Here is a 288,358-nt window from a genome sequence, read left to right as displayed (position 1 = left end):
CACACACAATACTCAGCCTCATCAGGAGCATGCCCATGTGTTGTAGGGAGGTCATACAGGCACGTGGAGGCCACACACAATACTCAGCCTCATCAGGAGCATGCCCAGGCGTTGTAGGGAGGTCATACAGGCACGTGGAGGCCACACACAATACTCAGCCTCATCAGGAGCATGCCCAGGCGTTGTAGGGAGGTCATACAGGCACGTGGAGGCCACACACAATACTCAGCCTCATCAGGAGCATGCCCAGGCGTTGTAGGGAGGTCATACAGGCACGTGGAGGCCACACACAATACTCAGCCTCATCAGGAGCATGCCCAGGCGTTGTAGGGAGGTCATACAGGAACGTGGAGGCCACACACAATACTCAGCCTCATCAGGAGCCTGCCCAGGCCACACACAATACTCAGCCTCAAAAGGAGCGTGCCCAGGCGTTGTAGGGAGGTCATACAGGCATGTGGAGGCCACACACAATACTCAGCCTCATCAGGAGCATGCCCATGTGTTGTAGGGAGGTCATACAGGCACGTGGAGGCCACACACAATACTCAGCCTCATCAGGAGCATGCCCAGGCGTTGTAGGGAAGTCATACAGGCACGTGGAGGCCACACACAATACTCAGCCTCATCAGGAGCATGCCCAGGCGTTGTAGGGAGGTCATACAGGCACGTGGAGGCCACACACAATACTCAGCCTCAAAAGGAGCGTGCCCAGGCGTTGTAGGGAGGTCATACAGGCACGTGGAGGCCACACACAATACTCAGCCTCAAAAGGAGCGTGCCCAGGCGTTGTAGGGAGGTCATACAGGCACGTGGAGGCCACACACATTAGTCAGCCTCATCAGGAGCATGCCCAGGCGTTGTAGGGAGGTCATACAGGCATGTGGAGGCCACACAAATTACTCCGCCTCATCAGGAGCATGCCCAGGCATTGTAGGGAGGTCATACAGGCACGTGGAGGCCACACACAATACTCAGCCTCATCAGGAGCATGCCCATGTGTTGTAGGGAGGTCACACAGGCACGTGGAGGCCACACACAATACTCAGCCTCATCAGGAGCATGCCCAGGCGTTGTAGGGAGGTCATATAGGCACGTGGACGCCACACACAATACTCAGCCTCATCAGGAGCGTGCCCAGGCGTTGTAGGGAGGTCATACAGGCACATGGAGGCCACACACTATACTCAGCCTCATCAGGAGCATGCCCAGGCGTTGTAGGGAGGTCATACAGGCACGTGGAGGCCACACACTATACTCAGCCTCATCAGGAGCATGCCCAGGCGTTGTAGGGAGGTCGTACAAGCGCGTGGAGGCCACACACAATACTCAGCCTCATCAGGGGCATGCCCAGGCGTTGTAGGGAGGTCATACAGGCACGTGGAGGCCACACACATTAGTCAGCCTCATCAGGAGCGTGCCCAGGCGTTGTAGGGAGGTCATACAGGCACGTGGAGGCCACACACAATAGTCAGCCTCATCAGGAGCGTGCCCAGGCGTTGTAGGGAGGTCATACAGGCACGTGGAGGCCACACACAATAGTCAGCCTCATCAGGAGCGTGCCCAGGCGTTGTAGGGAGGTCATACAGGCAGGTGGAGGCCACACACAATACTCCGCCTCAAAAGGAGCATGCCCAGGCGTTGTAGGGAGGTCATACAGGCACGTGGAGGCCACACACAATACTCCGCCTCATCAGGAGCATGCCCAGGCATTGGAGGGAGGTCATACAGGCACGTGGAGGCCACACACAATACTCAGCCTCATCAGGAGCATGCCCAGGCGTTGTAGGGAGGTCATACAGGCACTTGGAGGCCACACACAATACTAAGCCTCATCAGGAGCATGCCCAGGCGTTGTAGGGAGGTCATACAGGCACGTGGAGGCCACACACAATACTCAGCCTCATCAGGAGCATGCCCTGGCGTTGTAGGGAGGTCATACAGGCACGTGGAGGCCACACACAATACTCAGCCTCAAAAGGAGCATGCCCAGGCGTTGTAGGGAGGTCATACAGGCACGTGGAGGCCACACACAATACTCAGCCTCATCAAGAGCATGCCCAGGCGTTGTAGGGAGGTCATACAGGCACGTGGAGGCCACACACAATACTCAGCCTCATCAGGAGCATGCCCAGGCGTTGTAGGGAGGTCATACAGGCACGTGGAGGCCACACACAATACTCAGCCTCATCAGGAGCACGCCCAGGCGTTGTAGGGGGTCATACAGGCACGTGGAGGCCACACACAATACTCACCCTCATCAAGAGCATGCCCAGGCGCTGTAGGGAGGTCATACAGGCACGTGGAGGCCACACACAATACTCAGCCTCATCAAGAGCATGCCCAGGCGCTGTAGGGAGGTCATAGAGGCACGTGGAGGCCACACACAATACTCAGCCTCATCCGGAGCATGCCCAGGCGTTGTAGGGAGGTCATACAGGCACGTGGAGGCCACACACAATACTCAGCCTCATCAGGAGCGTGCCCAGGCGTTGTAGGGAGGTCATACAGGCACGTGGAGGCCACACACTATACTCAGCCTCATCAGGAGCATGCCCAGGCGTTGTAGGGAGGTCATACAGGCACGTGGAGGCCACACACTATACTCAGCCTCATCAGGAGCATGCCCAGGCGTTGAAGGGAGGTCATACAGGCACGTGGAGGCCACACACAATACTCAGCCTCAAAAGGAGCGTGCCCAGGCGTTGTAGGGAGGTCATACAGGCACGTGGAGGCCACACACATTAGTCAGCCTCATCAGGAGCATGCCCAGGCGTTGTAGGGAGGTCATACAGGCATGTGGAGGACACACAAATTACTCCGCCTCATCAGGAGCATGCCCAGGCGTTGTAGGGAGGTCATACAGGCACGTGGAGGCCACACACAATACTCAGCCTCATCAGGAGCATGCCCATGTGTTGTAGGGAGGTCATACAGGCACGTGGAGGCCACACACAATACTCAGCCTCATCAGGAGCATGCCCAGGCGTTGTAGGGAGGTCATACAGGCACGTGGAGGCCACACACAATACTCAGCCTCATCAGGAGCATGCCCAGGCGTTGTAGGGAGGTCATACAGGCACGTGGAGGCCACACACAATACTCAGCCTCATCAGGAGCATGCTCAGGCGTTGTAGGGAGGTCATACAGGCACGTGGAGGCCACACACAATACTCAGCCTCATCAGGAGCATGCCCAGGCGTTGTAGGGAGGTCATACAGGAACGTGGAGGCCACACACAATACTCAGCCTCATCAGGAGCCTGCCCAGGCCACACACAATACTCAGCCTCAAAAGGAGCGTGCCCAGGCGTTGTAGGGAGGTCATACAGGCATGTGGAGGCCACACACAATACTCAGCCTCATCAGGAGCATGCCCATGTGTTGTAGGGAGGTCATACAGGCACGTGGAGGCCACACACAATACTCAGCCTCATCAGGAGCATGCCCAGGCGTTGTAGGGAAGTCATACAGGCACGTGGAGGCCACACACAATACTCAGCCTCATCAGGAGCATGCCCAGGCGTTGTAGGGAGGTCATACAGGCACGTGGAGGCCACACACAATACTCAGCCTCAAAAGGAGCGTGCCCAGGCGTTGTAGGGAGGTCATACAGGCACGTGGAGGCCACACACAATACTCAGCCTCAAAAGGAGCGTGCCCAGGCGTTGTAGGGAGGTCATACAGGCACGTGGAGGCCACACACATTAGTCAGCCTCATCAGGAGCATGCCCAGGCGTTGTAGGGAGGTCATACAGGCATGTGAAGGCCACACAAATTACTCCGCCTCATCAGGAGCATGCCCAGGCATTGTAGGGAGGTCATACAGGCACGTGGAGGCCACACACAATACTCAGCCTCATCAGGAGCATGCCCATGTGTTGTAGGGAGGTCATACAGGCACGTGGAGGCCACACACAATACTCAGCCTCATCAGGAGCATGCCCAGGCGTTGTAGGGAGGTCATACAGGCACGTGGACGCCACACACAATACTCAGCCTCATCAGGAGCATGCCCAGGCGTTGTAGGGAGGTCATACAGGCACGTGGAGGCCACACACAATACTCAGCCTCATCAGGAGTGTGCCCAGGCGTTGTAGGGAGGTCATACAGGCACGTGGAGGCCACACACAATACTCAGCCTCATCAGGAGCCTGCCAAGGCGTTGTAGGGAGGTCATACAGGCACGTGGAGGCCACACACACAATACTCAGCCTCATCAGGAGCGTGCCCAGGCGTTGTAGGGAGGTCATACAGGCACATGGAGGCCACACACTATACTCAGCCTCACCAGGAGCATGCCCAGGCATTGTAGGGAGGTCATACAGGCACGTGGAGGCCACACACTATACTCAGCCTCATCAGGAGCATGCCCAGGCATTGTAGGGAGGTCGTACAAGCGCGTGGAGGCCACACACAATACTCAGCCTCATCAGGAGCATGCCCAGGCGTTGTAGGGAGGTCATACAGGCACGTGGAAGCCACACACATTAGTCAGCCTCATCAGGAGCGTGCCCAGGCGTTGTAGGGAGGTCATACAGGCACGTGGAGGCCACACACAATAGTCAGCCTCATCAGGAGCGTGCCCAGGCGTTGTAGGGAGGTCATTCAGGCACGTGGAGGCCACACACAATAGTCAGCCTCATCAGGAGCGTGCCCAGGCGTTGTAGGGAGGTCATACAGGCACGTGGAGGCCACACACAATACTCCGCCTCAAAAGGAGCATGCCCAGGCGTTGTAGGGAGGTCATACAGGCACGTGGAGGCCACACACAATACTCATCCTCATCAGGAGCATGCCCAGGCATTGTAGGGAGGTCATACAGGCACTTGGAGGCCACACACAATACTCAGCCTCATCAGGAGCATGCCCAGGCGTTGTAGGGAGGTCATACAGGCACGTGGAGGCCACACACAATACTCAGCCTCATCAGGAGCATGCCCTGGCGTTGTAGGGAGGTCATACAGGCACGTGGAGGCCACACACAATACTCAGCCTCATCAGGAGCATGCCCAGGCGTGGTAGGGAGGTCATACAGGCACGTGGAGGCCACACACAATACTCAGCCTCATCAGGAGCGTGCCCAGGTGTTGTAGGGAGGTCATACAGACACGTGGAGGCCACACACAATACTCAGCCTCATCAGGAGCGTGCCCAGGCGCTGTAGCGAGGTCATACAGGCACGTGGAGGCCACACACAATACTCAGCCTCATCAGGATCATGCCCAGGTGTCGTAGGGAGGTCATACAGGCACGTGGAGGCCACACACAATACTCAGCCTCATCAGGAGCATGCCCAGGCGTTGTCGGGAGGTCATACAGGCACGTGGAGGCCACACACAATACTCAGCCTCATCAGGAGCATGCCCTGGCGTTGTAGGGATGTCATACAGGCACGTGGAGGCCACACACAATACTCAGCCTCATCAGGAGCATGCCCAGGCGTTGTAGGGAGGTAATACAGGCACGTGGAGGCCACACACAATACTCAGCCTCATCAGGAGCATGCGCAGGTGTTGTAGGGAGGTCATACAGGCACGTGGAGGCCACACACAATACTCAGCCTCATCAGGAGCGTGCCCAGGCGTTGTAGGGAGGTCATACAGGCACATGGAGGCCACATACTATACTCAGCCTCATCAGGAGCATGCCCAGGCGTTGTAGGGAGGTCATACAGGCACGTGGAGGCCACACACTATACTCAGCGTCATCAGGAGCATGCCCAGGCGTTGTAGGGAGGTCGTACAAGCGCGTGGAGGCCACACACAATACTCAGCCTCATCAGGAGCATGCCCAGGCGTTGTAGGGAGGTCATACAGGCACGTTTAGGCCACACACATTAGTCAGCCTCATCAGGAGCGTGCCCAGGCGTTGTAGGGAGGTCATACAGGCACGTGGAGGCCACACACAATAGTCAGCCTCATCAGGAGCGTGCACAGGCGTTGTAGGGAGGTCATACAGGCACGTGGAGTCCACACACAATAGTCAGCCTCATCAGGAGCGTGCCCAGGCGTTGTAGGGAGGTCATACAGGCAGGTGGAGGCCACACACAATACTCCGCCTCAAAAGGAGCATGCCCAGGCGTTGTAGGGAGGTCATACAGGCACGTGGAGGCCACACACAATACTTCGCCTCATCAGGAGCATGCCCAGGCATTGGAGGGAGGTCATACAGGCACGTGGAGGCCACACACAATACTCAGCCTCATCAGGAGCATGCCCAGGCATTGTAGGGAGGTCATACAGGCACTTGGAGGCCACACACAATACTAAGCCTCATCAGGAGCATGCCCAGGCGTTGTAGGGAGGTCATACAGGCACGTGGAGGCCACACACAATACTCAGCCTCATCAGGAGCATGCCCTGGCGTTGTAGGGAGGTCATACAGGCACGTGGAGGCCACACACAATACTCAGCCTCAAAAGGAGCATGCCCAGGCGTTGTAGGGAGGTCATATAGGCACGTGGAGGCCACACACAATACTCCGCCTCATCAGGAGCATGCCCAGGCGTTGTAGGGAGGTCATACAGGCACGTGGAGGCCACACACAATACTCAGCCTCATCAGGAGCATGCCCAGGCGTTGTAGGGAGGTCATACAGGCACGTGGAGGCCACACACAATACTCAGCCTCATCAGGAGCATGCCCAGGCGTTGTAGGGGGGTCATACAGGCATGTGGAGGCCATACACAATACTCAGCCTCATCAAGAGCATGCCCAGGCGCTGTAGGGAGGTCATACAGGCACGTGGAGGCCACACACAATACTCAGCCTCATCAGGAGCATGCCCAGGCGTTGTAGGGAGGTCATACAGGCACGTGGAGGCCACACACAATACTCAGCCTCATCAGGAGCGTGCCCAGGCGTTGTAGGGAGGTCATACAGGCACGTGGAGGCCACACACTATACTCAGCCTCATCAGGAGCATGCCCAGGCGTTGTAGGGAGGTCATACAGGCACGTGGAGGCCACACACTATACTCAGCCTCATCAGGAGCATGCCCAGGCGTTGTAGGGAGGTCATACAGGCACGTGGAGGCCACACACAATACTCAGCCTCATCAGGAGCATGCCCAGGCGTTGTAGGGAGGTCGTACAAGCACGTGGAGGCCACACACAATACTTAGCCTCATCAGGAGCATGCCCAGGCGTTGTAGGGAGGTAATACAGGCACGTGGAGGCCACACACAATACTGAGCCTCATCAGGAGCATGTCCAGGCATTGTACGGAGGTCAAACAGGCACGTGGAGGCCACACACATTAGTCAGCCTCATCAGGAGCGTGCCCAGGCGTTGTAGGGAGGTCATACAGGCATGTGGAAGCCACACACAATAGTCAGCCTCATCAGGAGCATGCCCAGGCGTTGTAGGGGGGTCATACAGGCACGTGGAGGCCACACACATTAGTCAGCCTCATCAGGAGCGTGCCCAGGCGTTGTAGGGAGGTCATACAGGCACGTGGAGGCCACACACAATACTCAGCCTCATCAGGAGCATGCCCAGGCGTTGTAGGGAGGTCATACAGGCAAGTGGAGGCCACACACAATACTCAGCCTCATCAGGAGCGTGCCCAGGCGTTGTAGGGAGGTCATACAGGCACGTGGAGGCCACACACAATACTCAGCCTCATCTGGAGCGTGCCCAGGCGTTGTAGGGAGGTCATACAGGCACGTGGAGGCCACACACAATAGTCAGCCTCATCAGGAGCGTGCCCAGGAGTTGTAGGGAGGTCATACAGACACGTGGAGGCCACACACAATAGTCAGCCTCATCAGGAGCGTGCCCAGGCATTGTAGGGAGGTCATACAGACACGTGGAGGCCACACACAATAGTCAGCCTCATCAGGAGCGTGCCCAGGCGTTGTAGGGAGGTCATACAGGCACGTGGAGGCCACACACAATACTCAGCCTCATCAGGAGCTTGCCCAGGCATTGTAGGGAGGTCATACAGGCACGTGGAGGCCACACACAATACTCAGCCTCATCAGGAGCATGCCCAGGCGTTGTAGGGAGGTCGTACAAGCGCGTGGAGGCCACACACAATACTCAGCCTCATCAGGAGCATGCCCAGGCGTTGTAGGGAGGTCATACAGGCACGTGGAGGCCACACACATTAGTCAGCCTCATCAGGAGCATGCCCAGGCGTTGTAGGGAGGTCATACAGGCACGTGGAGGCCACACACAATAGTCAGCCTCATCAGGAGCATGCCCAGGCGTTGTAGGGGGGTCATACAGGCACGTGGAGGCCTCACACATTAGTCAGCCTCATCAGGAGCATGCCCAGGCGTTGTAGGGAGGTCATACAGGCACGTGGAGGCCACACACAATACTCAGCCTCATCAGGAGCATGCCCAGGCGTTGTAGGGAGGTCATACAGGCACGTGGAGGCCACACACAATACTCAGCCTCATCAGGAGCATGCCCAGGCGTTGTAGGGAGGTCATACAGGCACGTGGAGGCCACACACAATACTCAGCCTCATCAGGAGCGTGCCCAGGCGTTGTAGGGAGGTCATACAGGCACATGGAGGCCACACACAATACTGAGCCTCATCAGGAGCATGCCCAGGCATTGTAGGGAGGTCATACAGGCACGTGGAGGCCACACACAATACTCAGCCTCATCAGGAGCATGCCCAGGCGTTGTAGGGAGGTCATACAGGCACGTGGAGGCCACACACAATACTGAGCCTCATCAGGAGCATGCCCAGGCGTTGTAGGGAGGTCATACAGACACGTGGAGGCCACAGACAATACTCAGCCTCATCAGGAGCATGCCCAGGTGTTGTAGGAAGGTCATACAGGCACGTGGAGGCCACACACAATACTCCGCCTCATCAGGAGCATGCCCAGGCGTTGTAGGGAGGTCATACAGGCACGTGGAGGTCACACAATACTCAGCCTCATCAGGAGCATGCCCAGGCGTTGTAGGGAGGTCATACAGGCACGTGGAGGCCACACACAATACTCAGCCTCATCAGGAGCATGCCCAGGCGTTGTAGGGAGGTATACAGGCACGTGGAGGCCACGCACAATACTCAGCCTCATCAGGAGCATGCCCAGGCGTTGTAGGGAGGTCATACAGGCACGTGGAGGCCACACACAATACTCAGCCTCATCAGGAGCATGCCCAGGCGTTGTAGGGAGGTCATACAGGCACGTGGAGGCCACACACAATACTCAGCCTCATCAGGAGCATGCCCAGGCGTTGTAGGGAGGTCATACAGGCACGTGGAGGCCACGCACAATACTCAGCCTCATCAGGAGCATGCCCAGGCGTTGTAGGGAGGTCATACAGGCACGTGGAGGCCACACACAATACTCAGCCTCATCAGGAGCATGCCCAGGCGTTGTAGGGAGGTCATACAGGCACATGGAGGCCACACACAATACTGAGCCTCATCAGGAGCATGCCCATGCATTGTAGGGAGGTCATACAGGCACGTGGAGGCCACACACAATACTCAGCCTCATCAGGAGCATGCCCAGGCGTTGTAGGGAGGTCATACAGGCACGTGGAGGCCACACACAATACGCAGCCTCATCAGGAGCATGCCCAGGCGTTGTAGGGAGGTCATACAGGCACGTGGAGGCCACACACAATACTCAGCCTCATCAGGAGCATGCCCAGGCGTTGTAGGGAGGTCATACAGGCACGTGGAGGCCACACACAGTACTCAGCCTCATCAGGGGCGTGCCCAGGCGTAGGGAGGTCATACAGGCACGTGGAGGCCACACACAATACTCAGCCTCATCAGGAGCGTGCCCAGGCGTTGTAGGGAGGTCATACAGGCGCGTGGAGGCCACACACAATACTCAGCCTCATCAGGAGCATGCCCAGGCGTTTTAGGGAGGTCATACAGGCATGTGGAGGTCACACACAATACTCAGCCTCATCAGGAGCATGCCGAGGCGCTGTAGGGAGGTCATACAGACACGTGGAGACCACACACAATACTCAGCCTCATCAGGAGCATTCCCAGGCGTTGTAGGGAGGTCATACAGGCACGTGGAGGCCACACACAATACTCAGCCTCATCAGGAGCATGCTCAGGCGTTGTAGGGAGGTCATACAGGCACGTGGAGCCCACACACAATACTCAGCCTCATCAGGAGCTTGCCCAGGCATTGCAGGGAGGTCATACAGGCACGTGGAGGCCACACACAATACTCAGCCTCATCAGGAGCATGCCCAGGCGTTGTAGGGAGGTCATACAGGCACGTGGAGGCCACACACAATACTCAGCCTCATCAGGAGCGTGCCCAGGCGTTGTAGGGAGGTCATACAGGCACATGGAGGCCACACACAATACTGAGCCTCATCAGGAGCATGCCCAGGCATTGTAGGGAGGTCATACAGGCACGTGGAGGCCACACACAATACTCAGCCTCATCAGGAGCATGCCCAGGCGTTGTAGGGAGGTCATACAGGCACGTGGAGGCCACACACAATACTGAGCCTCATCAGGAGCATGCCCAGGCGTTGTAGGGAGGTCATACAGACACGTGGAGGCCACAGACAATACTCAGCCTCATCAGGAGCATGCCCAGGTGTTGTAGGAAGGTCATACAGGCACGTGGAGGCCACACACAATACTCCGCCTCATCAGGAGCATGCCCAGGCGTTGTAGGGAGGTCATACAGGCACGTGGAGGTCACACAATACTCAGCCTCATCAGGAGCATGCCCAGGCGTTGTAGGGAGGTCATACAGGCACGTGGAGGCCACACACAATACTCAGCCTCATCAGGAGCATGCCCAGGCGTTGTAGGGAGGTATACAGGCACGTGGAGGCCACGCACAATACTCAGCCTCATCAGGAGCATGCCCAGGCGTTGTAGGGAGGTCATACAGGCACGTGGAGGCCACACACAATACTCAGCCTCATCAGGAGCATGCCCAGGCGTTGTAGGGAGGTCATACAGGCACGTGGAGGCCACACACAATACTCAGCCTCATCAGGAGCATGCCCAGGCGTTGTAGGGAGGTCATACAGGCACGTGGAGGCCACGCACAATACTCAGCCTCATCAGGAGCATGCCCAGGCGTTGTAGGGAGGTCATACAGGCACGTGGAGGCCACACACAATACTCAGCCTCATCAGGAGCATGCCCAGGCGTTGTAGGGAGGTCATACAGGCACATGGAGGCCACACACAATACTGAGCCTCATCAGGAGCATGCCCATGCATTGTAGGGAGGTCATACAGGCACGTGGAGGCCACACACAATACTCAGCCTCATCAGGAGCATGCCCAGGCGTTGTAGGGAGGTCATACAGGCACGTGGAGGCCACACACAATACGCAGCCTCATCAGGAGCATGCCCAGGCGTTGTAGGGAGGTCATACAGGCACGTGGAGGCCACACACAATACTCAGCCTCATCAGGAGCATGCCCAGGCGTTGTAGGGAGGTCATACAGGCACGTGGAGGCCACACACAGTACTCAGCCTCATCAGGGGCGTGCCCAGGCGTAGGGAGGTCATACAGGCACGTGGAGGCCACACACAATACTCAGCCTCATCAGGAGCGTGCCCAGGCGTTGTAGGGAGGTCATACAGGCGCGTGGAGGCCACACACAATACTCAGCCTCATCAGGAGCATGCCCAGGCGTTTTAGGGAGGTCATACAGGCATGTGGAGGTCACACACAATACTCAGCCTCATCAGGAGCATGCCGAGGCGCTGTAGGGAGGTCATACAGACACGTGGAGACCACACACAATACTCAGCCTCATCAGGAGCATTCCCAGGCGTTGTAGGGAGGTCATACAGGCACGTGGAGGCCACACACAATACTCAGCCTCATCAGGAGCATGCTCAGGCGTTGTAGGGAGGTCATACAGGCACGTGGAGCCCACACACAATACTCAGCCTCATCAGGAGCTTGCCCAGGCATTGCAGGGAGGTCATACAGGCACGTGGAGGCCACACACAATACTCCGCCTCATCAGGAGCGTGCCCAGGCGTTGTAGGGAGGTCATACAGGCACGTGGAGGCCACACACAATACTCGGCCTCATCAGGAGCATGCCCAGGCGTTGTAGGGAGGTCATACAGGCACGTGGAGGCCACACACAATACTCGGCCTCATCAGGAGCATGCCCAGGCGTTGTAGGGAGGTCATACAGGCACGTGGAGGCCACACACAATACTCAGCCTCATCAGGAGCATGCCCAGGCGTTGTAGGGAGGTCATACCGGCACGTGGAGGCCACACACAATACTCCGCCACATCAGGAGCATGCCCAGGCGTTGTAGGGAGGTCATACAGGCACGTGGAGGCCAAACACAATACTCTGCCTCATCAGGAGCTTGCCCAGGCGTTGTAGGGAGGTCATACAGACACGTGGAGGCCACACACAATACTCAGCCTCATCAGGAGCATGCCCAGGTGTTGTAGGGAGGTCATACAGACACGTGGAGGCCACACACAATACTCAGCCTCATCAGGAGCGTGCCCAGGCGTTGTAGGGAGGTCATACAGGCACGTGGAGGCCACACATAATACTCCGCCTCATCAGGAGCATGCCCAGGTGTTGTAGGAAGGTCATACAGGCACGTGGAGGCCACATATAATACTCCGCCTCATCAGGAGCATGCCCAGGTGTTGTAGGAAGGTCATACAGGCACGTGGAGGCCACACACAATACTCAGCCTCATCAGGAGCATGCCCAGGCGTTGTAGGGAGGTCACACAGGCACGTGGAGGCCACACACAATACTCAGCCTCATCAGGAGCATGCCCAGGCGTTGTAGGGAGGTCATACAGGCACGTGGAGGCCACACACAATACTCAGCCTCATCAGGAGCATGCCCAGGTGTTGTAGGAAGGTCATACAGGCACGTGGAGGCCACACACAATACTCAGCCTCATCAGGAGCATGCCCAGGTGTTGTAGGAAGGTCATACAGGCACGTGGAGGCCACACACAATACTCCGCCTCATCAGGAGCATGCCCAGGTGTTGTAGGAAGGTCATATAGGCACGTGGAGGCCAAACACAATACTCAGCCTCATCAGGAGCATGGCCAGGCATTGTAGGGAGGTCATACAGGCACGTGGAGGCCGCAAACAATACTCAGCCTCATCAGGAGCATGCTCAGGCGTTGTAGGGAGGTCATACAGGCACGTGGAGGCCACACACAATACTCCGCCTCATCAGGAGCATGCTCAGGCGTTGTAGGGAGGTCATACAGGCACATGGAGGCCACACACAATACTCCGCCTCATCAGGAGCATGCCCAGGTGTTGTAGGAAGGTCATACAGGCACGTGGAGGCCAAACACAATACTCAGCCTCATCAGGAGCATGGCCAGGCATTGTAGGGAGGTCATACAGGCACGTGGAGGCCACACACAATACTCAGCCTCATCAGGAGCATGCTCAGGCGTTGTAGGGAGGTCATACAGGCACGTGGAGGCCACACACAATACTCCGCCTCATCAGGAGCATGCCCAGGCGTTGTAGGGAGGTCATACCGGCACGTGGAGGCCACACACAATACTCAGCCTCATCAGGAGCATGCCCAGGCGTTGTACGGAGGTCACACAGGCGCGTGGAGGCCACACACAATACTCAGCCTCATCAGGAGCATGCCCAGGCATTGTAGGGAGGTCATACAGGCACGTGGAGGCCACACACAATACTCAGCCTCATCAGGAGCATGCCCAGGCGTTGTAGGGAGGTCATACAGGCACGTGGAGGCCACACACAATACTCAGCCTCATCAGGAGCATGCCCAGGCGTTGTAGGGAGGTCATACCGGCACGTGGAGGCCACATGTAGCACCCTGAGGATTCGGCTGCTACAGGGGTATTGCACCTCAACCCAGAGGTGTGATATTCCACTCCCGGGTAAGGATGGAGTGTGGAACTGAGCTCAGATAGACTGCATGCACTACATACATCCCATTTCAGAGGAGCAGGCCGACGGTACTCCCACTTAGAAATGTGCAGGTACAACCGAGCCTGTTCCTGGCTGGAGTGGGAGGGGGGTGGTACATCCCATGTAGTGTAGGGGCAGATAGGGGGAGCAGTCTGGGTAGTGATAGGAGCTCATTGGGTGCTGGTCACCTGAGCTCACACATAGAGGGATATATAAGGAGGGCACCAACTTAGATCAGGGTCAGTCAGCTGCAGAGGACAAGTTCAGACGCAGAAAGTGAGTTGGAGAGGAGAGAGAAGGAAACAGCAGCCCTGGAGAGAGAGAGAGTGGAGCAGAGAAAGACCCAGAGGGGGAAGACTGAAGGGACCCAAGAACCCAAATTAGAGCACCGGGTGAGGAGTCAGCATCAGGGTACCGGAACCCAAGCTGGTGGGGGCAAAAACAATCCCTAGCCAGAGACCGGAGATCGTGGGCAGCGTTTGCCACGGTCACCCACCATATTCACCCCGAAGGCACACCACATGAAGGGTCAGGGAACCCAGGGCCAAGGGTGTCCCAACAGAAGGCCCGAGGGAGCTGGACCTAGGTGGATCACTGGTGGGGACGGCTGAAGAAAGGACAGAGGGAGAGCTCAGGGCCTCGCTCCGGACTTGTTTGGGGGTTGGCTGGATCCAGGACCTGGTGGACGCAGCACGGCTCGGGTGGTCACTAGCAGCTGGAGTGACCAGTACAACATCTGCAGTAAGTAAACACCCTTAACTGCACAACCCGACTCTGTCTTCACTGCCGTCTGCACTACACCACCACAACCCCCATCCTCTGCGCCTGTCCCCTCTGAGGCTATACCCCTCCCGTTGGGGGTTATCCCACCAAGCTGCGCATCCACCATCAGCCTCAGCGGACCCTGCTGCAGCGGCGGCCACAGTGACCGCATCACAACGGGTGGCGTAGTCGACACAAAAGAACTTTAGTAACATCTGTAAAGCTGCCACATAACACTGAGCTTGACGCCCTGGGCACGGGGCCGGGTCACAGCCGCTCGGAGACTACAACCCCCCATCTGATCCGGTGCCGGGTATTCCCCTCAAAAAGGAATATGTCCCAGGGGGCGCGTCAACTTTGGCGTAGTCGGCAGGATTACGTGCCCGCAACACCCGGGTACTGCGTGCCTGAAGAAAAGTGCAAGTTTACCTCAGAAAGAAGTCTCCCGCCGGTTCCGGAGGGTCCACGCCATCGGACTCCATCACCAGTCGTTTCCCGCCGATTGTCCGCCATTTCCAGCTTGTTCCCGCCATCTGCAGAGTTTCCCGCCACTGGGCGACGCTTCCCGCCAAAACCGCAGATTTCCCGCCTTGGAAGAGCAGCGGACGCCATTATGGGCGTGCCAAAGGAGGGCAGGAGGCCACCTCCCATCGTGGGCCAGGACAGAAAATGGCGCCAAAAGTGGAAACCGCCCCCACCAACAGAGACTGTGATGTTGGAGGTGTCTGTCAGCGTGAAAGAACTACCCCTGGAGCTGACAGTCACCGAGTTGCCCCGGGACCGCCCTCGAAGTGGGAGGAGACGAAAGGAGAGAACAAAGATGGGTGTCGCCTGGAGCAGTCTGGAGAGAGCGCACCCGGAGGCAAGAGGTCTAACGAGGGGTAGCGGAGGAGCTCACCCGGAGATGGAGAGAAAGCAGAACAGCACCGGCCCGCTGGCCAGGAGTCTGCTAGAGACCGAGGAAGGAGGGCAGAGCAGCACCGGCCCGCTGGCCAGGAGCCTGCCGGAAGAAGAGCAGAGCAGCACCGACCCGATGGTCAGGAGCCTGCTAGAGTCCACAACCCCGCTAGGTCTAGCGGAGATCTTAGCGCAGCTCCCCCGAGACCGGGAGTGTGCACAAACTGCCCTGGAGGGCCTCGCAAGGAGGATGGCCCGGGTACAGCGTGAGATACTGGCGGAGTGGAGCCGGGAGATGGCCCAGCAAGCAGAGACCAGTCAACGGAGCACGCTACCCTGGAAGAGGAAGCAGACCGCCTCTGAGGATGGCGCGGGAGGACCCAAGGCCGGAGACGGCGCCGAGGAGGGAGCCGAACGCATGGAGGCAGGTAAAGGGGACGCCTATACCCCAAGCCGAGAAACCGCCCACCTGCCCCAGCTCCCCGTCGCAGAGCCCGAAAGTCCCCCTGCTGTGCCCGTAGCCGCCATGTCACCGCCATGGACTAGGCCCCGACCGGAAGCCGCCGCAGCGACCCCTGTGACGTCACGCGCCTCGACCCGGAGCGTGACAAAGCAGGAATTACCACCAGCCTGGTCGCAAGGCCTAGTACCCCCGGGCGCCGCACCACCAACAGCGCCCCCTACCTCCGCGGAGCCTCCGGCCTGGCCGCAAGGCCAGGTAGCCCAGGGCGCCGCCGTCCTAACGGTGCCCTTCACCTTCCAGGTGCCCCAGGCCTGGCCGCAAGGCCTGGGCAACCCGGGCGCCACCACCACCGCGCCCGCGCCCGCAATACCAAGGGTGCCACACCTGGGGGAGGACCTCTTCAGCCAGCTCACATGGCCGGACGGGCGACCCTTCATCTGGCCCGAAGGATACCATGAACTGGAGCGGCAACAAAGACTAGGGCCCTTGTGTGAACCCCTGATCCCGGCTCCGAAGCCCGTGACTCGGGTCTCGCCTCCTTTAGAAGAAGCCCAATTCGTGTGGGACCCCACGGGAGAAGATTTGATGGGGTTCACCGGAGAAACTCGGGCAGTCGCCGCTGAGCGTACTGAGTGTTGTCGTCAGCAGCTAGCAGAGTTTAAGAGAGAACGGGAGGAGAGGCGGGTAAGAGAACAACAGGCCCAAATCCGGAGCGCGGAGCAGAAGAGCCGGACTAGGAGGAACCCCCGTGCAGCGCATTGTCCCCGCACCATCGGGACAGTGATAAAGTTCAACCCGCAGCATGGGTGGGGCTTTATTCGGGACCGTAACAACCGCGGTGACGTTTTTGTGACTCGCAGAGACGTCGAGTCCCACCTGCCGGAAGGTCACAAAGGCCGTGACCTCTACGTCGGAGACAAAGTCACTTTCACCCGGCACAAGTGTGCCAAAGGACCTTACGCCCTCCACGTGCACCGCTTGACGGAGGAGGAGTTGCGGTACGGGGAGGAGGAGCCAGAGGACCCGGATGGGTCTGAAGCAACACCATATCAAGAAAAAGCAGGAGGGAGCCGTCGTTGAGGACGGGAGTAGAGACTGTATATAGTTGCCCGTCGGGGCACAGTGAACCGTTAGAGCTAAAATAGTCCCCGTTGGGACCAGTGAACTGTTTACCCGTTAACCCCTTTATCCTACAGGCTGAGGACTGTGAGCAGCCATTCCCTTCCCTCTACCTGGCCGAGGACTGAGAGCGACCAACTTCCAACTTCTCCCTGTATATAGTTGCGCTTCCTAAAGCGCCCCCTACCGGTTTTATAGAAAACCAGTTTTTCTAAGAGACTGTCGCACTTTTCCCGGACACACGTTGCACAGTGTCCGGAGGAGGAACCAGAGACAAGAGAAGTCTACGAGAATGTTTATATAAAAAAGTTTTATATATATAATGTTTTATATGTTTTATATGTTTATATAAAAAAAAAAAATTGTATGTTTTGGTGTTTTATGTCTTTACAGCCCGAGGGCGTGCTGTGATTTACCAGGGGGGAATGTAGCACCCTGAGGATTCGGCTGCTACAGGGGTATTGCACCTCAACCCAGAGGTGTGATATTCCACTCCCGGGTAAGGATGGAGTGTGGAACTGAGCTCAGATAGACTGCATGCACTACATACATCCCATTTCAGAGGAGCAGGCCGACGGTACTCCCACTTAGAAATGTGCAGGTACAACCGAGCCTGTTCCTGGCTGGAGTGGGAGGGGGGTGGTACATCCCATGTAGTGTAGGGGCAGATAGGGGGAGCAGTCTGGGTAGTGATAGGAGCTCATTGGGTGCTGGTCACCTGAGCTCACACATAGAGGGATATATAAGGAGGGCACCAACTTAGATCAGGGTCAGTCAGCTGCAGAGGACAAGTTCAGACGCAGAAAGTGAGTTGGAGAGGAGAGAGAAGGAAACAGCAGCCCTGGAGAGAGAGAGAGTGGAGCAGAGAAAGACCCAGAGGGGGAAGACTGAAGGGACCCAAGAACCCAAATTAGAGCACCGGGTGAGGAGTCAGCATCAGGGTACCGGAACCCAAGCTGGTGGGGGCAAAAACAATCCCTAGCCAGAGACCGGAGATCGTGGGCAGCGTTTGCCACGGTCACCCACCATATTCACCCCGAAGGCACACCACATGAAGGGTCAGGGAACCCAGGGCCAAGGGTGTCCCAACAGAAGGCCCGAGGGAGCTGGACCTAGGTGGATCACTGGTGGGGACGGCTGAAGAAAGGACAGAGGGAGAGCTCAGGGCCACGCTCCGGACTTGTTTGGGGGTTGGCTGGATCCAGGACCTGGTGGACGCAGCACGGCTCGGGTGGTCACTAGCAGCTGGAGTGACCAGTACAACATCTGCAGTAAGTAAACACCCTTAACTGCACAACCCGACTCTGTCTTCACTGCCGTCTGCACTACACCACCACAACCCCCATCCTCTGCGCCTGTCCCCTCTGAGGCTATACCCCTCCCGTTGGGGGTTATCCCACCAAGCTGCGCATCCACCATCAGCCTCAGCGGACCCTGCTGCAGCGGCGGCCACAGTGACCGCATCACAACGGGTGGCGTAGTCGACACAAAAGAACTTTAGTAACATCTGTAAAGCTGCCACATAACACTGAGCTTGACGCCCTGGGCACGGGGCCGGGTCACAGCCGCTCGGAGACCACAACCCCCCATCTGATCCGGTGCCGGGTATTCCCCTCAAAAAGGAATATGTCCCAGGGGGCGCGTCACACACACAATACTCCGCCTCATCAGGAGCATGCCCAGGCGTTCTAGGGAGGTCATACAGGCACGTGGAGGCCACACACAATACTCTGCCTCATCAGGAGCTTGCCCAGGCGTTGTAGGGAGGTCATACAGACACATGGAGGCCACACACAATACTCAGCCTCATCAGGAGCATGCCCAGGTGTTGTAGGAAGGTCATACAGGCACGTGGAGGCCACACATAATACTCCGCCTCATCAGGAGCATGCCCAGGCGTTGTAGGGAGGTCATACAGACACGTGGAGGCCACACACAATACTCAGCCTCATCAGGAGCATGCCCAGGTGTTGTAGGAAGGTCATACAGGCACGTGGAGGCCACACACAATACTAAGCCTCATCAGGAGCATGCCCAGGTGTTGTAGGAAGGTCATACAGGCACGTGGAGGCCACACACAATACTCAGCCTCATCAGGAGCATGCCCAGGTGTTGTAGGAAGGTCATACAGGCACGTGGAGGCCACACACAATACTCAGCCTCATCAGGAGCATGCCCAGGTGTTGTAGGAAGGTCATACAGGCACGTGGAGTCCACACACAATACTCCGCCTCATCAGGAGCATGCCCAGGCGTTGTAGGGAGGTCATACAGGCACGTGGAGGCCACACACAATACTCCGCCTCATCAGGAGCATGCTCAGTCGTTGTAGGGAGGTCATACAGGCACGTGGAGGCCACACACAATACTCCGCCTCATCAGGAGCATGCCCAGGTGTTGTAGGAAGGTCATACAGGCACGTGGAGGCCAAACACAATACTCAGCCTCATCAGGAGCATGGCCAGGCATTGTAGGGAGGTCATACAGGCACGTGGAGGCCACACAGAATACTCAGCCTCATCAGGAGCATGCTCAGGCGTTGTAGGGAGGTCATACAGGCACGTGGAGGCCACACACAATAGTCCGCCTCATCAGGAGCATGCCCAGGCGTTGTAGGGAGGTCATACCGGCACGTGGAGGCCACACACAATACTCAGCCTCATCAGGAGCATGCCCAGGCGTTGTAGGGAGGTCATACCGGCACGTGGAGGCCACACACAATACTCAGCCTCATCAGGAGCATGCCCAGGTGTTGTAGGGAGGTCATACAGACACGTGGAGGCCACACACAATACTCTGCCTCATCAGGAGCATGCCCAGGCGTTGTAGGGAGGTCATACAGGCACGTGGAGGCCACACACAATACTCAGCCTCATCAGGAGCATGCCCAGGTGTTGTAGGAAGGTCATACAGGCACGTGGAGGCCACACACAATACTCAGCCTCATCAGGAGCATGCCCAGGCGTTGTAGGGAGGTCATACAGGCACGTGGAGGCCACACACAATACTCAGCCTCATCAGGAGCATGCCCAGGCGTTGTAGGGAGGTCATACAGACACGTGGAGGCCACACACAATACTCGGCCTCATCAGGAGCGTGCCCAGGCGTTGTAGGGAGGTCATACAGGCACGTGGAGGCCACACACAATACTCAGCCTCTATCACATCTAGGAGGGGGTATTTCAGGGGTCCCTGTATGTTTTTGAGCAGTGTATATTTCCTTGTAGATTGTAGCTTGCAGCAGCCGGACTCTCACTCCTGATGTAACTGGTTACTGTCTCACCTTGTATTGAATCTATTGTCTGTATATGCCTCCGCTTAATTGTAAAGTGCTGCGGAATATGTTGGCGCTATAGAAATATATATTATTATTATATACATACACAATATATTTCAGGCAGATGACAGCTGATTTGTGATGTCATCTGCCTCTAACAGCTGCGGGTGGAATCGCGATCCCCCCGCGGCTGATAAAATGTTAATGTCACAGTCAACCTCTGACAGCGGAATTTAACTCATGCAACCTGGATGCACGTAACTAGCTCCACCCATCAACGCCCGTCACATGATCGCAGGACGCCAATGGATTGGCATGACAACAGAGGGTCTGCAGGAGACCCCTGTGCTTGTCATTGCCGATCTGCTATGGGTGCCGCCCCATGGCCGGTGCTCATAGCAGATGATGATTTCTACTACACATAGCAGGGCTGAAGCCGTATGTGTAACACAAGCGATCAAATGATCGCAGCTTCCAGTCTCCCAAGGAGACTATTGAAGAAAACAAATGTTTTTAAAAGTATAAAAAAATATAAAAGTTCAAATCGCCCCCTTATTTCCCCATTCAAAGCAAAACAATAAAAAATACAAATATTTAATATTGCTGCGTTCAGAAATGCCCCATCTATCAAGATATAAAATAAATGAATCCGATCGGAAAACAGCGTAACGAGAAAACATAAAAACGGCAGAATTATGTTTTTTTTGGTCGCTGCAACGTTGCAATAAAATGCAATATCGGGCGAAGAAAACATTGTATCTACCCCAATGGTATCAATAAAAATGTAAGCTCGGTGCACAAAAAATGTGGGGTCTCTATGTGGCAGAAACAGGACAGGAACTGAGAGCAAGGATGAGGTCTCATCGCCACACGATTACAGATTAAAAAAAAACGTACCGGTGGCCAAACATTTCTGTGGTCAAGGACCCAACATGAACAATATGAAAGTTTTCATATTAAAAGGCAACTTTAAATCACAAAAACACAGAAGAGTTTGGGAATACAAACTGATTAGAGTCTTTGACACCCTCCACACAGGAATAAATCTGTCAGGAGGATTTATGTCTCACTGCAAAATCTGAGGAATCTGCTCCAGAGACAGTGAGGTCACCAGGCCCCTGATCTTACATGGATATTGGGACCATAAAACTTTCACACCACTAATCTAATCCAATTAAGGAGTCACTCTCTAAGATCAGTTTGTTTAAATGTCAGTTTATTATGCCATGCACCTGCTTTTCTTTGTGTGCATATATTTGTGTTTCTTGATATACGGTATCTTGTTATACCATGCCTGAGGAAGGGACCTAAGTTGTGTCGAAAGCTTGCCTTCTAACATCATTTATTTTATTTTTGTTAGCCATTAAAAGGTATCTTATGCTTCTTATGTACAGCACCATGGAATCAATGGCGCTATATAAATAAATAATAATAATCATAACTACAAGGTTATCTTGTTTTTCCCACTGAGAGCAATCTTTTTTCAACTGGCTCACACAGAACCAAACCCCTTTTTTTCTTTTAGTCTGTAGTTCGATCAGCTGGGTCCTCTATTTCTCCTGGAATAAGGCAGTCCATATCGGCAGCTTGACCTAGTGCTTGTTCAAGGACCTTCAGTTTAGGGCTGATGCTTCTTCCCTTCCTGCTTGGAGTATTTTCAATTGGTTTTCCATCTCGGCTTCCGGCCTTTTTATCTCATTTCTTTGGGCTGCTATTCCTGCTTCATGCCTGGCAAAGGAGCTTCTGACTCTAGCTTCCTCTGCAGTCGCACGGATTTCCAGTAGCTTGTCAGACAATATTGACTTCATGGACTGAGATGATCTGGAAGATTGAGACCTGATTTTGGTCGACGTTGTACGGTGTGACCTAACCTCTTGGAGGTGTGCGATGCGGAGTTCTGCCTCATCTTGGGCATCTCGCACTAATGAGGTCTTTTCTTGGAGAAGAGTTTCCCTTTCAGCCAGCTCTGCTGGGGCATCTTCCATGTTAGTTACTCAGGAATGTGATATACTTTACAGACAGTCTCTGGTATCAATCATAGGTGGCACATAAACTATTCAATGTGGTGGTTAAATCTGCTGCGTCATTGTGGAAGAGCTGCTAAATAGCGGTCAACTCTGCCCCATAAATGATCTAGGTCATCATGGAGCTCATCTCTGGTTGTCTCCAGGTTCTCTCTGACCTTTTGTGTTGGCTTGGTTACACGTTTGGGTCGTACGTCCTGCTCAGTAAGTGTGGACTCTGCTCCTGGAGCACCTGTGGTGTCAGGAACATGATGTGCTTCTCCCACAGAGGGCTCCACTGTGCCCCTTGTGGACATGCTTTAGCTAAGATGGTGGACGGTCATAGACTTGCTAGCAGACAATGCATATGCACACAGAGACTGAAGACTTAGGTCTCTTGTTACTATTCTGCCACCGATGTACGTGGGTGAGATGTGTCTGAGGGATGTGACATGGATCTCTGTATAAGCGATGGCGGATAGCTTTACTCACTAACCTGCGCTTCTAGTTTTATTATCTGCTCGTGATTAGTCCGGGAGGATGATGCAGTGATGAATTCAGCAGGTTTTATTCACAGTACCTTGATGAGATGAGGTGAGATGTCAGGGAAGGTGAAGGGATGAAGATGAAGTAGAAGTTAGAGTTAAATATTAGAAGCGCCAGGAAGAGGTAACAAGAGAATCTTTCCTCCAGTCCTGAAGCATGTGTTGTCCAAGATGGCACTGAACACAAGAAAGAAATGAGTAGTGATGTGTCGTTCGCGAACGATTCGGGAGTAAATCATTATTATTTACCAGCTTTGTTCTTCTTGTCCTATGTCGAGCAAACACGTTCCTCACCCGCTAATTCACGTTACCTACCAGGTACCCGATCCACCTGTTAAGCGATCGGTGGTGGCAGTATACCAGTATTTATGTGATATTGTGGTTGAGGGTGGCTGGTCGGAGGTATATATACGTTCCTGGAAGGAACTGGTGGTATATATACGTCCTGTCACATCACGTGCCACAATAGTCGACATAAATTAGAGCAGCTGCGCCCGTGCTTATCCTCGGTTAATACCGTGTGTGACCAGCAGGATAAGGGAGCGCCAGAGGGCTGCAAGGTCTGACCAAGTGTTTTCCCTGAGCCGGCTCTTTGATGTGAAGGACGGGAGCCGGCTCACCACTGGGAGCTGAGCCACAGAGACAGATTTTTTTTTTCCCGGCTGCTGCTTATTCCAGCATGACTGGGGGCTGGGAGGAGACGCAGGCGAGGCCATGTGAGATGATTGACAATACCTGTGACTGGGCTCCTCCCTAATGAACGCTTACTCTGATTGTGATTGGCTGCTTACTGCACACATGGTCAGTGACATCATTAAGGTCCTGAAGTAAGTTTGCTGAAATAGCTGGCAATGCCTGGTATAATGTATAAAGTACAGGAGACCGGAGTCACTGACAGCAGGGTGACACAGGGGGTGGATGTGCGGCAGGAGAGGAGGCCGCAGCTCAGGGGAATAAATGGAGGGATAGATATATATAAAATGGAGTATAATAAGCAGCACTGAGTGTCACACGGCCCTACCTGACATGGCGAGCATTTAACCCCATAAGCACTTGGCTATGTTATTACTATAATAATGTGATTTTTTTTCTTTTTAATTTCTGCTCTTTCGTCTTTCCCTCCCTCCCTCCTTTTTTTTGGAGCCAGTGATAGTTTTGATTGACACCATCCATTTTATAAGGATTTACTAAAAAATGTGCAATAAAAAAAAAAACACAAGAGCATGGGATGCGATCTGCTAATGACACTCGGCTCCTGCTCTGCTGCGAGTGTGATCCGAGTGTCAGTGCTTTCTGCTCCGATTCTCTCACATGACAGAATTGCAACACAGCTGTGGAGGAGACGATGAAAGTAATTTCTCCATCTCCTCCATTGCCGGTGTCCGTGGGAATCGCACTGCACTCAGGTGACATTTGAGTGCACTGCCCCATAGTGTTACACTGCTCATGTACAATCCTATTTTTTTATCGTATTGCACTTGTCCGATTTATTCGCTCGTGTGTCAGCGAGCCCTTGTAGTTTTTAGAGATCGCACTTTTGTGGACATGTTGATACCAAATGTGATTTTATTTTTTTTGAACACTTCTTTATTGTTCACTAGGGTAAAGGTGGGAATGATTCCAATTTTTATCTGATGATCACCGTTTGAGCATCTTGTGGCACCCCAGGGATCTGGTTTCCACAGTAACAGCAATGTTATGTCTGAGAGCAGGTGGGAGGTCTCTTGGTCAGGAATCCTATGTATGCCACACCTCCTGCCCAGTCCTGGGAGGGGAAGAACTTCCCCTATATAAACCTAGGGCTGAGTCAGGGTTAGTGAGTAGAGAAGAAGTAGAGACAGAGAAAAGAAGCAAATATAGGAACAGAACATCAGGAGCTCTGTGGGAGCAGTGTTACAAGGAGTCAGGGGCTGGCAGCTGCAGAGCTCGCCCTGACTGAGAAGATTTCTTACCGGACCCGGAGTCCGAGGCTGTGGGGACTAACTCCTACCCAGCAGCAGAATCCGTCAGGCAGGGGATTCCAGGTCCTCTGGCCAAGAAACCCGAAGGCACGGTCACACGCATGGGACCAGCACCGCCGTCGTGGAGCGGAAGCTACTAGAAGGCCCCGAGTCACCGGCCATACGGGTGAGCACCACACGGTACACTCAGGGACGTGGGCTACTTATACCCGCCTCTAGCAAGGTAGCCAGAAGAGTACAGTTAGTCTGGGAGGCCTACAACTCCGCCTGGCCAGGGGAGATCTCATCTGCTCAAGGACTGACCAGGCCCCAATCGCTAGCCAGTACTCCGGGAGGGTCTATCTTTGTCACCAGTAAAGACCCTGAACTACACCGTACCGTCTCCGAGTGGTTCCTGCTACCCCCATCATCCACGTCGGCTGCCCTGAGGCCATACCCCTCCCGTTGGGGGTTATACTATCACGCTGCACAATCCTACCACCGGCCTCAGCGGTCTGCCCTGCAGCAGCAGCTCCTTAGCTGTACTCAACGGGTGGCGTAGTCGTCCAACATCTACCGCTGATACATCGCCGCTCAGTTTGACTCCCTGGGCACGGACCGGGTCACCGCCACGAGACTACAACCCTCAACAGATCCGGCTCCGGGTAAGCTCCCACGTGCGCAACGCAGCGCGACACAGGCCCAGGGGCGCGTCAACTTTTGGCGTAGTCGGCAGGATTTCGTGCCCGCAACCACCGGGTACTGCGTGCCTGAAAGAGACTGTTCAAACTTACCTGTGGTGAAGATTCCCGCCATCCGGCGCCATCTTCAGCCTTCTTCCCGCCATCGGTGAAGATTCCCGCCATCCGGCGCCATTCTCAGCCTTCTTCCCGCCTTCCGTGGAGTTTTCCCGCCGTTGGACGCCATCTTGAAGACGTCGCGCGGGAAGAAGAGGGGCGTGGACTCCGAAAGCGCGCGAGAACTGAAGCCCCGCCTCACGTCCGGACGTCGCGCAAGGTCCTGGAAGGAGCCCAGCAGACGCCGACGTCACAGGAGCGCGACGGAAGGTCCTCAACCCTGACGATCTACTGCGGAGCCGCGGCCTACGGAAGAGGATCATCGCAAGGTAGGCCACGGTCCACTAGGGGGGAGGAGGATGTCGGATACGGAGGAGAGCTTCACTGCCTCAACCCCCGCCAGCGCCATCGCTGCTGCAGTCATGCCTTTCACCATGCCCTATATCCCGGGAGCGGCCTGGCTACCCCAGTACTCAGGGGAGTCACATACCCTGCATGACTTTAGAGAAAAGCTGGATAGCCTCTTCCAGGTGTACCCCCTCACAGAAGAGCAAAAAGTGAGCATCCTGGTGGCCCAATTAACTGGGGCAGCCCGAAGGGAGGTAAAGTCCTGGCCACCTGGGGGGAGGACTGTCGCAGGGATACTAACCCGGCTGAGGGACACCTTTGATACCCGCACCTCAGCCGAGATCAAGCTTAGATTCTACGGGTGCAAACAGCGGGCACATGAGAGTATAAGGGACTATGCCCTGAACCTACAAGAGGCCCTGAGAGCCATTAAGCAGACCGACCCTGACGGCGTGGGAGACGAGGACAGGCTGTTGACTGAACAATTTATAGAGGGTTTATATTGCAATGCCCACCGAACCCAGTTGCGGGCAATGGCCTTACAGGACCCTCATCTGGGATTTGCACAGTTCAAGGACAGAGCCATCCGGGTGCTCCGAGAACCGGCACCAGGTGGCGTTGTGACCCACATACGCCCCACTACTACTTACCACCAGGAGGCGGCGCCCTTGTCGGCAGGGCCTGTGGGAGCTGATGCGCAGGCTTTGAGCAATGACCCGGCTCCAGACCTGCACCATCAGGTCCAAGAGCTAGCTAAAAGCGTTGCTGCGCTAACCCGAACTGTGCAGTCTTTACAGGTTTCTACTCCAGGGAAGATCCAGCTGGCATCCGGACCGGAGGACATCCCGTGGCGTCGACCAAGGAGGACCCCAGCGGCCAGAGGAAGACCCAGCGACCGATACAACGAGGACGGACGACCCATCTGCCGCCGCTGTAATCAACCCGGACATATGGCAAGGTACTGTCCTTTAAACTGGCACAACCTAGGGTAGAGGGCCAACCCCTAGGAAAAAGATCATCAGGCCCATCGAACTGGCGCGACAAATATGTGGGAGGACGTCCAGTCTTGCCTGTGGTACTGGATGGCATTCCTATGAGTGCCCTACTGGACACCGGATCACAGGTTACCACCATCCCGTACGTGCTCTTCAAGCAGTACTGGAATGACTCGGATATTACCCGCTACCCTGACGACGACTTGAGTATCATCGCCAGCAATGGTCAGCCCGTGCCACAGATCGGATTTAAAGAGGTGACCATTAAAATTGGTAGAGTTGAACTGGCAGCACAGGGACTGATCATTGTAGACATTGACAAACACGAGAGTCACCCAAAGATAACTCTAGGAACTAATGTAATTGAAAATTGTCTTGCAGAGGTGATTTTCCTTTTACAGCAGGTTGCCAAGAACGCCAGCTCCGGCGAGCAGCGAGTGCTCCAAAAAGAGATCCGGGCACTGATGCGACGGCAACAGGTGGAACTCTCCGGCGGTGAGATTGGTAGCGTGAGAATGTGTGACCCTTTCCCTATTGCCATGCCCCCAAAAAGTGAAATGATGATTTGGTGCCGGGCAGCTATTGGTCTGAGAGGTAGAGATTACCAGGCAATGGTAGAACCAGTTTACTCAGACAGTAGGCCCACCATCTTGACAGCACGGGGGGTGGTTAATGTACGCCATGGGAGGGTGCCCGTTCGCATAATCAATATCGGGAAGAGGGAAGTGTACCTGCCCCGGTATGCCACGCTAGCCAAATTATATACCATTAACCAAAATGCTATACAATCTGTGGAACCCTTGCCTCCATCTCACCCGGAGGAAGGTAACGGCTCTAAGAAAACAATGGAGGACTGGTGTCAGCAACTACATTTGGGTACTGACTCCACTCCCTCACACCAGAAACAGGGAGTCTATCGGGTGGTTCAAGAGTACGAGAGAGTGTTTAGTAAACACCCGTTAGACTTCGGGCGAGTCAAGGGGGTAGAACACCACATCCCCACGGGAGACCATCCTCCCATAAAAGAGAGGTATCGACCCGTACCCCCTGCACACTACCAACACGCCAAGGGGATGCTTAGAGACATGAAGGAGGCTGGGGTGATCAGGGATAGCTGTAGCCCCTGGGCAGCTCCACTAGTCTTAGTCAAAAAGAAAGACAACACCATGAGGATGTGTGTAGATTACCGGAAAATCAACCGTATCACACACAAGGATGCGTACCCCTTACCAAGGATAGAGGAGTCTTTGGCTGCTTTAAGATCTGCTAACTTCTTCTCTACCTTGGATCTCACTAGTGGGTACTGGCAGGTTCCTGTAGCAGAGGCGGACCGGGAGAAGACCGCATTCACCACCCCGATGGGACTTAGCGAGTTTACCTGCATGCCGTTCGGACTCTGCAACGCACCAGGAACCTTCCAACGATTAATGGAGTGCTGTCTGGGCCACAGAAACTTCGAGACGGTCCTGTTGTACCTGGACGATGTCATCGTATATTCTAAGACTTATGAGGACCACCTGAAACACCTGGCGGAAGTGTTCGAAGCTCTGGCAAGCTACGGCCTAAAGGTGAAACCCTCCAAGTGTCACCTCCTGAAACCAAAGGTGCAGTACCTGGGACACGTGGTGAGCGCTGACGGAGTGGCTCCCGACCCTGATAAGATCACCGCAATTAAGGAATGGCCAAGTCCCTCCAGTGTAAAGGAAGTGCGGCAGTTCCTCGGGTTGGTAGGCTACTACCGCAGGTTCATCCCCGGTTTCACCAAAAAGGCAGCTCCTATGCAGGACCTCCTGATAGGCCAGTCCCGGAAGGCCAAGAACCAGAAGCCGCCCTTCAGATGGGAGAAGTTGGAAGAAGAGTCCTTCCGCCAGCTGAAGATGGCCCTCACGGGGGATGAAATCCTGGCGTACCCGGATTACAGCCAGCCCTTTATCCTCTACACCGACGCAAGTAACATCGGGCTAGGAGCCGTGCTGTCCCAGATCCAGCAGGGGAAAGAGCGAGTAATCGCTTACGCCAGCCGAAAACTGCGACCCACCGAAAGAAACCCTGAGAATTACAGCTCATTTAAGCTAGAGTTCCTGGCAGTGGTGTGGGCAGTCACCGAACGCTTTAAGCACTACCTCGCTTCTTCCCGGTTCGTTGTGTACACGGATAACAACCCGTTGACACACCTGGACACGGCAAGACTCGGTGCCCTAGAGCAGAGATGGATGGCCCGCCTGTCCAACTACGAGTTCACCATCAAATACCGGGCAGGACGCTCCAATACCAACGCGGACGCCCTGTCCAGGATGCCAAACCTACCGGACGTAGGAGAAGATCCAGAGGGACTGGAAGAAGTCGAACTCCCCGCGTTTCACCGTCATGGGACTATCCAGTATTCCCATCGGGTAAGGAGTAAGCAAGGCGCTACGCTTAACCCCTTACCTCACTACAACTGGGCGGAAACGCAAGACAGTGACCCTGCTGTCCGGCTGGTGAAGGAGATGCTGACTCAGCCAGAGGCTCGCCTTGACCCAGACGCTCCGGAGGAAGCCAAGCAACTGTGGGCAGAAAAGAGTAGACTGTTCCTTTACAAGGGGAAGTTGTGCCGCAGGATGGTTAACTCCCGGACGCATGAACTAATCTGGCAAGTAGTGGTGCCACGACGAGACGCAGCCATGGTGATGGAGGCATACCACGATGGAGCTGGGCATTTCGGATGGAAGAAGCTGGAGTTCCTGCTGCGCGGGCGGTTCCATTGGGTAGGCATGAGGGGAACCATCGAGAGGTGGTGCAGAGACTGTGGCCGGTGCAACCTGAGGAGGAAGGACCGTGCCAGCCAGAAGACTCCCCTGCAGTCCATCGTCACCCGGCAGCCGTTGGAACTGGTAGCCTTGGATCATGTAAAACTGACCCCAAGCAGAAGTGGCTACGTCTACGCGTTAACCATCGTGGATCATTACTCCCGGTTCTTGGTTGTCGTCCCCGTCAAGGACTTAACGGCTCAAACAGCAGCTAGAGCCTTCCAGCAGCACTTCTGCCGTCCACACAGGTACCCGGACCAAGTGCTGACGGACCAGGGACCTGCCTTTGAAGCGGAGGTCTTCCAGGAATTCTGCAATCTGTATGGCTGCCGAAAGATAAGGACGACACCCTATCATCCGCAAACTAATGGACTTTGTGAGAAAATGAACCAGGTGGTAATGGATCTTCTGAAAACGTTGCCCCTGGAAGAACGCAGTCTGTGGCCTGAGAAGCTGCCCGATCTGGTGGACCTATACAACCACATCCCGGTAGGTTCCACCAACTGTACCCCGGCTTACCTAATGAGGGCGAGACCTGGTAAGTTACCTGTTGACCTGGAAATGGGAGTCCTGACACCCGAGGACACTTCACCAGAAGCAGACTGGGACACAGAGAGGCAGCAGCAGTACCGGAAAGTACAGGAGAGCGTGGAGCGAAGTCTCTGTCAGGCTAGGGAGAGACAAGAGAAAACTTACAACCAGTATGCTCCCGCTGTTCCCCTGGTGCCCGGAGAGCAGGTCTTGAAGAGGAAAAGACGGCTCCACAAGTTGGACGACCAGTGGGAGAAGGACCCGTACACCGTACTGCCCTCAAGCCACGAGAACCCGAAGGTCTGTACCATCAGTAAAGACGGAGGGGAGACCACAGCCATTGTATCCCGGGATCACCTGAAGAAGTGTCCTGAACAGCTACGGAACCCTGAAGAGGAACAAGAAGACCATCGACCCGTAGAGGAAAGGGAAGATATGGTTAGTACTGTGCTCGGAGACTTCCCTCGGTCTTGGACTCAAGTCAATGGTGCAGTTGTGGTACCCGTACTCACCTTCCTCCAACCAGCATCCCAAGCACCTACGGAGCAACAGGTAGAGCTGGAAGAACAGCCGGTCCAGGAGGCAGAAGACCCCACACCAGCAGACCCGGAGGATCAACCCTCTGCTTGCAGTGAGCCTGCCATATCCCTAGTGAGCCAAAGGGCCCGTAGACTGCTGCCCAGTTTACCCTTAACAGCTGCTACACCCTGTAGTTCAGGGCCAGACAGTCAGCTCCGTAGGTCCACTAGGGCCACTAGAGGCCAGTTACCCGCACGTTGGAGGATTTGAAGTGTATAAATTGTTTTATTTGTGGTTACCTGTTTTTCTTGTTGCTTGTGTATAATTATGTGTTTCTAGTTGTTTATAGGAGTCTTTGGTGGATTTACCGGGAATCCTGTGTACATAGTTGGAGCGTAACCCAGGACGGACTAAAGACTGTTAAGGACTCGGGGCAGGACAGACCCCTACCTGGTTACGTCTCCCTGTTTTGGTGAAATGGACACCTTGCTTTCTTCAAAGACTGCACCCGGTTACGGACATGCCGTGACCACCTTTATGTGTTTCTTTATTGTATTGTTATATCTTGTTATGTTCTTCTAAAATATGTTTAGTCCCGGAGTACTAAATTTCACTAGGGGGGAATGTGGCACCCCAGGGATCTGGTTTCCACAGTAACAGCAATGTTATGTCTGAGAGCAGGTGGGAGGTCTCTTGGTCAGGAATCCTATGCATGCCACACCTCCTGCCCAGTCCTGGGAGGGGAAGAACTTCCCCTATATAAACCTAGGGCTGAGTCAGGGTTAGTGAGTAGAGAAGAAGTAGAGACAGAGAAAAGAAGCAAATATAGGAACAGAACATCAGGAGCTCTGTGGGAGCAGTGTTACAAGGAGTCAGGGGCTGGCAGCTGCAGAGCTCGCCCTGACTGAGAAGATTTCTTACCGGACCCGGAGTCCGAGGCTGTGGGGACTAACTCCTACCCAGCAGCAGAATCCGTCAGGCAGGGGATTCCAGGTCCTCTGGCCAAGAAACCCGAAGGCACGGTCACACGCATGGGACCAGCACCGCCGTCGTGGAGCGGAAGCTACTAGAAGGCCCCGAGTCACCGGCCATACGGGTGAGCACCACACGGTACACTCAGGGACGTGGGCTACTTATACCTGCCTCTAGCAAGGTAGCCAGAAGAGTACAGTTAGTCTGGGAGGCCTACAACTCCGCCTGGCCAGGGGAGATCTCATCTGCTCAAGGACTGACCAGGCCCCAATCGCTAGCCAGTACTCCGGGAGGGTCTATCTTTGTCACCAGTAAAGACCCTGAACTACACCGTACCGTCTCCGAGTGGTTCCTGCTACCCCCATCATCCACGTCGGCTGCCCTGAGGCCATACCCCTCCCGTTGGGGGTTATACTATCACGCTGCACAATCCTACCACCGGCCTCAGCGGTCTGCCCTGCAGCAGCAGCTTCCTGGCTGCACTCAACGGGTGGCGTAGTCATCAACTATTTACTACTAATAGACTGCCGTCTAGTTTGACTCCCTGGGCACGGACCGGGTCACCGCCACGAGACTACAACCCTCAACAGATCCGGCTCCGGGTAAGCTCCCGCGTGCGCAACGCAGCACGACACAGGCCCAGGGGCGCGTCACATCTCAGTAGACAACGGGATTCTCAAATGAAGCGTCATCAAAAGGAAGCAGAAAAAAGCTGTTAGATAGTGTAGTTAAAGCTCCACTCCTGCAGTTTTTTATTTTGCTTCTGGAGTGGCGCTTTAAACCTCACTCCCCTGCCAGTGAATGGGTCTGCGCACATGACCGTGTGTTTCCACAGACCGTGTGTCCGTGGGCAAAACACGCTGACATGTCAGTTTTTTACACGCTGCACGGGCTACAAAACATCCCGTACTGATGACACATGGTTGACATCCGTGTGTCATCAGTGTGACACGTACCGGTGCCTGGGAATCAGTGTACAGTTAGCGCTGCGATCAGCACCAGCAAGGGACAACGATGAGTAGTTTTCTACTCCAGCTGTGTCCTGGTGTAAGAATAAAATAAAAAAATTATTATACTCACCTGGCCGAAGATGTCCCCCACTGTAACCCATCTGACCGTTCAAGCCGAGGAGCCGGAGAGAATGACTCACTCCAGCGAGCGAGCCCCGAACCTCCGCTGCGCTCAGTGAGTGACAGGACACCGCTCACTGAGCACAGCATCAGTGCTGCAGAAGTCATTCTCCCTGGCTCCTCGGCGTGAACGGTCAGATGGGTTACAGTGGGGGACATCTTTGGACAGGTGAGTATAATGATTTTTTTTATTTTATTCTTATTTTCACACCAGGACACAGCAAGAGCAGAATACTACTCATCATTCATTGTCCCTTGTGTGTGCTGATTTCAGCACCGGCAGGGGACAATGATGAGGGCAGCGTTCAGCAGCCGACATTTGGGAACAGCGCTAACTGATGCGGCACGGCTGCCACGCAAGTACACACGGATATCTCCGGTCCTGTTTTTTCCAGTACTGGAAATATCAGGACATGTGAAACTGGCCTAACACTGCGTGTGTGGTGCACAGATCATAGTTAGTGTGTTAGAGCCTGTAAGGGTATGTGCACACGATCAGCAATCGCTGTGGATTGGACGCAGTGCAAACCGCAGCGGGCAGATGTTAGAGCATAGTGGATGGGATTTCAAGAAATCCCATCCACTATGCGTCTCCGTGCATCTGCGGATTACCCGCGGACACGTACATGTGGCGCGTCTTCACAGACCGCAGCATGTCAATTTCTCTTGCGGAGACTAGCGACTGTAATGTTTAGGATGCGGTGAATCCACATGGTTCAATGATCACATGCGGATTCACCTGCGTGCAGCGCTTTGGACGCAGCATAAAGTATTCAAGGGGCTGCCAGTGCCGACCGTGTGCACATACCCTGATGCGTCTCCAAGCACTTATAATCAGAATCTTCTCCAGCGCCAGCAGATGTCACAGCACTGACTGATGCAGAACGGACATTTACCAGCAATATCAGATACTAGACAGTAACACCGGTCAGCAATAACCAGGAGTGAGCGGTCTGTACAGGAGCTGACACTCTGAGGACAGGGCAAAAAGCCATCTGTGCTGCTTCAATAGATGCCGATACAGGTGTGGAATGAGGTTCTGGCTTTACAGTCAAAGGACTGGAGTTATAACAGGGAGAAAATTACTATTATTTGCCGTTTTTTGAGCCAAAAAGAGCCGGACTGCCCATCACTAGAAATGAGGAAAAGGATAGGAGGAGACCGAAAGGTATTATGGGTAAAAACACAGTGATAATACATGACAGCATATTATAACAACGGCCAGTAGATGGCAGCAAAGTACAACAAATTCTGTAATCATGTAACTTAGACAATTGTCCCAAAATGGCTGAAAGTCTTGGCAGAAGAATAGCTGATCAGCACACTACGGGTCTCGAAAATGGCGCCATATTTTTTTTTCACCACTTAAAGGAAAATAACCTATACATGTTTGGTATCTACAAACCCGTACTGACTTGGAGAATCATATTGGTAGGTCAGTTTTAGCATTTAGTGAGCACAGTAAAAAAAAATAAAAATGTTGAATAGCACTTTTTTTTTGCAATTTCACCGCAGTTGGATTTTTTTTTCCTGTTTTCCAGTACACGATCTGGTAAAAATCAATGGGTCCGTTCAAAAGTACAACTCATCCCGCAAAAAACAAGCCCTCACATGGCCATGTGGACAAAAAATAAAAAAGTTATGGCCCTGGGAAGAAAAGGAGCAAAAAACAAAAACCCAAGGTGGTGAAGGTGTTAATCAGAAAACACCTTCATGTGTGACCTGCGGTATCGGCTCCAGCACACACCTGAGCCATTCACTAAAAAAGAATCAAAACATGAAAAAGCCAAATGAGGAGACAAGAATGGAGGATGTGAGGAGCGGCCGGGATCCCTGCACTGCAGTCACCTCAGCGCTGAGCTGTGAGGAGCGGCCGGGATCCCTGCACTGCAGTCACCTCAGCGCTGAGCTGTGAGGAGCGGCCGGGATCCCTGCACTGCAGTCACCTCAGCGCTGAGCTGTGAGGAGCGGCCGGGATCCCTGTACTGCAGTCACCTCAGCGCTGAGCTGTGAGGAGCGGCCGGGATCCCTGTACTGCAGTCACCTCAGCGCTGAGCTGTGAGGAGCGGCCGGGATCCCTGTACTGCGGTCACCTCAGCGCTGAGCTGTGAGGAGCGGCCGGGATCCCTGTACTGCGGTCACCTCAGCGCTGAGCTGTGAGGAGCGGCCGGGATCCCTGCACTGCAGTCACCTCAGCGCTGAGCTGTGAGGAGCAGCCAGGATCCCTACACTGCGGTCACCTCAGCGCTGAGCTGTGAGGAGCGGCCGGGATCCCTGCACTGCAGTCACCTCAGCGCTGAGCTGTGAGGAACTCGGGATCCCTGTACTGCAGTCACCTCAGCGCTGAGCTGTAAGGAGCGGCCGGGATCCCTACACTGCGGTCACCTCAGCGCTGAGCTGTGAGGAGCGGCCGGGATCCCTGCACTGCGGTCACCTCAGCGCTGAGCTGTGAGGAGCGGCCGGGATCCCTGCACTGCAGTCACCTCAGCGCTGAGCTGTGAGGAGCGGCCGGGATCCCTGCACTGCAGTCACCTCAGCGCTGAGCTGTGAGGAGCGGCCGGGATCCCTGCACTGCAGTCACGTCAGCGCTGAGCTGTGAGGAGCGGCCGGGATCCCTGTACTGCAGTCACCTCAGCGCTGAGCTGTGAGGAGCGGCCGGGATCCCTGTACTGCGGTCACCTCAGCGCTGAGCTGTGAGGAGCGGCCGGGATCCCTGCACTGCAGTCACCTCAGCGCTGAGCTGTGAGGAGCAGCCAGGATCCCTACACTGCGGTCACCTCAGCGCTGAGCTGTGAGGAGCGGCCGGGATCCCTGCACTGCAGTCACCTCAGCGCTGAGCTGTGAGGAGCGGCCGGGATCCCTGTACTGCAGTCACCTCAGCGCTGAGCTGTGAGGAGCGGCCGGGATCCCTGTACTGCGGTCACCTCAGCGCTGAGCTGTGAGGAACCCGGGATCCCTGTACTGCAGTCACCTCAGCGCTGAGCTGTGAGGAGCGGCCGGGATCCCTGCACTGCGGTCACCTCAGCGCTGAGCTGTGAGGAGCGGCCGGGATCCCTGCACTGCGGTCACCTCAGCGCTGAGCTGTGAGGAGCGGCCGGGATCCCTACACTGCGGTCACCTCAGCGCTGAGCTGTGAGGAGCGGCCGGGATCCCTGCACTGCGGTCACCTCAGCGCTGAGCTGTGAGGAGCGGCCGGGATCCCTGTACTGCAGTCACCTCAGGGCTGAGCTGTGAGGAGCGGCCGGGATCCCTGTACTGCAGTCACCTCAGCGCTGAGCTGTGAGGAGCGGCCGGGATCCCTGTACTGCAGTCACCTCAGGGCTGAGCTGTGAGGAGCGGCCGGGATCCCTGTACTGCAGTCACCTCAGCGCTGAGCTGTGAGGAGCGGCCGGGATCCCTGTACTGCAGTCACCTCAGCGCTGAGCTGTGAGGAGCGGCCGGGATCCCTGTACTGCAGTCACCTCAGCGCTGAGCTGTGAGGAACCCGGGATCCCTGCACTGCAGTCACCTCAGGGCTGAGCTGTGAGGAGCGGCCGGGATCCCTGCACTGCAGTCACCTCAGGGCTGAGCTGTGAGGAGCGGCCGGGATCCCTGTACTGCAGTCACCTCAGCGCTGAGCTGTGAGGAGCGGCCGGGATCCTTGTACTGCAGTCACCTCAGCGCTGAGCTGTGAGGAGCGGCCGGGATCCCTGCACTGCAGTCACCTCAGCGCTGAGCTGTGAGGAGCGGCCGGGATCCCTGCACTGCAGTCACCTCAGCGCTGAGCTGTGAGGAGAGGCCAGGATCCCTGTACTGCAGTCACCTCAGGGCTGAGCTCTGAGGAGCGGCCGGGATCCCTGTACTGCAGTCACCTCAGCGCTGAGCTGTGAGGAGCGGCCGGGATCCCTGTACTGCAGTCACCTCAGGGCTGAGCTGTGAGGAGCGGCCGGGATCCCTGTACTGCAGTCACCTCAGCGCTGAGCTGTGAGGAGCGGCCGGGATCCCTGCACTGCAGTCACCTCAGCGCTGAGCTGTGAGGAGCGGCCGGGATCCCTGTACTGCAGTCACCTCAGGGCTGAGCTGTGAGGAGCGGCCGGGATCCCTGCACTGCAGTCACCTCAGGGCTGAGCTGTGAGGAGCGTCCGGGATCCCTGTACTGCAGTCACCTCAGGGCTGAGCTGTGAGGAGCGGCCGGGATCCCTGTACTGCAGTCACCTCAGCGCTGAGCTGTGAGGAGCAGCCGGGATCCCTGCACTGCAGTCACCTCAGCGCTGAGCTGTGAGGAACCCGGGATCCCTGCACTGCAGTCACCTCAGGGCTGAGCTGTGAGGAGCGGCCGGGATCCCTGCACTGCAGTCACCTCAGGGCTGAGCTGTGAGGAGCGGCCGGGATCCCTGTACTGCAGTCACCTCAGCGCTGAGCTGTGAGGAGCGGCCGGGATCCCTGTACTGCAGTCACCTCAGCGCTGAGCTGTGAGGAGCGGCCGGGATCCCTGCACTGCGGCCACCTCAGCGCTGAGCTGTGAGGAACCCGGGATCCCTGTACTGCAGTCACCTCAGCGCTGAGCTGTGAGGAGCAGCCGGGATCCCTGCACTGCAGTCACCTCAGCGCTGAGCTGTGAGGAACCCGGGATCCCTGCACTGCAGTCACCTCAGCGCTGAGCTGTGAGGAGCGGCCGGGATCCCTGTACTGCAGTCACCTCAGCGCTGAGCTGTGAGGAGCAGCCGGGATCCCTGCACTGCAGTCACCTCAGCGCTGAGCTGTGAGGAGCGGCCGGGATCCCTGTACTGCAGTCACCTCAGCGCTGAGCTGTGAGGAGAGGCCAGGATCCCTGCACTGCGGCCACCTCAGCGCTGAGCTGTGAGGAGCAGCCGGGATCCCTGTACTGCAGTCACCTCAGCGCTGAGCTGTGAGGAGCGGCCGGGATCCCTGTACTGCAGTCACCTCAGCGCTGAGCTGTGAGGAGCAGCCGGGATCCCTGCACTGCAGTCACCTCAGCGCTGAGCTGTGAGGAGCGGCCGGGATCCCTGTACTGCAGTCACCTCAGCGCTGAGCTGTGAGGAGAGGCCAGGATCCCTGCACTGCGGCCACCTCAGCGCTGAGCTGTAAGGAGCGGCCGGGATCCCTGTACTGCAGTCACCTCAGCGCTGAGCTGTGAGGAGCGGCCGGGATCCCTGCACTGCGGTCACCTCAGCGCTGAGCTGTGAGGAGCGGCCGGGATCCCTGCACTGCGGTCACCTCAGCGCTGAGCTGTGAGGAGCGGCCGGGATCCCTACACTGCGGTCACCTCAGCGCTGAGCTGTGAGGAGCGGCCGGGATCCCTGCACTGCGGTCACCTCAGCGGTGAGCTGTGAGGAGCGGCCGGGATCCCTGCACTGCAGTCACCTCAGCGCTGAGCTGTGAGGAGCAGCCGGGATCCCTGCACTGCGGTCACCTCAGCGCTGAGCTGTGAGGAGCGGCCGGGATCCCTGCACTGCAGTCACCTCAGGGCTGAGCTGTGAGGAGCGGCCGGGATCCCTGTACTGCAGTCACCTCAGGGCTGAGCTGTGAGGAGCGGCCGGGATCCCTGTACTGCAGTCACCTCAGCGCTGAGCTGTGAGGAGCGGCCGGGATCCCTGTACTGCAGTCACCTCAGCGCTGAGCTGTGAGGAGCGGCCGGGATCCCTGTACTGCAGTCACCTCAGCGCTGAGCTGTGAGGAACCCGGGATTCCTGCACTGCAGTCACCTCAGGGCTGAGCTGTGAGGAGCGGCCGGGATCCCTGCACTGCAGTCACCTCAGGGCTGAGCTGTGAGGAGCGGCCGGGATCCCTGTACTGCAGTCACCTCAGCGCTGAGCTGTGAGGAGCGGCCGGGATCCTTGTACTGCAGTCACCTCAGCGCTGAGCTGTGAGGAGCGGCCGGGATCCTTGCACTGCAGTCACCTCAGCGCTGAGCTGTGAGGAGCGGCCGGGATCCCTGCACTGCAGTCACCTCAGCGCTGAGCTGTGAGGAGAGGCCAGGATCCCTACACTGCAGTCACCTCAGCGCTGAGCTGTGAGGAGAGGCCAGGATCCCTGTACTGCAGTCACCTCAGGGCTGAGCTCTGAGGAGCGGCCGGGATCCCTGTACTGCAGTCACCTCAGGGCTGAGCTGTGAGGAGCGGCCGGGATCCCTGTACTGCAGTCACCTCAGCGCTGAGCTGTGAGGAGCGGCCGGGATCCCTGCACTGCAGTCACCTCAGCGCTGAGCTGTGAGGAGCGGCCGGGATCCCTGTACTGCAGTCACCTCAGGGCTGAGCTGTGAGGAGCGGCCGGGATCCCTGCACTGCAGTCACCTCAGGGCTGAGCTGTGAGGAGCGGCCGGGATCCCTGTACTGCAGTCACCTCAGCGCTGAGCTGTGAGGAGCAGCCGGGATCCCTGCACTGCAGTCACCTCAGCGCTGAGCTGTGAGGAACCCGGGATCCCTGCACTGCAGTCACCTCAGGGCTGAGCTGTGAGGAGCGGCCGGGATCCCTGCACTGCAGTCACCTCAGCGCTGAGCTGTGAGGAGCGGCCGGGATCCCTGCACTGCAGTCACCTCAGCGCTGAGCTGTGAGCAGCGGCCGGGATCCCTGCACTGCAGTCACCTCAGCGCTGAGCTGTGAGGAGCGGCCGGGATCCCTGTACTGCAGTCACCTCAGCGCTGAGCTGTGAGGAGCGGCCGGGATCCCTGTACTGCAGTCACCTCAGCGCTGAGCTGTGAGGAGCGGCCGGGATCCCTGTACTGCGGTCACCTCAGCGCTGAGCTGTGAGGAGCGGCCGGGATCCCTGTACTGCGGTCACCTCAGCGCTGAGCTGTGAGGAGCGGCCGGGATCCCTGCACTGCAGTCACCTCAGCGCTGAGCTGTGAGGAGCATCCAGGATCCCTACACTGCGGTCACCTCAGCGCTGAGCTGTGAGGAGCGGCCGGGATCCCTGCACTGCAGTCACCTCAGCGCTGAGCTGTGAGGAACTCGGGATCCCTGTACTGCAGTCACCTCAGCGCTGAGCTGTAAGGAGCGGCCGGGATCCCTACACTGCGGTCACCTCAGCGCTGAGCTGTGAGGAGCGGCCGGGATCCCTGCACTGCGGTCACCTCAGCGCTGAGCTGTGAGGAGCGGCCGGGATCCCTGCACTGCAGTCACCTCAGCGCTGAGCTGTGAGGAGCGGCCGGGATCCCTGCACTGCAGTCACCTCAGCGCTGAGCTGTGAGGAGCGGCCGGGATCCCTGCACTGCAGTCACGTCAGCGCTGAGCTGTGAGGAGCGGCCGGGATCCCTGTACTGCAGTCACCTCAGCGCTGAGCTGTGAGGAGCGGCCGGGATCCCTGTACTGCGGTCACCTCAGCGCTGAGCTGTGAGGAGCGGCCGGGATCCCTGCACTGCAGTCACCTCAGCGCTGAGCTGTGAGGAGCAGCCAGGATCCCTACACTGCGGTCACCTCAGCGCTGAGCTGTGAGGAGCGGCCGGGATCCCTGCACTGCAGTCACCTCAGCGCTGAGCTGTGAGGAGCGGCCGGGATCCCTGTACTGCAGTCACCTCAGCGCTGAGCTGTGAGGAGCGGCCGGGATCCCTGTACTGCGGTCACCTCAGCGCTGAGCTGTGAGGAACCCGGGATCCCTGTACTGCAGTCACCTCAGCGCTGAGCTGTGAGGAGCGGCCGGGATCCCTGCACTGCGGTCACCTCAGCGCTGAGCTGTGAGGAGCGGCCGGGATCCCTGCACTGCGGTCACCTCAGCGCTGAGCTGTGAGGAGCGGCCGGGATCCCTACACTGCGGTCACCTCAGCGCTGAGCTGTGAGGAGCGGCCGGGATCCCTGCACTGCGGTCACCTCAGCGCTGAGCTGTGAGGAGCGGCCGGGATCCCTGTACTGCAGTCACCTCAGGGCTGAGCTGTGAGGAGCGGCCGGGATCCCTGTACTGCAGTCACCTCAGCGCTGAGCTGTGAGGAGCGGCCGGGATCCCTGTACTGCAGTCACCTCAGGGCTGAGCTGTGAGGAGCGGCCGGGATCCCTGTACTGCAGTCACCTCAGCGCTGAGCTGTGAGGAGCGGCCGGGATCCCTGTACTGCAGTCACCTCAGCGCTGAGCTGTGAGGAGCGGCCGGGATCCCTGTACTGCAGTCACCTCAGCGCTGAGCTGTGAGGAACCCGGGATCCCTGCACTGCAGTCACCTCAGGGCTGAGCTGTGAGGAGCGGCCGGGATCCCTGCACTGCAGTCACCTCAGGGCTGAGCTGTGAGGAGCGGCCGGGATCCCTGTACTGCAGTCACCTCAGCGCTGAGCTGTGAGGAGCGGCCGGGATCCTTGTACTGCAGTCACCTCAGCGCTGAGCTGTGAGGAGCGGCCGGGATCCCTGCACTGCAGTCACCTCAGCGCTGAGCTGTGAGGAGCGGCCGGGATCCCTGCACTGCAGTCACCTCAGCGCTGAGCTGTGAGGAGAGGCCAGGATCCCTGTACTGCAGTCACCTCAGGGCTGAGCTCTGAGGAGCGGCCGGGATCCCTGTACTGCAGTCACCTCAGCGCTGAGCTGTGAGGAGCGGCCGGGATCCCTGTACTGCAGTCACCTCAGGGCTGAGCTGTGAGGAGCGGCCGGGATCCCTGTACTGCAGTCACCTCAGCGCTGAGCTGTGAGGAGCGGCCGGGATCCCTGCACTGCAGTCACCTCAGCGCTGAGCTGTGAGGAGCGGCCGGGATCCCTGTACTGCAGTCACCTCAGGGCTGAGCTGTGAGGAGCGGCCGGGATCCCTGCACTGCAGTCACCTCAGGGCTGAGCTGTGAGGAGCGTCCGGGATCCCTGTACTGCAGTCACCTCAGGGCTGAGCTGTGAGGAGCGGCCGGGATCCCTGTACTGCAGTCACCTCAGCGCTGAGCTGTGAGGAGCAGCCGGGATCCCTGCACTGCAGTCACCTCAGCGCTGAGCTGTGAGGAACCCGGGATCCCTGCACTGCAGTCACCTCAGGGCTGAGCTGTGAGGAGCGGCCGGGATCCCTGCACTGCAGTCACCTCAGGGCTGAGCTGTGAGGAGCGGCCGGGATCCCTGTACTGCAGTCACCTCAGCGCTGAGCTGTGAGGAGCGGCCGGGATCCCTGTACTGCAGTCACCTCAGCGCTGAGCTGTGAGGAGCGGCCGGGATCCCTGCACTGCGGCCACCTCAGCGCTGAGCTGTGAGGAACCCGGGATCCCTGTACTGCAGTCACCTCAGCGCTGAGCTGTGAGGAGCAGCCGGGATCCCTGCACTGCAGTCACCTCAGCGCTGAGCTGTGAGGAACCCGGGATCCCTGCACTGCAGTCACCTCAGCGCTGAGCTGTGAGGAGCGGCCGGGATCCCTGTACTGCAGTCACCTCAGCGCTGAGCTGTGAGGAGCAGCCGGGATCCCTGCACTGCAGTCACCTCAGCGCTGAGCTGTGAGGAGCGGCCGGGATCCCTGTACTGCAGTCACCTCAGCGCTGAGCTGTGAGGAGAGGCCAGGATCCCTGCACTGCGGCCACCTCAGCGCTGAGCTGTGAGGAGCAGCCGGGATCCCTGTACTGCAGTCACCTCAGCGCTGAGCTGTGAGGAGCGGCCGGGATCCCTGTACTGCAGTCACCTCAGCGCTGAGCTGTGAGGAGCGGCCGGGATCCCTGTACTGCAGTCACCTCAGCGCTGAGCTGTGAGGAACCCGGGATTCCTGCACTGCAGTCACCTCAGGGCTGAGCTGTGAGGAGCGGCCGGGATCCCTGCACTGCAGTCACCTCAGGGCTGAGCTGTGAGGAGCGGCCGGGATCCCTGTACTGCAGTCACCTCAGCGCTGAGCTGTGAGGAGCGGCCGGGATCCTTGTACTGCAGTCACCTCAGCGCTGAGCTGTGAGGAGCGGCCGGGATCCTTGCACTGCAGTCACCTCAGCGCTGAGCTGTGAGGAGCGGCCGGGATCCCTGCACTGCAGTCACCTCAGCGCTGAGCTGTGAGGAGAGGCCAGGATCCCTACACTGCAGTCACCTCAGCGCTGAGCTGTGAGGAGAGGCCAGGATCCCTGTACTGCAGTCACCTCAGGGCTGAGCTCTGAGGAGCGGCCGGGATCCCTGTACTGCAGTCACCTCAGGGCTGAGCTGTGAGGAGCGGCCGGGATCCCTGTACTGCAGTCACCTCAGCGCTGAGCTGTGAGGAGCGGCCGGGATCCCTGCACTGCAGTCACCTCAGCGCTGAGCTGTGAGGAGCGGCCGGGATCCCTGTACTGCAGTCACCTCAGGGCTGAGCTGTGAGGAGCGGCCGGGATCCCTGCACTGCAGTCACCTCAGGGCTGAGCTGTGAGGAGCGGCCGGGATCCCTGTACTGCAGTCACCTCAGCGCTGAGCTGTGAGGAGCGGCCGGGATCCCTGTACTGCAGTCACCTCAGCGCTGAGCTGTGAGGAACCCGGGATTCCTGCACTGCAGTCACCTCAGGGCTGAGCTGTGAGGAGCGGCCGGGATCCCTGCACTGCAGTCACCTCAGGGCTGAGCTGTGAGGAGCGGCCGGGATCCCTGTACTGCAGTCACCTCAGCGCTGAGCTGTGAGGAGCGGCCGGGATCCTTGTACTGCAGTCACCTCAGCGCTGAGCTGTGAGGAGCGGCCGGGATCCTTGCACTGCAGTCACCTCAGCGCTGAGCTGTGAGGAGCGGCCGGGATCCCTGCACTGCAGTCACCTCAGCGCTGAGCTGTGAGGAGAGGCCAGGATCCCTACACTGCAGTCACCTCAGCGCTGAGCTGTGAGGAGAGGCCAGGATCCCTGTACTGCAGTCACCTCAGGGCTGAGCTCTGAGGAGCGGCCGGGATCCCTGTACTGCAGTCACCTCAGGGCTGAGCTGTGAGGAGCGGCCGGGATCCCTGTACTGCAGTCACCTCAGCGCTGAGCTGTGAGGAGCGGCCGGGATCCCTGCACTGCAGTCACCTCAGCGCTGAGCTGTGAGGAGCGGCCGGGATCCCTGTACTGCAGTCACCTCAGGGCTGAGCTGTGAGGAGCGGCCGGGATCCCTGCACTGCAGTCACCTCAGGGCTGAGCTGTGAGGAGCGGCCGGGATCCCTGTACTGCAGTCACCTCAGCGCTGAGCTGTGAGGAGCAGCCGGGATCCCTGCACTGCAGTCACCTCAGCGCTGAGCTGTGAGGAACCCGGGATCCCTGCACTGCAGTCACCTCAGGGCTGAGCTGTGAGGAGCGGCCGGGATCCCTGCACTGCAGTCACCTCAGGGCTGAGCTGTGAGGAGCGGCCGGGATCCCTGTACTGCAGTCACCTCAGCGCTGAGCTGTGAGGAGCGGCCGGGATCCCTGTACTGCAGTCACCTCAGCGCTGAGCTGTGAGGAGCGGCCGGGATCCCTGCACTGCGGCCACCTCAGCGCTGAGCTGTGAGGAACCCGGGATCCCTGTACTGCAGTCACCTCAGCGCTGAGCTGTGAGGAGCGGCCGGGATCCCTACACTGCGGTCACCTCAGCGCTGAGCTGTGAGGAGCGGCCGGGATCCCTGCACTGCGGTCACCTCAGCGCTGAGCTGTGAGGAGCGGCCGGGATCCCTACACTGCGGTCACCTCAGCGCTGAGCTGTGAGGAGCGGCCGGGATCCCTGCACTGCGGTCACCTCAGCGCTGAGCTGTGAGGAGCGGCCGGGATCCCTGCACTGCAGTCACCTCAGCGCTGAGCTGTGAGGAGCGGCCGGGATCCCTGCACTGCAGTCACCTCAGCGCTGAGCTGTGAGGAGCGGCCGGGATCCCTGTACTGCGGTCACCTCAGCGCTGAGCTGTGAGGAGCGGCCGGGATCCCTGCACTGCAGTCACCTCAGCGCTGAGCTGTGAGGAGCAGCCAGGATCCCTACACTGCGGTCACCTCAGCGCTGAGCTGTGAGGAGCGGCCGGGATCCCTGCACTGCAGTCACCTCAGCGCTGAGCTGTGAGGAACTCGGGATCCCTGTACTGCAGTCACCTCAGCGCTGAGCTGTAAGGAGCGGCCGGGATCCCTGTACTGCAGTCACCTCAGCGCTGAGCTGTGAGGAGCGGCCGGGATCCCTGCACTGCGGTCACCTCAGCGCTGAGCTGTGAGGAGCGGCCGGGATCCCTACACTGCGGTCACCTCAGCGCTGAGCTGTGAGGAGCGGCCGGGATCCCTACACTGCGGTCACCTCAGCGCTGAGCTGTGAGGAGCGGCCGGGATCCCTGTACTGCGGTCACCTCAGCGCTGAGCTGTGAGGAGCGGCCGGGATCCCTGCACTGCGGTCACCTCAGCGCTGAGCTGTGAGGAGCGGCCGGGATCCCTGCACTGCGGTCACCTCAGCGCTGAGCTGTGAGGAGCGGCCGGGATCCCTGCACTGCGGTCACCTCAGCGCTGAGCTGTGAGGAGCGGCCGGGATCCCTGCACTGCAGTCACCTCAGCGCTGAGCTGTGAGGAGCGGCCGGGATCCCTGCACTGCAGTCACCTCAGCGCTGAGCTGTGAGGAGCGGCCGGGATCCCTGCACTGCAGTCACCTCAGCGCTGAGCTGTGAGGAGCGGCCGGGATCCCTGTACTGCAGTCACCTCAGCGCTGAGCTGTGAGGAGCGGCCGGGATCCCTGTACTGCGGTCACCTCAGCGCTGAGCTGTGAGGAGCGGCCGGGATCCCTGCACTGCAGTCACCTCAGCGCTGAGCTGTGAGGAGCAGCCAGGATCCCTACACTGCGGTCACCTCAGCGCTGAGCTGTGAGGAGCGGCCGGGATCCCTGCACTGCAGTCACCTCAGCGCTGAGCTGTGAGGAGCGGCCGGGATCCCTGCACTGCAGTCACCTCAGCGCTGAGCTGTGAGGAGCGGCCGGGATCCCTGTACTGCAGTCACCTCAGCGCTGAGCTGTGAGGAGCGGCCGGGATCCCTGTACTGCGGTCACCTCAGCGCTGAGCTGTGAGGAGCGGCCGGGATCCCTGCACTGCAGTCACCTCAGCGCTGAGCTGTGAGGAGCAGCCAGGATCCCTACACTGCGGTCACCTCAGCGCTGAGCTGTGAGGAGCGGCCGGGATCCCTGCACTGCAGTCACCTCAGCGCTGAGCTGTGAGGAGCGGCCGGGATCCCTGCACTGCAGTCACCTCAGCGCTGAGCTGTGAGGAGCGGCCGGGATCCCTGTACTGCAGTCACCTCAGCGCTGAGCTGTGAGGAGCGGCCGGGATCCCTGTACTGCGGTCACCTCAGCGCTGAGCTGTGAGGAGCGGCCGGGATCCCTGCACTGCAGTCACCTCAGCGCTGAGCTGTGAGGAGCAGCCAGGATCCCTACACTGCGGTCACCTCAGCGCTGAGCTGTGAGGAGCGGCCGGGATCCCTGCACTGCAGTCACCTCAGCGCTGAGCTGTGAGGAGCGGCCGGGATCCCTGTACTGCGGTCAACTCAGCGCTGAGCTGTGAGGAACCCGGGATCCCTGTACTGCAGTCACCTCAGCGCTGAGCTGTGAGGAGCGGCCGGGATCCCTGCACTGCGGTCACCTCAGCGCTGAGCTGTGAGGAGCGGCCGGGATCCCTGCACTGCGGTCACCTCAGCGCTGAGCTGTGAGGAGCGGCCGGGATCCCTACACTGCGGTCACCTCAGCGCTGAGCTGTGAGGAGCGGCCGGGATCCCTGCACTGCAGTCACCTCAGCGCTGAGCTGTGAGGAGCGGCCGGGATCCCTGCACTGCAGTCACCTCAGCGCTGAGCTGTGAGGAGCAGCCGGGATCCCTGCACTGCAGTCACCTCAGGGCTGAGCTGTGAGGAGCGGACGGGATCCCTGTACTGCAGTCACCTCAGGGCTGAGCTGTGAGGAGCGGCCGGGATCCCTGTACTGCAGTCACCTCAGGGCTGAGCTGTGAGGAGCGGCCGGGATCCCTGCACTGCAGTCACCTCAGCGCTGAGCTGTGAGGAGCGGCCGGGATCCCTGCACTGCGGTCACCTCAGCGCTGAGCTGTGAGGAGCAGCCGGGATCCCTGCACTGCGGTCACCTCAGCGGTGAGCTGTGAGGAGCGGCCGGGATCCCTGCACTGCAGTCACCTCAGCGCTGAGCTGTGAGGAGCAGCCGGGATCCCTGCACTGCGGTCACCTCAGCGCTGAGCTGTGAGGAGCGGCCGGGATCCCTGCACTGCAGTCACCTCAGGGCTGAGCTGTGAGGAGCGGCCGGGATCCCTGTACTGCAGTCACCTCAGGGCTGAGCTGTGAGGAGCGGCCGGGATCCCTGTACTGCAGTCACCTCAGCGCTGAGCTGTGAGGAGCGGCCGGGATCCCTGTACTGCAGTCACCTCAGCGCTGAGCTGTGAGGAGCGGCCGGGATCCCTGTACTGCAGTCACCTCAGCGCTGAGCTGTGAGGAACCCGGGATCCCTGCACTGCAGTCACCTCAGGGCTGAGCTGTGAGGAGCGGCCGGGATCCCTGCACTGCAGTCACCTCAGGGCTGAGCTGTGAGGAGCGGCCGGGATCCCTGTACTGCAGTCACCTCAGCGCTGAGCTGTGAGGAGCGGCCGGGATCCTTGTACTGCAGTCACCTCAGCGCTGAGCTGTGAGGAGCGGCCGGGATCCCTGCACTGCAGTCACCTCAGCGCTGAGCTGTGAGGAGCGGCCGGGATCCCTGCACTGCAGTCACCTCAGCGCTGAGCTGTGAGGAGAGGCCAGGATCCCTACACTGCAGTCACCTCAGCGCTGAGCTGTGAGGAGAGGCCAGGATCCCTGTACTGCAGTCACCTCAGGGCTGAGCTCTGAGGAGCGGCCGGGATCCCTGTACTGCAGTCACCTCAGGGCTGAGCTGTGAGGAGCGGCCGGGATCCCTGTACTGCAGTCACCTCAGCGCTGAGCTGTGAGGAGCGGCCGGGATCCCTGCACTGCAGTCACCTCAGCGCTGAGCTGTGAGGAGCGGCCGGGATCCCTGTACGGCAGTCACCTCAGGGCTGAGCTGTGAGGAGCGGCCGGGATCCCTGCACTGCAGTCACCTCAGGGCTGAGCTGTGAGGAGCGGCCGGGATCCCTGTACTGCAGTCACCTCAGCGCTGAGCTGTGAGGAGCGGCCGGGATCCCTGTACTGCGGTCACCTCAGCGCTGAGCTGTGAGGAGCGGCCGGGATCCCTGCACTGCAGTCACCTCAGCGCTGAGCTGTGAGGAGCAGCCAGGATCCCTACACTGCGGTCACCTCAGCGCTGAGCTGTGAGGAGCGGCCGGGATCCCTGCACTGCAGTCACCTCAGCGCTGAGCTGTGAGGAGCGGCCGGGATCCCTGCACTGCAGTCACCTCAGCGCTGAGCTGTGAGGAGCGGCCGGGATCCCTGTACTGCAGTCACCTCAGCGCTGAGCTGTGAGGAGCGGCCGGGATCCCTGTACTGCGGTCACCTCAGCGCTGAGCTGTGAGGAGCGGCCGGGATCCCTGCACTGCAGTCACCTCAGCGCTGAGCTGTGAGGAGCAGCCAGGATCCCTACACTGCGGTCACCTCAGCGCTGAGCTGTGAGGAGCGGCCGGGATCCCTGCACTGCAGTCACCTCAGCGCTGAGCTGTGAGGAGCGGCCGGGATCCCTGCACTGCAGTCACCTCAGCGCTGAGCTGTGAGGAGCGGCCGGGATCCCTGTACTGCAGTCACCTCAGCGCTGAGCTGTGAGGAGCGGCCGGGATCCCTGTACTGCGGTCACCTCAGCGCTGAGCTGTGAGGAGCGGCCGGGATCCCTGCACTGCAGTCACCTCAGCGCTGAGCTGTGAGGAGCAGCCAGGATCCCTACACTGCGGTCACCTCAGCGCTGAGCTGTGAGGAGCGGCCGGGATCCCTGCACTGCAGTCACCTCAGCGCTGAGCTGTGAGGAGCGGCCGGGATCCCTGTACTGCGGTCAACTCAGCGCTGAGCTGTGAGGAACCCGGGATCCCTGTACTGCAGTCACCTCAGCGCTGAGCTGTGAGGAGCGGCCGGGATCCCTGCACTGCGGTCACCTCAGCGCTGAGCTGTGAGGAGCGGCCGGGATCCCTGCACTGCGGTCACCTCAGCGCTGAGTTGTGAGGAGCGGCCGGGATCCCTACACTGCGGTCACCTCAGCGCTGAGCTGTGAGGAGCGGCCGGGATCCCTGCACTGCGGTCACCTCAGCGCTGAGCTGTGAGGAGCGGCCGGGATCCCTGCACTGCAGTCACCTCAGCGCTGAGCTGTGAGGAGCAGCCGGGATCCCTGCACTGCAGTCACCTCAGGGCTGAGCTGTGAGGAGCGGCCGGGATCCCTGTACTGCAGTCACCTCAGGGCTGAGCTGTGAGGAGCGGCCGGGATCCCTGTACTGCAGTCACCTCAGGGCTGAGCTGTGAGGAGCGGCCGGGATCCCTGCACTGCAGTCACCTCAGCGCTGAGCTGTGAGGAGCGGCCGGGATCCCTGCACTGCGGTCACCTCAGCGCTGAGCTGTGAGGAGCAGCCGGGATCCCTGCACTGCGGTCACCTCAGCGGTGAGCTGTGAGGAGCGGCCGGGATCCCTGCACTGCAGTCACCTCAGCGCTGAGCTGTGAGGAGCAGCCGGGATCCCTGCACTGCGGTCACCTCAGCGCTGAGCTGTGAGGAGCGGCCGGGATCCCTGCACTGCAGTCACCTCAGGGCTGAGCTGTGAGGAGCGGCCGGGATCCCTGTACTGCAGTCACCTCAGGGCTGAGCTGTGAGGAGCGGCCGGGATCCCTGTACTGCAGTCACCTCAGCGCTGAGCTGTGAGGAGCGGCCGGGATCCCTGTACTGCAGTCACCTCAGCGCTGAGCTGTGAGGAGCGGCCGGGATCCCTGTACTGCAGTCACCTCAGCGCTGAGCTGTGAGGAACCCGGGATCCCTGTACTGCAGTCACATCAGCGCTGAGCTGTGAGGAACCCGGGATCCCTGCACTGCAGTCACCTCAGGGCTGAGCTGTGAGGAGCGGCCGGGATCCCTGCACTGCAGTCACCTCAGGGCTGAGCTGTGAGGAGCGGCCGGGATCCCTGTACTGCAGTCACCTCAGCGCTGAGCTGTGAGGAGCGGCCGGGATCCTTGTACTGCAGTCACCTCAGCGCTGAGCTGTGAGGAGCGGCCGGGATCCCTGCACTGCAGTCACCTCAGCGCTGAGCTGTGAGGAGCGGCCGGGATCCCTGCACTGCAGTCACCTCAGCGCTGAGCTGTGAGGAGAGGCCAGGATCCCTACACTGCAGTCACCTCAGCGCTGAGCTGTGAGGAGAGGCCAGGATCCCTGTACTGCAGTCACCTCAGGGCTGAGCTCTGAGGAGCGGCCGGGATCCCTGTACTGCAGTCACCTCAGGGCTGAGCTGTGAGGAGCGGCCGGGATCCCTGTACTGCAGTCACCTCAGCGCTGAGCTGTGAGGAGCGGCCGGGAACCCTGCACTGCAGTCACCTCAGCGCTGAGCTGTGAGGAGCGGCCGGGATCCCTGTACTGCAGTCACCTCAGGGCTGAGCTGTGAGGAGCGGCCGGGATCCCTGCACTGCAGTCACCTCAGGGCTGAGCTGTGAGGAGCGGCCGGGATCCCTGTACTGCAGTCACCTCAGCGCTGAGCTGTGAGGAGCAGCCGGGATCCCTGCACTGCAGTCACCTCAGCGCTGAGCTGTGAGGAACCCGGGATCCCTGCACTGCAGTCACCTCAGGGCTGAGCTGTGAGGATCGGCCGGGATCCCTGCACTGCAGTCACCTCAGGGCTGAGCTGTGAGGAGCGGCCGGGATCCCTGTACTGCAGTCACCTCAGCGCTGAGCTGTGAGGAGCGGCCGGGATCCCTGTACTGCAGTCACCTCAGCGCTGAGCTGTGAGGAGCGGCCGGGATCCCTGCACTGCGGCCACCTCAGCGCTGAGCTGTGAGGAACCCGGGATCCCTGTACTGCAGTCACCTCAGCGCTGAGCTGTGAGGAGCAGCCGGGATCCCTGCACTGCAGTCACCTCAGCGCTGAGCTGTGAGGAACCCGGGATCCCTGCACTGCAGTCACCTCAGCGCTGAGCTGTGAGGAGCGGCCGGGATCCCTGTACTGCAGTCACCTCAGCGCTGAGCTGTGAGGAGCAGCCGGGATCCCTGCACTGCAGTCACCTCAGCGCTGAGCTGTGAGGAGCAGCCGGGATCCCTGCACTGCAGTCACCTCAGCGCTGAGCTGTGAGGAGCAGCCGGGATCCCTGCACTGCAGTCACGTCAGCGCTGAGCTGTGAGGAGCGGCCGGGATCCCTGTACTGCAGTCACCTCAGCGCTGAGCTGTGAGGAGCGGCCAGGATCCCTGCACTGCGGCCACCTCAGCGCTGAGCTGTGAGGAGCAGCCGGGATCCCTGTACTGCAGTCACCTCAGCGCTGAGCTGTGAGGAACCCGGGATCCCTGTACTGCAGTCACCTCAGCGCTGAGCTGTGAGGAGCGGCCGGGATTCCTGCACTGCAGTCACCTCAGCGCTGAGCTGTGAGGAGCGGCCGGGATCCCTGTACTGCAGTCACCTCAGCGCTGAGCTGTGAGGAGCAGCCGGGATCCCTGTACTGCAGTCACCTCAGCGCTGAGCTGTGAGGAGCGGCCGGGATCCCTGCACTGCAGTCACCTCAGCGCTGAGCTGTGAGGAGCGGCCGGGATCCCTGCACTGCAGTCACCTCAGCGCTGAGCTGTGAGGAGCGGCCGGGATCCCTGTACTGCAGTCACCTCAGCGCTGAGCTGTGAGGAGCGGCCGGGATCCCTGTACTGCGTTCACCTCAGCGCTGAGCTGTAAGGAGCGGCCGGGATCCCTGTACTGCAGTCACCTCAGCGCTGAGCTGTAAGGAGCGGCCGGGATCCCTGTACTGCAGTCACCTCAGCGCTGAGCTGTGAGGAGCGGCCGGGATCCCTGCACTGCAGTCACCTCAGCGCTGAGCTGTAAGGAGCGGCCGGGATCCCTGTACTGCGGTCACCTCAGCGCTGAGCTGTGAGGAGCGGCCGGGATCCCTGCACTGCGGTCACCTCAGCGCTGAGCTGTGAGGAGCGGCCGGGATCCCTACACTGCGGTCACCTCAGCGCTGAGCTGTGAGGAGCGGCCGGGATCCCTGCACTGCGGTCACCTCAGCGCTGAGCTGTGAGGAGCGGCCGGGATCCCTGCACTGCAGTCACCTCAGCGCTGAGCTGTGAGGAGCAGCCGGGATCCCTGCACTGCGGTCACCTCAGCGCTGAGCTGTGAGGAGCGGCCGGGATCCCTGCACTGCAGTCACCTCAGGGCTGAGCTGTGAGGAGCGGCCGGGATCCCTGTACTGCAGTCACCTCAGGGCTGAGCTGTGAGGAGCGGCCGGGATCCCTGTACTGCAGTCACCTCAGCGCTGAGCTGTGAGGAGCGGCCGGGATCCCTGCACTGCAGTCACCTCAGCGCTGAGCTGTTTGGAGCGGCCGGGATCCCTGTACTGCAGTCACCTCAGGGCTGAGCTGTGAGGAGCGGCCGGGATCCCTGTACTGCAGTCACCTCAGCGCTGAGCTGTGAGGAGCGGCCGGGATCCCTGTACTGCAGTCACCTCAGCGCTGAGCTGTGAGGAGCGGCCGGGATCCCTGTACTGCAGTCACCTCAGCGCTGAGCTGTGAGGAACCCGGGATCCCTGCACTGCAGTCACCTCAGGGCTGAGCTGTGAGGAGCGGCCGGGATCCCTGCACTGCAGTCACCTCAGGGCTGAGCTGTGAGGAGCGGCCGGGATCCCTGTACTGCAGTCACCTCAGCGCTGAGCTGTGAGGAGCGGCCGGGATCCTTGTACTGCAGTCACCTCAGCGTTGAGCTGTGAGGAGCGGCCAGGATCCCTGCACTGCAGTCACCTCAGCGCTGAGCTGTGAGGAGCGGCCGGGATCCCTGCACTGCAGTCACCTCAGCGCTGAGCTGTGAGGAGAGGCCAGGATCCCTACACTGCAGTCACCTCAGCGCTGAGCTGTGAGGAGAGGCCAGGATCCCTGTACTGCAGTCACCTCAGGGCTGAGCTCTGAGGAGCGGCCGGGATCCCTGTACTGCAGTCACCTCAGGGCTGAGCTGTGAGGAGCGGCCGGGATCCCTGTACTGCAGTCACCTCAGCGCTGAGCTGTGAGGAGCGGCCGGGATCCCTGCACTGCAGTCACCTCAGCGCTGAGCTGTGAGGAACCCGGGATCCCTGCACTGCAGTCACCTCAGGGCTGAGCTGTGAGGAGCGGCCGGGATCCCTGCACTGCAGTCACCTCAGGGCTGAGCTGTGAGGAGCGGCCGGGATCCCTGTACTGCAGTCACCTCAGCGCTGAGCTGTGAGGAGCGGCCGGGATCCTGTACTGCAGTCACCTCAGCGCTGAGCTGTGAGGAGCGGCCGGGATCCCTGCACTGCGGCCACCTCAGCGCTGAGCTGTGAGGAACCCGGGATCCCTGTACTGCAGTCACCTCAGCGCTGAGCTGTGAGGAGCGGCCGGGATTCCTGCACTGCAGTCACCTCAGCGCTGAGCTGTGAGGAGCGGCCGGGATCCCTGTACTGCAGTCACCTCAGCGCTGAGCTGTGAGGAGCAGCCGGGATCCCTGTACTGCAGTCACCTCAGCGCTGAGCTGTGAGGAGCGGCCGGGATCCCTGCACTGCAGTCACCTCAGCGCTGAGCTGTGAGGAGCGGCCGGGATCCCTGCACTGCAGTCACCTCAGCGCTGAGCTGTGAGGAGCGGCCGGGATCCCTGTACTGCAGTCACCTCAGCGCTGAGCTGTGAGGAGCGGCCGGGATCCCTGTACTGCGTTCACCTCAGCGCTGAGCTGTAAGGAGCGGCCGGGATCCCTGTACTGCAGTCACCTCAGCGCTGAGCTGTAAGGAGCGGCCGGGATCCCTGTACTGCAGTCACCTCAGCGCTGAGCTGTGAGGAGCGGCCGGGATCCCTGCACTGCAGTCACCTCAGTGCTGAGCTGTAAGGAGCGGCCGGGATCCCTGTACTGCGGTCACCTCAGCGCTGAGCTGTGAGGAGCGGCCGGGATCCCTGTACTGCAGTCACCTCAGCGCTGAGCTGTGAGGAGCGGCCGGGATCCCTGCACTGCAGTCACCTCAGCGCTGAGCTGTGAGGAGAGGCCAGGATCCCTACACTGCAGTCACCTCAGCGCTGAGCTGTGAGGAGAGGCCAGGATCCCTGTACTGCAGTCACCTCAGGGCTGAGCTGTGAGGAGCGGCCGGGATCCCTGCACTGCAGTCACCTCAGGGCTGAGCTGTGAGGAGCGGCCGGGATCCCTGTACTGCAGTCACCTCAGGGCTGAGCTGTGAGGAGCGGCCGGATCCTGTACTGCAGTCACCTCAGCGCTGAGCTGTGAGGAGCGGCCGGGATCCCTGCACTGCAGTCACCTCAGCGCTGAGCTGTGAGGAGCGGCCGGGATCCCTGTACTGCAGTCACCTCAGGGCTGAGCTGTGAGGAGCGGCCGGGATCCCTGCACTGCAGTCACCTCAGGGCTGAGCTGTGAGGAGCGGCCGGGATCCCTGTACTGCAGTCACCTCAGGGCTGAGCTGTGAGGAGCGGCCGGGATCCCTGTACTGCAGTCACCTCAGCGCTGAGCTGTGAGGAGCAGCCGGGATCCCTGCACTGCAGTCACCTCAGCGCTGAGCTGTGAGGAACCCGGGATCCCTGCACTGCAGTCACCTCAGGGCTGAGCTGTGAGGAGCGGCCGGGATCCCTGCACTGCAGTCACCTCAGGGGCTGAGCTGTGAGGAGCGGCCGGGATCCCTGTACTGCAGTCACCTCAGCGCTGAGCTGTGAGGAGCGGCCGGGATCCCTGTACTGCAGTCACCTCAGCGCTGAGCTGTGAGGAGCGGCCGGGATCCCTGCACTGCGGCCACCTCAGCGCTGAGCTGTGAGGAACCCGGGATCCCTGTACTGCAGTCACCTCAGCGCTGAGCTGTGAGGAGCAGCCGGGATCCCTGCACTGCAGTCACCTCAGCGCTGAGCTGTGAGGAACCCGGGATCCCTGCACTGCAGTCACCTCAGCGCTGAGCTGTGAGCGGCCGGGATCCCTGTACTGCAGTCACCTCAGCGCTGAGCTGTGAGGAGCAGCCGGGATCCCTGCACTGCAGTCACCTCAGCGCTGAGCTGTGAGGAGCAGCCGGGATCCCTGCACTGCAGTCACCTCAGCGCTGAGCTGTGAGGAGCGGCCGGGATCCCTGTACTGCAGTCACCTCAGCGCTGAGCTGTGAGGAGCGGCCAGGATCCCTGCACTGCGGCCACCTCAGCGCTGAGCTGTGAGGAGCAGCCGGGATCCCTGTACTGCAGTCACCTCAGCGCTGAGCTGTGAGGAACCCGGGATCCCTGTACTGCAGTCACCTCAGCGCTGAGCTGTGAGGAGCGGCCGGGATTCCTGCACTGCAGTCACCTCAGCGCTGAGCTGTGAGGAGCGGCCGGGATCCCTGTACTGCAGTCACCTCAGCGCTGAGCTGTGAGGAGCAGCCGGGATCCCTGTACTGCAGTCACCTCAGCGCTGAGCTGTGAGGAGCGGCCGGGATCCCTGCACTGCAGTCACCTCAGTGCTGAGCTGTAAGGAGCGGCCGGGATCCCTGCACTGCAGTCACCTCAGCGCTGAGCTGTGAGGAGCGGCCGGGATCCCTGTACTGCGTTCACCTCAGCGCTGAGCTGTAAGGAGCGGCCGGGATCCCTGTACTGCGTTCACCTCAGCGCTGAGCTGTGAGGAGCGGCCGGGATCCCTGCACTGCAGTCACCTCAGTGCTGAGCTGTAAGGAGCGGCCGGGATCCCTGCACTGCAGTCACCTCAGCGCTGAGCTGTGAGGAGCGGCCGGGATCCCTGTACTGCGTTCACCTCAGCGCTGAGCTGTAAGGAGCGGCCGGGATCCCTGTACTGCAGTCACCTCAGCGCTGAGCTGTGAGGAGAGGCCGGGATCCCTGTACTGCAGTCACCTCAGCGCTGAGCTGTGAGGAGCGGCCGGGATCCCTGTACTGCAGTCACCTCAGCGCTGAGCTGTGAGGAGCGGCCGGGATCCCTGCACTGCGGTCACCTCAGCGCTGAGCTGTGAGGAGCGGCCGGGATCCCTGCACTGCAGTCACCTCAGTGCTGAGCTGTGAGGAGCGGCCAGGATCCCTGTACTGCAGTCACCTCAGGGCTGAGCTGTGAGGAGCGGCCGGGATCCCTGCAATGCGGCCACCTCAGTGCTGAGCTGTGAGGAGCGGCCGGGATCCCTGTACTGCGGCCACCTCAGTGCTGAGCTGTGAGGAGCGGCCGGGATCCCTGCAATGCGGCCACCTCAGTGCTGAGCTGTGAGGAGCGGCCGGGATCCCTGTACTGCGGCCACCTCAGTGCTGAGCTGTGAGGAGCGGCCGGGATCCCTGCACTGCAGTCACCTCAGCGCTGAGCTGTGAGGAGCGGCCGGGATCCCTGCACTGCGGTCACCTCAGCGCTGAGCTGTGAGGAGCGGCCGGGATCCCTGTACTGCGGTCACCTCAGCGCTGAGCTGTGAGGATCGGCCGGGATCCCTGCACTGCAGTCACCTCAGCGCTGAGCTGTGAGGAGCGTCCGGGATCCCAGTACTGCAGTCACCTCAGCGCTGAGCTGTGAGGAGCGGCCGGGATCCCTGCACTGCAGTCACCTCAGCGCTGAGCTGTGAGGAGTGGCCGGGATCCCTGTACTGCAGTCACCTCAGCGCTGAGCTGTGAGGAGCGGCCGGGATCCCTGTACTGCAGTCACCTCAGTGCTGAGCTGTGAGGAGCGGCCAGGATCCCTGCACTGCTGAGCTGTGAGGAGCGGCCGGGATCCCTGTACTGCAGTCACCTCAGCGCTGAGCTGTGAGGAGCGGCCGGGATCCCTGTACTGCGGCCACCTCTGCATGGAGCTGTAAGGAGCGGCCGGGATCCCTGCACTGCGGCCACCTCAGGGCTGAGCTGTGAGGAGCGGCCGGGATCCCTGCACTGCAGTCACCTCAGGGCTGAGCTGTGAGGAGCGGCCGGGATCCCTGCACTGCGGCCACCTCAGGGCTGAGCTGTGAGGAGCGGCCGGGATCCCTGCACTGCAGTCACCTCAGCGCTGAGCTGAGGAGCGGCCGGGATCCCTGTACTGCAGTCACCTCAGAGCTGAGCTGTGAGGGGCGGCCGGGATCCCTGCACTGCAGTCACCTCAGCGCTGAGCTGTGAGGAGCGGCCGGGATCCCTGTACTGCGGCCACCTCTGCATGGAGCTGTGAGGAGCGGCCGGGATCCCTGCACTGCAGTCACCTCAGCGCTGAGCTGTAAGGAGCGGCAGGGATCCCTGCACTGCAGTCACCTCAGCGCTGAGCTGTGAGGAGCGGCCAGGATCCCGATACTGCGGCCACCTCTGCATGGAGCTGTGAGGAGCGGCCGGGATCCCTGCACTGCAGTCACCTCAGCGCTGAGCTGTGAGGAGCAGCCAGGATTCCTGCACTGCAGTCACCTCAGCGCTGAGCTGTGAGGAGCGGCCGGGATCCTTGTACTGCAGTCACCTCAGCGCTGAGCTGTGAGGAGCGGCCGGGATCCCTGCACTGCAGTCACCTCAGCGCTGAGCTGTGAGGAGCGGCCGGGATCCCTGCACTGCGGTCACCTCAGCGCTGAGCTGTGAGGAGCGTCCGGGATCCCTGCACTGCGGTCACCTCAGCGCTGAGCTGTGAGGAGCGGCCGGGATCCCTGTACTGCGGTCACCTCAGCGCTGAGCTGTGAGGAGCGGCCGGGATCCCTGCACTGCAGTCACCTCAGCGCTGAGCTGTGAGGAGCATCCGGGATCCCTGTACTGCAGTCACCTCAGCGCTGAGCTGTGAGGAGCGGCCGGGATCCCTGCACTGCAGTCACCTCAGCGCTGAGCTGTGAGGAGCGGCCGGGATCCCTGTACTGCAGTCACCTCAGCGCTGAGCTGTGAGGAGCGGCCGGGATCCCTGTACTGCAGTCACCTCAGTGCTGAGCTGTGAGGAGCGGCCAGGATCCCTGCACTGCTGAGCTGTGAGGAGCGGCCGGGATCCCTGTACTGCAGTCACCTCAGCGCTGAGCTGTGAGGAGCGGCCGGGATCCTTGTACTGCGGCCACCTCTGCATGGAGCTGTAAGGAGCGGCCGGGATCCCTGCACTGCGGTCACCTCAGGGCTGAGCTGTGAGGAGCGGCCGGGATCCCTGCACTGCAGTCACCTCAGGGCTGAGCTGTGAGGAGCGGCCGGGATCCCTGCACTGCAGTCACCTCAGCGCTGAGCTGAGGAGCGGCCGGGATCCCTGTACTGCAGTCACCTCAGAGCCGAGCTGTGAGGGGCGGCCGGGATCCCTGCACTGCAGTCACCTCAGCGCTGAGCTGTGAGGAGCGGCCGGGATCCCTGTACTGCGGCCACCTCTGCATGGAGCTGTGAGGAGCGGCCGGGATCCCTGCACTGCTGTCACCTCAGCGCTGAGCTGTAAGGAGCGGCCGGGATCCCTGCACTGCAGTCACCTCAGCGCTGAGCTGTGAGGAGCGGCCAGGATCCCGATACTGCGGCCACCTCTGCATGGAGCTGTGAGGAGCGGCCGGGATCCCTGCACTGCAGTCACCTCAGCGCTGAGCTGTGAGGAGCAGCCAGGATTCCTGCACTGCAGTCACCTCAGCGCTGAGCTGTGAGGAGCGGCCGGGATCCTTGTACTGCAGTCACCTCAGCGCTGAGCTGTGAGGAGCGGCCGGGATCCCTGCACTGCAGTCACCTCAGCGCTGAGCTGTGAGGAGCGGCCGGGATCCCTGCACTGCGGTCACCTCAGCGCTGAGCTGTGAGGAGCGTCCGGGATCCCTGCACTGCGGTCACCTCAGCGCTGAGCTGTGAGGAGCGTCCGGGATCCCTGCACTGCGACCACCTCAGTGCTGAGCTGTGAGGAGCGGCCGGGATCCCTGTACTGTGGTCACCTCAGCGCTGAGCCCTGAGGAGCGGCCGGGATCCCTGTACTGCGGTCACCTCAGGTATGAGCTGTGAGGAGCGGCCAGGATCCCTACTCTGCGGTCACCTCAGGGCTGAGCTGCGAGGAGCGGCCGGGATCCCTACACTGCAGTCACCTCAGCGCTGAGCTGTGAGGAACGGGCAGGATCCCTACACTGCGGTCACCTCAGCCCTGAGCTGTGAGGAGCGGCCGGGATCCCTGCACTGCATTCACCTCAGCGCTGAGCTGTGAGGAGCGGCCAGGATCCCTGCACTGCGGTCACCTCAGTGCTGAGCTGTGAGGAGCGGCCAGGATCCCTACACTGCGGTCACCTCAGGGCTGAGCTGTGAGGAGCGGCCGGGATCCCTGCACTGCAGTCACCTCAGCGCTGAGCTGTGAGGAGCGGCCGGGATCCCTGTACTGCGGTCACCTCAGCGCTGAGCTATGAGGAGCGGCCGGGATCCCTGCACTGCAGTCACCTCAGGGCTGAGCTGTGAGGAGCGGCCGGGATCTCTGCACTGCAGTCACCTCAGGGCTGAGCTGTGAGGAGCGGCCGGGATCTCTGCACTGCAGTCACCTCAGCGCTGAGCTGTGAGGAGCGGCCGGGATCCCTGCACTGCAGTCACCTCAGCGCTGAGCTGTGAGGAGCGGCCGGGATCCCTGCACTGCGGTCACCTCAGCGCTGAGCTGTGAGGAGCGTCCGGGATCCCTGCACTGCGACCACCTCAGTGCTGAGCTGTGAGGAGCGGCCGGGATCCCTGTACTGTGGTCACCTCAGCGCTGAGCTCTGAGGAGCGGCCGGGATCCCTGTACTGCGGTCACCTCAGGTATGAGCTGTGAGGAGCGGCCAGGATCCCTACACTGCGGTCACCTCAGGGCTGAGCTGCGAGGAGCGGCCGGGATCCCTACACTGCAGTCACCTCAGCGCTGAGCTGTGAGGAACGGCCAGGATCCCTACACTGCGGTCACCTCAGCGCTGAGCTGTGAGGAGCGGCCGGGATCCCTGCACTGCATTCACCTCAGCGCTGAGCTGTGAGGAGCGGCCGGGATCCCTACACTGCGGTCACCTCAGTGCTGAGCTGTGAGGAGCGGCCAGGATCCCTACACTGCGGTCACCTCAGGGCTGAGCTGTGAGGAGCGGCCGGGATCCCTGCACTGCAGTCACCTCAGCGCTGAGCTGTGAGGAGCGGCCGGGATCCCTGTACTGCGGTCACCTCAGCGCTGAGCTGTGAGGAGCGGCCGGGATCCCTGCACTGCAGTCACCTCAGGGCTGAGCTGTGAGGAGCGGCCGGGATCTCTGCACTGCAGTCACCTCAGCGCTGAGCTGTGAGGAGCGGCCGGGATTCCTGTACTGCGGCCACCTCAGCGCTGAGCTGTGAGGAGCAGCCGGGATCCCTGTACTGCAGTCACCTCAGCGCTGAGCTGTGAGGAGCGGCCGGGATCCCTGCACTGCATTCAAGTCAGCGCTGAGCTGTGAGGAGCGGCCGGGATCCCTGTACTGTGGTCACCTCAGCGCTGAGCTGTGAGGAGCGGCCGGGATCCCTGCACTGCAGTCACCTCAGGGCTGAGCTGTGAGGGGCAGCCGGGATTCCTGCACTGCAGTCACCTCAGCGCTGAGCTGTGAGGAGCAGCCGGGATCCCTGTACTGCAGTCACCTCAGCGCTGAGCTGTGAGGAGCGGCCGGGATCCCTGCACTGCAGTCACCTCAGCGCTGAGCTGTGAGGAGCGGCCGGGATCCCTGCACTGCAGTCACCTCAGCGCTGAGCTGTGAGGAGCGGCCAGGATCCCTACACTGCGGTCACCTCAGGGCTGAGCTGTGAGGAGCGGCCGGGATCCCTGCACTGCAGTCACCTCAGCGCTGAGCTGTGAGGAGAGGCCAGGATCCCTACACTGCAGTCACCTCAGCGCTGAGCTCTGAGGAGCGGCCGGGATCCCTGTACTGCGGTCACCTCAGGTATGAGCTGTGAGCAGCGGCCGGGATCCCTGTACTGCAGTCACCTCAGGGCTGAGCTGTGAGGAGCGGCCGGGATCCCTGCACTGCAGTCACCTCAGCGCTGAGCTGTGAGGAGCGGCCAGGATCCCTACACTGCAGTCACCTCAGCGCTGAGCTCTGAGGAGCGGCCGGGATCCCTACACTGCAGTCACCTCAGCGCTGAGCTGTGAGGAGCGGCCGGGATCCCTGTACTGCGGTCACCTCAGGTATGAGCTGTGAGGAGCGGCCAGGACCCCTGCACTGCGGCCACCTCAGTGCTGAGCTGTGAGGAGCGGCCAGGATCCCTACACTGCGGTCACCTCAGTGCTGAGCTGCGAGGAGCGGCCGGGATCCCTGCACTGCGGTCACCTCAGGGCTGAGCTGTGAGGAGCGGCCGGGATCCCTGCACTGCGGCCACCTCAGCATTGAGCTGTGAGGAGGAGTCTGTGTCACGGGTGTGTCAGGTGTAATAGTCGCTCTGGATATAGCTGTAGAAGGTCACTGCGCTTGGCATTACATATGTCTTCTTAATCCTTCTTCCTTTTAGACCCAGCGGCGACCTTCCTCCTGCCACTGATTGACACACCCTTGCTTAGGAGTTAAAAACACTCCGTTTGCTCCAGGGAATCACCGGTGATACTTCTATGTACCTTTGTGCACGCTTGGAGCACTAGCAGTCGGCTAGCTTCTTCTCTGCTGCCCTTGGTGGAGAGTTGGCGTTACTCCTCTGGTGTCTGCTCAAGCTAAGTTTATCCCCTTTGTCTCCCTTGTTGTCTTTAGTTTGTAGTGGGGCCTGACCAGTGCTCACCCCTCCCTATCTAGGGCCAAGCTCTAGAGACATCCAGTGCTTAGGGTCCTGCTTGGCGATAGGTGTGCAACCTATAAAGCGACAGTAGGGTAGGCAGGGTGATATTAGATCTGCCTGGGGGTCTCCATTCCCCCTTTCCTCAGTGTTTGGGCTTCCCCCCCTCTTCCCCTCCTGTTGCATTTAGTCTTTCCCTCACCTTGCCTGACAGGCGGGATCCCTACACTGCCGCACTGCAGTGTACGGGAGCCACGCTGCTGTGTGTACGGGAGCCGCGCTGCCGCTGCTGTGTGTACGGGAGCCGCGCTGCCGCTGCTGTGTGTACGGGAGCCACGCTGCTGTGTGTACGGGAGCTACGCTGCTGTGTGTACGGGAGCCGCGCTGCCGCTGCTGTGTGTACGGGAGCCGCGCTGCCGCTGCTGTGTGTACGGGAGCCGCGCTGCCGCTGCTGTGTGTACGGGAGCCGCGCAGCTGCTGTGTGTACGGGAGCCGCGCGGCTGCTGCTGCTGTGTGTACGGGAGCCGCGCTGCTGCTGCTGCTGCTGTGTGTACGGGAGCAGCGCTGCTGCTGCTGCTGCTGTGTGTACGGGAGCCGGGCTGCTGCTGTGTGTACGGGAGCCGCGCTGCTGCTGCTGCTGTGTGTACGGTAGCCGCGCTGCTGTTGCTCCTGTGTGTACGGGAGCCGCGCTGCTGTTGCTGCTCTGTGTGTACGGGAGCCGCGCTGCTGTTGCTGCTCTGTGTACGGGAGCCGCGCTGCTGTTGCTGCTCTGGGTACGGGAGCCGCGCTGCTGTTGCTGCTCTGGGTACGGGAGCCGCGCTGCTGTTGCTGCTCTGGGTACGGGAGCCGCGCTGCTGCTGCTGCTGTGTGTACGGGAGCCGCGCTGCTGCTGCTGCTGTGTGTACGGGAGCCGCGCTGCTGCTGTGTGTACGGGAGCCGCGCTGCTGCTGTGTGTACGGGAGCCGCGCTGCTGCTGTGTGTACGGGAGCCGCGCTGCTGCTGTGTGTACGGGAGCCGCGCTGCTGCTGTGTGTACGGGAGCCGCGCTGCTGCTGTGTGTACGGGAGCCGCGCTGCTGCTGCTGCTGTGTGTACGGGAGCCGCGCTGCTGCTGCTGCTGTGTGTACGGGAGCCGCGCTGCTGCTGCTGCTGTGTGTACGGGAGCCGCGCTGCTGCTGCTGCTGCTGTGTGTACGGGAGCCGCGCTGCTGCTGCTGCTGCTGTGTGTACGGGAGCCGCGCTGCTGCTGCTGCTGTGTGTACGGGAGCCGCGCTGCTGCTGCTGCTGTGTGTACGGGAGCCGCACTGCTGCTGCTGCTGCTGTGTGTACGGGAGTCGGGCTGCTGCTGCTGCTGTGTGTACGGGAGCCGCGCTGCTGCTGCTGCTGTGTGTACGGGAGCCGCGCTGCTGCTGCTGCTGTGTGTACGGGAGCCGCGCTGCTGCTGCTGCTGTGTGTACGGGAGCCGCGCTGCTGCTGCTGCTGTGTGTACGGGAGTCGGGCTGCTGCTGCTGCTGCTGTGTGTACGGGAGCCGCGCTGCTGCTGTGTGTACGGGAGCCGCGCTGCTGCTGTGTGTACGGGAGCCGCGCTGCTGCTGTGTGTACGGGAGCCGCGCTGCTGCTGTGTGTACGGGAGCCGCGCTGCTGCTGCTGCTGTGTGTACGGGAGCCGCGCTGCTGCTGCTGCTGTGTGTACGGGAGCCGCGCTGCTGCTGCTGCTGCTGTGTGTACGGGAGCCGCGCTGCTGCTGCTGCTGCTGTGTGTACGGGAGCCGCGCTGCTGCTGCTGCTGTGTGTACGGGAGCCGCGCTGCTGCTGCTGCTGTGTGTACGGGAGCCGCACTGCTGCTGCTGCTGCTGTGTGTACGGGAGTCGGGCTGCTGCTGCTGCTGTGTGTACGGGAGCCGCGCTGCTGCTGCTGCTGTGTGTACGGGAGCCGCGCTGCTGCTGCTGCTGTGTGTACGGGAGCCGCGCTGCTGCTGCTGCTGTGTGTACGGGAGCCGCGCTGCTGCTGCTGCTGTGTGTACGGGAGTCGGGCTGCTGCTGCTGCTGCTGTGTGTACGGGAGCCGCGCTGCTGCTGTGTGTACGGGAGCCGCGCTGCTGCTGTGTGTACGGGAGCCGCGCTGCTGCTGTGTGTACGGGAGCCGCGCTGCTGCTGTGTGTACGGGAGCCGCGCTGCTGCTGTGTGTACGGGAGCCGCGCTGCTGCTGTGTGTACGGGAGCCGCGCTGCTGCTGTGTGTACGGGAGCCGCGCTGCTGCTGCTGCTGTGTGTACGGGAGCCGCGCTGCTGCTGCTGCTGTGTGTACGGGAGCCGCGCTGCTGCTGCTGCTGTGTGTACGGGAGCCGCGCTGCTGCTGCTGCTGTGTGTACGGGAGCCGCGCTGTTGCTGCTGCTGCTGTGTGTACGGGAGCCGCGCTGCTGCTGCTGCTGTGTGTACGGGAGCCGCGCTGCTGCTGCTGCTGTGTGTACGGGAGCCGCGCTGCTGCTGTGTGTACGGGAGCCCCGCTGCTGCTGCTGCTGTGTGTACGGGAGCCCAACTGCTGCTGCTGCTATGTGTACGGGAGCCCCGCTGCTGCTGCTGCTGTGTGTACGGGAGCCGCGCTGCTGCTGCTGTGTGTACGGGAGCAGCTCTGCTGCTGCCGCTGCTGTGTGTACGGGAGCCGCGCCGCTGCCGCGTGGACGGGAGCCGCGCTGCTGCCGCTGCTGTGTGTACAGGAGCCGCTGCTGTGTGTACGGGAGCCGCGCTGCTGCTGTGTGTACGGGAGCCGCGCTGCTGCTGTGTGTACGGGAGCCGCGCTGCTGCTGTGTGTACGGGAGCCGCGCTGCTGCTGTGTGTACGGGAGCCGCTCTGCTGCTGTGTGTACGGGAGCCGCTCTGCTGCTGCCGCTGCTGTGTGTACGGGAGCCGCTCTGCTGCTGCCGCTGCTGTGTGTACGGGAGCCGCTCTGCTGCTGCCGCTGCTGTGTGTACGGGAGCCGCTCTGCTGCTGCCGCTGCTGCGTGGACGCGAGCCGCGCCGCTGCTGCGTGGACGCGAGCCGCGCCGCTGCCGCAGCTGCGTGGACGCGAGCCGCGCCGCTGCTGCGTGGACGCGAGCCGCGCCGCTGCTGCGTGGACGCGAGCCGCGCCGCTGCTGCGTGGACGCGAGCCGCGCCGCTGCTGCGTGGACGCGAGCCGCGCCGCTGCCGCAGCTGCGTGGACGCGAGCCGCGCCGCTGCCGCGTGGACGGGAGCCGCGCCGCTGCCGCGTGGACGGGAGCCGCGCCGCTGCCGCGTGGACGGGAGCCGCGCCGCTGCCGCGTGGACGGGAGCCGCGCCGCTGCCGCGTGGACGGGAGCCGCGCCGCTGCCGCGTGGACGGGAGCCGCGCCGCTACCGCTGCTGCCTGGACGGGAGCCGCGCTGCTGCCTGGACGGGAGCCGCGCTGCTGCCTGGACGGGAGCCGCGCTGCTGCCTGGACGGGAGCCGCGCTGCTGCCTGGACGGGAGCCGCGCTGCTGCCTGGACGGGAGCCGCGCTGCTGCCTGGACGGGAGCCGCGCTGCTGCCGCTGCTGCCTGGACGGGAGCCGCGCTGCTGGTGTGTGTACCGGAGCCGCGCTGCTGCTGTGTGGACGGGAGCCGCGCTGCTGCTGTGTGGACGGGAGCCGCGCTGCTGCTGTGTGGACGGGAGCCGCGCTGCTGCTGTGTGGACGGGAGCCGCGCTGCTGCTGTGTGGACGGGAGCCGCGCTGCTGCTGTGTGGACGGGAGCCGCGCTGCTGCTGTGTGGACGGGAGCCGCGCTGCTGCTGTGTGGACGGGAGCCGCGCTGCTGCTGTGTGGACGGGAGCCGCGCTGCTGCTGTGTGGACGGGAGCCGCGCTGCTGCTGTGTGGACGGGAGCCGCGCTGCTGCTGTGTGGACGGGAGCCGCGCTGCTGCTGTGTGGACGGGAGCCGCGCTGCTGCTGTGTGGACGGGAGCCGCGCTGCTGCTGTGTGGACGGGAGCCGCGCTGCTGCTGTGTGGACGGGAGCCGCGCTGCTGCTGTTTGGACGGGAGCCGCGCTGCTGCTGTGTGGACGGGAGCCGCGCTGCTGCCGCTGCTGCGTGGACGGGAGCCGCGCTGCTGCCGCTGCTGCGTGGACGGGAGCCGCGCTGCTGCCGCTGCTGTGTGTACGGGAGCCGCGCTGCTGCCGCTGCTGTGTGTACGGGAGCCGCGCTGCTGCCGCTGCTGTGTGTACGGGAGCCGCGCTGCTGCCGCTGTGTGTACGGGAGCCGCGCTGCTGCCGCTGCTGTGTGTACGGGAGCCGCGCTGCTGCCGTTGCTGTGTGTACGGGAGCCGCGCTGCTGCCGCTGCTGTGTGTACGGGAGCCGCGCTGCTGCCGCTGCTGTGTGTACGGGAGCCGCGCTGCTGCCGCTGCTGTGTGTACGGGAGCCGCGCTGCTGCCGCTGCTGTGTGTACGGGAGCCGCTCTGCTGCTGCCGCTGCTGTGTGTACGGGAGCCGCTCTGCTGCTGCCGCTGCTGTGTGTACGGGAGCCGCTCTGCTGCTGCCTCTGCTGTGTGTACGGGAGCCGCTCTGCTGCTGCCGCTGCTGTGTGTACGGGGGCCGCGCTGCTCCCGCTGCTGCGTGGACGCGAGCCGCGCCGCTGTTGCGTGGACGCGAGCCGCACCGCTGCCGCTGCTGCGTGGACGCAAGCCGCGCCGCTGCCGCTGCTGCGTGGACGCGAGCCGCGCCGCTGCCGCGTGGACGCGAGCCGCGCCGCTGCCGCGTGGACGGGAGCCGCGCCGCTGCTGCTGTGTGGACGGGAGCCGCGCCGCTGCTGTGTGTACGGGAGCCGCGCTGCTGCTGCTGCTGTGTGTACGGGAGCCGTGCTGCTGCTGCTGCTGTGTGTACGGGAGCCGCGCTGCTGCTGCTGCTGTGTGTACGGGAGCCGCGCTGCTGCTGTGTGTACGGGAGCCGCGCTGCTGCTGTGTGTACGGGAGCCGCGCTGCTGCTGTGTGTACGGGAGCCGCGCTGCTGCTGTGTGTACGGGAGCCGAGCTGCTGCTGTGTGTACGGGAGCCGCGCTGCTGCTGCCGCTGCTGTGTGTACGGGAGCAGCTCTGCTGCTGCCGCTGCTGTGTGTACGGGAGCCGCGCTGCTGCTGCTGTGTGTACGGGAGCCGCGCCGCTGCCGCTGCTGCGTGGACGCGAGCCGCGCCGCTGCCGCGTGGACGCGAGCCGCGGCGCTGCCGCGTGGACGGGAGCCGCGCCGCTGCCGCGTGGACGGGGGCAGCGCTGCTGCCGCGGCTGTGTGTACGGGAGCCGCGCTGCTGCCGCTGCTGTGTGTACGGGAGCCGCGCTGCTGCCGCTGCTGTGTGTACGGGAGCCGCGCTGCTGACGCTGCTGTGTGTACGGGAGCCGCGCTGCTGACGCTGCTGTGTGTACGGGAGCCGCGCTGCTGACGCTGCTGTGTGTACGGGAGCCGCGCTGCTGACGCTGCTGTGTGTACGGGAGCCGCGCTGCTGTGTGTACGGGAGCCGCGCTGCTGTGTGTACGGGAGCCGCGCTGCTGTGTGTACGGGAGCCGCGCTGCTGTGTGTACGGGAGCCGCGCTGCTGTGTGTACGGGAGCCGCGCTGCTGTGTGTACGGGAGCCGCGCTGCTGTGTGTACGGGAGCCGCGCTGCTGTGTGTACGGGAGCCGCGCTGCTGTGTGTACGGGAGCCGCGCTGCTGTGTGTACGGGAGCCGCGCTGCTGTGTGTACGGGAGCCGCGCTGCTGTGTGTACGGGAGCCGCGCTGCTGTTGCTGCTGTGTGTACGGGGGCCGCGCTGCTGCCGCTGCTGTGTGTACGGGAGCCGCGCTGCTGCCGCTGCTGTGTGTACGGGAGCCGCGCTGCTGCCGCTGCTGTGTGTACGGGAGCCGCGCTGCTGCCGCTGCTGTGTGTACGAGAGCCGCGCTGCTGCCGCTGCTGTGCGTACGGGAGCCGCGCTGCTGCCGCTGCTATGTGTACGGGAGCCGCGCTGCTGCCGCTGCTGTGTGTACGGAAGCCGCGCTGCTGCCGCTGCTGTGTGTACGGGAGCCGCGCTGCTGCCGCTGCTGTGTGTACGGGAGCCGCATTTTGTGTACGGGGGCCGCGCTGCTGCTGTGTGTACGGGGGCCGCGCTGCTGCATCTGCTGTGTGTACGGGAGCCGCGCTGCTCCCGCTGCTGTGTGTACGGGAGCCGCATTGTGTGTACGGGAGCCGCGCTGCTGCTGTGTGTACGGGGACCGCGCTGCTGCCGCTGCTGTGTGTACGGGAGCCGCGCTGCTGCCGCTGCTGTGTGTACGGGAGCCGCGCTGCTGCCGCTGCTGTGTGTACGGGAGCCGCGCTGCTGCCGCTGCTGTGTGTACGGGAGCCGCGCTGCTGCCGCTGCTGTGTGTACGGGAGCCGCGCTGCTGCCGCTGCTGTGTGTACGGGAGCCGCGCTGCTGCCGCTGCTGTGTGTACGGGAGCCGCGCTGCTGCCGCTGCTGTGTGTACGGGAGCCGCGCTGCTGCCGCTGCTGTGTGTACGGGAGCCGCGCTGCTGCCGCTGCTGTGTGTACGGGAGCCGCGCTGCTGCCGCTGCTGTGTGTACGGGAGCCGCGCTGCTGCCGCTGCTGTGTGTACGGGAGCCGCGCTGCTGCCGCTGCTGTGTGTACGGGAGCCGCGCTGCTGCCGCTGCTGTGTGTACGGGAGCCGCGCTGCTGCCGCTGCTGTGTGTACGGGAGCCGCGCTGCTGCCGCTGCTGTGTGTACGGGAGCCGCGCTGCTGCCGCTGCTGTGTGTACGGGAGCCGCGCTGCTGCCGCTGCTGTGTGTACGGGAGCCGCGCTGCTGCCGCTGCTGTGTGTACGGGAGCCGCGCTGCTGCCGCTGCTGTGTGTACGGGAGCCGCGCTGCTGTTGCTGCTGTGTGTACGGTGGCCGCGCTGCTGCCGCTGCTGTGTGTACGGTGGCCGCGCTGCTGCCGCTGCTGTGTGTACGGGAGCCGTGCTGCTGCCGCTGCTGTGTGTACGGGAGCCGCATTGTGTGTACGGGAGCTGCGCTGCTGCTGTGTGGACGGGGGCCGCGCTGCTGCTGCTGTGTGTACGGGAGCCGCGCTGCTGCCGCTGCTGCTGTGTGTACGGGAGCCGCGCTGCTGCCGCTGCTGCTGTGTGGACGGGAGCCGCGCTGCTGCCGCTGCTGCTGTGTGGACGGGAGCCGCGCTGCTGCCGCTGCTGCTGTGTGGACGGGAGCCGCGCTGCTGCCGCTGCTGCTGTGTGGACGGGAGCCGCACTGCTGCCGCTGCCGTGTGGACGGGAGCCGCGCTGCTGCCGCTGCCGCGTGGACGGGAGCCGCGCCGCTGCCGCGTGGACGGGAGCCGCGCCGCTGCCGCGTGGACGGGAGCCGCGCCGCTGCCGCGTGGACGGGAGCCGCGCCGCTGCCGTGTGGACGGGAGCCGCGCCGCTGCCGCTGCTGCGTGGACGGGAGCCGCGCCGCTGCCGCTGCTGCGTGGACGCGAGCCGCACCGCTGCCGCGAGCCGCGCCGCTGCCGCGTGGACGGGAGCCGCGCCGCTACCGCTGCCGCGTGGACGGGAGCCGCGCCGCTGCTGCCTGAACGGGAGCCGCGCTGCTGCCTGGACGGGAGCCGCGCTGCTGCCGCGTGGACGGGAGCCGCGCTGCTGGTGTGTGTACCGGAGCCGCGCTGCTGCTGTGTGTACGGGAGCCGCGCTGCTGCTGCGTGAACGGGAGCCGCGCTGCTGCCGCTGCTGCGTGCACGGGAGCCGCGCTGCTGCCGCTGCTGCGTGGACGGGAGCCGCGCTGCTGCCGCTGCTGCGTGGACGGGAGCCGCGCTGCTGCCGCTGCTGCGTGGACGGGAGCCGCGCTGCTGCCGCTGCTGCGTGGACGGGAGCCGCGCTGCTGCCGCTGTTGCGTGGACGGGAGCCGCGCTGCTGCCGCTGCTGCGTGGACGGGAGCCGCGCTGCTGCCGCTGCTGCGTGGACGGGAGCCGCGCTGCTGCCGCTGCTGCGTGGACGGGAGCCGCGCTGCTGCCGCTACTGCGTGGACGGGAGCCGTGCTGCTGCTGTGTGGACGGGAGCCGCGCTGCTGCTGTGTGGACGGGAGCCGCGCTGCTGCTGTGTGGACGGGAGCCGCGCTGCTGCTGTGTGGACGGGAGCCGCGCTGCTGCTGTGTGGACGGGAGCCGCGCTGCTGCTGTGTGGACGGGAGCCGCGCTGCTGCCGCTGCTGCGTGGACGGGAGCCGCGCTGCTGCGTGGACGGGAGCCGAGCTGCTGCCGCTGCTGCGTGGACGGGAGCCGCGCTGCTGCGTGTACGGGAGCCGCGCTGCTGCCGCTGCTGCGTGTACGGGAGCCGCGCTGCTGCCGCTGCTGCGTGTACGGGAGCCGCGCTGCTGCCGCTGCTGCGTGTACGGGAGCCGCGCTGCTGCCGCTGCTGCGTGTACGGGAGCCGCGCTGCTGCCGCTGCTGCGTGTACGGGAGCCGCGCTGCTGCCGCTGCTGCGTGTACGGGAGCCGCGCTGCTGCCGCTGCTGCGTGTACGGGAGCCGCGCTTCTGCCGCTGCTGCGTGTACGGGAGCCGCGCTGCTGCCGCTGCTGTGTGTACGGGAGCCGCGCTGCTGCCGCTGCTGTGTGTACGGGAGCCGCGCTGCTGTTCCTGCTGTGTGTACGGGAGCCGCGCTGCTGCCGCTGCTGTGTGTACGGGAGCCGCGCTGCTGCCGCTGCTGTGTGTACGGGAGCCGCGCTGCTGCCGCTGCTGTGTGTACGGGAGCCGCGCTGCTGCCGCTGCTGTGTGTACGGGGGCCGCGCTGCTGCTGCTGCTGGGTGTACGGGGGCCGCGCTGCTGCTGTGTGGACGGGGGCCGCGCTGCTGCCGCTGCTGTGTGTACGGGAGCCGCGCTGCTGCCGCTGCTGCTGTGTGTACGGGAGCCGCGCTGCTGCCGCTGCTGCTGTGTGTACGGGAGCCGCGCTGCTGCCGCTGCTGCTGTGTGTACGGGAGCCGCGCTGCTGCCGCTGCTGCTGTGTGTACGGGAGCCGCGCTGCTGCCGCTGCTGCTGTGTGTACGGGAGCCGCGCTGCTGCCGCTGCTGCTGTGTGTACGGGAGCCGCGCTGCTGCCGCTGCTGCTGTGTGTACGGGAGCCGCGCTGCTGCCGCTGCTGCTGTGTGTACGGGAGCCGCGCTGCTGCCGCTGCTGCTGTGTGTACGGGAGCCGCGCTGCTGCCGCTGCTGCTGTGTGTACGGGAGCCGCGCTGCTGCCGCTGCTGCTGTGTGTACGGGAGCCGCGCTGCTGCCGCTGCTGCTGTGTGTACGGGAGCCGCGCTGCTGCCGCTGCTGCTGTGTGTACGGGAGCCGCGCTGCTGCCGCTGCTGCTGTGTGTACGGGAGCCGCGCTGCTGCCGCTGCTGTGTGTACGGGAGCCGCGCTGCTGCCGCTGCTGTGTGTACGGGAGCCGCGCTGCTGCCGCTGCTGTGTGTACGGGAGCCGCGCTGCTGCCGCTGCTGTGTGTACGGGAGCCGCGCTGCTGCCGCTGCTGTGTGTACGGGAGCCGCGCTGCTGCCGCTGCTGTGTGTACGGGAGCCGCGCTGCTGCCGCTGCTGTGTGTACGGGAGCCGCGCTGCTGCCGCTGCTGTGTGTACGGGAGCCGCGCTGCTGCCGCTGCTGTGTGTACGGGAGCCGCGCTGCTGCCGCTGCTGTGTGTACGGGAGCCGCGCTGCTGCCGCTGCTGTGTGTACGGGAGCCGCGCTGCTGCCGCTGCTGTGTGTACGGGAGCCGCGCTGCTGCTGTGTGTACGGTGGCCGCACTGCTGCTGCTGCTGTGTGTACGGGGGCCGCGCCGCTGCTGCGTGGACGGGAGCCGCGCCGCTGCTGCTGTGTGTACGGGAGCCACGCTGCTGTGTGTACGGGAGCCGCACTGCTGCTGCCGCTGCTGTGTGTACGGGAGCCGCGCTGCTGCTGTGTGTACGGGAGCCGCGCCGCTGCTGCGTGGACGGGAGCCGCATTGTGTGTACGGGAGCCGCGCTGCTGTTGCTGCTGTGTGTACTGGAGCCGCGCTGCTGCCGCTGCTGTGTGGACGGGAGCCGCGCTGCTGCCGCTGCTGTGTGGACGGGAGCCGCGCTGCTGCCGCTGCTGTGTGGACGGGAGCCGCGCTGCTGCCGCTGCTGTGTGGACGGGAGCCGCGCTGCTGCCGCTGCTGTGTGGACGGGAGCCGCGCTGCTGCCGCTGCTGTGTGGACGGGAGCCGCGCTGCTGCCGCATTGTGTGTACGGGAGCCGCGCTGCTGCTGCTGTGTGTACTGGAGCCGCGCTGCTGCCGCTGCTGTGTGGACGGGAGCCGCGCTGCTGCCGCTGCTGTGTGGACGGGAACCGCGCTGCTGCCGCTGCTGCTGTGTGGACGGGAGCCGCGCTGCTGCCGCTGCTGCTGTGTGGACGGGAGCCGCGCTGCTGCCGCTGCTGCTGTGTGGACGGGAGCCGCGCTGCTGCCGCTGCTGTGTGTACGGGAGCCGCGCTGCTGCCGCTGCTGTGTGTACGGGAGCCGCGCTGCTGCCGCTGCTGTGTGTACGGGAGCCGCGCTGCTGCCGCTGCTGTGTGTACGGGAGCCGCGCTGCTGCCGCTGCTGTGTGTACGGGAGCCGCGCTGCTGCCGCTGCTGTGTGTACGGGAGCCGCGCTGCTGCCGCTGCTGTGTGTACGGGAGCCGCGCTGCTGTTGCTGCTGTGTGTACGGTGGCCGCGCTGCTGCCGCTGCTGTGTGTACGGTGGCCGCGCTGCTGCCGCTGCTGTGTGTACGGTGGCCGCGCTGCTGCCGCTGCTGTGTGTACGGTGGCCGCGCTGCTGCCGCTGCTGTGTGTACGGGAGCCGTGCTGCTGCCGCTGCTGTGTGTACGGGAGCCGCATTGTGTGTACGGGAGCTGCGCTGCTGCTGTGTGGACGGGGGCCGCGCTGCTGCTGCTGTGTACGGGAGCCGCGCTGCTGCTGCTGTGTGTACGGGAGCCGCGCTGCTGCCGCTGTGTGGACGGGAGCCGCGCTGCTGCCGCTGCTGCTGTGTGGACGGGAGCCGCGCTGCTGCCGCTGCTGCTGTGTGGACGGGAGCCGCGCTGCTGCCGCTGCTGCTGTGTGGACGGGAGCCGCGCTGCTGCCGCTGCTGCTGTGTGGACGGGAGCCGCGCTGCTGCCGCTGCTGCTGTGTGGACGGGAGCCGCGCTGCTGCCGCTGCTGCTGTGTGGACGGGAGCCGCGCTGCTGCCGCTGCCGTGTGGACGGGAGCCGCGCTGCTGCCGCTGCCGCGTGGACGGGAGCCGCGCCGCTGCCGCGTGGACGGGAGCCGCGCCGCTGCCGCGTGGACGGGAGCCGCGCCGCTGCCGCGTGGACGGGAGCCGCGCCGCTGCCGCGTGGACGGGAGCCGCGCCGCTGCCGTGTGGACGGGAGCCGCGCCGCTGCTGCGTGGACGGGAGCCGCGCCGCTGCCGCGTGGACGCGAGCCGCACCGCTGCCGCGAGCCGCGCCGCTGCCGCGTGGACGGGAGCCGCGCCGCTACCGCTGCCGCGTGGACGGGAGCCGCGCCGCTGCTGCCTGAACGGGAGCCGCGCTGCTGCCTGGACGGGAGCCGCGCTGCTGCCGCTGCTGCGTGGACGGGAGCCGCGCTGCTGGTGTGTGTACCGGAGCCGCGCTGCTGCTGTGTGTACGGGAGCCGCGCTGCTGCTGCGTGAACGGGAGCCGCGCTGCTGCCGCTGCTGCGTGCACGGGAGCCGCGCTGCTGCCGCTGCTGCGTGGACGGGAGCCGCGCTGCTGCCGCTGCTGCGTGGACGGGAGCCGCGCTGCTGCCGCTGCTGCGTGGACGGGAGCCGCGCTGCTGCCGCTGTTGCGTGGACGGGAGCCGCGCTGCTGCCGCTGCTGCGTGGACGGGAGCCGAGCTGCTGCCGCTGCTGCGTGGACGGGAGCCGCGCTGCTGCGTGGACGGGAGCCGCGCTGCTGCCGCTGCTGTGTGGACGGGAGCCGCGCTGCTGCTGTGTGGACGGGAGCCGCGCTGCTGCTGTGTGGACGGGAGCCGCGCTGCTGCTGTGTGGACGGGAGCCGCGCTGCTGCTGTGTGGACGGGAGCCGCGCTGCTGCTGTGTGGACGGGAGCCGCGCTGCTGCTGTGTGGACGGGAGCCGCGCTGCTGCTGTGTGGACGGGAGCCGCGCTGCTGCCGCTGCTGCGTGGACGGGAGCCGCGCTGCTGCGTGGACGGGAGCCGAGCTGCTGCCGCTGCTGCGTGGACGGGAGCCGCGCTGCTGCGTGGACGGGAGCCGCGCTGCTGCCGCTGCTGCGTGTACGGGAGCCGCGCTGCTGCCGCTGCTGCGTGTACGGGAGCCGCGCTGCTGCCGCTGCTGCGTGTACGGGAGCCGCGCTGCTGCCGCTGCTGCGTGTACGGGAGCCGCGCTGCTGCCGCTGCTGCGTGTACGGGAGCCGCGCTGCTGCCGCTGCTGCGTGTACGGGAGCCGCGCTGCTGCCGCTGCTGCGTGTACGGGAGCCGCGCTGCTGCCGCTGCTGTGTGTACGGGAGCCGCGCTGCTGTTCCTGCTGTGTGTACGGGAGCCGCGCTGCTGTTCCAGCTGTGTGTACGGGAGCCGCGCTGCTGCCGCTGCTGTGTGTACGGGAGCCGCGCTGCTGCCGCTGCTGTGTGTACGGGAGCCGCGCTGCTGCCGCTGCTGTGTGTACGGGAGCCGCGCTGCTGCCGCTGCTGTGTGTACGGTGGCCGCGCTGCTGCCGCTGCTGTGTGTACGGGGGCCGCGCTGCTCCCGCTGCTGGGTGTACGGGGGCCGCGCTGCTGCTGTGTGGACGGGGGCCGCGCTGCTGCCGCTGCTGTGTGTACGGGAGCCGCGCTGCTGCCGCTGCTGCTGTGTGTACGGGAGCCGCGCTGCTGCCGCTGCTGCTGTGTGTACGGGAGCCGCGCTGCTGCCGCTGCTGCTGTGTGTACGGGAGCCGCGCTGCTGCCGCTGCTGCTGTGTGTACGGGAGCCGCGCTGCTGCCGCTGCTGCTGTGTGTACGGGAGCCGCGCTGCTGCCGCTGCTGCTGTGTGTACGGGAGCCGCGCTGCTGCCGCTGCTGTGTGTACGGGAGCCGCGCTGCTGCCGCTGCTGTGTGTACGGGAGCCGCGCTGCTGCCGCTGCTGTGTGTACGGGAGCCGCGCTGCTGCCGCTGCTGTGTGTACGGGAGCCGCGCTGCTGCCGCTGCTGTGTGTACGGGAGCCGCGCTGCTGCCGCTGCTGTGTGTACGGGAGCCGCGCTGCTGTTCCTGCTGTGTGTACGGGAGCCGCGCTGCTGCCGTTGCTGTGTGTACGGGAGCCGCGCTGCTGCCGCTGCTGTGTGTACGGGAGCCGCGCTGCTGCCGCTGCTGTGTGTACGGGAGCCGCGCTGCTGCCGCTGCTGTGTGTACGGGAGCCGCGCTGCTGCCGCTGCTGTGTGTACGGGAGCCGCGCTGCTGCTGCTGCTGTGTGTACGGGGGCCGCGCTGCTCCCGCTGCTGTGTGTACGGGAGCCGCGCTGCTGCTGTGTGGACGGGGGCCGCGCTGCTGCTGTGTGGACGGGGGCCGCGCTGCTGCTGTGTGGACGGGAGCCGCGCTGCTGCCGCTGCTGTGTGTACGGGAGCCGCGCTGCTGCCGCTGCTACTGTGTGTACGGGAGCCGCGCTGCTGCCGCTGCTACTGTGTGTACGGGAGCCGCGCTGCTGCTGTGTGCATGGGAGCCGCGCTGCTGCTGTGTGTACGGGAGCCGCGCTGCTGCCGCTGCTGCTGTGTGTACGGGAGCCGCGCCGCTGCCGCGTGGACGCGAGCCGCGCCGCTGCCGCTGTTGCGTGGACGCGAGCCGCGCCGCTGCCGCTGCTGCGTGGACGCGAGCCGCGCCGCTGCCGCTGCTGCGTGGACGCGAGCCGCGCCGCTGCTGCGTGGACGCGAGCCGCGCTGCTGTGTGTACGGGAGCCGCACTGCTGCTGCCGCTGCTGTGTGTACGGGAGCCGCGCCGCTGCTGCGTGGACGGGAGCCGCATTGTGTGTACGGGAGCCGCGCTGCTGCCGCTGCTGTGTGGACGGGAGCCGCGCTGCTGCCGCTGCTGTGTGGACGGGAGCCGCGCTGCTGCCGCTGCTGTGTGGACGGGAGCCGCGCTGCTGCCGCTGCTGTGTGGACGGGAGCCGCGCTGCTGCCGCTGCTGTGTGGACGGGAGCCGCGCTGCTGCCGCTGCTGTGTGGACGGGAGCCGCGCTGCTGCCGCTGCTGTGTGGACGGGAGCCGCGCTGCTGCCGCTGCTGTGTGGACGGGAGCCGCGCTGCTGCCGCATTGTGTGTACGGGAGCCGCGCTGCTGCTGCTGTGTGTACTGGAGCCGCGCTGCTGCCGCTGCTGTGTGGACGGGAACCGCGCTGCTGCCGCTGCTGCTGTGTGGACGGGAGCCGCGCTGCTGCCGCTGCTGTGTGGACGGGAACCGCGCTGCTGCCGCTGCTGCTGTGTGGACGGGAGCCGCGCTGCTGCCGCTGCTGCTGTGTGGACGGGAGCCGCGCTGCTGCCGCGTGGACGCGAGCCGCGCCGCTGCCGCTGCTGCGTGGACGCGAGCCGCGCTGCTGTGTGTACGGGAGCCGCACTGCTGCTGCCGCGTGTACGGGAGCCGCGCCGCTGCTGCGTGGACGGGAGCCGCATTGTGTGTACGGGAGCCGCGCTGCTGTTGCTGCTGTGTGTACTGGAGCCGCGCTGCTGCCGCTGCTGTGTGGACGGGAGCCGCGCTGCTGCCGCTGCTGTGTGGACGGGAGCCGCGCTGCTGCCGCTGCTGTGTGGACGGGAGCCGCGCTGCTGCCGCTGCTGTGTGGACGGGAGCCGCGCTGCTGCCGCTGCTGTGTGGACGGGAGACGCGCTGCTGCCGCTGCGTGTGGACGGGAGCCGCGCTGCTGCCGCATTGTGTGTACGGGAGCCGCGCTGCTGCCGCTGCTGTGTGGACGGGAACCGCGCTGCTGCCGCTGCTGCTGTGTGGACGGGAGCCGCGCTGCTGCCGCTGCTGTGTGGACGGGAACCGCGCTGCTGCCGCTGCTGCTGTGTGGACGGGAGCCGCGCTGCTGCCGCTGCTGCTGTGTGGACGGGAGCCGCAGTGTGTGGACGGGAGCCGCAGTGTGTGGACGGGAGCCGCAGTGTGTGGACGGGAGCCGCAGTGTGTGGACGGGAGCCGCAGTGTGTGGACGGGAGCCGCGCAGCTGTGTATCATCACTACTCAGCACCGAACTGTGAAGGGCGGAGGCTGCGGAGAGTCATCACTACAGACACGCCCAACTACACCAACCAATCAATTACCTCACAGCACAGGAGCTCCGCCCCCTGATTACATGCTGCGAACGTCATCACAGCTCCTTCACCACCACTGTTCCACAGAGTCCCGCCCCCTGGTCACATGGCGCTGACGTCATCACAGGTCCTGCAGTCTCGCCGTGCAGTGGTGCAGCTGTTGTCTCTGGTGTCAGCCCTGCGCACAGGACGCGTTCACACGGCTGCGGTATCAGGTGAGGTGACAGCAGCCAGGACTCGGCTCTCACACACAGTCTGCTGCAGTCATGGCTTCCTCTTCCTCAGTCACACAGTGTCCGCCGGTGTTCTGCTCACTCCCTGCAGTCTCTGTGTCCCCTCTGTGACCGCAGACGTCTGAGTCCTCCCCGCGGTCCGCACACTGTGTGGAGGAGGAGGGACCGCCCCCATGTCTGCTCTGGAGGAGGAGGGACCGCCCCCTTGTCTGCTCTGGAGGAGGAGCAGAGACCGCTCTCTTGTCTACTCTGCAGGAGGAGGAGGGACCGCCCCCTTTTCTGCTCTGGAGGAGGGACCGCCCCCTTGTCTACTCTGGAGGAGAAGGAGGGACTGCCCCCTTGCTGCTCTGGAGGAGGATTATGGACCGCCCCCTTGCTGCTCTGGAGAAGGAGGAGGGACCGCCCCTATGTCTGCAGGAGGAGGAGGGACCGCCCCCTTGTCTGCTCTGCAGGAGGAGGAGGGACCGCCCCCTTGTCTGCTCTGCAGGAGGAGCAGGGACCGCCCTCTTGTCTACTCTGCAGGAGGAGGAAGGACCGCCCCCTTGTCTGCTCCGCAGGAGGAGGAGGGACCGCCCCCTTGTCTGCTCTGGAGGAGGGACTGCCCCCTTGTCTGCTCTGGAGGAGAAGGAGGGACCGCCCCCTTGTCTGCTCTGGAGGAGGATTATGGACCGCCCCCTTGCTGTTCTGGAGAAGGAGGAGGGACCGCCCCTATGTCTGCAGGAGGAGGAGGGACCGCCCCCTTGTCTGCTCTGCAGGAGGAGGAGGGACCGCCCCCTTGTCTGCTCTGCAGGAGGAGCAGGGACCGCCCTCTTGTCTACTCTGCAGGAGGAGGAAGGACCGCCACCTTGTCTGCTCCGCAGGAGGAGGAGGGACCGCCCCCTTGTCTGCTCTGGAGGAGGGACCGCCCCCTTGTCTGCTCTGGAGGAGGAGGGACCGCCCCCTTGTCTGCTCTGGAGGAGGATTATGGACCGCCCCCTTGCTGCTCTGGAGAAGGAGGAGGGACCGCCCCCTTGTCTGCTCTGCAGGAGGAGCAGGGACCGCCCTCTTGTCTACTCTGCAGGAGGAGGAAGGACCGCCCCCTTGTCTGCTCCGCAGGAGGAGGAGGGACCGCCCCTTTGTCTGCTTTGCAGGAGGAGGAGGGACCGCCCCCTTGTCTGCTCTGGAGGAGTAGGAGGGACCGCCCCCTTGCCTGCTCTACAGGAGGAGGAACGACCGCCCCCTTGTCTGCTCTGTAGGAGGAGGAGGGACCGCCCGCTTGTCTGCTCTGCAGGAGGAGGAGGGACCGCCCCCTTGTCTGCTCTGCAGGAGGAGGAGGGACCGCCCCCTTGTCTGCTCTGCAGGAGGAGGAGGGACCGCCCCCTTGTCTGCTCTGCAGGAGGAGGAGGGACCGCCCCCTTGTCCGCTCTGGAGATTGTATTCCGCCATCACCGCTGTCATGTCCTATACCTGCTCCTCCCGGACAAGGGGATACGTCTCCATCACCGCTGTAATGTCCTGTACGCGCTCCTCCCGGACACGAGGATACGTCTCCATCACCGCTGTAATCTCCTATACGCGCTCCTCCCGGACACGAGGATACGTCTCCATCACCGCTGTAATGTCCTCTACGCACTCCTCCCGGACACGGGGATACGTCTCCATCACCGCTGTAATGTCATATACGCGCTCCTCCCGGACATGAGGATACGTCTCCATCACCGCTGTAATGTCCTATACGCGCTCCTCCCGGACACGGGGATACGTCTCCATCACCGCTGTAATGTCCTCTACGCACTCCTCCCGGACACGGGGATACGTCTCCATCACCGCTGTAATGTCATATACGCGCTCCTCCCGGACATGAGGATACGTCTCCATCACCGCTGTAATGTCCTATACGCGCTCCTCCCGGACACGAGGATACGTCGCCATCACCGCTGTAATGTCCTATACGCGCTCCTCCCGGACACGGGGATACGTCTCCATCACCGCTGTAATGTCCTATACGCGCTCCTCCCGGACACGAGGATATGTGTCCATCACCGCTGTAATGTCCTGTACGTGCTCCTCCCGAACACGGGGATACGTCTCCATCACCGCTGTAATGTCCTGTACGTGCTCCTCCCGGACACGGGGATACGTCTCCATCACCGCTGTAATGTCCTGTACGTGCTCCTCCCGGACACGGGGATATGTCTCCATCACCGCTGTAATGTCATATACTCGCTCCTCCCGGACACGAGGATATGTGTCCATCACCGCTGTAATGTCCTGTACGTGCTCCTCCCGGACACGGGGATACGTCTCCATCACCGTTGTAATGTCATATACGCGCTCCTCCCGGACACGAGGATATGTCTCCATCACTGCTGTAATGTCCTGTACGTGCTCCTCCCGGACACGGGGATACGTCTCCATCACCGCTGTAATGTCCTATACGTGCTCCTCCCGGACACGAGGATATGTCTCCATCACTGCTGTAATGTCCTGTACGTGCGCCTCCCGAACACGGGGATACGTCTCCATCACTGCTGTAATGTCCTATACGTGCTCCTCCCGGACATGAGGATATGTCTCCATCACTGCTGTAATGTCCTGTACGTGCTCCTCCCGGACACGAGGATACGTCTCCATCACTGCTGTAATGTCCTATACGCGCTCCTCCCGGACACGAGGATACGTCTCCATCACCGCTGTAATGTCCTATACCTGCTCCTCCCGGACACGAGGATACGTCTCCATCACCGCTGTAATGTCCTATACGCGCTCCTCCCGGACATGAGGGTATGTCTCCATCACCGCTGTAATGTCCTATACCTGCTCCTCCCGGACACGAGGATACGTCTCCATCACCGTTGTAATGTCCTATACGCGCTCCTCCCGGACACGAGGATACGTCTCCATCACTGCTGTAATGTCCTATACGTGCTCCTCCCGGACACGGGGATACGTCTCCATCACCGCTGTAATGTCATATACGCGCTCCTCCCGGACACGGGGATACGTCCCCATCACCGCTGTAATGTCATATACGCGCTCCTCCCGGACACGGGGATACGTCTCCATCACCGCTGTAATGTCCTATACGTGCTCCTCCCGGACACGGGGATACGTCTCCATCACCGCTGTAATGTCATATACGCGCTCCTCCCGGACACGGGGACATGTCTCCATCACCGCTGTAATGTCATATACGCGCTCCTCCCGGACACGGGGATATGTCTCCATCACCGCTGTAATGTCATATACGCGCTCCTCCCGGACATGAGGATATGTCTCCATCACCGCTGTAATGTCCTATACGTGCTCCTCCCGGACATGAGGATATGTCTCCATCACCGCTGTAATGTCCTGTACGCGCTCCTCCCGGACACGGGGATACGTCGCCATCACCGCTGTAATGTCCTATACGTGCTCCTCCCGGACACGGGGATACGTCTCCATCACCGCTGTAATGTCATATACGCGCTCCTCCCGGACATGAGGATACGTCCCCATCACCGCTGTAATGTCATATACGCGCTCCTCCCGGACACGAGGATACGTCTCCATCACCGCTGTAATGTCCTATACGCGCTCCTCCCGGACACGGGGATACGTCGCCATCACCGCTGTAATGTCATATACGCGCTCCTCCCGGACACGGGGATACGTCTCCATCACCGCTGTAATGTCCTGTACGCGCTCCTCCCGGACACGGGGATACGTCGCCATCACCGCTGTAATATATCAGACTTCTACAGGTTCAGGAATAGAAGCGACATTGTATGTTTCGCCCTAGTCCCGGGTCTTTGTCATGCAGTCGCTACAGAAGAGGAAAGTGAACCTGTCTCCAGAAATCGTGTATTATAAAACTCTCTGTACATAAGGAGACGTCGTATTTACACTGAAGATTACAGAGAAATCATACAGAAATAGAGAAAAAGACGTATGAAGAACGATAAAAGATATATATTTTATTAGAACAATAGTAAAAACACACATAGACAATTCTAAATGGCAAACGGTGATCAGCAATGAATACTATAACAGGCACCGCTAGGTGGAACACACATACTACGAATAATGCAAAAATTAAGGCAGATAATCCAAGGGATCCTCCTCAGGGCAGAGTTGTAGTACGACAATTAATAAATTCAAATGCATAATATGAATAAATATATAGATATGACCTATACTAAAGTGCCCTGTGCATACAAAAATAACTATTGAAAATAAATACTATCTACACCTGTCTAAGAATAGATCAGAATGTGCACAGGGCTCCTAAAAAACATACATGTGTGTGCCAGCCAGTGGAGCCACTACCCCTACGCGCGTTTCGGCGTGCGTGCTTTCTTCTGGGTATGTGGCATCATGAGAAACGTGTCCCTTAAGTATGACTGAACGTCCATTCACACGGACCAACACATAGCTGCCTATTCAAGGTGCATGAGTCAGCGCTGTGGATTGTGTCCTTCCTCAGTAATTGTATTGCCATCCATATGTGCGTGAGATGAGGGTGCACACTTATTTAGTATTATTGACATATATTATTGCATTTATGTTGTTAATCTATATATATTAGTATAAGATTGCACATATCTTTATATTTCTTTTAGCCCTATATGACTAATATTCATATGTATATACATGCATTCTTGTTTCGGTGGGTTTTACAGTTCTGGTCAATGTGTAGGAGAGAATGATTAACTTTTCTTTCTCTCTCTCAGCGTCTTTTTGTGTTCAGGTTATTAATATATAATCCATGCCTGGTCACAGTTTTGGGAGTACATGGTTGAGAATGGTGTCATATTTATTTACAGTTAATAATGACTCCTTTGGTGGGCTCCGCTTCCCCTCTGGCAGCTTTTCTTGTGATATCGCCAGTTCTTGTGATACTTACCATTTAACTATCTATTCACCAGTCCACCATGTGACTGTGCTCCTGCTCATGTGATCAATGTGGGTGTGACTTCCAGTCGCTCTGGCTGACTACCCTCCCTGGCGCAATTGGCAGGGTTTGGTGGCATGACCTCGGCGCTGCATGCTGCTAAACACAGCTCTGACTCATACACCTTGAATAGGTAGCCATGTGTTGGTCTCTGTGAATGGACGTCAATCATACTTAGGCTATGTGCCCACGTTGCATTTATGCAGCAGAAAATTTCTGCTGCATAAATGCAAGTCCTCTCCCGGAAAAACGCATGCGGAATTCCGCACGCGTTTTTCGCGCGTTTATCACGCGTTTTCCACATGCGGAATTGCCTTGCGTTTTTTATGCATTGGACGAAGGCAATTCCGCTTGCGGAAACGCAAAATTAAATGACATGCTGCGGATTTTTGAACGCGGCATAAACGCTGCGGAAAAATCCGCAGCATGTGCATAGAACTTGCGGAATCCCATTGGGGACCATGGGGTGCGGATATACATGCGTTTTTCAAGCGTTTACGCTGCGGAAATTCCGCAGCATATACGCTTGAAAAATGCTACGTGGGCACACAGCCTTAAGGGACACGTTTCTCATGATGCCACATCCCCAGAAGAAAGCACGCGCGCCGAAACGCGCGTAGGGGCAGTGGCTCCACTGGCTGGCACACACATGTATGTTTTTTAGGAGCCCTGTGCACATTCTGATCTATTCTTAGACAGGTGGTTGTGTAGATAGTATTTATTTTCAGTAGTTCTTTTTGTATGCACAGGGCACTTTAGTATAGGTCATATCTATCTATTTATTCATATTATGCATTTTAATTTATTAATTGTCTTACTACAACTCTGTCCTGAGGAAGATCCCTTGGATTATGTGCCTTAATTTTTGCATTATTCTTAGTATCCGTGTTCCACCTAGCGCTGCCTGTTATAGTATTCATTGCTGATCACCGTTTGCCATTTAGAATTGTCTATGTGTGTTTTTACTATTGTTCTAATAAAATATATATCTTTTATCGTTCTTCATACGTCTTTTTCTCTATTTTTGGGTGGTTTCATAATATGACGTTGAACTTCATGTAGATCGTCCTTATAATGCCTATCCTGTGATTTCATTATTCATACCTTATCTTCTTGTTGGGGCATCTTTCCAGTGGTCAGTCTTTGTTTTCTGTAGAGAAATCCCAGTAAAGAACCGATAAACAGCAGGAAACATGGTGGTTGTAACATACCTGGCGGCGTCCTTGCATAGTGGTTCATCTCCCACTGTGCAAGAGCGCGCACTTGATCTCCAGTCCAGAATGTCTCTCTGGCTTCCCTCCATGCTGTCTGTTTGTGTCTGTTTCTGCTGCTTAAGGGCGGCGCCCGATCACTTCCTGCTTTTTGTACCTGCTGTGGGTCACACCTCTTGTGCGTCCTCAGCCTATTGCTGTCTGTCACCTGGTATTTAACCCAGCTGCCCCAATCAATCCCTGCCTGAGCATTGTGTTTCTTTCAGTGTGTGCTTTCACTCTGAAGGTGCCAGGTCCCGTTCTGTGTTCTCTTGCCTGCCTATCCTGGAGGCTGTATTTCCAGGCCTGTCTGAACACGCTCCTAGCCTGTTCCTCCTGCCTTCTAGGGGCCGATTACCTAGACCCGCTCCTGTATCTTGTCTGAACACGCTCCTTGCCTGTTCGTCCCGCCTCTCTGGGGGCCGTATTCCCAGACCAGCTGCTGCTGCCGCTGCTGTGTGGACGGGAGCCGCGCTGCCGTGTGGACGGGAGCCGCGCTGCCGCCGCTGCCGTGTGGACGGGAGCCGCATTGTGTGGACGGGAGCCGCGCAGCTATGTATCATCACTACTCAGCACCGAACTGTGAAGGGCGGAGGCTGCGGAGAGTCATCACTACAGACACGCCCAACTACACCAACCAATCAATTACCTCACAGCACAGGAGCTCCGCCCCCTGATCACATGCTGCGAACGTCATCACAGGTCCTTCACCACCACTGTTCCACAGAGCCCCGCCCCTGATCACATGGCGCTGACGTCATCACAGGTCCTGCAGTCTCGCCGTGCAGTGGTGCAGCTGTTGTCTCTGGTGTCAGCCCTGCGCACAGGACGCGTTCACACGGCTGCGGTATCAGGTGAGGTGACAGCAGCCAGGACTCGGCTCTCACACACAGTCTGCTGCAGTCATGGCTTCCTCTTCGTCAGTCACACAGTGTCCGCCGGTGTTCTGCTCACTCCCTGCAGTGTCTGTGTCCCCTCTGTGACCGCAGACGTCTGAGTCCTCCCCGCGGTCCGCACACTGTCTGGAGGAGGAGGGACCGCCCCCTTGTCTGCTCTGGAGGAGGAGGGACCGCCCCCTTGTCTGCTCTGGAGGAGGAGCAGGGACCGCTCTCTTGTCTACTCTGCAGGAGGAGGAGGGACCGCCCCCTTTTCTGCTCTGGATGAGGGACCGCCCCCTTGTCTGCTCTGGAGGAGAAGGAGGGACCGCCCCCTTGCTGCTCTGGAGGAGGATTATGGACCGCCCCCTTGCTGCTCTGGAGAAGGAGGAGGGACCGCCCCTATGTCTGCAGGAGGAGGAGGGACCGCCCCCTTGTCTGCTCTGCAGGAGGAGGAGGGACCGCCCCCTTGTCTGCTCTGCAGGAGGAGCAGGGACCGCCCTCTTGTCTACTCTGCAGGAGGAGGAAGGACCGCCCCCTTGTCTGCTCCGCAGGAGGAGGAGGGACCGCCCCCTTGTCTGCTCTGGAGGAGGGACTGCCCCCTTGTCTGCTCTGGAGGAGAAGGAGGGACCGCCCCCTTGTCTGCTCTGGAGGAGGATTATGGACCGCCCCCTTGCTGCTCTGGAGAAGGAGGAGGGACTGCCCCTATGTCTGCAGGAGGAGGAGGGACCGCCCCCTTGTCTGCTCTGCAGGAGGAGGAGGGACCGCCCCCTTGTCTGCTCTGCAGGAGGAGCAGGGACCGCCCTCTTGTCTACTCTGCAGGAGGAGGAAGGACCGCCACCTTGTCTGCTCCGCAGGAGGAGGAGGGACCGCCCCCTTGTCTGCTCTGGAGGAGGGACCGCCCCCTTGTCTGCTCTGGAGGAGGAGGGACCGCCCCCTTGTCTGCTCTGGAGGAGGATTATGGACCGCCCCCTTGCTGCTCTGGAGAAGGAGGAGGGACCGCCCCTATGTCTGCAGGAGGAGGAGGGACCGCCCCCTTGTCTGCTCTGCAGGAGGAGGAGGGACCGCCCCCTTGTCTGCTCTCCAGGAGGAGCAGGGACCGCCCTCTTGTCTACTCTGCAGGAGGAGGAAGGACCGCCCCCTTGTCTGCTCCGCAGGAGGAGGAGGGACCGCCCCTTTGTCTGCTTTGCAGGAGGAGGAGGGACCGCCCCCTTGTCTGCTCTGGAGGAGTAGGAGGGACCGCCCCCTTGCCTGCTCTACAGGAGGAGGAACGACCGCCCCCTTGTCTGCTCTGCAGGAGGAGGAGGGACCGCCCCCTTGTCTGCTCTGCAGGAGGAGGAGGGACCGCCCCCTTGTCTGCTCTGCAGGAGGAGGAGGGACCGCCCCCTTGTCTGCTCTGGAGGAGGAGGAGGGACCGCCCCCTTGTCCGCTCTGGAGATTGTATTCCGCCATCACCGCTGTCATGTCCTATACCTGCTCCTCCCGGACAAGGGGATACGTCTCCATCACCGCTGTAATGTCCTATACGTGCTCCTCCCGGACACAAGGATATGTCTCCATCACCGCTGTAATGTCATATACGCGCTCCTCCCGGACACGGGGATACGTCTCCATCACCGCTGTAATGTCCTATACGTGCTCCTCCCGGACACGGGGATACGTCTCCATCACCGCTGTAATGTCCTATACGTGCTCCTCCCGGACACGAGGATATGTCTCTATCACCGCTGTAATGTCCTGTACGCGCTCCTCCCGGACACGAGGATATGTCTCCATCACCGCTGTAATGTCCTATACGTGCTCCTCCCGGACACGAGGATATGTCTCTATCACCGCTGTAATGTCATATACGCGCTCCTCCCGGACACGAGGATACGTCTCCATCACCGCTGTAATGTCCTGTACGCGCTCCTCCCGGACACGGGGATACGTCTCCATCACCGCTGTAATGTCATATACGCGCTCCTCCCGGACATGAGGATATGTCTCCATCACCGCTGTAATGTCCTATACGCGCTCCTCCCGGACACGAGGATATGTCTCCATCACCGCTGTAATGTCCTGTACGCGCTCCTCCCGGACACGGGGATACGTATCCATCACCGCTGTAATGTCATATACGCGCTCCTCCCGGACATGAGGATATGTCTCCATCACCGCTGTAATGTCCTAAACGCGCTCCTCCCGGACACGAGGATACGTCGCCATCACCGCTGTAATGTCCTATACGCGCTCCTCCCGGACACGAGGATATGTCTCCATCACCGCTGTAATGTCCTGTACGTGCTCCTCCCGGACACGAGGATATGTCTCCATCACCGCTGTAATGTCCTGTACGTGCTCCTCCCGAACACGGGGATACGTCTCCATCACCGCTGTAATGTCCTGTACGTGCTCCTCCCGGACACGGGGATATGTCTCCATCACCGCTGTAATGTCCTGTACGTGCTCCTCCCGGACACGTGGATACGTCTCCATCACCGCTGTAATGTCCTATACGTGCTCCTCCCGGACATGAGGATATGTCTCCATCACCGCTGTAATGTCCTATACGCGCTCCTCCCGGACATGAGGATATGTCTCCATCACCGCTGTAATGTCCTGTACGCGCTCCTCCCGGACATGAGGATATGTCTCCATCACCGCTGTAATGTCCTGTACGCGCTCCTCCCGGACACGAGGATACGTCTCCATCACCGCTGTAATGTCCTGTACGCGCTCCTCCCGGACACGGGGATACGTCGCCATCACCGCTGTAATGTCCTGTACGTGCTCCTCCCGGACACGGGGATACGTCTCCATCACCGCTGTAATGTCATATACGCGCTCCTCCCGGACATGAGGATACGTCCCCATCACCGCTGTAATGTCATATACGCGCTCCTCCCGGACACGAGGATACGTCTCCATCACCGCTGTAATGTCCTATACGCGCTCCTCCCGGACACGGGGATACGTCTCCATCACCGCTGTAATGTCCTGTACGCGCTCCTCCCGGACACGGGGATACGTCTCCATCACCGCTGTAATGTCATATACGCGCTCCTCCCGGACACGAGGATACGTCTCCATCACCGCTGTAATGTCCTGTACGCGCTCCTCCCGGACACGGGGATACGTCGCCATCACCGCTGTAATATATCAGACTTCTACAGGTTCAGGAATAGAAGCGACATTGTATGTTTCGCCCTAGTCCCGGGTCTTTGTCATGCAGTCGCTACAGAAGAGGAAAGTGAACCTGTCTCCAGAAATCGTGTATTATAAAACTCTCTGTACATAAGGAGACGTCGTATTTACACTGAAGATTACAGAGAAATCATACAGAAATAGAGAAAAAGACGTATGAAGAACGATAAAAGATATATATTTTATTAGAACAATAGTAAAAACACACATAGACAATTCTAAATGGCAAACGGTGATCAGCAATGAATACTATAACAGGCACCGCTAGGTGGAACACACATACTACGAATAATGCAAAAATTAAGGCAGATAATCCAAGGGATCCTCCTCAGGGCAGAGTTGTAGTACGACAATTAATAAATTCAAATGCATAATATGAATAAATATATAGATATGACCTATACTAAAGTGCCCTGTGCATACAAAAATAACTATTGAAAATAAATACTATCTACACCTGTCTAAGAATAGATCAGAATGTGCACAGGGCTCCTAAAAAACATACATGTGTGTGCCAGCCAGTGGAGCCACTACCCCTACGCGCGTTTCGGCGTGCGTGCTTTCTTCTGGGTATGTGGCATCATGAGAAACGTGTCCCTTAAGTATGACTGAACGTCCATTCACACGGACCAACACATAGCTGCCTATTCAAGGTGCATGAGTCAGCGCTGTGGATTGTGTCCTTCCTCAGTAATTGTATTGCCATCCATATGTGCGTGAGATGAGGGTGCACACTTATTTAGTATTATTGACATATATTATTGTATTTATGTTGTTAATCTATATATATTAGTATAAGATTGCACATATCTTTATATTTCTTTTAGCCCTATATGACTAATATTCATATGTATATACATGCATTCTTGTTTCGGTGGGTTTTACAGTTCTGGTCAATGTGTAGGAGAGAATGATTAACTTTTCTTTCTCTCTCTCAGCGTCTTTTTGTGTTCAGGTTATTAATATATAATCCATGCCTGGTCACAGTTTTGGGAGTACATGGTTGAGAATGGTGTCATATTTATTTACAGTTAATAATGACTCCTTTGGTGGGCTCCGCTTCCCCTCTGGCAGCTTTTCTTGTGATATCGCCAGTTCTTGTGATACTTACCATTTAACTATCTATTGTCACACTGTCACAGAATACTGGAGGTAGGGGGCCTAAGCTGACCCTAAGCTGGGGCCCTGACTAATCCCTCAACCTGGAGGTACTGTTAAAGGTACAGAGGTCCAGGCCGCCAGCGTAACCCCTACCTCCTGAGGATCCCTGCACCTCAGTAATCTAGTCCTGAGAAGGACCCCGATCACAACAATTGGGAACCAGAAATAATATGCCCACACACAGTATTTAGACGAACGAGACAGTACAAGGGAAAAACCAAAACCACCTTGCATACAACTTCTACACAACTACAACAGAGGGAACACCAACGGGAAAGGAGATAAATGATAAAGCGAGGAAAGGGAAAAAACACTTCCAAATACACTTATCTCAGCAACTCCAAACACCACGATCCGCTCTGTAAGTCTGAATGAAAAGCTTTCACCGACACCTCCCAAACAGACCTGCAGGAATATGAAGGAGTCTCACTAAAGAAGCATTGATTGCAGCTGGGCGAGGCTGGACCTCAGCTAGCCCAGAGAGAGAGAATTAACTCCTTCACTGCCGAAAAAACACAAAGCACCAACAAGTCAGCTGCGAGAAGTCAGGCTGTGTACTCGTGACGATCTTCGTGGCAACACACCCGTGACAGTACCCCCCCTTCTACGAGGGGCCTCCGGACCCTCAGGGCCAGGTTTATTCGGGTGAGTCGTGTGGAAGGCCCGAACTAATCGGTCTGCGTTAATATCCGATGCAGGAACCCACATCCTCTCCTCAGGACCATACCCCTTCCAATGAACCAAGTACTGAAGGGACCGGCGATTAAAGCGTGAATCAATGACCCTCGATACCTGGAACTCCAAGTTACCATTGACAACCACAGGAGGGGGAGGTAAAAGTGACGGTACCACCGGCGCCACATACCTCTTAAGCAATGATCTGTGAAACACGTTGTGAATTTTAAACGTAGGGGGGAGGTCAAGACGGAATGCCACCGGATTAATAATAGAACTGATTCTGTACGGCCCGATGAACCTGGGACCCAGTTTCCAGGAGGGAACCTTAAGTTTAATATTCCTGGTAGACAACCATACCTGATCGTTCACACTTAGGTCCGGACCAGACACTCTCCTCCTATCAGCCATACGTTTGTATCGGTTCCCCATAGTATTCAGATTCTTCAGCACCCCTCTCCATACTGAAGCGAGAGATGAGGAAAATCGTTCCTCCTCCGGAACCCCCGAAGAGCCCCCCCTACTGAAAGTACAAAACTGGGGGTGAAAACCATATGCCCCAAAAAACGGGGACTTACCAGTGGACTCGCTCCGCCTATTATTGAGAGCAAACTCTGCCAGAGGTAGGAAAGAAGCCCAGTCCTCCTGGTTCTCTGACACAAAACACCGAAGATATGTCTCCAAGCTCTGGTTCATACGTTCCGTCTGACCATTGGTCTGAGGATGAAAAGCCGACGAGAATGACAAATGCATCCCCCGCCGTGCACAAAACGCCTTCCAGAACTTGGACACAAACTGAGACCCCCGATCAGACACCACCTCGGAGGGTACCCCGTGAAGCCTCACAATCTCCCCAATGAACACCTGCGCAAGAGTTTTAGCATTAGGGAGAGCCGGAAGAGCGATAAAATGTGCCATCTTGCTGAACCTGTCCACTACAACGAGTATGACCGTTTTACCCGAAGACGGAGGGAGGTCCGTAATAAAGTCCATAGACAGATGAGTCCAAGGACGCTCCGGGATCTTCAAAGGTAAAAGGGCCCCAGACGGACGGGTATGTGAGGTCTTAGAGCGCGCACAAACCCCACAGGACGCGACAAAAGTTACCACCTCTTTATGCAAGTTAGGCCACCAAAACCGACGCGAGAGGAGATCCACAGTTGCTTTACTCCCCGGGTGTCCTGCAAAAACTGAGTTATGGTGTGCCTCGATCACCTTTTGTCGCAACTGATCTGGAACGAACAGTCTCCCCGGAGGTCCAACAGGGGCGTCCCCCTGAGCCTCCAATATCTCCTCCTCCAGCTCAGAGCATACTGCCGAAACCACCACCCCCTCCTGAAGAATAGGAATCGGGTCGTCCGTATTCCCGGCCCCAGGGAAACTACGAGATAAGGCATCCGCCTTTACATTTTTAGACCCAGGACGATATGTAACGACGAAATTAAACCTGGTAAAAAACAATGACCACCTAGCTTGTCTGGGATTCAGACGTTTAGCGGACTCCAGATATAGCAGGTTCTTGTGATCGGTGATGACGGTGACCGGATGAACTGCCCCCTCCAAAAAATGGCGCCACTCCTCAAAAGCTAACTTAATGGCCAAGAGTTCCCTATTGCCGACATCGTAATTCCTCTCAGCGGACGACAATTTTTTAGAGAAAAAGGCGCACGGATGCCACTTACCAGGGGACGAACCCTGTGACAATACTGCTCCCACCCCTACCTCGGAAGCGTCTACCTCTACAAAGAATGGCTGAGACGCATCAGGTTGAATGAGTATGGGTGCCGAGGCAAAACATTTTTTCAAGGAGGAGAATGCTTGACAAGCCTTGTCAGACCACCTAGAAAAATCCGTCCCCTTTTTAGTCATGTCTGTGAGAGGCTTAACCATGGACGAGAAATTACGAATGAACTTCCGGTAATAGTTAGCAAACCCCAGGAAACGTTGTAGTGCCTTAAGATTCTCCGGCCGATCCCACTCAAGAACTGCCCGCACTTTCCCAGGGTCCATACGAAAACCGGACGCTGAAACCAGGAAGCCTAAAAACTGGAGTTCCTGTACGGCGAACACACACTTTTCCCACTTGGCATACAGTTTATTATCCTGCAAGATCTGTAACACCTGTCTAACGTGCTCCTGATGAGACACCAGATCCGGCGAGTAAATTAAGATATCATCCAGATATATGACAACAAACTGTCCCACCAGGTGGCGAAAAATATCATTAACAAAGTGTTGAAACACCGCCGGGGCATTAGTCAGACCGAATGGCATGACAAGGTTCTCATAATGCCCCTCCGGAGTGTTAAAAGCCGTCTTCCACTCATCCCCCTCCTTCATCCTAATCAGATTGTACGCCCCCCTGAGATCCAACTTAGAGAACCATTTGGCGCCCACGATCTGATTAAAGAGATCGGGAATAAGTGGGAGCGGATACGGATCTCGGACCGTAATCCGATTAAGTTCACGGAAATCCAGGCAAGGGCGTAGGCCTCCATCTTTCTTCTTAACAAAGAAGAACCCCGCGGCCACCGGTGAAGATGAAGGTCTAATATGCCCCTTAGCCAGACTTTCAGAAATATAATCCTTCATGGCCTGCCTCTCAGGACCAGAAAGGTTATACAACCTAGCTTTAGGTAACTTGGCCTCAGGGAGCAGTTTTACAGAACAGTCATACTCGCGATGAGGAGGTAGTTCCTGACACCCATTCTCCGAGAATACATCCTCAAAGTCCGCCAGAAATGGAGGTAAGACCCAAGGAGTAACCGCACCGATGACCGTGTTCATGCAGTTTTTATTACAGAATTTACTCCATTGGCTTATCTCTCTGGTTTGCCAATTAATAACCGGGTTATGCTTAGCTAACCAAGGAAGGCCCAACACTATAGGAGTGGGAAGACCCTCCAACACGTAGCAAGACAACAGTTCTTTATGTATTGCCCCCACTTGAAGTTTTACGCCATGCACAGCTTGCAAAAAACTTCCCTGACCGAGAGGCCTGGCATCGATCGAGAATATGGGGATGGGTTTAGCCAACTCACTCAATCGCATACCTTGAACCCGGGCAAACCGAGCATCAACCAGATTAGCCCCGGCCCCACTATCCAGAAGAACAGATATCCTCTCAGTTCTCGCACCCACCACCACCTCCGCCGGTACGAGAAACTGAGACGAACCTAGGGACGAAATACCTACTCCCAGATTGCCGTCCACCACACAACCTGGGATCAACAGTTTTTTCGACGACTCTTTACTCTGCAAGGGACGGGATGGACACCCCCCAATAAAATGTCCCTTTTTCCCGCAGAGGAAACACCTTCCTGTCTTATGGCGCTCCACCGGTCCCCTTCCCCGAAATGATGTCCCTCCTAATTGAATAGGCTCCTCCGGACTGACCAGGGGAACCACCATATGAGGGGACCTTGTAGGAGGTGGAGACATTACAGGGGGTAGAGTTATCCCGCACCTCTCCCGAAGCCGTCTGTCAACGCGAATGGCAAGGGCCATAGCGGCTTCCAGTGACGCGGGAGAGTCATACTGTGCCAACACATCCTGTAATTTGTCGGATAAACCATGACAAAACTGGCTCCTAAGAGCCGGGTCATTCCACTGGGTGTCCGTGGCCCACCTACGGAACTCCGAACAGAATTCCTCCGCCGGACGATCTCCCTGCTGAATCCTACGTAACTTAGACTCAGCAAGGGAGATCCGATCTGGGTCATCATATACGAGTCCCAGAGCAGCGAAAAACCTATCCACTGACTGGAGAACCGGGGAGCTTGGGGGAAGAGAGAACGCCCAAGATTGTGGGTCCCCTTGTAGGAGCGAGATGACAATTCCCACCCTTTGTTCTTCGCTGCCCGATAACCGAGGCCGCAGCCGAAAGTACAATTTGCATGCCTCCCGGAAAACAAAAAACTTGTCCCGCCCCCCAGTGAACCTGTCAGGGAGAGCTACTTTAGGTTCTGGTCCGGCTTGCTCCAGAGGATGCAAAACCTTGGACCTAACGTCCGCCAGCCCCATGGACAAACTCTGCAACTGCCGAGCTAGACCGGCTACTGGATCCATGGTAGCTGGAGAAAAACTAAGTTGGTCGGTGAAAATGTCACACTGTCACAGAATACTGGAGGTAGGGGGCCTAAGCTGACCCTAAGCTGGGGCCCTGACTAATCCCTCAACCTGGAGGTACTGTTAAAGGTACAGAGGTCCAGGCCGCCAGCGTAACCCCTACCTCCTGAGGATCCCTGCACCTCAGTAATCTAGTCCTGAGAAGGACCCCGATCACAACAATTGGGAACCAGAAATAATATGCCCACACACAGTATTTAGACGAACGAGACAGTACAAGGGAAAAACCAAAACCACCTTGCATACAACTTCTACACAACTACAACAGAGGGAACACCAACGGGAAAGGAGATAAATGATAAAGCGAGGAAAGGGAAAAAACACTTCCAAATACACTTATCTCAGCAACTCCAAACACCACGATCCGCTCTGTAAGTCTGAATGAAAAGCTTTCACCGACACCTCCCAAACAGACCTGCAGGAATATGAAGGAGTCTCACTAAAGAAGCATTGATTGCAGCTGGGCGAGGCTGGACCTCAGCTAGCCCAGAGAGAGAGAATTAACTCCTTCACTGCCGAAAAAACACAAAGCACCAACAAGTCAGCTGCGAGAAGTCAGGCTGTGTACTCGTGACGATCTTCGTGGCAACACACCCGTGACATCTATTCACCAGTCCACCATGTGACTGTGCTCCCGCTCATGTGATCAATGTGGGTGTGACTTCCAGTCGCTCTGGCTGACTACCCTCCCTGGCGCAATTGGCAGGGTTTGGTGGCATGACCTCGGCGCTGCATGCTGCTAAACACAGCTCTGACTCATACACCTTGAATAGGTAGCCATGTGTTGGTCTCTGTGAATGGACGTCAATCATACTTAGGCTATGTGCCCACGTTGCATTTATGCAGCAGAAAATTTCTGCTGCATAAATGCAAGTCCTCTCCCGGAAAAACGCATGCGGAATTCCGCACGCGTTTTTCGCGCGTTTATCACGCGTTTTCCACATGCGGAATTGCCTTGCGTTTTTTATGCATTGGACAAAGGCAATTCCGCTTGCGGAAACGCAAAATTAAATGACATGCTGCGGATTTTTGAACGCGGCATAAACGCTGCGGAAAAATCCGCAGCATGTGCATAGAACTTGCGGAATCCCATTGGGGACCATGGGGTGCGGATATACATGCGTTTTTCAAGCGTTTACGCTGCGGAAATTCCGCAGCATATACGCTTGAAAAATGCTACGTGGGCACACAGCCTTAAGGGACACGTTTCTCATGATGCCACATCCCCAGAAGAAAGCACGCGCGCCGAAACGCGCGTAGGGGCAGTGGCTCCACTGGCTGGCACACACATGTATGTTTTTTAGGAGCCCTGTGCACATTCTGATCTATTCTTAGACAGGTGGTTGTGTAGATAGTATTTATTTTCAGTAGTTCTTTTTGTATGCACAGGGCACTTTAGTATAGGTCATATCTATATATTTATTCATATTATGCATTTTAATTTATTAATTGTCTTACTACAACTCTGTCCTGAGGAGGATCCCTTGGATTATGTGCCTTAATTTTTGCATTATTCTTAGTATCCGTGTTCCACCTAGCGCTGCCTGTTATAGTATTCATTGCTGATCACCGTTTGCCATTTAGAATTGTCTATGTGTGTTTTTACTATTGTTCTAATAAAATATATATCTTTTATCGTTCTTCATACGTCTTTTTCTCTATTTTTGGGTGGTTTCATAATATGACGTTGAACTTCATGTAGATCGTCCTTATAATGCCTATCCTGTGATTTCATTATTCATACCTTATCTTCTTGTTGGGGCATCTTTCCAGTGGTCAGTCTTTGTTTTCTGTAGAGAAATCCCAGTAAAGAACCGATAAACAGCAGGAAACATGGTGGTTGTAACATACCTGGCGGCGTCCTTGCATAGTGGTCCATCTCCCACTGTGCAAGAGCGCGCACTTGATCTCCAGTCCAGAATGTCTCTCTGGCTTCCCTCTATGCTGTCTGTTTGTGTCTGTTTCTGCTGCTTAAGGGCGGCGCCCGATCACTTCCTGCTTTTTGTACCTGCTGTGGGTCACACCCCTTGTGCGTCCTCAGCCTATTGCTGTCTGTCACCTGGTATTTAACCCAGCTGCCCCAATCAATCCCTGCCTGAGCATTGTGTTTCATTCAGTGTGTGCTTTCACTCTGAAGGTGCCAGGTCCCGTTCTGTGTTCTCTTGCCTGCCTATCCTGGAGGCTGTATTTCCAGGCCTGTCTGAACACGCTCCTAGCCTGTTCCTCCCGCCTTCTAGGGGCCGATTACCTAGACCCGCTCCTGTATCTTGTCTGTCCTGTCTGAACACACTCCTAGCCTGTTCCTCCTGCCTTCTAGGGGCCGATTACCTAGACCCGCTCCTGTATCTTGTCTGAACACGCTCCTTGCCTGTTCGTCCCGCCTCTCTGGGGGCCGTATTCCCAGACCCGCTCCTGTATCCCACTGCAGTGTCGGTCTCCTCCATACACTCAGTTCCAGTCTGTACTCTCTCCTATCTTTTACCTGTTTTTTCTCTATGTCCGTTCCTTTCCTTTTTCTGCAGAGTCTGAACTCGTACCTAACTCCTGCTTGTTGTCTCTGTACTCCCGTTTGTGAGTTTGTGGTCCACTTGCTACTTCACTGCAAGTACCCTGTGGGTATCTGGCTCTGCCTTTCCCTTCCTGTCTGTTCCGTGTGAACAGAGCCCTGTCCGTCCTGCTCTGACCCTTTTGCTCACTGCTCCGGCAGCCTTGCTCCGCTCTGACCCTTTTGCTCACTGCTCCGGCAGCCTTGCTCCGCTCTGACCCTTTTGCTCACTGCTCCGGCAGCCTTGCTCCGCTCTGACCCTTTTGCTCACTGCTCCGGCAGTCTCGCTCCGCTCTTATCCTTTTGCTCACTGCTCTGGCAGTCTTGCTCTGACTCCTTGCTCACTGCTCCAGACGGCCTCGTCCTGCTCTGACTCCTTGCTCACTGCTCCGGCAGTCTCGCTCAGCTCTGACCCTTTGCTCACCGCTCCTGGCGGTCTCGTCCTGCTCTGCTCTTGCTCACCGCTCCAGGCGGTCTCGTCCTGCTCTGCTCTTGCTCACCGCTCCAGGCGGTCTCGTCCTGCCCTGCTCTTGCTCACCGCTCCAGGCGGTCTCGTCCTGCCCTGCTCTTGCTCACCGCTCCAGGCGGTCTCTTCCTGCCCTGCCCTGCTCTTGCTCACCGCTCCAGGCGGTCTCATCCTGCCCTGCTCTCGCTCACCTCTCTGGGCGGCCTCACTCTGCTGTGTTTGTCTGCCACATCTGTGGTTCTGTTCCTGAGTCCCAGTGTGTACTGGGTCCTACCCCGCCTGTGTTCCTACCTGCTAGTGCCTCCCTGTCTGCACTCTAGCCGTGCTTGCCTGTACCCCCCTGCCTGCATACCCGCCTGCCTGCATACCAGTCGTGCCTGCCTATACCCACCAGTCTGTGTGCCAGCCTAACCTGTCTGTTCCTGTATTCCCCTGTGTGGGTCAACAGCCGTGTCCGGGGTCTGTCCTGGAGTAGCACCTGGTCCCTCTGCTCGGTTCCTCCTTGGTGCACTGGCGTCGTATGCCATCGTGCGACCCTGGTCGGATCGGGTGAATACCTAGTTACGCCCCTCCAGGCATTCACTCTCCGACACGGTCCAGTGGAATCACACGCACACGCCGCTCAGCCCGGGCGTGTGCATTACAGTGGTCTGTCGTTGTCATACTGGTGGTACAAGAAGGAGCTTAGAGATCAGGACGGCGTCAAAGGAGGTTCAGCAGACGGAGGCCTCGGAGGACACAGTTCACATACAAGCAGAATACCAAGGAAAGGAGGGAAAACAACTCATTACATCACACTGGGGGTTGTGGCCATGTGTATCACTGCTGCAGTCATATATGGAGGGGCCAAGGCAGCAGAATATCTAATCCTGAGGAGGGGAAAGTATATACTACATGGATCACCCCTGAGGTGGAGAAATAGCGCCTCCAAGTGGACAACTTCTCCAGAAGACTCACTGAGGGATGTGACCAAGCCGAGCGCAGACAGGGGAAGACTTTACTAGTTACACAGGTGGGAATCCTGCTCTGTGCCGTCAAATTAGAGGCCCCTAAACGTATTCACCGACCCCCTATATTCATGAGGCCGGAAGAAACTGAGAGACTGTAAGAGAGCGCAAGCTGAGTCCTAACCGGAGGAAACCTCAGCTGATGCCCCGGTGTAAAATACCTGTTAATAATCTGTAATGTCACTGCGCTACGAGTTCAGCTCTGGATGTGACTAACGGTGATGTCCATGTGATTACAGCCCCCCCGATCATAAAGACCCCGAAGACCAGAGACCTTCACACCACCCAGATTTCTCCCCGAATGACGAACCAAACATGGACGAAGAGAACGAAAACAGAAGAATAACGGACATCGCCTTAGAGATCATCTCCCTGCTGAGCGGAGAGGTAAACTCTTCTATATTTCTATTATCTGCTGAGTGGAGTGGTAAACTCTTCTATATTTCTATTATCTGCTGAGTGGAGAGGTAAACTCTTCTATATTTCTATCATTATCTGCTGAGTGGAGAGGTAAACTCTTCTATATTTCTATTATTTTCTGAGCGGAGAGGTAAACTCTTCTATATTTCTATCATTATCTGCTGAGCGGAGAGGTAAACTCTTCTATATTTCTATTATCTGCTGAGCGGAGAGGTAAACTCTTCTATATTTCTACCATCTGCTGAGTGGAGAGGTAAACTCTTCTATATTTCTATTATTTGCTGAGTGGAGAGGTAAACTCTTCTATATTTCTATTATTATCTGCTGAGCCGAGAGGTAAACTCTTCTATATATCTATTATCTGCTGAGCGGAGAGGTAAACTATTCTATATTTCTATCATTATCTGCTGAGTGGAGAGGTAAACTCTTCTATATTTCTATCATTATCTGCTGAGTGGAGAGGTAAACTCCTCTATATTTCTATCATTATCTGCTGAGTGGAGAGGTATACTCTTCTATATTTCTATCATTATCTGCTGAGTGGAGAGGTAAACTCTTCTATATTTCTATCATTATCTGCTGAGTGGAGAGGTAAACTCTTCTATATTTCTATTATCTGCTGAGCGGAGAGGTAAACTCCTCTATATTTCTATCATTATCTGCTGAGTGGAGAGGTAAACTCTTCTATATTTCTATTATCTGCTGAGTGGAGAGGTAAACTCTTCTATATTTCTATCATTATCTGCTGAGCGGAGAGGTAAACTCTTCTATATTTCTGTTATCTGCTGAGTGGAGATGTAAACTCTTCTATATTTCTATTATTATCTGCTGAGTGGAGAGGTAAACTCTTCTATATTTCTATTATTATCTGCTGAGTGGAGAGGTAAACTCTTGTATATATCTATTATCTGCTGAGCGGAGAGGTAAACTCTTCTATATTTCTATTATCTGCTGAGTGGAGAGGTAAACTCTTCTATATTTCTATTATCTGCTGAGCGGAGAGGTAAACTCTTCTATATTTCTATTATCTGCTGAGTGGAGATGTAAACTCTTCTATATTTCTATTATTATCTGCTGAGCGGAGAGGTAAACTCTTGTATATTTCTATTATCTGCTGAGTGGATAGGTAAACTCTTCTATATTTCTATTATTATCTGCTGAGTGGAGAGGTAATCTCTTCTATACTTCTATCATCTGCTGAGTGGAGAGGTAAACTCTTCTATATTTCTATTATTTGCTGAGTGGAGAGGTAAACTCTTCTATATTTCTATTATTATCTTCTGAGCCGAGAGGTAAACTCTTCTATATATCTATTATCTGCTGAGTGGAGAGGTAAACTCTTCTATATTTCTATCATTATCTGCTGAGTGGAGAGGTAAACTCTTCTATATTTCTATTATTTGCTGAGTGGAGAGGTAAACTCTTCTATATTTCTATTATTATCTTCTGAGCCGAGAGGTAAACTCTTCTATATATCTATTATCTGCTGAGTGGAGAGGTAAACTCCTCTATATTTCTATCATTATCTGCTGAGTGGAGAGGTAAACTCTTCTATATTTCTATCATTATCTGCTGAGTGGAGAGGTAAACTCTTCTATATTTCTATTATCTGCTGAGTGGAGAGGTAAACTCTTCTATATTTCTATCATTATCTGCTGAGTGGAGAGGTAAACTCCTCTATATTTCTATCATTATCTGCTGAGTGGAGAGGTAAACTCTTCTATACTTCTATTATCTGCTGAGTGGAGAGGTAAACTCTTCTATATTTCTATTATCTGCTGAGTGGAGAGGTAAACTCTTCTATATTTCTATTATCTGCTGAGTGGAGAGGTAAACTCTTCTATATTTCTATTATCTGCTGAGTGGAGAGGTAAACTCTTCTATATTTCTATTATTATCTGCCGAGCGGAGAGGTAAACTCTTCTATATTTCTATCCTTATCTGCTGAGTGGAGAGGTAAACTCTTCTATACTTCTATTATCTGCTGAGTGGAGAGGTAAACTCTTCTATATTTCTATTATTATCTGCTGAGTGGAGAGGTAAACTCTTCTATATTTCTATCATTATCTGCTGAGTGGAGAGGTAAACTCTTCTATATTTCTATTATCTGCTGAGCGGAGAGGTAAACTCTTCTATATTTCTATTATTATCTGCTGAGTGGAGAGGTAATCTCTTCTATACTTCTATCATCTGCTGAGTGGAGAGGTAAACTCTTCTATATTTCTATTATTTGCTGAGTGGAGAGGTAAACTCTTCTATATTTCTATTATTATCTTCTGAGCCGAGAGGTAAACTCTTCTATATATCTATTATCTGCTGAGTGGAGAGGTAAACTCTTCTATATTTCTATCATTATCTGCTGAGTGGAGAGGTAAACTCTTCTATATTTCTATTATTTGCTGAGTGGAGAGGTAAACTCTTCTATATTTCTATTATTATCTTCTGAGCCGAGAGGTAAACTCTTCTATATATCTATTATCTGCTGAGTGGAGAGGTAAACTCCTCTATATTTCTATCATTATCTGCTGAGTGGAGAGGTAAACTCTTCTATATTTCTATCATTATCTGCTGAGTGGAGAGGTAAACTCTTCTATATTTCTATTATCTGCTGAGTGGAGAGGTAAACTCTTCTATATTTCTATCATTATCTGCTGAGTGGAGAGGTAAACTCCTCTATATTTCTATCATTATCTGCTGAGTGGAGAGGTAAACTCTTCTATACTTCTATTATCTGCTGAGTGGAGAGGTAAACTCTTCTATATTTCTATTATCTGCTGAGTGGAGAGGTAAACTCTTCTATATTTCTATTATCTGCTGAGTGGAGAGGTAAACTCTTCTATATTTCTATTATCTGCTGAGTGGAGAGGTAAACTCTTCTATATTTCTATTATTATCTGCCGAGCGGAGAGGTAAACTCTTCTATATTTCTATCCTTATCTGCTGAGTGGAGAGGTAAACTCTTCTATACTTCTATTATCTGCTGAGTGGAGAGGTAAACTCTTCTATATTTCTATTATTATCTGCTGAGTGGAGAGGTAAACTCTTCTATATTTCTATCATTATCTGCTGAGTGGAGAGGTAAACTCTTCTATATTTCTATTATCTGCTGAGCGGAGAGGTAAACTCTTCTATATTTCTATTATTATCTGCTGAGTGGAGAGGTAAACTCTTCTATATTTCTATCATTATCTGCTGAGTGGAGAGGTAAACTCTTCTATATTTCTATTATCTGCTGAGTGGAGAGGTAAACTCTTCTATATTTCTATTATTATCTGCTGAGTGGAGAGGTAAACTCTTCTATATTTCTATCATTATCTGCTGAGCGGAGAGGTAAATTCTTCTATATTTCTATTATCTGCTGAGTGGAGAGGTAAACTCTTCTATATTTCTATTATTATCTGCTGAGTGGAGAGGTAAACTCTTCTATATTTCTATCATTATCTGCTGAGTGGAGATGTAAACTCTTCTATATTTCTATTATCTGCTGAGTGGAGATGTAAACTCTTCTATATTTCTATTATCTGCTGAGTGGAGATGTAAACTCTTCTATATTTCTATTATCTGCTGAGTGGAGAGGTAAACTCTTCTATATTTCTATTATTATCTGCTGAGTGGAGAGGTAAACTCTTCTATATTTCTATCATTATCTGCTGAGTGGAGAGGTAAACTCTTCTATATTTCTATTATTATCTGCTGAGTGGAGAGGTAAACTCTTCTATATTTCTTTCATTATCTGCTGAGCGGAGAGGTAAACTCTTCTATATTTCTATTATTATCTGCTGAGTGGAGAGGTAAACTCTTCTATATTTCTATCATTATCTGCTGAGTGGAGAGGTAAACTCTTCTATATTTCTATTATCTGCTGAGTGGAGAGGTAAACTCATCTATATTTCTATCATTATCTGCTGAGCGGAGAGGTAAACTCTTCTATATTTCTATCATTATCTGCTGAGTGGAGAGGTAAACTCTTGTATATATCTATTATCTGCTGAGCGGAGAGGTAAACTCTTCTATATTTCTATTATCTGCTGAGCGGAGAGGTAAACTCTTCTATATTTCTATTATCTGCTGAGTGGAGATGTAAACTCTTGTATATTTCTATTATTATCTGCTGAGTGGAGAGGTAAACTCTTCTATATTTCTATTATCTGCTGAGTGGAGAGGTAAACTCTTCTATATTTCTATCATTATCTGCTGAGTGGAGAGGTAAACTCTTCTATATTTCTATTATTATCTGCTGAGTGGAGAGGTAAACTCTTCTATATTTCTATTATTTGCTGAGTGGAGAGGTAAACTCTTCTATATTTCTATTATTATCTTCTGAGCGGAGAGGTAAACTCTTCTATATTTCTATTATATGCTGAGTGGAGAGGTAAACTCTTCTATATTTCTATTATCTGCTGAGTGGAGAGGTAAACTCTTCTAGATTTCTATTATCTGCTGAGTGGAGAGGTAAACTCTTCTATATTTCTATTATCTGCTGAGTGGAGAGGTAAACTCTTCTATATTTCTATCACTATCTGCTGAGTGGAGAGGTAAACTCTTCTATATATCTATTATCTGCTGAGTGGAGAGGTAAACTCTTCTATATTTCTATTATCTGCTGAGCGGAGAGGTAAACTCTTCTATATTTCTATTATTATCTGCTGAGTGGAGAGGTAATCTCTTCTATACTTCTATCATCTGCTGAGTGGAGAGGTAAACTCTTCTATATTTCTATCATTATCTGCTGAGTGGAGAGGTAAACTCCTCTATATTTCTATCATTATCTGCTGAGTGGAGAGGTAAACTCTTCTATATTTCTATTATCTGCTGAGTGGAGAGGTAAACTCTTCTATATTTCTATTATCTGCTGAGCGGAGAGGTAAACTCTTCTATATTTCTGTAACGGGTCTGGGAGGCGGAACCTCTGGGCTACTATACAAGGGAGCGGTCCTTGTAAGGGAGCGGGTGGCGACCAGGCAGGCAGTCACAGCAGGTGACCGGGACAGTCTCTGGGTGTACGGGCAGGAGGTCACGGCAAGTGATCAGGGCAGTCTCTGGAAGAATGGGCTGGAGGTCACGGCAAGTGACCGGGGCAGTCTCTGGAAGAACGGGCTGGAGGTCACGGCAAGTGACCGGGGCAGTCTCTAGGTAAGGGGTAGGTACGACCTGTGATGGCTGAACCTCCAGGTAGGCTAGCAAGGCAGATGGAGGATGTGTGCTCCCAGGTGAGCAAGCGAGAGTCTCTGGAATAGCAGGTGGTCACAGCACGTGACGGCGGAGCCTCCGGGCAGGCAAGCAGGCAGGTAGCGGAGAAGCGCTCCCAGGTGAGCAGGCAAGAGTCTGGAATAGCTGGTGGTCACAGCACGTGACAGCGGAGCCTCCGGGCAGGCAAGCAGGCAGGTAGCGGAGAAGCGCTCCCAGGTGAGCGGGCAAGCTGGTCCATAGACAGACTGACCGGAGTTGTAAGGCAGACCGTCGGACCTCAGGCAAGCAGGCAGGTAGCTGATGTGCGCTCCCAGGTGAGCGGGCAAGTTGGTCCTTAGACAGACTGACCGGAGTTGTAAGGCAGACCGTCGGACCTCAGGCAGGCAGGCAGGTAACAGGAAATCAGGCAGGATTAGGACAGCAAGCTGGCAGGAATCTGGCAGGTAACTGGCAGGTAACTGGCAACGGGACCTGAGGGCTGAAGCAGAGTAGAACGGTGCAACAACATTGCTCGGGCACCTCCATTTTGGAGGAGGTGCCTTATATATGGTAAAGTCCTCCGGCCATTGGCCGGGGACTCCTTAGGACGGCGCGCGCGGCCCCTTTAAGAGGGAGGGAGCGCGCGCGCCCTAAGCACAGTGTCCGGGAAGGAGCGCGCGCTGCCAGCAGAGTGGGAGAGGGACGCCGGGCACGGAGCAGAGCGGTGAGGGGAACAGCGTCCCTGCCTAGCAGAGGGCAGGGACGCCGGCACTACAGTACCCCCACCCTTTAGGCCCCCCCTTTTTTTAGGCCAGATAGAAATTTAGCTAGGATGAGAGGGGCATGGATGTTCTCCCGGGGCTCCCACGTTCTCTCCTCAGGACCAAACCCCTTCCAATCTACCAGAAAAAAGGTTTTTCCTCTTACTCTTTTGGTGGCAAGAATGTTCTCTACCTCAAACTCGTCCTCAGCAGAAACCAGAGCAGGAGGCGTACCTGTAGACTTGGAAAAAGAGTTAAGCACCACGGGTTTGAGGAGAGATACATGGAAGGAGTTAGGGATCCGTAAGTTGGCCGGGAGTTTCAATTTATAGGCCACCGGGTTGATCTGACTGATGACCTCCAGAGGACCGATGAACCGAGGCCCTAACTTGTAAGAAGGTATCTTGAGTCGAACATATTTAGATGAGAGCCAGACTTTATCTCCTGGACGAAATTGTGGAGGATCCAGGCGTTTTTTGTCAGCGTGTCTTTTCATACGCTCGGATGACAGAAGGAGTGCGGACCGGGTACTCTCCCATATGGAGGAAAATTTGCTAACGAGAGATTCCGCAGCCGGGTTGTCCACAGAGGTGGAGACAGGAAAAGGAATCCGAGGATGCTGACCAAAGACTACAAAAAACGGGGATTTGGAGGAGGATTCGCTCTCGTGATTATTATAAGAGAACTCGGCCCATGGTAGGAGATCCACCCAGTCAGAATGGTGGGCATTAACGAAGTGCCGGAGGTAACTGGTCAGGTTCTGATTGATCCGCTCCACTTGACCATTGGACTGTGGGTGGTAAGCGGAAGAGAAGTCCAGGGTGACGTCTAGTAGTTTACAAGTGGCTCTCCAGAAACGTGAGGTGAACTGTACCCCACGATCCGACACGATGTGGAGGGGCAGGCCATGAAGACGGAAGATGTGGCGGATAAAGTCTTTAGCCAGCTCGGGTGCAGACGGAAGGCCTGGCAGGGGAATAAAGTGAGCCATCTTGGAAAAGCGGTCAGCGACCACCCAAATGACCGTACAACCGGCAGAGACGGGGAGATCAGTTATAAAGTCCATTGCTATATGCTGCCAGGGGGCAGCAGGTACAGGAAGCGGAAGGAGGCGTCCGGCTGGCAGATGTCTCGGGACTTTGTTGCGGGCGCAGGACACACAGGCAGAAACAAAGTCTATTATGTCCTTGTGCAGGGTAGGCCACCAATAGTGCCGGGCAATAAGCTGGAGGGTCTTTTTCTGACCGGCGTGGCCAGCTAGTTTAGACGAATGGCCCCAGTGTAGGATCTTCTCCCGATCAGGTACTGAAACAAACGTCTTACCGGGAGGGAGACGATTTAGACTCACGGGAGCCACCTGCATTACTCTGGCGGGATCGATGATATGTTTAGGTTCTTCCTCGAGATCGGACACCAGAAAGGATCGGGACAAGGCGTCTGCTTTGACGTTTTTGTCAGCCGGGCGAAAATGAAGAACAAAATCAAAGCGAGCAAAAAACAAGGACCACCGGGCTTGGCGCGGGTTAAGTCTCTGGGCATGCTGGAGGTAAGCCAAGTTCTTGTGGTCAGTGTAAATTATTACCGGATGAAGAGCCCCCTCGAGTAGGTAACGCCACTCCTCCAACGCCAGCTTGATGGCCAATAACTCTCGGTCTCCTATGGAATAGTTGCGCTCAGAAGAGGAGAAGAGTTTGGAGAAGAAGCCACAAGTTACCATTCTCCCGGAAGATGATTTTTGAGTAAGTAACGCTCCGGCTCCAGAGGAGGAGGCGTCAACTTCCAGGAAGAACTGCTTGTTGCCGTCCGGGCGATGCAGCACCGGGGCGGAAGAGAAGGCCTGTTTTAGGGAAAGAAAGGCCTCCTCTGCTTCGGGCGGCCACTCTTTGGGATTAGTACCCTTACGGGTGAGCGCGGAAATTGGGGCAGTCCGGGAAGAGAAGTGCGGGATGAAGAGGCGGTAATAGTTGGCGAAGCCCAGGAACCGTTGAATAGCCTTCAACCCCTCTGGTCGGGGCCATTTCTCGATGGCAGACAGTTTCTCAGGATCCATTTGTAGGCCGGTCTGAGAGATAATGTAGCCCAGAAACGGAAGCGAGGTCTGCTCAAAGAGGCACTTCTCATATTTAGCGTAGAGATGGTTCTGCCTGAGCCTGAGCAGGACCTGACGAACATCCCTCCGGTGAGTCTGGAGATCCGGAGAGAAGACCAAGATGTCGTCCAGGTACACCACTACGCAGGAGTAGAGAAGGTCCCGGAAGATGTCATTGACCAACTCTTGAAAGACGGCAGGAGCGTTACAGAGGCCAAAGGGCATTACCAGATATTCATAGTGGCCGTCCCGGGTGTTGAATGCCGTCTTCCATTCATCCCCCTGACGGATACGAACCAGGTTGTACGCCCCACGGAGGTCCAGTTTGGTGAAGATTCTAGCCCCCCTCAGACGATCAAATAACTCCGGAATGAGCGGAAGGGGTGTGATGAACCTGTAGCCGCCATCTTGGTAATGATAAATCATATCCAGGGATGGCCACACTTCAGCAGCCCCCACCCTTGGGACCTTCTGTTAAAACGTCAACTAGATAGTTTCCCCCCATCCAGGCTCCTGTAAGATAAGAAGCCTACTTAACACTTGAATGCTAGGAGCTTCAAAGACTTCGAGAGGAAACACAGCCAGCAGGGGGGGGTGCTTCGTCTATCTGTACCTGACCATTTGTCCCATAGGACTAGTTTCTTTGTCTGTCACAAGCATGGAGGCATAAGATATAGAAACATGAAAAGTACACGCATGTTGCATGGGATGGGCCAATAAAAAAATATCACGGCGTCCCGGAGCCATTGCGCACACAAGCCTCCGCGGTAGACGTTTGTACGTGCTCTGGAAGCCAAGATATAGCGCGGAGCCATTCCTGAGGACCGTATGGTATCATAATTGATATCAAAAGGTCGGTTACGGCGGCCCGAATCCATGGGAACCCCTGGGGGTATCATGAGACCATCCCAGAAGAAGTTATTGGGTTCCATAGAATTTGGGCTTCTGATCGAAGTTAGACCTGAGGGTGGAGACTGAGCCAGCTGACCTCACCAGCAGTGGGCGGGACGGGGCAGGTAAGATAGCAGGACAGACAAGAGATAAGTCAGTCTTGACCCAAGAGTGGTGTGCTGAACATCTGAGCACCAGCTGAGGCCACCAAGGGGAGGAGCAGTTTGACCATGCGGTGGTAGGCCTCAGCCTGTAACAAAGAACCGTGCCTGCGATCGCAGAATCCTCTCCCTGCGTCACAAGAAAATCAAGAAACCGGTAACTGATATGCTGTGGTGATTCTGTGTGTTGTATTCCATTGTTGTATAGTTTAGCCTGACCTTATACCTGTGTATATTTAGTTGTATATCGTGTATCTAGTGTATTATTATAATCAATTACCTCAAGTAATTGTGGGCCTGCCTTTTATTCTGCATAACGAACGCACGTCCGTGTGAGCTCGGCTCAAGCCAAAACGCTACCCAGGGTTGGTCCCTGACCCGATATAGGCCCATTCACGGACTGGGCGTATATCTAAAATAGGGACTGGTGGCAGCATACCAACTGGGGATTGGGGAAGGCTGGTAGTGACGGTCGGAGGTTCAGATATATATATTCCTGGCGCGGCCAAGGAAGATATATATACCGCCCTCACTACAGAGGGCCCCGATACCCAGTAGGTTACAGGACAGTCTCCCTGGCGACCGCTTATCCTAGGTGCAGTTCCTTGACTGACCTGAGGCTAAGAGGGCGCTAGCGAGTTGTGCTGTGTAGTGACGTTACGGTTTAGTGACGTTGAAGGGATAACACACTACCGTGTTCCCTGCGCTGGTTGCAGCTACCTGGCACTACTTTCTCTAGGTGCAGTACCTTGACTGACCTGAGAGGTAAGGGGGCGCCAGAGAGCTGCACCCACCGGCCGGCTTTCATCACATTGGTGGCAGAGCGGTGGGATTGCAGAATAATAGTGTTGTGGGACCCCTACTCCCAGGCACTAAAGACTGCCAGTGGTAACTTCCACTGCTGGAGTCTTAAGGTCAGCCCAACATTAGACGGTCAGGCTAAAAGTATAACAAGGTGTGTGCAAACTCGGGGTTGCAGCGGTGTCGGTTACCAAGATGGCAGACGGCACCAGGAGCAAGACCCTGCAGGAGGCTAATGCTACGGTCCGTGTGGCAGGAGGGGAGGACATTGTTACTCATGGCGAGGAGGAGTCCAGCCCGGGCACCTCAGGGAGCCAGTCCCCAGTATACGGTCCCGCAGTGGGCTGCCCACCACCTACCCAGCCCAGCCTGTCCAGATCACAAGCCCTTTTACAAGCGGCTATGGCAAGTCTCCAGTCTCATGGCGATGCCGTCTACAAAACCCTCCTGGCAGCATCAGAGAAGGCAGCGGAGGAGGAGCGTGCAGAGCGGGCTGCGGAGCGGGCTGCGGAGCGGGCTGCGGAGCGTGAAGCTGCAGAGCGCCGGGAGGCTGCGGAGCGTGAAGCTGCAGAGCGCCGGGAGGCTGCGGAGCGTGCAGAGCGAGCTGCGGAGCGCCAGCACCAACTGGACCTGGCCCAGCGGGGGCTTCCGCTAGAGCAACCAACCCATCAGGAGACCAAGTCGTCCAAAGTCCGAGCTGAGGACTTCCCTCTACTGGAGAAGGATGGGGACCTGGACTCCTTTCTGGTGGCATTTGAACGGACCTGTCTTCAGCACCATCTGGCCCGGGATCAGTGGGCCAGATACCTGACCCCCCGTTTGAGGGGTAAGTCCCTGGATGCCTTGGGGGACTTACCTGCCGGGGAGGTACAGAACTACGACTGCATCAAGCGGGCCCTGATCCGGCAGTACAACCTCACTCCCGAGTCGTACCGCCAGAAGTTCCGGAGCCTGCTGCGTGGCCCCAAGGACACCTGGACCGATCATATGCGGGCGCTGTTGAGAGCCGCAGAGCACTGGACCTCGGGTCTAGCGCTTACTACCCGCCAGGAGGTCCAGGAACTGTTCGTCACGGAGCAGTTCTTGTGGAACTGCCCAGAGGACCTCCGACAGTTCCTCCGTGACCGGAAACCAACAGGGGCTTCTGCTACAGCCGCCCTGGCAGACGAGTATGCCAATAACAGGGCGCCTGAGCTGAAGAAGTCTGCCAGCAGCACCTGGAGAGGGGGTAAGCCCAGTCATGCCCCTGTTTCCCCGGCCCCTAGAGCACAAGGGGTGTATCCCCCTGTTGCCCTCTCCAGGCAAGGACCAGACGTAAGACGTTGTCATCTATGCAACAAACCAGGACACTTTAGGGCTGAGTGTCCCCAGCGCCAAAAGACCCCATCCCAGTCCCAGAGAGCGCCCAATGTTTTGTGTGTGGGAGGGGGTGGTGGTAGGTCCCTGGACAACATCCAACCCGTCACCATAGGCCGTTCTGCGGTCATGGGACTGCGGGACACGGGCGCTGAACGAACACTGGTACGGCCTGAGGTGGTGTCCCCCCAGGACTTGGTACCAGGAAAGACTCTTTCCGTCTCCGGGGTTGGAGGCGTGGAGCCGGCCCTTCCCTTTGCCATGGTGTATTTGGACTGGGGTGCCGGAAGGGGGATGCGGGAGGTGGGAGTAACGCCAAATATTCCCGCAAATGTTTTATTAGGGACCGACTTGGGGCGTCTAGTATCGCAGTATGTACCCTCTGAACCCCCAAGTTCGGCCCCCCAAGAGTGTATTGATTTGTCTGCTGCTAATGCCAACCATGTTGTATGTAGTGTGTGTCCTGCTGAGGAGGAGGGAGTGAAACCTGAGGGTAACACCTGCACAGACACAACACAAACAGGGTTAGTGAAAGCAGGTGGGGAGTGTGGGGATGCCCGCAGAGGTGCTCAGCCGGCGTGCCGTGACCTCTTGTCCTCCGGTGAGGGAGGGGGCGGGCAGGATTCTGTAGAGGGAAGCTCAGGGATGGAGAGGGGGGCAGCTACCGGCAGTGTAGGGCTCCCAGGGGTATCCAGGCTGCTGAGTATAGGCCCACTGCAGGGGGAGGAACAGGCCATGGGAGGTGGGGGTGTCCCAAGAGAGGAGCCGCCAGGTAAGACCCCAGGGCAGGAGTTCCCCACATCCGAGATGTCCAAAGGCCTAGGAAGCCTGCCTGATCGGGCGGCTTGGTCAGAAACAGAGGGGAAGCAGGCACTACCCACGGTCACAGCGGTCATAGCCGCTGTCACCAGGAGTGGGAGCGCCGGAGCCCAAGGAGCCTTGCAGAGGTCCGACGGCTTCCCCACTTCTGACCAAGTGTCTGCCGGGTCAGACAGCGGCCAGGTGACATGCCCGGAGGGGCTGACAGAGGATGTGGCAGTTTCGTCGATTCTGGCCACATCAAGTCAGGAATTTCAGGCTGCGTTGGAAGCAGACGACAGCCTGAAAGCTCTCAAGGAACAGGCGGCACAGCCTCCCATGGAGTCAGACTGCGAGCGTGTGGTCTGGGACCAGGGACGGCTGTACCGGGTAACGGTCCAGCAGGGTTCACCGGAGGCGTGGCCCAGGGACCGACAGTTAGTGGTACCCTATCCGTTCAGGGCGGAATTGTTGCGGATCGCACACGAGATTCCGATGGCCGGACACCTAGGGATCGCTAAAACCAAGGCCAGGATAGCTCAGCATTTCTACTGGCCTGGGATGGGAGCCGCGGTGGGTGCCTACTGCCGTTCGTGTGACACCTGTCAGAGGGTGGGGAAGGCGGGGCCGCGCCCCAAAGCCCCACTGGTAACTCTGCCAATCATCGAAGAGCCTTTCTCGAGGGTCGCTGTGGATCTTATTGGACCTCTGTCCACTCCCAGCCACTCCGGGAAATGCTTCATACTCACGGTAGTGGACTATGCCACCCGGTACCCGGAAGCGGTAGCTTTGTCGTCCATTCGGGCCGACAAGGTGGCTACCGCCTTACTGGAGATCTTCTCCAGAGTGGGTTTCCCCCAAGAAATGCTCACCGACCGAGGGACCCAGTTCATGTCGCGGCTGATGGAGTCCCTCTGTAAGCAAATGCAGGTGCAACATCTGGTGGCCAGCCCGTATCACCCACAGACTAATGGCCTGTGTGAGCGGTTCAATGGCACCTTAAAGCAGATGCTTAAGATGTTGGTCGACTCCCACGGGAGAGACTGGGAGCGTTACCTCCCACACCTCCTATTTGCTTACCGGGAGGTTCCGCAGGCCTCAACGGGGTTCTCCCCCTTTGAGCTCCTGTACGGGCGACGGGTACGGGGCCCCCTGGCTCTGGTGAAGGAAGCATGGGAAGGGGATTTGGCCACCCCCGAGGTGTCGGTCATCGAGTATGTCGTGCGCCACCGGGACAGGATGATGGCCTTGGCAAAGCTGGTGCAGGACAATATGGCCCAGGCCCAGGCCGACCAGAAGCGGTGGTACGACCAGAATGCTTGTGAGAGGACCTACCAGGTGGGTCAAAAGGTGTGGGTACTGGTCCCCGTACCACAGAACAAGCTTCAGGCAGCCTGGGAAGGTCCCTACTTCGTGCACCAGAAACTCAATGCCGTCACCTATCTGGTCACCCTGGATCACGCCCGTGGAAGGAGGAAGGCCTTCCACGTGAACATGATGAAGGCTCATCATGAGCGGGAAGCGACTGCCCACCCAGTGTGCAACCTTCCCGAGGAAGGAGAGGTAGAAACCCTCCTGGATCTGCTCACCCAAGCCAAGGCGGGTGGGTCCATCGAGGATGTGGGGGTTGGCCACCAGCTCACGGAGGACCAACGGTCCCAGCTGGGGACCACCCTGCACCCCTTCCGGGGGCTGTTCAGCAGCCTGCCCGGAAGGACTGAGATGGCTGTCCACGACGTGGACACTGGCGATCACCCGCCGATCCGGCGTTCAGCATATCGGGTCTCTTTCGAGGTGCAGGGAAACATGCGCCAAGAGATAGACGAGATGCTGAAGCTGGGGGTGATCCAGGCATCCAGCAGCGCGTGGGCCTCGCCTGTAGTCCTCGTACCAAAGAAGGACCGAACTACACGGTTCTGCGTGGACTACCGGGGGCTCAACGCTGTAACGGCCACCGATGCGTTCCCCATACCACGCATCGATGACCTGCTCGATCGGATGGCCGGGGCTAAGTACCTGACCATCATGGATCTGAGCCGGGGGTACTGGCAGATTCCTCTGACCCCCGCGGCAAGGGAACGCTCTGCCTTTATCACCCCTTTTGGACTGTACGAGTCCACAGTGATGCCATTCGGCATGAAGAATGCCCCTGCCACTTTTCAGCGGATGGTCAATACGCTGCTTGAGGGACTTGAAGGGTACGCGGCTGCGTACTTGGACGATATTGCAGTCTTCAGTCCCACTTGGGAGGATCACCTAGAGCACCTGCGGCAGGTGCTCGGTCGGATCCACCGGGCAGGCTTGACCATCAAGCCGGAAAAGTGCCAGCTGGGCATGAGTGAGGTCCTCTACCTGGGTCACCGGGTAGGCGGGGGGGTTCTGAAGCCAGAACCGGGGAAAGTGGATGCCATCGCATCCTGGCCCACTCCTAGGACCAAAAAGCAGGTGATGTCCTTCTTGGGGACCGCCGGGTACTATAGGAGGTTCGTCCCACACTATAGCACCCTGGCCAAGCCCCTGACGGACCTCACCAAGAAGAAGCTGCCCGTCGCAGTCGACTGGACAGTCGCCTGCGAGACAGCTTTCGGGGCACTCAAGGCCGCCCTAAGTAGCTCCCCTGTACTGCAAGCTGCCGACTTCGACCGGCCGTTTGTGGTACAGACCGACGCCAGTGACTTTGGCCTCGGTGCTGTGCTAAGTCAGGTCAACACGACAGGCCAGGAACATCCTGTCTTGTACCTGAGCAGGAAGCTACTGCCCCGGGAGGTGGCTTACTCCACGGTGGAAAAAGAATGCCTGGCAATTGTATGGGCCCTGCAGCGTCTGCAGCCCTACTTGTACGGGAGCCATTTCACCGTGGAGACGGACCACAACCCCCTCAGCTGGTTACACACGGTCTCTGGGTCGAATGGCAGGTTGCTACGCTGGAGCCTCGCTCTCCAGCAGTACCACTTCTCCATTCGCCTCAGAAGAGGCCGTGACCACGGTAACGCTGACGGGTTATCCCGGCAAGGGGAGGGTGCAGAAGGACGCACGGGGGAACACAGGAATGTGCTACCCCCTCGCGCCCTCGTATAGGGGGAGGTGTGATGAACCTGTAGCCGCCATCTTGGTAATGATAAATCATATCCAGGGATGGCCACACTTCAGCAGCCCCCACCCTTGGGACCTTCTGTTAAAACGTCAACTAGATAGTTTCCCCCCATCCAGGCTCCTGTAAGATAAGAAGCCTACTTAACACTTGAATGCTAGGAGCTTCAAAGACTTCGAGAGGAAACACAGCCAGCAGGGGGGGGTGCTTCGTCTATCTGTACCTGACCATTTGTCCCATAGGACTAGTTTCTTTGTCTGTCACAAGCATGGAGGCATAAGATATAGAAACATGAAAAGTACACGCATGTTGCATGGGATGGGCCAATAAAAAAATATCACGGCGTCCCGGAGCCATTGCGCACACAAGCCTCCGCGGTAGACGTTTGTACGTGCTCTGGAAGCCAAGATATAGCGCGGAGCCATTCCTGAGGACCGTATGGTATCATAATTGATATCAAAAGGTCGGTTACGGCGGCCCGAATCCATGGGAACCCCTGGGGGTATCATGAGACCATCCCAGAAGAAGTTATTGGGTTCCATAGAATTTGGGCTTCTGATCGAAGTTAGACCTGAGGGTGGAGACTGAGCCAGCTGACCTCACCAGCAGTGGGCGGGACGGGGCAGGTAAGATAGCAGGACAGACAAGAGATAAGTCAGTCTTGACCCAAGAGTGGTGTGCTGAACATCTGAGCACCAGCTGAGGCCACCAAGGGGAGGAGCAGTTTGACCATGCGGTGGTAGGCCTCAGCCTGTAACAAAGAACCGTGCCTGCGATCGCAGAATCCTCTCCCTGCGTCACAAGAAAATCAAGAAACCGGTAACTGATATGCTGTGGTGATTCTGTGTGTTGTATTCCATTGTTGTATAGTTTAGCCTGACCTTATACCTGTGTATATTTAGTTGTATATCGTGTATCTAGTGTATTATTATAATCAATTACCTCAAGTAATTGTGGGCCTGCCTTTTATTCTGCATAACGAACGCACGTCCGTGTGAGCTCGGCTCAAGCCAAAACGCTACCCAGGGTTGGTCCCTGACCCGATATAGGCCCATTCACGGACTGGGCGTATATCTAAAATAGGGACTGGTGGCAGCATACCAACTGGGGATTGGGGAAGGCTGGTAGTGACGGTCGGAGGTTCAGATATATATATTCCTGGCGCGGCCAAGGAAGATATATATACCGCCCTCACTACAGAGGGCCCCGATACCCAGTAGGTTACAGGACAGTCTCCCTGGCGACCGCTTATCCTAGGTGCAGTTCCTTGACTGACCTGAGGCTAAGAGGGCGCTAGCGAGTTGTGCTGTGTAGTGACGTTACGGTTTAGTGACGTTGAAGGGATAACACACTACCGTGTTCCCTGCGCTGGTTGCAGCTACCTGGCACTACTTTCTCTAGGTGCAGTACCTTGACTGACCTGAGAGGTAAGGGGGCGCCAGAGAGCTGCACCCACCGGCCGGCTTTCATCACAAGGGGGTACTTATTCTTCACCGTGATCTGGTTAAGGACTCTATAGTCTATACAGGGACGGAGAGAGCCGTCCTTCTTTTTGACGAAAAAGAAGCCTGCTCCCGCCGGGGAGGTAGATTTCCGGATGAATCCCCTGGCCAGATTCTCCTCAATATATTCGGACATCGACCGGGTCTCAGCAGCGGATAATGGATAAATACGCCCACGGGGAGGAGAAGTACCAGGTAACAGGTCGATAGGGCAGTCGTATGGTCTATGAGGGGGTAGTGTCTCTGCCTCCTTTTTATTAAAGACATCAGCATAAGACCAATAAGGAATCGGAAGTCCAGGTAGATTAGCTGGGGTAGGAGAAGGACGGACGGGATGAACGGGAACCAGACAGGTCTTATGGCAGCCCTGTCCCCAGCGAAGGACTTCTCCGGTCTGCCAGTCAAGAACGGGTGCATGTTTCTGGAGCCAAGGTAGGCCTAGCAAGAGGGCGTGAGAGAGTCCAGGCAGAACATGGAAGGAGATACTTTCAGAATGCAGCATTCCCACCTGCAGAGTAATGGATTCGGTGATGAGTTGGATGGGGCGTGGTAAGAGCCCCCCATCCACGGCAGCAACAGACAAGGGTACAGCCAGAGGTTTGGTGGGGATGCGGTATTTCTCTACCAGGGACTGTGAAATAAGATTCCCGGCTGCTCCAGAGTCCAGTTGGGCTAGTTCGAAATAACGGTTCTCCCCGTAGACGATTGAAACTGACAACAGCAGGGATGGAGAGGATTTATTCTTGTCTAGGTGGACCTCTCTGAGCGAACCTAGACACAGGCGTTTCCCGACCTCTCCGGGCAGGCACGGATCAGGTGCTCCTTACTGCCACAGTAGAAGCAGGTCCCCTCGGCACGGCGTAAGTCCTGACGGGTCTTGACCATCTTGGTCTGGTCGACCTGCATAGGCTCAGGAGGGTGTACCTGGTTAGAGACAGAAGGAGTGACGGGTTTCTGAAAAGTAGGAGCTAGACGTGGTAACCTCCTCTCACGGGTGACCTCTCTGGCACGCTCCTGGAACCGTAGGTCAATCCGGGTGGCAAGAGTTATTAAGTCATCGAGAGTGGTAGGAATGTCCCGACCGGCAAGTTCATCTTTAATACGGCCGGACAGACCCTCCCAGAAGATGGAAACCAGAGCGTCGTTATCCCAGGCCAGCTCCGAGGCAAGGGTACGGAACCGTATGGCATATTGGCCCACGGTGAGACTTTCCTGACGGAGGCGTAGCAACGATGATGCGGATGAGGTCTTCCGTCCGGGTTCGTCGAAGACTTTCCGGAAAGCCGTGAGAAAAGCAGGCAAGTTGGACACCAGGGGGTCTCTTCTCTCCCATAGAGGATTTAGCCAGGCCAGGGCCTCCCCGGTGAGATGGGACATGATGAATGCAATTTTGGCTCGGTCGGAGTTAAACTGGTGGGACAATAGTTCAAAGTGCAGGGTGCACTGATTTATGAAGCCCCGAGCCTGGGCTGAGTCGCCTCCGAAGCGAGGAGGTGCAGAAAGCCGAGGTCCGGGGTAGGATATCATGGTGTTAGTGGACAGCGGAGCTGCCGGATTGCGAGACATGGCACTGGCGGAGGTTGTTGGTGGAGCAGTCAGAGTGTCCAGGCGAGTATTGACATTCCGCAGGTGACCCAGGATGGACTCCTGTTGGGACCTTTGACGGGACAGTTCATGACACAGGTCCGAGAGCGAGGGAGCTTGGGTGCCACCGGGTTCCATGGCCCGAGCAAACTGTAACGGGTCTGGGAGGCGGAACCTCTGGGCTACTATACAAGGGAGCGGTCCTTGTAAGGGAGCGGGTGGCGACCAGGCAGGCAGTCACAGCAGGTGACCGGGACAGTCTCTGGGTGTACGGGCAGGAGGTCACGGCAAGTGATCAGGGCAGTCTCTGGAAGAACGGGCTGGAGGTCACGGCAAGTGACCGGGGCAGTCTCTGGAAGAACGGGCTGGAGGTCACGGCAAGTGACCGGGGCAGTCTCTAGGTAAGGGGTAGGTACGACCTGTGATGGCTGAACCTCCAGGTAGGCTAGCAAGGCAGATGGAGGATGTGTGCTCCCAGGTGAGCAAGCGAGAGTCTCTGGAATAGCAGGTGGTCACAGCACGTGACGGCGGAGCCTCCAGGTAGGCAAGCAGGCAGGTAGCGGAGAAGCGCTCCCAGGTGAGCGGGCAAGAGTCTCTGGAATAGCTGGTGGTCACAGCACGTGACGGCGGAGCCTCCGGGCAGGCAAGCAGGCAGGTAGCGGAGAAGCGCTCCCAGGTGAGCGGGCAAGAGTCTGGAATAGCTGGTGGTCACAGCACGTGACAGCGGAGCCTCCGGGCAGGCAGGTAGCGGAGAAGCGCTCCCAGGTGAGCGGGCAAGCTGGTCCATAGACAGACTGACCGGAGTTGTAAGGCAGACCGTCGGACCTCAGGCAGGCAGGTAACAGGAAATCAGGCAGGATTAGGACAGCAAGCTGGCAGGAATCTGGCAGGTAACTGGCAGGTAACTGGCAACGGGACCTGAGGGCTGCAGCAGAGTAGAACGGTACAACAACATTGCTCGGGCACCTCCATTTTGGAGGAGGTGCCTTATATATGGTAAAGTCCTCCGGCCATTGGCCGGGGACTCCTTGGGACGGCGCGCGCGGCCCCTTTAAGAGGGAGGGAGGGCGCGCGCGCGCGCCCTAAGCACAGTGGCCGGGAAGGAGCGCGCGCTGCCAGCAGAGCGGGAGAGGGACGCCGGGCACGGAGCAGAGCGGTGAGGGGAACAGCGTCCCTGCCTAGCAGAGGGCAGGGACGCCGGCACTACAATTTCTTTCATTATCTGCTGAGTGGAGAGGTAAACTCCTCTATATTTCTATCATTATCTGCTGAGAGGAGAGGTAAACTCTTCTATACTTCTATTATCTGCTGAGTGAAGAGGTAAACTCTTCTATATTTCTATTATCTGCTGAGTGGAGAGGTAAACTCTTCTATATTTCTATTATCTGCTGAGTGGAGAGGTAAACTCTTCTATATTTCTATCATTATCTGCTGAGTGGAGAGGTAAACTCTTCTATATTTCTATTATCTGCTGAGTGGAGAGGTAAACTCTTCTATATTTCTATCATTATCTGCTGAGCGGAGAGGTAAACTCTTCTATATTTCTATCATTATCTGCTGAGTGGAGAGGTAAATTCTTCTATATTTCTATTATCTGCTGAGTGGAGAAGTAAACTCTTCTATATTTCTATTATTATCTGCCGAGCGGAGAGGTAAACTCTTCTATATTTCTATCATTATCTGCTGAGTGGAGAGGTAAATTCTTCTATATTTCTATTATCTGCTGAGTGGAGAAGTAAACTCTTCTATATTTCTATTATTATCTGCCGAGCGGAGAGGTAAACTCTTCTATATTTCTATCATTATCTGCTGAGTGGAGAGGTAAACTCTTCTATATTTCTATTATCTGCTGAGTGGAGAGGTAAACTCTTCTATATTTCTATCATTATCTGCTGAGCGGAGAGGTAAACTCTTCTATATTTCTATCATTATCTGCTGAGTGGAGAAGTAAATTCTTCTATATTTCTATTATCTGCTGAGTGGAGAAGTAAACTCTTCTATATTTCTATTATTATCTGCCGAGCGGAGAGGTAAACTCTTCTATATTTCTATCATTATCTGCTGAGCGGAGAGGTAAATTCTTCTATATTTCTATTATCTGCTGAGTGGAGATGTAAACTCTTCTATATTTCTATTATTATCTGCCGAGCGGAGAGGTAAACTCTTCTATATTTCTATCATTATCTGCTGAGTGGAGAGGTAAACTCTTCTATATTTCTATTATCTGCTGAGTGGAGATGTAAACTCTTCTATATTTCTATTATCTGCTGAGTGGAGATGTAAACTCTTCTATATTTCTATTATCTGCTGAGTGGAGAGGTAAACTCTTCTGTATTCTATTATTATCTGCTGAGTGGAGAAGTAAACTCTTCTATATTTCTATTATCTGCTGAGTGCAGAGTTAAACTCTTCTATATTTCTACCATCTGCTGAGTGGAGAGGTAAACTCTTCTATATTTCTATTATCTGCTGAGTGGAGAGGTAAACTCTTGTATATTTCTATTATTATCTGCTGAGTGGAGAGGTAAACTCTTGTATATTTCTATTATCTGCTGAGCGGAGAGGTAAACTCTTCTATATTTCTATTATTATCTGCTGAGTGGAGAGGTAAACTCTTGTATATTTCTATTATTATCTGCTGAGTGGAGAGGTAAACTCTTCTATATTTCTATTATCTGCTGAGCGGAGAGGTAAACTCTTCTATATTTCTATTATTATCTGCTGAGTGGAGAGGTAAACTCTTGTATATTTCTATTATTATCTGCTGAGTGGAGAGGTAAACTCTTCTATATTTCTATTATCTGCTGAGCGGAGAGGTAAACTCTTCTATATTTCTATTATCTGCTGAGCGGAGAGGTAAACTCTTGTATATTTCTATTATCTGCTGAGCGGAGAGGTAAACTCTTGTATATTTCTATTATCTGCTGAGTGGAGAGGTAAATTCTTCTATATTTCTATTATCTGCTGAGCGGAGAGGTAAACTCTTGTATATTTCTATTATCTGCTGAGCGGAGAGGTAAACTCTTGTATATTTCTATTATCTGCTGAGTGGAGAGGTAAATTCTTCTATATTTCTCTCATTATCTGCTGAGTGGAGAGGTAAACTCTTCTATATTTCTATTATCTGCTGAGTGGAGAGGTAAACTCTTCTATATTTCTATTATCTGCTGAGTGGAGAGGTAAACTCTTCTATATTTCTCTCATTATCTGCTGAGTGGAGAGGTAAACTCTTCTATATTTCTATTATCTGCTGAGTGGAGAGGTAAACTCTTCTATATTTCTATTATCTGCTGAGTGGAGAGGTAAATTCTTCTATATTTCTATCATTATCTGCTGAGTGGAGTGGTAAACTCTTCTATATTTCTATTATCTGCTGAGTGGAGAGGTAAACTCTTCTATATTTCTATTATCTGCTGAGTGGAGAGGTAAACTCTTCTATATTTCTATTATCTGCTGAGTGGAGAGGTAAACTCTTCTGTATTCTATTATTATCTGCTGAGTGGAGAAGTAAACTCTTCTATATTTCTATTATCTGCTGAGTGCAGAGTTAAACTCTTCTATATTTCTACCATCTGCTGAGTGGAGAGGTAAACTCTTCTATATTTCTATTATCTGCTGAGTGGAGAGGTAAACTCTTGTATATTTCTATTATTATCTGCTGAGTGGAGAGGTAAACTCTTGTATATTTCTATTATCTGCTGAGCGGAGAGGTAAACTCTTCTATATTTCTATTATTATCTGCTGAGTGGAGAGGTAAACTCTTGTATATTTCTATTATTATCTGCTGAGTGGAGAGGTAAACTCTTCTATATTTCTATTATCTGCTGAGCGGAGAGGTAAACTCTTCTATATTTCTATTATTATCTGCTGAGTGGAGAGGTAAACTCTTGTATATTTCTATTATTATCTGCTGAGTGGAGAGGTAAACTCTTCTATATTTCTATTATCTGCTGAGCGGAGAGGTAAACTCTTCTATATTTCTATTATCTGCTGAGCGGAGAGGTAAACTCTTGTATATTTCTATTATCTGCTGAGCGGAGAGGTAAACTCTTGTATATTTCTATTATCTGCTGAGTGGAGAGGTAAATTCTTCTATATTTCTATTATCTGCTGAGCGGAGAGGTAAACTCTTGTATATTTCTATTATCTGCTGAGCGGAGAGGTAAACTCTTGTATATTTCTATTATCTGCTGAGTGGAGAGGTAAATTCTTCTATATTTCTCTCATTATCTGCTGAGTGGAGAGGTAAACTCTTCTATATTTCTATTATCTGCTGAGTGGAGAGGTAAACTCTTCTATATTTCTATTATCTGCTGAGTGGAGAGGTAAACTCTTCTATATTTCTCTCATTATCTGCTGAGTGGAGAGGTAAACTCTTCTATATTTCTATTATCTGCTGAGTGGAGAGGTAAACTCTTCTATATTTCTATTATCTGCTGAGTGGAGAGGTAAATTCTTCTATATTTCTATCATTATCTGCTGAGTGGAGTGGTAAACTCTTCTATATTTCTATTATCTGCTGAGTGGAGAGGTAAACTCTTCTATATTTCTATTATCTGCTGAGTGGAGAGGTAAACTCTTCTATATTTCTATCATTATCTGCTGAGCGGAGAGGTAAACTCTTTTATATTTCTATCATTATCTGCTGAGCGGAGAGGTAAATTCTTCTATATTTCTATTATCTGCTGGGTGGAGAGGTAAACTCTTCTATATTTCTATTATCTGCTGAGCGGAGAGGTAAATTCTTCTATATTTCTATTATTATCTGCTGAGTGGAGAGGTAAACTCTTCTGTATTCTATTATTATCTGCTGAGTGGAGAGGTAAACTCTTCTATATTTCTATTATCTGCTGAGCGGAGAGGTAAACTCTTCTATATTTCTATTATTATCTGCTGAGTGGAGAGGTAAACTCTTCTATATTTCTATTATCTGCTGAGCGGAGAGGTAAACTCTTCTATATTTCTATTATCTGCTGAGTGGAGAGGTAAACTCTTCTATATTTCTATCATTATCTGCTGAGTGGAGAGGTAAACTCTTCTATATTTCTATTATCTGCTGAGTGGAGAGGTAAACTCTTCTACATTTCTATTATCTGCTGAGTGGAGAGGTAAACTCTTCTATATTTCTATTATCTGCTGAGTGGAGAGGTAAACTGTTCTGTATTCTATTATTATCTGCTGAGTGGAGAGGTAAACTCTTCTATATTTCTATTATTATCTGCTGAGTGGAGAGGTAAACTCTTCTATATTTCTATTATTATCTGCTGAGCGGAGAGGTAAACTCTTCTATATTTCTATTATCTGCTGAGTGGAGAGGTAAACTCTTCTATATTTCTATTATCTGCTGAGTGGAGAGGTAAACTCTTCTATATTTCTATTATCTGCTGAGTGGAGAGGTAAACTGTTCTGTATTCTATTATTATCTGCTGAGTGGAGTGGTAAACTCTTCTATATTTCTATTATCTGCTGAGTGGAGAGGTAAACTCTTCTATATTTCTATTATCTTCCGAGTGGAGAGGTAAACTCTTCTATATTTCTATCATTATCTGCTGAGCGGAGAGGTAAACTCTTCTATATTTCTATCATTATCTGCTGAGCGGAGAGGTAAATTCTTCTATATTTCTATTATCTGCTGAGTGGAGAAGTAAACTCTTCTATATTTCTATCTGCTGAGTGGAGAGGTAAACTCTTCTATACTTCTATTATCTGCTGAGTGGAGAGGTAAACTCTTCTATATTTCTATCATTATCTGCTAAGTGGAGAGGTAATCTCTTCTATATTTCTATTATCTGCTGAGCGGAGAGGTAAACTCTTCTATACTTCTATTATCTGCTGAGTGGAGAGGTAAACTCTTCTATATTTCTATTATTATCTGCTGAGTGGAGAGGTAAACTCTTCTATATTTCTATTATTATCTGCTGAGAGGAGAGGTAAACTCTTCTATATTTCTATTATCTGCTGAGTGGAGAGGTAAACTCTTCTATATTTCTATCATTATCTGCTGAGTGGAGAGGTAAACTCTTCTATATTTCTATCATTATCTGCTGAGTGGAGAGGTAAACTCTTCTATATTTCTATTATCTGCTGAGTGGAGAGGTAAACTCTTCTATATTTCTATTATCTGCTGAGCGGAGAGGTAAACTCTTCTATACTTCTATTATCTGCTGAGTGGAGAGGTAAACTCTTCTATATTTCTATTATTATCTGCTGAGTGGAGAGGTAAACTCTTCTATATTTCTATTATTATCTGCTGAGAGGAGAGGTAAACTCTTCTATATTTCTATTATCTGCTGAGTGGAGAGGTAAACTCTTCTAAATTTCAATCATTATTTGCTGATTGGAGAAGTAAACTCTTCTATATTTCTATTATCTACTGAGCGGAGAGGTAAACTCTTCTATATTTCTATTATCTGCTGAGTGGAGAGGTAAACTCTTTTATATTTCTATTATCTGCTGAGCGGAGAGGTAAACTCTTCTATATTTCTATTATCTGCTGAGCGGAGAGGTAAGCTCTTATATATTTTTATTATCTGCTGAGTGGAGAGGTAAACTCTTCTATATTTCTATTATCTGCTGAGTGGAGAGGTAAACTCTTCTATATTTCTATTATCTGCTGAGTGGAGAGTTAAACTCTTCTATACTTCTATTATCTGCTGAGTGGAGAGTTAAACTCTTCTATATTTCTGTTATCTGCTGAGAGGAGAGGTAAACTCTACTATATTTCTATTATCTGCTGAGTGGAGAGGTAAACTCTTCTATATTTCTATCATTATCTGCTGAATGGAGAGGTAAACTCTTCTATATTTCCATTATTATCTACTGAGTGGAAAGGTAAACTCTTCTATATTTCCATTATCTGCTGGGTGGAGAGGTAAACTCTTCTATATTTCTATTATCTGCTGAGTGGAGAGGTAAACTCTTCTATATTTCTGTTATCTGCTGAGCGGAGAGGTAAACTCTTCTATATTTCTATTATCTGCTGAGCGGAGAGGTAAACTCTTCTATATTTCTATCATTATCTGCTGAGCGGAGAGGTAAACTCTTCTATATTTCTATTATCTGCTGAGTGGAGAGGTAAACTCTTCTATATTTCTATTATCTGCTGAGCGGAGAGGTAAACTCTTCTATATTTCTATTATCTGCTGAGTGGAGAGGTAAACTCTACTATATTTCTATTATCTGCTGGGTGGAGAGGTAAACTCTTCTATATTTCTATCATTATCTGCTGAGTGGAGAGGTAAACTCTTCTATATTTCTATTATCTGCTGAGTGGAGATGTAAACTCTTCTATATTTCTATTATCTGCTGAGTGGAGAGGTAAACTCTTCTGTATTCTATTATTATCTGCTGAGTGGAGAAGTAAACTCTTCTATATTTCTATTATCTGCTGAGTGGAGAGGTAAACTCTTCTATATTTCTATTATCTGCTGAGTGGAGAGGTAAACTCTTCTATATTTCTATTATCTGCTGAGTGGAGAGGTAAACTCTTGTATATTTCTATTATTATCTGCTGAGTGGAGAGGTAAACTCTTGTATATTTCTATTATCTGCTGAGTGGAGAGGTAAACTCTTCTATATTTCTATTATCTGCTGAGCGGAGAGGTAAACTCTGCTATATTTCTATCATTATCTGCTGAGCGGAGAGGTAAACTCTTGTATATTTCTATTATCTGCTGAGTGGAGAGGTAAACTCTTCTATATTTCTCTCATTATCTGCTGAGTGGAGAGGTAAACTCTTCTATATTTCTATCATTATCTGCTGAGTGGAGTGGTAAACTCTTCTATATTTCTATTATCTGCTGAGTGGAGAGGTAAACTCTTCTATATTTCTATTATCTGCTGAGTGGAGAGGTAAACTCTTCTATATTTCTATCATTATCTGCTAAGCGGAGAGGTAAACTCTTTTATATTTCTATCATTATCTGCTGAGCGGAGAGGTAAATTCTTCTATATTTCTATTATCTGCTGAGTGGAGAAGTAAACTCTTCTATGTTTCTATTATCTGCTGGGTGGAGAGGTAAACTCTTCTATATTTCTATTATCTGCTGAGCGGAGAGGTAAATTCTTCTATATTTCTATTACTATCTGCTGAGTGGAGAGGTAAACTCTTCTGTATTCTATTATTATCTGCTGAGTGGAGAGGTAAACTCTTCTATATTTCTATTATCTGCTGAGTGGAGAGGTAAACTCTTCTATATTTCTATTATCTGCTGAGCGGAGAGGTAAACTCTTCTATATTTCTATTATTATCTGCTGAGTGGAGAGGTAAACTCTTCTATATTTCTATCATCTGCTGAGTGGAGAGGTAAACTCTTCTATATTTCTATTATCTGCTGAGCGGAGAGGTAAACTCTTCTATATTTCTATTATCTGCTGAGTGGAGAGGTAAACTCTTCTATATTTCTATTATCTGCTGAGTGGAGAGGTAAACTCTTCTATATTTCTATTATCTGCTGAGTGGAGAGGTAAACTCTTTTATATTTCTATTATCTGCTGAGTCGAGTGGTAAACTCTTTTATATTTCTATTATTATCTGCTGAGTGGAGAGGTAAACTCTAATATATTACTATTATCTGCTGAGCGGAGAGGTAAATTCTTCTATATTTCTATTATCTGCTGAGCGGAGAGGTAAACTCTTCTATATTTCTATTATCTGCTGAGCGGAGAGGTAAACTCTTATATATTTTTATTATCTACTGAGTGGAGAGGTAAACTCTTCTATATTTCCATTATCTGCTGGGTGGAGAGGTAAACTCTTCTATATTTCTATTATCTGCTGAGTGGAGAGGTAAACTCTTCTATATTTCTATTATCTGCTGAGCGGAGAGGTAAACTCTTCTATATTTCTATTATCTGCTGAGCGGAGAGGTAAACTCTTCTATATTTCTATTATCTGCTGAGTGGAGAGGTAAACTCTTCTATATTTCTATTATCTGCTGAGTGGAGAGGTAAACTCTTCTATATTTCTATTATCTGCTGAGTGGAGAGGTAAACTCTTCTATATTTCTATCATTATCTGCTGAGCGGAGAGGTAAACTCTTCTATATTTCTATTATCTGCTGAGTGGAGAGGTAAACTCTTCTATATTTCTATTATCTGCTGAGCGGAGAGGTAAACTCTTCTATATTTCTATTATCTGCTGAGTGGAGAGGTAAACTCTACTATATTTCTATTATCTGCTGGGTGGAGAGGTAAACTCTTCTATATTTCTATCATTATCTGCTGAGCGGAGAGGTAAACTCTTCTATATTTCTATCATTATCTGCTGAGCGGAGAGGTAAATTCTTCTATATTTCTATTATCTGCTGAGTGGAGAAGTAAACTCTTCTATATTTCTATCTGCTGAGTGGAGAGGTAAACTCTTCTATACTTCTATTATCTGCTGAGTGGAGAGGTAAACTCTTCTATATTTCTATCATTATCTGCTAAGTGGAGAGGTAATCTCTTCTATATTTCTATTATCTGCTGAGCGGAGAGGTAAACTCTTCTATACTTCTATTATCTGCTGAGTGGAGAGGTAAACTCTTCTATATTTCTATTATTATCTGCTGAGTGGAGAGGTAAACTCTTCTATATTTCTATTATTATCTGCTGAGAGGAGAGGTAAACTCTTCTATATTTCTATTATCTGCTGAGTGGAGAGGTAAACTCTTCTATATTTCTATCATTATCTGCTGAGTGGAGAGGTAAACTCTTCTATATTTCTATCATTATCTGCTGAGTGGAGAGGTAAACTCTTCTATATTTCTATTATCTGCTGAGCGGAGAGGTAAACTCTTCTATACTTCTATTATCTGCTGAGTGGAGAGGTAAACTCTTCTATATTTCTATTATTATCTGCTGAGTGGAGAGGTAAACTCTTCTATATTTCTATTATTATCTGCTGAGAGGAGAGGTAAACTCTTCTATATTTCTATTATCTGCTGAGCGGAGAGGTAAACTCTTCTATATTTCTATTATCTGCTGAGTGGAGAGGTAAACTCTTCTATATTTCTATTATCTGCTGAGTGGAGAGGTAAACTCTTCTATATTTCTATTATCTGCTGAGTGGAGAGGTAAACTCTTTTATATTTCTATTATCTGCTGAGTCGAGTGGTAAACTCTTTTATATTTCTATTATTATCTGCTGAGTGGAGAGGTAAACTCTAATATATTACTATTATCTGCTGAGCGGAGAGGTAAATTCTTCTATATTTCTATTATCTGCTGAGCGGAGAGGTAAACTCTTCTATATTTCTATTATCTGCTGAGCGGAGAGGTAAACTCTTATATATTTTTATTATCTACTGAGTGGAGAGGTAAACTCTTCTATATTTCCATTATCTGCTGGGTGGAGAGGTAAACTCTTCTATATTTCTATTATCTGCTGAGTGGAGAGGTAAACTCTTCTATATTTCTATTATCTGCTGAGCGGAGAGGTAAACTCTTCTATATTTCTATTATCTGCTGAGCGGAGAGGTAAACTCTTCTATATTTCTATTATCTGCTGAGTGGAGAGGTAAACTCTTCTATATTTCTATTATCTGCTGAGTGGAGAGGTAAACTCTTCTATATTTCTATTATCTGCTGAGTGGAGAGGTAAACTCTTCTATATTTCTATCATTATCTGCTGAGCGGAGAGGTAAACTCTTCTATATTTCTATTATCTGCTGAGTGGAGAGGTAAACTCTTCTATATTTCTATTATCTGCTGAGCGGAGAGGTAAACTCTTCTATATTTCTATTATCTGCTGAGTGGAGAGGTAAACTCTACTATATTTCTATTATCTGCTGGGTGGAGAGGTAAACTCTTCTATATTTCTATCATTATCTGCTGAGCGGAGAGGTAAACTCTTCTATATTTCTATCATTATCTGCTGAGCGGAGAGGTAAATTCTTCTATATTTCTATTATCTGCTGAGTGGAGAAGTAAACTCTTCTATATTTCTATCTGCTGAGTGGAGAGGTAAACTCTTCTATACTTCTATTATCTGCTGAGTGGAGAGGTAAACTCTTCTATATTTCTATCATTATCTGCTAAGTGGAGAGGTAATCTCTTCTATATTTCTATTATCTGCTGAGCGGAGAGGTAAACTCTTCTATACTTCTATTATCTGCTGAGTGGAGAGGTAAACTCTTCTATATTTCTATTATTATCTGCTGAGTGGAGAGGTAAACTCTTCTATATTTCTATTATTATCTGCTGAGAGGAGAGGTAAACTCTTCTATATTTCTATTATCTGCTGAGTGGAGAGGTAAACTCTTCTATATTTCTATCATTATCTGCTGAGTGGAGAGGTAAACTCTTCTATATTTCTATCATTATCTGCTGAGTGGAGAGGTAAACTCTTCTATATTTCTATTATCTGCTGAGCGGAGAGGTAAACTCTTCTATACTTCTATTATCTGCTGAGTGGAGAGGTAAACTCTTCTATATTTCTATTATTATCTGCTGAGTGGAGAGGTAAACTCTTCTATATTTCTATTATTATCTGCTGAGAGGAGAGGTAAACTCTTCTATATTTCTATTATCTGCTGAGTGGAGAGGTAAACTCTTCTAAATTTCAATCATTATTTGCTGAGTGGAGAAGTAAACTCTTCTATATTTCTATTATCTACTGAGCGGAGAGGTAAACTCTTCTATATTTCTATTATCTGCTGAGTGGAGAGGTAAACTCTTTTATATTTCTATTATCTGCTGAGTGGAGTGGTAAACTCTTCTATATTTCTATTATTATCTGCTGAGTGAAGAGGTAAACTCTAATATATTACTATTATCTGCTGAGCGGAGAGGTAAATTCTTCTATATTTCTATTATCTGCTGAGCGGAGAGGTAAACTCTTCTATATTTCTATTATCTGCTGAGCGGAGAGGTAAGCTCTTATATATTTTTATTATCTACTGAGTGGAGAGGTAAACTCTTCTATATTTCTATTATCTGCTGAGTGGAGAGGTAAACTCTTCTATATTTCTATTATCTGCTGAGTGGAGAGTTAAACTCTTCTATATTTCTATTATCTGCTGAGTGGAGAGTTAAACTCTTCTATATTTCTGTTATCTGCTGAGAGGAGAGGTAAACTCTACTATATTTCTATTATCTGCTGAGTGGAGAGGTAAACTCTTCTATATTTCTATCATTATCTGCTGAATGGAGAGGTAAACTCTTCTATATTTCCATTATTATCTACTGAGTGGAAAGGTAAACTCTTCTATATTTCCATTATCTGCTGGGTGGAGAGGTAAACTCTTCTATATTTCTATTATCTGCTGAGTGGAGAGGTAAACTCTTCTATATTTCTATTATCTGCTGAGCGGAGAGGTAAACTCTTCTATATTTCTATTATCTGCTGAGCGGAGAGGTAAACTCTTCTATATTTCTATCATTATCTGCTGAGCGGAGAGGTAAACTCTTCTATATTTCTATTATCTGCTGAGTGGAGAGGTAAACTCTTCTATATTTCTATTATCTGCTGAGCGGAGAGGTAAACTCTTCTATATTTCTATTATCTGCTGAGTGGAGAGGTAAACTCTACTATATTTCTATTATCTGCTGGGTGGAGAGGTAAACTCTTCTATATTTCTATCATTATCTGCTGAGTGGAGAGGTAAACTCTTCTATATTTCTATTATCTGCTGAGTGGAGATGTAAACTCTTCTATATTTCTATTATCTGCTGAGTGGAGAGGTAAACTCTTCTGTATTCTATTATTATCTGCTGAGTGGAGAAGTAAACTCTTCTATATTTCTATTATCTGCTGAGTGGAGAGGTAAACTCTTCTATATTTCTATTATCTGCTGAGTGGAGAGGTAAACTCTTGTATATTTCTATTATTATCTGCTGAGTGGAGAGGTAAACTCTTGTATATTTCTATTATCTGCTGAGTGGAGAGGTAAACTCTTCTATATTTCTATTATCTGCTGAGCGGAGAGGTAAACTCTGCTATATTTCTATCATTATCTGCTGAGCGGAGAGGTAAACTCTTGTATATTTCTATTGTCTGCTGAGTGGAGAGGTAAACTCTTCTATATTTCTCTCATTATCTGCTGAGTGGAGAGGTAAACTCTTCTATATTTCTATCATTATCTGCTGAGTGGAGTGGTAAACTCTTCTATATTTCTATTATCTGCTGAGTGGAGAGGTAAACTCTTCTATATTTCTATTATCTGCTGAGTGGAGAGGTAAACTCTTCTATATTTCTATCATTATCTGCTAAGCGGAGAGGTAAACTCTTTTATATTTCTATCATTATCTGCTGAGCGGAGAGGTAAATTCTTCTATATTTCTATTATCTGCTGAGTGGAGAAGTAAACTCTTCTATATTTCTATTATCTGCTGGGTGGAGAGGTAAACTCTTCTATATTTCTATTATCTGCTGAGCGGAGAGATTAATTCTTCTATATTTCTATTACTATCTGCTGAGTGGAGAGGTAAACTCTTCTGTATTCTATTATTATCTGCTGAGTGGAGAGGTAAACTCTTCTATATTTCTATTATCTGCTGAGTGGAGAGGTAAACTCTTCTATATTTCTATTATCTGCTGAGCGGAGAGGTAAACTCTTCTATATTTCTATTATTATCTGCTGAGTGGAGAGGTAAACTCTTCTATATTTCTATCATCTGCTGAGTGGAGAGGTAAACTCTTCTATATTTCTATTATCTGCTGAGCGGAGAGGTAAACTCTTCTATATTTCTATTATCTGCTGAGTGGAGAGGTAAACTCTTTTATATTTCTATTATCTGCTGAGTCGAGTGGTAAACTCTTTTATATTTCTATTATTATCTGCTGAGTGGAGAGGTAAACTCTAATATATTACTATTATCTGCTGAGCGGAGAGGTAAATTCTTCTATATTTCTATTATCTGCTGAGCGGAGAGGTAAACTCTTCTATATTTCTATTATCTGCTGAGCGGAGAGGTAAACTCTTATATATTTTTATTATCTACTGAGTGGAGAGGTAAACTCTTCTATATTTCCATGATCTGCTGGGTGGAGAGGTAAACTCTTCTATATTTCTATTATCTGCTGAGTGGAGAGGTAAACTCTTCTATATTTCTATTATCTGCTGAGCGGAGAGGTAAACTCTTCTATATTTCTATTATCTGCTGAGCGGAGAGGTAAACTCTTCTATATTTCTATTATCTGCTGAGTGGAGAGGTAAACTCTTCTATATTTCTATTATCTGCTGAGTGGAGAGGTAAACTCTTCTATATTTCTATTATCTGCTGAGTGGAGAGGTAAACTCTTCTATATTTCTATCATTATCTGCTGAGCGGAGAGGTAAACTCTTCTATATTTCTGTTATCTGCTGAGTGGAGAGGTAAACTCTTCTATATTTCTATTATCTGCTGAGCGGAGAGGTAAACTCTTCTATATTTCTATTATCTGCTGAGTGGAGAGGTAAACTCTACTATATTTCTATTATCTGCTGGGTGGAGAGGTAAACTCTTCTATATTTCTATCATTATCTGCTGAGTGGAGAGGTAAACTCTTCTATATTTCTATTATCTGCTGAGTGGAGATGTAAACTCTTCTATATTTCTATTATCTGCTGAGTGGAGAGGTAAACTCTTCTGTATTCTATTATTATCTGCTGAGTGGAGAAGTAAACTCTTCTATATTTCTATTATCTGCTGAGTGCAGAGTTAAACTCTTCTATATTTCTACCATCTGCTGAGTGGAGAGGTAAACTCTTCTATATTTCTATTATTATCTGCTGAGTGGAGAGGTAAACTCTTGTATATTTCTATTATTATCTGCTGAGTGGAGAGGTAAACTCTTGTATATTTCTATTATCTGCTGAGTGGAGAGGTAAACTCTTCTATATTTCTATTATCTGCTGAGCGGAGAGGTAAACTCTGCTATATTTCTATCATTATCTGCTGAGTGGAGAGGTAAACTCTTCTATATTTCTATTATCTGCTGAGCGGAGAGGTAAACTCTTCTATATTTCTATTATCTGCTGAGCGGAGAAGTAAACTCTTGTATATTTCTATTATCTGCTGAGTGGAGAGGTAAACTCTTCTATATTTCTCTCATTATCTGCTGAGTGGAGAGGTAAACTCTTCTATATTTCTATTATCTGCTGAGTGGAGAGGTAAACTCTTCTATATTTCTATTATCTGCTGAGTGGAGAGGTAAACTCTTCTATATTTCTATCATTATCTGCTGAGCGGAGAGGTAAACTCTTTTATATTTCTATCATTATCTGCTGAGCGGAGAGGTAAATTCTTCTATATTTCTATTATCTGCTGAGTGGAGAAGTAAACTCTTCTATATTTCTATTGTCTGCTGGGTGGAGAGGTAAACTCTTCTATATTTCTATTATCTGCTGAGCGGAGAGGTAAATTCTTCTATATTTCTATTATCTGCTGAGCGGAGAGGTAAACTCTTCTGTATTCTATTATTATCTGCTGAGTGGAGAGGTAAACTCTTCTATATTTCTATTATCTGCTGAGTGGAGAGGTAAACTCTTCTATATTTCTATTATCTGCTGAGCGGAGAGGTAAACTCTTCTATATTTCTATTATTATCTGCTGAGTGGAGAGGTAAACTCTTCTATATTTCTATCATTATCTGCTGAGTGGAGAGGTAAACTCTTCTATATTTCTATTATCTGCTGAGCGGAGAGGTAAACTCTTCTATATTTCTATTATCTGCTGAGTGGAGAGGTAAACTCTTCTATATTTCTACCATCTGCTGAGTGGAGAGGTAAACTCTTCTATATTTCTATTATTATCTGCTGAGTGGAGAGGTAAACTCTTGTATATTTCTATTATTATCTGCTGAGTGGAGAGGTAAACTCTTGTATATTTCTATTATCTGCTGAGTGGAGAGGTAAACTCTTCTATATTTCTATTATCTGCTGAGCGGAGAGGTAAACTCTGCTATATTTCTATCATTATCTGCTGAGTGGAGAGGTAAACTCTTCTATATTTCTATTATCTGCTGAGCGGAGAGGTAAACTCTTCTATATTTCTATTATCTGCTGAGCGGAGAGGTAAACTCTTGTATATTTCTATTATCTGCTGAGTGGAGAGGTAAACTCTTCTATATTTCTCTCATTATCTGCTGAGTGGAGAGGTAAACTCTTCTATATTTCTATCATTATCTGCTGAGTGGAGTGGTAAACTCTTCTATATTTCTATTATCTGCTGAGTGGAGAGGTAAACTCTTCTATATTTCTATTATCTGCTGAGTGGAGAGGTAAACTCTTCTATATTTCTATCATTATCTGCTAAGCGGAGAGGTAAACTCTTTTATATTTCTATCATTATCTGCTGAGCGGAGAGGTAAATTCTTCTATATTTCTATTATCTGCTGAGTGGAGAAGTAAACTCTTCTATATTTCTATTATCTGCTGGGTGGAGAGGTAAACTCTTCTATATTTCTATTATCTGCTGAGCGGAGAGGTAAATTCTTCTATATTTCTATTACTATCTGCTGAGTGGAGAGGTAAACTCTTCTGTATTCTATTATTATCTGCTGAGTGGAGAGGTAAACTCTTCTATATTTCTATTATCTGCTGAGTGGAGAGGTAAACTCTTCTATATTTCTATTATCTGCTGAGCGGAGAGGTAAACTCTTCTATATTTCTATTATTATCTGCTGAGTGGAGAGGTAAACTCTTCTATATTTCTATCATTATCTGCTGAGTGGAGAGGTAAACTCTTCTATATTTCTATTATCTGCTGAGTGGAGAGGTAAACTCTTCTATATTTCTATTATCTGCTGAGTGGAGAGGTAAACTCTTCTATATTTCTATTATCTGCTGAGTGGAGAGGTAAACTCTTCTATATTTCTATTATCTGCTGAGCGGAGAGGTAAACTCTTCTATATTTCTATTATCTGCTGAGTGGAGAGGTAAACTCTTCTATATTTCTATCATTATCTGCTGAGTGGAGAGGTAAACTCTTCTATATTTCTATTATCTGCTGAGTGGAGAGGTAAACTCTTCTATATTTCTATTATCTGCTGAGTGGAGAGGTAAACTTTTTTATATTTCTATTATCTGCTGAGTGGAGTGGTAAACTCTTTTATATTTCTATTATTATCTGCTGAGTGGAGAGGTAAACTCTAATATATTACTATTATCTGCTGAGCGGAGAGGTAAATTCTTCTATATTTCTATTATCTGCTGAGCGGAGAGGTAAACTCTTCTATATTTCTATTATCTGCTGAGCGGAGAGGTAAACTCTTATATATTTTTATTATCTACTGAGTGGAGAGGTAAATTCTTCTATATTTCTATTATCTGCTGAGCGGAGAGGTAAACTCTTCTATATTTCCATTATCTGCTGGGTGGAGAGGTAAACTCTTCTATATTTCTATTATCTGCTGAGTGGAGAGGTAAACTCTTCTATATTTCTATTATCTGCTGAGCGGAGAGGTAAACTCTTCTATATTTCTATTATCTGCTGAGTGGAGAGGTAAACTCTTCTATATTTCTATTATCTGCTGAGCGGAGAGGTAAACTCTTCTATATTTCTATTATCTGCTGAGTGGAGATGTAAACTCTTCTGTATTCTATTATTATCTGCTGAGTGGAGAAGTAAACTCTTCTATATTTCTATTATCTGCTGAGTGCAGAGTTAAACTCTTCTATATTTCTACCATCTGCTGAGTGGAGAGGTAAACTATTCTATATTTCTATTATTATCTGCTGAGTGGAGAGGTAAACTCTTGTATATTTCTATTATTATCTGCTGAGTGGAGAGGTAAACTCTTGTATATTTCTATTATCTGCTGAGTGGAGAGGTAAACTCTTCTATATTTCTATTATCTGCTGAGCGGAGAGGTAAACTCTGCTATATTTCTATCATTATCTGCTGAGTGGAGAGGTAAACTCTTCTATATTTCTATTATCTGCTGAGCGGAGAGGTAAACTCTTCTATATTTCTATTATCTGCTGAGCGGAGAGGTAAACTCTTGTATATTTCTATTATCTGCTGAGTGGAGAGGTAAACTCTTCTATATTTCTCTCATTATCTGCTGAGTGGAGAGGTAAACTCTTCTATATTTCTATTATCTGCTGAGTGGAGAGGTAAACTCTTGTATATTTCTATTATCTGCTGAGTGGAGAGGTAAACTCTTCTATATTTCTCTCATTATCTGCTGAGTGGAGAGGTAAACTCTTCTATATTTCTATTATCTGCTGAGTGGAGAGGTAAACTCTTCTATATTTCTATCATTATCTGCTGAGCGGAGAGGTAAACTCTTTTATATTTCTATCATTATCTGCTGAGCGGAGAGGTAAATTCTTCTATATTTCTATTATCTGCTGAGTGGAGAAGTAAACTCTTCTATATTTCTATTGTCTGCTGGGTGGAGAGGTAAACTCTTCTATATTTCTATTATCTGCTGAGCGGAGAGGTAAATTCTTCTGTATTCTATTATTATCTGCTGAGTGGAGAGGTAAACTCTTCTGTATTCTATTATTATCTGCTGAGTGGAGAGGTAAACTCTTCTATATTTCTATTATCTGCTGAGTGGAGAGGTAAACTCTTCTATATTTCTACCATCTGCTGAGTGGAGAGGTAAACTCTTCTATATTTCTATTATTATCTGCTGAGTGGAGAGGTAAACTCTTGTATATTTCTATTATTATCTGCTGAGTGGAGAGGTAAACTCTTGTATATTTCTATTATCTGCTGAGTGGAGAGGTAAACTCTTCTATATTTCTATTATCTGCTGAGCGGAGAGGTAAACTCTGCTATATTTCTATCATTATCTGCTGAGTGGAGAGGTAAACTCTTCTATATTTCTATTATCTGCTGAGCGGAGAGGTAAACTCTTCTATATTTCTATTATCTGCTGAGCGGAGAGGTAAACTCTTGTATATTTCTATTATCTGCTGAGTGGAGAGGTAAACTCTTCTATATTTCTCTCATTATCTGCTGAGTGGAGAGGTAAACTCTTCTATATTTCTATCATTATCTGCTGAGTGGAGTGGTAAACTCTTCTATATTTCTATTATCTGCTGAGTGGAGAGGTAAACTCTTCTATATTTCTATTATCTGCTGAGTGGAGAGGTAAACTCTTCTATATTTCTATCATTATCTGCTAAGCGGAGAGGTAAACTCTTTTATATTTCTATCATTATCTGCTGAGCGGAGAGGTAAATTCTTCTATATTTCTATTATCTGCTGAGTGGAGAAGTAAACTCTTCTATATTTCTATTATCTGCTGGGTGGAGAGGTAAACTCTTCTATATTTCTATTATCTGCTGAGCGGAGAGGTAAATTCTTCTATATTTCTATTACTATCTGCTGAGTGGAGAGGTAAACTCTTCTGTATTCTATTATTATCTGCTGAGTGGAGAGGTAAACTCTTCTATATTTCTATTATCTGCTGAGTGGAGAGGTAAACTCTTCTATATTTCTATTATCTGCTGAGCGGAGAGGTAAACTCTTCTATATTTCTATTATTATCTGCTGAGTGGAGAGGTAAACTCTTCTATATTTCTATCATTATCTGCTGAGTGGAGAGGTAAACTCTTCTATATTTCTATTATCTGCTGAGTGGAGAGGTAAACTCTTCTATATTTCTATTATCTGCTGAGTGGAGAGGTAAACTCTTCTATATTTCTATTATCTGCTGAGCGGAGAGGTAAACTCTTCTATATTTCTATTATCTGCTGAGTGGAGAGGTAAACTCTTCTATATTTCTATCATTATCTGCTGAGTGGAGAGGTAAACTCTTCTATATTTCTATTATCTGCTGAGTGGAGAGGTAAACTCTTCTATATTTCTATTATCTGCTGAGTGGAGAGGTAAACTCTTTTATATTTCTATTATCTGCTGAGTGGAGTGGTAAACTCTTTTATATTTCTATTATTATCTGCTGAGTGGAGAGGTAAACTCTAATATATTACTATTATCTGCTGAGCGGAGAGGTAAATTCTTCTATATTTCTATTATCTGCTGAGCGGAGAGGTAAACTCTTCTATATTTCTATTATCTGCTGAGCGGAGAGGTAAACTCTTATATATTTTTATTATCTACTGAGTGGAGAGGTAAATTCTTCTATATTTCTATTATCTGCTGAGCGGAGAGGTAAACTCTTCTATATTTCCATTATCTGCTGGGTGGAGAGGTAAACTCTTCTATATTTCTATTATCTGCTGAGTGGAGAGGTAAACTCTTCTATATTTCTATTATCTGCTGAGCGGAGAGGTAAACTCTTCTATATTTCTATTATCTGCTGAGTGGAGAGGTAAACTCTTCTATATTTCTATTATCTGCTGAGCGGAGAGGTAAACTCTTCTGTATTCTATTATTATCTGCTGAGTGGAGAAGTAAACTCTTCTATATTTCTATTATCTGCTGAGTGGAGAGGTAAACTCTTCTATATTTCTATCATTATCTGCTAAGCGGAGAGGTAAACTCTTTTATATTTCTATCATTATCTGCTGAGCGGAGAGGTAAATTCTTCTATATTTCTATTATCTGCTGAGTGGAGAAGTAAACTCTTCTATATTTCTATTATCTGCTGGGTGGAGAGGTAAACTCTTCTATATTTCTATTATCTGCTGAGCGGAGAGGTAAATTCTTCTATATTTCTATTACTATCTGCTGAGTGGAGAGGTAAACTCTTCTGTATTCTATTATTATCTGCTGAGTGGAGAGGTAAACTCTTCTATATTTCTATTATCTGCTGAGTGGAGAGGTAAACTCTTCTATATTTCTATTATCTGCTGAGCGGAGAGGTAAACTCTTCTATATTTCTATTATTATCTGCTGAGTGGAGAGGTAAACTCTTCTATATTTCTATCATTATCTGCTGAGTGGAGAGGTAAACTCTTCTATATTTCTATTATCTGCTGAGTGGAGAGGTAAACTCTTCTATATTTCTATTATCTGCTGAGTGGAGAGGTAAACTCTTCTATATTTCTATTATCTGCTGAGCGGAGAGGTAAACTCTTCTATATTTCTATTATCTGCTGAGTGGAGAGGTAAACTCTTCTATATTTCTATCATTATCTGCTGAGTGGAGAGGTAAACTCTTCTATATTTCTATTATCTGCTGAGTGGAGAGGTAAACTCTTCTATATTTCTATTATCTGCTGAGTGGAGAGGTAAACTCTTTTATATTTCTATTATCTGCTGAGTGGAGTGGTAAACTCTTTTATATTTCTATTATTATCTGCTGAGTGGAGAGGTAAACTCTAATATATTACTATTATCTGCTGAGCGGAGAGGTAAATTCTTCTATATTTCTATTATCTGCTGAGCGGAGAGGTAAACTCTTCTATATTTCTATTATCTGCTGAGCGGAGAGGTAAACTCTTATATATTTTTATTATCTACTGAGCGGAGAGGTAAATTCTTCTATATTTCTATTATCTGCTGAGCGGAGAGGTAAACTCTTCTATATTTCCATTATCTGCTGGGTGGAGAGGTAAACTCTTCTATATTTCTATTATCTGCTGAGTGGAGAGGTAAACTCTTCTATATTTCTATTATCTGCTGAGCGGAGAGGTAAACTCTTCTATATTTCTATTATCTGCTGAGTGGAGAGGTAAACTCTTCTATATTTCTATTATCTGCTGAGCGGAGAGGTAAACTCTTCTATATTTCTATTATCTGCTGAGTGGAGATGTAAACTCTTCTGTATTCTATTATTATCTGCTGAGTGGAGAAGTAAACTCTTCTATATTTCTATTATCTGCTGAGTGCAGAGTTAAACTCTTCTATATTTCTACCATCTGCTGAGTGGAGAGGTAAACTATTCTATATTTCTATTATTATCTGCTGAGTGGAGAGGTAAACTCTTGTATATTTCTATTATTATCTGCTGAGTGGAGAGGTAAACTCTTGTATATTTCTATTATCTGCTGAGTGGAGAGGTAAACTCTTCTATATTTCTATTATCTGCTGAGCGGAGAGGTAAACTCTGCTATATTTCTATCATTATCTGCTGAGTGGAGAGGTAAACTCTTCTATATTTCTATTATCTGCTGAGCGGAGAGGTAAACTCTTCTATATTTCTATTATCTGCTGAGCGGAGAGGTAAACTCTTCTATATTTCTATTATCTGCTGAGTGGAGAGGTAAACTCTTCTATATTTCTATCATTATCTGCTGAGTGGAGAGGTAAACTCTTCTATATTTCTATTATCTGCTGAGCGGAGAGGTAAACTCTTCTATATTTCTATTATCTGCTGAGTGGAGAGGTAAACTCTTCTATATTTCTATCATTATCTGCTGAGTGGAGAGGTAAACTCTTCTATATTTCTATTATCTGCTGAGTGGAGAGGTAAACTCTTATATATTTTTATTATCTACTGAGTGGAGAGGTAAATTCTTCTATATTTCTATTATCTGCTGAGCGGAGAGGTAAACTCTTCTATATTTCCATTATCTGCTGGGTGGAGAGGTAAACTCTTCTATATTTCTATTATCTGCTGAGTGGAGAGGTAAACTCTTCTATATTTCTATTATTATCTGCTGAGTGGAGAGGTAAACTCTTCTATATTTCTATTATCTGCTGAGTGGAGAGGTAAACTCTTCTATATTTCTATTATATGCTGAGTGGAGAGGTAAACTCTTCTATATTTCTATTATCTGCTGAGTGGAGAGGTAAACTGTTCTGCATTCTATTATTATCTGCTGAGTGGAGTGGTAAACTCTTCTATATTTCTATTATCTGCTGAGTGGAGAGATAAACTCTTCTATATTTCTATTATCTGCTGAGTGGAGAGGTAAACTCTTCTATGTTTCTATCATTATCTGCTGAGTGGAGAGGTAAACTCTTGTATATTTCTATTATCTGCTGAGTGGAGAGGTAAACTCTTCTATGTTTCTATCATTATCTGCTGAGCGGAGAGGTAAACTCTTCTATATTTCTATCATTATCTGCTGAGCGGAGAGGTAAATTCTTCTATATTTCTATTATCTGCTGAGTGGAGAAGTAAACTCTTCTATATTTCTATCTCCTGAGTGGAGAGGTAAACTCTTCTATATTTCTATTATCTGCTGAGTGGAGAGGTAAACTCTTCTATATTTCTATTATCTGCTGAGTGGAGAGGTAAACTCTTCTATATTTCTATTATCTGCTGAGTGGAGAGGTAAACTCTTCTATATTTCTATTATTATCTGCTGAGTGGAGAGGTAATCTCTTCTATATTTCTATTATTATCTGCTGAGAGGAGAGGTAAACTCTTCTATACTTCTATTATCTGCTGAGTGGAGAGGTAAACTCTTCTATATTTCTATCATTATCTGCTGAGTGGAGAGGTAAACTCTTCTATATTTCTATCATTATCTGCTAAGTGGAGAGGTAATCTCTTCTATATTTCTATTATCTGATGAGCGGAGAGGTAAACTCTTCTATACTTCTATTATCTGCTGAGTGGAGAGGTAAACTCTTCTATATTTCTATTATCTGCTGAGTGGAGAGGTAAACTCTTCTATATTTCTATTATCTGCTGAGCGGAGAGGTAAACTCTTATATATTTTTATTATCTACTGAGTGGAGAGGTAAACTCTTCTATATTTCTATTATCTGCTGAGTGGAGAGGTAAACTCTTCTATATTTCTATTATCTGCTGAGTGGAGAGTTAAACTCTTCTATATTTCTATTATCTGCTGAGAGGAGAGGTAAACTCTTCTATATTTCTGTTATCTGCTGAGAGGAGAGGTAAACTCTACTATATTTCTATTATCTGCTGAGTGGAGAGGTAAACTCTTCTATATTTCTATCATTATCTGCTGAGCGGAGAGGTAAACTCTTTTATATTTCTATCATTATCTGCTGAGCGGAGAGGTAAACTCTTCTATATTTCTATTATCTGCTGAGTGGAGAGGTAAACTCTTCTATATTTCTATTATCTGCTGAGTGGAGAGGTAAACTCTTCTATATTTCTATTATCTGCTGAGCGGAGAGGTAAACTCTTCTATATTTCTATTATCTGCTGAGTGGAGAGGTAAACTCTTCTATATTTCTATCATTATCTGCTGAGTGGAGAGGTAAACTCTTCTATATTTCTATTATCTGCTGAGTGGAGAGGTAAACTCTTCTATATTTCTATTATCTGCTGAGTGGAGAGGTAAACTCTTTTATATTTCTATTATCTGCTGAGTGGAGTGGTAAACTCTTTTATATTTCTATTATTATCTGCTGAGTGGAGAGGTAAACTCTAATATATTACTATTATCTGCTGAGCGGAGAGGTAAATTCTTCTATATTTCTATTATCTGCTGAGCGGAGAGGTAAACTCTTCTATATTTCTATTATCTGCTGAGCGGAGAGGTAAACTCTTATATATTTTTATTATCTACTGAGTGGAGAGGTAAATTCTTCTATATTTCTATTATCTGCTGAGCGGAGAGGTAAACTCTTCTATATTTCCATTATCTGCTGGGTGGAGAGGTAAACTCTTCTATATTTCTATTATCTGCTGAGTGGAGAGGTAAACTCTTCTATATTTCTATTATCTGCTGAGCGGAGAGGTAAACTCTTCTATATTTCTATTATCTGCTGAGTGGAGAGGTAAACTCTTCTATATTTCTATTATCTGCTGAGCGGAGAGGTAAACTCTTCTGTATTCTATTATTATCTGCTGAGTGGAGAAGTAAACTCTTCTATATTTCTATTATCTGCTGAGTGGAGAGGTAAACTCTTCTATATTTCTATCATTATCTGCTAAGCGGAGAGGTAAACTCTTTTATATTTCTATCATTATCTGCTGAGCGGAGAGGTAAATTCTTCTATATTTCTATTATCTGCTGAGTGGAGAAGTAAACTCTTCTATATTTCTATTATCTGCTGGGTGGAGAGGTAAACTCTTCTATATTTCTATTATCTGCTGAGCGGAGAGGTAAATTCTTCTATATTTCTATTACTATCTGCTGAGTGGAGAGGTAAACTCTTCTGTATTCTATTATTATCTGCTGAGTGGAGAGGTAAACTCTTCTATATTTCTATTATCTGCTGAGTGGAGAGGTAAACTCTTCTATATTTCTATTATCTGCTGAGCGGAGAGGTAAACTCTTCTATATTTCTATTATTATCTGCTGAGTGGAGAGGTAAACTCTTCTATATTTCTATCATTATCTGCTGAGTGGAGAGGTAAACTCTTCTATATTTCTATTATCTGCTGAGTGGAGAGGTAAACTCTTCTATATTTCTATTATCTGCTGAGTGGAGAGGTAAACTCTTCTATATTTCTATTATCTGCTGAGCGGAGAGGTAAACTCTTCTATATTTCTATTATCTGCTGAGTGGAGAGGTAAACTCTTCTATATTTCTATCATTATCTGCTGAGTGGAGAGGTAAACTCTTCTATATTTCTATTATCTGCTGAGTGGAGAGGTAAACTCTTCTATATTTCTATTATCTGCTGAGTGGAGAGGTAAACTCTTTTATATTTCTATTATCTGCTGAGTGGAGTGGTAAACTCTTTTATATTTCTATTATTATCTGCTGAGTGGAGAGGTAAACTCTAATATATTACTATTATCTGCTGAGCGGAGAGGTAAATTCTTCTATATTTCTATTATCTGCTGAGCGGAGAGGTAAACTCTTCTATATTTCTATTATCTGCTGAGCGGAGAGGTAAACTCTTATATATTTTTATTATCTACTGAGTGGAGAGGTAAATTCTTCTATATTTCTATTATCTGCTGAGCGGAGAGGTAAACTCTTCTATATTTCCATTATCTGCTGGGTGGAGAGGTAAACTCTTCTATATTTCTATTATCTGCTGAGTGGAGAGGTAAACTCTTCTATATTTCTATTATCTGCTGAGCGGAGAGGTAAACTCTTCTATATTTCTATTATCTGCTGAGTGGAGAGGTAAACTCTTCTATATTTCTATTATCTGCTGAGCGGAGAGGTAAACTCTTCTATATTTCTATTATCTGCTGAGTGGAGATGTAAACTCTTCTGTATTCTATTATTATCTGCTGAGTGGAGAAGTAAACTCTTCTATATTTCTATTATCTGCTGAGTGCAGAGTTAAACTCTTCTATATTTCTACCATCTGCTGAGTGGAGAGGTAAACTATTCTATATTTCTATTATTATCTGCTGAGTGGAGAGGTAAACTCTTGTATATTTCTATTATTATCTGCTGAGTGGAGAGGTAAACTCTTGTATATTTCTATTATCTGCTGAGTGGAGAGGTAAACTCTTCTATATTTCTATTATCTGCTGAGCGGAGAGGTAAACTCTGCTATATTTCTATCATTATCTGCTGAGTGGAGAGGTAAACTCTTCTATATTTCTATTATCTGCTGAGCGGAGAGGTAAACTCTTCTATATTTCTATTATCTGCTGAGCGGAGAGGTAAACTCTTCTATATTTCTATTATCTGCTGAGTGGAGAGGTAAACTCTTCTATATTTCTATCATTATCTGCTGAGTGGAGAGGTAAACTCTTCTATATTTCTATTATCTGCTGAGCGGAGAGGTAAACTCTTCTATATTTCTATTATCTGCTGAGTGGAGAGGTAAACTCTTCTATATTTCTATCATTATCTGCTGAGTGGAGAGGTAAACTCTTCTATATTTCTATTATCTGCTGAGTGGAGAGGTAAACTCTTATATATTTTTATTATCTACTGAGTGGAGAGGTAAATTCTTCTATATTTCTATTATCTGCTGAGCGGAGAGGTAAACTCTTCTATATTTCCATTATCTGCTGGGTGGAGAGGTAAACTCTTCTATATTTCTATTATCTGCTGAGTGGAGAGGTAAACTCTTCTATATTTCTATTATTATCTGCTGAGTGGAGAGGTAAACTCTTCTATATTTCTATTATCTGCTGAGTGGAGAGGTAAACTCTTCTATATTTCTATTATATGCTGAGTGGAGAGGTAAACTCTTCTATATTTCTATTATCTGCTGAGTGGAGAGGTAAACTGTTCTGCATTCTATTATTATCTGCTGAGTGGAGTGGTAAACTCTTCTATATTTCTATTATCTGCTGAGTGGAGAGATAAACTCTTCTATATTTCTATTATCTGCTGAGTGGAGAGGTAAACTCTTCTATGTTTCTATCATTATCTGCTGAGTGGAGAGGTAAACTCTTGTATATTTCTATTATCTGCTGAGTGGAGAGGTAAACTCTTCTATGTTTCTATCATTATCTGCTGAGCGGAGAGGTAAACTCTTCTATATTTCTATCATTATCTGCTGAGCGGAGAGGTAAATTCTTCTATATTTCTATTATCTGCTGAGTGGAGAAGTAAACTCTTCTATATTTCTATCTCCTGAGTGGAGAGGTAAACTCTTCTATATTTCTATTATCTGCTGAGTGGAGAGGTAAACTCTTCTATATTTCTATTATCTGCTGAGTGGAGAGGTAAACTCTTCTATATTTCTATTATCTGCTGAGTGGAGAGGTAAACTCTTCTATATTTCTATTATTATCTGCTGAGTGGAGAGGTAATCTCTTCTATATTTCTATTATTATCTGCTGAGAGGAGAGGTAAACTCTTCTATACTTCTATTATCTGCTGAGTGGAGAGGTAAACTCTTCTATATTTCTATCATTATCTGCTGAGTGGAGAGGTAAACTCTTCTATATTTCTATCATTATCTGCTAAGTGGAGAGGTAATCTCTTCTATATTTCTATTATCTGATGAGCGGAGAGGTAAACTCTTCTATACTTCTATTATCTGCTGAGTGGAGAGGTAAACTCTTCTATATTTCTATTATCTGCTGAGTGGAGAGGTAAACTCTTCTATATTTCTATTATCTGCTGAGCGGAGAGGTAAACTCTTATATATTTTTATTATCTACTGAGTGGAGAGGTAAACTCTTCTATATTTCTATTATCTGCTGAGTGGAGAGGTAAACTCTTCTATATTTCTATTATCTGCTGAGTGGAGAGTTAAACTCTTCTATATTTCTATTATCTGCTGAGAGGAGAGGTAAACTCTTCTATATTTCTGTTATCTGCTGAGAGGAGAGGTAAACTCTACTATATTTCTATTATCTGCTGAGTGGAGAGGTAAACTCTTCTATATTTCTATCATTATCTGCTGAGCGGAGAGGTAAACTCTTTTATATTTCTATCATTATCTGCTGAGCGGAGAGGTAAATTCTTCTATATTTCTATTATCTGCTGAGTGGAGAAGTAAACTCTTCTATATTTCTATTATCTGCTGGGTGGAGAGGTAAACTCTTCTATATTTCTATTATCTGCTGAGCGGAGAGGTAAATTCTTCTATATTTCTATTACTATCTGCTGAGTGGAGAGGTAAACTCTTCTGTATTCTATTATTATCTGCTGAGTGGAGAGGTAAACTCTTCTATATTTCTATCATTATCTGCTGAGTGGAGAGGTAAACTCTTCTATATTTCTATTATCTGCTGAGTGGAGAGGTAAACTCTTCTATATTTCTATTATCTGCTGAGTGGAGAGGTAAACTCTTCTATATTTCTATTATTATCTGCTGAGTGGAGAGGTAAACTCTTCTATATTTCTATTATCTGCTGAGTGGAGAGGTAAACTCTTCTATATTTCTATTATATGCTGAGTGGAGAGGTAAACTCTTCTATATTTCTATTATCTGCTGAGTGGAGAGGTAAACTGTTCTGTATTCTATTATTATCTGCTGAGTGGAGTGGTAAACTCTTCTATATTTCTATTATCTGCTGGGTGGAGAGATAAACTCTTCTATATTTCTATTATCTGCTGAGTGGAGAGGTAAACTCTTCTATGTTTCTATCATTATCTGCTGAGCGGAGAGGTAAACTCTTCTATATTTCTATCATTATCTGCTGAGCGGAGAGGTAAATTCTTCTATATTTCTATTATCTGCTGAGTGGAGAAGTAAACTCTTCTATATTTCTATCTCCTGAGTGGAGAGGTAAACTCTTCTATGCTTCTATTATCTGCAGAGTGGAGAGGTAAACTCTTCTATATTTCTATCATTATCTGCTGAGTGGAGAGGTAAACTCTTCTATATTTCTATCATTATCTGCTAAGTGGAGAGGTAATCTCTTCTATATTTCTATTATCTGCTGAGCGGAGAGGTAAACTCTTCTATACTTCTATTATCTGCTGAGTGGAGAGGTAAACTCTTCTATATTTCTATTATTATCTGCTGAGTGGAGAGGTAAACTCTTCTATATTTCTATTATTATCTGCTGAGAGGAGAGGTAAACTCTTCTATACTTCTATTATCTGCTGAGTGGAGAGGTAAACTCTTCTATATTTCTATCATTATCTGCTGAGTGGAGAGGTAAACTCTTCTATATTTCTATCATTATCTGCTAAGTGGAGAGGTAATCTCTTCTATATTTCTATTATCTGCTGAGCGGAGAGGTAAACTCTTCTATACTTCTATTATCTGCTGAGTGGAGAGGTAAACTCTTCTATATTTCTATTATTTGCTGAGTGGAGAGGTAAACTCTTCTATATTTCTATTATTATCTGCTGAGAGGAGAGGTAAACTCTTCTATATTTCTATTATCTGCTGAGTGGAGAGGTAAACTCTTTTATATTTCTATTATCTGCTGAGTGGAGAGGTAAACTCTTCTATATTTCTATTATTATCTGCTGAGTGGAGAGGTAAACTCTAATATATTACTATTATCTGCTGAGCGGAGAGGTAAATTCTTCTATATTTCTATTATCTGCTGAGCGGAGAGGTAAACTCTTCTATACTTCTATTATCTGCTGAGCGGAGAGGTAAACTCTTATATATTTTTATTATCTACTGAGTGGAGAGGTAAACTCTTCTATATTTCTATTATCTGCTGAGTGGAGAGGTAAACTCTTCTATATTTCTATTATCTGCTGAGTGGAGAGTTAAACTCTTCTATATTTCTATTATCTGCTGAGAGGAGAGGTAAACTCTACTATATTTCTATTATCTGCTGAGTGGAGAGGTAAACTCTTCTATATTTCTATCATTATCTGCTGAGTGGAGAGGTAAACTCTTCTAAATTTCTATTATCTGCTGAGTGGAGAGGTAAACTCTTCTATATTTCTATTATCTGCTGAGTGGAGAGGTAAACTCTTATATATTTCTATTATTATCTGCTGAGTGGAGAGGTAAACTCTTCTATATTTCTATTATATGCTGAGTGGAGAGGTAAACTCTTCTATATTTCTATTATATGCTGAGTGGAGAGGTAAACTCTTCTATATTTCTATTATATGCTGAGTGGAGAGGTAAACTCTTCTATATTTCTATTATCTGCTGAGTGGAGAGGTAAACTCTTTTAGATTTCTATTATCTGCTGAGTGGAGAGGTAAACTCTTCTATATTTCTCTTATCTGCTGAGCGGAGAGGTAAACTCTTCTATATTTCTATTATCTGCTGAGCGGAGAGGTAAACTCTTCTATATTTCTATTATCTGCTGAGTGGAGAGGTAAACTCTTCTATATTCTATCATTATCTGCTGAGTGGAGAGGTAAGCTCTTCTATATTTCTATTATCTGCTGAGTAGAGAGGTAAACTCTTCTATATTTCTATTATCTGCTGAGTGGAGAGGTAAACTCTTCTATATTTCTATTATCTGCTGAGCGGAGAGGTAAACTCTTCTATATTTCTATTATCTGCTGAGTGGAGAGTAAAACTCTTCTATATTTCTATTATCTGCTGAGAGGAGAGGTAAACTCTACTATATTTCTATTATCTGCTGAGTGGAGAGGTAAACTCTTCTATATTTCTATCATTATCTGCTGAGTGGAGTGGTAAACTCTTCTATATTTCTATTATCTGCTGAGTGGAGAGGTAAACTCTTCTATATTTCTATTATCTGCTGAGTGGAGAGGTAAACTCTTCTATATTTCTATCATTATCTGCTGAGCGGAGAGGTAAACTCTTTTATATTTCTATCATTATCTGCTGAGCGGAGAGGTAAATTCTTCTATATTTCTATTATCTGCTGAGTGGAGAAGTAAACTCTTCTATATTTCTATTATCTGCTGGGTGGAGAGGTAAACTCTTCTATATTTCTATTATCTGCTGAGCGGAGAGGTAAATTCTTCTATATTTCTATTACTATCTGCTGAGTGGAGAGGTAAACTCTTCTGTATTCTATTATTATCTGCTGAGTGGAGAGGTAAACTCTTCTATATTTCTATCATTATCTGCTGAGTGGAGAGGTAAACTCTTCTATATTTCTATTATCTGCTGAGTGGAGAGGTATACTCTTCTATATTTCTATTATCTGCTGAGTGGAGAGGTAAACTCTTCTATATTTCTATTATTATCTGCTGAGTGGAGAGGTAAACTCTTCTATATTTCTATTATCTGCTGAGTGGAGAGGTAAACTCTTCTATATTTCTATTATATGCTGAGTGGAGAGGTAAACTCTTCTATATTTCTATTATCTGCTGAGTGGAGAGGTAAACTGTTCTGTATTCTATTATTATCTGCTGAGTGGAGTGGTAAACTCTTCTATATTTCTATTATCTGCTGGGTGGAGAGATAAACTCTTCTATATTTCTATTATCTGCTGAGTGGAGAGGTAAACTCTTCTATGTTTCTATCATTATCTGCTGAGCGGAGAGGTAAACTCTTCTATATTTCTATCATTATCTGCTGAGCGGAGAGGTAAATTCTTCTATATTTCTATTATCTGCTGAGTGGAGAAGTAAACTCTTCTATATTTCTATCTCCTGAGTGGAGAGGTAAACTCTTCTATGCTTCTATTATCTGCAGAGTGGAGAGGTAAACTCTTCTATATTTCTATCATTATCTGCTGAGTGGAGAGGTAAACTCTTCTATATTTCTATCATTATCTGCTAAGTGGAGAGGTAATCTCTTCTATATTTCTATTATCTGCTGAGCGGAGAGGTAAACTCTTCTATACTTCTATTATCTGCTGAGTGGAGAGGTAAACTCTTCTATATTTCTATTATTATCTGCTGAGTGGAGAGGTAAACTCTTCTATATTTCTATTATTATCTGCTGAGAGGAGAGGTAAACTCTTCTATACTTCTATTATCTGCTGAGTGGAGAGGTAAACTCTTCTATATTTCTATCATTATCTGCTGAGTGGAGAGGTAAACTCTTCTATATTTCTATCATTATCTGCTAAGTGGAGAGGTAATCTCTTCTATATTTCTATTATCTGCTGAGCGGAGAGGTAAACTCTTCTATACTTCTATTATCTGCTGAGTGGAGAGGTAAACTCTTCTATATTTCTATTATTATCTGCTGAGTGGAGAGGTAAACTCTTCTATATTTCTATTATTATCTGCTGAGAGGAGAGGTAAACTCTTCTATATTTCTATTATCTGCTGAGTGGAGAGGTAAACTCTTTTATATTTCTATTATCTGCTGAGTGGAGAGGTAAACTCTTCTATATTTCTATTATTATCTGCTGAGTGGAGAGGTAAACTCTAATATATTACTATTATCTGCTGAGCGGAGAGGTAAATTCTTCTATATTTCTATTATCTGCTGAGCGGAGAGGTAAACTCTTCTATATTTCTATTATCTGCTGAGCGGAGAGGTAAACTCTTATATATTTTTATTATCTACTGAGTGGAGAGGTAAACTCTTCTATATTTCTATTATCTGCTGAGTGGAGAGGTAAACTCTTCTATATTTCTATTATCTGCTGAGTGGAGAGTTAAACTCTTCTATATTTCTATTATCTGCTGAGAGGAGAGGTAAACTCTTCTATATTTCTGTTATCTGCTGAGAGGAGAGGTAAACTCTACTATATTTCTATTATCTGCTGAGTGGAGAGGTAAACTCTTCTATATTTCTATCATTATCTGCTGAGTGGAGAGGTAAACTCTTCTATATTTCCATTATTATCTACTGAGTGGAGAGGTAAACTCTTCTATATTTCCATCATCTGCTGAGTGGAGAGGTAAACTCTTCTATATTTCTATTATCTGCTGAGTGGAGAGGTAAACTCTTCTATATTTCTATTATATGCTGAGTGGAGAGGTAAACTCTTCTATATATCTATTATCTGCTGAGTGGAGAGGTAAACTCTTCTATATTTCTATAATCTGCTGAGTGGAGAGTTAAACTCTTCTATATTTCTATCATTATCTGTTGAGCGGAGAGGTAAACTCTTATATATTTCTACCATCTGCTGAGTGGACAGGTAAACTCTTCTATATTTCTATTATCTGCTGAGTGGAGAGGTAAACTCTTCTATATTTCTATTATCTGCTGAGTGGAGAGGTAAACTCTTCTATATTTCTATTATATGCTGAGTGGAGAGGTAAACTCTTCTATATTTCTATTATATGCTGAGTGGAGAGGTAAACTCTTCTATATTTCTATTATATGCTGAGTGGAGAGGTAAACTCTTCTATATTTCTATTATCTGCTGAGTGGAGAGGTAAACTCTTTTAGATTTCTATTATCTGCTAAGTGGAGAGGTAAACTCTTCTATATTTCTATTATCTGCTGAGTGGAGAGGTAAACTCTTCTATATTTCTCTTATCTGCTGAGCGGAGAGGTAAACTCTTCTATATTTCTATTATCTGCTGAGTGGAGAGGTAAACTCTTCTATATTCTATCATTATCTGCTGAGTGGAGAGGTAAGCTCTTCTATATTTCTATTATCTGCTGAGTAGAGAGGTAAACTCTTCTATATTTCTATTATCTGCTGAGTGGAGAGGTAAACTCTTCTATATTTCTATCATTATCTGCTGAGTGGAGAGGTAAACTCTTCTATATTTCTATTATCTGCTGAGCGGAGAGGTAAACTCTCCTATATTTCTATTATCTGCTGAGTGGAGAGGTAAACTCTTCTATATTCTATCATTATCTGCTGAGTGGAGAGGTAAGCTCTTCTATATTTCTATTATCTGCTGAGCGGAGAGGTAAACTCTTCTATATTTCTATTATTATCTGCTGAGTGGAGAGGTAAACTCTTCTATATTTCTATTATCTGCTGAGTGGAGAGGTAAACTCTTCTATATTTCTATTATCTGCTGAGTGGAGAGGTAAACTCTTCTATATTTCTATTATCTGCTGAGTGGAGAGGTAAACTCTTCTATATTTCTATTATCTGCTGAGTGGAGAGGTAAACTCTTTTATATTTCTATTATCTGCTGAGTGGAGAGGTAAACTCTTCTATATTTCTATTATTATCTGCTGAGTGGAGAGGTAAACTCTAATATATTACTATTATCTGCTGAGCGGAGAGGTAAATTCTTCTATATTTCTATTATCTGCTGAGCGGAGAGGTAAACTCTTCTATATTTCTATTATCTGCTGAGCGGAGAGGTAAACTCTTATATATTTTTATTATCTACTGAGTGGAGAGGTAAACTCTTCTATATTTCTATTATCTGCTGAGTGGAGAGGTAAACTCTTCTATATTTCTATTATCTGCTGAGTGGAGAGTTAAACTCTTCTATATTTCTATTATCTGCTGAGAGGAGAGGTAAACTCTTCTATATTTCTGTTATCTGCTGAGAGGAGAGGTAAACTCTACTATATTTCTATTATCTGCTGAGTGGAGAGGTAAACTCTTCTATATTTCCATTATTATCTACTGAGTGGAGAGGTAAACTCTTCTATATTTCCATCATCTGCTGAGTGGAGAGGTAAACTCTTCTATATTTCTATTATCTGCTGAGTGGAGAGGTAAACTCTTCTATATTTCTATTATATGCTGAGTGGAGAGGTAAACTCTTCTATATATCTATTATCTGCTGAGTGGAGAGGTAAACTCTTCTATATTTCTATAATCTGCTGAGTGGAGAGTTAAACTCTTCTATATTTCTATCATTATCTGTTGAGCGGAGAGGTAAACTCTTATATATTTCTACCATCTGCTGAGTGGACAGGTAAACTCTTCTATATTTCTATTATCTGCTGAGTGGAGAGGTAAACTCTTCTAAATTTCTATTATCTGCTGAGTGGAGAGGTAAACTCTTATATATTTCTATTATTATCTGCTGAGTGGAGAGGTAAACTCTTCTATATTTCTATTATATGCTGAGTGGAGAGGTAAACTCTTCTATATTTCTATTATATGCTGAGTGGAGAGGTAAACTCTTCTATATTTCTATTATATGCTGAGTGGAGAGGTAAACTCTTCTATATTTCTATTATCTGCTGAGTGGAGAGGTAAACTCTTTTAGATTTCTATTATCTGCTAAGTGGAGAGGTAAACTCTTCTATATTTCTATTATCTGCTGAGTGGAGAGGTAAACTCTTCTATATTTCTCTTATCTGCTGAGCGGAGAGGTAAACTCTTCTATATTTCTATTATCTGCTGAGTGGAGAGGTAAACTCTTCTATATTCTATCATTATCTGCTGAGTGGAGAGGTAAGCTCTTCTATATTTCTATTATCTGCTGAGTAGAGAGGTAAACTCTTCTATATTTCTATTATCTGCTGAGTGGAGAGGTAAACTCTTCTATATTTCTATCATTATCTGCTGAGTGGAGAGGTAAACTCTTCTATATTTCTATTATCTGCTGAGCGGAGAGGTAAACTCTCCTATATTTCTATTATCTGCTGAGTGGAGAGGTAAACTCTTCTATATTCTATCATTATCTGCTGAGTGGAGAGGTAAGCTCTTCTATATTTCTATTATCTGCTGAGCGGAGAGGTAAACTCTTCTATATTTCTATTATTATCTGCTGAGTGGAGAGGTAAACTCTTCTATATTTCTATTATCTGCTGAGTGGAGAGGTAAACTCTTCTATATTTCTATTATCTGCTGAGTGGAGAGGTAAACTCTTCTATATTTCTATTATCTGCTGAGTGGAGAGGTAAACTCTTCTATATTTCTATTATCTGCTGAGTGGAGAGGTAAACTCTTTTATATTTCTATTATCTGCTGAGTGGAGAGGTAAACTCTTCTATATTTCTATTATCTGCTGAGTAGAGAGGTAAACTCTTCTATATTTCTATTATCTGCTGAGTGGAGAGGTAAACTCTTCTATATTTCTATCATCTGCTGAGTGGAGAGGTAATCTCTTCTATATTTCTATTATCTGCTGAGCGGAGAGGTAAACTCTTCTATACTTCTATTATCTGCTGAGTGGAGAAGTAAACTCTTCTATATTTCTATTATCTGCTGAGTGGAGAGGTAAACTCTTCTAAATTTCAATCATTATTTGCTAAGTGGAGAAGTAAACGCTTCTATATTTCTATTATCTACTGAGCGGAGAGGTAAACTCTTCTATATTTCTATTATCTGCTGAGTGGAGAGGTAAACTATTCTATGTTTCTATTATCTGCTGAGTGGAGAGGTAAACTCTTCTATATTTCTATTATCTGCTGAGTGGAGAGGTAAACTCTTCTATATTTCTATTATCTGCGGAGTGGAGAGGTAAACTCTTCTATATTTCTGTTATCTGCTGAGAGGAGAGGTAAACTCTTCTATATTTCTTTTATTATCTGCTGAGTGGAGAGGTAAACTCTTCTATATTTCTATATTTCTATCATTATCTGCTGTTTGGAGAGGTAAACTCTTTTATATTTCTATTATCTGCTGAGTGGAGAGGTAAACTCTTCTATATTTCTATTATTATCTGCTGAGTGGAGAGGTAAACTCTTCTATATTTCTATTATCTACTGAGTGGAGAGTTAAACTCTTCTATATTTCTATTATCTGCTGAGTGGAGAGGTAAACTCTTCTATATTTCTGTTATCTGCTGAGAGGAGAGGTAAACTCTTCTATATTTCTATTATCTGCTGAGTGGAGAGGTAAACTCTTCTATATTTCTGTTATCTGCTGAGAGGAGAGGTAAACTCTTCTATATTTCTATTATCTGCTGAGTGGAGAGGTAAACTCTTCTATATTTCTATTATCTGCTGAGTGGAGAGGTAAACTCTTCTATATTTCTATTATCTGCTGAGTGGAGAGGTAAACTCTTCTATATTTCTATCTGCTGAGTGGAGAGGTAAACTCTTCTATATTTCTATTATCTGCTGAGAGGAGAGGTAAGCTCTTCTATATTTCTATTATCTGCTGAGCGGAGAGGTAAACTCTTCTATATTTCTATCATTATCTGCTGAGCGGAGAAGTAAACTCTTTTATATTTCTATTATCTGCTGAGTGGAGAGGTAAACTCTTCTATATTTCTATCATTATCTGCTGAGCGGAGAAGTAAACTCTTTTATATTTCTATTATCTGCTGAGTGGAGAGGTAAACTCTTCTATATTTCTATCATTATCTGCTGAGCGGAGAAGTAAACTCTTTTATATTTCTATTATCTGCTGAGCGGAGAGGTAAACTCTTCTATATTTCTATCATTATCTGCTGAGCGGAGAAGTAAACTCTTTTATATTTCTATTATCTGCTCAGTGGAGAGGTAAACTCTTCTATATTTCTATCATTATCTGCTGAGCGGAGAGGTAAACTCTTCTATATTTCTATTATCTGCTGAGCGGAGAGGTAAACTCTTCTATATTTCTATTTTTATCTGCTGAGGCGAGAGGTAAACTCTTCTATATTTCTATTATCTGCTGAGTGGAGAGGTAAATTTTTCTATATTTCTATTATCTGCTAAGCGGAGAGGTAAACTCTTCTATATTTCTATCATTATCTGCTGAGTGGAGAGGTAAACTCTTCTATATTTCTATCATTATCTGCTGAGTGGAGAGGTAAACTCTTCTATATATCTATTATCTGCTGAGTGTAGAGGTAAACTCTTCTATATTCTATAATCTGCTGAGTGGAGAGGTAAACTCTTCTATATTTCTATTATCTGCTGAGTGGAGAGGTAAACTCTTCTATATTTCTATTATCTGCTGAGTGGAGAGGTAAACTCTTCTATATTTCTATTATCTGCTGAGCGGAGAGGTAAACTCTTCTATATTTCTATTATCTGCTGAGGCGAGAGGTAAACTCTTCTATATTTCTATTATCTGCTGAGTGGAGAGGTAAATTTTTCTATATTTCTATTATCTGCTAAGCGGAGAGGTAAACTCTTCTATATTTCTATCATTATCTGCTGAGTGGAGAGGTAAACTCTTCTATATATCTATTATCTGCTGAGTGGAGAGGTAAACTCTTCTATATTCTATAATCTGCTGAGTGGAGAGGTAAACTCTTCTATATTTCTATTATCTGCTGAGTGGAGAGGTAAACTCTTCTATATTTCTATTATCTGCTGAGCGGAGAGGTAAACTCTTCTATATTTCTATCATTATCTGCTGAGTGGAGAGGTAAACTCTTCTATATTTCTATTATTATCTGCTGAGAGGAGAGGTAAACTCTTCTATATTTCTATTATTTGCTGAGTGGAGAAGTAAACTCTTCTATATTTCTACTATCTACTGAGCGGAGAGGTAAACTCTTCTATATTTCTATTATCTGCTGAGTGGAGAGGTAAACTCTTCTATGTTTCTATTATCTGCTGAGTGGAGAGGTAAACTCTTCTATATTTCTATTATCTACTGAGTGGAGAGGTAAACTCTTCTATATTTCTATTATTATCTGCTGAGTGGAGAGGTAAACTCTTCTATATTTCTATTATTATCTGCTGAGTCGAGAGGTAAACTCTTCTATATTTCTATTATCTGCTGAGCGGAGAGGTAAACTCTTCTATATTTCTATCATTATCTGCTGAGCGGAGAAGTAAACTCTTTTATATTTCTATTATCTGCTCAGTGGAGAGGTAAACTCTTCTATATTTCTATCATTATCTGCTGAGCGGAGAGGTAAACTCTTCTATATTTCTATTATCTGCTGAGCGGAGAGGTAAACTCTTCTATATTTCTATTTTTATCTGCTGAGGCGAGAGGTAAACTCTTCTATATTTCTATTATCTGCTGAGTGGAGAGGTAAATTTTTCTATATTTCTATTATCTGCTAAGCGGAGAGGTAAACTCTTCTATATTTCTATCATTATCTGCTGAGTGGAGAGGTAAACTCTTCTATATTTCTATCATTATCTGCTGAGTGGAGAGGTAAACTCTTCTATATATCTATTATCTGCTGAGTGTAGAGGTAAACTCTTCTATATTCTATAATCTGCTGAGTGGAGAGGTAAACTCTTCTATATTTCTATTATCTGCTGAGTGGAGAGGTAAACTCTTCTATATTTCTATTATCTGCTGAGTGGAGAGGTAAACTCTTCTATATTTCTATTATCTGCTGAGCGGAGAGGTAAACTCTTCTATATTTCTATTATCTGCTGAGGCGAGAGGTAAACTCTTCTATATTTCTATTATCTGCTGAGTGGAGAGGTAAATTTTTCTATATTTCTATTATCTGCTAAGCGGAGAGGTAAACTCTTCTATATTTCTATCATTATCTGCTGAGTGGAGAGGTAAACTCTTCTATATATCTATTATCTGCTGAGTGGAGAGGTAAACTCTTCTATATTCTATAATCTGCTGAGTGGAGAGGTAAACTCTTCTATATTTCTATTATCTGCTGAGTGGAGAGGTAAACTCTTCTATATTTCTATTATCTGCTGAGCGGAGAGGTAAACTCTTCTATATTTCTATCATTATCTGCTGAGTGGAGAGGTAAACTCTTCTATATTTCTATTATTATCTGCTGAGAGGAGAGGTAAACTCTTCTATATTTCTATTATTTGCTGAGTGGAGAAGTAAACTCTTCTATATTTCTACTATCTACTGAGCGGAGAGGTAAACTCTTCTATATTTCTATTATCTGCTGAGTGGAGAGGTAAACTCTTCTATGTTTCTATTATCTGCTGAGTGGAGAGGTAAACTCTTCTATATTTCTATTATCTACTGAGTGGAGAGGTAAACTCTTCTATATTTCTATTATTATCTGCTGAGTGGAGAGGTAAACTCTTCTATATTTCTATTATTATCTGCTGAGTCGAGAGGTAAACTCTTCTATATTTCTATTATCTGCTGAGTGGAGAGGTAAACTCTTCTATATTTCTATTATTATCTGCTGAGCGGAGAGGTAAACTCTTCTATATTCTATAATCTGCTGAGCGGAGAGGTAAACTCTTCTATATTTCTATCATTATCTGCTGAGTGGAGAGGTAATCTCTTATTTATTTTTATTATCTACTGAGTGGAGAGGTAAACTCTAATATATTTCTATTATCTGCTGAGTGGAGAGGTAAACTCTTCTATATTTCTATTATCTACTGAGTGGAGAGGTAAACTCTTCTATATTTTTATTATCTACTGAGTGGAGAGGTAAACTCTTCTATATTTCTATTATCTGCTGAGTGGAGAGGTAAACTCTTCTATGTTTCTATTATCTGCTGAGTGGAGAGGTAAACTCTTCTATATTTCTATTATCTGCTGAGAGGAGAGGTAAATTCTTCTATATTTCTATTATCTGCTGAGTGGAGAAGTAAACTCTTCTATATTTCTATCATTATCTGCTGAGTGGAGAAGTAAACTCTTCTATATTTCTATTATTATCTGCTGAGTCGAGAGGTAAACTCTTCTTTATTTCTATTATCTGCTGAGTGGAGAGGTAAACTCTTCTATATTTCTATTATTATCTGCTGAGTGGAGAGGTAAACTCTTCTATATTTCTATTATCTGCTGAGCGGAGAGGTAAACTCTTCTATATTTCTATTATCTGCTGAGTGGAGAGGTAAACTCTACTATATTTCTATTATCTGCTGAGTGGAGAGGTAAACTCTTCTATGTTTCTATTATCTGCTGAGTGGAGAGGTAAACTCTTCTATATTTCTATTATCTACTGAGTGGAGAGGTAAACTCTTCTATATTTCTATTATTATCTGCTGAGTGGAGAGGTAAACTCTTCTATATTTCTATTATTATCTGCTGAGTCGAGAGGTAAACTCTTCTATATTTCTATTATTATCTGCTGAGTCGAGAGGTAAACTCTTCTATATTTCTATTATCTGCTGAGTGGAGAGGTAAACTCTTCTATATTTCTATTATCTGCTGTGCGGAGAGGTAAACTCTTCTATATTTCTATTATCTGCTGAGCGGAGAGGTAAACTCTTCTATATTCTATAATGTGCTGAGCGGAGAGGTAAACTCTTCTATATTTCTATCATTATCTGCTGAGTGGAGAGGTAAACTCTTATTTATTTTTATTATCTACTGAGTGGAGAGGTAAACTCTAATATATTTCTATTATCTGCTGAGTGGAGAGGTAAACTCTTCTATATTTCTATTATCTACTGAGTGGAGAGGTAAACTCTTCTATATTTCTATTATCTGCTGAGCGGAGAGGTAAACTCTTCTTTTTTTTTTATTATCTACTGAGTGGAGAGGTAAACTCTTCTATATTTCTATTATCTGCTGAGTGGAGAGGTAAACTCTTCTATGTTTCTATTATCTGCTGAGTGGAGAGGTAAACTCTTCTATGTTTCTATTATCTGCTGAGTGGAGAGGTAAACTCTTCTATATTTCTATTATCTGCTGAGTGGAGAGGTAAACTCTTCTATATTTCTATTATCTGCTGAGAGGAGAGGTAAATTCTTCTATATTTCTATTATCTGCTGAGTGGAGAAGTAAACTCTTCTATATTTCTATCATTATCTGCTGAGTGGAGAAGTAAACTCTTCTATATTTCTATTATTATCTGCTGAGTCGAGAGGTAAACTCTTCTTTATTTCTATTATCTGCTGAGTGGAGAGGTAAACTCTTCTATATTTCTGTTATCTGCTGAGAGGAGAGGTAAACTCTTCTTTATTTCTATTATTATCTGCTGAGTGGAGAGGTAAACTCTTCTATATTTCTATCATTATCTGCTGAGTGGAGAGGTAAACTCTTCTATACTTCTATTATCTGCTGAGTGGAGAGGTAAACTCTTCTATATTTCTATTATCTGCTGAGTGGAGAGGTAAACTCTTCTATATTTCTATCATTATCTGCTGGGTGGAGAGGTAAACTCTTCTATATTTCTATTATCTGCTGAGTGGAGAGGTAAACTCTTCTATATTTCTATTATCTGCTGAGCGGAGAGGTAAACTCTTCTATATTTCTATTATCTGCTGAGTGGAGAGGTAAACTCTACTATATTTCTATTATCTGCTGAGTGGAGAGGTAAACTCTTCTATGTTTCTATTATCTGCTGAGTGGAGAGGTAAACTCTTCTATATTTCTATTATCTACTGAGTGGAGAGGTAAACTCTTCTATATTTCTATTATTATCTGCTGAGTGGAGAGGTAAACTCTTCTATATTTCTATTATTATCTGCTGAGTCGAGAGGTAAACTCTTCTATATTTCTATTATCTGCTGAGTGGAGAGGTAAACTCTTCTATATTTCTATTATCTGCTGAGCGGAGAGGTAAACTCTTCTATATTTCTATTATCTGCTGAGCGGAGAGGTAAACTCTTCTATATTCTATAATCTGCTGAGCGGAGAGGTAAACTCTTCTATATTTCTATCATTATCTGCTGAGTGGAGAGGTAAACTCTTATTTATTTTTATTATCTACTGAGTGGAGAGGTAAACTCTAATATATTTCTATTATCTGCTGAGTGGAGAGGTAAACTCTTCTATATTTCTATTATCTACTGAGTGGAGAGGTAAACTCTTCTATATTTTTATTATCTACTGAGTGGAGAGGTAAACTCTTCTATATTTCTATTATCTGCTGAGTGGAGAGGTAAACTCTTCTATGTTTCTATTATCTGCTGAGTGGAGAGGTAAACTCTTCTATGTTTCTATTATCTGCTGAGTGGAGAGGTAAACTCTTCTATATTTCTATTATCTGCTGAGTGGAGAGGTAAACTCATCTATATTTCTATTATCTGCTGAGAGGAGAGGTAAATTCTTCTATATTTCTATTATCTGCTGAGTGGAGAAGTAAAGTCTTCTATATTTCTATCATTATCTGCTGAGTGGAGAGGTAAACTCTTCTATATTTCTGTTATCTGCTGAGAGGAGAGGTAAACTCTTCTTTATTTCTATTATTATCTGCTGAGTGGAGAGGTAAACTCTTCTATATTTCTATCATTATCTGCTGAGTGGAGAAGTAAACTCTTCTATATTTCTATTATTATCTGCTGAGTCGAGAGGTAAACTCTTCTTTATTTCTATTATCTGCTGAGTGGAGAGGTAAACTCTTCTATATTTCTGTTATCTGCTGAGAGGAGAGGTAAACTCTTCTTTATTTCTATTATTATCTGCTGAGTGGAGAGGTAAACTCTTCTATATTTCTATCATTATCTGCTGAGTGGAGAGGTAAACTCTTCTATACTTCTATTATCTGCTGAGTGGAGAGGTAAACTCTTCTATATTTCTATTATCTGCTGAGTGGAGAGGTAAACTCTTCTATATTTCTATCATTATCTGCTGGGTGGAGAGGTAAACTCTTCTATATTTCTATTATCTGGTGAGTGGAGAGGTAAACTCTTCTATATTTCTATTATCTGCTGAGCGGAGAGGTAAACTCTTCTATATTTCTATTATCTGCTGAGTGGAGAGGTAAACTCTACTATATTTCTATTATCTGCTGAGTGGAGAGGTAAACTCTTCTATATTTCTATTATTATCTGCTGAGCGGAGAGGTAAACTCTTCTATACTTCTATCATTATCTGCTGAGTGGAGAGGTAAACCCTTCTATATTTCTATTATCTGCTGAGTGGAGAGGTAAACTCTTCTATATTTCTATTATTATCTGCTGAGTGGAGAGGTAAACCCTTCTATATTTCTATTATCTTCTGAGTGGTGAGGTAAACTCTTCTATATTTCTATTATTATCTGCTGAGTGGAGAGGTAAACTCTTCTATACTTCTATTATCTGCTGAGTGGAGAGGTAAACTCTTCTATATTCTATAATCTGAGTGGAGAGGTAAACTCTACTATATTTCTATTATCTGCTGAGTGGAGAGGTAAACTCTTCTATATTTCTATCATTATCTGCTGAGTGGAGAAGTAAACTCTTCTATATTTCTATTATTATCTGCTGAGTCGAGAGGTAAACTCTTCTTTATTTCTATTATCTGCTGAGTGGAGAGGTAAACTCTTCTATATTTCTGTTATCTGCTGAGAGGAGAGGTAAACTCTTCTTTATTTCTATTATTATCTGCTGAGTGGAGAGGTAAACTCTTCTATATTTCTATCATTATCTGCTGAGTGGAGAGGTAAACTCTTCTATACTTCTATTATCTGCTGAGTGGAGAGGTAAACTCTTCTATATTTCTATTATCTGCTGACTGGAGAGGTAAACTCTTCTATATTTCTATCATTATCTGCTGGGTGGAGAGGTAAACTCTTCTATATTTCTATTATCTGCTGAGTGGAGAGGTAAACTCTTCTATATTTCTATCATTATCTGCTGGGTGGAGAGGTAAACTCTTCTATATTTCTATTATCTGCTGAGTGGAGAGGTAAACTCTTCTATATTTCTATTATCTGCTGAGTGGAGAGGTAAACTCTTCTATATTTCTATTATCTGCTGAGTGGAGAGGTAAACTCTACTATATTTCTATTATCTGCTGAGTGGAGAAGTAAACTCTTCTATATTTCTATCATTATCTACTGAGTGGAGAGGTAAACTCTTCTATATTTCTATTATTATCTGCTGAGCGGAGAGGTAAACTCTTCTATATTTCTATCATTATCTGCTGAGTGGGAGGTAAACTCTTCTATATTTCTATCATTATCTGCTGAGCTGAGAGGTAAACTTTTTTATTTCTATTATCTGCTGAGCGGAGAGGGAAACTCTAATATATTTCTATTATCTGCTGAGTGGAGAGGTAAACTCTTCTATATTTCTATTATTATCTGCTGAGTGGAGAGGTAAACTCTTCTATACTTCTATTATCTGCTGAGTGGAGAGGTAAACTCTTCTATATTTCTATTATCTGCTGAGTGGAGAGGTAAACTCTTCTATATTTCTATCATTATCTGCTGGGTGGAGAGGTAAACTCTTCTATATTTCTATTATCTGCTGAGTGGAGAGGTAAACTCTTCTATATTTCTATTATCTGCTGAGCGGAGAGGTAAACTCTTCTATATTTCTATTATCTGCTGAGTGGAGAGGTAAACTCTACTATATTTCTATTATCTGCTGAGTGGAGAGGTAAACTCTTCTATATTTCTATCATTATCTACTGAGTGGAGAGGTAAACTCTTCTATATTTCTATTATTATCTGCTGAGCGGAGAGGTAAACTCTTCTATATTTCTATCATTATCTGCTGAGTGGAGAGGTAAACTCTTCTATATTTCTATTATCTGCCGAGCGGAGAGGTAAACTCTTCTATATTTCTATTATTATCTGCTGAGTGGAGAGGTAAACTCTTCTATATTTCTATCATTATCTGCCGAGCGGAGAGGTAAACTCTTCTATATTTTTATCATTATCTGCTGAGTGGGAGGTAAACTCTTCTATATTTCTATCATTATTTGCTGAGCTGAGAGGTAAACTTTTATATTTCTATTATCTGCTGAGCGGAGAGGGAAACTCTTCTATATTTCTATCATTATCTGCTGAGTGGAGAGGTAAACTCTTCTATATTTCTATTATCTGCTGAGTGGAGAAGTAAACTCTTTTATATCTCTATCATTATCTGCCGAGCGGAGAGGTAAACTCTTCTATATTTCTATCATTATCTGCTGAGTGGGAGGTAAACTCTTCTATATTTCTATCATTATCTGCTGAGCTGAGAGGTAAACTTTTATATTTCTATTATCTGCTGAGTGGAGAGGTAAACTCTTCTATATTTCTATTATTATCTGCTGAGTGGAGAGGTAAACTCTTCTATACTTCTATTATCTGCTGAGTGGAGAGGTAAACTCTTCTATATTCTATAATCTGCTGAGTGGAGAGGTAAACTCTTCTATATTTCTATTATCTGCTGAGTGGAGAGGTAAACTCTTCTATATTTCTATCATTATCTGCTGGGTGGAGAGGTAAACTCTTCTATATTTCTATTATCTGCTGAGTGGAGAGGTAAACTCTTCTATATTTCTATTATCTGCTGAGTGGAGAGGTAAACTCTTCTATATTTCTATCATTATCTACTGAGTGGAGAAGTAAACTCTTCTATATTTCTATTATTATCTGCTGAGCGGAGAGGTAAACTCTTCTATATTTCTATCATTATCTGCTGAGTGGAGAGGTAAACTCTTCTATATTTCTATTATCTGCCGAGAGGAGAGGTAAACTCTTCTATATTTCTATTATCTGCTGAGTGGAGAGGTAAACTCTTCTATATTTCTATTATATGCTGAGCGGAGAGGTAAACTTTTATATTTCTATTATCTGCTGAGCGGAGAGGGAAACTCTTCTATATTTCTATTATCTGCTGAGCGGAGAGGGAAACTCTTTTATATTTCTATTATCTGCTGAGCGGAGAGGTAAACTCTTCTATATTTCTATTATCTGCTGAGTGGAGAGGTAAACTCTTCTATATTTCTATTATTATCTGCTGAGTGGAGAGGTAAACTCTTCTATATTTCTATTATCTGCTGAGTGGAGAGGTAAACTCTTCTATATTTCTATTATCTGCTGAATGGAGAAGTAAACTCTTTTATATCTCTATCATTATCTGCCGAGCGGAGAGGTAAACTCTTCTATATTTCTATCATTATCTGCTGAGTGGGAGGTAAACTCTTCTATATTTCTATCATTATCTGCTGAGCTGAGAGGTAAACTTTTATATTTCTATTATCTGCTGAGCGGAGAGGGAAACTCTAATATATTTCTATTATCTGCTGAGTGGAGAGGTAAACTCTTCTATATTTCTATCATTATCTGCTGAGTGGAGAGGTAAACTCTTCTATATTTCTATCATTATCTGCTGAGTGGAGAGGTAAACTCTTCTATATTTCTATCATTATCTGCTGAGTGGAGAGGTATACTCTTCTATATTTCTATTATTATCTGCTGAGTGGCGAGGTAAACTCTTCTATATTTCTATTATCTGCTGAGTGGAGAGGTAAACTCTTCTATATTTCTATTATCTGCTGAGTGGACAGGTAAACTCTTCTATATTTCTATTATCTGCTGAGTGGACATGTAAACTCTTCTATATTTCTATTATCTGCTGAGTGGACAGGTAAACTCTTCTATATTTCTATGATCTGCTGAGCGGAGAGGTAAACTCTTCTATATTTCCATTATCTGCTGAGCGGAGAGGTAAACTATTCTATATTTCTATTATCTGCTGAGTGGCGAGGTAAACTCTTCTATATTTCTATTATCTGCTGAGTGGAGAGGTAAATCCTTCTATATTTCTATTATCTGCTGAGTGGAGAGGTAAACTCTTCTATATTTCTATTATCTGCTGAGTGGAGAGGTAAACTCTTCTATGTTTCTATTATCTGCTGAGTGGAGAGGTAAACTCTTCTATATTTCTATCATTATCTGCTGAGTGGAGAGGTAAACTCTTCTATATTTCTATCATTATCTGCTGAGTGGAGAGGTATACTCTTCTATATTTCTATTATTATCTGCTGAGTGGCGAGGTAAACAATTCTATATTTCTATTATCTGCTGAGTGGAGAGGTAAACTCTTCTATATTTCTATTATCTGCTGAGTGGAGAGGTAAACTCTTCTATATTTCTATTATTATCTGCTGAGTGGAGAGGTAAACTCTTCTATATTTCTATTATCTGCTGAGTGGAGAGGTAAACTCTTCTATATTTCTATTATCTGCTGAGTGGAGAGGTAAACTCTTCTATATTTCTATTATCTGCTGAGTGGAGAGGTAAACTCTTCTATATTTCTATTATCTGCTGAGTGGAGAGGTAAACTCTTCTATATTTCTATTATCTGCTGAGTGGAGAAGTAAACTCTTTTATATCTCTATCATTATCTGCCGAGCGGAGAGGTAAACTCTTCTATATTTCTATCATTATCTGCTGAGTGGGAGGTAAACTCTTCTATATTTCTATCATTTTCTGCTGAGTGGAGAGGTAAACTCTTCTATATTTCTATCATTATCTGCTGAGTGGAGAGGTAAACTCTTCTATATTTCTATTATCTACTGAGTGGAGAGGTAAACTCTTCTATATTTCTATTATCTGCTGAGTGGAGAGGTAAACTCTTCTATATTTCTATTATCTACTGAGTGGAGAGGTAGACTCTTCTATATTTCTATCATTATCTGCTGAGTGGAGAGGTAAACTCTTTTATACTTCTATTATCTGCTGAGTGGAGAGGTAAACTCTTCTATATTTCTATTATCTGCTGAGTGGAGAGGTAAACTCTTCTATATTTCTATCTTTATCTGCTGAGTGGAGAGGTAAACTCTTCTATATTTCTATCATTATCTGCTGAGTGGAGAGGTAAACTCTTCTATATTTCTATCATTATCTGCTGAGTGGAGAGGTAAACTCTTCTATATTTCTATTATTATCTGCTGAGTGGAGAGGTAAACTCTTCTATATTTCTATTATCTGCTGAGTGGAGAGGTAAACTCTTCTATATTTCTATTATCTGCTGAGTGGAGAGGTAAACTCTTCTATATTTCTATCATTATCTGCTGAGTGGAGAGGTAAACTCTTCTATATTTCTATCATTATCTGCTGAGTGGAGAGGTAAACTCTTCTATATTTCTATTATCTGCTGAGTGGAGAGGTAAACTCTTCTATATTTCTATTATCTGCTGAGTGGAGAGGTAAACTCTTCTATATTTCTATTATCTGCTGAGTGGAGAGGTAAACTCTTCTATATTTCTATTATCTGCTGAGTGGAGAGGTAAACTCTTCTATATTTCTATCATTATCTGCTGAGTGGAGAGGTAAACTCTTCTATATTTCTATCATTATCTGCTGAGTGGAGAGGTAAACTCTTCTATATTTCCATTATCTGCTGAGCGGAGAGGTAAACTCTTCTATATTTCTATCATTATCTGCTGAGTGGAGAGGTAAACTCTTCTATATTTCTATTATTATCTGCTGAGTGGAGAGGTAAACTCTTCTATATTTCTATTATCTGCTGAGTGGAGAGGTAAACTCTTCTATATTTCTATTATCTGCTGAGTGGAGAGGTAAACTCTTCTATATTTCTATCATTATCTGCTGAGTGGAGAGGTAAACTCTTCTATATTTCTATCATTATCTGCTGAGTGGAGAGGTAAACTCTTCTATATTTCTATTATCTGCTGAGTGGAGAGGTAAACTCTTCTATATTTCTATTATCTGCTGAGTGGAGAGGTAAACTCTTCTATATTTCTATTATCTGCTGAGTGGAGAGGTAAACTCTTCTATATTTCTATTATCTGCTGAGTGGAGAGGTAAACTCTTCTATATTTCTATCATTATCTGCTGAGTGGAGAGGTAAACTCTTCTATATTTCTATCATTATCTGCTGAGTGGAGAGGTAAACTCTTCTATATTTCTATCATTATCTGCTGAGTGGAGAGGTAAACTCTTCTATATTTCTATTATCTGCTGAGTGGAGAGGTAAACTCTTCTATATTTCTATTATTATCTGCTGAGTGGAGAGGTAAACTCTTCTATATTTCTATTATCTGCTGAGTGGACAGGTAAACTCTTCTATATTTCTATTATCTGCTGAGTGGAGAAGTAAACTCTTTTATATCTCTATCATTATCTGCCGAGCGGAGAGGTAAACTCTTCTATATTTATATTATTATCTGCTGAGTGGAGAGGTAAACTCTTCTATATTTCTATCATTATCTGCTGAGTGGGAGGTAAACTCTTCTATATTTCTATCATTTTCTGCTGAGTGGAGAGGTAAACTCTTCTATATTTCTATCATTATCTGCTGAGTGGAGAGGTAAACTCTTCTATATTTCTATTATCTACTGAGTGGAGAGGTAAACTCTTCTATATTTCTATTATCTGCTGAGTGGAGAGTTAAACTCTTCTATATTTCTATTATCTGCTGAGTGGAGAGGTAAACTCTTCTATATTTCTGTTATCTGCTGAGTGGAGAGGTAAACTCTTCTATATTTCTATTATCTGCTCAGCGGAGAGGTAAACTCTTCTATATTTCTATTATCTGCTGAGTGGAGAGGTAAACTCTTCTATACTTCTATTATCTGCTGAGTGTAGAGGTAAACTCTTCTATATTTCTATTATTATCTGCTGAGTAGAGAGGTAAACTCTTCTATATTTCTATTATCTGCTGAGTAGAGAGGTAAACTCTTCTATATTTCTATCATTATCTGCTGAGCGGAGAGGTAAACTCTTCTATATTTCTATTATCTGCTGAGTGGAGAGGTAAACTCTTCTATATTTCTATTATCTACTGAGTGGAGAGGTAAACTCTTCTATATTTCTATTATCTGCTGAGCGGAGAGGTAAACTCTTTTATATTTCTATTATCTGCTGAGCAGAGAGGGAAACTCTTTTATATTTCTATTATCTGCTGAGCGGAGAGGTAAACTCTTCTATATTTCTATTATCTGCTGAGTGGAGAGGTAAACTCTTCTATATTTCTATTATCTGCTGAGTGAAGAGGTAAACTCTTCTATATTTCTATTATCTGCTGAGTGGAGAGGTAAACTCTTCTATATTTCTATTATCTGCTGAGCGGAGACGTAAACTCTTCTATATTTCTATTATCTGCTGAGTGGAGAGGTAAACTCTTCTATATTTCTATTATCTGCTGAGTGGAGAGGTAAACTCTTCTATATTTCTATTATTATCTGCTGAGCGGAGACGTAAACTCTTCTATATTTCTATTATCTGCTGAGCGGAGAGGTAAACTCTTCTATATTTCTATTATCTGCTGAGCGGAGAGGTAAACTCTTCTATATTTCTATTATCTGCTGAGTGGAGAGGTAAACTCTTCTATATTTCTATTATCTGCTGAGCGGAGAGGTAAACTCTTCTATATTTCTATTATCTGCTGAGTGGAGAGGTAAACTCTTCTATATTTCTATTATCTGCTGAGTAGAGAGGTAAACTCTTCTATATTTCTATTATCTGCCGAGCGGAGAGGTAAACTGTTCTATATTTCTATCATTATCTGCTGAGTGGAGAGGTAAACTCTTCTATATTTCTATCATTTTCTGCTGAGTGGAGAGGTAAACTCTTCTATATTTCTATCATTATCTGCTGAGTGGAGAGGTAAACTCTTCTATATTTCCATTATCTGCTGAGCGGAGAGGTAAACTCTTCTATATTTCTATTATCTGCTGAGTGAAGAGGTAAACTCTTCTATATTTCTATTATTATCTGCTGAGTGGCGAGGTAAACTCTTCTATATTTCTATTATCTGCTGAGTGGAGAGGTAAGCTCTTCTATATTTCTATTATCTGCTGAGTAGAGAGGTAAACTCTTCTATATTTCTATTATCTGCCGAGCGGAGAGGTAAACTGTTCTATATTTCTATCATTATCTGCTGAGTGGAGAGGTAAACTCTTCTATATTTCTATCATTTTCTGCTGAGTGGAGAGGTAAACTCTTCTATATTTCTATCATTATCTGCTGAGTGGAGAGGTAAACTCTTCTATATTTCCATTATCTGCTGAGTGGAGAGGTAAACTCTTCTATATTTCTATTATCTGCTGAGTGGAGAGGTAAACTCTTCTATATTTCTATTATCTGCTGAGTGGAGAGGTAAACTCTTCTATATTTCTATTATTATCTGCTGAGTGGCGAGGTAAACTCTTCTATATTTCTATTATCTGCTGAGTGGAGAGGTAAACTCTTCTATATTTCTATTATCTGCTGAGTGGAGAGGTAAACTCTTCTATATTTCTATCATTATCTGCTGAGTGGAGAGGTAAACTCTTCTATATTTCTATCATTATCTGCTGAGTGGAGAGGTAAACTCTTCTATATTTCTATCATTATCTGCTGAGTGGAGAGGTAAACTCTTCTATGTTTCTATTATCTGCTGAGTGGAGAGGTAAACTCTTTTATACTTCTATTATCTGCTGAGTGGAGAGGTAAACTCTTCTATATTTCTATTATCTGCTGAGTGGAGAGGTAAACTCTTCTATATTTCTATCTTTATCTGCTGAGTGGAGAGGTAAACTCTTCTATATTTCTATCATTATCTGCTGAGTGGAGAGGTAAACTCTTCTATATTTCTATCATTATCTGCTGAGTGGAGAGGTAAACTCTTCTATATTTCTATTATTATCTGCTGAGTGGAGAGGTAAACTCTTCTATATTTCTATTATCTGCTGAGTGGAGAGGTAAACTCTTCTATATTTCTATTATCTGCTGAGTGGAGAGGTAAACTCTTCTATATTTCTATCATTATCTGCTGAGTGGAGAGGTAAACTCTTCTATATTTCTATCATTATCTGCTGAGTGGAGAGGTAAACTCTTCTATATTTCTATTATCTGCTGAGTGGAGAGGTAAACTCTTCTATATTTCTATTATCTGCTGAGTGGAGAGGTAAACTCTTCTATATTTCTATTATCTGCTGAGTGGAGAGGTAAACTCTTCTATATTTCTATTATCTGCTGAGTGGAGAGGTAAACTCTTCTATATTTCTATCATTATCTGCTGAGTGGAGAGGTAAACTCTTCTATATTTCTATCATTATCTGCTGAGTGGAGAGGTAAACTCTTCTATATTTCCATTATCTGCTGAGCGGAGAGGTAAACTCTTCTATATTTCTATCATTATCTGCTGAGTGGAGAGGTAAACTCTTCTATATTTCTATTATTATCTGCTGAGTGGAGAGGTAAACTCTTCTATATTTCTATTATCTGCTGAGTGGAGAGGTAAACTCTTCTATATTTCTATTATCTGCTGAGTGGAGAGGTAAACTCTTCTATATTTCTATCATTATCTGCTGAGTGGAGAGGTAAACTCTTCTATATTTCTATCATTATCTGCTGAGTGGAGAGGTAAACTCTTCTATATTTCTATTATCTGCTGAGTGGAGAGGTAAACTCTTCTATATTTCTATTATCTGCTGAGTGGAGAGGTAAACTCTTCTATATTTCTATTATCTGCTGAGTGGAGAGGTAAACTCTTCTATATTTCTATTATCTGCTGAGTGGAGAGGTAAACTCTTCTATATTTCTATCATTATCTGCTGAGTGGAGAGGTAAACTCTTCTATATTTCTATCATTATCTGCTGAGTGGAGAGGTAAACTCTTCTATATTTCCATTATCTGCTGAGCGGAGAGGTAAACTCTTCTATATTTCTATTATCTGCTGAGTGAAGAGGTAAACTCTTCTATATTTCTATTATTATCTGCTGAGTGGCGAGGTAAACTCTTCTATATTTCTATTATCTGCTGAGTGGAGAGGTAAACTCTTCTATATTTCTATTATCTGCTGAGTGGAGAGGTAAACTCTTCTATATTTCTATCATTATCTGCTGAGTGGAGAGGTAAACTCTTCTATATTTCTATCATTATCTGCTGAGTGGAGAGGTAAACTCTTCTATATTTCTATCATTATCTGCTGAGTGGAGAGGTAAACTCTTCTATGTTTCTATTATCTGCTGAGTGGAGAGGTAAACTCTTTTATACTTCTATTATCTGCTGATTGGAGAGGTAAACTCTTCTATATTTCTATTATCTGCTGAGTGGAGAGGTAAACTCTTCTATATTTCTATCATTATCTGCTGAGTGGAGAGGTAAACTCTTCTATATTTCTATCATTATCTGCTGAGTGGAGAGGTAAACTCTTCTATATTTCTATCATCTGCTGAGTGGAGAGGTAAACTCTTCTATATTTCTATTATTATCTGCTGAGTGGAGAGGTAAACTCTTTTATACTTCTATTATCTGCTGAGTGGAGAGGTAAACTCTTCTATATTTCTATTATCTGCTGAGTGGAGAGGTAAACTCTTCTATATTTCTATTATCTGCTGAGCGGAGAGGTAAACTCTTCTATATTTCTATTATCTGCTGAGTGGAGAGGTAAACTCTTCTATATTTCTATCATTATCTGCTGAGTGGAGAGGTAAACTCTTCTATATTTCTATCATTATCTGCTGAGTGGAGACGTAAACTCTTCTATATTTCTATTATCTGCTGAGTGGAGAGGTAAACTCTTCTATATTTCTATTATCTGCTGAGCGGAGAGGTAAACTCTTCAATGTTTCTATTATCTGCTGAGTGGAGAGGTAAACTCTTCTATATTTCTATCATTATCTGCTGAGTGGAGAGGTAAACTCTTCTATATTTCTATGATTATCCGCTGAGTGGAGAGGTAAACTCTTCTATATTTCTATTATCTACTGAGCGGAGAGGTAAACTCTTCTATATTTCTATTATCTGCTGAGTGGAGAGGTAAACTCTTCTATATTTCTATTATTATCTGCTGAGCGGAGAGGTAAACTTTTCTATATTTCTATTATCTGCTGAGTGGAGAGGTAAACTCTTCTATATTTCTATCATTATCTGCTGAGTGGAGATGTAAACTCTTCTATATTTCTATTATCTGCTGAGTGGAGAGGTAAACTCTTCTATATTTCTTTTATCTGCTGAGTGGAGAGGTAAACTCTTCTATATTTCTTTTATCTGCTGAGTGGAGAGGTAAACTCTTCTATATTTCTATTATGTGCTGAGTGGAGAGGTAAACTCTTCTATATTTCTATTATTATCTGCTGAGTGGAGAGGTAAACTCTTCTATATTTCTATTATCTGCTGAGTGGAGAGGTAAACTCTTCAATGTTTCTATTATCTGCTGAGTGGAGAGGTAAACTCTTCTATATTTCTATTATCTGCTGAGTGGAGAGGTAAACTCTTCTATATTTCTGTTATCTGCTGAGTGGAGAGGTAAACTCTTCTATATTTCTATCATTATCTGCTGAGTGGAGAGGTAAACTCTTCTATATTTCTATTATCTGCTGAGTGGAGAGGTAAACTCTTCTATATTTCTATTATCTGCTGAGCGGAGAGGTAAACTCTTCAATGTTTCTATTATCTGCTGAGTGGAGAGGTAAACTCTTCTATATTTCTATCATTATCTGCTGAGTGGAGAGGTAAACTCTTCTATATTTCTATGATTATCCGCTGAGTGGAGAGGTAAACTCTTCTATATTTCTATTATCTACTGAGCGGAGAGGTAAACTCTTCTATATTTCTATTATCTGCTGAGTGGAGAGGTAAACTCTTCTATATTTCTATTATTATCTGCTGAGCGGAGAGGTAAACTTTTCTATATTTCTATTATCTGCTGAGTGGAGAGGTAAACTCTTCTATATTTCTATCATTATCTGCTGAGTGGAGAGGTAAACTCTTCTTGATCCCGCGGTGTGGATATGGCGGTATATTAGAGGACTGTTGCTTTGGCCTTTTCCTTTATGACTATAATATTTTAGAGATTTCGGGGTCTGTGGAGTTGACGGCTGCTGTATATAATATATAAATGCTTTTCTTTTTTACGTTCCGTTCCTCTATTCTGGGTGATATTAATAGGAATATTTTTCCATCTTATGACAAGAAATCTGTTTCCTTGTAACAATCCTCTTTCTTAGATAATGGCAGTAGAGAATCTTTTTGCCCGTGTTCACACTACTGAGATCTCCACCGCTGCAGTAATCCTGTTCTTGTCGGCTTCAATAGATGAAGTTCTGGCAATTTCCCCCAATGAGAACCTTCTTTTTAGTTTTATCGCTTATAAGGCACAACATGGAGTGTGAACTCCAACCTACTGGGATTTCTCTGACCATCTGGACGACTTCCCATCACCAATATCGGAATAAGTGTGAACGAGGCTGATATATGTGTTATCTGTTTGAGATGTTCTCTGAGCACTTAAGACAATGCTCTGAGCACTTCTGCACTTATAAACTGATCTCGCATTGACTCTGTTACAATAACAATTTTTGCGTAGGATCCTACATCTAATAGTAAACAGAAACCCCTTCATTTATGGGGGCCACAAATACCATTAGTTCTAGGGGACCGTGATGGGCACAAAAGTGGGATCGGTCCATACAATCTGTTTTTGGGGCCATTGAAGACAAATTCAACAGGGTTAAAGTTTTCTTACATTCGAGTCTTTAAAAAGTGATCAGACGTCCAATTCTTTATCTGTGAAGTGAATGAACATCAGAAACTTCCATCCAATCATTAGTCAAACATAAAAGGAAAAATGATCCTTTTTGGACATTGTTGACGTTTCCCTCGAGACGAGCGAGCGCTAAAATGCTCGAATGCTCTTTACACTGACCGAGCAACTCCTAATGCTCGAACTCTCGTTTCGAGTAACGAGTATAATGGGAGTCAATGGGAAATCCGAGCATTTTTCCGGCAGACCAAACAAGGAGGTCTGGGGGGCAGTAAAAATGGTCAAATGGATGGAAAAAGTGCTGAATGGAAGGAGAACAGCATGGGGAAGACCCCTGAAAGCATCTCTGACTCCCAGATCGCTGCTGAGACTGACAATAAAGCATTCAAAATCAACAAGAAATTGGAGTTTACCCAGAAAAAAATGTAAGAAACATTCTGTCCTGCATAATGACTTGTATAGAAGGCCAAATTTTAAAAGGATTACAACAAATATCATATAAGTAAACTAAATTGAATTTTTTATTAAAAAATTGGAAATTTCAGTGAACTTTTGAAGGAAGCAAGAAAATTAGATGGAAGAGGGACTCAGATACACCCTGTATTACACATAAAGGAGGGCCTCATACACATTCTGTTCAAATTGTCATGTAGTGGTACTCCTAGACTGGTAAACCCTATGCACTAAGTGCAAATCCTGCCAAAAATTACAAGCAGGGTCATCCATACACCCTTAAAGATTATAAGTAGGGTCATCCAGTCATCCATAGACCCTAGAAGGCAACAACTGGCGGGCCCCATTCAAATATTGAATATTAAAAACACTTTATCTGCTTCTGTCATCTGGTGGTGTGGAAAACCGGGGACAATCCAAGTTTTGTTCACTGTTACCAGAGGGAGCCTGTCAGCAATTTCTGTTAACAGGTGAAAGCCCCTGTCTATTATGACCCCCCCTGTGGCCCTAAAAATCCGCTTAGGCAAGAAGCTAGGGACAGGGCAGCACAACACCTCCATGGCTTAGAGGGACGGCTCATGCCAGCTGTCCGGCTTTGAGACCCAATAGCTGAAGGTCGCAGAGGAATTAGAGAGTTCACTGGTTTGGTCAGCCAGGTATTTGCTTGACCATCGTTAAAAGTTTTCCTTTCTTGTTAAAAATACCCGGTCATGAGGGCGTGGACTCTGGGAGGGTGTCATGTAATTGGCCCAGGCCTTTGACAGTGTGCCCCTTCCTCTGCTGCGTCTCCCTCGCCTCTCCTTTTTGGTTGGGCACGGTTGCTTTCCCCCTCCCGCTAGCATTGTCTCATGGGAATTTTTTTAGCATATTTTCCACAATGGACTTCTGGTATAGCACCATTTTAGAAGACCTCTCCGCATCAGGAAGAAGAGATGCAAAGTTCTCCTTGTAGCGTGGGTCTAGTAGGGTGAACAACCAGTACTCCTTTTATTTTTATTTTTTTTGCGCAAGATGAATACAGTGAGAGGGTCACGGTTAAGGTAGCGGTATATAAAGTCTGCCAAACAGCATGAGCTAAAGTCCCTACAGCCCACACTTCCCTGTCTCCACGATAATGACTACTCTCCATCTCCTCCTCATCCTCCAGCTCTTCCTCTTCATTCCCCTTCTCAGCCTATTGACGTAGGAGAGACGGGACGAAGCTTGTGTGGGTACTAGCCTTTTTTGCCAGTTCCTCCTCTTTCTCATTGTTAACCAATCTGCGCTGAGCAGATGAGATGAGGCTTTGTAGTATCTCTCTGTCTCATGTCTTCCTCCATCTCCACCTGGTCCGCATGTAAAGCTTCATGTTTAATTGTGAGCAGCGACTGTTTACGTAGGCACAGAAGCGGGATCTTTGCTCTAATTATGCCTGCTCATCATCTTTGTGGAGTCCTCAAAGTCTTGGAGCACCGCAGAAATGTCAGACATTTATGCCCACTCTTCATTTGTTGTGTGGAGGCTGACCAGAATACCAAGTTGAGCACATGTGCCAAGCATGGTACTTTTGTGAGCTTGCCAAGCTTCACAGCCACCACCAGGTTACGCCCATTATCACACACTACCATGCCTGGTTGGAGGTTCAGCGGCAAGAGCCACAGATCTGTCTGATCAATTATTTGCTTCAGTAACTGCCGCCGTGTGCAGTTTGTCTCCTAGACAAATTAGCTTCAGCAGAGCCTGTTGCCTCTTCGCTGAGACGGTGCTGCAGAGCTTCCAGCTAATGTGGATGGCGTGCTCTGAGATAGCACATAGGAGATGGAGAATGAGGAGGAGCAGAAGTGGGTGCAGGAACTGGTGTAGGAGGTGGAGGAAACCCTAATACAAGTAGGGCAAGCAATCCTCTTCATCGGTAGCACAAGTGACGTGCCGGGGTGGGACTCGGTTCCAGCCTCCACAATATTCACCCAGTGTGCCGTCAGGGAAATGTAGCATCCCTGGCCACAAGCGCTTGTCCACATGTCGGTCGTTAAGTGGACAATCCCAGTAACCACGTTGATAATGGCATGGGTGATGTTCCTGGACTTGTGCTGGTACAAGGCAGGGACGCCACAACGGGAGAAAGGATGGCACCTGGGGACTGAGTACCGAGGGACCAAATTTCTACAGCTGTAGCAGGCCAATTTTGTTTTTTTTTATTTCAAACCAACAAAATTTCACATGAACCAAGTTGTAGAGTATATGTGACAATAGTCAATTTTTAGTACAAATTTTTTTAACTGTACCAGGACAAGTGATTTCTATAAATTTCACCCCACTGTAATTTTTCCACCAAGAACGTTAAACTGTATGGATGACTAATTGAATCCAAAAAAAATTATTTTTGAACATTAAATATTTTGAAAGTTTACTTCATGTACTCCTACACTCCTAAACGATCTTCAGAAAGTGCAATGGCAGGAAAAAATGTAAGAAGGGTAATACTGTAATCCTCTTCAGGTGTCTGCTTCTCCTTCCTTGAGATTATGGTGGGACTGCCTCCACCTTCTTCCTGGAGCTTGTTTCCCAAGAGCCTGGGCTGTAAGGTATCCGGATTCAGGTAGTGCCGGAGCCCCTGACATGTAGAAATGGGCTATAGTTCATCTGCATCATCGCCTGCTCCCACATAGGAGGTGGGGAATCCCAAGGACAGTACAATCTCTCAGGGGTGGTAGTCTCTTCTCGAGCCACCTCGAGGAGTTTCTCTCAGGCCAACGATGTTGACCCTCTATTTTGAGGAACGTGACCCTGGTTCCAGCAGTCAGCTCTTGCAGCCGTTAAGGCAAGTGTTTCATCTCTACTGCTCGCTGGTTGAACGAGATGTGATGACGGGTCCCAAGCTGTTCGATGGACCCCCTTCTCCGCTGCCTGTCGTACGTAACGACCTTCCCCCGGAATGCCAACTGTCGGTACTTTGCGGCTAGCAGGCCTCTTAGCATTTCTTTAGCCCTGCTCCTGGCTCGCCTCCTTCTCTCTTCCAACCAGCCTAGACCCGCAGTCCACTCACTAGTTGTTGGTTCCTGGCTCTCCTGTGTGCAGTCCGCAAAATCCCTAGCGGTGAAGGATGTGGCCTGGGTTCGGGCCTTCGTAGTTCTGGGAAAGCGGTCAGTTCAGGACCCCAGGCTACTGCCTCCTCCGCTGTCGCACTAGCTTGGTCTGGCTGCAGTGTTCTTCCGATTGCTCCCTCGGGAGTCTTGCGTGATTCTGCCATCTTGGTTGCCCTGTCACCGACTAAGCACATTACACTGTGTATATTTACACTTTTATGCATCTATTCAATATTTTTGTATGGAGATATTTGTGTTCATAGCGCTCTTCTATATTTGCATATTCTTGTCCGTGACCCTATGTCCTATTCTGCTTATGATCGTTTCTCTGATAAGCCTGATACTCTTTTTAGCGGTGTGCTCTCACTTCGCTTGCTCTGACCGGGTTCCCATGTTGACGCATCTGTGTGCCTCTCTTCTCCCCGTTCGCACCATGACGCGTCTGATGTGGGCGGGCAGAGGTGACGTCAGACGCCAGTCCTTGTCTTCCTGTTTCAGATGCTGGGGAGTTGAGCGCCAACAAACTGCTGAGGGTAAGTAGCGATATCAAAAGCCCCCCTTCACACCCCTCGGAGGAAGTGAAACGCGCGTCAGGGGAGCTCCAGTGCCTGCCATACAGGTCTCATTTGTCTTGGTGAATTTTTCACCTTATCCTATAGGTCTCTTTCCCACTTCCCTTGGGGATGATCTGATTGCACTGAGTGTTCTGCTGCAGACTTTTACTGCAGAGGGGTATATTACCTTTACTTTATTTCAGCAGCAGGTTTTCTCCTTCAGGATTTTATATAGGTTTTCTGCATATGCATGTATATTTAGAGGATGTGTGTTCTGGGGACATTGTTTCCATATGCAGTTGTCTCTTTTACACTTTGAGGTAGGATTTTATTCCACTGTATACTTTTTTACAACTTTTCTGGTGTAGAGATTTCTCTTTTATACGCATTTATAAGATAGTGATTGTCAGGAATACTTGCCGGCCGGTGGGTGCAGCTCTCTGGCGCCCCCTTGCCTCTCAGATCAGTCAAGGTACTGCACCTAGAGTAAGTAGTGCCAGGAAGCTGCTACCAGCGGGGGAAAACACGGTGGTGTGTTATCCCTTACACGTGACCAATCCGTGACGCCACAATACAGGCACAACTTTCTGGCGCCCCCTCGCCTCTCAGGTCAGTCAAGGTACTGCACCTAGAGCGAGTGGTCGCCAGAGAGGCTGTCCTGTAGCCCACTGGGTATTTGAAGCCCTCTGCAGTGAGGGCGGTATATATATATATGTCCCTGGCTGCGCCAGTAATATATATCCACACCTCCGACCGTCACTGCCAGCCTTCCTCAAATCCCCCAGATGGTATGCTGCCACCAGTTCTGGTTTGATACAGCCCGGTATTAATGGACTTGTATCGGGTCAGGAACCAACCCGGTAGCGTTTATGGCTTCGGGGAGGAGAACGATTACAGAACAAAAGAAACAGAACTATTAAATTTTATATTTAATCCAAAAGGGAGGCAGTGTTTAGGAAAAATATATACATAAGGATGTTACAAAGTGGGCATTAAAATACATAAGCAGATACATAAAATAAAACAAGATAAAGAGTGAAAATTACTTACACTACATGATCACGGAGACGATTCAGTATAGTGGGAGGGGGGGTTCTCCAGATTGCTGTTATTGAACAGGACCCTTTGCGTATAATTCGTATTCCCCCCAGCAATGAGTGCTTCTGTCTTCCCCCTAGATTACTTTATACCTAAGGAGAGATCTGGCCACACGCCCCTTGCGGTGACATCATGTGGGCCGGTCTTCAGCCTGTAGATTTTTATTAGAAATGCTGACTTTTGCGATAACTCATTGCTCGTTAATCGCAGAAGCTTGCAAACTACGCCATATTTTCCCTCATGATTTTCTTTCTTTTGATATTACGCATCACATCGCTGCAGTCTGCTATTCCGGGGTTCTTGCACTACGGCCCCCCGATGTTGGTTACGGCCGTGGAAAAATACCTGCATATTCCGGGGCTGATTTGGTTACTCCAGATATGGGTCCCGTTATTGTCGAACCTATAGAACTCATATTATTTCATATCTAATATCGGAGTCATCATGTCTGCAAATTCCCCTTTGAAGCTGGGGAACTGGTCTTCAACAGTTACATGTAAATTAGCACAAGCCCGCATAGTAATTACCCCCTGCTCTCTCAGAGACAAGAGGCCTGCTTCCTAACGAAGTTTTCACACTTCTTCCCTTGCCGTGTGTGAATAACTATTTATCAGTGGTGCGTTAATTGGGGCTTTTGTGCTGAGCAGAAGGAGAATAAGGGAGGGGGGTGAACATGTGCGTCACGCAGATGGAGGGACATTTTCCTGATATTAATATTTTATAATATTCCTGACTGATCAAAAACTGCTGTGTTTTTTATCACCTACTGGTATGGTTTGCTTAACTGTGATACTCTCCTTTTAAAAAGTTTTTCTGAATTTTCTGATATATGGTAAAAGGGTTGTCCACTACTTCTACATTGATGCCCCATCCGTAGGAAGCACGGACATTGCATGTTAACCAGCTTGTTCTTTTCAACCCCCTTCCTATAATAAATGGGGAATGTCTAGAGATGTCTTCCTGATATCTTGGCTGATTTCTTTAGACTTTCCCATGACGCTACACAAAGGAGCAGTGTGTTTCAGGTGTGCATTAAAATACATCCACAGGTGTCTCTGATTAACTCCGATGTTGCCAAAAAAACAAAACCAGCAGCTTCCAAACACCCGACCTCATCATATGGGCCGTCCAGAATTGTATAAAGGCAGAGTAATGGTAGTGTATGGAAACTCCTGACTCTGCAGTAAGTAATAAAAATGCCTTAAACCTTCTCTCCTCTCATTATTCTGGCATTGGGCTAATATTAAACATTATGGTAAAATCCTAATTGTCCTAAAACGGGAAAGGATTATTCTGATCTCATGTCAGATATTAAGAGAAACATGGAGATGTGTCTTTATATATAGTGGATGGAAACTTCTGGTTTCAACTATATGGTGTCTGGTGTCAAGCTGCATCGGACCCCTTGACTGAGGGGCCCCATAGTGGCTCCGTGATCTGCAGATGTGGGTGGTACGCCCCTGCCTGCAAGGGTCCAACTCTGGGCCCCGGTGTAGCTGCATCGGCGATATTCTCGGCACTCATTTGTAAGACACTGCCTGCGTATTAGACCCTACTTCATGCTTCCGTACATGTCCGACCTAGTGGATATTGTTAGGCTCCAGTAGCCATCGCAGCCCTTTGGCACCTGACGATCATGGTGCGGGGATGAGTTGTCTCTGCCCCTTTCCTCTCTCACCACCTGGCAGAGCTGCATCTCTGGCTATAAACTGCAAGGACCTGAGCGACCTCAGTAGTTTCTGTAGTTAGTTATGTGTTTCTATAAAATATTTCCATTTGTTTTAGTTAAAACCTTTTGATATCTAAAACTACCTGCTTCATGCCCTGTGAGGCAGTGAGGGGAGTTATATGCGAGGGACGGTACGTATCCCCCGGGATGCACATAGAAGCATATTGAACCCCCTGGAGTGCATTACAATCACAGACATAGCTGTGGTTGCAGTGCAGAATAAAAGTAAGTTTGGACTTGGTCAAGCTATTTGACCAAGCCAGACTTAGTAAAACCCGGCATGAGCTTTTATTCTTGGAGTGGACTACAGGATGGCAGTGGGGCGGTCCACTCCCTCCAGCTCGGGTCTTGCATGTGGCTCATGTCCACAGTTCTCATTTCAAAACCTGCAGCAAAGGTTTGGATGTGTCAGTTTGATGTTTGCAGGCTTCAGAGCAGGAGGCCCTGCAATACTGGCCTGTGTGACCTGAACACCGAGCCCAAGAAGGCAAAACTCTGACACACCTCAGAGTGTTACGGGGGTGCCGTCGCCCACGGCAACTGGTCTGGAAGCGGACTGTACTGTGATGGCCCGGCTGCGATCCGGAGGATGCCAATTACCATTACTCTGGGAGTTTCTGGAGAATAAAGACATTTGATTTTAACTTTTCCTGGGTCACTGCCTCATTACCGCTCAGTGTGAACAGCGCCGCACTGCAGCCCCTAAATTCAGTTTAAAGCAAAACCCTGCAATCACTTTCCTGAACCCGTCCCCTGACCGGAGCGCTCAACTGGCAGAATCCAACTCCACCGCAAGTAACAAAGTAATCTCTCCCCCTAACTCCTCCATGTAATTCATATGGACAAGGGTAAGGTGTCCCTCCCATACAGTCCTGATATATATATAATACAGTCCGGATATAAATCTCATACAGCCCTGACCTTCCGGGCCCTCAGGAAGATCTGTACATCTAATATTCACTCATGTACATTGATCTTCTAAATCAGTCACTTTGTTGGTCTACAGCAAACTAAATTCCTTTTACAGAGAAGAAACTTGGTTTTCTACATAAGGGATTCCTCATCAACATCGACCCCCTTCATCCTCTTCCCTATTGATAATAGATCTTATTGATAGAGCCCCAGTGATGAACCTGGAGAAGACTTTTTGGCAAGCGGCACCCATTGTTACTATAGCTGATGTCTTTCAGATGGATTCCGGTTATTCCCTGAGAAGTTACCAGGTCTTGTTCCCGTTTCTACCTTGGCCTCTATATCTAAGTTGGTCTCCATAGAAGAGTCTCCTGTATCACGGTCTGCCTGTATATTTCTATGTCACCCCTCACTGATGACAGTGCGGCCTAGACAGCACCACCACAAAACCACTGGAGGCAACTTTCTGTTGACTATTGATCTCCGACTACCAGGGTCCTTAGACCTCCCAAACAGCAAGAAGTAAACCAGGTAGTGAGTGCCACATGAGCTCTCCTGAGATGGATGGGTGGCTACCTGGTGAGGCGACACATAAAATGTCCTGCTCTTATGTTTCCTTCCGTAAAATATTCATCTCCTTCTACAGAATTGCACAATAGTGAAGAAGACATCAGGTGACTGTGAGACTCCCATCATCCATCACCACGTATCCAGAAGAAGGAGCAGGAATGAGAGTCCCACCACAGAAGCCCCGCACTCCCCAGTGCCTGAGAAGAAGATCCTAGATCTCACCAACAAGATCACAGAGCTGCTGACTGGAGAGGTGAATGCTGGGAAATACACTAGAGCATTCTGGGTGATGTTGGTATACAGTTAGGTCCAGAATTATTTGGACAGTGACACAAGTTTTGACATTTACAAGATACAGTTATATAATCAACTAGCTATTGAGCCCTTTCTACGCCCGGGTTGCGAGCATTTTTATTGGTATATGGTCTCCCATGCTGGTATGTGCTGCCCCCATCCTGGTATTCGTGCTGCCCCCATCCTGGTATTCGTGCTGCCCCCATCCTGGTATTCGTGCTTCCCCCATCCTGGTATTCGTGCTGCCCCCATCCTGGTATTCGTGCTGCCCCCATCCTGGTATTCGTGCTGCCCCCATCCTGGTATTCGTGCTCCCCAATCCTGTTCCCCCATCCTGTTATGTGCTGCCCTCATCTCTACCCTGTTATGCATGGCACCCCTCATCCCTATCCTGGTATGCATGGTACCCCATCCCTCATCCCTATCCTGGTATGTATGGTACCCCTCATCCTGGTATGCATGGTACCCCTCATCCCTATCTTGGTATGCATGGCACCCCATTCCTCATCCTGGTAAGCATGGTACCCCTCATCCCTATCCTGGTATACATAGTACCCCTCATCCCTATCCTGGTATGCATGGCCCCTCATCCAAATCCTCATATGCATGCCCCCCCCATCCCTATCCTGGTATGCATGGCACCCCTCATCCCTATTATGGTATGCATGGCACCCCCCATCCCTATCCTGGTATGTATGGCACCCCTAATCCCTATCCTGGTATGCATGGTACCCCTCATCCGAATCCTCGTATGCATGGCCCCCCCACATCCCTATCCTGGTATGCATGGCACTCCTCATCCCCAATCCTGGTATGAATGGCACCCCTCATCCCCAATCCTGGTATGCATGGCACCCCTCATCCCCAATCCTGGTATGCATGGCATCCCTCATCCCCAATTCTGGATTCTCGTATGCACGGTCCCCTCATCCCCAATCCTGGTATGCATGGCACCCCCCATCCCCAATCCTGGTATGCATGGTACCCCTCATTTCAAATCTTGTATACATAGCACCCCTCATCCCAATCCTGGTATGCATGGCAACCCATCTCTCATCCTGGTATACATGGCACCCATCATCCCAATCCTGGTATGCATGGCACCCCATCTCTCATCCTGGTATGCATGGCCCCCTCATCCCAAATTTGATATACATGGCCCCCCTCATCCCAATCCTGGCATGAATGGCATCCCTCATTCCCCAATTCTGGTATGCATGGCACCCCTCATCCCCTAATCCTGGTATGTATGGTACTCAATCCCTCATCCTGGTATGCATGGCTTTCTCATCCCCAATCCTGGTATGTATGGCCCCCTCATCCCTATCCTGGTATGCATGGCTCTCCTCATCCCCAAATCCTGGTATGCATGGCACCACATATTCATATTCTGGTATGCATGGTACCCCTCATCCCTATTCTGGTATGCATGGTACCCCTCATCCCCAGTGCTGGTATGCATGGCCCCCCTCATCCCAATCCTGGTATTAATGGCATCCCTCATTCCCCAATTCTGGTATGCATGGCACCCCTCATCCCCTAATCCTGGTATGTATGGTACTCAATCCCTCATCCTGGTATGCATGGCTTTCTCATCCCCAATCCTGGTATGTATGGCCCCCTCATCCCTATCCTGGTATGCATGGCACTCCTCATCCCCAAATCCTGGTATGCATGGCACCACATATTCCTATTCTGGTATGCATGGTACCCCTCATCCCTATTCTGGTATGCATGGTACCCCTCATCCCCAATGCTGGTATGCATGGCACCCCTCATCCCCAATCCCCAATGCTGGCATGCATGGCACCCCTCATCCCCCAACCCCGGTATGTATGGCACCCCTCACCCCCCAATCCTGGTATGCATGGTCCCCTCACCCCCCAATCCTGGTATGCATGGCCTCCCTCCTCCCCCAATCCTGGTATGCATGGCACTCCTCCTCCCCCAATCCTGGTATGCATGGCACTCCTCATCCCCCAATCCTGGTATGCATGGCACTCCTCATCGCTCATCCTGGTATGCATGGCACCCCATCCCTCATCCTGGTATGCATGGTACCCCGCATTCCTATCCTGGTATGTATGGTACCCCTCATCCCTATTCTGGCATGCATGGTACCCCTCATCCTGGTATGCATGGCACGCCATCCCTCATCCTGGTATGCATGGTAACCCACATCCCTATTCTGGTATGTATGGTACAACTCATCCTGGTTTGTATGGCATCCCTCATCCCCCAATCCTGGTATGCATGGCTTTCTCATCCCTAATCCTGGTATGTATGGCCCCCTTATCCCTATCCTGGTATGCATGGCACTCCTCATCCCCCAATCCTGGTATACATGGCTCCACATATTCCTATTCTGGTATGCATGGTACCCCACATCCCTATTCTGGTATGCATGGCACCCCTCATCCCCAGTACCCAATGCTGGCATGCATGGCACCCCTCATCCCCCAATCCCGGTATGTATGGCACCCCTCACCTCCCCAATCCTGGTATGCATGGTCCCCTCACCCCCCAATCCTGGTATGCGTGGTACCCCTCATGCCCCAATCCTGGTATGCGTGGTACCCCTCATGCCCCAATCCTGGTATGCGTGGTACCCCTCATCCCCCAATCCTGGTATGCATGGTACCCCTCATCCCCCAATCCTGGTATTCATGGCACCTCTCACCCCCCAATCCTGGTATGGATGGTACCCCTCACCCATCAATCCTGGTATGGATGGTACCCCTCATCCCCACAATCCTGGTATGTGTGGCCCCCTCACCCCCTAATCCTAGTATGCATGGCGCCCCTCATCCCCCAATCCTGGTATGTATGGCACCCCTCATCCGTTTCACGCTGCACACATACAAAAAAAAAAACACACTTATATTCACCTTTCTTCATTGTGCTCCAACGCTGCTGTGTCCTGTTCTGCCGGGGGAGGAGTGTGGCGCCGGAGTACGCGCATGCTCATACCGTGCTGTCCGGCGCCATCTTGCTGAAGACACACGGCAAATGTGTCTTCAGTAAAATGGCGCCGGATAGCGCTATGCGCATGCGCCGATTCCAACACCTTCACTTCTGCCCCGGTCTCTGGTGAAGAGAGGCGCCGCGGCAACGCTCCTCCCGGTCAGGTATGTATGGCGCCAGAGATCGCGGTATGCGTTCAGTGTCTACGCATACCGCGATCCCCGGCGCCATACACACTCCTCTTACCTGTAACGGCTCGATGCGTTCTTCTGTCTGGAGCCAGACTGCGCGTCGTGCTTGCGCAGTCTATAGAGGCTTCAGACAGAGGGACGCTTGTACGATCATATTATAGATCTGGGCTTACAGTGCCCACTCTCAGATTTAATTTGAGAGGACTCCCATCCTAATTGGAGGAAGGGTTTAGGATTACAGCTCTTTAATATGTAGTTCCCTCTTTTTCAAGGAACCAAAAGTAATTGGACAAATATCTCAGAAACTTTGTAAGGCATTGCATGGGCTTTTCTCTCGTTAATCCATCTTCAATTAAGCAGATAAAAGGTCTCAGCTGATTCCTAGTACGGCAATTGTATTTGGAAGTTGTTGCTGTCAACCCACAACATGCGGTCAAAGAGTTCTCAATGGAAGTGAAACAGACCATCATTAAGCTGAAAAAAACAAGAAATCCAAAAGAGAAATGTTAGGAGTGGCCAAATAAACAGTTTGTGCACCCTGATGAAAGCCTGGATGTCCGCGGAGTACAATAGTGGTGGATCATGTGAAAATCCTTCCCATGGTGAAGAAAAACCCCTTCACAACATCCACCCAAGTGAAGAACAGTCTCCAGGAAGATGATTCAGTATCTAAGTCTACCATAAAGAGACTTCATGATGGCAAATAAAGAGGTTTAATCACAGGGAGAAAACCATTAATCTGCTTGAAAATAGGCCGGATTAGACTTTGACATAATCATCTAAAGAAGCCGCCTAGTTCTGGAAAAGCATTCTTTCGGCAGAGAAAACGAGATCAGCCTGTACCAGAATGATGGGAATAAGAAAATCTGGAGAAGGCTGCAGCGGCTCCTGATCCTCTGCACAGCACATTCTGTGTAACACATGGTGGAGGCGGTGTGATGGCGCAGGCATGCATGGATTCCAATGGCTGCAGGTAACTAGTGGTTATTGATGATGTGACTGAAGACAGAAGCAGAAGATGAATCCTGTGTGTACAGGGCGATACTTTCTGCTCAGATCCAACCAATTGCAGCAAGGTTAATTGGACGATGTTTCACAGAATAGCTGGACAATGACCCAAAAGATCCAGAGAAAGCAAAGACGTGCAATGGCCGAGTCATCACCAGATCTCAGCCCCATGGAGCCGCATTTCACAGCCTAAAGACAAAACTAAAAGCAGAAAGAGCCGCTGTGACTGGAAGAAACGGCAACAGGGGGACCCCGCAGAACCTCGCTGTTGCCGCCTCTTGTGATGAATCCACACCCCGCAATTACGTCAGACTGAGCACTTGGTACAGACCTGCCCTCTGCACCTAGGTGGCATTCCGCACCCTCCTGAGGGACGCATAAAGTCAGGTTGGTACGTTATGCACAGACACCCCCTGTCCACACGGGACAGGAAGGCACCGGGGAGTGGGTAGAGGTGGCCCACTCAGTCACTGACGTGGCACCACACTCGCCCCCAGCCCTGACATGTTGAGAGGCTTCGCTCACTAGCTTCAGTGAAGCAGAGCCTAGTTGGCCTGGGAGAGCTGCCACCAGTTTCTATTTGATATAACCGACTACATCGGGCTAGAAACCAACCCGGTAGCGTGATCGTTGAACCGAACAACTGGCGTAAGGCTCGTGGATTAAAATGAAAGAACAGCCCAAGATTAAATTATATATTTAATCACCGTAAGGGCACACTAAAAAATACACTATATACATAAGGGTTATACATATACAGTGGTTAGAGTTGCAAGCACAAAAGCATTGGTACGAAAAGTATAAAGCAGTTATTACAAGTCAGTTACTGGTTTAGATGGATGATCTGGCTTTTGGGGGAAGGGCTGCCACATGGGAGGTTTGTGGGCCTTCACTTAGTTGATGGACTTGTCCCACACGTCTTGATGGCACGACCTCCCCAGGAACAAAGACTCTGGGCTCAGGGCTGATAAAACTGATAAACTCTCTGGATCCTGCCCACTCTTGCCTCCAAGCAGGCTCAACTCTCCTCCCCCTGGCCTTTCTCAGCTACAACTCTAAAAACTAAAGCGGCTATACGTCCTTACTGGATTGTCCTAGGGAGCTGGTTCTGGTGTCATTGGGTCCAGCTGGGCCCCTGCTACGCATGGAGACCAAACACAGGGGCCATAGGGGCTTCAGAAAGGCATTGCTGCATATCTCCCTATCCTTTCTAGCTGGGTGGTGGAGAAAGGGCTGGTGAGATTCTCCCTTCCAGTTTCTAAAAATCTGGTTTGTTTATCACTGGTGTGTATAATTTTCCCATAGCTACTGTTGAATTATGTTTCTTGAACAATAGAAGCACATGGGGTGGGGGATGGGACATCCTGTGTAGCTGGCAGCTGCTGTGGGAGATCTCGCTCCTCGCTACTCAACCCCCTCCTTTGCAAGCTGCAGTGTATTCAAAAGAGTCGGATTACACTGTGTATGGAAATCTCTGTAATCACCATCACGTAGTACACAGTAATTGACAGGGGATTGTCTTGAATATTCTTCACAGCGACGATACAGCATAAAATCTTAATTATGCCAGACATACTTTCTGATGGCAAGAGCTGCATACCTTTATTTTCATGTTGACTCTGTAATCTGTGTTCTTCTTTAGTTGATTAACGCAGACTATTATTTGTATAACCCTGAATGTTATCTGCTCTTTGATTCTGAAACAATGATGTGTATTTACAAGAGCCCCTGTGATACAAACTATGTAAATAGATTAGCTAGAACAATTAATGTTTGCTAGATATGTTAAATACCATTGTAGGGTGTTTGCCAGTCAATCTTGGGGGATGAACTGTGGATACTCGAGCCCTGCACCTTTACCTCTTACCTGTGCCTGATGACCTCACACAGATGTAAATATAAACAGGGATGTCTTTAGTGCTTATGTACAGCACCATGGAATCAATGGCGATATATAAATAAATAATAATAGTGCTGGAGACAGAATCAGTCTTGGGACAGAGATTCAGAAAGACGTTACAAGGAGAATGAGAAACATCCTTCAGGAAAGTAGAGGGATTGCATGGCATTAAAAGAGACACAGATTTGTATTCTAGCCTAAGGGTAACGGCCCTGACTGGAAAGATTGGAATCTGCTCCATTAACCATCAGAGAGACATGGATACTTTTGGGGAGTCCAGGAGAGGACGAAGAAGTCACCTGGCCCCATGGATATGTTGTTTTGGGGTTGCCAGGAGGGGCCCACCGGTCGCCTGGCTCCATGGGAACTCTCGAAGAGGCCAGGGTGGGACCCTTGGATCCCCTGGTCTTGTAACTCGATGGACTGCTAACTTCCTAAGCTTGCTGTAACCTCCTCTCTGTGGGGCCCCCAAAGAAGCGGGGGGGGAACTGGTTGAGGTAGTTGGCCCTGGAAGTCTCCAAAGTTGCAGCTGTTCTATCCCAGGTGGGTGGAGATGGAAGGATGAGACTGTGTAATTTTGTACCATCTTGGGTATTTGCAGTGACTGTTCTGTGTGTTTATTGTCCGCTTTGTGGTTCCATAAAGTATTGCCACGCTGTTTTACCCTCGTCCTGTGTTGTCTGAGTAGCGTTACGCTCACGGAATACACTGGGTCTTCACATTTTGGTGGCAACAGTGGGATACTACTCAGCCCAGCAGAGTTGGGGAGCTGCAGGGGACTGGTGTTAGCACACACCGTCCACAGAGCTCTACAACCAGGGAGGCATGTAGGCAGACCCAGCAGTCAATAGGTGAGGCATACACAGCGGGTTTCGGATGCTGGCATGTCCAACCCCATCAGCCTGGCCTTGGGAGGAGGACCGGAGAAGATATACAGCCACAAGGAACGGCAACTACAGGAGCTGTGCCAGCTTCAACGGATTGAATACCAGGCCACCGACACTCATCGGATTTAATTCAGGAACCACAGGATGCAAAAGACGGCATGTGTGGACACAATGGATACCAGTCTGTTTTCGTGAATTACGTTTGGAGTTTATTTGCAAGGAAGAAGTGGAATATGCTCTTAGCAAACTGGATGATACAGAGTTTTGTTCTAATTAAGGTGAGACCTCTTACATTCGTGTCTTTGCTTAAAGACATGCTGATGGACTGTCTCCAATAAGTGGAGAAGGATGATTGGTATCCTATTATGTCTGGCTAATAAAGATTGGGGGGGGCAATGTGACGATACAGCGTAAAATCTTAATTATGCCAGACATACTTTCTGATGGCAAGAGCAGCATACCTTTATTTTTATGTTGACTCTTTAATCTGTGTTCTTCTTTAGTTGATTAACACAGACTGTTATTTGTATAACCCTGAATATTATCTGCTCTTTGATTCTGAAACAATGATGTGTATTTACAAGAGCCCCTGTGATACAGACTATGTAAATAGACTAGCTAGAACAATGAATGTTTTCTAGATATGTTAAATACCATTATATAAAGACCGCTTTCATATAGGATGTTAATCCAAAAAAGCAGGAAAAATTAGTATATCAGATCATAAAATTTAACCTTTATTGAATAAAGTCATGACGCAATAAAAATTTTTTTATAAAAAACACCAGTAGCTTCATATACAAAAGGTGGGTATCGTCAGAATACAAACGGATCACAAGACACTGAAACAAGAGTGTGGGGCTGGAGTATATATATTAGACCCAGTGGCTATAACAGACCAAAAAATAAAGTTGCACAAAAATGTGTATTGAGAATAACATTGGTGTTAGTAGCACACATTAGTAGGTCAGGATGAACTTAACCCACATGTGGTCACATGAACAGTGTTTACCATGATGTCCATTACCTGGTGAAATAGGGAGGTAAACAAACCGCACTACCCGCCGCACCGACGCGTGTTTTGTCAGCCTTCTTCAGGGAGCGCAATGTTAGATGTGTAATGTAAGCTATATATAGGGGTTGCTGATCACCGGAACAGCACTTGCAGCTGTTCAATCAATAGCCGCCGACCGGAAGTCAGATGGTACTTGGCGCACATGTCAGATGACGACGACTTCCTATGAAGTGTGGACTTCCGTTCATGGTCCGTGACCCGCAAGCGCTGGGTTGCGTAGCAATACAAACGTCAGCGGTCACATTGTCCATGTCGGGAAGAACGAGGAAGCTAGTCTATCGTACATGCGCGCACCTCTACACTGCAGGGAACATGTGGAAAGGTCAGTGCCGAACAGAGTATACCAAAACTAGTCTGAATTTATAACTGTGCAAAAATAAAACTGTTTTAAGACACAATGACATGGGTCATTTGTATAAATTAAATAAGCGATGTGTGAATATATATGAATAAATGTGCTGAGAAGATTTTATGATATATTGAAGGATCGTATGTGAAAAAGATTGTGTTTAGGATATATGTAAATGTGTGGAAAAATATATAACTCATTATATGTGTGGTGAATTAAAAAACAATGGATTGAAATATGTGAAATGCTCAAAAGGGTGCATGAAATGGTAAATATATATCAATAAAATACATAAAATAAAGGTGACAATGAATACACAATAAATGTATGTTAAATACCATTGTAGGGTGTTTGCCAGTCAATCTTGGGGGATGAGTTGTGGATACTCGAGCCCTGCACCTTTACCTCTTACCTGCGCCTGATGACCTCACACAGATGTAAATATAAACAGGGATGTCGGTAGTGCTGGAGACAGAATCAGTCTTGGGACAGAGATTCAGAAAGACTTTACAAGGAGAATGAGAAACATCCTTTAGGAAAGTAGATGGATTGCATGGCATTACCCAAAGAGACACAGATTTGTATTTTACATGATTCTAGTCTAAAGGTAATGGCCCGGACTAGAAAGATTCGGATCTGCTCCATTAACCATCAGAGACATGGATACTTTTGGGGAGTCCAGGAGAGGACAAAGAAGTCACCTGGCACCATGGATATGTTTTGGGGTTGCTAGGAAGGACCCACCAGTCGCCTAGAACCTACGGAGACATTTGGAGGTGCCAGGGGGGACCGACCGGTCGCCTGGCCCCTTGGAAACTCTCGGAGAGGCCAGATTTGGACCCCCAGGTCTCCTGGTCTTGTACCTTGATGGACTGCTAGCTTCCTAAGCTTGCCGCTACCTTCTCTCTGTGGGGGCCCGCCAGAAGTGGGGGGCCACTGGTTGAGGTAGTTGGCCCTGGAAGTCTCCAAAGTCGCAGCTGTTTTATCCCATGCGGGCAGAGAAGGAAGGGTGAGACTGTGTAATGTTCTACCATCTTGGGTATTTCCTGGGACTGTTCTGTGTGTTTATTGTCCGCTTTGTGGTTCAATAAAGTATTGCCACGGCGTTTTACTCTCACCCTGTGTTGTCTGAGTAGCGTTACGCCCACGGAAGACCCCGTGTGTTCACAGCCACAAACAAGAGACAACTGAAATCACTGCAGTAAAGAGGGCAAAGCCTCACACCGGAGGAGACCAGCGATGGTGATGGACATGGCCTCCAGACTTCAGGCCATCATTCCTGCAAAGCCTCACACCGGAGGAGACCAGCGATGGTGACGTCCATGGCCTCCAGACGACTTCAGGCCGTCATTGCTGCAAAGCCTCACACCGGAGGAGACCTGCGATGGTGATGGACATGGCCTCCAGACTTCAGGCTGTCATTCCTGCAAAGCCTCACACCGGAGGAGACCAGCGATGGTGACGTCCATGGCCTCCAGACGACTTCAGGCCGTCATTGCTGCAAAGCCTCACACCGGAGGAGACCAGCGATGGTGACGTCCATGGCCTCCAGACGACTTCAGGCCGTCATTGCTGCAAAGGATTCTCTACAAAGGATTTATTTATGGGAAATGAATTTGTCCAATTAATCTGAGGCCCCAAAATGCGGAGGCTTTGTAGAAAAATGGCTGCAATTCCTAAACCTTTCCCAGGAGATTTCTGTTCAGCCCCTTTAATTAAACCTGAAAGTCTCCACTTCAATTACATCTCAGTTGTTTCATTTTACATCCAAAATAGTAGAATATCAGCCTGCAGAGCTGAAATCACGTAGATGTGTCACTGGGTAAAGATTTCTGGGCGTAACTGTATGTGTGTCAGGTTCCTGTCAGGTTTCAGGATGCCGCTGTCTATTTCTCCATGGAAGAGTGGGAGTACATGGAAGGACAGAAGGATCAGTACCAGGACGTCAGGATGAAAACTGACCCCCCGAGGATCGACCAGGACAAAAGCAACATGACTGCAGGAATATTCCTCCTCGCCCTGGAGATCATCGACTTGTTACAGGGAAAGGTGAGAGTCTGACATGAGATCACTCTTATCTCTATTACTATAACAGGAAAGATGGAAGATGAGTAGAATCTATGTGGTGATCAGCGTCTCTCCCTGTACACAGGAGCACACAGTGGTGAAGAAGACGTCCGGTGACCGTGTGACCCCCTGTGTGTCCGGAGGACGGAGCCAGATCCAGAGCCCCATCACAGAAGCCCCGCACTCCCCGACACCGGAGAAGAAGATCCTAGAGCTCACCACCAAGATCACTGAGCTGCTGACCGGAGAGGTGACTGCTGGGAGATTATACACTGGAGGATTCTGGGTGATGAGAGGAGACTGCTGGGAGATTATACACTGGAGGATTCTGGGTGATGAGAGGTGACTGCTGGGAGGTTATACACTGGAGGATTCTGGGTGATGAGGGGAGACTGCTGGGAGATTATACACTGGAGGATTCTGGGTGATGAGAGGTGACTGCTGGGAGATTATACAGTATACACTGGAGGATTCTGGGTGATGACCGGAGACTGCTGGGAGATTATACACTGGAGGATTCTGGGTGATGAGAGGTGACTGCTGGGAGGTTATACAGTATACACTGGAGGATTCTGGGTGATGAGAGGAGAGGTGACTGCTGGGAGATTATACAGTATACACTGGAGGATTCTGGGTGATGAGCGGAGAGGAGACTGCTGGGAGATTATACAGTAAACACGGGAGGATTCTGGGTGATGAGCGGAGACTGCTGGGAGATTATACAGTATACACTGGAGGATTCAGGGTGATGCGAGGAGACTGCTGGGAGATTATACACTGGAGGATTCTGGGTGATGAGCGGAGACTGCTGGGAGATTATACACTGGAGGATTCTGTGTGATGAGGGGAGACTGCTGGGAGATTACACACTGGAGGATTCTGGGTGATGAGAGGAGACTGCTGGGAGATTATACACTGGAGGATTCTGGGTGATATGAAGAGAGGAGACTGCTGGGAGATTATACAGTATATACTGGAGGATTCTGTGTGATGAGTGGAGACTGCTGGGAGATTACACACTGGAGGATTCTGGGTGATGAGAGGAGACTGCTGGGAGATTATACACTGGAGGATTCTGGGTGATATGAGGAGAGGAGACTGCTGGGAGATTGTACAGTATACACTGGAGGATTCTGGGTGATGAGAGGAGACTGCTGGGAGATTATACACTGGAGGATTCTGGGTGATATGAGGAGAGGAGACTGCTGGGAGATTATACAGTATACACTGGAGGATTCTGGGTGATGAGCGGAGAGGAGACTACTGGGAGATTATACAGTATACACTGGAGGATTCTGGGTGATAAGCGGAGACTCCTGGGAGATTAAACAGTATACACTGGGAGGATTCTGGGTGATGAGAGGAGAGAAGACTGCTGGGAGATTATACAGTATACACTGGAGGATTCTGGGTGATGAGCGGAGAGGAAACTGCTGGGAGATTATACAGTATACACTGGAGGATTCTGGGTGATGAGAGGAGTCTGCTGGGAGATTATACAGTATGCACTGGAGAATTGTGGGTGATGAGAGGAGACTGCTGGAAGATTATACAGTATACACTGGAGGATTCTGGGTGATGAGCGGAGACTGCAGGGAGATTATACAGTATACACTGGAGGATTCAGTATGATGAGAGGAGACTGCTGGGAGATTATACAGTATACACTGGAGGATTCTGGGTGATGAGAGGAGACTGCTGGGAGATTATACAGTATACACTGGAGGATTCTGGGTGATGAGAGGAGAGGAAACTGCTGGGAGATTATACAGTATACACTGGAGGATTCTGGGTGATGAACGGAGAGGAGACTGCTGGGAGATTATACAGTATACACTGGAGAATTCTGGGTGATGAGAGGAGACTGCTGGGAGATTATACACTGGAGGATTCTGGGTGATGAGAGGTGACTGCTAGGAGATTATACACTGGAGGATTCTGGGTGATGAGGGGAGACTGCTTGGTGATTATACACTGGAGGATTCTGGGTGATGAGAGAAGACTGCTGGGAGATTATACAGTATACACTGGAGGATTCTGGGTGATGAGCGGAGACTGCAGGGAGATTATACAGTATACACTGGAGGATTCAGGGTGATGTGAGGAGACTGCTGGGAGATTATACAGTATACACTGGAGGATTCTGGGTGATGAGAGGAGAGGAAACTGCTGGGAGATTATACAGTATACACTGGAGGATTCTGGGTGATGAACGGAGAGGAGACTGCTGGGAGATTATACAGTATACACCGGAGAATTCTGGGTGATGAGAGGAGACTGCTGGGAGATTATACAGTATACACTGGAGGATTCTGGGTGATGAGAGGAGACTGCAGGAAGATTATACAGTATACACTGGTGGATTCTGGGTGATGAGAGGACACTGCTGGGAGATTATACAGTATACACTGGAGGATTCTGGGTGATGAGAGGAGATTGCTGGGAGATTATACACTGGAGGATTCTGGGTGATGAGCGGAGAGGAGACTGCTGGGAGATTATACAGTATACACTGGAGAATTCTGGGTGATGAGAGGAGACTGCTGGGAGATTATACAGTATACACTGGAGGATTCTGGGTGATGAGCGGAGACTGCTGAGAGATTATACAGTATACACTGGAGGATTCAGTGTGATGAGAGAAGACTGCTGGGAGATTATACAGTATACACTGGAGGATTCTGGGTGATGAGCGGAGACTGCTGGGAGATTATACAGTATACACTGGAGGATTCAGTGTGATGAGATGAGACTGCTGGGAGATTGTACAGTATACACTGGAGGATTCTGGGTGATATGAGGAGAGGAGACTGCTGGGAGATTATACAGTATACACTGGAGGATTCTGGGTGATGAGCGGAGAGGAGACTGCTGGGAGATTATACAGTATACACTGGAGAATTCTGGGTGATGAGCGGAGACTGCTGGGAGATTATACACTGGAGAATTCTGGGTGATGAGAGGAGACTGCTGGGAGATTATACAGTATACACTGGAGAATTCTGGGTGATGAGAGGAGACTGCAGGGAGATTATACACTGGAGGATTCTGGGTGATGAGAGGAGACTGCTAGGAGATTATACACTGGAGGATTCTGGGTGATGAGGGGTGACTGCTGGGAGATTATACAGTATACACTGGAGGATTCTGGGTGATGAGACTGCAGGAAGATTATACAGTATACACTGGTGGATTCTGGGTGATGAGAGGAGACTGCTAGGAGATTATACACTGTAGGATTCTGGGTGATGAGAGGTGACTGCTAGGAGATTATACACTGGAGGATTCTGGGTGATGAGGGGAGACTGCTTGGATATTATACAGTATACACTGGTGGATTCTGGGTGATGAGAGGAGACTGCTGGGAGATTATACAGTATACACTGGTGGATTCTGAGTGATGAGAGGAGACTGCTGGTAGATTATACAGTATACACTGGAGGATTCTGGGTGATGAGGGGAGACTGCTGGGAGATTAAACACTGGAAGATTCTGGGTGATGAGGGGACACTGCTGGGAGATTATACACTGGAGGATTCTGGGTGATGAGAGGAGACTGCTGGGAGATTATACAGTATACACTGGAGGATTCTGGGTGATGAGCAGAGACTGCTGTGAGATTATACAGTATACACTGGAGGATTCTGGGTGATGAGGGGTGACTGCTGGGAGATTATACAGTATACACTGGAGGATTCTGGGTGATGAGAGGAGACTGCTGGGAGATTATTCAGTATACACTGGAGAATTCTGGGTGATGAGGGGAGACTGCTGGGAGATTATACAGTATCCACTGGAGGATTCTGGGTGATGAGGGGAGATAATACAGTATACACTGGAGGATTCTGGGTGATGAGAGGAGACTGCTGGGAGATTAAACAGTATACACTGGAGGATTCTGGGTGATGAGAGGAGAGGTGACTGCTGGGAGATTATACAGTATACACTGGAGGATTCTGGGTGATGAGCGGAGAGGAGACTGCTGGGAGATTATGCAGTATACACTGGAGGATTCTGGGTGATGAGCGGAGAGGAGACTGCTGGGAGATTATACAGTATACACTGGAGAATTCTGGGTGATGAGAGGAGACTGCTGGGAGATTATACACTGGAGGATTCTGTGTGATGAGAGGAGACTGTAGGATTCTGGGTGATGAGGGGAGACTGCTGGGAGATTAAACACTGGAGGATTCTGGGTGATGAGAGGAGAGGAGACTGCTGGGAGATTTTACAGTGTACACTGGAGGATTCTGGGTGATGAGGGGAGACTACTGGGAGATTAAACACTGGAGGATTCTGGGTGATGAGGGGAGAGGAGACTGCTGGGAGATTATACAGTATACACTGGAGGATTCTGGGTGATGAGGGGAGACTGCTGGGAAATTATACAGTATACACTGGAGGATTCTGGGTGATGAGAGGAGAAGAAACTGCTGGGAGATTATACAGTATATACTGGAGGATTCTGGGTGATGAGAGGAGACTGCTGGGAGATTATACAGTATGCACTGGAGGATTCTGGGTGATGAGCGGGGACTGCAGGGAGATTATACAGTGTACACTGGAGGATTCTGGGTGATGAGCGGAGACTCCTGGGAAATTATACACTGGAGGATTTTGGGTGATGAGCGGAGACTGCTGGGAGATTATACACTGGAGGATTCTGGGTGATGAGAGGAGACTGCTGGGAGATTATACAGTATACACTGGAGGATTCTGGGTGATGAGAGGAGACTGCAGGGAGATTATACAGTGTACACTGGGGGATTCTGGGTGATGAGGGGAGACTGCTGGGAGATGAAACACTGGAGGATTCTGGGTGATGAGGGGAGACTGCTGGGAGATTATACAGTATACACTGGAGGATTCTGGGTGATGAGCGGAGAGTAGACTGCAGGGAGATTATACAGTATACACTGCAGGATTCTGGGTGATGAGAGGAGACTGCTGGGAGATTATACTGTATACACTGGAGGATTCTGGGTGATGAGCGGAGAGGAAACTGCTGGGAGATTATACAGTATACACTGGAGGATTCTGGGTGATGAGCGTAGAGGAGACTGCTGGGAGATTATACAGTATACACTGGAGGATTCTGGGTGATGAGCGGAGAGGAGACTGCAGGGAGATTATACAGTATACACTGGAGGATTCTGGGTGATGAGAGGAGACTGCTGGGAGATTATACAGTATACACTGGAGGATTCTGGGTGATGAGCGGAGAGGAAACTGCTGGGAGATGATACAGTATACACTGGAGGATTCTGGGTGATGAGCGGAGAGGAGACTGCTGGGAGATTATACAGGATACACTGGAGAATTCTGGGTGATGAGAGGAGACTGCTGGGAGATTATACTGTATACACTGGAGGATTCTGGGTGATGAGAGGAGACTGCTGGGAGATTATACAGTATTCACTGGAGGATTCTGGGTGATGAGAGGAGACTGCTGGGAGATTATACAGTATACACTGGAGAATTCTGGGTGATGAGAGGAGACTGCTGGGAGATTATACAGTCATGGCCAAAAGTATTGAGAATGAGACAAATAGTAATTTTTCCAAAGTTTACTGCTTCATTTTTTGTAATGGCAATTTGCATATACTCCTGAATGTCAAAGAGTGATCAGCTTAACAGCAATTACTGTACTTGCAAAGTCAATATTTGCCCAGAAAATGAACTTTAACCCCCAAAACACATTTCAACATCATTGCAGTCCTGCCTTAAAAGGAGCAGCTAACATCGTTTTAGTGATTGATCCATTAACACAGGTGTTTGTGTTGATGAGGACTGGGCTGGCGATCAATCAGTCATGATTAAGTAAGAATGACATCACTGGACACTTTAAAAGGAGACTGGTTCTTGGTATCATTGTTTCTCTTCAGTTAACCATGGTTATCTCTAAAGAAACACGTGCAGCCATCATTGCACTGCACAAAAATGGCCTAACAGGGAAGAGTATCGCAGCTACAAAGATTGCATCTCAGTCAACAATCTATCGCATCATCAAGAACTTCAATGAGAGAGCTTCCATTGTTGTCAAAAAGGCTCCAGGGCGCCCAAGAAAGACCAGCAAGCGCCAGGACCGTATCTTAAAACTGTTTCAGCTGCGGGATCGGACTACCAGCAGTGCTGAGCTTGCTCAGGAATGGCAGCAGGCTGGTGTGAGTGCTTCTGCACGCACTGTGAGGCGGAGACTCTTTGAGCAAGGGCTGGTTTCAAGGAGGGCAGCAAAGAAGCCACTTCTCTCCAGAAAAAACATCAGGGACCCACTGATATTCTGCAAAAGGTACAGGGAGCGGACTGCTGAGGACTGGGGCAAAGTCATTTTCTCTGATGAATCCCCTTTTCGATTGTTTGGGACATCTGGAAAACAGCTTATTCGGAGAAGAAGAGGTGAGCGCTACCACCAGTCTTGTCTCATGCCAACTGTAAAGCATCCTGAAACCATTCATGTGTGGGGTTGCTTCTCAGCCAAGGGAATCGGCTCACTCACACTCTTGCCTAAAAACACAGCCATGAATAAAGAATGGTACCAGAATGTCCTCCAAGAGCAACTTCTCCCAACCGTCCAAGAGCAGTTTGGCGCCCAACAATGCCTTTTCCAGCATGATGGAGCACCTTGCCATAAAGCAAAGGTGATAACTAAATGGCTCATGGAACAAAACATAGAGATTTTGGGTCCATGGCCTGGAAACTCCCCAGATCTTAATCCCATTGAGAACTTGTGGTCAATCATCAAGAGACGGGTGGACAAACAAAAACCAACAAATTCTGGCAAAATGCAAGCATTGATTATGCAAGAATGGACTGCTATCAGTCAGGATTTGGTCCAAAAGTTGATTGAGAGCATGCCAGGGAGAATTACAGAGGTCTTGAAGAAGAAGGGGCAATACTGCAAATATTGACTTGCTGCATTAACTCATTCTAACTGTCAATATAACCTATTGGTACTCATAATATGATTGCAATTATATTTCTGTATGTGATATAAACATCAGACAAACACTAAGAAAAACCAGAGGCCAGCAGATCATGGGAAAAGATCATTTTGGTGTCATTCTCAAAACTTTTGGCCATGACTGTACACTGGAGGATTCTGGGTGATGAGAGGTGACTGCTAGGAGATTATACAGTATATACAGGAGGATTCTGGGTGATGAGAGGAGACTGCTGGGAGATTACACAGTATACACTGGAGGATTCTGGGTGATGAGCGGAGCGGAAACTGCTGGGAGATTATACAGTATACACTGGAGGATTCTCGGTGATGAGAGAAGACTGCTGGGAGGTTACACAGTATACACTGGAGGATTCTGGGTGATGAGCGGAGCTGAAACTGCTGGGAGATTATACAGTATACACTGGAGGATTCTGGGTGATGAGAGGAGACTGTTAGGAGATTATACAATATACACTTGGGGATTCTGGGGGATGAGAGGAGACTGCTGGGAGAATATACAGTATACACTGGAGGATTCTGGGTGATGAGCGGATAGGAGACTGCTGGGAGATTATACAGTATACCATACCTCTAATTCTTTGAAGGAAAGAAAGAGGGACACATCTTGTGACAAATTTTGGCCATGCCCCTGGACACACCCTCAATCCACGCCCATTTATCATTTCTTTCTCTCCCAGCAGGAAGAGTTGTCAGAGTGGCACTGGTCGTGAGGGACATTCAGCAGACAAATTTTGGGCATGCCCCTGGACACACCCTCAATCCACTCCCATTTACCATTTCTTTCTCTCCCAGCAGGAGGAGTTGTCAGAGGGGCACTGGTCGTGAGGGACATTCAGCAGACACTCGAGACTGCAGGGCTAAATCCCGGACTGTCCACTGTGTCCAGGACAATTGGTGTCAGGGACGTCACAGCGACAAAACCAGGAAGATCACACAATATCTCACCGTTGCGTCACTCTGTCAGGATTTTGTCAGGGGTTCGCGAGCACACGAACCCGACTACTCAATACGGAGCTATCCGACCCGGCCTGTATTATAGTTCAAACTCGGCCGGTGGTGGCAGCGAATAATATTAATTGGGTTATCGTGAAGCTGGCAGTAACCGTACGGGACGCACACACATATTCCATGTGTTGGAATCCGGAGGTGTGACGCCATACGCTTTCTGCTCACTTTCCGATAGCTACGTAGGGAGTAATCGGGATTGTGTGCTCGCGAATCCCTGCTCAGTCCTGTGAATTCTTGACACAGTTACGACAGCTCTGAGATATTGTGTGATCTCCCCGGTGTCATCGCTGGCGTTCCTGACAGGGGGAGACATATAGATACACCGTAATGTGGAAAAAGGGGGGAGACATATTATAAATACACAGTAATGTGGAAAATGGGGGGAGACATATAAATGCACAGTAATATAGAAAAAGGGGGAGACATATATACACAGTAATATATAGAAAAAGGGGGAGACGTATTATAAATACACAGTAATGCGGAAAATGGGGGGAGACATATAAATACACAGTAATATAGAAAAAGGGGGAGATATAAATACACAGTAATATATAGAAAAAGTGGGAGACGTATTATAAATAAACAGTAGTATAGAAAAAAGGGGGAGGCATAATATAAATACACAGTAATATAGAAAAAGCGGGAGACATAAATACACAGTAATATATAGAAAAAGGGGGAGACGTATTATAAATACACAGTAATGCGGAAAATGGGGGGAGACATATAAATACACAGTAATATATAGAAAAAGGGGGAGACATAAATACACAGTAATATATAGAAAAAGGGGGAGACGTATTATAAATAAACAGTAGTATAGAAAAAGGGGGAGGCATAATATAAATACACAGTAATATAGAAAAAGGGGGAGACATAAATACACAGTAATATATAGAAAAAGGGGGAGACGTATTATAAATACACAGTAATGCGGAAAATGGGGGGAGACATATAAATACACAGTAATATATAGAAAAAGGGGGAGACGTATTATAAATACACAGTAATGCGGAAAATGGGGGGAGACTTATAAATACACAGTAATATAGAAAAAGGGGGAGACATAAATACACAGTAATATATAGAAAAAGGGGGAGACGTATTATAAATACACAGTAATGCGGAAAATGGGGGGACACATATAAATACACAGTAATATAGAAAAAGGGGGAGACATAAATACACAGTAATATATAGAAAAAGGGGAGACGTATTATAAATACACAGTAATGCGGAAAATGGGGGGAGACATATAAATACACATTAATATAGAAAAAGGGGGAGACATAAATACACAGTAATATATAGAAAAAGGGGAGACGTATTATAAATACACATTAATGCGGAAAATGGGGGGACACATATAAATACACAGTAATATATAGAAAAAGGGGGAGACGTATTATAAATACACAGTAATGCGGAAAATGGGGGGAGACATATAAATACACAGTAATATAGAAAAAGGGGGAGATATAAACACACAGTAATATATAGAAAAAGGGGGAGACGTATTATAAATACACAGTACTATAGAAAAAGGGGGGATGCATAATATAAATACACAGTAAGAGGGGGAGACATTATAAATACAAAGTAATATAGAAAAAGGGGAGACGTATAAATACACAGTAATATAGAAGCAACAAGAACAAAATAAAAGCAAAAAGCTAAATTTAAAGGAATGAAAGATTGGCAAAATAAAGGGTGGAGAGGGTTAAGGATGAGAAGGGGGATGGAAAAATATGGTTTATCAAGGAAAATGGGGGAAAAATCAAAAGGAAAAAATTAAAGGGATAGAAGGAAAAAGATTAGTATGCACAGCATTGGAAAGGGGTTGCCATACACATATAAGATACCTTTATATATAAAAAACTGAAGAGGTGGGAGGGGAAGAAAAGGAACAGGAAAGGCAAGTAAAGGAAAAGAAGAACACCTGTAAGAACAAGTGGAGAGACAAGACTTTAGATAACTACTAACTTATAATGTAAAATACTGTTTGCTGAATCCTAATAGCTGGCGCAGGTCTCATGAAGTCACCTCCACGCTGCTCGGACAGTTAAACAGCAGAACTTTTGTTCCTAAAAAGTAGCAGAAAATACGCAGCATTTACGCTGCATGTGACAAGGTCTAAATTCTAAAGCAAAGTGGATGTGATTTCATGAAATCTCCGCTTTGTGGTCTGAAGACGCCGCTGAACGCATGAAGAGAAGAAAACGCCGCTGCATTTTTAAGCGCAAAATCAAAGCTTTTCTGTACTATTAAAAAAGCGTTAAAATCTCTGCTTCATATCTGCCCCAAAGTCACGATAAATAAGGGAGAAACGCATAAAATAAAAGCAACAAGCACGCAATAATCAGAGAAGGTTGTTACTGCGTCATGTGGTGCAGACACCTGCAGAAAGAATGCAGCATTTATGCTACGTGTGAACACGGCCTCACCATAACAGTTTTATTAAATTTTTTATAGGTTTAATAGAGAAAAAATATCAATCACGCCATTTTTTGCGTCATTTACTGATCCCCGTGAATAATCTGATCGCTGTGTTGTGGGGGTTGTTATGATTACAGGGACACCAAATATGTCCGTGTTATGTGCTGATTTGTGATGTTCATTATTTTTTATAAAACGCATTAAAAATGACAATATTTTTTTCAAGTGCTCTCATTATTTTTTAGCAATTTTATAGCCTGGAAAAATCTCTTATTCTCCCTCTAGATTAAAAATACATACGTGGTCCACAGCAGTGTATTTTTTATCAGTACAAGATGACTGTAGTCAGAGGCTGCAGTACAGATCAAGAACACAAAATGCTCCCATGACATCATCAGAGCTTAACTCCCTGTGTCAGTAATGGTTTAAGGTCCCTGTGTCAATAATGGTTTAAGGTCCCTGTGTCAATAATGGTTTAAGGTCCCTGTGTCAATAATAGTTTAAGGCTGTGGGTTCAAGACCAGGGACTCACAGAAAAAAATACATTTTTGTAATTGCTCATTAGTTTTACTACGTTTATATGACCAAAAAAAAATCATTTTCTTCACCTCAGTATAAAGACACCATAAAAATACATTGTTATACACAATGTATTTCTATGGACTTTTAGGAGCTGCTTCTGGATTCATTGCCTGCAATGTAGAGTCAAGATCACTAAATTCTCCTATGTTTATCATTGACAGCTGTAGCTCAGTGGTTAGAGCTACAGCCTCTGGACACTGAGATCCCACTTGGTGCGAGTTTGAGTCCTGAGGAGATGTGATCACAGGAGAAAGAGAAGATGTGAGTAATATAATTTAATTTATGCACTGAGCAGCAAGCGGACCCACCCCCCGAGGAGGAGGAGCTATAGAGCAATGAAAACATCGAAGAGGTGAGTATATATAAAACCTGGGAGAACAGCTGTGCCGGGACGTGGGACTGAGCCCTCAAATCGGGACATTCCCGCCGAAATCCGGAACCATTGGGACCTATGCTATACACTGGAGGATTTTGGGTGATGAGCGGAGAGGAGACTGCTGGTAAATTATATAGTATACACTGGAGGATTCTGGGTGATGTTCTTCTCGTTGGTTGTCAGGTTCCTCTCCGGTGTCAGGACTTCGCTCTCTATTTCTCCATGGAGGAGTGGGATTATGTAGGAGGACACTGGGATCAGTATCAGGACGTTGTGGTGGAGGAGCACCGGCCTCTGGTGTCACCAGGTAAGAGGAGACCTCAGTCATTTCTTTGTGGGTGTTGTGGCCGCTTCTGTGGTCGGCATTGGCAGATGTCACTGCTGTCACAGGCCGTAGTTGTAACATGATTTCGCCTTTGTCTGAATGTGCACTGATGATGGAAGAGGAGCAGGTCTGCTCTTGGATGTGGTCTGGAAGTTCAGTGGTCTCTTTTGTACTACCTCTGAGGATTGATTAGAACTTCTCAGACACAGGTACTGGGGATGCAAGGACCATAGGAGGATTTCACATTCTGCATCTTCTGTTCCCGTGATGATCGGGGGATTTGCCCTTAATGTGTATTGGATCCCATAACATTTCTTCTAGATCCTCCACCCTGGATCAGAAGTGGGACATGGAGGGGCCTTTACATTTATAGTTGTGATTTTAAAAAATAATGAAATCATTTTTTATTTCCAGCAGAGAATGCAAGTGATCATCCTGGTGGAAATGTGATGTTATCGATAAAATATAATGTAAAAGATGAAGATATCCCGTGTCAGTCCTCAAGAGAAAACCTCATTACCCTTAATGTACATCGAGAACATCTTGTTAAATATAAGAGAAGTCACACAAGAGAGAAGCCGTATTCATGTTCAGAATGTAAGAAATCCTTCTCAGGCAAATATCATCTTATTAGACATCAGAGAATACACACAGGAGAGAAGCCGTATTCATGTTCAGAATGTAAGAAATCCTTCTCAGGCAAATATCATCTTATGAGACATCAGAGAAAACATAAAGAAGAGAAGCCGTATTCATGTTCAGAATGTGGGAAGTGTTTTCTAAACAAATCAAATCTTGTTTTACATGAGAAAAGACACAAAAATGAGAAGCCGTATTCATGTTCAGAGTGTGGGAAAAGTTTTTTAGGTAAATCAGACCTTGTTAGACATCAGAGACGTCACACAAGAGAGAAGCCGTATTCATGTTCAGAATGTAAGAAATCCTTCTCAGGCAAATATCATCTTATTAGACATCAGAGAAAACATAAAGAAGAGAAGCCGTATTCATGTTCAGAATGTGGGAAGTGTTTTCTAAACAAATCAAATCTTGTTTTACATGAGAAAAGACACAAAAATGAGAAGCCGTATTCATGTTCAGAATGTGGGAAAAGTTTTTTAGGTAAATCAGACCTTGTTAGACATCAGAGACGTCACACAGGAGAGAAGCCGTATTCATGCTCAGAATGTGGAAAATGTTTTTCACTCAAAGTTATTCTTATCACACATGAGCGAATTCACACAGGAGAGAAGCCGTATTCATGTTCAGAATGTGGGAAATGTTTTACTGTAAAATCAAGTCTTATTACACATAAGAGAATTCACACAGGAGAGAAGCCGTATTCATGTTCAGTATGTCAGAAAAGTTTTAAACATAAATCAGGTCTTATTAAGCATGAGAGAATTCACACAGGAGAGAAGCCGTACTCATGTTCAGAATGTGGGAAATTATTTGTGCGTAAATCAAATCTTATGACTCATGTGAAAATGCACACAGAAGAAAAGCCGTATTCATGTTCAGAATGTGGGAAATGTTTCCATACTGAAGCTTTGCTAAGTTCTCATCAAAGAGATCACACTGGAGAGAATCCGGTTACATGTAGCGAATGTGGGCTCTGTTTTATATATGAATCAAGTCTTCTCAGACATAAGAAAGTTCATGTTCAGAGTGTGGAAAATGTTTCTATAAACGAATCATTTCCGGTGAAACATCAGAGAAGTTACACAGTAGAGAAGCCGTATTCATGCTCCGAATGTGGGAAATGCTTTATTAGCAAAGACAAACTCCATAGTCATCAGAGAAGTCGCACACAAGGGGGAAGCTGTTTTACTGTTTAATATGAAACATCTTTACAAATATTTACAACATTACAAAGAATTTATCATTGTTTTTGTTTTGAAAGTCAAAAATCATAGAATCATAGAATGGTAGAGTTGGAAGGGACCTCCTGGGTCATCTGGTCCAACCCCCTGCTCAAAGCAGGATTCACTAAATCATCTCAGACAGATGTCTGTCCAGCCTCTGCTTGAAGACGTCCATTGAAGGGGAACTCACCACCTCTCGTGGCAGCCTGTTCCACTCATTAATCACCCTAACTGTCAAAAAGTTTTTTCTAATATCTAATCTGTGTCTCCTCCCATTTAGTTTCATCCCGTTGCTTCTAGTCTTTCCCTGTGCAAATGAGAATAAAGATGATCCTTCTACAATGTGACAGCCCTTGACATATTTGTAGACAGCTATTAAGTCTCCTCTCAGTCTTCTTTTTTGCAAGCTAAACATTCCCAAATCCTGCAACCGTTCCTCATAGGACATGGTTTGCAGACCAGTCACCATTCTGGTCGCTCTTCTCTGAACTTGCTCCAGTTTGTCTATGTCTTTTTTAAAATGTGGTGCCCAAAACTGTACACAGTATTCCAGATGAGGTCTGACCAAAGAGGAGTAAAGACCGATAATGACTTCACGTGATCTTGACTGTATGCTTCTGTTAATACATCCCAGAATTGTATTTGCCTTTTTTGCTGCTGCATCACACTGTTGACTCATGTTCAGTCTATGATCTATTAGTATACCTAAGTCTTTTTCACATGTACTGTTGCTTAGCTCTATTCCTCCCATTCTGTATATGCTTTTTTCATTTTTATTGCCCAGATGTAGTACTTTGCATTTTTCCCTGTTAAAAACCATTCTGTTGGTTGCTGCCCACTGCTCCAGTTTATTTAGGTCTTTTTGAATCCTCTCTCTCTCTTCTCTAGTATTAGCTATCCCTCCTAGCTTTGTGTCATCAGCAAATTTAATCAGTTTACCCTCAATTCCTTCATCTAAATCATTGATGAAGATGTTGAACAATACAGGTCCCAGGACAGAGCCCTGTGGTATCCCACTTGAGACATTCATCCAGCTGGATGTGAAGCCATTTACAACCACCCTTTGAGTCCGATCACTAAGCCAGTTATGAATCCACCTAACAGTTGCCTGGTCCATTGCATACTTGGTCATTTTTTCAATAAGGATGGTGTGAGATACTTTGTCAAATGCTTTGCTGAAGTCAAGATATACTATATCTACAGCATTTCCCTGATCCACCCAGTCAGTGATTCTGTCATAGAAGGAAATTAAGTTAGTCTGACATGACTTGTTAGTTACAAACCCATGCTGACTCTGGTTAATCACTTCATTCTTATCCAGGTACTTACATACATGATGTTTAATAATTTGTTCAAAGATCTTTCCTGGTATAGAAGTCAGACTCACTGGCCTATAGTTCCCTGGGTCCACCTTCTTCCCCTTTTTGAAGATAGGAACAACATTTGCTCTTCTCCAGTCTTCTGGGACTTCTCCTGTTCTCCAAGAATTTTCAAAGATTATGGAGAGTGGTTCTAAAATTTCTTCTACGATCTCCTTCAGTACTCTGGGGTGTAATTCATCTGGACCTGGAGACTTGAACTCATTTATGTTAGCTAAATATTCCTTCACAATCTTTCTGTTTACAGATAACTTGGATTCTTCTATTCCTTTAAAAGGACAGTGAAAATCAGTTGATGTTACATTTTCTTTCTGAGAGAAAACAGATGCAAAATAGGAATTAAAAAGTTCGGCCTTCTCAACATCCTCTCTTACCATTTCTCCATTTTCATCCTGTAAAAATCCTATAGCATCTTTGACTTTTCTTTTACTTTTGACATACCCCCAAAATCCTTTTTTATTGCTTTTGACATCTCTTGCAAGCCTTAATTCATTGTCAGCTTTAGCTAACCTGATACGTGCCCATGTTGTGTAGACATTAAAGGGGTTGTCCACTACTCGGGCAACCCCTTCTCAATCTGAATGTTTTCCCCCTCTAAAATAATAACACACCTTCCGTGTCAGCGCCATTTCCGCAGTGTCGGCCCTCGCTCTCCTGGGGCTCATGTGAGGTTGTTACGTCACATGACCCCTACGCCCAGTCAGCGCCGGCGTCACTGTCCCCGATTCCGGACATATAATTAATTACCGGGAAGTGAGCGGTCAGCCGCAGCTCTCGCTTCCTGATAATTTAATGTTGATAAAAGAAAGCGTTCCCCATAGTAATATGTTGTCCGCCAGTATGTATCACTGTTTACAACAGCTTTTTTTTTCCAAGTCTGCAGGCACTAAATGTAACGTGTCTATTTCCACATAAAACACAAAAAATCAATGACATCTGGAATATGAATTCCCTTATTAATTGTAACACCAATTATGTTGTATTCTGCGCACAATGCAGTTCATGCAACCTTAAATATGTGGATGCACTTGCCGAAATTGAAAAAAATAATATCGGAACATCTACAAAACATTAACAGTAACAGGACACATTCGGGGGGAACTAGACATTTTTTGGAGACAAATAATGGGAACATCCAAAGTCTCACATTCTTTGGAATTGAGAGAGTTAATCGTCCAGATAGAGGAGGAGGCTGAGGGAAAAACTGTTATTGAGGAAGACATTCGGGATTAGGTTGGACACGAAGGCACCAAAAGGAATGAATTATAAAAATGATACTGCGCTTAATTACTGACATTTAGTATTGATATTGTTCTCTAATTATGATTTTGTGTATATTCCGTATAGCGCTGTATTAATGAATTGTGTTACATTTATATTTATCATTTCTATGTCCACCTGGTTTTACATGGGTCTCATGATTGGTGGTTGGTTGTTATAAATATTATATCCCATGATTCCCTGATTCACTCTATGACTAAGGGCGGTAACCAGAAACGCGTCAGAGTGAACCTTCCCACTCACCATCGTGGATATTTTAACAATATTTTAATCATTCGGAAATAAAGCATTGAAGACTTTATCCATGTCTGCTGCAGTCCGTTATATTTCTTTTTAATAAGCCGAGTGTCAATCCTCCTGACGGGCTCCGTGATTAGTTCTCCAAGGGTTTGTTCAGACGAGTGCGCTATACGTACGTGTGCTGCTCCTGTGCACCATTACACATGGTAGATTGTCCACATGAACCAATGGTTTGAGTAACAAAAATTTTAGCAGGCACTATTCCGGCCAGATTTCTGGACCAGACATATGTGTATGTATTGTGGGAAATCAGGTTCACATTCCAAGTGCCTGAGAAACTGAATCATACCCAGATACCTAACCAGATTTATGACAAAATACCTGAAAACAGTTGCTTGCTTTTTAGAACAGAGCCTTCTTTGTTCAGGGGTGTATATAACCCACACCTGCATTCTATTAAAGTGGAATTTAGAAATACATTGATGCCAAAAAGAAAGAAACAGAGGGCATTAGCCCCTTAAAAGATAATAAGATAATTGTAGAGGACAAAGAAAAGGCTGAGATATTAAACAGGCCCTTTTCATCCATGTTCACCAACGAACTGTCTGTTCCAGGGATCTTTCAACAAGGCAGAAATCAAAGTTTACCACCTGATATAACTAGTTTAACACAAAAAGTAGTACGCCTGCATCTGAGCAAATTAAACATTGACAAATCCCCCGGCCCAGATTCATCCAAGGATACTGAGGGAGCTGAGCTCAGTAATTGACAGATCGCTGTATCTCATATTCTTAGACTCTCTGGTAACAGGGGTAGTGCCACAAGAATGGAGGAGGCTGTTGTGGTACCGATATGTAAGAAAGGTAAGAAGGTGGATCCAGGTAACTACCGTCCGGTAAGTCTGACATCAGTGGTGTGTGACATATATGAGGGCATCATAAGAGATGAGCTGCAGAGTTATATCATGGAGAATAATATAATAAATTATAAACAGCACGGATTCATGAAGGATCGGTCGTGTCTGACAACATGTTGGGGTTCAATGAGGAGGTGAGTGCAAATATGGATGTTGGTAATGCGGCGGATGTGATTTATCTGGACTCTGATCCTGCATCACATAGCAGCCTTATACTGAAGCTCCAGAAGCCAGGACTGGGGGGAACTATATGCAGATGGGTCAGGAATTGGCTAAATGACAGGAAACAGAGTCATGATAAATGATACGTTCTCTAAATGGGATATAGTCAGCAGTGGGGACCGCAGGGATCTGTACCGGGAGCAGTGGGGACCACAGGGATCTGTACCGGGAGCAGTGGGGACCACAGGGATCTGTACCGGGAGCAGTGGGGTCCGCAGGGATCTGTAATGGGAGCAGTGGGGGCCGCAGGGATCTGTACTGGGAGCAGTGGGGACCGCGGGGATCTGTACCGGGAGCAGTGGGGACCGCGGGGATCTGTGCTAGGACTGATTATTTTTAACCTCTTTATTAATGACTAGACATGAGCAAATATGTTCAAAAAACAATCGCCAATTTCAAATTCGCCACGAATATAGCAGATTCGGATTCGTCATCGGAAACACGAGCATTTTTTCTTAAAATCGGTGAGAAATGTGAGACAGCAGGCTAGATCTGAGTTTGAAATTGTTTGGAGCATATCATCTCTGTGATGCAGGCCTCATCCACGCTAAAAAAATACTTTCTAATGTTACTAACGTGATATAGTAGGGGAGATCTCAGTTTGGAGCATATCTTCTATATTATACTGGCCTCATCCACACAAAAAAAAAATACTTTTTCCAGTTGCTAACGTGATACAGCAAGCCATATTTCACCTTGTCAGTTAGTGCCGCTGAAATTCAGCTGTGTGCAGAGCTGGTGCAGAGTAAAAAATCTTAATTTTTTCGTTGCTAATAGCGTGCTCCTACCACACTATCTGAGCAACATAAGTGGGAAAAGAGGTCGTGGTGAAAGAGGGAATAGGCTTGGTGTTTAAGGTATACATGGGGTAGGTGTTAATGTTGGTGAAAGCACTAGTGAATCAACACTGTCACGTCCTATCCAAAGACCACTGACAACTTCTGTTACTGGACGGGCTACATCACTCCCTTTCATTGGCTCCTGCACAGCAGTACGCCTTGTTGATGAGGGCCAGAAAGAGCATGTGCTCCAGTGGATCGCAACCACTGTTTCAAGTGGCCTCTCCTCTTCCTCGACATCACACACAGTACAGTCCACAGAGGTGGCACCCCAATTACCCTTGCTTCCCCCTGCGTCACAACTGTCCAACCACCCAACTGACTGTAGGGAAGCACAGATGGGTGAGTCTGCAGAACAGTTGACACATTCTATGCCATGGGCATCAGACGTGAAGATCTGAGTTTGTGGATTTTTAATAATCACCTAGGCAGGTTAATATTTTATTCCTTACATCCAAGGTAATACAGCAATTTCAGGTAAATGTCCATGTCATAGAAAATCATCCCCCCTCTCCTATCTACCATCTGTCAGAGTAGAGGAGCTGTTGCTATGCAAATAGCAGGAGCCACCAAGTGTCCAGATAATTAACATACCAAATGGAGAGACAGGGGTGGTGAATATACACCTGGGGAGGAGGATGCAGCTCTTACACTTCAAAGGAGTCCTACCTCACACCAAGGCATCTCCATTTGCTTAAGTGTTCAATCTGCAGTCTCGCTGGCACCGACATGAAGTATGGAATATCGGAAGTTCTATACTTCTGATAATAATGGGACATATATTTTTAGCGGCAGGGTCAGCTAAAGAACAATACGCATATTTTTCCAGTCCTGTGAGCCCTTCCGGTGAGCTGTGGCGCAAAAGTACCAAAATAACAGACCGCAGCTATGCCATGTGTAGTCTCTAAAGAAAGGTAAATTTGTAATAAAAAATATAGTATCACTTGCGAACTTATGCAATCAATCAGCGAGAAGTTATCTCAAAAATTAGATATTTTAATAAAACCATGAAGGACGGGGACCAACCCACGTGAGGTCATCACAGGGGAGTTTGTGGGCAGATCCCCCCTTCGGCATTAAAGATCCAACTGAAGATTGATCCATACTCATGCTGGAAGTTACAGATTTATGTGTAAGCAGGGGTCACGTTTGTAGAACGGACATTTGAGTGCTTCCCTCCAGCTAGACTGAATCGTCTCTGCAATCTGTATAGTAAGTTCTTCTTTAATCCCATTTTATTGTGTGCCTGTATATTCTGTACTGTATTGTCTCCTTTTCTAAAACCTTTTGTATATTTTTCATGAACACTGCCTCCCTTTTGAAGTAAATATAAAATGTAATAGTTGTGTTTCTTTTGTTCTGTAATCGTGCCTTCCCCGAAGCCATACGCTACCAGAAAGCAATGTATTATACACTGCTCAAAAAAATAAAGGGACCCCTGAAATAACCCATCCTAGACCTGAATTAATGAAATCTCCTCATTGAATACTTTGTTCTGTACAAAGTTGAATGTGCTGACAACAAAATCACACAAAAATCATCAATGGAAATCACATTTATTAACTAATGGAGGCCTGGATTTGGAGTCAACCCCAAAATTAAAGTGGAAAAACACACTGCAGGCTGATCCAACTTTGATGTAATGTCCTTAAAACAAGTCACAATGAGGCTGAGTATTGTGTGTGGCCTCCACGTGCCTGTATGACCTCCCTACAACGCCTGGGCATGCTCCTGATGAGGCTGAGTATTGTGTGTGGCCTCCACGTGCCTGTATGACCTCCCTACAATGCCTGGGCATGCTCCTGATGAGGCTGAGTATTGTGTGTGGCCTCCACGTGCCTGTATTACCTCCCTACAACGCCAGGGCATGCTCCTGATGAGGCTGAGTATTGTGTGCGGCCTCCACGTGCCTGTATGACCTCCCTACAACGCCTGGACATGCTCCTGATGAGGCTGAGTATTGTGTGTGGCCTCCACGTGCCTGTATGACCTCCCTACAACGCCTGGGCATGCTCCTGATGAGGCTGAGTATTGTGTGTGGCCTCCACGTGCCTGTATGACCTCCTTACAACACCTGGGCATGCTCCTGATGAGGCTGAGTATTGTGTGTGGCCCCCACCTGCCTGTATGACCTCCCTACAACGCCTGGGCATGCTCCTGATGAGGCTGAGTATTGTGTGCGGCCTCCACGTGCCTGTATGACCTCTCTACAATGCCTGGGCATGCTCCTGATGAGGCTGAGTATTGTGTGTGGCCTCCACGTGCCTGTATGGCCTCCCTTCAACGCCTGGGCATGCTCCTGATGAGGCTGAGTATTGTGTGTGGCCTCCACGTGCCTGTATGACCTCCTTACAACGCCTGGGCATGCTCCTGATGAGGCTGAGTATTGTGTGTGGCCCCCACCTGCCTGTATGACCTCCCTACAACGCCTGGGCATGCTCCTGATGAGGCTGAGTATTGTGTGAGGCCTCCACGTGCCTGTATGACCTCTCTACAATGCCTGGGCATGCTCCTGATGAGGCTGAGTATTGTGTGTGGCCTCCACGTGCCTGTATGACCTCCCTACAACGCCTGGGCATGCTCCTGATGAGGCTCAGTATTGTGTGTGGCCTCCAGGTGCCTGTATGACCTCCCTACAACGCCTGGGCATGCTCCTGATGAGGCTGAGTATTGTGTGTGGCCTCCACGTGCCTGTATGACCTCCCTACAACGCCTGGGCATGCTCCTGATGAGGCTGAGTATTGTGTGTGGCCTCCACGTGCCTGTATGACCTCCCTACAACGCCAGGGCATGCTCCTGATGAGGCTGAGTATTGTGTGTGGCCTCCACCTGCCTGTATGACCTCCCTACAATGCCTGGGCATGCTCCTGATGAGGCTGAGTATTGTGTGTGGCCCCCACCTGCCTGTATGACCTCCCTACAATGCCTGGGCATGCTCCTGATGAGGCTGAGTATTGTGTGTGGCCTCCACGTGCCTGTATGACCTCCCTACAATGCCTGGGCATGCTCCTGATGAGGCTGAGTATTGTGTGTGGCCTCCACGTGCCTGTATAACCTCCCTACAACGCCTGGGCATGCTCCTGATGAGGCTGAGTATTGTGTGTGGCCTCCACGTGCCTGTATGACCTCCCTACAACACCTGGGCATGCTCCTGATGAGGCTGAGTATTGTGTGTGGCCTCCACGTGCCTTTATGACCTCCCTACAACGCCTGGGCATGCTCATGATGAGGCTGAGTATTGTGTGTGGCCTCCACGTGCCTTTATGACCTCCCTACAATGCCTGGGCATGCTCCTGAGGTTGCGGATGGTGTCCTGTGGGATCTCCTCCCAGACCTGGACAAAAACATCCGGCAACTCCTGGACAGTCTGTGGTGCAACGTGACGTAGGTGGATGGAGCGAGACATGATGTCCCAGATGTGCACAATCGGATTCAGGTCTGGGGAACGGGCGGCCAGTCCATAGCTTCAATGCCTTCATCTTGCAGGAACTGCTGACACACTCCAGCCACATGAGGTCTGGCATTGTCCTGTATTAGGAGGAACCATGGGCCAACCGCACCAGCATATGGTCTCACAAGGAGTCTGAGGATCTCATCTTGGTACCTAATGGCAGTCAGGCTACCTCTGGCGAGCACATGGAGGGCTGTGCGGCCCTCCAAAGAAATGCCGCCCCACACCATTACTGACCCACTGCCAAACCGGTCACGCTGAAGGATGTTGCAGGCAGCAGATCGCTCTCCACGGCGTCTCCAGACTCTGTCACGTCTGTCACATGTGCTCAGTGTGAACCTGCTTTCATCTGTGAAGAGCACAGGGCGCCAGTGGCGACTTTGCCAATCCTGGTGTTCTGTGGCAAATGCATAGCGTCCTGCATGGTGTTGGGCTGTGAGCACAACCCCCATCTGTGGATGTCGGGCCCTCCTATCACCCTCATGGAGTCGGTTTCTAACCATTTGTGCAGACACATGCACATTTGTGGCCTGCTGGAGGTCATTTTGCAGGGCTCTGGCAGTGCTCCTCCTGTTCCTCCTTGCACAAAGGTGGAGGTAGCGGTCCTGCTGCTGGGTTGTTGCCCTCCTACGGCCCCCTCCACGTCTCCTGGTGTACTGGCCTGTCTCCTAGTAGCGCCTCCAGCCTCTGGACACTATGCTGACAGACACAGCAAACCTTCATGCCACAGCTCGCATTGATGTGCTATCCTGGATGAGCTGCACTACCTGAGCAACTTCTGTGGGTTGTAGAGTCCATCTCATGCTACCACGAGTGTGAAAGCACAACCAACATTCAAAAGTGACCAGAACATCAGCCAGAAAGCATTGGTACTGAGATGTGGTCTGTGGTCCCCACATGCCGAACCACTCGTTTATTGAGGGTGTGTTGATAATTGCCAATAATTTCCATCTATTGTCTATTCCATTGGCACAACAGCAGGTAACATTGATTGTCAATCAGTGTTGCTTCCTAAGTGGACAGTTTGATTTCACAGAAGTTTCATTTACTTGGAGTTATATTCTGTTGTTTGTGTTCCCTTTATTTTTTTGAGCAGTGTATTTCAAAACTGATCGGTGGTGGCAGCAAATTAATATTAATTGGGCTATCGTGAAGCTGGCAGTGATCGTACGGGGGCGTATACACTTATTCCATGCGCTGGAATTCGTAGGTGTGTACGCTCACTGCATGCTTGCCGATAGCTACATAGTGAGTAATCGGGATCGTGTATAGCCGTGGCTATACTATAGGATTGAAGCATTTATTATTGGTGCACCAACTATGGTCTTTCTCCTCTGATAATTTCTGTCCCCTGATGAACCCCAGATTGAGGAGGGGGTGAAACGCGTTGGGACTACTTCTAAGGGACACCTTTGCTTATGTGTCTACACCACCCTGAAGGACCAGGAAAGTGGGAGCCCGGATTGATCGGAAATTCTTTGTGAAGTCCTAATTGTGAATTTTTTATTGGAATCATACAGCCACCTATTGAGGGGCCTAGAGAATCACTATCTGAGACGCCTGCTGGGACCTTCGGATGGACTAAGAGACCAGATAAGTCCATTCCTTTCACTATAGTCTGACCAATCTATATCTGTTGAAATGTTTGGGGGGGTTTTGTGTGGTTCTATATACGGCCCTCACCTATGTGCACTAATGGTGGAGGACTAGCTATAATCTTATTGATAAATATTTATGGGATATATTTCCCTCCGTTTTTTGTCACTTTTTCCCCCAGTAAATATTCTATATGTCAATTATGGCATTACTGATTTTGGTCAATGCCTATGAAATATGATTGTGTGTCTGTTTAGGGAGACATAGGGTCAGACAAGGGACAGACTCCGTGGAGCGGGGACACCAAACCGTTCGCTAGGGTGAAAACACTCCACTGTCAGGTAGGGCATTTACCTTATAAGGGCCATATAGGGCTAGCTTGTCTGAGTTCTCTGACATCCTCATCTCTCCCTTATTTTGTTTTTATCTGATATGGTTAGTTATGATGTGTTCCATTTGGACTATTAAGGACACTTTTAATGGTAATTAATTAAAAGTTAATTTTTATTGGGTATATTCCTCTCTGGTTTTCTTAACATTGTATACCCTCTTTCTTGCCGACTTGGTTTGGCTTGGTCTTGTTTGATTTTTTACCACACATACCAGGATTGGGGGATGAGGGAACAATGCATACCAGGATGAGGGGTACCACACATACCATTATTGGGGGGTGAGGGGACCATGTATACCAGAATTGGGGGGTGAGGGGACCATGCGTACCAGGATTGGGGATGAGGGGTGCCATGCATACCTGGATTGGGGATGAGGGGTGCCATGCATACCTGGATTGGGGATAAGGGGTGCCATGCATACCAGGATTGGGGATGAGGGGTGCCATGCATACCAGGATTGGGGATGAGGGGTGCCATGCATACCTGGATAGGGGATGAGGGGTGCCATATATACCAGGATTGGGGAAGAGAGAGCCATGCATACCAGGATTGGGGATGAGGGGAGCCATGCATACCAGGATGAGGGGTGCCATACATGCCAGGATTGGGGATGAGGGGTGCCATGCATACCAGGATTGGGGATGAGGGGTGCCATGCATACCAGGATTAGGGATGAGGGGTGCCATGCATACCAGGATTGGGGATGAGGGGTGCCATGCATACCGGGATTGGGGATGAGGGGTACCATGCATACCAGGATTGGACATGAGGGGTGCCATGCATACCAGGATCGGGGATGAGGAAGCCATGCATATCAGGATTGGTGATGAGGGAACCATGCATACCAGGATTGGGGATGAGGGGTACCATGCATACCAGGATTGGGGATGAGGGGTACCATGCATACCAGGATTGGACATGAGGGGTACCATGCATACCAGGATTGGACATGAGGGGTGCCATGCATACCAGGATTGGGGATGAGGGGTACCATGCATACCAGGATTGGGGATGAGGGGTACCATGCATACCAGGATTGGAGATGAGGGGTACCATGCATACCAGGATTGGACATGAGGGGTGCCATGCATACCAGGATTGGGGGTGAGGGAGCCATGCATACCAGGATTGGTGATGAGGGAGCCATGCATACCAGGATTGGGGATGAGGGGTGCCATGCATACCGGGATTGGGGCTGAGGGGTGCCATGCATACCAGGATTGGGGATGAGAGTTACCATGCATACCAGGATTAGAGATGAGGAGTGGCATGCATACCAGGATAGGGATGAGGAGTGCCATGCATACCAGGATGGGGGTGAGGGGTGCCATGCATACCAGGATGTTGGTGAGGAGCCCATGTAAACCAGGATGAGGGATACCATACATACCAGGATAGGGATGAGGGATGGGGTACCATGCATACCAGGATAGGGATGAGGAGTACCACACATACCAGGATTGGGGATGAGGGGTGCCACGCATACCAGGATTGGGGGTGAGGGGTGCCATGCATACCAGGATTGGGGATGAGGGGTGTCATGCATTCCTTGATTGGGGATGAGGGGTGCCATGCATACCAGGATAGGGATGAGGAGTGCCATGCATGCAAGGATGGGGGTGAGGGGCCCATGCATACCAGGATGAGGGATACCATACATACCAGGATAGGGATGAGGGATGGGGTACCATGCATACCAGGATAGGGATGAGGAGTACCACACATACCAGGATTGGGGGTGAGGGGTGCCATGCATACCAGGATTGGGGGTGAGGGGTGCCATGCATACCAGGATTGGGGATGAGGGGTGCCATGCATACCAGGATTGGGATGAGAGGTGCCATGCATACCAGGATGGGGATGAGGGGTGCCATGCATACCAGGATAGGGATGAGGGGTGCCATGCATACCAGGATGGGGATGAGGGGTGCCATGCATACCAGGATAGGGATGAGGGGTGCCATGCATACCAGGGTGGGGATGAGGGGTGCCATACATAACAGGATGAGGATGAGGGGTGCCATGCATATCAGGATGGGGATGAAGGGTGACATTCATACCAGGATAGGGATCAGGGGTGCCATGCATACCAGGATTGGGGGTGAGGGGTGCCATGCATACCAGGATTGGGGGTGAGGGGTGCCATGCATACCAGGATTGGGGTTGAGGGGTGCCATGCATACCAGGATTAGGGGTGAGGGGTGCCATGCATACCAGGATTGGGATGAGAGGTGCCATGCATACCAGGATGGGGATGAGGGGTGCCATGCATACCAGGATAGGGTTGAGGGGTGCCATGCATATCAGGATGGGGATGAGGGGTGCCATTCATACCAGGATAGGGATGATGGGTGCCATGCATGCAAGGATGGGGGTGAGGGGCCCATGCATACCAGGATGAGGGATACCATGCATACCAGGATTGGGGATGAGGGGTGTCATGCATTCCTTGATTGGGGATGAGGGGTGCCATGCATACCAGGATAGGGATGAGGGGTGCCATGCATATCAGGATGGGGATGAGGGGTGCCATTCATACCAGGATAGGGATGATGGGTGCCATGCATGCAAGGATGGGGATGAGGGGCCCATGCATACCAGGATGAGGGATACCATGCATACCAGGATTGGGGATGAGGGGTGTCATGCATTCCTTGATTGGGGATGAGGGGTGCCATGCATACCAGGATAGGGATGAGGCGTGCCATGCATGCAAGGATGGGGGTGAGGGGCCCATGCATACCAGGATGAGGGACACCATACATACCAGGATAGGGATGAGGGATGGGGTACCATGCATACCAGGATAGGGATGAGGAGTACCACACATACCAGGATTGGAGATGAGGGGTGCCATGCATACCAGGATAGGGATGAGGAGTACCATACATACCAGGATTGGGGGTGAGGGGTGCCATGCATACCAGGATAGGGATGAGGGGTGCCATGCATACCAGGATAGGGAAGAGTGGTGCCATGCATATCAGGATGGGGATGAGGAGTGCCATTCATACCAGGATAGGGATGATGGGTGCCATGCATATCAGGATGGGGATGAGTGGTGCCATGCATACCAGGATAGGAAAAATGCTCACCACCCGGGCGTAGAATGGGCTCAATAGCTAGTGTGTATATGTCCCCGTATGATCGCTGCCAGCTTCACGATAACCCAATTAAGATTATTCGCTACCACCACCAATCAGTTTTAAAATATTCAAGTACAAGACAGGCCTGATTGGACACCTGCTTTCTGGTAGCATAGCTTAGGGGAAGAAACAGGACTATTAAATTTTATATTTAATCCAAAGGGAGGCAGTGTTTATGAAAAAATATACAAAAGATTTTACAAAGGGGGACAAAGCAATATAGCGTATGCAATTACACAAAATAAAAGGGATTAACAAAAGAACTTACAAGACCGATCGCAGAGACGATTCAGTTTAGCTGGAGGAAGGCGCTCCAATGGACCGTTATGCAACGGGACCCGTGCTTACAAAATATGTATCCCCCGTCATGAGTATAGATCCAGGCTCAGCTGGATCTTCTATGCCAAAGGGGGGGCCCTGCCCACACACTCCCCTGTGATGACCTCCCATGGGTTGGTCCCTGCCCTTCATGGCTTTATTAAATCTCTAACTTCTGCGATAACTTCTCGCTGGTTGATTGGAGAAGTTAGCAAGTGACGCCATATTTTTTATTTCAAATTTACCTTTCTTTAGAGACCAGACATGACCTGGCTGCTGTCCGTTATTTTTGTACTTTTGCTTTATAGCTCACCGGCAGGGAGTACAGATACGGAAAAATATACCTATTGTTCCTTAGCTAATCCTGCCCACAAAAATATGTGTCCCATCGAGATCCCAATTATAGAACTTCTGACATTCCATATTTCATGTCGGTGCCTATGAGACTGCAGATTCCCCACATGTGCAAATGGAAACGTCCTATCTATTGTGGGGGTGATGTAGATTTCCTTTGAGTCTTAACAAGCGGTTTCCTATTTAGCCAGGAGTCTTCTTATCACAGGTCTCTTCTACTAGGAGCTACATTTGTATGGTAATTAGCATGGATAATTGAGTTTGCCACCTCTTGTGTGTACTGCTATTTACATAGAGCCAGCTGTCTGGCTCATGCTCATGCTCCTTTTACAAAGGGTCTGGAGGGAAGGGGGAAGAGTGGTTTGGAGGGAGAGAGAGAGCTAAGCAACAGTACATGTGAAAAAGACTTAGGTATACTAATAGATCATAGACTGAACATGAGTCAACAGTGTGATGCAGCAGCAAAAAAGGCAAATACAATTCTGGGATGTATTAACAGAAGCATACAGTCTAGATCACGTGAAGTCATTATCGGTCTTTACTCCTCTTTGGTCAGACCTCATCTGGAATACTGTGTACAGTTTTGGGCACCACATTTTAAAAAAGACATAGACAAACTGGAGCAAGTTCAGAGAAGAGCGACCAGAATGGTGACTGGTCTGCAAACCATGTCCTATGAGGAACGGTTGCAGGATTTGGGAATGTTTAGCTTGCAAAAAAGAAGACTGAGAGGAGACTTAATAGCTGTCTACAAATATGTCAAGGGCTGTCACATTGTAGAAGGATCATCTTTATTCTCATTTGCACAAGGAAAGACTAGAAGCAATGGGATGAAACTAAATGGGAGGAGACACAGATTAGATATTAGAAAAAACTTTTTCACAGTTAGGGTGATTAATGAGTGGAACAGGCTGCCACGAGAGGTGGTGAGTTCCCCTTCAATGGACGTCTTCAAACAGAGGCTGGACAGACATCTGTCTGAGATGATCTAGTGAATCCTGCTTTGAGCAGGGGGTTGGACCCGATGACCCAGGAGGTCCCTTCCAACTCTACCATTCTATGATTCTATGATTCTATGATTTCAGAGGGAGAGAGAAATTCTTAATATTTTCTATGACAGAGGACTATGGAGAGTACATTATACTATATGGAGGACTATGGGGGTGAATTATACTATATGGAGGACTATAGGGTGCATTATACTATATGGAGGACTATAGGGTGCATTATACTAAATGGAGGACTATGGGAAGTGCATTATACTTTATGGATGATTATGAGCTGTGTATTATACTACATGGATGACTATGGGCTGTGCATTATACTACGTGGATGACTATGGGCTGTGCATTATACTACATGGATGACCATGGGCTGTGCATTATACTATATGGAGGACTATGGGCTGTGCATTATACTATATGGATGACTATGGGCTGTGCATTATACTATATGAAGGACTATGGGAAGTGCATTATACTTTATAGAGGACTATGGGCTGTGCATTATACTGTATGGAGGACTATGGGGAGTGTATTATACTATATGGAGGACTATGGGGAGTGCATTATACTATATGGAGGACTATGGGGAGTGCATTATACTATAATGAGGATGTCAGAGCGCCACCGGCAGGATCATACAATATCCCACGGCGGCCACCAATTTGTCAGGGATTATGCACATGCACGATCCCCATTACTCACTACGTAGCTATCGGCAAGCAAGAAGTGAGCGTATGGCGTACACACCTCCGAATTCCAGCACATGGAATATCTATAATATAATCGGGGATGCGTGTCTCTGTCTGAAGCCTTTGTAGACTGCGTATGCGTGACGCGGAGTCTGGCTCCAGACAGAAGACCGCATAGAGCCGTTACAGGTAAGAGGAGTGTATGGCGCCGGAGATCGTGGTATGCGTAGGCACTGAAAGCATACCGCGATCTCCGGCGCCATACTTACATACTTACCAGACCGGGAGGAGCGTTGCCACGGCGCCTCTCTTCGCCAGAGACCGGGGCAGGAGTGAGGCGTCGGATCGGCGCATGCGCATAGCGCTATCCGGCGCCATTTTACTGAAGACACGTTTGCATTGTGTCTTCAGCAAAATGGCGCCGGACAGTGCGGTATGGACTGTATATTATACTATATGGAGGACTATGGGGGTGCATTATAATGTATGGAGGACTATGGGGTGTGCATTATACTATATGGATGATGATGGGCTGTGCATTATACTACGTGGATGACTATGGACTGTGCATTATACTACGTGGATGACTATGGGCTGTGCATTATACTACATGGATAACCATGGGCTGTGCATTATACTATATGGAGGACTATGGGCTGTGCATTATACTATATGGATGACTATGGGCTGTGCATTATACTATATGGAGAACTATGGGGTGTGCATTATACTATATGGAGTACTATGGGAAGTGCATTATACTATTTAGAGGACTATGCGGAGTGTATTATACTATATGGAGGACTATGGGGAGTGTATTATACTTTATAGAGGACTATGGGCTGTGCATTATACTATATGGAGGACTCTAGGGAGTGCATTATACTGTATGGAGGACTATGGGAGGGGCATTATACTGTATGGAGGACTATGGGGGTGGTGCATTATACTGTATGGAGGCCTATGGGAGTGCATTATACGGTATGGAGGACTATGAGGGTGCATCTATAATATAACCAGGGATTTGTCCTTCTGTCTGAAGCCTCTATAGACTGCGCCTGCGCAATGCGCCTGTGCTGTCTGGCCCCAGATAGAAGAACATATCCAGCCATTACAGGTGACAATGAGAAGGAGTGTGGTGCCAGTTAGGTGTAGGCACTGAACGCATACCGTGATCTCCGACACCATAAGCACATACCTGTCAGGGAGGAGTGTGGTGCCTCTGTTTGGGCCGTAGTGTGGTGTCGGAATCAGAGTCTGCGCATAGCGTGATATGCGGCGCCTGCATTTTAGTAAAAATAACATGGGCGAAACGCGGCAGGGGAGCAATGGAAAGGTGAGTAGGAGTGTTTTTTTATTTAATTGATGGATGGATGGGGGAGCACATAACAGGATGGGGGAGCACATAACAGGATGGGGGCGCAGGATGGAGGAGCACATAACTGGATGGGGAAGCAGGATGGGGGAGCACATAATAGGATGGGGGCACAGGATGGAGGAGCACATTACAGGATAAGGGAGCATATACCAGGATGGGGGAGCACATAACAGGATGGGGAAGCAGGATGGGGGAGCACATAACAGGATGGGGGTGCATATATCAGGATGGGAGAGCAAATAACAGAATGGGGGACCAGGATGGGATTGCAAATACCAGGACAGGGGACCAGTATTGGGGAGCATATACCAGGATGGGGGACCAGGATGTGGGAGCATATACCAGGATGGGGGAGCACATAACAGGATGGGGGACCATATACTAGGAAGAAGGACAAGGATGGGGGCTCAAATACCAGGATGGAGGAGCATATACCAGAATGGAGGGACCTGGATGGGGGAGCGCATAACAGGATGGGGGAGCACATAACAGGATGGGGGACCAGGATGAAAGCGCACATAACGGGATGGGGGACCAGGATGGGAGCGCAAATTCCAGGATGGGGGAGCATATACTAGGATGGGGGAGCATATACAAGGATGGGGGGACCAGTATGGGGGAGCGCATAACAGGATGGGGGACCAGGATGGGGGAGAATATACCAGAAGGAAGGACCAGAATGGGGGCTCAAATACAATGATGGGGGACCAGGATGGAGGAGTATATACCAGTCCGCTACCGAGTCCGGCAGGGGACATATTCCCTTGGGGGCTATGCTCGGCAATCTTCCTAGGTTTACAGGGAGCAGTGTGTCACTGTGGAACTGGGTAGAAAGACTGAGAAGTATTCTTCGCATGTATCCCCTGACCCCTCTCACCCAGGCTGAGCTGGCCCTCCTAACCCTTGATGGGGAGGCCAGGCAGACCATGATGTACCGCCCACCTGGGGACAGTGATATCGTGGATAAAGTGATAAAAATCCTGAAGGACATGCACGGTGATACCATGGACCTGGGACACTTACGTCTGCGATTATTTCAGCGGGTTCAAGGGGAAAATGAGACCATAAACCAATATGTTAATGCATTGCAGGAAGTGACGGCCCATATCGTCAAGAGGGCTCGAGATGAGAACTGGTCGCTATGACCATTAGATGAAGTGTTCCACGACCAACTGATTGGTGGCCTGATGGATCCCTCCCTGAAATAAATCCTAAAGGAACGACTGCACTTCAGTCCTGATCTGGGCTTTCTGGAGGTCGGGGCTGAAGCTAGAGTCCTGGAGAAAGATGTTCCTGTTCTCAAAGCAGCAGTCCAGAGCTATGAAGTGACTATTTCTGAATTAACCCACAAAGAGCACGACTGGGTGCGGGAGGTACGGCAAGAGATTCGGGATATTCGTCTCCGAGAGGCCCATCGTCTGGGCTGAATTTAATGGGAGATGGATTCGTTGTTTAATGGACACAAGGTCTCAGGTGACTATTATGCCTGAGGCGTATTTCCAAAGTAATTTCCCTGAAGTTTCCCACTCTGGGAAAGAAACCACTGCCCGGCTGGTGGCGGCTAATCAACTACCTATTCCAGTAGCGGAAGTAGTATGGATGACTGGGCGTGCGGAAAGGACCTCGGTCGAAAAGGTATAGTGTTGACCATGCGGTCTGGAGACGAAGGACCCATTGTAACCTTGAGCATGAACGTGCTGAAAGAGGTCGGGCAGTTCTTAGCCGATGACCCCAACAAAAACAATTGGACCCGTGCCACTCATGATCTGGCCAGCAAGAGAGTATTCTGCATCTTGTGTGAGTCAACCAAGTTCAGAAGCTACCCGCTGCCTATCTCAGTAAAGTATCGATACCGCCCAAAGGCACGGTGACACTGCCAGTGTGACAGACTGTACTCACTATACCAGTACTGGCACATGTATATTTAGAGGGTGTAGATGTCCAGACTGAGCCAATGGAAGGAGAGCAGGCACCCTCCGGACTCTTGATTGCTCACACCCTAGCCCCTGTTGCATCAACCTAAGTGCGGCAAGTTTACAGTTATTACCCCGACAAGAGGTGGATCGAGTTTGTATAATGCCAAAGGACCTCCCCAGAGCTGACACTATAGGACTGACACCTGTGAAAGGAGAACCATGGACCCTAGAGGTAGCACTCAACAGTCAAGTGAATGGAAGAGAATCACTGGATGGACGCCATCTCTTAGAGCAAATGGAGGCTAACCTTACGGAGTTTTCTGCGACTCAAGTCAGACAGGTTGAACAGTTACTACAGCAGTACCAGGGGGTGTTTGCACAGCATGAAGACGACTTTGGGTGCACCCAGGACATTCAGCATGAAATACCTACAGGGAATACCGCTCCCATTCGAGAGAGGTATCAGCAGATGCCACCTCAGATGTATCAGGAGGTGAAAGAACTGTTGGCTCACATGTTGCGCAATGGCGTGATACATGAGAGTCAGAATCCCTGGGCAGCCCCTATCGTGTTGGTCCGGAAGAAGGACGGTACTTTGAGGTTTTGTGTAGACTTCCGGAAGCTCAATGCATGCACTCTGCGGGACTCCTATCCCTTACCTAGAACCGAAGAATATCAGCACTGGGAAGCGGCAAATTATTTTCTTCCTTCGACCTAGCTAGTGGCTATTGGCAAGTCCCGGTAGCTGAGAAGGACCGTCATTTATTTAAGCGGGAGATTGAATTTCTGGGACATACCATGTCCAGTGGAGGAGTGCACCCCACCGCAGAGAAAGTAGCTGCAGTACAGAACTGGCCCACACCTACCAACCTGAGAGAACGGAGGGCATTTCTGGGGCTCGCCAGATACTACCGCCGATTCATAAAGACTTTGCTAAGATTGCTCAATGAGCTGCTGAGAGGAACAACGGGGGGAGTCAAGCGACAACCTATTCAGTGGGTCCCACGACAAAAAGAAGCCTTCCGAGCATTGAAGATGGCACTAATGGATGCCCCAATTCTGGCCTACGCTGTTTTCTCACTGCCCTTTGTGTTGTACACTGACGGGACCTTGCATGGTCTGGGAGCAGTATTGGCACAAGTACAAGAAGGAAGAGAGTGGGTGATCACGTATGCCAGTCGGTCACTGCGGGATACAGAGAAGAACCCAGAGGAGAGCCCAGACCCACTCAAATACTAGGCCGATCAAGAGACAAGTGGATACATCTACAGCAGTCTGACCCAGAACTGGAGAAACTGAGAGAATGGGTTGCCCTGGGGAAAAAACCCGACTAGTAGGCCAGGGCTGCTTCGCTCCCAACTACCCTGCACATCTTGGGCCAGTGGGAAAGGCTCTTTCTGAAAGATGACTTGCTATGCCGAAGAATCCAATTACCTCGTGAGTTTGACGTTACCTGGCAAGTATTGGTTCCAGAGGCACTAGTAGTACAGCTGACCAAAGAAGCTCATGAGAGGAGTGCTCACTTTGGTGTGGAGAAGACCTTTCTGTGGTTACAACAGCTGGTGTATTGGCCCCAACTGCGTCAGAAAGTTGAAGGAGTTCGCTTAAAATGTCGCCAGTGTGAGCTAAATAAGCCCCCGGAACAGAAGGCTCCTGTTCTGCGCCTTTGGAGGTCTTGATGAGTGACTACCTGATGATCTGAACTTCATACAATGGCCACGTGTATTGCTTGGTGATAACTGACCACTTCACCAAGTTCTCAGGGGTGACCCTTACTTGAGACCAGACAGCAGAAGCTGCAGCTAAGGCCATCTGTCAGGATTTAATTCAAATATACAGGTGACCAAAGTGAATACATTCCGACCAGGGGGCCTGCTTCCAGGGGCGAGTGATGGATGAGCTGTATCGTATCTATGGAATCGACCCGAAAGGGGATGACACCGCGACATCCAGAGTGTTGCACTGCAACATCCTGCAACCCTGCTCTTCCAAAGTGGAGGACTGTGACGGGATTGAATCTCCAACTGAAGTGGCTGAGGCGCCACAAACAGGGACCTTGGGGGATAAAGAAGGATGGGCTACAGTATCATTGAATCTGTCAGAGCTGCCAGTGCCACGCTCAAGTGGGACAGAGAATGAATCGGGAGGCGATTTGCAATCCCCAGTGATTGATTCTTCAGGAACTTCAGAATCACCTCTGCAGGAGGAGATCTGCATGACTGAGCGGTCTAATGCCGGAATCCCTCCTAACCGGTATGCCCAATAAGAGTTTATCTCGTCTCAGATTCAACAGAAAACAGTGTGCTCAATTCTTGTCTGAACTTGTACTATCTGGAAGGAGACTTTGATCCCGCAAGAAGTCCACTCGCCCAAGGACTTCTTGCGGCAGGGGGGGAGGAATGTAGCAGAAGGCAATGAATCATCAGGAGAACTCTTGCAGGATGTGCCAGGCGAAATCAAGCGGAACAAAATTGGGCTAGAAGAGTTGAAGGGGTAATAAATTGTTATTAACCCCCTTGCATAAGAATTGCTGGAATCAGGTACAAACACACTGATGACCAAATAATTACTTCCAAATCTTCCTAAAATAGGTGTAAGGTGCCCCAACGAGGTAGTCGTGGGCGAGCTGTGGCCCCTGCTCGCTCTGGCACCCTACAGACAAGGTGTGTCGTCCCTCTGATGTGCTGTGGTATATGTGGTGCTCTCCACTTACTTCAGACCATCCAGTCGTGGCTGTCTCTTCTGGGACCAGGGCAGCAATAAATTCAGAGGACGTGAGGTTCTTAACCATAACTGGGACTTTACTTGAGGAAGAGGAATATGTACTATATTTACAAGCAGATATAATGGATAAGGCCCAACGGGTTGTCATCTCTCTCACAGGTACTGGAATCAACTTTAGCCCTGGTTCACTCTTTAAGTGAAGCATCTCTGTGGCTCTATTCTCTAGCCCTAGAGAATCTTCCTTACCAGTGACAGTATATCCGGATCCTATATCTCCCCACGTCCTAGCCTTGAGACCTAGCTTCTTCTGCAGCCTGCAGACAGAATATGCCCCGGGTCCTCAATACCTCTGTTGAGTTTCTCCGGTCGACTAATAGGACTCTTGCGTAGGGAATCTTCGCTCTGATGATCCTACTGTCTGGAGTACAGGGCTCCCATCTGACGCGCCCCCTGGGCCGTGGGGTACCCAGAGCCGGGCCTGTAGAAGCTGGGGGTTGTAGTCACCGTGGCGGCGACCCGGTCCGTGACCCAGGTGGTCAATCCAAGGCGTATTTATATATATGGGTGTAAATGTATATAGGTTATATAATGTCCGACTACGCCACCTGTGGAGTGCGGTTAATAGAGACCGCCACTGCGGAACAGTCCTCTGAAGCCGGTGGTATAGCAGCAAAGGTGGAATAACTCCCCACAGGAAGAGTTAGCTTCAGGGCAATGTGTGTGGATGATGGTGGTTGTGCAGGGTATCGCGGTGCAGAAATAACCACAGAGTCCGTATAGTGCAGTCCCAGGGTCTTTACTGGTAGCAATTGGACAGGCCTGGACTGGAGTACTGGCTAGTGATAAGAGCCTGGTCAGTGTGGGAGCAAGCATAGAGTCTTCCTGGCCAGGTGGAGTTGTAGGCCTGCCGTTCTTGCTATACTCTTTGGCTATTCTGCTTGTAGCTGTGTTGTAGCCCACGTCCCTGAGTGTAACGTGCTGTGCTCATGCGTATGGCTGGCAGCTCGGGCCTTGTGGATGCCTCGCTCCTCCTTAGTGGTACTGGTACCTCTGTGCTGCTGAGCTTCCGGGCGTCTGATGGGCCAGGAGACCTGCAATCTCCTGCCCTGCGGTATCTGCTGCTGGGTCTGGAATCCCCACAGCCTCGGACTCCGGTGTCCGGTTCTCTGCGTAGTCCAGCTAGGACGAGCTATCTCCAGCTCCAGTCCCTAGCTCCTCTCTCCTTGATGTCCTAAAACTCAACTCCTCACACTGAGACTAACTAACCCTGCCCCCAGATACCAGTTGCCAAGGGGAGGTGCCTCCCCTTGTTGGCCTGGAGACAGGAAGTGTTGTATGTATTGTGTTCCTGACCAGGAAACCCCTGCTTGCCTCCAGACATGGCATTACTTCTTTTAAGGGAAGCAATGCCACTGTGGCAACCAGACCCTCTGGGGTGCCACACATCTGCCCATCCTACTGTCTGGAGTACGGGACTCCCATCTGCCCAAGCAGCCACTATACTCAGGCCGCCTGTACATTTCTCTGTCCAAACGCTCACTGAGTTCTTTCTGGAAACTCAACACAGGTTTCCTAAAGTGCCCACCCTCTATGGGCTGTCTTCACGCACTTAACTCTTCACTGTCATACATGTCTGTAATCCTGCTAGCAGACTTGCACTATTAACTGTGCCCGGGACAGTGGCATCTTGTGGCTGGTTACCAATACTACAGCCCACAAGGAATTATGTCAGGACCAAGCTTTATACACACTTTATGCTTGTTCATGGCACTAAGTTCCCCCTCTACTCTACTAGCTGGACCATCACAGCTAACCCCTTAACTGGACCTAACGCCAGCTCAGAGAGATCTAACTATGGGAACATTCTCTCTTAACTCTGTCAGTGCTAAAGGAAGGCTACGTTCTTCCCCACGACTACATAGGCACAATATTTTACTTTCAGCATCCAACTTCAACTTACAATTTTACTTTCAACTTTTGTACAGTACTGTCTCTTTAAAAACCCATACACTTCTCAGCACAGAAAACTTGCACACAGCTGCAGCAGCTTTACCCCTGTAAGCAGCACCACCAGCCCCTCCCTTCAGCACGGAGATAAGGATTTTTCTCACACAGAGCTAGGTGGAATGCAGCAGATATGGCAGTTTCTTAACAGACTTATTATATTTGTTCAGCATAACACAGAAACTCCAAAAATTCCCCATGAAAATCCTGTAGGGCTCAGCCTGGCATACTACACCCAGGGCACCACATCTGTGCACCTTTCCGAGAATGACCAGTGACGATTCATTCATGAGTACTCATTCAGGGATCTACTCTACAGCAATCTCTTTTTTTTTGTCATGTAGAATCCCTTATCTCAATCACTCCACCTGTTTCAACTCAAAATGAGTTGAATGTCCTCTGTCACATACAGTGGACCACACCTAAAGGAACCTCATTTATCAACCAAGGGCTTATTTATTTGGCCCTTTATACTCATCTACTCATCCAATTTCATTTAACAATTGTTAGCTATGTGTCTCTAAAATCGCATTGAAACACATAATAGACAACAAATTATCTTATAACTCTATAAGTTCAATCATACACACAAAATCCACACAATTGCAAAGGTTTGATAAGAATGGTCTTGTAGGACCACTACATACCTGTCTTGGACCATCAGAAAGCACTGAAACTTTTGTAACACAAAGGGCTACTCACCGCGGAATTATTTTCAGTGATTTATGGGAAAGGTCGGTGTAGTCGGATCACAGAGAGGTCCAGTTAACCATCCCGGTTTTCGGCACCATGTAATGTCGTGGTAGCCCTTCCAAGAAGAGCTAATTTGGATTGAGATACAAATTATCTCCAAACCTGCCATTTTTGGTTCAAATTGGATAAATAAAATAAATAATAAAGAAATAAGATGCATCGGAGAAAGAAAATAACACACAGCCAGTGTCTGAGTGTACAATGATTGTCTGCCCTCAGATCCTAAGCAACAAGTATTTTATTACACCCCCAGAAGTAAGGGGGTGGCTACGTACCTTACCTAACACAGAGAGTATTTTAATTGGAAATAACAATCAAATAGGTGTACGGCACTCAGTATTAGGTGAGGTGCTCGAGTAAAAGTTCCACCCTTTACGTGATGTGTCTAAGTACTCAGCACTCAAAAAATGGTATTCATGAAAATGATACAATAAATATCTTTATTATTTGATGGGGCAATCCAAAAAAAATTCTGACGTTTCTTCTTAATTAATCAGGCCTTTATCAAACTCGGATTGCATGTGGTGTCAGCGTGTGGATACAGCGCTGCTGAAGGGCAGAATGTCTGCAATGGAACAGCTCTTCTTAATAGGATATATAGTATCTCGTTGCATCTCCCAGACTGGAGATGTAATATATAATAGACTGTCATCAAACACCTCCAAAAAATCTATGAAAAGGGGTTATCATAGAGGGGGGAAAGGCGTCGGGTGTTGAAATTGAGGTGAAAGAGCAAGATAACTATTGTCTACCTTGCTATCTTATATGATTTTTTGGAGGTGTTTGATGACAGTCTATTGTATATTGCATATCCAATCTGGGAGATGCAACGAGATACTATATGTCCTATTAAGAAGAGCTGTTTTTTTGCACATTATTATATTGCTTGGAATAATGGTATGTGCTAACTGGTGTCTGTGACATATATACTCCCACCCCAGTCATCGTGAGTGTGTAGGGGGGTCTGGTGTCACTTAGAGTGGGGACTCTATTTTCCTCTTTATTCTTGGACAGTCCTGTGTCCTAAGATCACTGCAGGGCCCGTCAGGGACATTGAGGGCAAGTCGACGATGAGCGGCGGCTCCTATTTACATTAGCGTTCACATCCGCTGTCAGGTAGGGACATTGATAGGGTCAGATTGAGGCCCCAGGAATTTCTACAATGAGCTATTCTGTCCACATCTGAGAATACTGAATTGTATTAAGTGACACCACAATTTAGTTCTACATTATATAGGCAGACACTATCGGCAGGGCATACCAGGGACCAATAGGGTAAGCCTAGATTGAGTGGGGACGTCTATCTCGTGCATCAACTCGGGCGCCGACCCCCGCTGTCAGGCAGGGACAAACAGGACCCTGATAGAGGCCTAATAGCTCACTTGTCCCTCCTCATAACTACTCAGCCCTTCTCCAAAACCAGCTTCTCCACCATTATGGAAGATCAACTTTCCTCACCACTCTCCAGATCTCATCTCCCCACCTGTGCACTTGACCTGATCCCGTTCCACCTCATCCCAAACTTCCCCACAGACTTCATCCCAACCCTAACCCATTTCTTCAATCTGTAGTAGAGATGTGGGGGAGCAAAACAAGCGCAAATAGGGTCTTAACTGGTAAAACAGAGAAGAATGGATAAGAAGGTAATACGCTCACCTGATAAAGTTGCACATTTCCAATCGCATGAATCAGCTGCTGTAGGACACGGTCATCAGACTGAAGCAATAGATGTTCCAGGTAAAATGTGTTTCACCTGCTCTGCTGATAGAGATCCAGGAACGACGTATTCTTGAATGAGATTTATTTTTACAGGTTAAAAGTCAACGCGTTTTGAAGTAGTAAATAATTTCTGCTTCAGGATTAAAGCTAATGATGGACATAAGATTAAACCTACTAAATAGGCATCAAAATGTAAACGGCACGTCCTCAAATCAAGGCTCAGAGTTACCATTCCTAACGCAATCATTATATCAAATAGTATAAATAGCATAGTGCAGAGAGAAATCAATCTTACAGTAAGACATAAAGCGCATTCAGTGGAGAGTAGTAGATACCACCTGAGTAATGAAGATTAGCCCCTCGATGAAGATTAGTTTAATGAAGATTAGGGGCTAAACGTCATTACACTCAGGTGGTCTCTACTACTCTCCTTGCTCCTCTGAATGCACTTTATGTCTTACTGTAAGATTGATTTCTCTCTGCACTATGCTATTTATACTATTTGTTATATAATTGCGTTAGGAATCTGAGCGTTGATTTACTACTTATATGCACAAAGCACTTTACTTATTTATTTAACGCGCAATGTGAATGCGTTTTGTCTGGGTACACTTTATTATATTCAATGTGGAGTAGTTTGCTTGCCCATATAAGCAGAGTCCCTAATACCACTTGGTACTATCGTCATCATTTATCTGTGCATATGTTCTCAATATAATTGGCTCTTGGTATGAATTTTTGATAATTATGAAACATGGGCTCCCTCTACTGTTTGTAGTTTGATATGATCAGTTTTTTATAATTTTTTCAGTTAGTTGTTTTCCCCTTATTTTTTTAAACTGTTTTTATTTTTTTTTTGTCAATAAAGATGATTTTTTATGCTACTGGCTATCTGCTTCCACTAATTTTGTAGGTTTTTGTTAATAACTTTTGTTAATAACCTGGACCTGTCCTCTGTCTTCGACACAGTGGACCATTCCCTCTTACTACAGATTCTCTCATCTCTCGGCATCACAGACTTGGCCCTATCCTGGATCTCCTCATACCTAACAGACCGGACATTCAACGTCTCCCACTCACGCACCACCTCCTCATCTCACCCGCTATCTGTTGTTGTCCCCCAGGGTTCAGTCCTATGACCGCTGTTCTTTTACATCTACACCTTCGGCCTGGGACAGCTCATAGAGTCTCACGGCTTTCATTATCACCTCTATGCTGATGACACACAGATCTACCTCTCTGGACCCGATATCAACTCCATACTAACCAGAATCCCACAATTTCTGTCCGCCATCTCATCCTTCTTCTCTGACAGATTGTTAAAACTTAACATGGATAAAACAGAATTCATCATCTTTCCGTCATCTCACTCAACCCTCCCAACTGACCGATCTATCAACGTCAATGGCTGCCCACTCTCCCCAGTCCCTCAAGCTCGCTGCCTCGGGGTAACCCTGGACTCTGATCTCTCCTTCACACCACATATCCAAGCCCTTTCCTCCTCCTCCCGACTCCAACTCAAAAATATCTCCCGGATCCGCACATTCCTCAACCATGAATCTGCAAAAACTCTAGTGCACGCCCTCATCATCTCCCGTTTCGACTACTGCAACCTCCTGTTCTGTGGCCTCCCTTCTAACACTCTCGCACCCCTCCAATCCATCCTAAACTCTGCTGCCCGACTAATCCACCTGCCCACTGCTATTCCCCGGCCTCTCCTCTCTGTCAATCCCTTCACTGGCTCCCCATTGCTCAGAGACTCCAGTTCAAAACCCTAACCACGGCATACAAAGCCATCCACAACCTGTCTGCTCCATACATCTGTGACCTAGTCTCCCGGTACATACCTGCACGCAACCTCCGATCCTCACAAGATTTACTTCTCTACTCCCCTCTTATCTCCTCTTCCCACAATCGCATACAAGATTTCTCCCGGGCTTCCGCCCTACTCTGGAACTCTCTACCCCAACGTATCAGACTCTCGCCTACCGTGGAAACCTTCAAAAGGAACCTGAAGACCCTGAAGACTCTTCCGACAAGCCTACAACCTGCAGTAACCCTCGCTCCACCTGTTCCGGTCATGTATTGTTCATGATTATTGTACTTGTTTTTTATTATCTAGACCCCTATCACATGTAAAGCGCTTTGAAATAAATTGCACTGCTATAATAATAATATTAGATTTTCACATTGCAGACATTGGAACTTCAGGGATTAAACAGAGACTATGAATCGTTTCATCGTTAATTGTTTTGTTTTTTTTTTTACAAAGCTTTGCTCCCCCTTCTTTTAGCCATTCCTTCTGTCATTTTATTTTGGTTACTTTGTATTTTCGATATATATTTTTTTGTCTCATCCTCCAAATTTCATAATACAACGTCAGGTATCTCCTATTCCCATCATTCATCCTTCATCTCTCTTTCTCCTCTATAATTTCTTATTTCTTTTACTCTATCCTTCTGTTCTTCTCTATTGCTCATCACCTTGTTTTTCTTGCTGATTATGTTCCTTTTCTTACTATTCATGTCTCCTGTACTTTTCTGTTTTCATTCGGCTTTCTTTGGCTTCCTCCATTACTCTTCTTCTTTTTGCATGTCCACTTTTCTGTTTGTATCTTTCCGGTTGTCCTCGGCTTGTTCCACTCCAGGTGCATACGCAAATAAGGACACTCACGTCATCGGGACAGAACACGTCACTGGAAGACTAAGGTAATGCTTCCGCTCACGTCCCCTATTACACAGGCCAGTGCCCATCCTCATGGCATCTGTGCTGTACATACACACCACTACTCCTGACAGTGTACATACACACCACTTCTCCTTGCAGGGTACGTACACACCACTTCTCCAGGCAGTGTACATACACACCACTTCTCCAGGCGGTGTACATACAAACCATTTCTCCAGGCTGTGTGCATACACACCACTTCTCCAGGCGGTGTACATACACACCACTTCTCCTGGTGGTGTACATACACACCACTTCTCCTGGCAGTGTACATACACACCACTTGTCCTGGCAGTGTACATACGCACCACTTCTCCAGGCCGTGTACATATGCACCACTTCTCCAGGCCGTGTACATACGCAGCACTTCGCATTCACTGCATGGACTCATTTTACTTGCCATTGCTTTTCTTTTCATTTCTCCCTCTTTAGCCTTTTCTTTTTAGTTTTATTTATCTTCTCTTTTTCCTTGTTCCCTTTGTCCTCCTCATCCTATCATGACTAACCTAAGGGAAAGAAGTATGTATAGAAAGGGATCACCAAAATGTAAAAGTTCAGAATAATTTTATGAAACACTTATCTAGACAAACATACCACAGCTAAAAACAATTAAAAAGTACAACGCTTGGACAAAGTAACAAGCCGCAACATAGTATTGTATTGGCTAAACTCAAAAAATGTCACCGGCAGAAATATCTTAGACAACCACCTTAAATACAACATTGTACATCTTATCAATATCAAACATGAATGATACAATACCTAATAATACTCACACTGCTAGACTTACATATTGTAGGCACTATCCACCAAGAATGGCTGTGGAGACATTTATCAAAGAAACGAGGATGTGTCCAAAAACAGGTTATTGCCCAAATGCAATCACTGAGCTAACAAAAGTGAGCCATAGGTGACTGTGTATAAATAAATACACCCAAGAGGTGTGGGAACCCCCCCACCCAAGCCCCATGCGTATTGCCACTACCAGAGTGGCTTCATCAGGGGATGAGATGGTAATAAACGGGTATGTCTGATCCAGTATTTTATAGACAAACAATTTAATTCCCTTAATGAGACTTGTCTGTGAGGAGGTTTCCTTTTGCCCGGTATCATGATGTCCCTGCACAGTGCAGGAAGTAGTGCCGGGATGTGAGCCTGGTGGCCCGGAAGTGGAGCACAAACAACTCCGGGACAGTCCAGGATAGTGTCTTTGAGCGCTCACGCAGGTCGCGCTAGTATGTGTGCCTACGCACTGCACACAGCGTCATGGTCATCTCCCTGGAGACCGAACGCCAAGTCTAACAATGAGCAGATCTATGTTGGCATCGTCCGACACAGTCCATAGAGGAGATGACACTTGATCACATGTGCGGCGAGGTGGAGTTATCTTATCCCTACACCAGTCATGCAGCATGAACTTACCTCAGAACCACAAAGCTTTTGATCCGAGGACTGTTAGTCACCACCTTCGAGGACCTGAAAGATCTAATGGTGAAGGACCAGTTTCTTCGTCTTTGCCCAGTGGAAGTGCGACAGTTTGTGCTGGGTCAGGAGCCAAAGGAAGCCGCCAAAGCAGCCCAGATCGCAGATGCCTATGAGGCCAACCGCACACCAGAGGTGCGGAAGTCAGCCGCCAGCTGGAAAGGGGGTAAGCCTACAACCACCCCTAGTGTTCCAGCCAGCCGGCCCTCTGCGGGTTCTGCCCCATCTTCCAGCACCTGGCCTATATTTGACTCCCTTAAGTGTTATATTTGTGACCAAACGGGTCACGTCAGCCTTGTCTGCCAGGAGATGAACACTACACCTGAGGCCCCAGGGCCTTCTGCAGCCATTTTTTTTTGTGGGTGGGGCAGTTGGCCAGGCCCAAGAGAACCTACAACCGGTTACTGTGGGCAACACCGTTACCATTGGCCTTAAGCAGGCTGGCGTCAGCACCCTGTGTACCCGGGCAAGTGCCGGGGCCCTGGACCATCAGGGGGGCCCACTCGTTATTGGGGTCCGGGCCGCTTCCCCGGCATCTATGCAGGGCCGCCAGTGCTGTTCAAGCCCTGCTCTGCTTCATGCAGCAGCAGCAGTGTGCAGTCAGTGTGCTGCTGCTCCACCAATCAGGCCCAGTGCCGTCACTTTCTAGACATGGCCGCGCGCTGTGCGCAGTGCGGCTGTGTATTGTAGTAATGACACGCAGGGGCGACACTGCGCCTTTAATTGTGCTTGTGTGTCGCACCTGCCGCTTCATTACTGCCAGACACAGCCGCACAGCGCACAGTGCGAGGCCATGTCTGGAAAGTGACAGCACTGGGCCTGATTGGTGGAGCAGCAGCACACTGACCGCACATTGCTGCTGCTGCATGTTGCAGAGCAGGGCTTGAACAGCACCGGCGGCCCTGCGCAGATGCCGGGGACGCGGCCCGGGCCCCGATAACGAGTGGGCCCCCCTGATGGTCCAGGGCCATGTGACATGCCTGAGGCCCTGAACTGCCACATGACTGAGGAGCTGGACGGGAGCAGGGGCAGGCCGGGGGCAGGTGAGCGAGCTTCCCCAATCCCTGTATAAAAAATATTTCTTATGTGTGTGTGCATGTATGATGTGAATGTCTGTGTGTGTCAGTGTGTATGTCAGTGTGTATATAGATTTATGTCTGTTTTATATGTGTTTTTAAGAATGTGTTCAAATATGTATGGGTATGTATCTGTGCATGTCTGCGTATTGTGTGTGTATATCTGTGTACCATGTTCATGTGTGTGTGCATGACGCGCCCCCTGGGCCATTGTGTGCAGCGTTGCGCATGCGGGGAATACCCGGAGCCGGATCTGATAGGGGTAGTAGTTCTCGTGGCGGTGACCCGGTCCGTGCCCAGGGTGTCAAACCAAGTGGCAGAACTTAGAATAAGATGTTATAGAGTTCGACTACGCCACCCGTTGAATGCGGTTCTGAAACCGCCGCTGCAGGGCAGACCGCTGAGGCCGGTGGTATGGTTGTGCAGCGTGGATAGTATAACCCCCAACGGGAGGGGTATGGCCTCAGGGCAGCGGACGTGGATGATGGGGATAGCAGAATTGCACGCGGGCACCAGGAACCACTCAGAGACGGTGCGGTGTCATTCAGGGTCTTTACTGGTGGCAAAGGTAGACCCTCCCGGGAGTACTGGCTAGCGATCGGGGCCTGGTCAGTCTGTGAGCAGATAGGATCTCCCCTGGCCAGGCGGAGTTGTAGGCCTCCCCAACTATTGTACTCTTCCTGGCTACCTTGCTAGAAGCGGGTAGAAGTAGCCCACGTCCCTGAGTGTACCGTGTGGTGCTCACCCGTATGGCCGGTGACTCGGGGCCTTCTGGTAGCCTCCGCTCCACGCCGGCGCTGCTGGTCCCCTTGCGTGTGACCATGCCTTCGGGTTTCTTGGCCAGAGGACCTGAAATCCCCTGCCGGTCGGTTTCTGCTGCTGGGTATGGATCAGTCCCCACAGCCTCGGACTCCGTGTCCGGTGAGATCTCTTCAGTCAGGATGAGCTCTACAGCTTCCAGTCTCTGACCCCTTTTATCACTGCTCCCACAGAGCTCCTGATCTTGCTCTCCCTGTATCTGCTCCACTCCAGACCAGACTGTGTCTCTGTCTGGGACTCCTCTACTTCTTTTTCTAACCCTGCCTCAGCCCCCAGTTTTTATAGGGGAAGTTCTTCCCCTCCCAGGACTGGGCAGGAGGTGTGGCATGCTTAGGGCACCTGACCAGGAGACCTCCCACCTGCTCTCAGACGTAATATTGCTATTACTGTGGTAACCAGACCCCTGGGGTTCCACATTCCCCCCTAGTAAAATTTAGTACTCCGGGACTAAACATATTTTTGAAAACATAACAGGGTATAAACAGGAACAATACAATAAGGAAAAACACGTTAGGGTGGTCACGGCGTGTCCGCAACCGGGTGCAGTTTTTTTGAAGCAATAAGGGTGTCCATTTCACCAAAGAACAGGGAGCCGTAACCAGGTGGGGGTCTGTCCTACCCCGAGTCTTTAGCAGTCTTAGTCCATTCCTGGGTTACGCTCCAAACATATATACAAAGAATTCCGGTTAATCCACAAAAGACACCTATAAAATAACTGGAAAAACATAATTATTTACAAGCAACAGTAAACAGGTAAATACCAATAAAACAGTCTGAACACTTTAGATCCTCCAACGTACTGGCAACTGGCCTTTAATGGCCCTAGTAGACCTACGGAGCTTACTGACCGGTCCTAAGCTACAGGGTGTAGGAGCTGTCAAAGGTAAGCTGGGCAGCTGTCTACGGGTTCTTTGGCTCACTAGGGGCACGGCAGGCTCACTATAAGCAGAGGGTCGATTCTCCTGGTCTGCTTGTGTGGGGTCTTCTGCCTCCTGGACCGGCTGCTCTTCCAGCTCTACCTGTTTTTCCGTAGGCACTTGGGATGCTGGCTGGAGGAAGGTGAGGACGGGTACCACAACAGCGCCATTTACTTGTGTCCAAGACCGAGGGAAGTCTCCGAGTACAGTACTGACCATTTCTTCCCTTTCCTCTGCGGGTCGAGGGTTTTCTTGATCTTCTTCAGGGTTTCGTAGCTGCTCGGGACACTTCTTCAGGTGATCTCGGGAGACAATGGCTGTGGTTTCTCCTCCATCCTTACTGATTGTGCAGATTTTTGGGTTTTCATGGCTTGATGGCAGTACGGTGTACGGGTCCTTCTCCCACTGGTCGTCCAACTTGTGGAGCCGTCTCTTCCTTTTCAAGACCTGCTCTCCAGGTACCAGGGGAACAGCGGGAGCATACTGGTTGTAAGTCTTCTCCTGTCTTTCTCTTGCTTGACAGAGACTTCGCTCAACGCTCTCCTGTACTTTCCGGTACTGCTGCTGCCTCTCTGTGTCCCAGTCTGCTTCTGGTGAAGTGTCCTCGGGTGTCAGGACTCCCATATCCAGATCAACAGGCAGCTTACCAGGTCTTGCTCTCATTAGGTAAGCCGGGGTACAGTTGGTAGAACCTACAGGGATGTGGTTGTATAGGTCCACCAGATCAGGCAGTTTCTCAGGCCACAGACTGCGTTCTTCCAGGGGCAACGTTTTCAGAAGGTCTATCACCACCTGGTTCATCTTCTCGCAGAGTCCATTGGTTTGCGGATGATAGGGTGTTGTTCTTATCTTCCGGCAGCCATACAGAGTGCAGAACTCCTGGAAGACTTCCGCTTCAAAGGCAGGTCCCTGGTCCGTCAGCACCTGCTCTGGGTATCCGTGTGGACGGCAGAAGTGCTGCTGAAAGGCTCTAGCTGCTGTTTGAGCCGTTAAGTCCTTGACGGGGACTACAACCAGGAACCGGGAGTAGTGATCCACGATGGTTAACGCATAGATGTAGCCACTTCTGCTGGGGGTCAGTTTTACATGATCCAAGGCTACCAGTTCCAACGGCTGCCTGGTGACGATGGACTGCAGGGGAGTCTTCTGACTGGCACGGTCCTTCCTTCTTAGGTTGCATGGGCCACAGTCTCTGCACCACCTCTCGATGGTTCCTCTCATGCCTACCCAGTGGAACCGCCCGCGCAGCAGGAACTCCAGCTTCTTCCATCCGAAGTGCCCAGCTCCGTCGTGGTATGCCTCCAGTACCATAGCCGCGTCTCTTCTTGGCACCACTACTTGCCAGATCAGTTCATGCGTCCGGGAGTTAACCATTCTACGGCACAACTTCCCCTTGTAAAGGAACAGTCGACTCTTCTCAGCCCACAGTTGCTTGGTTTCCTCCGGAGCGTCTGGGTCAAGGCGAGCATCTGGCTGAGTCAGCATCTCCTTCACCAGTCGGACGGCGGGGTCACTGTCTTGCGTTTCCGCCCAGTTGTAATGAGGTAAGGAGTTGAACGTAGCGGATTGCTTACCCCTTACACGGTGGGAATACTGGGTAGTCCCATGACGGTGGAACGCGGGGAGTTCAACTTCTTCCAGTTCCTCTGGATCTTCCCCTACGTTCGGTAGGTTTGGCATTCTGGACAAGGCATCCGCGTTGGTATTGGAGCGTCCTGCCCTGTATTTGATCGTGAATTCATAGTTGGACAGGCGGGCCATCCATCTCTGCTCCAGGGCACCGAGTCTTGCAGTGTCCAGGTGTGTCAACGGGTTGTTATCCGTGTACACGGTGAATCGGGAAGAGGCGAGGTAGTGCTTAAAGCGTTCGGTGACTGCCCACACCACTGCCAGGAACTCTAGCTTGAATGAGCTGTAATTCTCAGGGTTTCTTTCGGTGGGTCGCAGTTTTCGGCTGGCGTAAGCAATTACCCGTTCTCTCCCCTGCTGGATCTGGGACAGTACGGCTCCTAGCCCGATGTGACTTGCGTCGGTGTAGAGGATAAAGGGCTGGCTGTAATCAGGGTATGCCAGGATTTCATCCCCCGTGAGGGCCATCTTCAGCTGGCGGAAGGACTCTTCTTCCAGCTACTCCCATCTGAAGGGCGGCTTCTGGTTCTTGGCCTTCCTGGACTGGCCTATCAGGAGGTCCTGCATAGGAGCTGCCTTTTTGGTGAAACCGGGAATGAATCTTCGGTAGTAGCCTACCAACCCGAGGAACTGCCGTACTTCCCTTACGCTGGAGGGTCTTGGCCATTCCTTAATCGCGGTGATCTTATCAGGGTCGGGAGCCACTCCGTCAGCACTCACCACGTGTCCCAGGTACTGCACTTTTGGTTTTAGCAGGTGACACTTCGACGGTTTCACCTTCAGACCGTAGTTTGCCAGGGCTTCAAACACTTCCGCCAGGTGTTTCAGGTGGTCCTCGTAGGTTTTGGAATAAACTATAACATCGTCCAGGTACAGCAGGACCGTCTCAAAGTTCCGGTGTCCCAGACAGCATTCCATCAATCGTTGGAAGGTTCCTGGTGCGTTGCAGAGTCCGAACGGCATGCAGGTAAACTCGCTAAGTCCCATCGGGGTGGTGAATGCGGTCTTCTCCCGGTCCGCCTCTGCTACAGGAACCTGCCAGTACCCGCTAGTGAGATCCAAAGTGGAGAAGAAGTTAGCAGATTTTAAAGCAGCCAAAGACTCCTCTATCCTTGGTAAGGGGTACGCATCTTTGTGTGTGATACGGTTGATTTTCCGGTAATCTACACACATTCTCATGGTGTTGTCTTTCTTTTTAACCAAGACTAGTGGAGCTGCCCAGGGGCTACAGCTATCCCTGATTACCCCAGCCTCCTTCATGTCTCTAAGCATCCCCTTGGCGTGTTGGTAGTGTGCAGGGGGTACGGGTCGGTATCTCTCCTTTATGGGAGGATGGTCTCCCGTGGGGATGTGGTGTTCTACCCCCTTTACTCGCCCGAAGTCTAACGGGTGTTTACTAAACACTCTCTCGTACTCTTGAACCACCCGATAGACTCCCTGTTTCTGGTGTGAGGGAGTGGAGTCAGTACCCAAATGTAGTTGCTGACACCAGTCCTCCATTTGTTGCTTAGAGCCGTTACCTTCCTCTGGTTGAGATGGAGGCAAGGGTTCCACGGCCTGTACAGAATTCTGGTTTATGGTGAACAATTTGGCTAGCGTGGCATACTGGGGCAGGTACACTTCCCTCTTCCCGATATTTATTATGCGAACGGGCACCCTCCCATGGCGTACATCAACCACCCCCCGTGCCGTCAAAATGGTGGGCATTCTGTCTGAGTAGACTGGTTCTACCATTGCCTGGTAATCTCTACCTCTCAGACCAATAGCTGCCCGGCACCAAATCATCATCTCACTTTTTGGGGGCATGGCAATAGGGAACGGGTCACACATTCTCACGCTACCTATCTCACCACCAGATAGTTCCACCTGTTGCCGTCGCATCAGTGCCCTGATCTCTTTTTGGAGCACTCGCTGCTGGCCGGAACTGGCGTTCTTGGCAACCTGCTGTAAAATGAGAATCACCTCTGCAAGACAATTTTCAATCACATTAGTTCCTAGAGTTATCTTTGGGTGACTCTCGCGCTTGTCAATGTCCACAATGATCAGTCCCTGTGCTGCCAGTTCGATTTTACCGATTTTAATGGTCACCTCTTTAAATCCGATCTGTGGCACAGGCTGACCATTGCTGGCGATGATACTCAAGTCGTCGTCAGGGTAGCGAGTTATATCCGAGTCATTCCAGTACTGCTTGAAGAGCACGTACGGGATGGTGGTGACCTGTGACCCGGTGTCCAGTAGGGCACTCATAGGAATGCCATCCAGTACCACAGGCAAGACTGGACGTCCTCCCACATATTTGTCACGCCAGTTCGATGGGCCTGGTGATCTTATTCCTAGGGGTTGGCCCTCTACCCCAGGTTGTGCCAGTTTAAAAGACAGTACCTTGCCATATGTCCGGGTTGATTGCAGCGGCGGCAGATGGGTTGTCCGTCCTAGTTGTATCGGTCGCTGGGTCTTCCTCTGGCCGGTGGGGTCCTCCTTGGTCGTTGCCACGGGATATCCTCCGGTCCGGATGCCAGCTGAATCTTCCCTGGAGTAGAAACCTATAAAGACTGCACAGTTCGGGTTAGCGCAGCAACGCTTTTAGTTAGCTCTTGGACCTGATGGTGCAGGTCTGTATCTGGGTCATTGTTTAAAGCCTGCGCATCAGCTCCCACAGGCCCTGCCGACAAGGGCGCCGTCTCCTGGTGGTAAGTGGTAGTAGGGCGTCTGTGGGTCACAGCGCCACCTGGTGCCGGTTCTCGGAGCACCCGGATGGCTCTGTCCTTGAACTGTGCAAAGTCCAGATGAGGGTCCTGTAAGGCCATTGCCCGCAACTGGGTTCGGTGGGCATTGCAATGTAGACCCTCTATAAATTGTTCAGTCAACAACTTGTCTTCGTTTCCCAGGCCGTCAGGGTCGGCCTGCTTAATGGCTCTCAGGGCCTCTTGTAGGTTCAGGGCATAGTCCCTTATATTCTCATGTGCTCGCTGCTTGCAACCGTAGAATCTAAGCTTGATCTCGGCTGAGGTACGGGTATCAAAGGTGTCCTTCAGCCGGGCTAGTATCTCTGCGACAGTCCTCCTCCTCCCAAGTGGCCAGGACTTTACCTCCCTTTGGGCTGCCCCTGTTAATTGAGCCACCAGGATGCTCACTTTTTGCTCTTCTGTGAGGGGGTACACCTGGAAGAGGCTATCCAGCTTTTCTCTGAAGTCAGTTAGGGTATGTGACTCCCCTGAGTACTGGGGTAGCCAGGCTGCCCCCGGGATATAGGGCATAGTGAAAGGCATGACCGCAGCAGCGGTGGCGCTGGCGGTGGCTGTGGCAGTGAAGCTCTCCTCTGTATCCGACATCCTCCTCCCCCCTAGTGGACCGTGGCCTACCTTGCGATGATCCTCTTCCGTAGGCCGCGGCTCCGCAGTGGATCGTCAGGGTCGAGGACCTTCCGTCGCGCTCCTGTGACGTCGGCGTCTGCTGGGCTCCTTCCAGGACCTTACGCAACGTCCGGACGTGAGGCGGAGCTTCAGTTCTCGCGCGCTTTCGGAGTCCACGCCCCTCTTCTTCCCGCGCGGAGTCCTCAAGATGGAGTCCAATGGCGGGAAAACTCCACGGATGGCGGGAAGAAGGCAGAAGATGGCGTCGGATGTCGGGAAAACTCCACGGATGGCGGGAAGAAGGCAGAAGATGGCGTCGGATGGCGGGAATCTTCACCCCAGGTAAGTTTAACAGTCTTTTTCAGGCACGCAGTACCCGGTGGTTGCGGGCACGAAATCCTGCCGACTACGCCAAGGTTGACGCGCCCCCTGGGCCATGTTGTGCAGCGTTGCGCATGCGGGGAATACCCGGAGCCGGATCTGATAGGGGTAGTAGTCCTCGTGGCGGTGACCCGGTCCGTGCCCAGGGTGTCAAACCAAGTGGCAGAAATAAGATGTTATAGAGTTCGACTACGCCACCCGTTGAATGCGGTTATGAAACCGCCGCTGCAGGGCAGACCGCTGAGGCCGGTGGTACGATTGTGCAGCGTGGATAGTATAACCCCCAACGGGAGGGGTATGGCCTCAGGGCAGCGGACGTGGATGATGGGGATAGCAGAATTGCACGCGGGCACCAGGAACCACTCAGAGACGGTGCGGTGTCATTCAGGGTCTTTACTGGTGGCAAAGGTAGACCCTCCCGGGAGTACTGGCTAGCGATCGGGGCCTGGTCAGTCTGTGAGCAGATAGGATCTCCCCTGGCCAGGCGGAGTTGTAGGCCTCCCCAACTATTGTACTCTTCCTGGCTACCTTGCTAGAAGCGGGTAGAAGTAGCCCACGTCCCTGAGTGTACCGTGTGGTGCTCACCCGTATGGCCGGTGACTCGGGGCCTTCTGGTAGCCTCCGCTCCACGCCGGCGGTGCTGGTCCCCTTGCGTGTGACCGTGCCTTCGGGTTTCTTGGCCAGAGGACCTGAAATCCCCTGCCGGTCGGTTTCTGCTGCTGGGTATGGATCAGTCCCCACAGCCTCGGACTCCGTGTCCGGTGAGATCTCTTCAGTCAGGATGAGCTCTACAGCTTCCAGTCTCTGGCCCCTTTTATCACTGCTCCCACAGAGCTCCTGATCTTGCTCTCCCTGTATCTGCTCCACTCCAGACCAGACTGTGTCTCTGTCTGGGACTCCTCTACTTCTTTTTCTAACCCTGCCTCAGCCCCCAGTTTTTATAGGGGAAGTTCTTCCCCTCCCAGGACTGGGCAGGAGGTGTGGCATGCTTAGGGCACCTGACCAGGAGACCTCCCACCTGCTCTCAGACGTAATATTGCTATTACTGTGGTAACCAGACCCCTGGGGTTCCACATGCATGCCTGCGTACCGTGTGCATGCGCATGTCTGTGCACTGTGTGTGCATTTCTGCGTATTGTGTGTGTGTCTGCGTATTGTGTGCGTGTGTGTGCATGTCTACGTATTGTGTGTGCGTGTCTGAGTATTGTGTTTGCGTGTCTGCGTATATTGTGTGTGTGACGCGCCCCCTGGGCCTGTGTTGTGCAGGGAATACCCGGAGCCGGATCGCTGGGGGTTGTAGTCTCCGTGGCGCTGACCCGGTCCGTGCCCAGGGTGGTCAATTCAGTGGCAGTCTTATTAGTGAGATAATAGTCCGACTACGCCACCCGTGGATTGCAGTCAGTGGGGACCGCTGCTGCAAGGCAGACCACTGAGGCCGGTGTTGTGTGTGCAGCTAAGAACGGGATGACTCCCCACGGGAGGAGTATAGCCTCAGGGCAGTTAATGTGGATGATGGGAGTGATGGTGCACGAGCGCAGCAGGAATAACTCAGAGTCCGTGCAGTGCAGTTCAGGGTCTTTACTGATGGTATAAAGCAGACCCTCCCGGGAGTACTGGCTAGCAGTAGAGGCCTGGTCAGTCTGAGAGCTAGCAGGATCTCCCCTGGCCAGGTGGAGTTGTAGGCCTCCCCGTCTATCTGTACTCTTTCCTGGCTACCTTGCTGTGTGCGGGTAGAAGTAGCCCACGTCCCTGAGTATACCGTGTGGTGCTCACCCGTAGGGCCGGTGACCTGGGGCCTTCTGTTAGCCTCCGCTTCACGATGGCGGTGCTGGTCCCTTGCTTGTGACTGTGCCTCCGGGCTTCTCTGGCCAGAGGACATGGAATCCCCTGCCGGTTGGATTCTGCTGCTGGACCTGGATGTCCCCACAGCCTCGGACTCCGTGTCCGGTCTTAATGTCTTCAGCCAGGGCGAGCTATCTAGCTTCCAGCCCCTGGCACTCGCTCCTGCTCCTACAGAGCTCCTTGCTGACACTTTCCCTGTGTCTGGAACTGTCTCCAGGCTCTGACTGTCCTAATCCCGCCCCAGACCCAGTTTATAAGGGCAGATTCCTCCCCTCCCAGGTTTGGGCGGGCGGTGTTGCACGCTTAGGGCTCCTGACCAGAGAAACCTCCCACTTGCTCTCAGACGTAATATTTCTATTACTGTGGTAACCAGACCCCTGGGGTGCCACATGTGCGTGTCTGCGTATATTGTGTGTGCGTGTCAACGTATTGTGTGTGTCTGCATATTGTGTGTGTGTCTACGTATTGTGTGTGTGGATGTCTGCGTATTGTGTGTGCGTGTCTGCGTATTGTGTGTGTGCGTGTCTGCGTATTGTGTGTGCGTGTCTGCGTATATTGTGTGTGCGTGTCTGCGTATATTGTGTGTGCGTGTCAACGTATTGTGTGCGTTTGCATATTGTGTGTGTGTCTGCGTATTGTGTGTGTGTGCATGTCTGCGCATTGTGTATGTGCGTGTCTGCGTATTGTGTGTGTGCATGTCTGCGTATTGTGTGTGTGCGTATTGTGTGTGTGTCTGCACATTGTGTGCGTGTCTGCGTACTGTGTGTGTGCGTGCGTACTGTGTGTGTGCTTGCGTGTCTGCGTACTGTGTATGCGTGTCTGCTTATTGTGTGTGTGTGCGTGTCTGCGTACTGTGTGTGTGTGCGCGTGCATGTCTGCGTACTGTGTGTGTGAGTCTGCGTATTGTGTGTGTGTGTGCATGTCTGCGTACTGTGTGTGTGCGTGCATGTTTGCATATGTGAAGGATGAGGTGGCAGGCTGGGCCCTGTGTTGTATACCTATATTTCTCCACCGTATCTGTGCATCAGGAATCATGGCATGTGCTAAAGGGGCCCACTGAGACTTTCGCCCGGAGCCCACAAAAACTGGAGCCGGCCCTGACCTTAAGGACACTGGCGCAGAATGTACCCTCATCCACCCTCAGTTTGTGTTACCAGATGAATCATTCCTGGGAAGACCCTGACTGTCACTGGGTTTGGGGGTGTTCTCCGTCCCATACCGATGGCCCGAGTTTTCCTGGACTGGGTGCGGGGAGGAGGTTAAGGGTAGTGGGGGTGTCAGAGAATCTCCCCAGTAATGTGCTATTGGGGACCGATCTGGGACGGTTGGTTGCCTAATACATCCCTGACAACCCTCACAGATCTGATATGTCATATAATGCCACTGTCAAAAATGTCAATGTGATGTGTAATAAAAGTGTGTGTTGTGGTAAAGGGGAACTCAGCCACCTCACTCCGCGGGGTGATGCTGCTGAGGATCCCCTAAAATGAGCCAGCATAAGTGCTATGGGCAGGGGGGGGGGGCAGGCACGAACACCAGGAAGCAGGTCATCCCGTGCAGGTGGCCAGTGTCACGCCAGATGGTGACATGGTCAGTGGAAGCTGCCCCATGACTAGCACGGCTCCAGGGGTAACGGGAAAGGACGGGGAGAAGCACAGTGATCATAGGCAAAGTGGTCCCGTGGAACCAACGCGTGTCACGACGGACTGTGGCATGGCTGGTCGTAACTGCCCTATAGCTAGCCCGGCCCCCCAGGTAGCCATAAGGGATGGAAGGGTAGGCCCCACAACCAAGCAAGGTAAAAGAAAGGTGTGTGTCCCTGTCAGGAGCATGGGAGTAAAATACCCATAGCCTGTCAGAGGAGTGGGGAAAATGTATCCCGAACCAGTCAGGGTGATCAGAAAGCTGGATCCCCAGTCAGTCAGAGTGGTGGGCAAGTTGGGTCCAAGGATTACTGGATCAGCAGGAAGGGTGGGCCAGGAGGTGAGCTTAAAGGGGTGATCTGTAAATCAGCCCATACGCCACCTCAAAGAAGGGGAGATGTCATGGAGATATTAAGAAAATATTAACAATTTCTCCCAAACCCCTCTTCCCTTTCACCCCTCCCTTATCCACCATTTGTCATCAGAAAAGAGCTGACCATCTAAAAAGCGATCTCTCTGCAAATTATCACCCACCACAGAAGTAGCTACTGGCACAAGAGAATTGGTACCAACCTAATTAAAATGCGAGTGTATTTCCCCCTGACAGAGGCAGAGGATAATTAGACACAGGCTTGCAACAATTTACATGCAGCTGAGGAAGTTCTATTCCCAGGACGTCAAAGGGAATTTAATAGAGATTCCCAGGACATTCAGCACCGATAAGAAATATGGAATAACTAAAGTTCCATACGTCCAATAATAATGGAACCTATATTTTTAGTGGCAGGGTCAGCCAAGGAACAATATGCTTATTTTTCCATAGCTGCGAGCCCCTCTGGGGAGCTGTGGCTCAAAAGTACCAGAATAACGGATCACAGCTATGCCATATGTAGACTCTATGGAAAGGTAAATTCATAACAGAAAATATGGCATCGCTTGAAATCTTCTGCGAGCAACCAGGGATGAGTTATTGCAGAAGTTAGTGTTTTTTCAAAATTAAATTTTTATTGAAAGGTTAAATAATTTTCAATTACAAACATACAAAATAAAAAGAATAACCAGGACAATATCAGCATCAATATATCATAGAATATAAGTATAACGTCCAATAAAACATCAAGTTATAGGAAGAAAAAGGAAGGAAGGGAACATTTTAGGCCATCAGTATTACAATTATGAAGTTACTAAAATCCAATGGAAACCATACATAGTGCAGCCAGGTGCAAATCAACACGGAGCATAATCCGTATAGAGAAGAAACTCACCAGAGAAAAGGGTGGGTGACATCAGTCTGATGTAAGATGGTAGGCATTGGATTCCTGGAATTCAATCCAGTCTCTCCAAGTCTCACAGTATCTATCACAGTCAGTGGGGGATTGGGCAATCAAATGTTCCGTCCTATCTAGAAGGGCTATTTCACAGAAGCGCTCCTCCAGAGTAGGTGGAGAAGTACTTTTCCAGTGGCGAGGAATGATATTCTTAGCAGCCTGTATAAGGTAGCTTATTAAACCCTTTCTGGCCCAGGGCGTACTAATACATATCTGTGCCCTGGGCCTTATGGGCTTGATAAGTATTAGTACGCCCTGGCGATTTCGCCTGCACACAAGCGGTGAGGGCGAGATCGCCGCCGGGTGTCAGCTGATTGTTACCGCTGACACCCAGTGCTATGTGCAGGGAGCGGTCCCACACCGCTCCCGGCACATTAACCCCCGAAATGCTGCGATCGAAATCGATCGCAGCATTCCGGTGGCAAGAGGAGTTAAGCGCGATACTTACCTTCTCTGCCGGCATCCAGCGGCGTCTGAGTCCGGTCCCGGATGTTGCCATGGTGACCCGATGTCATCATGACAACATCCGGGTCACCAGGAAGCAGGAAGTTGCTTTGGTCATGCGCAGTGCACGACCAAAGTAACTTCTCCCTGTGCAGCGCTGACAGGCTGCATAGCACAGGGATGCTGCTGCTCTCTATGCTATACAGCCGATCAGGCTGCAAAAAGTGAAAGTCCCATAGTGGGACAAAGTGTAAAAGTCATAAAAATGTCAGAAAGTGAAAAAAAAAAAAAAAAAAAATTGTAAAAATATAAAAAAAATTTAAAAAAAAAATAATAATAAAAAAATAAAAATATATTGAACCCATAAATAAATAATCTTATGGAAAAAAAATAAACCAATAAAAGTACACATATTTGGTATCGCCACTTCTGGAACGACCTGACCTATAAAACTGTCCTGCTAGTTAACCCCTTTAGTGAACACAGTAAAAAAAAAAAATAAAAAACGAAACATAAAACGATGTTTTATCATCATACCGCAAAACAAAAAAAGGAATAAAACGAGATCAAAAATAAAAATGTACATAAAAATGGTACCGCTGGAAACGTCATCTTGTCCCGCAAAAAACAAATCACCACACAGCTCCAACGGCCAAGAAATAAAAAAGTTATAGCTCTCAGAATAAAGCGATGCAAAAACAATTTTTTTTTCTATAAAATAGTTTTTATTGTGTAAAAGCGCCAAAATCTAAAAAAAATATATATAAATGTGGTACCGCTGTAAATGTACTGAACCAAAGAATAAAGCGGCCTTATCAATTTTACCACACGCGGAACGGCATAAAAAAAATAAAAAAAAACAATTCCTGAATTGTTGCTTTTTGTTTATTCTGCCTTCTAAAAATCAGAACAGAAAGCGATCAATAAGTGTCATGTGCCCGAAAATGGTACCAATAAAAACGTCAACTTATCCCGCAAAAAACAAGCCGTCACATGACTCCGTCGGCCGAAATATGGAAAAATTATAGCTCTCAAAATATGGCGATGCAAAAACTAGTCTTTGCCAAAAAATGTGTCTTTTAGTGTGTGACAGCTGTCCATCATAAAAACCCGATATGAATCCGGTATCTCTGTAATCGCACCGACCCGAAGAATAAAGTCGTCTAATCACTTATACCGCACGAGGAACGCCGTAAAAAATAAACTATAGGGTTATCGTTGTGCTAGGATTAGAGCTGGGCTAGGGTTTTACAGCCAAACCCCTCCCCCCCCCCCCTCCGGGGATTGCCTGCCATGCACGAGCGATCCCTGCATGTTTTTTTGGGGTGTCTAATAACCGTGAAACATGCTGGGCGGGCGGGGACTCGAGCATGTCACGCGAGCACCCACGATACATGGTGCATACCTGAGTACCCGATGCAAACTCAAGTAGCGAGCACTTGCACTCAAGACTAATGACAACTTATTCAATATGACGACCTAATATTGTCAAATTCTGTGTCGTACCTCTGGGTTCAAAATGGGGTTCACTATACCCCTTGATAAAATCCTGGAGGGGTGTAGTTTCCAAAATGGGGTCACTTGTGGGGGGTTCCACTATTTAGGCACATCAGGGGCTCTCCAAACACAACATGGCGTCCGCTAATTATTCAAGCAAATTTTACATGCAAAAAGTCAAATGGCGCTCCTTCCCTTCAGAGCCCTGCCGTGCGCCCAAACAGTGGTTTTCCCCCACATATGGGGTATCGGCTTACTCAGGAGAAATTGCACAACAAATTAGATGGTGCAATTTCTCCCATTATCCTTAGGAAAATGCAAAATTGGGGGCTGAAAAACATTTTTGTTGGAAAAATGTGAAAATTGTATTTTTACAGCTCAATATTATAAACTTCTGTGAAGCACTTGGGGGTTCGAGGTGCTCACCACACATCTAGATAAGTTCCCTAAGGGGTCTAGTTTCCAAAATGGTGTCACTTGTGGGGTGTTTCCACTGTTTAGGCACATCAGGGACTCCCCAAACGCAACATGGCGTCCGCTAATTATTCAAGAAAATTTTACATTCAAAAAGTCAAATGGCGCTCCTTCCCTTCCGAGCCCTGCCGTGCGCCCAAACAGTGGTTTTCCGCCACATATGGGGTATCTGCGTGCTCAGGAGAAATTGCACAACAAATTTTGGGTCCATTTTTTCCTGTTACCCCTGCGAAAATAAAAAAAATTGGGTCTAAAGTAACATTTTTGTGAAAAAAGTTAAATGTTCATTTTTTTCTTCCACATTCCAAAAATTCCTGTGAAGCATCTGAAGGGTTAATAAACTTCTTGAATGTGGTTTTGAGCACCTTGAGGGGTGCAGTTTTTAGAATGGTGTCACTTTTGGGTATTTTCTGTCATAAAGGCCCCTCAAAGTGATTTCAAATGTGATGTGGTCCCTAAAAAAATGGTTTTGTAAATTTTGTTGGAAAAATGAGAAATCGCTGGTCAACTTTTAACCCTGATCGCTCCCTACTAAAAAAAAAATGTTGGTTCCAAAATTGTGCTGATGTAAAGTAGACATGTGGGAAATGTTATATATTAACTATTTTGTGTGACATATCTCTCTGACTTAAGGGCATAAAAATTTTGAAAATTGCTAAATTTTCAAAATTTTCACCAAATTTCCGATTTTTTCACAAATAAAAGAAAGTGATATCGAAGAAATTTTACCACAATCATGAGGTACAATATGTCACGAAAAAGCAATCTCAAAATCAGGGGGATCCGTTGAAGCGTTCCAAAATTGGCCCGGTCATCAAGGTGCAAACCACCCTCGGGTGTAAAGGGGTTAAAGACCTTTTGTATATGGTGAGACTAGTTGGAATCATAAAGAGCAGAAGAGATTCAGGAGAGTCGGGTACAGAGAGACCAGTCATTTTTTTAATAGTCTGAATTACCCGAGTCCAGAAACCTCTTATTATGGGACAGCTCCACCAAATGTGTGTCATCGTCCCCTCTTCCACTCCACATCTCCAGCATCTATCTGATACTGCGGGAAACCACTTATGAAGTAATACGGGAACCCGGTGCCATCTGGAGATGACCTTAAAGAGGTCTCTTGAGCTTTGGTTGCAATTGACGTTTTTTGAGCAAATTGAAAACCTTTAGCCCATTGTGAGTCCTCAAAAGATTTGCCCAGTTCTCTCTCCCATGCAGCACACTACAGTCATGGCCAAAAGTATTGAGAATGAGACAAATAGTAATTTTTCCAAAGTTTACTGCTTCATTTTTTGTAATGGCAATTTGCATATACTCCTGAATGTCAAAGAGTGATCAGCTTAACAGCAATTACTGTACTTGCAAAGTCAATATTTGCCCAGAAAATGAACTTTAACCCCCAAAACACATTTCAACATCATTGCTGTCCTGCCTTAAAAGGAGCAGCTAACATCGTTTTAGTGATTGATCCATTAACACAGGTGTGGGTGTTGATGAGGACAGGGCTGGCGATCAATCAGTCATGATTAAGTAAGAATGACATCACTGGACGCTTTAAAAGGAGGCTGGTTCTTGGTATCATTGTTTCTCTTCAGTTAACCATGGTTATCTCTAAAGAAACACGTGCAGCCATCATTGCACTGCACAAAAATGGCCTAACAGGGAAGAGTATCGCAGCTACAAAGATTGCACCTCAGTCAACAATCTATCGCATCATCAAGAACTTCAAGGAGAGAGCCTCCATTGTTGTCAAAAAGGCTCCAGGGCGCCCAAGAAAGACCAGCAAGCGCCAGGACCGTATCTTAAAACTGTTTCAGCTGCGGGATGGACTACCAGCAGTGCCGAGCTTGCTCAGGAATGGCAGCAGGCTGGTGTGAGTGCTTCTGCACGCACTGTGAGGCGGAGACTCTTTGAGCAAGGGCTGGTTTCAAGGAGGGCAGCAAAGAAGCCACTTCTCTCCAGAAAAAACATCAGGGAACGACTGATATTATGCAAAAGGTACAGGGAGTGGACTGCTGAGGACTGGGACAAAGTCATTTTCTCTGATGAATCCCCTTTTCGATTGTTTGGGACATCTGGAAAACAGCTTATTCGGAGAAGAAGAGGTGAGCGCTACCACCAGTCTTGTCTCATGCCAACTGTAAAGCATCCTGAAACCATTCATGTGTGGGGTTGCTTCTCAGCCAAGGGAATCGGCTCACTCACAGTCTTGCCTAAAAACACAGCCATGAATAAAGAATGGTACCAGAATGTCCTCCAAGAGCAACTTCTCCCAACCGTCCAAGAGCAGTTTGGCGCCCAACAATGCCTTTTCCAGCATGATGGAGCACCTTGCCATAAAGCAAAGGTGATAACTAAATGGCTCATGGAACAAAACATAGAGATTTTGGGTCCATGGCCTGGAAACTCCCCAGATCTTAATCCCATTGAGAACTTGTGGTCAATCATCAAGAGACGGGTGGACAAACAAAAACCAACAAATTCTGGCAAAATGCAAGCATTGATTATGCAAGAATGGACTGCTATCAGTCAGGATTTGGTCCAAAAGTTGATTGAGAGCATGCCAGGGAGAATTACAGAGGTCTTGAAGAAGAAGGGGCAACACTGCAAATATTGACTTGCTGCATTAACTCATTCTAACTGTCAATATAACCTATTGGTACTCATAATATGATTGCAATTATATTTCTGTATGTGATATAAACATCAGACAAACACTAATAAAACCCAGAGGCCAGCAGATCATGGGAAAAGATCATTTTGGTGTCATTCTCAAAACTTTTGGCCATGACTGTAGGGTGGTCTTACAGTTGTAGTATGGGCTATTAGGTGTTTATAGAGCAATGAGATGGAGTGCGAGGGTGGAGACGACGACAGGCACAGTTTTTCAAAGTTTGTAAGATCCCTATGGAGCCGTCTATCTTTTCTAACATGGGAATAGAAACGTTGCAATTGTCTATAGTCATAGTCGGCTCTTGGAGGGATAGAGCGGTCCTGAAATATCTCATTGAGGGGTAATAAAGATGCGTTAGAGAGTACATGAGCAAAGTGAAGAGGGTGAGATTTACTTCTACCCAGAAATCGATTGGGAGATATCCCCGGTAAAAAGGTGGGATTGTCGGAGATGGGGTATAATGGGCCCTGTGGGTCAATTAGAGAGATCTTCTTATTGTCTTGACGTAGGGATAGGATTGTACAGTATGAGCTGTAGGATTGTTCAGAGGGTTTAAGGACTGAGGGATGTGGGCTCCAGGGGAGTGTAGTTATTGCCCTTGGTCATATAGTTTGTGCTATATGAACCCAAAGCTTCCCATGTTGATGGTGAAAATAATCGAGTATTCTGGCATGGACTGCCGCCATTTAGTATTTTCTACAATCCAGAAGACCGATGCCTCCCATCTGTTTAGACCTGACTAATATATCATCACGAATACGTGGACGACCAGTCGGCCAGATGAACTTACAAAAGCTACTACGTAGATGTTTCCAAACATATAAAGGGATTTTGGTCGGGATAGTTTGAAAAAGGTAAAGCAGTCTAGGTAAAATATTCATTTTTAATATATTTACTCTGCCGAACCATGAGAAATCCTTCACAGTCCATGAATTAAGGTCCTTATGGACTTGACCAAGTAAGGGTTTGTAATTGAGGTCAAACAGTCGAGAAAGATCACTATGTATGCGTATCCCTAAGTATTTTATACCCTGTGATGGCCAAGAAAAAGGAAAATGTGATTGGATGACAGCCTGAGTGGTGATTGGCAGGGAAACGTTGAGAGCCTGAGAATTTGAAGAGTTTATTTTGAAATTGGACCATGTGCCAAAACGATCCACTTCTGCCATGATCGATGGAATTGACGTATGTGGGCTTGTAATGTATAGAAGGACATCATCTGCACGGGGGAGCAGTTATATTCCGGTCGCCCTACAGTGATACCTTTAATATCAGGGTTATCACGAATAGAGGATAGTAAATGTTCCATCACGAGGGTGTACAGGAGAGGGGAGAGAGTTTTTGGAGGGTGTAATATATGGCTGACCATGATATTCTGTCGAACGCTTTTTCAGCGTCAAGTGACAGTATTAAAAGAGGTATGTTTCTTGTTTGAGCGTAGTGAATGATATCAAAGGTTTTTAGCGTGTTATCGCGGGTCTCTCTACCGACCAGGAACCCAACTTGATCCAAATGATTAGAGAGTAGGGGCTGGAGTCTATCTGCTAATAGTTTTACGTATATTTTTAAGTCAACATTCAGCAAAGAAATAGGCCTGTAATATGAGCAAAGGAGGGGATCCCTACCAGATTTAGGGAGTATTGTGATATGGGCCTCTGTAGTTTTGGGGGAAAATGGATTAATGTTGGTAGCATGGTTGAACGATGCTAATATAAGGGGGAGAGAAGGGGAAGGAACGTCTTGTAAAATTTAACAGTGTACCCGTCGGGTCCGGGACTTTTTCCGCTCGCCAGTGATTGGATTGCTGAGGATAATTCAGAATCTGATAGGGATTCATCCATCAAGGATGCTGAAGACGTATCTTCAGAAAAAGGCGCAGCATTTTCAGGTGGGGGTGTATTGTCTGGAGGGCCATCTAAGTTATATAGGTTAGTATAATATTTATGAAATTGTGTGGAGATCTCTTCTGTTGTGTGTAAAATATGGCCTGCGACATTTTTTATTTTGGGAATATGGTTTTGGGATTGTTGAGCTTTCAGTCCTCAAGCCAACATACGGCCACATTTGTTACCAAATTCATAGAATTTGCTGCGACAAACTTGAAGTGAACGTCTATGGGCCAGATCTAATAATTTCTTAGCTTGTAGCTGAGCTAAGTGTTGCCGGGTCAAGAGCCTGTTTATGAACGAGTTCTAGGGTCTCCACCTTACGAATGGCTAGTGTGATCTTTTCTGCTCTATCACATTTCAGTCGAGAGCCATGTTTTATGAAGATGCCCCTTAGCACACACTTCAAAGCTTCCCATTTTATTGTGGGAGAGGAGGCATCCGATTCATGGTCCCACCCGAAATGTGATATGGTATTGGCCTCATCCTGAGTGCAAACCGGATGCAGAAGTAGGGATTCGTCCAATTTGAGAAGTTAGCGTTTTTAATAAAAACATGAAGGGTGGAGACCACCCCACATGATGTCATCCCCAGGGGGTGTGTGGGCCGATCTCCCACTTCGGCATAAAAGATCCAACTGAAGGTTGATCCATATTCATTGCCAGAAGTATATATTTATAGCAACGGATCCTGTTCGAGAACAGTCAAATCTGGAGTGTCTCCCCTCCAGCTATACTGAATTGTCTCTGCGATCATATAGTAAGTTTCTTCTTCAATCCTGTTTTATTCGTGTAACTGCATATGTATTGTATTGTCTCCTTTCCTAAAAACTTTTGAATATTTTTCCTAAACACTGCCTCCCCTTTGGATTAAATATAAAATGTAATAGTTCTGTTTCTTTTGCTCTGTAATTGTTCCCTCCCCCAAAGCCATACACTACCAGAACGCAGGCGTCCAGCCAGGCCGGCATTATATTTCAAACTCGGCCGGTGGTGGCAGCGAATAATAATAATTGGGCTATTGTGAAGCTGGCAGTAACTGTACGGGGGCATATACACGTATTCCATGTATTGGAATCCGGAAGTGTGATGCCATACGCTTTCTGTACGCATGCCGATACCTACGTAGTGAGTAGTCGGGTTTATGTGTTTGCGAATCCATGCTGAAATCCTGACAGAGTGAAGGCAGCGGCGAGATATTGCGTGATCTCTCCACTGTCGTCTCTGTGGAACCCTGACACCATTCTATGATTTTTCTTCGTTGTCCACACTCTTGATTGTACTGGGATATTATTGGTATCTTTCCTTATTGTTCCCTTATGGTTTCTAGCTGGGTCTGATTATATCTCTTTCTTCAGATTCCTCATGATAGTATTGCTGTCTTGTAGACTTTCTTTTGATTCTCCTGATCTGCTCCCTTGTGATATTTCTCAGCCAGATAGGTAAATGGCAGCTATCCACTTGACTATAGCTGCTGCTATCAGTTGGTTTGGTGAATGTCTTGGTGGCTTTGTTACCCCAATCTATGAATATAATAATAAGTAAATAATGAATAGAGGGTGTTATGTTCTGCTACCAGAGCTAAGGAAAGAGAGGAGATCTGTCCCTACGATAGAACTCAGCTTGATCCCTACGATGTAACAGGGGACCTGATCCTGCGATCAGACCTGCTAAAGTCCTCAGCTAGTCTGTACGGAGACCTATAGATATGGGGAAGGAATCCCTACAAGTACTAGGGACTGGGAGCAAAATGGACACCTCCTAACAGAAATTGTAGCAGACAGACGAACAAATAATATATATAGAACACAGAGGTCCGAAGACCAAGCAAACTAACAGAGTTAGATACTGAGCACCGGCTAGCTAAAGAGTAGTAATACAATGAAGTCCAGCAAAGCCAGAAGGGCGGAGCAGGACTAAATAGGCCAACAAGGTCATGTGATCAGCAATAGAAAAAACCTAAGAGCAAGGTTCTAACAGTACCCCCCCTTCTAAGAGGATCCTCCGGATCCCCTAGGACCAGGCTTATCAGGAAATCTCCTGTGAAACGCTCTGATAAGTCTGGACGCGGAAACATCATCCGACCTCACCCATGAGTTATCCTCGGGTCCGAAACCTTTCCAGGCCACGAGATACTGCAAACTACCTCTATACCGTCTAGAATTAAGGATGCGAGAAATTTCATATTCCCCGTCCTCCACCACCGGAGGAACAGAGGCAGAGGCGTCACAATCCGACACAACAGCTTTTTTCAACAGAGAGACATGAAACACCGGATTAATTCTCCAGGAGGTAGGAACCTCCAACCTAACAGCAGATTGGTTGACAACCTGAAGCACCTTAAAGGGCCCTACAAACTTGGGACCCAATTTCTTAGAAGGAATCCTCAACCGCAGATTCCTAGAGGACAACCAGACCATGTCACCAACAGCGAACAAAACCTCCTGTCGTTTCCTATCAAAGTAGTCTTTAGATTTTCTATTAGCCTCCTGAAGATTACCACGCACATCCGTCCAAACTCTCTCCAAATCGCCGGAAAAATTCTCCTCCTCAGGCACAGCAGATACCAACTTGGAGAACGACCCAAACGACGGATGTCTCCCAGAACAACAAAAAAAAGGCGAACAACCAGCAGAAGAAGATGTATGATTGTTCACAGCAAATTCAGCAAGTGGCAGAAACTCAGACCACCCCTCTTGATTGTCTGCCACAAAACAACGCAAGAACTGCTCAACATCCTGGTTTTTCCTTTCTGTCTGGCCATTAGATTCAGGATGATATCCGGATGAGAACGACAAATGAACTCCCAACCTGTCACAAAAGGCACGCCAAAAACGAGCCACGAACTGAGGACCCCTATCAGAAACAATGTCAGTAGGAACGCCATGAAGTCTGACAATTTCCTTGACAAAGGCCTTAGCGAGAGTCTTAGCGCAAGGCAGTTTGACGAAGGGAACCAAGTGACACATCTTGCTAAAACGGTCCACGACCACCCAGATGACAGTAAAACCCTCAGAGGGGGGAAGGTCAGTTATAAAGTCCATAGCCAAATGTGTCCAAGGAGCACTGGGAACCTCCAGAGGGCAAAGCAACCCCGCAGCAGGAGTATGTGAGGACTTAGATCTAGCACATATAGTACATTGACGCACCCACTTAATGACTTCCTTCTGCCATCCAGGCCACCAAAAACTGCGACCCACCAGTCTCTTGGTCTCAGAGATTCCGGGATGACCTGCCAACCGAGATTCGTGACAATCAACAAACAAATCTCTCCTAAAGGTCCCAGGCACAAACAACCTCCCATGGGGAGTGTTAGATGGGGCATTCTCCTGTGCTTTAAGAATCTCATCTTCCAAAACGGAGTCCAAAGCAGCTATCACAACACCTTCTTGTAAAATGTTCTCCTCTTTCTCAGCACCGACTATGGGAGAAAAACTGCGAGACAAGGCATCCGCCTTAACATTCTTAGTACCAGGGATGTAAGTAACGGAGAAATTAAACCGCGAGAAAAACAGTGCCCACCTAGCCTGACGGGCATTCAGGCGCTTGGCAGCATCAAGATATATCAGATTTTTATGATCCGTAAAAACCTGAACGGGAAATTCAGCACCTTCTAAGAGGTGACGCCAGTGTTCAAATGCGAGTTTAATAGCCAATAATTCCCGATTACCAATATCGTAATTCAGTTCAGTCTCCGAAAAATTTTTTGAAAAAAAGGCACAGGGATGTAATCCATCCCCGTTATCCGGAGACAATACTGCGCCAACCCCCACAGAGGAAGCATCAACCTCAACCAAAAACGGCCTAGTAACATCAGGCTGCATAAGGATGGGAGCAGAGGTGAACCTCTCCTTGAGATATACAAAAGCTTCAATGGCCTCAGAAGACCACTGAACCGCATCAGCACCTTTCCTGGTGAGATCGGTCAGAGGTTTGACAATAATAGAAAATTTTTTAATGAATTTTCTATAATAATTGGCGAAACCCAAAAACCTCTGTATCGATTTCAAACCAATAGCTCTAGGCCATTCCTGCACAGCCTGAACCTTAACCGGATCCATCTCAAAACCCTCGCTGGAGATAATGTAGCCCAAAAAACTAATTCTCTGCACAGCGAACTCACATTTCTCCAGCTTAGCAAAAAGCGAATTGTCACTCAATAACTGTAATACCTCACGTACGCTCCGCCAATGAGACTCCAGATCAGGCGAATAAATCAGAATGTCATCCAAATACACAACCACATTCTTACCAATCAAAGGTCTCAGGATGTCATTAATAAGATTCTGAAAAAATGCTGGAGCATTGGTAAGACCAAAAGGCATAACCAGATTCTCAAAATGACCCATAGGAGTGTTAAAAGCAGTCTTCCATTCATCACCCTCCTTCATGCGCAACAGATTGTATGCCCCCCGGAGATCAATTTTAGAGAACCACTTGGCCCCCACAGATCAGGAATCAATGGCAGTGGGTAAGGATTGCGTACAGTAATTTTGTTAATCTCACGAAAGTCCAGACAAGGACGTAAACCGCCATCTTTTTTTTTTACAAAAAAAAATCCAACCGCCACAGGAGACTTAGAAGGCCTAATGTGACCGGCGGCCAAGCTTGTCTGTATGTATTCCTCCAAAGCCTTCCTCTCAGGAATAGTAAGGTTAAATAAACGACTTTTAGGAAGAGTCGCTCCAGGGACAAATTCAATGGTACAATCATAGTCTCTATGGGGAGGCAAAACCTGCGATTCCTTCTCAGAAAAAACTCTCCAAAAATCCTGAATAGGTACAGGCAATTCCCCTTTATCCACAGCAGCAATACGCCCGTTACAACACTTGTCATAACACTTAGGGCTCCAGGACTTAATTTCATTGGTAGACCAATCCAGTACAGGATTGTGCAATTTTAACCAGGGCAATCCCAACACCACCGGAGAAGGCAAGTTATTCAAAACTACCAAATCCAATTTCTCATGATGAACACCATTAATAGTGAGGGGAAATTCACAGACCTTGAGAGTAACATTCTTCAAAGGGGAGCCATCGACAGAAATCACAGCAATGGGGGATGACAAAGGTTCGGATTTTAAATTGAGTTTTTCCAAGAATCCCCCATCAATTACATTCAGAGTAGACCCACAATCGACAAACACCCGAAATTCCATTAATTTTTCCTGAGCAATAGTGGAAGCAGCTAAAAATACACCCTTGGAATTTAAACAGGCAATACGGGCATGACTGACCATTTTTTTTTCTTTCTTCATACGAAGCACACAGCTTTTAATGAAATGACCAGAATTTCCGAAATAGAAACACAAACCTTCAGAAAATCTGCGGTCTTTTTCTTGAGAGCGAGGTGCCATCGCTCCAATCTCCATCGGCTCTCCACTGTTAGTACTCACATTCATATGACCAGAAACTGACATAGCAGAGGATTTGCTCTCATTAACCCTTGCATGCAGTCTCCTATCCACCCGTATAGCTAATTGCATAGCCTGTTGCAAATCTTCAGGTGTGGGATAAGCAATTAGCAGGTCTTTAACCCTTTCACTAAGCCCTGCCAGAAACAGACTCTTCAGAGCAGAATCGTTCCACCCTATTTGAGTAGACCACCGACGGAAATGAGTACAATATTTTTCCACATTACCTGATCCCTGTCTCAAACGTCTCAACTCAGTCTCAGCAGATGAGACACGGTCAGGATCATCATATAATAGCCCCAAAGCAGAAAAAAAACTATCCACTGATCTAAGTATCACTAGGTAGCAAAGAAAAGGCCCACTCCTGAGGCTCTTTGCGCAAAAGTGACATTATGAACCCTATGCGCTGGGATTCATCCACAGAGGACTTGGGTCTCAAACGAAAATACAATAAGCAAGCATTTTTAAATGAAAAAAATTCTTGGTGTTCACCAAAAAATAAATCAGGCAAACGTACCTTAGGCTCCAATAAATGTGCTCCAGAACAGTTACTCACGTGCTGATGGAGCTCGGCCACCTCCAGAGAGAGTCCCTGCAGGCGTTTAGCCAAATCCTGAACCGACACCATGATGGAACAGAAAAATCTTTCCTTAGAGAATTTGCAGGCTGGACTTACTGTTATGTTCTGCTACCAGAGCTAAGGAAAGAGAGGAGATCTGTCCCTACGATAGAACTCAGCTAGATCCCTACGATGAAGACCAAGCAAACTAACAGAGTTAGATACTGAGCACCGGCTAGCTAAAGAGTAGTAATACAATGAAGTCCAGCAAAGCCAGAAGGGCGGAGCAGGACTAAATAGGCCAACAAGGTCATGTGACCAGCAATAGAAAAAACCTAAGAGCAAGGTTCTAACAGAGGGTTCACTAACATTCTCTGTAAGCTCCGAGCTAAAATAATTTCTATTTATTTCATTTAAAAAAAGGACGAGTGAATCAGATCCACCGGAGCAAATAAAAATACATCATTAATGAAGTTTTTCCATAGGACCAGACCTGCACCAAGCCTCTGGTAGGCGGTAGGGTGAGTTCTTCCCACCTCCTTACATATATATTAGTGAAGCTTGGTGTGAATGTGGTCCCCATTGCCGTGTCCCTTGTCTGTATATAAAATTGTTCTTCATATTTGAAGTAGTAATGAGTGGGAAGCTCCCACAGTTTGTAAAGCTGAGCTAGGCTTTCATCATACGGTAGGCCTCAGCACTTCATCCAGTCAGTCTTAGTGCGTACAACTCTTACCTTTTGCATTAATAAAAGTTAAATTGTAATGGTCTTTATTTAGGGATTTTTTGGCATTGGCAATTTATAATATTTGTGGGCCATCTCAATCACCTCCCGGCGGTATGATTGGGGCACTACCAGCTGATCTATTATTTCATTGAAGATTTTATCAACCCGGTATAACAACTCCTGGTTGATCGCCATACGAGGAAAAACCGCCTCTGCCCCAGGTTGCTGTGCCACCCCATTTATCATGATTACCCTATGTCTTGGCTAATGTGGTATCCTGGAGCTGAGCTGTCCCAAAAGTACCCCAGGACACTTCCAGCTCTGGAACTGATGTGGTCTCCTCGACCTCTCCTGCCAAGACCTCTAGGGGAAACCTATCGGGATTACACTCTTTGACCCCTACAGCAAGTATCCCTGACTCGGCATCTTCAGGTTCAGCACCCAGACATACCTTTACCTTGGGAGGGTTAGTTTTGCTCTCCCAGAGGGACGAAAACAGGGGCAAGTCTCTTCCCAAAACAGTCCCATATGGAAGGGTCTTTACCGCTCCCATTGTATGTTTAATCTCCCCACATGGGGTGGAAAAAGTAACCTCCGCCATCAGATACTCCCGAAGATCCCCATGTATACAAACAACCCTGATTCTCTGAACATTGGGGTTTTCCCCGGCAACCAATAACTCATGGACAAGTGTCACTAGGCTCCTTGAGTCCCAGAGAGCTTCCGTATGGTACCTGTTGTTGCATACCTGGCACAAACGGGGTTCACTTTGTGTGGCACCTGCATCCACGGTGCTGACAGTCTGGGCATACATAGATACCCGTCAAGTAAACCCGCAGTCCATGGGCTCAGCAGTCAGGGGGTAGTTGGCAGCCACATGTCCTGGCCCTTGGCACTGCCAGCAACTGATAGCAGTAGCACCTCTGGTCCGCGAGATCGGTTTAGGTGATACTGGGCTCCTCCCCTTAGTTGTGACATGGTTTGGACTAGCAGAGGATCGTATCCCTTTTCCAGGCTCCTAAGCTTGTAGGGTTCGGCGTGATACTCGAAGTGGGCCAGAGTTCCGTAATAAGTCCTGGGTGGCCACATAGGCTAGCCATTTGATCTAGGTTGCCTGGGTTCCCTTGCCCCACCGAGTGCTGTACGGCTACTGGCAGAATTCACACTAACTAGTTGATTACTACCCCCTCTACCATCTGGGCTGGAGCCATTTATTTACTAACTCCAACAAGTCATCCTCATGAGACCTAGAGGGTGGGGTCTCCACAAAGGACCACTGGTACACATGTTGTGCCCGTACGTACATATTAACTATGGGATCTCACCTTTGAGTTCCCATAGTTCTGGGCATCCTCCCACCTGAGGTTAACGTACGCCTTCGGGGTGTCTCCCATCAGGAACGTGGCCACCACTTCAGCCACTGGGAAATTGACAAGCTCTTCTGCTCCGCTGTGCATTCAAACACGGTGAGGAAAGCTGCCATGTCGTCCTCAGGACTCATATTCCTCAGTGCTGACCTGACTTTGTCCTCAGTACGAACCAGGGTCGGCAGTGGGGGGTCTCTCGGAGGGCTGCAATCTGTTGCAGAATCAGCTTGTCCGTCTGCTGCTTGAGTGAGGACCAACTGCTTCAGTAGCTCCTCCATATTGTCCACAGGCATAATTTGTAATTTTGCAGGCTTGATCACCAACATGCAGTTTTCTTCATGATATGTCTCAATTCACACATTCTCCACCATATGTAGAGCAGCGGCATTTCCCCCAGTGAATTTAGTGAGACAATGACTCAGGCAAGTTAAGTTAAATGTTCTTTATTGTCCAAATACTGCACACAGGACATTGCTCATCTCCGGATCACAGCCCAGAACACGTAAATAAATTCCAGTGTCGTAGGCACTTGCTCAACTGTAAGGTTCTTGGGTGCCATCTTGTTTGCCTACGTAGCTGGCTCTGTGTTATCTTCACGTATATACATATATACGCAGCACCTTCAGCTCTGCTACATGTGAAATCCAAACTCAAACTGACCCACCCAAACCTTAACTGCAGGTTTAAATGAAAACCAGGGCCATCGGCCACTTGTAAGACCCAGACTGGAGGGAGAGATCCGTCCCACTACCATCCTACAGAGCTCTCCAAAAATAAAAGCCCAAGAAAGGTTTTCCTAAACTGATTTGGTCAAATAACTTGACCCAGTCCACACTCGCTTTTATTTTGCATGGTAACGACAGCCGTGACTGCTACTACAATGCACTCCAGTGGTTCAGTATGCTTCTAAACACATTCTGAGGGACACATACCGGCCCCTGCACAGGATTCCCCTCACTGTCTCACAGGCCCCATAGTATAATGGCCCCATATAGTGCTCCACAGTATAATGGCCCCATATAGTGCTCCACAGTATAATGGCTCCATATAGTGCTCCACAGCATAATGGCCCCATATAGTGCTCCACAGCATAATGGCCCCATATAGTGCTCCACAGTATAATGGCCCCATATAGTGCTCCACAGTATAATGTGCCCCATATAGTGTGCTCCACAGTATAATGGCCCCATATAGTGCTCCACAGTATAATGTGCCCCATATAGTGTGCTCCACAGTATAATGGCCTCATATAGTGCTCCACAGTATAATGGCTCCATATAGTGCTCCACAGTATAATGGCCCCATATAGTGATCCACAGTATAATGGCCCCATATAGTGCTCCACAGTATAATGTGCCCCATATAGTCCTCCATACAGTATAATGTGCCCCACAGAGTGCTCCACCGTATAATGTGCCCAATAGTATAATCGCCCCATATAGTGCCCCACAGTATAATGGCCCCATATAGTGCTCCACAGTATAATGGCCCCATATAGTGCTCCACAGTATAATGGCCCCATATAGTGCTCCATAGTATAATGGCCCCATATAGCGCTCCACAGTATAATGGCCCCATATAGTGCTCCACAGTATAATGGCGCCATATAGTGTGCCACAGTATAATGTGCCCCACAGAGTGCTCCACCGTATAATGTGCCCCATAGTTTAATGGCGCCATATAGTGCCCCACAGTATAATGTGTCCGCACATGATTCCCCTCACTGTCTCACAGGCTCCATAGTATAATGCCCCCATATAGTGTGGTCCACAGTATAATGGCCCCATATGGTGCTCCATAGTATAATGACCCAATGTAGTGCTCCACAGTGTATATAGGAGGCTATGTGGGGGCTCACACTGTATATATGGAGGCTATGTGGTGCTCACAGTATATATATGGAGGCCAGGTGAGGCTAATACTGTACCTATGGGAATATATGTGGGGCTCACACTGCATATATGGACACCATGTGGGGCCAATACTGTATATATGGGAGACTCCAGGGCTCACACTGTATATATGGAGGCTTTGTAGGGGCTCATACTGTATGTAGGAGACTATGTTGAGGGCTCATACTGTATATGGGAGGCTATGTGGAGGGCTCATACTGTATATGGGAGGCTATGCGGGGGCTCATACTGTGTATATGAGAGGCTAATCGGGGCTCACACTGGATATAGGAGGCTATGTGGGGGACATGCTGTATATAGGAGGCTATGTGGGGCTCATGCTGTATACTGGAGGCTATGCAGGGCTAATGCTATATATTGGAGTCTATGTGGGGGCTCATACTGTATATATGTATATACTGTATATAGGAGTCTAAGTGGGGGCTCATGCTGTGTATATAGGAGGCTATGTGGGGGTTCTTATGTTATATAGGGGGCTCTGTGTGGGCTCATGTGGTATATAGAAGGATGTCAGCATACTAAATTCTGCTCAATATAAAGTGATACAATATTAATATAAAATTAAAATGTTAATATTGATATTGAGAAGAATTAGTTTCAGCCTATTGGTTCGGCCTCCACAACAGTCACTGTCTCTCATGTGGCTCCTCAGGAAAATGAATTGCCCACCCCTGATTTAGAGAATAAAGTGGGGACTAAGAAGACAAAAAGGAACCTGATTTCCCACAATACATACACACGTCTGATCCAGAAATCTGACCGGAATAGCGCCTGCTACAATTTTTTGACTCAAACCATTGGTTCATGTGGAGAATCTGCCATGTGCACCGGCACACTGGCTCTTCATGGTGCACCGGCACACTGGCTCTTCATGGTGCTCCGGCACACTGGCTCTTCATGGTGCACCGGCACACTGGCTCTTCATGGTGCACTGGCACACTGGCTCTTCATGGTGCACCGGCACACTGGCTCTTCATGGTGCACCGGCACACTGGCTCTTCATGGTGCACCGGCACACTGGCTCTTCATGGTGCTCCGGCACACTGGCTCTTCATGGTGCACAGGAGCAGCACATGTACGTATAGTGCACTCGTCTGAACAAACCCTTGGAGAACTAATCACGGAGCCCGTCAGGAGGATTGACACTCGGCTTATTAATAAGAAATATAACGGACTGCAGCAGACATGGATAAAGTCTTCAATGCTTTATTTCCTAATGATTAAAATATTGTTAAAATATCCATGATGGTGAGTGGGAAGGTTCACTCTGACGCGTTTCTGGTTACCGCCTTTAGTCATTGACTGAATCTGGGAATCATGGGATATAATATTTATAACAAAAAGGAGAAAAAAAAATCCAGCTTCCAAAATTTATTGAATTAAAAAAGTAGCTTCACAGAATTAATAAGAGTTCCATGACATACGAGGTAATCTCACACGGCAGAGCAGCGCAACGCGTTTCAAACGCACACTGACGTTTTTTCTCAAAGCCTATTATGCACGCTCTACCCAAGGTTCATAAGCAGCGTCGGACTGGCCCACCGGGACACCGGGAGATCCCCCAGTGGGCCCTAGGTCCTCGGTGGGCCCCCGCCGGTAACCGTGGTCTTTCTGACCACAGGACTATCAGAGGCCGCCGTGCGCTCAGCGCGCCGCTTAACCTCCTCTTGATGATGGCGGTGGCCTCCGTCACCACCGGGAACATCTTCTGCTATGCGCTGCGCACAGACGGCGCATAGCAGTGACGTTCAAAGGCCACCGGCCAATCAAAGCTGCGCACGTCAGCGTTCGGCTTCTGATAGGCCGGTGGACATTGAATGTCACTGCTATGCGCCGGGCGCTGATGTCAGTGCGCAGCGCATAGCAGTGATCTGAAGAGGCCTCCGGCCGGCGGGCTGCTGTCAGCGGCCTCTGATCGATCGGCGGCCCTGTAGAAGACCACAACGACATGAAGCTGCAGAGGACAACGCCGGCGGAGCGCAGGAAGGTAAGAAGATTGGGGAGGGGGAGATGATACTATATAGGAGCTCATGATGGGGAGGGAGATGCTATATAGGGGCACATGATGGGGAGGGAGATGCTATATAGGGGCACATGATGGGGAGGGAGATGCTATATAGGGCACATGATGGGGAGGGAGATGCTATCTAGGGGCACATGATGGGGAGGGAGATGCTATATAGGGGCACATGATGGGGAGATGATGCTATATAGGGGCACATGATGGGGAGGGAGATGCTATATAGGGGAACATGATGAGGAGGGAGATGCTATATAGGGGAACATGATGAGGAGGGAGATGCTATATAGGGGCACATGATGGGGAGGGAGATGCTATATAGAGGCACATGAGGGAGATGATGCTATATAGGGGCAAATGATGGGCAAGGAGATGCTATATAGGGGCACATGATGGGGAGGGTGATGCTATATAGGGGCACATGATGGGGAGGGAGATGCTATATAGGGGCACATGATGGAGAGGGAGATGCTATATAGGGGCACATGATGGGGAGGGAGATGCTATATAGGGCACATGATGAGGAGGGAGATGCTATATAGGGGCACATGAGGGAGATGATGCTATATAGGGGCACATGATGGGGAGGGTGATGCTATATAGGGGCACATGAGGGAGATGATGCTATATAGGGGCACATGATGGGGAGGGAGATGCTATATAGGGGCACATGATGGGGAGGGTGATGCTATATAGGGGCACATGAGGGAGATGATGCTATATAGGGGCACATAATGGGGAGGGAGATGCTATATAGGGGCACATGATGGGGAGGGAGATGCTATATAGGGGCACATGAGGGAGATGATGCTATATAGAGGCACATGATGGGGAGGGAGATGCTATATAGGAGTACATGATGGGGAGGGAGATGATGCTATATAGGGGAACATGATGGGGAGGGAGATGCTATATAGGAGTACATGATGGGGAGGGAGATGCTATCTAGGGGCACATGAGGGAGATGATGCTATATAGGGGCACATGATATGGAGAGAGAGATGCTATATAGGGGCACATGATGAGGAAGGAGATGCTATATAGGGGCACATGATGGGGAGGGAGATGCTATATAGGGCACATGATGGGGAGGGAGATGCTATATAGGGGAACATGATGGGGAGATGATGCTATATAGGGGCACATGATAGGGAGGGAGATGCTATATAGGGGCACATGATGGAGAGGGAGATGCTATATAGGGGCACATGATGAGGAAGGAGATGCTATATAGGGGCACATGATGGGGAGGGAGATGCTATATAGGGGCACATGATGGGGAGGGTGATGCTATATAGGGGCATATGATGGGGAGGGAGATGCTATATAGGGGCACATGAGGGAGATGATGCTATATAGGGGCACATAATGGGGAGGGAGATGCTATATAGGGGCACATGATGGGGAGGGAGATGCTATATAGGGCACATGATGGAGATGATGCTATATAGGGGCACATGAGGTAGATGATGCTATATAGGGGCACATGATGAGGAGGGAGATGCTATATAGGGGCACATGAGGGAGATGATGCTATATAGGGGCACATGATGGAGAGGGAGATGCTATATAGGGGCACATGATGGGGAGGGAGATGCTATATAGGGGCACATGATAGGGAGGGAGATGCTATATAGGGGCACATGATGAGGAGGGAGATGCTATATAGGGGCACATGATGGGGAGGGAGATGCTATATAGGGCACATGATGGGGAGGGTGATGCTATATAGGGGCACATGATGGGGAGGGAGATGCTATATAGGGGCACATGAGGGAGATGATGCTATATAGGGGCACATGATGGGGAGGGAGATGCTATTGTAGCACCCTGAGGATTCGGCTGCTACAGGGGTATTGCACCTCAACCTGAGGTGTGATATTCCACTCCCGGGTAAGGATGGAGTGTGGATCTGAGCTCGGTAGGCTGCATGCACTACATACATCCCATTTCCGAGGAACAGGCCGACGGTACTCCCACTTAGAAATGTGCAGGTACGACCGAGTCTGTTCCTGGCTGGAGTGGGAGGGGGGTGGTACATCCCAAGTAGTGTAGGGGCAGATAGGGGGAGCAGCCTGGGTAAAGTTAGGAGCTCATTGGGTGCTGGTCACCTGAGCTCACACATAGAGGGTGTATATAAGGTGGGCACCAACTAAGAACAGGGTCAGATGCAGAGGGTCAGATGCAGAGAGTCAGCTGCAGAGAACAAGTCAGGAGCAGAGGAGAGAAGAAAGACAAAGACCCAGAGTGAGAGAGGAGAAAAGAGAGAGACCCAGAGCACAGAAGAGAAGGACTCTGAGATCCCAACTAAAAGCACCGGGTGAAGAGTCGGCATCAGGGTACCGGAACCCAAGCTGGTGGGGGTAAAAACATTCCCCAGCCAGAGACCGGAGACCGTGGGCAGCGTTTGCCACGGTCACCCATCACATCCACCCCGAAGGCACACCACATGAAGGGTCAGGGAACCCAGGGCCAAGGGTGTCCCAACAGAAGGCCCGAGGGAGCTGGACCTAGGTGGATTACTGGTGGGGACGGCCAGAGAACGGGACAGAGAGAGAGCTCAGGGCCACGCTCCGGACTTGTTTGGGGGTTGGCTGGATCCAGGACCTGGTGGACGCAGCACGGCTCGGGTGGTCACTCGCAGCTGGAGTGACCAGTACAACATCTGCAGTAAGTAAACACCCTTAACTGCACAACCCGACTCTGTCTTCACTGCCGTCTGCACTACACCACCACAACCCCCATCCTCTGCACCTGTCCCCTCTGAGGCTATACCCCTCCCGTTGGGGGTTATCTCACCAAGCTGCGCACCCACCATCAGCCTCAGCGGACCCTGCTGCAGCGGCGGCCACAGTGACCGCATCACAACGGGTGGCGTAGTCGACACAAAAGAACTCTCAATAACATCTGTAGGACTGCCACATAACACTGAGCTTGACGCCCTGGGCACGGGCCGGGTCACAGCCGCTCGGAGACTACAACCCCCCATCTGATCCGGTGCCGGGTATTCCCCCTCAAAAAGGAATATGTCCCAGGGGGCGCGTCAACTTTGGCGTAGTCGGCAGGATTACGTGCCCACAACAACCGGGTACTGCGTGCCTGAAGAAAAGTGCAAGTTTACCTCAGAAAGAAGTCTCCCGCCGGTTCCGGAGGGTCCACGCCATCGGACTCCATCACCAGTCGTTTCCCGCCGATTGTCCGCCATTTCCAGCTTGTTCCCGCCATCTGCAGAGTTTCCCGCCACTGGGCGACGCTTCCCGCCAAAACCGCAGATTTCCCGCCTTGGAAGAGCAGCGGACGCCATTATGGGCGTGCCAAAGGAGGGCAAGAGGCCACCTCCCATCGTGGGCCAGGACAGAAAATGGCGCCAAAAGTGGAAACCGCCCCCACCAACAGAGACTGTGATGCTGGAGGTGTCTGTCAGCGTGAAAGAACTACCCCTGGAGCTGACAGTCACCGAGTTGCCCCGGGACCGCCCTCGAAGTGGGAGGAGACGAAAGAAAAGAACGAAGATGGGTGCCGCCTGGAGCAGTCTGGAGCGAGCGCACCTGGAGACAAGAGGTCTAACGAAGAGTAGCAGAGAAGCTCACCCGGAGATGTCCAGAGAGCAGAGCAGCACCGGCCCGCTGGCCAGGAGCCTGCTGGAAGAAGAGCAGAGCAGCACCGACCCGTTGGTCAGGAGCCTGCTGGACACCACGACCCCACTAGGCCTAGTGGAGGTCCTTGCACAGCTCCCCCGAGACCGGGAGTGTGCACAGACTGCCCTGGAGGGCCTCGCACGGAGGATGGCCCGGGTACAGCGCGAGATATTGGCGGAATGGAGCCGGGAGATGGCCCAGCAAGCTGAAACCAAGACGCAAGCTGAAACCAAGACCCGGAGCACGCCAGCCGAGATGAGCAAGGAGACCGCCTCTGAGGATGGCGCGGGAGGACCCAAGGCCGGAGACGGCGCCGAGGAGGGAGCCGAACGCATGGAGGCAGGTAAAGGGGACGCCTATACCCCAAGCCGTGACACCGCTTACCTGCCCCAGCTCCCCGTCGCAGAGCCCGAAAGTCCCCCTGCTGTGCCCGAAAACGCCATGTCACCGACGCAGACTAGGCCCCAACCGGAAGCCGCCGCCGCGACCCCTGTGACGTCACACGCCTCGACCCCGAGCGTGACCAAGCAGGAAATACCACCAGCCTGGTCGCAGGGCCTAGAATTCCCGGGCGTCGCATCACCAACAGCGCCCCCTACCTCCGCGGAGCCTCCGGCCTGGTCGCAAGGCCAGGTAGCCCAGGGCGCCGCCGTCCTAACGGTGCCCTTCACCTTCCAGGTGCCCCAGGCCTGGCCGCAAGGCCTGGGCAACCCGGGCGCCACCACCACCGCGCCCGCACCCGTAAAACCAAGGGTGCCGCGTCTGGGAGAGGACTTGTTTGCCCAGCACACGTGGCCGGACGGGCAGCCTTTCATCTGGCCCCAGAAGTATTACGAACTGGAGCACCAGAGGAGGGTTGGGGCCATGTGTGCACCCCTGATTCCGGCTCCGAAGCCCGTAATAAGGATCTTGCCCCCGCTAGCGGAAGCGCAGTTTGAGTGGGACCCCACCGGAGAAGATCTAATGGGGTTCACTCAGGAAACCAGGGCAGCTGCAGCGGAGCGTGCTGAGTGCTGCCGCCAACAGCTCGAGGAGTTTGCGAGGGAGTGGAGAGAGAGGCGGGTCCGGGAACAACAGGCCCAAATACGGAGTGCCGAGCAGAAGAGCCGGACCAGGAGGGACCCCCGTGCAGCGCATTGTCCCCGCACCATCGGGACAGTGATCAAGTTCAACCAGCAGCATGGGTGGGGCTTCATTCGAGACAACAACACCCACGGCGACGTCTTTGTCACGCGCAGAGACGTGGAGTCCCATCTGCCGGAGGGGCACAGAGGTCGTGACCTCTACATCGGAGACGAGGTCACCTTTACCCGGCACAAGTGTGCCAAAGGACCTTACGCCCTCCACGTACACCGCCTGACGGAGGAGGAGTTGCAGTGCGGGGAGGAGGAGCAAGAGGACCCGGACGGGTCTGAAGTAACAACCAGTTATAAGCAAAGAGCAGGAGGAAGACGCCGTTGAGTGCGGCAGAGCGGGGATGTAAATAGTTACCCGACCGGGGTATAAAGAAACTGTTGATACATATATATAGTCCCCGTTGGGACCAGCTGAGTGAACTGTTTACCCGTTAACCCCTTCATCCCACAGGCTGAGGACTGTGAGCAGCCATTCCCTTCCCTCTACCTGGCCGAGGACTGAGAGCGGCCAACTTCCCCTGTATATAGTTGCGCTTCCTAAAGCGCCCCCTACCGGTTTTATAGGAAAACCAGTTTTTCTAAGAGACTGTCGCACTTTTCCCGGACACACGTTGCACAGTGTCCGGAGGAGGAACCTGAAACAAGAGACGACGAGAATGTTTATATGAAAAGTTTTATATATATATAATGTTTTATATGTTTTATATGTTTATGAAAAAAAAAAAAAAATTGTATGTTTTGGTGTTTTTGTCTTTACAGCCCGAGGACGTGCTGTGATTTACCAGGGGGGAATGTAGCACCCTGAGGATTCGGCTGCTACAGGGGTATTGCACCTCAACCTGAGGTGTGATATTCCACTCCCGGGTAAGGAAGGAGTGTGGAACTGAGCTCGGTAGGCTGCATGCACTACATACATCCCATTTCCGAGGAACAGGCCGACGGTACTCCCACTTAGAAATGTGCAGGTACGACCGAGTCTGTTCCTGGCTGGAGTGGGAGGGGGGTGGTACATCCCAAGTAGTGTAGGGGCAGATAGGGGGAGCAGCCTGGGTAAAGTTAGGAGCTCATTGGGTGCTGGTCACCTGAGCTCACACATAGAGGGTGTATATAAGGTGGGCACCAACTAAGAACAGGGTCAGATGCAGAGGGTCAGATGCAGAGAGTCAGCTGCAGAGAACAAGTCAGGAGCAGAGGAGAGAAGAAAGACAAAGACCCAGAGTGAGAGAGGAGAAAAGAGAGAGACCCAGAGCACAGAAGAGAAGGACTCTGAGATCCCAACTAAAAGCACCGGGTGAAGAGTCGGCATCAGGGTACCGGAACCCAAGCTGGTGGGGGTAAAAACATTCCCCAGCCAGAGACCGGAGACCGTGGGCAGCGTTTGCCACGGTCACCCATCACATCCACCCCGAAGGCACACCACATGAAGGGTCAGGGAACCCAGGGCCAAGGGTGTCCCAACAGAAGGCCCGAGGGAGCTGGACCTAGGTGGATTACTGGTGGGGACGGCCAGAGAACGGGACAGAGAGAGAGCTCAGGGCCACGCTCCGGACTTGTTTGGGGGTTGGCTGGATCCAGGACCTGGTGGACGCAGCACGGCTCGGGTGGTCACTCGCAGCTGGAGTGACCAGTACAACATCTGCAGTAAGTAAACACCCTTAACTGCACAACCCGACTCTGTCTTCACTGCCGTCTGCACTACACCACCACAACCCCCATCCTCTGCACCTGTCCCCTCTGAGGCTATACCCCTCCCGTTGGGGGTTATCTCACCAAGCTGCGCACCCACCATCAGCCTCAGCGGACCCTGCTGCAGCGGCGGCCACAGTGACCGCATCACAACGGGTGGCGTAGTCGACACAAAAGAACTCTCAATAACATCTGTAGGACTGCCACATAACACTGAGCTTGACGCCCTGGGCACGGGCCGGGTCACAGCCGCTCGGAGACTACAACCCCCCATCTGATCCGGTGCCGGGTATTCCCCCTCAAAAAGGAATATGTCCCAGGGGGCGCGTCACTATCTAGGGGCACATGAGGGAGATGATGCTATATAGGGGCACATGAGTGAGATGATGCTATATAGGGGCACATGATGGGGAGGGTGATGCTATATAGGGGCACATGATGGGGAGGGAGATGCTATATAGGGGCACATGAGGGAGATGATGCTATATAGGGGCACATGATGGGGAGGGAGATGCTATCTAGGGGCACATGAGGGAGATGATGCTATATAGGGGCACATGAGGGAGATGATGCTATATAGGGGCACATGATGGAGAGGGAGATGCTATCTAGGGGCACATGAGGGAGATGATGCTATATAGGGGCACATGATGGAGAGGGAGATGCTATCTAGGGGCACATGAGGGAGATGATGCTATATAGGGGCACATGAGGGAGATGATGCTATATAGGGGCTAGTATTGAGCGAGCATGCTGTGGAAAGCTTTAACAAGCCTAGGAGCAGAGACATCATCCGTCCTTTCCCAGGAGTTATCCTCAGGACCGAAACCCTTCCAGGTGACGAGATACTGTAATCTCCCTCTATGCCATCTAGAATTCAAAATACGAGAAATTTCATATTCGCCGTCTTCCACCACAGGAGGAACTGTGACAGTGACGTCCCTATCAGATACTTCAGCCTTTTTCAACAAGGAAACAGGAAACACAGGATTAATCTTCCAGGAAGTAGGGACATCCAACCTGACAGCAGATGGGTTAACAACCTGAAGCACCTTAAATGGACCCACAAACTTAGGACCCAGTGTTTTAGAGGGAATCCTCAACCGCAGGTTCTTCGAGGACAACCAAACCATGTCACCCACAGTAAACAAAACCTCTTTACGTTTGCTGTCAAAATACTTCTTGGACTTCTTGTTAGCCTCTTGAAGGTTGCAACGTACATTAGTCCAAACTCTCTCCAAATCACCGGAAAAATTCTCCTCCTCCGGCACCGCCGACCCCAATTTGGAGAACGAACCAAAAGACGGATGTCTCCCAGTACAACAAAAAAAAGGAGAACACCCAGCAGAGGAGGATGTATGATTGTTAAGAGCAAATTCTGCGAGTGGCAGAAACTCAGACCACCCCTCTTGATTGTCCGCCACAAAACAACGCAAAAACTGTTCAACATCCTGGTTCTTTCTTTCAGTCTGTCCATTAGACTCAGGATGATACCCAGACGAAAATGACAAATGAACTCCCAACCTGTCACAAAAAGCACGCCAAAAGCGAGCCAGAAACTGAGGTCCTCTATCAGAAACAATATCAGTGGGAACGCCATGGAGTCTGACAATTTCCTTAACAAACACCTTAGCGAGTGTCTTGGCGATTTGTCACAAGAGGTGGACGATGACGAGACACAATTGCCAAGAAGTGAGGAGGAGGATCGTGGTGCGCAAGTGGAAGAGGAGGAGGTGGTGGATGATCTAGTAACTGACCCAATGTGGCAGAAGGACACGTAGAGCGAGGCCAGCAGCACACAGGGGGAGGGAGGCAGAGTACCCCAACAGGCAGGAAGAAGCAGTGTGGTGGCCGCACACAGAAGGCGGGCAACAGTTCCCCGTAACACCAACACGAGGGACGTTGCCAGTACAACCTGTAGGTCTTCCAGTGTCTGGAATTTTTTTAAAGACTCTACTGATAACCCCAAAAAGGCCATTTGTACCACCTGCCAGGCCAGCATCAGCAGGGGTGACAAAACTACCAGCCTGACCACCACCAGCATGATCAGGCACAAGTCAGCAAAGCACCCGACTTTGTGGGGCGAACCCCAGGGTCCACGACCAGTGTCACCGGGTGTCACCACTGCTTCTTCCGCTGTTGTGCGTGTAATAGAACCCCCTGTTGTGCGTGCAACGCAATCCCCTGTCCATACTGCATACAAAGATGCCCCCTCCTCTCAGTCTTTACTTGTTATGGCAGTTTCTCAAGAAACAGCATCAACGTCCACGTCCCACCGCAGCATTCAATTGTCCATATCCCAGAGCTTTGAACGAAAGCGCAAATTTGCAGCCAACGCCCCACAGTCCACAGTCATAAATTCGCACATTTCACGACTGCTTGCGTTGGAAATGCTGCCTTTTAGGCTGGTGGAGACGGAATCCTTCCGCAACCTTATGGCGGTGGCCGCACCTCGGTACTCTGTCCCCAGCCGACACTATTTTGCCCGGTGTGACATCCCCGCACTACACAAGCACGTGTCCCCCGCTACAAGGAGAACTTTCACTCTCTTATTCCTGAGGTGGAGAGGTCTACAAAAATGGGGCAGTACCAGAAGGCCCTTGCTGCAGAACTGTTAAAAAAATTCCCATCTGAACACGCTAGCGGCAGAGGTCACAGTTCATTGACCAACCAAGGCGTACAGGCGAGAGAGACGCAACTCCAATCCAGCAGAGGTAGGGGAACACTGTCAACATTCTGGGACAGTTTTCTCAGACCCTCCCTTCGGACAGACCCTGAGGCGCGGGGTACTCTCACAAGGAGTGAAAAGTTTCAAAAGATGGTGAGGGAGTACTGTACCTTGCCGACCGTACCAGCGTCCTCTGTGATTCCTCTGTGCCTTTTAATTATTGGGTATCCAAGCTGGACAATTGGAATGAACTCACTCTGTACTCCTTGGAGGTCGTGGCCTGCCCTGCCGCTAGCGTGTTATCGGAGTGTGTTTTTAGTGCCGCTGGGGGAATTATAACTGATAAGCGCACTCGCCTGTCAACTGACAATGCTGACAAGCTGACCCTTATCAAAATGAACAAGGGCTGGATTGGGCCAGACTTCTCATCACCACCAAATGACAGCAGAGTAACATAAAGTCAAATCCACTGTGTTATTTCGGGAGGTGTATTGCCATGCACCGCTTCACACCCACACATGGGTATACGCTTCCTCATTTCGGCTGTATTTTGCTCTTCTCCTTATCCTCAGCCTCCACCACCACTATACCCCCAGGGTGACCTTGGTGCGTGTTGCCAGCATTGCAAGTTCCTCCCTCCTAATTTTTGGCAGCTTTTGCTTAGAAGGCATAAGCAAAGACTATGGGAGACCCACTTCCCAATAATGGGAATAATGTTTTTAAGATGCTGTACTGCATGGCTCTTCCAAGGGGCATTAAAACCGTCTTGTTAAGCTACTGCGGCCTCCACCACATTTTCAAGGGGCATTGATATTGTCTTTTTATTCCACTGCGACCTCCACGTCTCTTCCGAGGGTCATTAAAACCGTCTTGTTAAGCTACTGCGACCTCCACCACTCTTCTAAGGGGCATTAAAACCATCTTGTTAAGCTACTGCGACCTCCACCATTCTTCCAAGGGGCATTAAAACTGTCTTGTTAAGCTACTGCAACCTCCACGTCTCTTCCAAGGGGCATTAAAACCGTTTTATTGAGCTACTGCAACATCCACGTCTCTTCCAAGGGGCATTAAAACCGTCTTGTTAAGCTACTGCAACCTCCACCACTTTTCCAAGGGGCATTAAAACGGTCTTGTTAAGCTACTGCAACCTCCACTTCTCTTCCAAGGGGCATTAAAACCGTCTTGTTAAGCTACTGCGACCTCCACGTCTCTTCCAAGGGGCATTAAAATCGTCTTGTTAAGCTACTGCGACCTCCACCACATTTTCAAGGGGCATTGATATTGTCTTTTTATTCCACTGCGACGTCCACCACTTTTCCAAGGGGCATTAAAACCGTCTTGTTAAGCTACTGCGACCTCCACCACATTTTCAAGGGGCATTGATATTGTCTTTTTATTCCACTGCGACCTCCACGTCTCTTCCAAGGGGCATTAAAACCGTCTTGTTAAGCTACTGCAGCCTCCACCACATTTTCAAGGGGCATTGATATTGTCTTTTTATTCCACTGCGACCTCCACGTCTCTTCCAAGGGGCATTAAAACCATCTTGTTAAGCTACTGCGACCTCCACGTCTCTTCCAAGGGGTATTAAAACCGTCTTGTTAAACCATTCTGAACTCCACAGCTCTTCCAAGGGGCATTGAAATGTTGCTTTTAATTAACTCTGACCTCCATGACTCTTCCAACAAGCATTGCATTTCCTTCTAATTTTAGTCAGCTTTTGCTTTTCAATGCATAGGCGAACACTAAGGGAGACCCACTCCCCAATAATGGGTAGAAGGTTTTTAGTATGCTGTAATCCATGTCTGTTTCAAGGGCCATTGCAGTTCCTCATAATTTTTGGAAAGCCTTCCATTCACTGCTTAGGCCAACAGTGTATATGAGACCCAGTTACTATAAATGGAAAAAACGGTTTAGTTAAGGCCCTCTGACCTCCATGTCACTTCCAAGGGGCATTGGAGTGCCTCTAAATTTTTGGTAGGCCTTGAACTCACTGTATACCCTATAACTGTGTAGCCGAACCGCTCCTTTTGGTACAGAAACATATCCTACAAGACATGTGTGGTTGACTGGCCTGATATTGATGTGAATGGTCCCAGTTCCTCCTGCTCTTTCTCATTTGCCACCACCTCATCCATCATTTATCACCTGAAGCTTTGTTTTAACGGGAGTCATAGAACTAGGATAGTAGCAGGAAAGCATCCAGCAATCCTCGGAGGAGGTAGGATATGCGCCAAAACGCTGACCACCTCAGGCCTAGCCGCTACTACATACATGCGCTTGCATTCCAAGGATCAGAAAGCTAAGGAGATGGATGGCCTCATGATCATGAATAGTTTACTCGTTGTGTAGGAGGCCGACCACTGCTGCTGTCTACCTTTTGAACTTTGTGTTGAAGCCTGATTGACCCAGGACCCGCAATCCTCTATGTCTGGAGGACGTGTTGCATCCCAGTGTCCAACTGTGTCCCCGCCTTCCACAATATTAACCCAGTGTGAAGGCGTGAGATGGACTATCCCTGGCCACATTCACTTGTCCACGTGTTTGTGGTTAGGCTGTCCTTCAAATAGGGGCGGCTGGGGACCGTTTATGGACACACGGCCGTCCCCAGGCAGCTGGGGACCGTGTGTGGACACCCGGCCGCGGGGCGGCTGGGGACCGAGTATGGACACCTGGCGGCTCCCTGGCAGCTGGGGACCGAGCGTGGACACCCGGCCACCGGGCGGCTGGGGACTGAGTATGGATACCAGGCCGCCGACGCAGCCATGACGTGGTGGCCAGATTCCGCCTCCACATGCCTAAAAGGCCCAATTTCAAGTGCAAGCAAGCTAGCAGTATGGTATTGCAGCCTGGGGGTGGGTGGGTGGTTGGCTGCGTATTTGCGCTTGCATTGCAAGGAATGGGGGAGGTACAATTGAACACTGCCCTGGGACAAGAACTTGCACGGGGATAGTTGCAAGTCTGCATATTCTGATGCGGCAAGGATGACTTCTGATGGGCACACTTTTAGGTAGTGACCTGGGTGTCAGAGATGCTTCCAGGGGTGTTCCCCATGCTGTTCCCATGTCTTTTCAGCACTGTATGCATGTGTCACACAGCATATGGCCAGATAAGGTTGCAAAATGTTAAAATTACATTTCCCGGTGAATGCATTTGTCACGGTTGAAAGCAATAAAAAAGTGCAAAAAACGCATAAAAAATGCTACTTGTGAACATAGCCCAAGGTGTGGAGGAGTATTTTTGTTTTTGGGTTATTTATTTTACCTTATACACAAGTCTTTACCCTGGAAAGGAACTTCCTTAACATATTTCACAGGAAAGCACTTTCAGTTTCGTTTTTGAACATTTTCTTGTGACCCCGTAAAAGTGGCTTAATACCTATGACCACGTTGTTGACAGCAGTGACCTGGGGGTCAGAAATGCTTCCAGGGGCGATCCCCATGCTGTCCCCATGTCTTTTGAGCACTGTCACTATCGTTTTGGACACTTTTTAGACTTTCTACAGACTGCCGGGGGTGCCGCCGCAAAAATGCTCGGGTCTCCCATAGACTAACATTGGGCTCGTTGCTCGGGTCGAGCACCTGAGTATCACGGCGAGCTCGGCCCGAGCTTCGAGCACCCGAGCATTTTAGTGCTCGCTCAACACTAATAGGGGCACATGATGGGGAGGGAGATGCTATATAGGGGCACATGATGAGGAGGGAGATGCTATATAGGGGCACATAATGAGGAAGGAGATGCTATATAGGGGCACATGATGAGGAGGGAGATGCTACATAGGGGCACATGATGAGGAGGGAGATGCTATATAGGGGCACATGAGGGAGATGATGCTCTATAGGGGCACATGATGGGGAGGGAGATGCTATATAGGGCACATGATGAGGAGGGAGATGCTATATAGGGGCACATGATTAAGAGGGAGATGCTATATAGGGGCACATGAGGGAGATGCTATATAGGGGCACATGATGAGGAGGGAGATGCTATATAGGGGCACATGATGAGGAGGGAGATGCTATATAGGGGCACATGAGGGAGATGATGCTCTATAGGGGCACATGATGGGGAGGGAGATGCTATATAGGGCACATGATGAGGAGGGAGATGCTATATAGGGGCACATGATTAAGAGGGAGATGCTATATAGGGGCACATGAGGGAGATGCTATATAGGGGCACATGATGAGGAGGGAGATGCTATATAGGGGCACATGATGAGGAGGGAAATGCTATATAGGGGCACATGATGAGGAGGGAGATGCTATATAGGGGCACATGATGAGGAGGGAGATGCTATATAGGGGCACATGATTAAGAGGGAGATGCTATATAGGGGCACATGATGGGGAGGGAGATGCTATATAGGGGCACATGATTAAGAGGGAGATGCTATATAGGGGCACATGAGGGAGATGCTATATAGGGGCACATGAGGGAGATGCTATAAAGGGGCACATGATGGGGGGGAGATGCTATATAGGCGCACATGAGGGAGATGATGCTATATAGGGGCACATGAGGGAGATGATGCTATATAGGGGCACATGAGGGAGATGATGCTATATAGGGGCACATGATGGGGAGGGAGATGCTATATAGGGGCACATGATGGGGAGGGAGATGCTATATAGGGGCACATGATGGGGAGGGAGATGCTATATAGGGGCACATAGAATCATAGAATCATAGAATGGTAGAGTTGGAAGGGACCTCCTGGGTCATCTGGTCCAACCCCCTGCTCAAAGCAGGATTCACTAGATCATCTCAGACAGATGTCTGTCCAGCCTCTGTTTGAAGACGTCCATTGAAGGGGAACTCACCACCTCTCGTGGCCGCCTGTTCCACTCATTAATCACCCTAACTGTCAAAAAGTGTCTTCTAATATCTAATCTGTGTCTCCTCCCATTTAGTTTCATCCCATTGCTTCTAGTCTTTCCCTGTGCAAATGAGAATAAAGATGATCCTTCTACAATGTGACAGCCCTTGAGATATTTGTAGACAGCTATTAAGTCTCCTCTCAGTCTTCTTTTTTGCAAGCTAAACATTCCCAAATCCTGCAACCGTTCCTCATAGGACATGGTTTGCAGACCAGTCACCATACATAGTGATACATAGTTAGTAAAGCCGAATAAAGACTTGCGTCCATCAAGTTCGACCTGTTAGTCCTGTAATTGCTAAAGTTGATCCAGAGGAGGCAAAAACCCCAAATGATTTGGCCAATCTTCACCTGAGGAAAAATTCCCTCCCGACTCTGAAACCAGCAGTCAGAATAAATCCCTGTATCAACCTACTATTTTATTCTATTTTTAAGTATATGCTGAAATCTGCCTGTTATCTAGAAATGCATCCAGTCCCCGCTTGAACTGGTTTAGTGAATCCGACATTACCGTCTCCTCACTCAGTGAATTCCATATTCTCACTGCTCTTACCGTAAAGAACCCCTTCCTATGCTGGTGCTGAAACCTTTTCTCTTCCAGTCTTAGTGAATGCCCTCTTGTTACCGTAATATCCCTCCTTTTGAATAAATCCCGGGCAAGGTCTCTATACTGTCCCCTAACATATTTGTACACATTTATTATGTCCCCCCTCAACCTTCTCTTTTCCAGGCTGAATAGTCCTAGTTTTGCCAACCTCTCTGGGTATTGCAGTCCCTCCATTCCCCTTATTAATTTTGTTGCCCTCCTTTGTACCTTTTCAAGCTCATTTCTATCCTTTCTATATATTGGGGCCCATAACTGAGCACAGTATTCCAAGTGTGGTCTGACCAGTGCTTTGTACAGTGGAAGAACAATGTTCTCATCCTTTGCAGCTATACCTCTTCTGATACATCCCATTACCCTGTTTGCCCTTACAGCAGCCGCCTGACTTTGGGCACTCCAATTTAGTTTGCTATCAATCAAGATGCCCAAGTCCTTCTCCATCTCTGAATTCCCCAATGATTTCCCATTCAGTGAGTACTGGTGACTTCCATTTTTCCTTCCCATATGTATGACCTTACATTTCTCCTCATTAAACCTCATTTGCCATTTAATGCTCCACCTACCCAGCTTATCCAAATCCCTCTGTAGGTCTGCACTGTCCTCTTTTGTATTAATTGTTTTACATAACTTTGTGTCATCTGCAAATATTGATATTTTACTATTTATCCCGTTGACTATGCCGTTAATAAAGATATTAAATAACATTGGGCCTAGTACAGACCCCTGTGGTACCCCACTAGTGACGCTTACCCAATCTGAGTATATTCCATTTATAACCACCCTCTGCCTTCTATCCTTTAGCCAGTTAGCTACCCACTTGCAGACATTTTCCCCCAGCCCCATCATTCTCATTTTGTATACCAACCTATTATGTGGCACGCTATCGAACGCTTTTGAGAAGTCGAGATACACGACATCCACTGGTTCCCCCTGATCTACTCGAGAGCTAACCTCCTCGTAGAAGTCAATCAGGTTTGTTTGGCAGGAGCGATTCCTCATGAATCCATGTTGGTTCGGGGTTAATAGATTATTAGCGTCAAGATGCTCCATGATTGCCTCATTAATAAAGCCTTCAAAAATTTTGCCCACAACGGACGTCAGACTCACCGGCCGATAGTTTCCGGCGTCACTTTTCGCTCCCTTTTTGAATATTGGCACTACATTCGCCTGTCGCCAATCAAGTGGCACAGACCCAGTCTCAACAGAGTCCTTAAATATAAGATATAACGGTCTGTCTATCACATGACTTAGTTCCCTTAGTACCCGTGGGTGTATGCCATCAGGTCCTGGTGATTTGTTTATTTTAATGTTACTGAGGTGTTTCTGTACCCCAGCTTGGGTTAGATTTGTCATACTTAGTGGAGGATTAAGTTTGTCACTTCTCATTTCGCCTGTTAGTTCTTTTTCCTTTGTGAAAGTTGACGAAAAAAATGTATTTAATAGATTAGCTTTATCCTCATCTTTCTCTATGATTTTGCCTTCATCACTTTTTATCGGTCCAATACTATTCGATTTAATCCTTTTACTATTTATATACGTAAAGAACAGTTTGGGATTTGATCTACTTTCCCTGGCAATACGTCTCTCTGTTTCCTCCTTTGCTATTTTTATTTGTTTTTTGCAGGTTCTCGTTTTTTCCTTGTAACACATTAGTGCCTCCTTACTGTTTTCCTGTTTTAATCTCTTGAATGCCTCTTTTTTGCTATTTAACGCCCCTTTTACGTTCTTGTTCAACCATATTGGTTTCCTCTTATTTCTGGCCCTTTTATTCCCATACGGTATATGCCTCTCGCACTGAGTATTCAGAATTCTTTTGAAGGTTTCCCATTTACTATTCGTATTTCCTTGATTAAGAACTTTGTCCCAGTCTATAAGTTGAAGGTTTTCTTTCAGCTGATCAAACTTCGCCCTCCTAAAGTTTAATGTTTTAGTTGTTCCCTTATTGATAACCCTACTGAAGGGCATTTTGAAATTGATAATATTATGATCGCTATTACCTAGGTGCCCCCCTATCTGTACCTCAGTTATTCTATCAGGCCTATTAGTCAATATTAAGTCCAACACTGCCTTCCCTCTCGTTGGTTCCTGCACTAGTTGGGAGAGATAATTATCCTTGATATTTGTCAAGAACCTTTTTCCTTTCTGCGATCTACAGGTTTCTGTTTCCCAGTCAATATCCGAGTAGTTGAAGTCCCCCATTACAATCACCTCATTATGTTTTGCTACTTTGTCTATTTGTCCTAATAGCAGATTCTCATTCTCCTCTGTTATATTGGGTGGCTTATAGCAGACCCCCAGTAATATTTTATTATTATTTTTTGCCCCCTCTATCTCTACCCACATGGACTCGACCCCCTCTTCTCCCTCTCCTATATCTTCCCTTAGTCTGGGTTTTAGACATGACTTTACATATAAGCAGACTCCTCCGCCTTTCCCCTGTTTCCGGTCCCTTCTAAATAAACTATAATCTGTTAAATTTACCGCCCAGTCGTAGCTATCGTCTAGCCAAGTCTCTGTTATACCTACGATGTCATACCTCTCCTCCGATATAAGCGCCCGCAGCTCATCCGCCTTATTGGTCAGGCTTCTTGCGTTGGTCAGCATGCAAGATAAAACTTTGGGGTTATTTAGCATCCTATTCTTCTCTAACGATCTAACTGTACTATCCCCACCCCCCTCTCCACCCTCATTATATTCACTTCTCCCCTTCCCCCTTGCTTGCCTCACATCCCACCTATTTCCTTGGTTTCCCCCCCCCGTCTCTAGTTTAAAAACTCCTCCAACCTATTAGCCATTCTGGTCGCTCTTCTCTGAACTTGCTCCAGTTTGTCTATGTCTTTTTTAAAATGTGGTGCCCAAAACTGTACACAGTATTCCAGATGAGGTCTGACCAAAGAGGAGTAAAGACCGATAATGACTTCACATGATCTAGACTGTATGCTTCTGTTAATACATCCCAGAATTGTATTTGCCTTTTTTGCTGCTGCATCACACTGTTGACTCATGTTCAGTCTATGATCTATTAGTATACCTAAGTCTTTTTCACATGTACTGTTGCTTAGCTCTATTCCTCCCATTCTGTATATGCTTTTTTCATTTTTATTGCCCAGATGTAGTACTTTGCATTTTTCCCTGTTAAAAACCATTCTGTTGGTTGCTGCCCACTGCTCCAGTTTATTTAACATGATGGGGGGGAGATGCTATATAGGAGCACATGATGGGGAGGGAGATGCTATATAGGGGCACATGATGGGGAGGGAGATGCTATATAGGGGCACATGATGGGGAGGGAGATGCTATATAGGGGCACATGATGGGGAGGGAGATGCTATATAGGGGCACATGATGGGGGGGAGATGCTATATAGGCGCACATGAGGGAGATGATGCTATATAGGGGCACATGAGGGAGATGATGCTATATAGGGGCACATGATGGGGAGAAGGATGCTGTATAGGGGAACATGATGGGGAGGGAGATGCTATATAGGGGAACATGATGAGGAGGGAGATGCTATATAGGGGCACATGAGGGAGATGATGCTATATAGGGGCACATGAGGGAGTTGATGCTATATAGGGGCACATGATGGGGAGAAGGATGCTGTATAGGGGAACATGATGGGGAGGGAGATGCTATATAGGGGAACATGATGAGGAGGGAGATGCTATATAGGGGCACATGAGGGAGATGATGCTATATAGGGGCACATGATGGGGAGGGTGATGCTATATAGGGGCACATGAGGGAGATGATGCTATATAGGGGCACATGAGGGAGATGATGCTATATAGGGGCACATGATGGGGAGAAGGATGCTATATAGGGTCACATGAGGGAGGTGATGCTATATAGGGGCACATGAAGGAGATGATGCTATATAGGGGCACATGATGAGGAGGGAGATGCTATATAGGGGCACATGAGGGAGATGATGCTATATAGGGGCACATGATGGGGAGGGTGATGCTATATAGGGGCACATGAGGGAGATGATGCTATATAGGGGCACATGATGGGGAGGGTGATGCTATATAGGGGCACATGAGGGAGGTGATGCTATATAGGGGCACATGAGGGAGGTGATGCTATATAGGGGCACATGAAGGAGATGATGCTATATAGGGGCACATGATGGGGAGGGAGATGCTATATAGGGGCACATGAGGGAGATGATGCTATATAGGGGCACATGATGGGGAGGGAGATGCTATATAGGGGCACATGATGGGGAGGGAGATGCTATATAGGGGCACATGAGGGAGATGATGCTATTTAGGGGAACATGAGGGAGCTGATGCTACGTAGGGGACCATGATGGGGGAGGAGGATACAACGTTGGGACCCATGATGGGAGGGTGCTAAATAGGGGCCCATGATGGAAAGGGAATGATACATAGGGGCCCATGATCGGGGGGGGGGTGCTACATAGGGGCCCATGATGGAGAGGGAGAGAATGATACATAGGGGCCTATGATGGGGGAGGAGAGGATGATACATAGGGGGGTGATACATACAGGCCCAGTATGAGTGGGAGGGGATACATACAGGCCCAGGACGGGTGGGAGGGGATACATATGTAGCACCCCGAGGACTCGGCTGCTACAGGGGTATTGCACCTCGAACCAGAGGTGTGGTATTCCACTCCCGGGTAAGGATGGAGTGTGGAACAGAGCTCAGTAAGCTGCATGCACCACATACACCCCATTTCCGGGGGACAGAACAACGGTACTCCCACCAGATAGTTGTGCAGGTACGACAGCGTCTGTCCCTGGCTGGAGTGGGGGGGGGGGGAGGAACATCCCAGTGGTGTAGGAGCAGACAGGGGAGGGACTCTGGGCATAGGTAGGAGCCCATTGGGTGCTAGTCACCAGGGCTCGGGTGTCAGAGGGAGTATATAAGGTGGGCACCATCTAGAGACAGGGTCTGTCTGTTCAGAGAGAGAGTTCAGCCAGAGAGGGCTGATAGGGAGCTGTGGCTCCGGCTGGGCCCAGCTCCAGGGCCAGGCCTGAAGCAGAAAGAAGGAGTCAGAAAGGCCCAGAGACGAAAGGAGAGAGGGAACCCTGAGATCCCACAGGAGAACGAAAAGGGTGAAGGGTTGGCAGAGAAGGGTACCGGATCCCAAACTGGTAGAGGCTAATCATCCTCAGCCATGAACCGGAGGTCGTGGTCAAGCTTTGGCACGACCCTCACCACATCCACCAGGAAGGCATACCACGCATAGGGCCAGGGAAGCCAGGAAAGGTTTCACCACCAAGAGGCCCGAGGGAGCCGGACATAGGTGGGTCCCTGGTGAGAACGGCCAGCAGGAAGGAAGAGAGGGGAGCTCTGGACCACGCTCTGGAACTACCTGGGAGTTGGCCGAGTCCCTGACCTGGTGGACGCAGCATGGCTCGGGTGGTCCTACTGTGCACAAGGATCTGATAAAGAACTGTGAGTAAAGCTTTTGAAACTGCACTTCCCGCCTCTGTGTTCCTGTCGTCACACCTGCACCCTCGGCACCGGGACACCCGCACCATCACTCCCATCATCATCTCTAACAGATCTGCCCTGAGGTCATACTCCTCCCGTGGGGAGTCATCTCATTCTCAGCTGCACAAACAACACCGGCCTCAGCGGACTGCAGTGCAGCGGCGGTCCCCACTGACCGCAATCCACGGGTGGCGTAGTCGAACATTCTAACATCTACTGCTAAATACTGCCGCTCAGTTTGACTCCCTGGGCACGGACCGGGTCACCGCCACGAGACTACTACCCCTATCTGATCCGGCTCCGGGTAAGCCCCCGTGCGCGCGATGCCGCACGACTCAGGCCCAGGGGCGCGTCAACTTTGGCGTAGTCGGCAGGATCTCGTGCCCGCAACCACCGGGTACTGCGTGCCTGAAGAAAAGTTTACATGTACCGTAAGAAGAAGTCTCCCGCCAATTCCGGAGGGTCCCCGCCATCGGACGCCATCTCGGGTCGTTTCCCGCCGTTTGCCCGCCATCTGCAGCCTTTTCCCGCCATCCGCAGAGTTTCCCGCCATTGGGAGACGATTCCCGCCATCTGAAACGATTTCCCGCCCTGGCAGAGCGGACGCCATTATGGGCGTGCCAGAGGGTGGCAAGAGACGACCTCCCATCGTGGGCCTGGTCCCAGAAGAGCGCCAAAAGCAAAGACCGCCCCCACCAGCAGAGACTGCAATGATAGAAATGTCCATCAGCGTGGGGGGACTGCCCCTGGAACTCACAATCACCAAGTTGCCCCGGGACCACCCTCAGTATGGGCGGATCAAGAACAAAAGAGAGAGGATGGGTGCAGCCTGGGGGAGTCTGGAGAGATCGCACCCGGAGATGGAAGGGGAGTCAGGCAGCACCGACCCCGTGGTCAGGAGCCTGTTGCAGACTGCCACCCCAGAAGGCCTGGTGGAGATCCTGGCACAGCTCCCCAGAGAAAGGGAGCATGCACAGACCGCGCTGGAGGTCTTGGCCCGGAGGATGGCCCGGGTGCAGCAAGAAACACTGGCCGAGTGGAGCAGGGAGATGGCCCAACAGGCTGGAACCCGCCAGCAGAGGACGCCACCCGCAACGAGGAGCATGCCTGCCCCTGAAGATGGTGCAGGAAGGACGAAGGCCGGAGACGACGCCGTGGAGGGAGCCAAAGAGATGGAAGCAGGTAAAGGGGACGTCACCACCCCGTGCCCCGTGGCCGTAAGCCTGTCCCAGCTCCCCGTCGCAGAGCCTGAAGTTCTACTTACCGCGCCCGTTGCTGCACCGCCACTGCTCCCAGCTAGGCCTCAAGCGGCAGGAGCCGCAGCCACGCCCCCTTCCGCGCCACGCTCCTTGATCCTGAGCGCGGCAAAAGAGAAAGTGCCCCCGGCCTGGTCGCAGGGCCGAGTACCCCCGGGCGCTGCTGTCTCTAAAGTGCCCTTCACCTTCAGAGTGCCACCGGCCTGGTCGCAAGGCCTGGTGAATCCGGGCGCCGATGCCCCCACCGCGCCCTCGACCTCCACAGTGCTGCCCCTGGGTGAAGATCTGTTTGCGCAGCATACCTGCCCGGATGGGCAGCCCTTTGAGTGGCCCCCGGAGTACATTAACCCCCGACTCCGGAGGGAACGGCCACTGTGTGAGCCCCTGATCCCGGCTCCAGCGCCCGCCAAAATCGTCCCGCTCCCGTTGGAGGAGGCTCAGTTCGCATGGGACC

General features: G+C 49.8%; 1 protein-coding gene across 5 annotated transcripts; it reads left to right on the top strand.

The window, feature by feature from the left end:
• Positions 1–83,800: 83,800 nt before the first annotated feature.
• On the top strand, positions 83,801–205,312 carry LOC141258721 (uncharacterized). 5 transcript variants are annotated; one of them, XM_073673761.1, is made up of 7 exons: positions 83,801–83,929; positions 97,358–97,505; positions 179,863–180,039; positions 190,312–190,503; positions 190,607–190,771; positions 202,074–202,197; positions 202,633–205,312. In XM_073673761.1, the coding sequence occupies exons 2-7, from the start codon at positions 97,434–97,436 to the stop codon at positions 204,048–204,050; spliced, it is 2,148 nt and encodes a 715-aa protein (XP_073529862.1). In that variant the 5' UTR covers positions 83,801–83,929; positions 97,358–97,433; the 3' UTR covers positions 204,051–205,312. The 5 variants fall into 5 exon arrangements, with proteins under 5 accessions (XP_073529862.1, XP_073529861.1, XP_073529866.1 ...); XM_073673760.1 differs by having other exon boundaries at positions 202,630–205,285; XM_073673765.1 differs by lacking the exons at positions 190,312–190,503; positions 190,607–190,771 and having other exon boundaries at positions 202,630–205,301.
• Positions 205,313–288,358: the final 83,046 nt, after the last annotated feature.

Source organism: Phyllobates terribilis, unplaced genomic scaffold (genome assembly GCF_046119375.1).
Source record: "Phyllobates terribilis strain yellow unplaced genomic scaffold, ASM4611937v1 Scaffold_3__8_contigs__length_932513732, whole genome shotgun sequence".
Lineage (NCBI taxonomy): Eukaryota > Metazoa > Chordata > Amphibia > Anura > Dendrobatidae > Phyllobates > Phyllobates terribilis.
Note: the sequence above shows the minus strand (reverse complement) of the source record. Positions and strands in the feature narration are given on the sequence as shown.

Excerpts from the sequence above, each read along its gene's own strand:
- LOC141258721 (XM_073673760.1), top strand. The coding sequence starts at position 97,434 with ATGGACGAAGAGAACGAAAACAGAAGAATAACGGACATCGCCTTAGAG. Across the intron at positions 180,040-190,311 it reads CAGAGCTGCTGACTGGAGAG|GTTCCTGTCAGGTTTCAGGA; the intron begins GTGAATGCTGGG and ends TATGTGTGTCAG. Across the intron at positions 202,198-202,629 it reads CCGGCCTCTGGTGTCACCAG|CAGAGAATGCAAGTGATCAT; the intron begins GTAAGAGGAGAC and ends TTTTATTTCCAG.